Source organism: Sciurus vulgaris, assembly GCF_902686455.1.
Source record: "Sciurus vulgaris genome assembly, chromosome: 5".
NCBI lineage: Eukaryota > Metazoa > Chordata > Mammalia > Rodentia > Sciuridae > Sciurus > Sciurus vulgaris.
In genome coordinates this window covers 10285327-10569451 of record NC_136465.1, presented here as the reverse complement: position 1 = coordinate 10569451, position 284125 = coordinate 10285327, and the positions used below count along the sequence as shown (strand labels likewise).

The 284125-nt window shown below is 48.8% G+C and overlaps 5 protein-coding genes and 1 pseudogene across 22 annotated transcripts; 2 read left to right on the top strand and 4 right to left on the bottom strand.

Moving 5' to 3' along the window:
• Window positions 1-10830: 10830 nt before the first annotated feature.
• STMN4 (stathmin 4) lies at window positions 10831-29444 on the bottom strand. 6 transcript variants are annotated; one of them, XM_079139025.1, is made up of 8 exons: window positions 29335-29444; window positions 18198-18287; window positions 16479-16574; window positions 15837-15917; window positions 15220-15428; window positions 14228-14419; window positions 13502-13555; window positions 10831-11450 (listed from the first exon to the last, which is right to left on the bottom strand). In XM_079139025.1, exons 2-7 carry the CDS (start codon window positions 18208-18210, stop codon window positions 13535-13537), a joined length of 612 nt encoding a protein of 203 aa, XP_078995151.1. In that variant the 5' UTR covers window positions 18211-18287; window positions 29335-29444; the 3' UTR covers window positions 10831-11450; window positions 13502-13534. The 6 variants fall into 6 exon arrangements, with proteins under 6 accessions (XP_078995151.1, XP_078995149.1, XP_078995154.1 ...); XM_079139023.1 differs by lacking the exon at window positions 13502-13555; XM_079139028.1 differs by lacking the exon at window positions 15837-15917.
• Window positions 29445-53812: 24368 nt separating this feature from the next.
• On the bottom strand, window positions 53813-76037 carry TRIM35 (tripartite motif containing 35). 3 transcript variants are annotated; one of them, XM_079140096.1, is made up of 7 exons: window positions 75529-76034; window positions 69367-69462; window positions 66611-66841; window positions 64023-64045; window positions 63117-63235; window positions 62334-62806; window positions 53813-54146 (listed from the first exon to the last, which is right to left on the bottom strand). In XM_079140096.1, exons 1-7 carry the CDS (start codon window positions 75961-75963, stop codon window positions 54132-54134), a joined length of 1392 nt encoding a protein of 463 aa, XP_078996222.1. In that variant the 5' UTR covers window positions 75964-76034; the 3' UTR covers window positions 53813-54131. The 3 variants fall into 3 exon arrangements, with proteins under 3 accessions (XP_078996222.1, XP_078996220.1, XP_078996221.1); XM_079140094.1 differs by lacking the exon at window positions 53813-54146 and adding an exon at window positions 57255-59675 and having other exon boundaries at window positions 75529-76037; XM_079140095.1 differs by lacking the exon at window positions 53813-54146 and having other exon boundaries at window positions 60374-62806; window positions 75529-76033.
• A 9693-nt stretch (window positions 76038-85730) lies between these two features.
• LOC306661459 (centromere protein N-like) lies at window positions 85731-86876 on the bottom strand (annotated as a pseudogene). Its single transcript has one exon. The product of its transcript is annotated as a centromere protein N-like (transcript).
• Window positions 86877-93775: 6899 nt separating this feature from the next.
• On the top strand, window positions 93776-209226 carry PTK2B (protein tyrosine kinase 2 beta). Of its 5 annotated transcripts, none has more exons than XM_079141274.1 (31): window positions 93776-93965; window positions 155123-155363; window positions 178331-178509; window positions 179034-179121; window positions 180204-180283; window positions 184291-184353; window positions 184552-184606; window positions 185017-185157; window positions 185467-185541; window positions 186063-186164; window positions 186856-186973; window positions 187517-187556; window positions 187878-187924; window positions 188701-188751; window positions 189124-189221; window positions 189995-190079; window positions 190223-190323; window positions 190572-190687; window positions 191760-191860; window positions 192024-192113; window positions 192886-193090; window positions 195807-195915; window positions 197123-197188; window positions 198781-198906; window positions 203776-203922; window positions 204040-204075; window positions 204305-204329; window positions 205586-205632; window positions 206230-206367; window positions 206572-206652; window positions 208152-209226. In XM_079141274.1, exons 2-31 carry the CDS (start codon window positions 155160-155162, stop codon window positions 208365-208367), a joined length of 3030 nt encoding a protein of 1009 aa, XP_078997400.1. In that variant the 5' UTR covers window positions 93776-93965; window positions 155123-155159; the 3' UTR covers window positions 208368-209226. The 5 variants fall into 5 exon arrangements, with proteins under 5 accessions (XP_078997400.1, XP_078997404.1, XP_078997402.1 ...); XM_079141276.1 differs by lacking the exon at window positions 93776-93965 and adding an exon at window positions 94272-94293; XM_079141275.1 differs by lacking the exon at window positions 93776-93965 and adding an exon at window positions 119665-120049.
• A 115-nt stretch (window positions 209227-209341) lies between these two features.
• CHRNA2 (cholinergic receptor nicotinic alpha 2 subunit) lies at window positions 209342-224708 on the bottom strand. 4 transcript variants are annotated; one of them, XM_079141283.1, is made up of 8 exons: window positions 224371-224708; window positions 222457-222646; window positions 219435-219533; window positions 218268-218419; window positions 217891-217935; window positions 215532-215641; window positions 212070-213087; window positions 209342-210967 (listed from the first exon to the last, which is right to left on the bottom strand). In XM_079141283.1, exons 3-8 carry the CDS (start codon window positions 219505-219507, stop codon window positions 210842-210844), a joined length of 1524 nt encoding a protein of 507 aa, XP_078997409.1. In that variant the 5' UTR covers window positions 219508-219533; window positions 222457-222646; window positions 224371-224708; the 3' UTR covers window positions 209342-210841. The 4 variants fall into 4 exon arrangements, 3 of the variants coding, with proteins under 3 accessions (XP_078997409.1, XP_078997408.1, XP_078997410.1); XM_079141282.1 differs by lacking the exon at window positions 222457-222646; XR_013764013.1 differs by lacking the exon at window positions 222457-222646 and having other exon boundaries at window positions 210829-210967; window positions 212070-213082.
• An 8779-nt stretch (window positions 224709-233487) lies between these two features.
• EPHX2 (epoxide hydrolase 2) lies at window positions 233488-281328 on the top strand. 3 transcript variants are annotated; one of them, XM_079141279.1, is made up of 19 exons: window positions 233491-233701; window positions 246684-246768; window positions 249794-249953; window positions 251140-251330; window positions 252645-252767; window positions 253926-254000; window positions 256938-257033; window positions 257507-257585; window positions 259057-259091; window positions 263886-263912; window positions 265969-266054; window positions 269419-269530; window positions 273407-273478; window positions 275835-275868; window positions 277496-277598; window positions 278250-278319; window positions 280224-280304; window positions 280657-280715; window positions 280887-281328. In XM_079141279.1, exons 1-19 carry the CDS (start codon window positions 233601-233603, stop codon window positions 280963-280965), a joined length of 1668 nt encoding a protein of 555 aa, XP_078997405.1. In that variant the 5' UTR covers window positions 233491-233600; the 3' UTR covers window positions 280966-281328. The 3 variants fall into 3 exon arrangements, 2 of the variants coding, with proteins under 2 accessions (XP_078997405.1, XP_078997406.1); XM_079141280.1 differs by lacking the exon at window positions 246684-246768 and having other exon boundaries at window positions 233560-233701; XR_013764012.1 differs by lacking the exons at window positions 269419-269530; window positions 278250-278319; window positions 280224-280304; window positions 280657-280715; window positions 280887-281328 and having other exon boundaries at window positions 233488-233701; window positions 277496-277592.
• The last annotated feature ends 2797 nt before the right edge of the window (window positions 281329-284125 follow it).

The window sequence follows — 284125 nt, the reverse complement described above, 5'->3', positions numbered from 1 at the left end:
CAGGACATGGCAACAAGCAAAGAGCGCTCTGCTCACCAGGGACAAAATGTAAACCCCAAAGGCACATCCCCAGTGACCTACTTCCCCAGCCATGCCCCACCTGTTTACAGTTACCACCCGTTAATCCATTCAAGTGAATTCAGGCACTCATTAAGTTAAGGCTTTCTTAACCCAATCAGTTCACCTCTACCCTTTCTTGCATTGTCTCACACATGAGACAACTTATATCTGGGGGACAACTTATATCTAAACCATAATGGGGAATCAACATCTTAAATATTTTGTTTTAGCAACTACTGTTATGTTGTCTTTCTAAGTTTTGAATATGTAACATCCTTGGCATGTCATTTTGAATCTCCAGTTATGTTAATTTATATTGTTAAACTGTCTGTGGGTGTTTGCCTGCAATTACCAAACAAAAACCAAACAGTGGACTATACTCTATCCATATAGGAACTGGGAGGATGAATGCTCTCTACCTACTTTTGCAGACTGCATGGTGACCCTAAAACTGGGTGTGAATGTTTGAAGGGTAACTCATGATCCAGCTTGAAGTTCCTGACCCCTAGTTCTTTGCTCTGACTGTAAAAGATATTACTCCTCATATTTTTAACAGCTCCCTGACACTGAAAGTAAGACACCCCCCCAAAAAAATGTTTCCAGGAACACCTTGAGCAGTCATCTACATGACTTCAACTTCAACAATATGATTTTCCCTTTGAAGCTAGAGTAAGACTTTGACTTAAAGAGAGATGATTTCCTGCAGCTGAGCAGTGCACACATGTGCATACATCCAAGTGCATGTGTGTGCATGCATGTGCTCATGTGCTCCATAGATTCTGACTTCTATTATCACTCTCCAGGGCTGGCATTGGCCTAGTGGAACTGAGGTGATTTTCTTCCTCATCAGTACACAGTAACTTCAGTAACTTCAAAGTTACCCAGAATTTTTATTAAAAATGGAGTCCAAGGAAATCTTTTCAGATTTCAGACTCTCCAATGAGAAGTAAATAAGTTGACAATCTGATTTCATTTTGTTTTTGAGTCCTTCTTTCCAAAGAATTTTGTGGGCTGGGGATATAGCTCAGTTGGTAGAGTGCTTGCCTTACAAGTACAAGGCCCTGGGTTCAATCCCCAGCACCGCAAAAAAAAAAAAAAAAAAAAAAAAAAAAAAAGTTTCCACCAAAGAATTTTGTTTTCCAGAATCAACAACTATTAATTTGTTATGATTTGGATATGAGGGGTCTCCTGAAGTCTCCTGTTAATGCAGAAATTTCAGAGGTGAAATGAGTAGATAATGAGAACTGTAACCTAATTAGTCCATCCTAATTTGAACTGATTGACTAGATGGTAACTATAGACAGGTGGGGTATGGCTGGAGAAGGTAGGTCATGGGGGGATGTGCCCTGGAAGGGTGTATCTTCCCTACACCCTTTTCCCACCTCCTCTTTCTGCTTCTTGCCATGAGCTGAGCCCCTTTCTTCTCCTGTGCCCTTCCGCAATTATGTTCTGCCTCACCCCAGGTCCAGAGTAATGGTGTCAGCCATCTATGGACTGAAACCTCTGAAATTGTTAGCCCCAAATAAACTTTTCTTCCTCTAAGTTGTTCTTGTCAGGTATTTTGGTCACTGTGATGAAAAACTAACTAAAACATATTACATCTACCTAACTTCTTTTCTTCAAGTTGGCATTATTTTGGGCTAAAAGTCATAACCCGTATAATAAAGCAAGAAACAAAAATTAAATCTTAAGAAATTAACAATTGGAAAGGAAGCAATGATATTATTATTACCTTACTAAAATTCCAAAAGAATTTGATAAATATATTTCATATTTCTTTGTGGACTTTCTTTTTGAAACGTTTTTGTAGTTTGTGTCTTTATACAAATGGAATTTGTCCATTGAATCCATTATCTCAAATGTATTGGCATCAGGTTAGTCATGATATTTCCTTATTATCCTTTTAATGATTCTGTGGCCATATTCCTTCATTCATTCCTGATATTGGTAATACACATTTGAAAAGCCTTCACACTTTTTAACATGTTCAATGTATCAATTCTCTCAATTTTATTTTCTCAATTAAGCAGTTTTTGTTTCCAGGAATGTCTGTTTTTTAATTTTATTGATTTCTGCTCTTTAAGATTTCCTTTCTTATACGTTTAGATTCATTTGCTCTTCCTTTTCTGCATTCTTAAGGAGAAAAGTCCGATTATTGACTTAAGATTTTTTCTTACAAGAAGGCATTTAAAGGTATACATTCCCCTGATAGCATTTTTTTATTATATTCCATAAATTTAGATATATTGCATTTTTGTTCCCATTCATTTCAAAATATTTCTAATCAGTCTTATGATTTATGTTTCATCTATGTGTTAGAGTGTATTGTTTAATTTTTAAATATTTAGGATTTTCCAACTATCTTTCTGCTACTAATATCTTGCTTAATTTCATCATGATCAGAGGACTTAATTTACATGATTTTCTTCATCTTACACTTTTTGACATTTGTTTTATGGTCCAAATTTTGGTATTTCCTAATGAATATTCTATATTTATTTGAAAAATTATACATATCATGCTAGTTTGTCAATCATTTCTCCTTTCAGTTATCAGGTTTTGCCTCATGTATTTTTGTTATTTTTATTTTTAGATGTTGATGGACCTTTATTTTATCCATTTATTTATATGCGATGCCGAGAATCAAACCCAGTGCCTCACACATGCTAGGCAAGCACTATACCACTGAGCCACAACCCCGGCCCTGAATCTCTACTATTAGATATTCATATATTAGAATTGTCATGTTGTCTTGATGAATTCACTTTTCATGATTATAGATAATTCTTCTTTATCCTTGGTAATAATTCTTGTTCTGAAATCTTCTTTGTCTAATATGAATATAGCCGCTCTAACTTTCTTTTGATTAGTACTTACATGATATGTCTTTATTCATCCTTTTAACCAATCTTCATATTTATATGTAAAGTGTGTAACTTGAATCTAGCAAATAGCTCTGTCTTGCTTCTTTTTCCAATTGGACAGTCTATGCCTTTTAATTGGAGTGTTTGGATGGCTTAAATTTAATGTAATTATCAATGTGGTTAGCTTTAAATACATCATCTTGCTCCTTGTTTCCTATGTTTCACACTGTTCTCTGTTCCTTTTTTCTCTTCACTTGCCTTGTTTTGGATTGGGCATATTTTTAGTATTCTATTTTATCTCCATTCTTGGCTTCTTATCTGTACCTCTTTGTCTTTGTTGCCATCTTCCCTATCACTGTTTGAACTTTTGCTCTAAAGTTTGCAGTATACATATTCAACTTATTTCAGTCTGTCTTCAAATAATAATTTACCACTTCACCTCTAGTGTGCAAACTCTTCAACAGTACATTTAAGGAAGTTATCTGCATATGGAAGTTCTATGTCACATTTCGCCCACCTGCCCTTTGTGCCTTACTTCAGTACATTTTACTTTTACATTATAAACCCCCACAGTGTACTGTTATTGTTAATTTAAACATTTAAAAATGGAAAAAGAATTTTTATGTATTTACATATTTATGATTCATGATACTCTGGATTTTTATAAATCTGATAGCATTTTTCCTTCTGCTTAAATTTATTTTAGTTCAGATCTGCTGACAGTAAATTCTTTTAGTTATTGATAGTCTGAAAGACAATTTTTTTTTTTTTTTTTTTTTTTTAGTACTCTGAGTTGAACTCTGGCTACTCTACTACCAAGCTCCATCCCCACCATTTTTTAATTTTTTTATTTTGAGAAAGGGTCTCACTAAGTTGCCCAGGTTGGCCTTGAACTTGGGTTCCTCCTGCCTCAGCCTCCTGGGTTGCTAGGATTACAGGTATGCACCACAACTCTGGCCTTGAACTGTCTTTACCTGCATTCTTGAAAGATATTTTTGTTGGAGACAAAAATCAAAACTGTCAGAATTTTTTTTCCTTTCAGCACTTTAAAGATTTTGCTCTGTTATTGCATTAGATTTTTCAGGTCACCATACAAAGCTTCACAGAAATTTATTTTCTCACAGCATTGGAAACGACAAGTTCCAGCTTAAGGTGTCCCTGGGTTGGGTTTCTTCTGAGGCCTCTCCTTAGCTTGTGAAAAGCCATCTTCTCCCTGTCTTCACTTGGTCTTCCCTCTGTGTTCCCAGATTCTATTCTCTTCCTATGAGGACACCAACCATACGGACTAGGATCCACTCTAACGGCTTCATTTTAACTTAATTACCTCTAAAGGTAATTAAGGTACTGGGATTTAGAACTTCAACACATGAATTGGGAAGGTGTATATTCAAACATGACAATTGCTTTGCAACAAGAAACGTGCTATCATTCTTAGCTTTGTGCCTATGCTTCGCCCCACCCCCACCGTAGCTGATTTTTTTTTTTTTTTTTTTCCATCCTGGGAATTGAACCCAGGGTTTTGTGCATGCCAGGCAAGTGCTCTACCACTGAGCTACCAAGCTACATCTCCACCATGGCTTCTTTTAATATTTTGTTTGCCACTGTTTTTCAAGAATTTGCTCAAGATGTTCCTCTCAGTATTTTTTTCTATATTTATTCTTCTTAGAGCTTGTTGAAATTTTAAATCTGATACTTTTGTACTCTAGGAAATTGTAAATAGAAAAGTCCTTCCTTCTTCAAATATTTTGCTGTCTCCTTCCATTACCATCTCCTCTACTTTCTTCAACACAGTAAGCAAATTTCTAGTGACTATTTAAAAATGTGCGTCTGCTAACTCCATTTGGTTGTTTCTATGTTTGCTTTTATGGATTTTTTTTATCCTAAGAAGTGTGTGTAATACTGTCCTGCCTCTTTGTAAGTCTGATAGATTTTTATTGGATGTCAGATATTTTGAATTTCACATCCACGAGGCCTGGGTTTTGTCATGCTTTGATTTCTCCTGTTTCTTTTACTGGTGAGGAGCAGGCTGTGGCCCACTGAGTGACTCTGATGTATAGAACAGTAGTTTCCAGGCTGAGTCCAACCCTGAGTTACCTCATTTTAGCCGCACTTTGCCGTAAGTTACTCCACTTTGCGTGCAGGTGCCAAGGTAGAACTACTCCACACCTTGTTTGTACAAGTAAACAACCACCATCTGCCCGGCACCACCATGAGTCACCAATTGATAAACAGCTTATGGATGCCAGCTTATCGAACTAAATCAAGGAGTACCTAGACTTGTGGATATCCCAAATCGTATCAGGAATGCCAGACAGGAGCTTGCCAGTCTCCTTCGCCTGACACAACCCCTTCACCTGAGACCCAGGAAAGGAGGAGCCCCCGAGACTGGACGCAGCACCCTGACCCATCAGCTCACGTCACCACGAGCCCTTCCCAGGAAATTCACCACAGCAACGAACCTCCAATTTCCTGTTTCCATCAGTCTTCAGCAGAGCAGGACCTCTGCCCATGACGCCCTTGCACGGCCCCCTCTGCGATGGCACTCTGAGGCTGAAACTGCCGTCCTTCTGGCCCCTCTGCTGTGACAACTCTGTGGAACTGGCTCATTAAATCCTCCTCTGACCACTTTCAGTGCCTCTTCCCTCCGCATCCTCTCTCTCCACTGTGCTCTTGGCACAGCAACCTGTGACCCCGCAGCTGTCTTAACCCTTTCTTAGTCTTTCTGTGACATATAGATATATATATCATATATACGACATGTATATATATGTGTGTGTGTGTGTGTACATATATATATAGTACTTACGATATTAAAATTAAGGTTCATGTTGGAAGCTGTGTATGAATTATGGGCTTGAGCCATCATAAGGCAGGGAGGCTGCTTTTCTGGGATCTCCTGGGTAAAATTCCCCTATTCAAGAAAGCCCAGATCAGGCTGGCACCCTGCCTTAGCTCACAGCCCTGTGTTCAAACGCAGCTGCCCAGAGATCGGCGTAACCTGCCAAGCCCCAGACAACTTGTTTTCCCCATTTTCATTCTGTTTCCCTGAAGAAACTCCTCACTGAATTCCTTTGATGTGTTTCACTATAAATAAAGCATTTCCGGGATTTTCCCTTCGTTAGGATCAGACCCATCCTGCCTCTTCCACCGGTCAAGCCCCTGCTTCAAGTGTCTTCCTGCATCTTTTGCTTTACTTTTTGATATTACCTTTTCAGACTTTTTATTTCCAGCCAGCCCACACCTCTGAGGGTTACTTATTTCTTCCCCATGCAGGTCGCGGGTATCAGATTGGAATAAAAGAACTTGTGTGTTTGCCTGGCTTATGGCTATTGGGTGATCCATGACTATTTAGTGAGCTGCCACCACTGGAAGTGGTGTTGCCTGTGAATTTATTGTTATTCAGTAAATTCTGACACTGAGGAAGCCACCAATGTGCCTGCTCAAGACAGTACTAGGGATTAAACCCCGGGGCGTTTTACCACTGAGCTCCATCCCCGGCCCTTTTTATGTTGTATTTTGAGACAGGGTCTCGCTAAATTGTCCAGGCTGGTCTTGAACTTGCAATCCTGCTGCCTCAGGCTCCAGAGTTGCTGGAGTTACAGGTGTGTGCTGCTGCACCTGGTTGTTGGATCCTTTTAAACTGATTTGGATTTTGTTTAGCTCTGGTTCTTCAGAGAGACAACTCACAGGAGATAAGTAGAAAGAAGTATATCAGAAGGCATGTATTTGACGAGTTGACTCACTTGAGTTTGAGCCGTGAGAAATCCCACTTCTGGCTTTCTGCAGAACTTCCAGAGTGAGTGGAGGCTTAGTGATCCCATTAGCATAATTTAGTATACACAGACCTCAAAACTGAGTAGCCCAGTAGTACAACTCTCAGCCTGAGGCCCAAGAACCTGGGGGACCATCAGGGTGAGTTCCAGAGTCCAAAGACCAGAGAATGTGGAATCTGGACACCCACAGGAAGGAGGACTTTCTGGCTCTGGGGGTGGAGGGCAGGATGATGATGCTGCTGGTCACATTAAGGGCACATTAAGTCCACTGACTCGCACACCAGGCTCCTCTGGAAATACAGACACAACTAGGGCAGCCCACTCACATCAATCAAAAGCAAAACTGCCCGGGTTTCCCTTTGAGCAGAAAGGGATGGGCTGAAGGCCACTTGAAGCCCTGAGAATAAGGAGTGCTTTGCCAGCTACCCAGACATCCCTCCACCCAGCAAAGCCCCAAATCAACCATCACAGACTGGTATTACATTAATGTCCCTAAAGGCAGTTTGGTTCTTTCAAGGTTTGCTTTTAAGCTTTGTTAGGGTGGCTTCAAAGTAGCCCTTGGCCTGGAGTGAGGCACTGAGTGGAAGAGTTAAAGCCAATGAGGGAGAGAGAAGAGAGAGGAGAAGGCACCGAGTCATGGCCCTGTCAGGGGAAAGACCCAGGACAAGCAGAGCTAAGAGCTGCAACCCTGGAAAGCCCGGGTAGGTTTAAGTCAGGGGAAACTGTTCATGTGCAGAACTGAGCTAGGTCCTGTAGGTCCTGGGCTTGGATAATCCTGAACAGGTCTTTCATTGACATTTGGAAGTCAAGGGAGACAGGAGACCCTGAAACTCTGTGAACTCCCTTGTCTTAACCAAAACGGCTGCCACATTTCCAAAGTGCCCCCTGTCAGGGGTGCTATAGCTCCACCAAAAGTCACTGGCTTAGGAAATCAGGATTTAAAATATAGCTCCGCTCTAGTCCACCCTTCCTCGTCCCAAGTCCTCCTCCTGCTGCATCATGACGGGGATCCCAGGGGCCCTTCCTGCACAGCTCTTCCTGACCGACAGCGCTCCCTTCGACGGCTGCGGCTCCTGCTCCAGCGCCCGGCCTGGGCCCCCCGGCACCCCAGCCCACCTCTTCCTCTCCATCTGTTGGGAGTATCCTTGTCCTCCAAGGCTCCATCTTCTTCCGGAAGGCTTCCCACAGCTCCAGCTGACAGAGATCTGTCCCTCCTCTTGCCCTTGGATGCCCTTGTGGCTTAGTTCTGTGTTGTCCAGAATGGCTCAAACTGTGGCCATGATTGGCCCCCCAAAACCTGGGTTTAGGTTTAGTCATGCCCCATATATGTAACATAAACTTCGAAACATCACATTGTTCATGATACATCATATAATTTTATCTATCAATTTAAAATAAATAAATACTCAGCAATCAATCAGAATAGATGGCAGCTGTCAGGCATAAATGACAGTGGTCGGAGACCCCCTGGGGTGCCAAAACCCTTGAGCTCCTGAACTGGGGAGAATGCCAGGGAAGGGGCTGCATAATGGCCAGGTACCCCGCCAAACAGAGGGACACTGGCAGATCAGGACAGACAATAGCTGTCAACCACTAGTTTGCCCATCTTGACATACACCAACTTCGTATAAATCCTGCCAATAGCCAAAAATAATTGAAAATAAGATTCAATCATACTAAATCATGTTTTTAAAAGAAAACAGAAATTGATTTTAAATTGTAGGTTCCAGGGCAACACCCTCAAAAGACCTGTTCAATAAGCCTAGTCAATTATTTTCATTTATAAACACCCAGGGCAAAGAAATCTACACTTTATCAAGCTCTCAGAGAGATTTGGATGTGAATTAAAAATTTAAAAACCATGTCCTTACCACTTAGCTTCCTGCCCTGTTTGGAAATCTTTTCAAGGGAAATTTTTTTCCCTAATGCTTCAAAGCTGCCCCATGATGAGCACATAATTTGAGTTTTCAGGGTCAGGTGCTGGGACTTAGTGGACATCCTGACTTGGCCTCCATGCTCATTCAAAAGGGTCTGCTTGCTGCCCCAGTTTAAAAAAAAAATTTATATATATATATATGCATACACACACACACACACACGTTTTATGCAGTGTCCTAGAAATACAGACACAAAATCTAAAATTGAAACACCAATTTCTATGGAAAAAAGTACCTCTGTTATTACCTGGAATGCATTTTAAATGTTTTGTTTTCTTTTCTATTTCAAAGAAAAGAAGGACAGACGGAAGGAAGATTGGGTGGGGCCAATAAAGCTGAGCTCACAATCCAGTGAGTCACATCTCACAGTTTCAGAAACACTGATCTAGGACTCACAACCTAGTTTGGAAGTGTCAGGAAGCAGCACAGAAAATAGAAGGAGGTCAGCAGAGTAGAGGAAGGAGTTCAGGGGAGGAAACAGGGAAAAGGAAGGTACTGGAGAATGATGCTGGCCAAATTGTTGTGTTATAGTGTGTGTGTGTATGAATATATAACAATGAAATCCAAAGTTACGCATTTTTATAAATGAATCAATCAAAAGTTTTTTGGAGCCAGTTGCGGTGGTGCATGCCTATAATCCCAGTGGCTCAGAAGGCTGAGGCAGGAGGATTGTGAGTTCAAAGCCAGCTCCAGCAACGGTGAGGTGCTAAGCAACTTGATGAGACCCTTTCTCTAAGTAAAATACAAAATAGGGCTGGGGATGTGGCTCAGTGGCTGAGTGCCCCCTGAGATCAATCTGGTACCTGGCAAAATAAGTGTTTTTTTTTTTTTTAAAGAAGCAGCATAGTGCAGTGGCTAAAAATACAGACTCTGGGAGCAAGTGGCCAAATTCAAGTCTCTGTTCTCCCACATACAATCTTTGTGAATTTGGGCAAGAGTTATGCTTTCTATACCTCAATTTCTTTTCTTACACAATAGGATAATAAAAGTAAGTTTCTCCTTCAGTTGGTGTGAGAATTAAGTGAGATTATATATATATATAAAATTTATATATATATAATTATATATATATAATTTATATATATAATTTTATATATATATATAAATATAAAATCCAGAAAATTTCCAGGCATCTAGTAAGAGCTGCCTAAGCACTAGCTGCTGCCTCCTTCTTCCTCTTCATCACCATCATTGCTGATCCCTCCAGTTATCCTAGCCTAAAACATTTTAAAATTGCAGAACCACTGGTGGAAAAAACAAAAGGCAATATCAAAGAGTTTATTTGCAAAGCCGTACAAAATTACTGCAGTGTGCAGGGCAGGTGTGGAGACGCCCTGGGCCCCGGTCAGGCAGACTGCCCTCCTTCTCCGGTTGGCGGCCGAGGCGCGGGAGAGGGCTGTTTCCGGCATGGCGCCACGTCCTGGAGGACAGGACTGCTGGTTCTGACCGCTCCTTCTGCCTTCCACTAGCAAACACTTGATTTTCTTGCTCACATCTTGTGATTCACTGGGAAGCCCAAAGCCTACAGGGTGAGAAGGGTCTCTGCCAGGTTCTGACTGTTGATGTTCCCCCCAAATTCCTGTGTCGAAACCTCACCCCCTCGAAAAAGTATTAAGAGGTAGGAACTCCAGGAGGGGATGAGGTCTTGAGGTCTTCACCCTCACGAGTGGGCTAATGCCCTTACAAAAGAGGCCTGAGGGAGCCCTTTGACCCTTTTGCCATGTGGGGACTGAGCAGAGAGCAGCTTTTACCAGACACCAGATCTGTTGGCTCCTTGATCTTGGGCCTCCCAGACTCCAAAACTGTGAGTCACAAATTTCTTTCTTTTATAAATTACCCAGACAAAGGTATTTTGTTATAGCAGCCTAACAGACTAAGGCAACTTCTTTCTTACAGTGAATCCTGAGGACCATATTAGAATGTTAGTTCCTAGCAAAGAAGATTGGGTTTCTTTCCTTATCAATCCATTGCACTCAGTTCAGTAAGGAGTAACACACAGGAGGGGTTTGAAAGAAGGGGGGGGGGGGGAAGCAGACCTTTCAATCATGCCAAAGGTCAGGGTAATTTAACCCACTTCTCCCAGCACCTCAGACACTGGGATGGCAAAATCAAAATCAAATGGGGGAGGCGGCTAAATTTCTAGAACATTCTACCAGTCACCCAAAGGACAAATTCAGGAAATAAAGAACTGGAGACTTGGAGTAAATGTTTCATTGGTCATGATGATCAAAAGATGATGGTTAACATACACACGCACACCTCGTTCCTCCTGCTGCTAGGCAGAAGCGACATCTCTGCCTTGCACCCATCTGGCTGGGCTTCTTATCCTGTGGGCCCTGCAGCCACTGCCCCCCAGGACTCTGCCCTTCACCCTGAACTTCCACTGCCCCGGGTTCTCATCTTCTCTCAACACGCTGCCGGGAGGCTGCTCGTCCAAACAGGGCTGCGAAAATCGGAGGCCTTGGTCGGCTCAAGTCTGGTGGGTAGCGTTGCAATGTCCGTGAATTCTTCTCCTTTCCCAAACTCTCTCCTTCTCTCCCCTCTCCCACCCCATCATTGCTCCCCAGAAACAAATAGGATGGCTTCACTGGTCAATTCTTTACATGTACAAACACCAAAAGCAGAGGAAACGCCCCTGGGCCACCCCCCTCCCCCCAAACCCCAGAGCTGGGAGAGCAGCCGGCGGGCGAGGCTGCTGGAACCGCAGAGCTGCGGAGCTGTCCGGCTGTCCTGGAAACTTCTTTGGCCTCTGGGCTTTACCTAGAGGCCTCTTCCTTCAGCTCCTTGTTTTTCCGCACCTCCTCCGCGTGCTTGTCCTGGGAAGAAAGGGAGGGACAAGGGCAGGTCACACGTGATGCCCCAGCCTAAACGGGGGCAGAGGGGCGAGAGAAGGGAAGCACAGGAGCACCACTTCAGGAACGGCGGAGCAAGGTCTGCGAAGGCGTCCTGAGAGGGGCGGAAGGCGGCAGGTGAGTGAGCCCATGGACGGGTGAGTCCCAGCCTCCCCAGGGCGCCCAGCCTCTTTCTCCCTCCTCGGCTACTGTGATTTTTGGACTGATGGCTTGACTTGGCTTACTGTAGGGAGCTGCTGGGGGTAGCTTGTGACGAAGGAGAGCTGCCCCACCGCAAGCCCCGCCTACAACTCCACAAGCCCCACCTACAAATCTGCAAACCCCGCCTACAACTCCACAAGCCCCGCCTACAACTCCACAAGCCCCACCTACAACTATGAGTTGCCCTAAGGGCTTTAATGTCTCGTCCAGGTCCTTAGGGCTCATTGCCTTACCCCTCCCCGCTCCCCACACCCGGCTTTCCTTTTTTTTTTTTTTTTTTAATTTATTTATTTATTGTAAACAAATAGGGAACTTGTTTCTCTGAATCACACCCGGCTTTCTTACACCTCTGTAAGAGAACCTTCATTTGTAATCCAGCCGAAAGGCAGGCCCTGCCCTCTAAGGCCCACCAGCTGCGTGGGCCCCGCTGACTCCTCCTGGTGGGTCAAGGTGCTCTGATCAGGGCGGGCAGTGCTGCATCCTGCCTGCCTCAGGCTGCTGCTCACTGTGCAAACCTCTGGGTCCTGTGTCTTCTTGTTGTATGTCCCCGTTCCTACTGAGGCACCTTGCATTTGCTCGGTAAATGACCTCCCTACCGGTCCCTGGCATTACCACATTCAAAGGACAGAACTGAGCTGGTCACAGTAGACCCACTGAGGCAGCCCGGGCTCCCAAGGTGTACCTTAATCTACAACTCTGTCTCTAAAGAGGCCCTGGAACTTCCCATGGGTTGGAGGCAGAGAGTGGTGTACCTCAAACAGTGGTTCTCAAACTCCACTGTGTGTCCGCATAACCTGGGAGCCTCTGTGATCCCCAGGGACCAACCCTATAAAGTCAGGGTAATAGGTCTGGGGCAGGGTCCAAGTACCTGTACTTTTAAACTTTGCACCAAATGATTTCGGTGTAGATGGTGGGTGACCCAAACAAAGACTGTCCCAGAAGGTGTTGCTGAATTGCCCCTGGGCTGGTGCACGTGAAACCACATACCTAGTTCCCACCCCGCCTCCTTCCTCCTCCAGTGGATAAAGGTGAGTGGGATCCAGGTCCCAGAGAAAGATGCCCTCTCAAGTGTCTGCTCTGGCACCTTGCTGCCCGAGGTCTACTTCATCTCCGAAGCTAATGTTCCCCATTTCAAACCTTTCCAGTTGCTTCTCAGGTGAGCTCAGAGGCCCTGAGTTTCTGGCCTCCCTTTTCTTGGCCTCTGAAAACCCCTTCAGTGAAGAAAGCCTAGTGAGATGACAGTGGGCTGTTCTCCCCAACACAGGTAAGTAAAGAGCTACCTGGACCAGGAGCTGAAGCACTGGTTTCTAGTTCTAGCTCTACCAAGTGTTAGCTGTGTCACCCAGGGCAGGTCATTTGACTCTCTTACTTGATTTGCTCATCTGCTTTAAGGATAATGCCCGTTCTGCTTACCATCATGGACTCACGAGGACAATAGTATAATGAAACAGAAGAGTTTTGCAAATAGTTTTTCAAATGCTCTATCACCAGCCCAGCCTCAATTATTTGTTTTGGACTTGGCCTGTGAGTGAGCCCATGCTGCTCCTATTCCAACCACAGTTGTTGCTTTTTTTTTTCTTCAAGAGTTTGCCTCAAGTCATCCCATATTTATTGGGGAAGCCTGAAAACAGACCCAGATTGCTTCCCGCCCATGGGGTACTTGGTGGAGGACTCGCTGCCCCTCACAGGAGAGCATCATGTGCTGACCAGAACCAGGGCCTGCACAACATTCAGATCCCTGGAGAAGAAACCAGATCTTTCTAGTACAGATTCTAGGTGGATGGGCGGGAAGGAGTGGGGACCACGCTGCTCACCATGGGACGAGGCCACCGATCGGGTCCCGGGAGTCACCGCGCAGCAGGCGGCTCCTGGAAATAAAACACAGAGCTGGAGCTTCCCAGGAGCTGCAGGAGAAACTGGGGCGGCCTTGAGATTCAGGAAATGAGGCCAGCATGTTCTCCAGCGCAGCATGGGCTGTTATTCTGCTGACACGGGGGACCAACCCCAGTCTCTCACATTTCTCATATTCAGGTGACACCATTTGGTTTATTGACAAATAGCAGCCTAGTGGAAAGGACCTGAGACTCGCTTTGTCCATATCAAAAGGTCTGGAGAGAATCGTGTTTCCTGCTCAATGGGCGACTCAGCTATCCTGCCTTGGACTTAGAGTCAGCATCTTTCATTAATTCAGTTCATTCAAGGATGAAGCCAGGAATGTATAGCCATGTGTCTATCCCTACTCCCTTGCCTTAAATAAACTATCTCCAGAAAGGAAGGGATGATCCCTAAGACAAAGAGAATTTTCAGTTGTGTAACTGTGCAGAAAATCCCCCGAGGAAGCCTAGAACTTGGTTTGTGTTTCTTGCCTATAATTTTCCAAAGCATCCCATTGGCAATCTCTAAGGATCCTGCCTAAAAGAACTATTTCCATTCCTGCTGAGGCTGCTTCCTCCTGAAATGATATGTAGGTCCAAATACACTTGCCATGGAAGGAAGACGGAGCACCCCGGGAGCCTCCTGTGGAATCCAGGACAACTTACCTTCTCTTGCAGCCGTTCCAACATGGCGGCAAGGTGAGCCTCCCGGTTCTCCTTATTGGATTCCATCTTCTGGGCCAGTTTTTCCTTAGCCATCTTGATGAAGTTGTTGTTTTCCTCAATGGCTTTTTGGATCACCTCTCGCTCATGCTCTCGTTTCTCTGCTAGGTGTTTCAGGAGCTCCGCTTCCTGGTACTGAGAAAACACAAAGGGAGAGAAAGGCCCTTCAGGGTGAGCCTGGTTGGTACATTTTTACCACCTTGGATTAAGAGTTTCACACCCAGAGCACATGCCTGCCTCCTGAGCCTGTTTCCCCATCTGTGAGCAGGAAGCAGGGACCTTCTGGCACCCCACCACCACCCACAGAGCTTCCCACAGCCCTTGGTGGTTTTCAGCTTTGTTCTAAATACCCTCAGACCATCGTTACCATCATATGAATTCACAAACATGACATGATCTTATCTAACTGCCAGGTACTAGTCTATCAAACTGTATAAAGAAATACATAGATAACCAAAACACAGACTGAGAAGAACCTTCAAGAGTAGAGAGGAAGTGCCATAGGAATTCAAAGGAGGAGAGGATTGTTTTCTGCTGAAGAATGAAGAAGAGCTTATACCAAGATGGCATCAGAGCTGAGCCACAAGAATCAACAGGGAACCCAGAAGGCCTACTGAGGAGATGTACCATGCCACAGCCTTGGCCCCCCATCCCAGTGACCAGACCCTTTCCAGAGACCCTTAGCATTTTTCACTGGTTACTGTTGTCACTCATATAAGGCCACCTCTGGGAGATAATTGGCACAGTGCCTTGTCCTCTTAACCATGCTGTAAGCTCCCACGGTGGAGAATATCCTCTGCTCTGCCCACGGAGGAACTGTCTAGATATCTGTAGGTTGATGGTGACCTTACCCCAGCCCAGGGCCACCACCTGTCTTCTCCTGCTCCCTCCTGCCCACGCTAAGATGGAGCAAAGAAAGAAAGGGGCGTACTTACCTTCCTTCGTTCCTCTGCTGCTTCTAGCTTCTTCTGGATCTCTTCTAGTGATGGGTCTCTCCGCCGGGGAAGGGAAGCATTGAACTCGGGCACCCCATCAAAGGAGGGTGGCTTCAGGATGACTTCAAAGGACTGGCCTGAGGTGCATTTGTTCAGTTCAATGACTTCCATGTCGGAAATGACGCACCAGTTCAGGTCCACTGTATCTGCTGCAGGATGCAGAGTGAGGGCTGCTTACCTGCTGACCACCAGCTGGGCCCCCCTAAAGCATGCACATGAACCGGGAGAGCCGAGGTCCCATGGAAAACCAGTGACCAGGGGTCTGGCCCCATCCTGAGCACTGCTACCTAAGGGCAGAGGGCGGAGAGATCTGAAGGTCTGCAGCCACAGTGAGGCCCCAGGCTCCTGGAGTAGGACCTCTGGGAATTGGGCACCTATGCCAGTTGCAGCAACAGCAGCTGCCTCTACCACCAGCCTCCTCTGAGGTTCAAGCTCTTGCACCAGTTGTCCCTGTTGGTGACAGTGGTGCACTCTACCCACTGCCCACCCAGGCCCCTCCTTGTCCCGCTGCCCAGCTGACCACTCAGCCTGTGGGCCTCTCCCCTGACTCCTCCTACCCTGTTCTCTTCTTTCTCTCCAGTCAGCACTGTCTTTCCGCTGGCTTTGACCTTTCCTCCTACACTGTCTCCCACACCAGCCTAAACAGAAAAGACAATCTCAGGTCATCCACACTCGCCACTCTCCTACTGCCAGGCCAACCCCACCCCTTCCTCTCAACCAAGAAATCAGGAGGTGACCTGTCCCCCAATACCCCACATGGGAACCTGGACCTACGGTGCTCCCTGCCAGCGTCTGGGAACATTTATGACACTGACCCCATGCAGCATGGCCATCGCAGCCCAGGCAGGAAGCCCTCGTCCCACCTGGACTCTCCCAGAGCATCTCCGCCTGCGCTAGGAGACCTCTCAACCACCCCATCTTCCCTCTTCCTTTCTGGTTTGTTCCCGGACAGCAGAATCTCTGCCTGGTTCCCCTTTGAACAAAGGCGGTGCTCAGCGTGGGTGCTCTAGCAAGGCCTGATGCAGACCCGAGCTGCTGTCCAGTGCCCAGGCTGCACCCTGCAGCTCAGACCCTGGGCTCTGGGGAGGAAAACGTGTCATGGCATGGTGACTTTCCTGGGGGCCGGGGACCGTACCCACAAACACAGGACACAGGAGGGAGCCTCTGCTCCTTTCTGTCCCAACCGAGTCCTCACTGACCTTCATATTTGTAAGATGACTTATTCAAGGGGTCAGCCAGGAAGCAGGAGCAGAACAGGGACACCAGTGGGAGCTCCTTCATCTTCTCCTTGTAGGCTGTGGAAACATCAGGCAGGTGAAGCTGGGGACCCTGGCTGGCCTCAGAAACCCATGTACACATGAGTTAGCCTGGTTTTCAGCACCCAGACCACCTGCACCCTTGCCTCCTGGGTCCGGAGCCATCTCTTTTAGATTCTTGCATGTGATTCAGCCCCTCATCTGTCCCCTTCCAGAGCACCCAGAGGCCCTACCTGTCCTCCAGTATTTCTCCCCTCCTAGCACCAAATGCCAGGCACCCTCAGGTATAGACCCCCAAGCACCACCGCCAGCCCCCAACCTGGCTCCTGGACTGGGCTCTCCCTCCCCACACCCATCCCTGGATAGTCCAGTCCTTTGGCACTGGATGTAGGAAATCCATGCTCCATTCTACCAGAAGCACTGGGTAGTGCCACCCAAAGGGTGGAGAAGGAGACAGGAGGGGAGGTCCTCATGGTCCCTCTGCTCCAGACTTTTTCTGGGTGCTAAGTCAGGCTGCTTTTCCTGACCTTCCAAGAACAGTGGCCACAGCTAGCATGGCCAGTGGCCACACGGCAGAAGCGTGTCTCCACCACTACCAAGTCCCTCCGTGTTTAGAGGTCACAGTGCAGAGCTGCCCTGGCCACGCTGGTGACTCTGGCCCGATCCTCCCCACTTCCCTGGAGCTAATGAATCTGCTTCTGTGCCCAGCATTCTCAGCACCAGCCTGCACCCAGCACAGAGCCAAGTGTTCTTCCCTGGTTTCCTGTTACAACTGCGGAAATACCACATGGGCATTTTAAAAAACTTTAAAAGAAAATATATGCACATGAGCAAAAGTTGTGATCTCACCCACCACCCAGGGCCTGAGACAGTCAGGAGTCACCATGGTGGGACAAAGGGTGGGACAAGGAAAGAAGCTCCTGGGAGGAGCAGCCCTTCTGCCTTGTAGCAGGCATCCTGCTATCTCTACCCCTGTGATCTCTTCCCAGACCTGTTGTCAGACCCCACGACGACACAGAAGCAGGATGCTTGCACAAGAAGAAATTGTTTCTGGGGGGAAAACCGGGAAAGGGGCCACTCTCTAACTGCACTTATCTTTATTCAACTTCAAAGTCACTCCTTTGGTGCCCGGGGTAGTGGCGCACATGGGTAATCCCAGCAATTTCAGAGGCTGAGGCCAGAAAATCACAAGTTCAAGGCCAGCCTTGGCAAATTCTGTGAGACCTGGTCTCCAAATAGAATATTAAAAAGGGGCTGGATATGTAGCTCAGATACACAGCACCTTGGGTTCAATCTTCAATACCACACACACACACACACACACACACATACACACACACACACAATAATCACTAATTTGGGAAGTCACATAGCTGGGCGATACATTATTAGTTCATTGTGGGTTCTCTGACATGTGAGTTTAGATAATGATATTTGCCTGCATTATTTTTCAGAAACTTGAAAGCCACTTTTTGCTGAACACACCAACTCTTCACTTGGTCTGATAGGTGACTGAAACAGAATGTCCGTTTTCATATTATGTCTGTCTCCTTTTCCGCCTTAACTGTGGGGTCAGATTCTACTTGGCCCTGCAAGTAGACATGTCTCTGTGCCTTATGTGCAGAAGAAGAGCCCGTGCTTCATTGCTGTGTGGGGACCTACCTGCGAGGGTCATGGTTGCTGGGATCTGGTGGCTGATCTGACTGAAAGTCACAGAAGGTGTCTCTCACCAGCTGAGGATGCTGTCACTCCCTGAAAAAAAAAAAGAAAAGAAATGTCTTACCTCTGGCAGATATCCGCCTAAGAGGGTCTCTATACAACTGCAGAGGAACCGTGGGGGTACTGTTCTTGCTCTCACCCCCAGACCCTTTTTCCACCAGCTCTCACATCCCCAAACATTTACCCTCTTCCACCTCACCCCAGTCAAGTTCAGGCCATAATGTGAATGTCCCTGTTGGCTTTTGTGTCTCAAGGCCTGAGTGTGAACTTGAGTTTCCCAAAACCCTATGAACAAAGGGTGTTCATCTGTCTCCCTGGGCAGCCCAGTGGCTTGCCTGAGGCAAGGATGCAGGTGAGAGGCAAGTCCTCACTAGGAATTGCCTAGAGGTATTATGAAAAATAACTTCTGTCTACACACCTGACCTCTTTCCAGCCAGGCCGACATAGGGTGAGAGGGAGTTGGACAGAAGATGTTAAAACCTTTTCAAGATGGCCTCTTGCTTTCCACCCTCTCCAAGAACCACTGGCCCAGGCTCTCCCTGACCCCATGGTACGCGTGCCTGGATCACCAAAAGAGACGAACATTAAGATGATGTCATCATAACTGGTTGATGTGGGGGCTTTGTGGGAGCTCAGAGATGGGGCTCCCTACTCAGCCTGAGGCCAAGGGAGCCAGGAAGGGGTCCTGGGCTGAGCCCAAAGGACAGGTCAGAATCAGCCAGAGAGGGCACTCTGCCAGTAGACTGCTCAGGCCAGGGTCAGGGTGAAGGAGCTCAGGGTCCACAGGTCTCCCCCAAGCTGGCTGTGCTGGAGCAGAAGGTGAGAAGAGAGGAGGAGACAGGAAAGGAGGTGGGAGGAGCAGCCAGGGTGCAGACCTGGCGCGTCTGGAGAGTGGGAGGTGATGGGGCTTCGCTGAAGACAGCGGAATGGCGGGCTGTGCTGAGCACTTGTCATCGGGACTGCTCCATCTCTGACCGCCTTGACTGGTCACTCTGCCAGTGGAAGGTGGCATGAGCCAGCAGTCTCCCTGCCCACATCCTCACATGGCAAAGGAACTCTGAGGCCAAACTGGAGCCCCTTTCCTCCAAGAGCCAGGGTGCTTTCCCAAGAGGGGCTGGGATCCATGCTGATGGGGAGCTTGGGGGCGTAGTGGGCCAGCTCTGGGCGAAGAGCTAGACCCATGAAGAGTCGACTGCAGCAACACCTCTTCACTGTCACTAGTCATGTCACATGTCTAAACCTTGCTTTTCTCATCTTCATTCTGCACAGAGTTGTATAAATTCAATGAGAAAAGGCTACGCCTAGCATCCAGCACACAGGAAGTGCTTCACAAATGTGTGTCCTTCCCACAGCCTGCAAAGACTGTCGTCTCCTTGTGCAGGTGAGAAAAATGAGAGTCAAAGGGTCTGTGTGACCCAAGCGGGAGCAGACCTGACCTCGACCTAGCTGCCCCTGCAGGGCTCTGTCCCGTCTCCTCTCTTCACTGTGCTGTGACCGGAGGCCCCTGCCAGCCCCTCCCACAGCAGCACAATGGGCCTTCTTTCTTGGTATCAGGCTGGTCCTGACAGTACCAGTGGAGCCCAAGCGGGGAGGCAGGCCCGGTGCCTGGATGTGAAGTCCCGGTCATGAGACTGCATCCTGCACAGTCTCCTCTGTGCAGGGCTAGGCTATCTGAAGGCGACCGGCTGAGGAAGGAAGCCCTTGTCATGAGAGGTAGTGGCCTCAGACCTCAGCCTGGGTGATGAATCAGAAGTGGAAGAGGAGGCAGAGAAGCACACCTAAGAAAGAAGGGGAACGGAGCAGGCCGGCACTTGGAGCCTGAGGACATGGCCCTTGGCCTGAGCTGGAATGAGGATGAGACTCTGCTCAGGGAGCACTGTCACCCCCTCATCCCAGCTGCTCTGCTCATGAGCCGGAGCTAGGCTGACAAGCAGACGTCCTCAGCTTCACTTTCAGATGAGGAACCTGAGGCTCAGAACAGGTAAGATGCTAGACTAAAGTCACACAGCTCTGAGGCGGCAGAGCATCCAGCTCTTCTGACTCATAAGTTCTTCCCTAGTGGCCAGCGGAGGAACTATATTCTCTCTACTGGTTCCTCCATGATCCTGAGGACTCAGGGAAAGCCCGTCTGGCCTAGGGGTATGATTTAATTTGAAACTAGGTATTTAAGCACATTCTATATGGAAGATATCATTAAAGATCCCAAAATGAGATCCTCTCTGATAACCCAAGTGGGTCTTCAATTCAATACCAAGTCCTCATGAGTGACACACAGAAGCCATGCAAAGATGGAGGCAGAGATTAGAGTGAGGAAGCCCCAAGCCAAGGATGGCCCAGGATGACCAAGAGCTGGAAGAGGCAGGGACCCATCCTCCCTAGAAGCCTGGAGCAAGCATGGCCTGCTGGCTCCTTGAGTTTGGACTCCTCGCCACTGTTTTGTTCTGTGGTAAAGTGCTGCCACAGCACCCTAGGAAGTAACAAAACCAGGGACCAAAGTCATGATTCTTCCAGCATTTGTACCTGATCGGTTTCGTTCCTCAAGAGAATCTTCGTATGTGTACCTCAGGGTACAAGGGGCCCCAAATCCTCAAGCCAACGGTTATACCACTTCCATTACAATCAAGATCTCAAAGCTATGCTGCCCGGGATGCTCTGAGAGGACAAAGGATGTGGGGGCAGAAGCTAGGCAAGACTTCCTGAGGGCACAGTGCTGAGGAGGAGCACCCGCGGGAGCGGAGTCTGGGGGCATCTCGCTAGCCTGTGGATCAGCGTTCAGTGGGGGCAGCCTCCTGGCACCCAGCCTGCTGGGGTGACTCTGGGTCATCTACCACTGTTAGATAGTCACATCAGGTCATGCCACCACAGAACACAGCCCATGTGCCCAAGCACTTCGAATGGACACAGGCTAATCGGTCAAGAGGCAGGGCCCGGGCCTGCCATGCCCCTGTGCTGCTGGGGATGGGTCCACACAGCAGGTGGAGACAGGACTCTGGGCCAGCTGGTACAGATGCCTGTGTAGCCTTACCCTGGGTGATGAGGGGCTATCATGCCATTTAGCTCCTGCCTGCCTAGGTGGTGCCATGGCTTGGCATCCTGGCCGCATGCCGAGTGTGGAATGGGTTTGCTCAGAACAGAGGGGCCCACTGGGTTGCTTGCCGGGTACATTGGGACTGAACTCCAGAATGGGACAGGAAAACCACAGACCCCTCCACACCAGCGAAGGACCTCTTATTCCATGAGAAAGCCGTGGCATCCTTTGAATGAGAGGAGAGGGCGGCGGAGATGCTGATGGGGACAGCAATCACAAAAGCTACCACTTCTTCAACATCTACTTTGTACCAGGAAAAGCAAAGACATAGCTCAGTTTATTCTTTGATGATGAGGAAATCACAGCTCGGTGCAGTTAGGTAGATTATACCAAATCCCACAGTCAGAGGAAGAGTTGGGATTCGAGTCTGTGTGTATTTTATCGGGAAGCCTGCTTCTGTCTGCAGGTTTGAGTACTGGCACAAAGAGATTCATCAGAAGTGTCAGCTTGGGGCAATTAGAAGGGGAAGGCTGGCAGCATGTCCAGGCAGGGCCGGGACGCACCTGGCTGAGGTTTGTGTCCCACCCAGCTCGGTTCTCCCACCTACAGACCCATCCACACCCTTCCCCAGTGCCAGCATCTAAGCACCTGTGCAAGGAAAAGCAAGTGAGCACGTTTTATGGGTGGAATGAACCATTAGCTTCATTGGTAAATAATTGGTGAGTGATCATCCACCAAGCAGTCAGCCATGAGGCATCAGCACAGAAGGAGCACGTTCTGAATGGGGGAGCTTTGTGTGTATGTATGTATTATATATACATCAGAATGTACATGTTTGAAGTGGGCACAGTGGTGCATGCCTGTAATCCCAGTGACTCAGGAGACCGAGGCAGGAGAATTGCAAGTTTGAGTCCAATCTCAGCATCTTAGCAAGACCCTTAGCAACTTAGTGAGACCCATTCTCACTAAGTTGATAGGGAAGGTGGAGCCAGGGAAGATGTTGCCGAGAGGGATCTCGTGGCGGGATGGTGGGGAGGAGGAGATGCCTAAAGTGAAAATATCAGTACCCCCATTTCCCTAGAACACCAGAATGCCTGAGGCGAGGAGATGGCAGGACAGAAGGTGATCACAGAACAGGAGGACTCTCCATGAGGTGCTGCCTCAGTCCTGGGAATGGATACACCTCTGATGAGCGTGAGATGGGACCTGACAGGCCCAGGAAGGCTAGGTGCCCTGCACTGCACACAACAATGCCACGCAAAACATGCCCCATCTGAAACGCTGGTGACTTCCGTGGGGACAGAGATCCGGAGCTCACACAGCACGCTGCTGGCAGAGGCGGCCTGAAGCCCAAGCACCTGGACTCCAGCGCTGGTGCCGTCCTCCTTCACACGGCCCCTTCTCCGCCCCACACCAGCTGGACGAGAGGAGCAGCCCACACTAGGGTCAGCAGGTGGGCGTGCGGAGTGGGTGCCACGCGGACATGTTAGCAGGACCGTACTTGGTAACGGGAGCTGACAGAGGACAGCACGGAGCGCTCGACAACACGTGGCACTCCCTGCGAGCTCCAGGCCTCCCCAGGGCTCTGACCGCCCACCTGTCACTCTAAGAAATGCCCAGATAGTGCTCTCGGGATGCATCAAGGCCCACGCAGACTCCTTTTGAGGGATAAGCAGCTAATGCATGTCCAAGTGGTTTGAATAGAGCTCTCCTTGGCAAGGATTCTGGAGGCCAAATATAGGAACTCTGGCCCAGAATGGGTATGGCAGCTTCACGGGTGGGGTAACAACAGAGGCTGAGCCAGGTCCTCCAGCCACAGGCAGAGCGGGAAGGGTTCCTTCGGGCTATGCACTGACCAGCCTCTTAGGGGTCCAGGCCAAGTTCTATATTCACCTAGTATTCGCTGCATAAGTGACCTCAGCATCACACATCCATTTACACTGGACTGGAATCATGTCGTCTCAGAACTGTGACCTTGCTTCTTCCATGCTGACCAGGGACTCTGATTGGCAGCATGTGTCTTATTTGAGTTTAAAATCAAAAGGAGTTAAATTACTTTTTCATGAATGTGGTTTGCAGTCTTTCCACACTCTTTATTAAATCTTGAACTCCATGCCAAGTCCTCTGTTAAGTCCTAGAATAACCCCAGGAGGGGAATCCAGATACACGGGCCTTAGGGAGTTCTGCAGATGCTCTGCAGGCCTTCAGCAGGGCCCCCTGCAATACTGTGGGCCCTGTATTCAAGGAAGAAGGTGGGGGATTGGAGCAAAGACCAATTAGGGATGAGTAAGATATAGAGGGGGCTGGCAGACAGACCAGTGTGTGACTCACTGGCTTTGGGGACTGCTAGTATCCAAGCACCCTTTAGGTTTTCTTTTCAGGGTTTCAAGAGGAGGAGACAGTGGATGGTCAAGAGCTTCAGGATGCAGCTGAATCATACTTCTAGGAATGACCTGCTGGCAGCCACAGAACTCTGGAGGCCTGGGTCTGAGGAAGCCCTCGAGGTTCTAATGGCTATGCTGAGAGGCGAGCCATTAGACAGCCCCAAAGAATCCACAGTGATGGGACTTCCCGGGCTATTTTTATCTCTCATTCAATATAAAGAGAAGATTCAGCATGATGGAAGTCAAGTTCAGGGTGGGAATTTCTTTTCAGAGCAGGTGCAGGGCTGGGTATGTGAGTCGGGCACTGGGTCGAGTCCCAGAGTCAAGAGCACTCTCAGGCGCCAGCAACTGAAGCAAGCTCTGTAATTTCACTCCCGACAGCCACATGGATATTTTACAGTGCGCCACGGTGTACCAGGAACTTCCCAGTGCATATATGTACACGCTCACCTTACATATCATGCTTCAATTGCAAACATATTAGCATTGTATTCAGAAAAATCTGTGACGGAGAAAAGAAAAAATATTTGTCCTCATGATTCTATGTTATCAGCATTTCCTTCTTTTTTCCTGTCTGTCATGTTTACATTATTGTAATCAATGTGTATGCATTTTATCATTCGTTCTCCCTGAAGTCTACGAAATGGATATGAGTATACCCATTTTCCAGATGATCAATTTAGATAAGTAATTTGATTTCCCCATAGTGGTACAAGGAGAAAGGAATAGACATAATTTGAACCAGAGTCTTTTTACATTGAAGTTTGTGCTGTTTCTAACAAAGTTCCATGCCAGGTCCTCATACCCAATACTGTCCCTACAGGTAAGCAAGGGCAGTTGCCCATGGCACATGGGTGAAGTTACCTATCCCCAAACTTCCCTCCTATCCTGAGTGACCTCATGCTTAAAATTCTTATCATTAAGCTCTCCTTTGGGGGATATGGCCTCAGAAAGTCTCCATTTGAAAGCCTACACCTGACTTATCAAGTGTAATTCAACCACTTTCACATCCAGAGAGAACAACCAATAGAACTTGTAGACTTCTCCAGAAGGTCAAGTTCTTTGTTCATTCTGCAGTCCCATAGATGGAAGAAGTCATGGGGCTCTCTAGTATTTTTTATTTCCCACCTCTTCTCAGATGAGAAGAGAGAGGTTCTAAGAAGTCTAGGGCTTTGTGTGAGGTTTCCAAGGAGCAGAGTCCTACTTCCAGCCCCAATTAACTACACCAAAATAAGTCCCTTATCTTTTGCAATATCATTCTTATTTCTTTGTTCTTTCATTCTTCTCCAATGATTATTTTTACATTCTATTTTAATTTTAACTTTAAATGGACATCATTTACAATAATATTCACTGTGTCAAGTATAAAATGGTATCAACTGATTTTCTTTGTGTGAGATAAGGCATTTAACAAAATTTTACTTCCTCTCTCTACAAACCTGGTTTTGTCAGAATGATCTAGATTTTTCAGTTTTGGATTATCATGATTGATTTCTTTTTTTTTTTTATGTTATTCATTCAATAATATTTGTTGAAAATCTACTGTATACACTATGCAAAGTAGTAAAACTACATGCTGACCTCAACATATTCCTAGCTTCAAGATGTGTGACATTTGCATTTGGCTTTGTAAATATGATGACTATAATTAGACAACTCTAAACTCTATTGTCTGGTTGTTCGTGACCATTACTTGTCCTTTTTGTATTCAAGTTTTTTAATTCGATGATTTTTTTGACTATCTACAGTACTTCTTGGAGTAATTTCTCCAGAAAGGACCCATGTCTGCTTGTTGGGAGCTTCTGTGTCTGAGTTGGTGAAGGTGCGTGCAGACACCCTGACCCCGGTCAGCGGTCAGCTCGTGCATGTGCAGGAGCGGTTAGGCTGGGACGCTGTCTGTCCGCTTGTTCTCTCATACGCACTTGGATCTTTGCTCCCTTTCTAGTCTGGATTTCCGGGCGCAGACCCCTCAAGGGATCCACTGACTCCCAGCACCCTCCTCCTTCCTCCAGATCCACGTTCTCCAGCCGGTTCTGTGAACTCTAGATTTGCCTGTACCCTGTCATAAATCAGGCCAGCCACCCCAGGCTCCCGCCCCTTTCGCTCTGTCCTGTTCTGCCTCTCATCTCGGACAGCAGGACTCGAAAGGGGCGGAGGAACACAGCTCTGATGGAAAAGAGCAATAGCTTTGGGGTTTGGTGGGAGAGAAAGACCCGTATGTGCATGTGAGTAGCGGCAGGGTGGGAGTGGAATATGTGTGGGGCGAACGTATCTATATCCCCTGCCTTCCTATGGGGACTAGAAATGAAAAATGGCAAGGGTGATTTTTGTGATGGTGGGAGGTCCTTGCTCATTCCTGAACAAAAACAGAAAAAGCAACCTTTCCCACACTTACGTTTCTAAGTATAGCACATGCTAATTTAATAAACAAACCCAGTAATGCAGGATGCATGTTCATTTCTCAAGCTCATAGAGTATGGTCCTCTAACCAGCATGATAAAAATTTTATTTTTCGTGTCACATAATTCCACCCACATTTCTATGCCTCTTCCAGAAAAAAGAATCATTTCTTTCCACTCATGACTTCAAGCTCTCTGGGAATCCTGTCTCCAAATGAAAGTCCTCAGGTAAACAGGAAATAATATAAAAGGGTTAAAAGGAACATGGAAGGCAGGATCTTGAGTGTTCTGGAAAAATTAAGCTTTTCTTTGGTTTTGATCTTGATAACTAAATATCCTGTATGTAAAATCAAGATCTGAACATCCCTGTTCTTCTTACATGGTCGCTTGAAAGTAGACTCTGACCCCTCCTCTCCTCACCTGCCTTGCTTTGTTTGCCCTGTGTCCTTCTTTCCTGTTCAGCTTTATTATTGGATATTCATTTGTCAATCTGTGTTGCTCCATTTTAAGTACCGTCAGTCAGTCCTCTTCCCTCCTAGAGAGGGCGCGTGGTTTAAATGGCCTGGTCAAAGGAGGGAAGAAGGCGGCCAGTCTTACCTGGCCCTCAGATTCCCTTCATGGAGCCAAGATGGAATCTAGATATGAACCACTCAGCCAAGCTGAAGTTTGAGGAACCTCCCTACCCCTCCACCTACAGTGTAACCTGGAGTCCCTGCTTACTCCTGGAAATAGCAAGATGTCCTGCAGGTGCCTGAAATCCAGGATATACTGTTTTCTCCTCTACATACAAACCTATGATAAAGCTTACTTTATAAATAAGCACGGCAAGAGATGAACAGCAATATCTAGTCATAAAATAGAATAATTACACTAATATACCAATAAAAGTTACTTAAAACTTTCAAATGGCTTATTTCTGGAATTTTCCATTTAATATTTTCGGACTTAGTTGCCTACAGGTTACTGAAACAGAGGAAGACAAAACCATGGATAAGGGGTGACTGCTGTATGTCGGTTACACCCTCAACTCTGGAGAGATCAGGCTAGACCACACCTTCAGAACACAGAATCTCACTAAAGGAAGAGCCTCCCATTTAAAACAACACTTGGAATTAACTGGAACTTTCAGGCACTTCTTTCACATCTGCCAATGAGGACATATAGCATTCAAAATGGACAAGCCAGGAGGACCCTGTGCAGAGTGAACCCCAGTCACAAAAGGACAAACGCTGATAGGAGGAAGCAGGCAAACTCAGAGGCAGAAGGTAGACTGCGGGCCTGGGGCTGGGGGTGGGGAGGGGGCTCAGAGTTTAACAGGCACTGTGTTTCAGTTTTGCCAGATGAGAAAAGATTTCAGGATACCCAGTGCTGCATCTTAACATCACTAACCATACACCTAAAAATAATTAAGAGGGTAAATTTTGTTATCTATATCCTACCACAATTAAAAATTAAGAATTCAAAAGAAAAAGTTCACAGTTGATACAGAGTTTTCCAAAGGCTCACAGCCTTTGGATGAGAAGACATGATAAGAGGTCAAAGAGCCCAGTTTTTCTCAATGTATAAGAAATACGTTATGTGTCATAGTGTAATATGTTGTATGTCCTTAGATGGATACATACACATGTACACACAAGTACACACATAACTGAGAATACATTACTAAATAAAAAGGTACAGAAAACATAATTTACCCATTATATTGGCTGTGTTCTAATTTTTAAAAATTCTATCTTATCTCTTATTATTAAAAGAAATACTGGTTCTAATCCACAAAATTCATTTCACAATCAACTAAATGGGTCTTAGTCTGCAGTGAAGAACAGTAATCTTAAACCAATCTCCAGTGTGATTCGGAGAAGTCTCCTCTAATGCCTCTCTGCTGGGTGGTCCCATTTCTGCTTGAATGCCTTCAGTGATGGGGAACTCACTTCCCACCAGGAAGCAGTTAAAGATCCTTGCTCACTCCAAAGCTGCAGGCGTGGCTGGGCGGAGCTGGGATAACAAGAGGTCTGGGACCAGCTGGCAGGAGCGGAGCAGCCTCAGAGAGGGCTGGAAGCACTGCTCCTAAGAGCAAGGTAGGGGCCTGGGTGAGCTAGAGGAGAGGACCGGCTCTGGGAGGCCCTGGTTCACCTCTGCGGAGCTGCAGAGCAGAGCTGCCCCCTGCCCTCCCTCCACTCCAGCACTATGACTATTTCCACAGCTGATGTATGATCTCATTCCCCGGCACCCGCCTGTGGGAGAGCTCTCCTCCCCCTAGACGGGGCCTCAGCCTCCATGGAGACAGATTCCCCCACATGGCCTCCCGGCCTTCCCACCCACCCCTCGGGACTCCGGCAGGCCACTTCCAGCATCCCCCCTTAGTGTCCTCTTGGTCCTGGGACACAGGGGTATCCCTGCCTGGGGTGTGCAGACGAGGACACCCGAACATGTCTGACCTACCCGCTAAGACACCCTGGAGACCTGCCCAGGGTCAGGACAATGAAGCTCCTCCACACCTGATCACATCTTCCTAGGAGTAATAAAACAAAGACAGCACCACCACGTGGGGACAGAGCTGGCCACTGGACATCAAAGCTCCGGGTCCTGGTCCAGGCATGAGGAGAGGGAAATGCCTAAACTCCTGGCGAGGGTGGGGGGCTGAGCGAGGAGGAGGTGTCCTCAGCCCCTTCAAGGACCAGGGCGTGGCAGGCCTTTGCTCCTGCAGCCTCAGCCTTGGAGCCAGCTGGCCCCGCCAGGTGGGATCAGGTTGACCTCAGGGTGGGGCGGGGCGAGGCGGAGGTGATGATCTCATTGCATCCTTAGGACCAAGAGGAAAAGTAAGGTGGTAGAGAGACTGAAGAGGAGGGAGATATGGGTGACAAAAACGAGAAAGAAAGATGAGAAAAGCTGAAATACCAAACACAGGGCAGCTTCCAGCTTGAAAGGGGTCTTTAGATTAGAACCAGTTCTCGGGGAAGCCAGGTTCTAGCAAAAAAAAAAAAAAAAATTCTGCAAAAATAATTTGCCACGGACCTCCTCCGACGCTCCCTCTCTCCTGAGCTCTGGAACAAAAACCATGTCTGGAGCCCACCCTGGCCCCTCGACCGAGCACCATCCTTTCTGCCTCGCCCTGTTTCCCCCAAGGGTGGACAAAGTTTAATTGACTGAGTGAAACCAAAGACAGCACAAAGCCTCTAGCCCCTGTGCCTGTCCCCTCCGTAGCTGCTGTTTTGCTTCTTTCTTTTATTTGAAAAGCCTGCGACCCTTTGCATCTCATTTCTTCTTACCTGCAGTCCAGTTCGAAGCAAGCGAGCTGCTCTCTTCTCACTCCCTCAATTAGTGGTACCCTGGGCTTCTCTCAACATCAGCACCACTGCTCAGCTCTCGCCATGACATCATCTCTGAGCTCTCTGATTGGCCAGCAGTAGGTTGCTTGGCAATTGGACAGTCTCCTCTGGTGGAGCGGGGATTGCCTGAGCGAGTAACTCTTAGCAGGCCGGGGAGTGGAAGATGATGTCAGATGGAAGATGACAAAGAGCCTGCTTTCCCCACGGCCTGTGGAGCTGGGGAGGCAGAGAGCGAGGGCGGCGAGCAGGGAATGGAGGGAGTGGTACGGGGAGGTGGGGGTGACCGCACAGCTCGCGCGCTGGGGGAACGATGAATGAGTCCAAGAATCTTTAGCTCCTTCAAATCTGGGGGTGAGAGAACATGGAATCAAGAAGATAGAACAGATGAACCCCAAAAATAGCTTCCCAGAGGGTTTGATGTCTGTTTCCAGCTCTGTCAGGAGGCTGGTGGGTTAGGACGGTGAGTCACCAGGTGGGGAGGGGCTGAAAGCCCAGGCCCTGGAGTTGGCAAGGGCTCCGAGCAGGGGTCTCAGGAGAGCAGGGCGTCCCCCTGGCTGCCCTCAGCGAGTGTCAGCCACATCTCTCGTGTGGCATTTTCCCAGCACTTGTAGGTCTTCACAGCCCACTTGGCCAGCCTGGGCTTACCAGAGCCGCAGGTAGGAACCCAGACTCATCTTTACCCTAGAGGTTCTTAAACATGGTGGGATCTTAAGGGAGAGGTGGTGGGTCATCTATAGTGCCTTCTGTGCCCTCGAGGAACCAGGACAGTCCCTGATGCAGCCTTCCTCAGCTGCTCACCTTCAGTCTGTGAGCAGGAGAGGACAGGTCCAGCCATGGGGGGTGAGGTGCCTGAGGAGCATCCCTCAGAGTCCACCGCCCGGCCTTCCTCACCCAGTTTTCCAGGGAGGGACTCCCTTTTAATTGCAGCACAACATGCATGATGTACGTTTTACCCCTCTTCCAATGTGGGGAATCAAACCCAGGGCCTTGCACCCCTGAGCCACATCCCATTAACCATGGTCAAGCATGCCATTTAGTGACACTGTATACAATCAGTTTTGTGTGACCCTCACCAACCATCTCCCAAAGTTGTTCATCTCCCCAGCATTCATCTGGAGCTGTTAAACACTGCCCCTTTCTCCTAACCTCTAATCTACTTTCTAACTCTATAAATTTGCTTATTCTAGGTATATCATTTAACTGGAATCATGGAGTATTCGTCCTTTTGGGTCAGATTCCGGAATATGGCTTGATGTCTTTGAGGTTTATCCATGTGGCAGCGTGTTTCAGAATGACATCACCTCACCCCAACATCCCTCAAAGTCATCTTCCTCATCCTCTACCACCACAGCTCTGGAACCGAGAACACACGGAATCATTAAAAGTCACCTTGAACACAGCCCATGCTTTGACATTATTTTTCTAACTACAACGGCATTACTGAGGGTCTGGAAATGGACTGGTGCACATAGAGGTCATGTGGTGTGTTTGCTCTGCAGTGACCCTGGCCTGCTTCCCACAGCGGGGACCTGTGCCCTGTGTGCTTCTGCAGGGGGCCCACATGGGCACAGTCTCTCAAGCCCATTCCTCATCAGGAGTCAGCCTGGGGGGTGCCAGAACAACCAATGGCCCTGCCTGACTTTGGGGTTCACCATGCATCCAGCTGTTCTCTCCTGCGCTCCCCCACCATGCTGCAAGGACAGCAGGAGAGACATCGTTCTGCTCCACATTCAGTGAGTGTCTGAACAACACACTCTCCATGCATGTCACACGCCACCACCCAGGACCCTCAGGCCCAAGCTGGCCCATTTCGGAGGGATTGGAAGCTCCAAAGGATAGCAGAAGTATTTTCTTCAGCATGTGGAGACAATAGAGTCTGCCGTACCGCATGCCAGGCTGGAATTTGGAATCCAAGCACACCACAAATGCATGGCTGCCCTGGCTGTCAAGGGAGCCCTCTCTCCTTCCCCAGCCTGTCTTCCCTCCCAGCCCCGAGGAGTCTGCAACTCCACAGATCTGCTGGCTCTGGAAACGGGGAGGGGAGCGGAGCCAGTGGGTTGCCATGGTGATGGCAGCCAATAAGAGATCCTCTGGGAGGGAAGCACGGGCTGGAGTCCCCATCCTGACTGTGAAGGAGGGTGGGAAAGGGACAGTGGGGATGAAGGGAAGCAGGACACCAGTATCCGAGAGCAGAGACCAAGGGGAAAAGGGGGGAAATGTGGAGGGCCGCTCCATTTCTAGAACTATCTGGCTACTGTGTGAGGGCTAGGTTGTGGTGGGCAACACACACACACACACACAGAGTCTGTAAAGGGAGTACCTACCCCATCTATAACAAATGTAGAGGGCCACTCCATTTCTAGAACTATCTGGCTTCTGTGTGAGTGCTAGGTTGTGGTGGGCAACACACACACACAGAGTTTGTAAAGGGAGTACCTACCCCATCTATAACAAATGTGAAGGGCCGCTCCATTTCTAGAACTATCTGGCTACTGTGTGAGTGCTAGGTTGTGGTGGGCAACACACACACACACACACACACACACACACACACACACACACACACAGAGTCTGTAAAGGGAGTACCTACCCCATCTATAACAAATGTGGAGGGCCGCTCCATTTCTAGAACTATCTGGCTACTGTGTGAGGGCTGGGTTGTGGTGGGCAACACACACACACACACACACACACACACACACAGAGTCTGTACGGGGAGTACCTACCCCATCTATAACAAATAGACACTGTGCAAACAACCTCACCTGTGAAGTGCTCAGGCCTAAATCTGAACGATAGGGCGGAGAGTAGGGAAATGGTATTGGAAAGAGGGAGTGAGGGAGCTGTGCAGAGCCGCTGGCCGGAAGTCCTCCTGGTGGGAGAGTCCCAGGGCTTCCTGGGGGAGGCAAAGCCGCCCACAGTAGTGATGAAACAGGAAAGAAGCACAGTTAATGCAGGAAACGTGACAAGCATCAAGTTTAAAGAACAAAGGGTGAGGAAAGGCCAAAGCCACTGAAGAAATCAGCAAGATTTCTTGCTGGGAACCAGGAAGCTGGGAAGGATGTGACTGTGCCCAGGGAGGAGATGGAGGAGGAGGCCTGGTGGGGACCGTGCCATGGCACCTCAGGGCTCCAAGCTCCCAGGAGCCTGGCTGAAGAAGATGGGCCAGACGGTCCCTGCACCTGCTGAGTCAGTGTTGGTGGGCCAGGTGGCTGGTGACCGGTTCCTTCGTAGCCGCTGGACCTCAGTCGGGGGCCTGGGGCCCACAACCGCAGAGCGGCGCCGCAGCCTCTGCTGCACACTCACTGCTCCTCACAGCCCAGGTTGTGCTGTGGCGACAACGCTGAGACCCTGCATCGCCACACACCACCAGCCGCGCCGTAGGCGCCCGAGTCATTTCTCTCTAACTGAGAATCCAAGGGCAGCCACTGCCGGGTGACCTGACTCACCCAGTAATCACACACTTGCAGCCACCGGGGCACAAGGAATGCCCCAGTCCCCAAAGGGACCCCTGCTTGTGACCAAGGTATTTCTCCTGAAGACCAACTGGGAGGCCCCCCTGGGGACTTTCATGGAGCCTCTGACCTCTTTCCAACTCTCAGAAAACAGGGTCCTTGCCTCACATCAGAATCCAGACTATCTTGTCAACACTAGTGTCCGTGTCACTTGCACCAATGCAATTTGTAAAATCTGTGTGACATAAACGGGTGTTTCTTTTCTGCCTTAACTTTAGGAGGAGGCAAAGGTTTGGGGTACTTGTATAGAATTTGTTTAACTGGATATTGTCAGGATTTAGCCGATACTAATGAAAACATGTATGCATGATGTCACTTTTTAAAATGGGAATGCTGATTTCACTGACTTCTGAGCCCCTGTGGTACCAGTGCCTTCCAGTTTCTTTCAAGAAATGGAGACACAAATAAACTCAGCCAATTCAAGTTTAAGCAGTGTTGGATTGCCCGAGCTGTCTGTGCCAACAATTAGATTTGTAAACTCAATTGCAATGGCAGTTAATGTTTATAACAAAATCTCTGTTTAGAAAAACAAAACATTTACCAAGTAAGCTAAGATCTGGATATCACTTAGAAAACAGGGCCTGGCACCACTACGGGCTCAGTAAATGTCAGCCATTGTTGTGACTGTCATTAAATGCAACACAGGCTACCCATAAGTCTTAGCTGTGTAAGAAGCAGAAGCCCATTTCAAACTTGTATTTTTAAAAAAGGTTTATATGAAAATTTAACAGTAAAATATTTGGAAATTCACAATCCTATTAGAAAATGGACAGCAGACATGAAGAGGCATTTCATTAATGAGAATACACAGACAGCAAATATATATGTGAGAAGGTATTAACAATACTAGCCACAAGAGAAATACAACTAACTGTAAGTCTCTACGAGCTATCATGACACACTTATTCAAACAGCTAAAATAAAAAGTTGCTGCCATACCAAATGCTAGTGAGTGTGTAGAAGAACTGGACCAGTCAGACATTGCTGATGGGAATGTGAAATAGTACTCCAGAAAATAGTTTGGCAGTTTTTTAAAGGACTTAACACACACTTACCAGATGTGTTTGTCAGCTTTTCATTGCTGTGACAAAATACCTGAGATAAACTTAAAAGAATAAAAGATTTGCTTTGGCTCACGGTTTCAGAGGGTTCCATCCATGTGGCCGGCCCTGTTGTTTCTGGGCCTGTGGTGAGGAGGGACATCATGGCACAAGGCCAGGGTGGAGCAGAGCTGCTTACCTCATGGCAGCAGCTGGGAAGCAGACAGACTGGGGCCAGGAGGTAAGGTCCAGGGACAAAATATACCCTTCAAGGGCATGCCCACAGTGACCTGCCTCTTCTACTTAGGCCCCACCTCCTAAAGTCTCTACTACCTCCTAATAGTGCCACCAACTCGGGACCAAGCCTTCAACACAGGAGGCTCTGGAGGCATGCCAGATCCAAACTACAGCACCAGAGGACCAGACAGTTGCCCCCCTCAGCATTATTCCCAGGGAAATTAAATGAAAACTCATATTCACACAAAAATCTATACACAAATGTTATAGCAGTTTTATTCATAATGACCCCAAACTGGAAATAATCAAGATGTCCCTTGAAAGGTGAACGAATACACAAATGGGAATAGCCACACCATGGACACTTCCTGTTGGACAATAAAAAGGAACAGATTGTTGATGCACGAACTTGAATGGATCTATAGGGAATTGGGCTGGGTGGGGCGAGGACGGCCAGTCTCAAAAGCTTACAAGCCCTGTGATTCCAGATAGAACAGTCACAGAAAGACCGGATGACAGAGGTGGGAAACAAATTGGTAGTTACCAGGGCTTCGGAATGGTGTGGGGTGGGGGTACTAACGGGGTAGCAGAAAAAGCGATCCTGCTGGGGCGGAGCAGATTTGCACTGTAGCAGTGGCAGTGGGTACACAAAGCTGCACAGGTGATGGGATGGCCCAGCACGCACTCCACCAGGGTGGGCTCCTGGGTTTGATATGGAGCTCTAGTTATATAAATTGTAACCCTGGGGAAACTGAAGGTAGGAACGTGGGGCCTCTCTGTGCTATCTTTGCAAGTCCTTCTGAATCTATAATTATTTCAATATAAACAGTTACTAAAAAAGAAAAGAAAAAAGAAGGAGTCGAGACTATTTCATGGAAGCCAAAGTGGGTTGCACCCCAGACATGAGTCAGGAAAGCAATCACGAGGCAGCTCTCGTTCTCCCTCGCCCCCCCACCCCACCCGGCCCGCCTGGCAGAGGGGCTTGCTTCTTCTCTGCAGACCACCTTCTCTGCTGCTTGTGCACATGGCTAGCACTGCTAGCTAGAGACACTGGGATCTTTGGGGTCAGGTCACACAGAGAACCAATTCAAATTTCCCAGAAAACAAAATCAGCCAGCCCTGCCTGGGTCAGGCCTCCACGCCGTGGTCCATGGTCGGGGGACCCCATGTGCTCCTTCGCCTGCTCCTGCTGCACACGGAGGAGGTTCTGAGCCGCGGCAAGGCCACTTTCTCCTTCAGGATAGTCTCAAGCTCACCCAGTCCGTAGAGGAAACTGTAACAATCCGCCCTCTAGGTCCCGCCTGGTGGGAGCCCTGGAGAACAGCTGGACAGGGCCAGAAAACTTTCCCCTGGAAAACAAAGGCAGCAACTCCAGACCATCAGTCATGCATTGGTCACCAGCTTAAGGTGAAAATTAGCTGTGGCAGGACACTTGACAAAGCTCAAGTCCATCTGCGTGGTGAGCCCTCCTGGCACCTGGCGTGGGTCCCTTGGCTAGTAGCGGTGGCCCTCCAGGTTCTGTACACAAGGCTACTGCCCTTTCTCCGGGATCCTCCATGGCCACCCTGGGGCGACTTTGGGGAGGAATTGGCTGTGGTTGCCTGAAGCCTTCTGGGAGAGGTGGCAGCCTCCAGGCTTGGGCCTGTGGCTTTCCTGAAGGCCTGAGACACCTGGCAGTGTAGTCGTGTCCATCTAACAACCCTGTTCTCCAGCTATGGTTTTCTTGGCAGCACAAAACCTGTAAACCCTTAACTGGCAGCCCATTGATTTAATTTAGGGAGTCTGCATTTGCTGAAAGCCATCTCTAGACAGCATGCTAAGCAGAACAGCCAGAGCCGGGCTGTGCCTGTGGGCTTCAGTTTCTTAGAAGGAAGCCTGAAGGCTGGGCCCGTGTTCTCTGCATAATGAGTTTTGTCTTCGGGTGTGGAGGACAGCAGCAAAGAAATTCTGCCTCCGTCTGGTTGGCTCCATGGAACTTCCCAAACTGAGTACCAAAGAGCGGTTCATGGCAGGAGGCATCCCACCCTGGTCCAGCAAGAGGGCACCACAGAAGGACTTGGAAGCACATTGGAAGGATCCGGGTTCCCCAGTTCCCCCAGCCCTTCCTGGGTGTCCTTGTTCCAATTGACAGAACCTCCCTGTTTCATAATTGGTGTGCCAAATTTAGTTCTGGATGTAGGTTGCTGCAGAGTGTAACAGCTGCAGCTCAGTCGGTCCTGTGATTACCTTCTAGGATGGACTCTCTGTGGTCTCCGATCCTATACTATGAGCAGAGAGGCCTTCAGGAGCAGAGTTGCGTAACTGACCTGATTGTCGATATCCCTTGCAGCAGACAGCCTCAGACTTGACCCCTCCCCCGGCACCTTGCTGAAGCCCCAGGGGGTCTTCAGTACAACCTGACATCCTTCAACCTGACCTTCCAAGCCCCTAATGCCGCAGTCTCCTTAGAAAAATTCTCCAAAACCCATCCGACACTCATTCTACCAGTGGCTTCAGTCTGCAGGTCACTGGCGGCCAGCTTCCTGACCCAGCATCATGGAATCCTAGTGTCTCCACTCGTGAAATGGGTCGGCTAAATGGTTATGTGCAACTTCATTTCCTCGTTGCAGCTGATCAGAGTTCATTTGGCTATAAATTAACAGGAAACTACTCCAAATTACCATAGCAAAAGCAGAGAATGTATTCAAGTTTAAAGGAATATCACAGAAACCAGCACACAAAGGACAGCTGGTTTGGAACCAGGAACTGAAAGCTAACAGAACCTGAAAGTCTCCATGTCTCTGTCTGTCTCTCTCCCTCTCCCCTTCTTGCTGGTGCCCCCTCCACCCCTCCATTCTGTGTCTCTGTGTCATCTATGTAAAAGGCTATTTTTTCTTCCCATCTCCACGACAGACTCTGGGCTCCCCAGCACCGACTGTCCTGTGTTTCCTAGGTTGATGGAAAGACAGACCAGCCCTCTCTCCATCCCAACTCCAAAATGTCCAAGCAAGAGAATCTCTCTGGCTCAGCGCAGGACAGATGTGTGTGCGGAGCCTGGGATGTGGGCCATCAGGTTGGTATCAGAATGCAAATCCACATGGAACGGGAGTCCTGCTCTGGGTGAGGCCAGGTGAGTAGTAGAAGGCAGCGTGCGGGCTATATCAGAATTAGCAACCACCACAAGACAGGAATATTGTGCACATCACCCAAATGTCTTTGACCAAAAGCTCACTGCCAATGACAGAACACTAATGGAATTAGGCACAACCTAATGGAATTAGGTTGGACTGGGAAAACTGGGCATGGAAAGAACGTTTGCAGTACCCACAGCCTGATCTCTAGCTCTAGAGTTGCCTCTGTCCCCAGTTTCCAGGGGTTGACCACTCCAAGGATAGCAGAGCGAACAGCCCATAGTGACTTCAGCACTGGGAAGTGAAGTGGCCACCTCCCCAGCCAGTCACTTCTTCCCATGCTGGGGATTGAACCCAGGGCCTTTTGCTTGCAAGGCAAGCACTCCACCAACTAAGCTATATCCCCAGCCCTGCAGCCTGTCACTTTTGTCTGTCGCACATTTCTCTGTGCAAGGTACCGGAATCAGCACTGGGGTTTTACTGACACAGTCCCTTCCTGCCCTGCTCAGAAGTGCAGAGGACAGTGAGGGAAGGGCCGATGTGGAATCCTCCCTTATAAAGGGTTAAGGACCACAGAGACTTGCAAGATCATGAAAGCAGGCTTCGAATAAGGGCAAGCTAGAAAAAGACATGTACAAGCCCCAGCCCCCCCCACACAGAATTAACAAAAAGCGACTGTGACTTTCATTCACCTTCCCGTGTAGTTTAGAATCTGACCCTTTCTTGTTTAATGGATGCCAAACAAGTTTAGGTCAATGACAGATGAATCTAAGCATAGTAATCTTGATAATAGATTAGCCCATGAAAAAGCAATTTATAATCAAAAATCCAAGGAAATTAGAAATGACCATAAGCAGAACACCAGTGGCATTCTTGTATTCCAGCCAAAGAAGTAGGGCATTAGAGGAAAAATAGAAACAGGTAGATTAAAGGAGGCGTGACAAGGGAGGTGGTTGGTGGATTTGGAGGTCACTGGAATATGGTCGAAGAGGTTGTGCTTCATGCCGTGCTTGGTTATCGGATTGTTCATTAGAAGAAAAAAAATCTCACGTTGTATACTGATTTTCTAGAAAAATATCAGTGTTTTCTTATTTAGACAGATAGTTCTTGATTAACATGGAATTCTCATGCATGATCCACTTCTGTGAGCCTCTGGGAGCAACAAATCCCATCGGAAGTGGTGGAAAGGCCATCAGAGGCTGCCTGGGGCTGGGTCGGGGCTCAGCTCTGGTGAGGGTGGAACAGGAGGGGATGTGGGGGGATCATGGAAATAGGCCACAAGCTGACTGTGGTAGTGACTACACGGGTTTATGTGTTTGTCAAAACTCTGTAAACTTCAAATGAGTATTTTTGTTGCTGGTGGTGGTGGAATATATCTCAACAAAACCGATTTGGAAACAAGAGCACTGTTCAGTTGTGCGGAGTCTGTACCTGTATTTAGATCTCGATCTATGATGAACAAAAGAACTTTGCCCCCAGCCCGAAGCATTGCGAGCACCATCATCCTGGACTGAAGGAGCTGTGCCTCTGCCTGCCCATCAAGAAGGACAGCAGCAGAGCCAGGGGCACAAGAGTCTCCACATGGTGGCCTGGGGCTGCGGGAGGGGGGGGAGGGGGGGGGATGGGCGGTTTGGTCAGTTATAAGATGAATGAGCTCTGAGGGTCTGGAGAGCAGCACGGGGATGAGAGTTAATATTTGAAACACTTAACACAAGAGAGTAGCTGTTAAGTGTTCTCCCTGGGGAGTGTGTGAGGGGGTGGTGACAATGGCAGGTGACGGACATGCTAATTAATGATTTTGGAACTCATTCGACAATGTACAGGGATAGCAATTCATCACATCTTACACTTCAAATATAGATGATTTTATTTGCCAATTGTACCCCAATAAAGCAAAAAACTGACATGAAAGACTCTCCAAAGCAGAGCATGAGGACAAGGTCTACAGGTAGACAAGGGCACAGGGTCTTTCTCAGTGGGAGGGAAAGGAGGCCATTCAGGCCCATATACCAGCCTGGGCCCAGCCTAGAGGTCAACCGGGCAGACGGTGGTGGTGGGATTGCCTTTGTCCCTGGGGGTCACGCTCAAGTTACAGAACACCAGACAACTGGGCCTCAATAACCTGCACATGCAGCCGGGTTTGCAGCTATGATTGAAGTTACCACTCCCACCCACTCTGGCCCAGGATCATTTGGGGTTGGGGACACATCCCTCTCCGTCCTCTGCTGCTCCTACCCTCTGTACCAGGATGCGGGGTGCAGGGGGCGAGGAGGAAAGTGTTGGTCATCTGAGATGCCCTCATGGGGATGAATTTGTCACTCTTCGTCACTCTCTGGGCCTTGCAGGTGTCTAAAGCTGACTATTTTTCTTGGAGCAAAGAGTTCCCCCTCTTTCCTGATCTTTCTCCCTTGCAGTTCCCTTGCTGGTGGAGGAGGGTGTCATGGTTAAGATGTGAGGTATCCCCCAAAAGCCTCGCGTGTGAGACAATGCAAGAAAGTCCAGAGGTGAAATGATCGGGTTAGGGGAGTCTGGACCTAATCAGGGCATGAACCCCTGATAGGGTTAACTGGGTGCAACTGCAGGCAGGGAGGTGACTGGGGGACGGAGGTCCATGAGGGCATGCCTTCAGGTTTATAGTTTGTCCCTGGAGAGCAGATTCCCACCCCCTCTCCCTCCTCCTGCCCCCCAGATACCTCCCTCCACAACATCCTTTGGCCATGATATTCTGCCCCCCTTTGGTCCCAGAGCTATGGAGTCAGCTGACCATGAACTGAGTCTCTGAAACCTTGATCCTTCTCCTCCTCTATATTGTTCTTGCCAAGTGTTTCGGTCACAGTGACAAAAAAATAAAAATATCTAAATCAGAGGGGGTGGGCACACCTCCTCTAGCCGATCACCAGGTTCTCTAGCAGCCCCTGTGCATGGGGGGTACACCCCAGGTTCTTTATGTTGAGGTCCCTCTCCTCCCCAGGCAGCTCCCTTGGGCAGAATCTAAGACGAGCTCAGGCGTCCTGACTCACAGGCCACTTCTGATTCCTGGAGGATCCTGGTTCTAAGGGAGCTGCAGGCGTGACCCAGGCTGTCTGTCCTTTGTGTGGTGGCTTGCCTAGACTCTGGCAAGGGCACTGCCAGCTCTCCCAGAGTGATTCCTCAAGCATTAGTCACAAGTCCACTGTAACCTCCCAGCCCCAGAATCACGCAGCAGGTGTTGCAGGTAGTTCATTAGTCATGGGGCTAGAGAGAAAGACGTCCTTCATTCCCCATGGCTGTTCATGCTCAGGCGGGAAGAAGCTGGGATTGGGGGGCTTGGGAGGGAACATGGAATCCACAGCACACCATCAAGGCTCCTTCAAGAAACCCTCCCTCTGATCCCAGCTCTCCCCTTTGATATCTCAACTAGTTAAAGGTTGAAGGAGAGAGGTCATCAGCGCCCCCTTCCACACTACGCTGCAGGGTTCCATGCCTCACTTTAAAATAGGAAAGTGGTTGGTCTTATTTTCTTAGAATCTCAGCCTGAAATGATTCCGCAAAGAGTTTGGACATACTGACTCCTACACAAACCAGGTGCTCTGCTAAGTTCCTGACATAGATCACCATATTTAATTATCATGCTAAACCAACCTATTGGGAATGACTATTACCATCTTACAGATGAGGAAACTGAGTCTCAGGGACATTAACCAGCTTGGCCAAGGTCACACTGCTCTGTGGCAGAGGAGGACAGGGGACTCAGGAGTATCATTTTATGTAGATTGATATTATGAACAGAAACTCTGTGGTTGTGTGACAGCCTTCAAGGAGTGTCTAACCCAGACAGGACATATGTCACCGCCTTCTCCTTCTCTTCTGCTCTTCCTTCCCTCCTTCGTACGGCATCCACTCTCCCTCTCAGGGCACAAACATAATGTTGACATTACACTTTCACCATGTATTTTATTTATCTGTCTCTCTCAGTAGAGTATGACAAGGACCATGGCTTTGTAACCTGATATCCTCAGCATGAATCTCAGTGTTTGGTAAAGGCTCAAAAAGTGGAATTAAGGACAGCATGAAAAAAAAAAAAAAAAAAAAAAAAATCAGGGAGTAAACTGGCCATGGACACCCCGACCTGATCTCAAGAGTACAGTTACAGTAGAAGATACAAAGACAAACCCACATAAATACAGTGATCTCATACTGAAGCAAAAACTAAAGGTAGGCAGTGTAGACAGGTAATCAGGTCAAATCGAGAAAATGGAGGTTGATTTGAGTCCTGGAAGTTGGAGACCACCCCTGGGAGACTGGAATGTCAATGTCTGCAGAGCCCTTTGATCACGGAGATTACTTGCCTATATCACTCCTCCCAAAAGGTTGCAGACAGGGAGTTGCTAATTAAAGCCCCCTGGCCTGCTTCCTGCCTGGATCACTCTATCTGGCCTTTCCCGCTGCCTTCTGCTTCTCACCTTTTGGCCATCCCACCTGCATCTCCTGGGCCTAGTCACCTATGCAGGAAGGAAAGAGATAAGGGGGAAGAGGGCAGAAGAACAAAGAAAGTCTAAAATGTATAAAAGGGGCAGACCACTCTCACTATGGCCCCCTTCTTCCTCCTGGGAGAAGTCTGTGTTACTACTTTTTAAATAAAATCTCTCTATATGTTTGGCTTGGCACATCTCTAGTGTTCAAACTTCAACATTTGAGGAAGCAGAACTCATCACCTATAACTGGTGGTATCAATACTAGACAAAGGTGCCATAAACATACATGGAAGAATAGCCTCTTCAAAACATGGTGCTGAGAAAACTGGAAATTCATATGTAGCAAGATGAAATTAAACCCCTACCTCTCACCCTGCACAAAACTCAACTCCAAGTGGATCAAGGACCTAGGCATTAGACCAGAGACTCTGTGCCTACTAGAAGAAAAAGAAGGCCCAACTCTCCATTATGTCAGGTTAGGAACCAAATTCTTCAACAAGACTCCTAAAGCACAAGAAGTAAAATCAAGAATCAATAAATAGCATGGTATCAAACTAAATAGCTTCTTCACAGCAAAGGAAACAATCAACGTGAAGAGAGAGCCTACAAAATGGGAGAAAATCCTTGCCACCTGCACCTCAGATAGAACATTAATCTCCAGGATATACAAAGAACTTAAAAAACGTAACATCAAAAAAAAAAAAAAAAAAAAAAAAAAAAAAAAAAACCAAATAACCCAATCAATAAATGGGCAAAGGAACTGAACAGACACTTCACAAAACAAGAAATAGAGTCAGTCACCAAATACATGAAAAAATGTTCAACACCACTAGCAATTAGAGAAATGCAAATTAAAACTACACTGAGATTTCATCTCACTTTAGTCAGAATGGCAATTATCAAGAATACAAGTAACAAAAAATGTTGGCGAGGATGTGGAGGAAAGTACACTCATACATTGCTGGCCACTGGAAACTGGTGCAGCCTCTCTAGAAAGCAGGATGGAGATTCCTCAGGAAACTTGGAATGGAACCACCATTTGACCCAGCTCTCCCACTCCTCAGTTTGTACCCAAAGGACTTAAAATCAGCATATTACAGTGATGCAGCAACATAATTGTTTACAGTAGCTCAATTCACAATAATTAAGCTATGGAACCAACCTAGGTAGTCTTCAACAGATAAATGAATAAAGAAAATGTGGTATATATACACAATGGAATGTTACTCAGTCAAAGAAGAATGAAATTATGGCATTTGCTGGTGAGTGGATGGAACTGGAGGCTATCATGCTAAGTGAAATAAGCCAATCCCCAAAAACCAAAGGCCAAATGTTCTCTCTGATATGCAGATGCTAACACACAATAAGGGGAGGAGGGAAGAAGACAAATTCATTGTATTAGACAAAAGGGAATGAAGGGAAGGGAGGGGGAATGGGAATAGGAAAGACAGAATGAACTGGACATAACTTTCCTTTGTTCATGTGTGAATACACAACCAGTGTAATTCCATATCATGTACATCCACAAGAATGAGAAATTATACTCTATGCATGTAAAATGTCAAAATACATTCTGCTATCATGTATAGCTAAGAAGAATAAATTTTTTGAAAAAGAATACAGTTATAGAACTTAATATGCGGTGTGTCCTGGGTGCTCTCTGGAATGGAGAATGTGCAGTGTGAGGGGATTGGGCGGGGTCATCTCTAAGGCCCCTTTTCAGGGCTGTCCCAGCAGCTCTCAAGCAGCTCTGGAAGTAGAAAGCAGAAGGAAGAGGGCGCCCACCACTGACCCTTCTCTCCTTGGGCTCTGGTGCAGCAATAGAGACCCAAGGGTAGCCATTGGGAATCAACCCAGCAGACTCTGAGCCCAACATGTAGGAAACATCCCAAGAAGAGGGAAACAAAGAAGATGAGAATCCTAGAGGACAGAGGCAGAGCAAGAATGCTTTCCAAGGCAACAGAAGCAAACTTACTACTTCAGGGTGACAGGTTTCAAATTTTGAACAACTACTCCCCAAATGAGCTCTTGTTCCCAATCCAGTGTAGTTTAAGGTCCACCTTCAAAGACTCTGAGGGAGAGTACAAGGAAGAGTGTGGAGGATGGGTCCAAAGGGAGCAGGACCCATCCAGAGTCCTCTGCTTCTGGGATGTAATGTGAACACTGACTTCAGAGTACACCAGAATTAGGAAAAGAGATTGTCCAACATCTTCCCTGTAATGGCGCTATTTACAGCCATCCCTCAGCATCCATAGGGGATTCGTTCCAGGACTCCCGCAGATACCAAAATCCATAATGCTCAAGTTTCTTTCATAAGATGATGTATAACTTACTATAACCTATGCCCATCTTTCCATATAATATTTCCATATTATATGTAATCATTTTTAGATTACGTATAATATCTAATCCATGCCTATATACCATTTCATTTGTATGGATTCATTGTAGTATTCAGCTCATGGAAAATGCAAGCTTTGTTTTTTTGGAACTTTCTAGAATTTCTTACTCAAATATTTTTGATTCATAGTTGGTTAAATCCAGGGATGCAGAATCCATGGACACAGAAGGTCAACTGTATTGTATGCGTGTGTGTGTGAATTTATTACCTGACTATCATTTTTATGGTGTCTTTGCAGAGAAAACTGGGCCTAGTTCACCCTCTTGGACCAGAAGGGCCTGATACTGTAGTGATACCTCACCACTTCTGACCAGAGCTGGTCGGAAAATGGAATGGACCTAAGCCTGGCCTTCCCCAGCCTGTGGGCATGCTCTCTCTGCCTAGGGAGAGTTTGCCAGGGACAGGCACAGGGAGTGCTGTCCCTGGGGCAGGAGGATGCAGGGCACATTGGGCATGACATCACCCTGGCTGGCTGAGCCTCTAAGGACTCTAACAATGCTCTCAGACTCCAAGGGATGCTACTGGACACATCCTCCAGGGACTGAAGGCAGCTACCGGTCTCTAGGTAATGAGCATCAGGGCTGCCGAAGTCAGGTGATTATCACAGCCTGTCCTCATACAAAGAATGACCTCACTGGGCTGGGAGCCAGGCGAGCAGAAAAAGGCAATCTGTTCCTGGTCACACCTTGACCCTCCTCAGAAACATTCCATGACGTCTTAGCACCTGAGGAAAAAGTGCAAATCTCAGCGTGGCCCTGAGACCCTCAGTGGCACCACCCTCCTTGCCCCCCCAACTCCTGCCACACAGACAGACCGGCTGTTAGTCAGGGGCCTGTCTGTGTGGCCCAGAAGCAGAACCAACAGGATACAGATGTGGATATGGATATTGTTAAGGATACAGCTACTCACGCAAATATAAATACAGTCACAGATACATATGAAGACATGGATAAATATGAGGATATTTGTTATCAGATTTGGATCACAAGGCTATAGGGGCCAAGAAGTTCCATGACCTGCAGTCTGCAAACAAAGGGTCAGGGAAAGTTAGATCTGTAATTCAGTCTGAGTCCAAAGGCCTGAGAACCAGGAGAGTCATTGGTGAAAGTCCTGGGCTGAGCAGCAGGAGCTCCAATGGACAGAAGAAGACAGAGTCCATTCAAAAATTTAGACTGCCTCTACCTTTTCCTTCAATCTGGGCCCTTTGACACACATTGATGAGGGCAAATCTTCTTTATTCAGTTTAGCAATTCACTTTTCTATTGAAAATAAAATCTGAAAAGTCTTCTCTCTCCTTTTGAAGACAGGCACATCTTTTTTTTTAATGACACAGGAAGTTAAAATTTAAATAATAGATCCATCTATTGTAGACAAATGAACACAAAAATCAAATAAGAGTAGCAATATTTGGTCAGACAAAACAGAACTCAAGTGGAAACCTAGAGAGGGTGTAGAGTCATATGTCATTATGGAAATAATGCCCCAAACCTAAAATGGCAAACATTTGGTACCTCACACAGTTCCTGAGGTCAGTAACCTTAGAATAACGTAGCTGGGTGGCTCTGGCTCTGGATGCCTCCTGAGGTTCAGTCCAGACCCAGGTCAGTGCTAGAGAAGGCCTTGCTGGACCAGAGGGTCTGGTCTTAAGAATGTTCCCTAGATGTGGCAGAACAAGGGACCCAAGAGGGGCGACCAGCCAAGGTGGACACTATGGTACTGTAAAGAGGGTTTCCAATTCCAATAGAATTTGGCCCACACTTACGAGGGGAATTGGATCCCTGCCTTCAAAGGTATCAAAAAATTTATCAACCTCCCTTTCCCCCAAAAAAACTTGAAAAACCGCTCCCTGGAGTCTAGGACACTTTTTGAAAATTGATTATATTCAAAACCACAAACAAAGGCGTCAACAATTACAAATAGCAGACATTATAAATGGTGTTCTTTGACTTCAACAGCAAAAAAATCGTTTGACTGAAGTTAACTAAAGATAACCACTAGATCAAAAAGTAAAACCTGAGGAATCTCCATACCGCTTTCCATAATGGTCGAACCAATCTGCATTCCCACCAGCAGTGTAAGAGTGAGCCTTTCCCCCACATCTGTGCCAACATCTATTGTTGCTTGTATTCTTGATGATTGCCATTCTGACAGGAATGAGATGAAATCTTAGAGTAGTTTTGATATGCATTTCTCTAATTGCTAGTTATGTTTAACATTTTTTCATATATTTGTTGATCAATTGTATTTCTTATTCTGTGAAGTGTCTGCTCAGGTCTTTAGCCCATTTATTGATGGGGTTATTTGTTTTTCTCGTGTTAAGTTTTTGAGTTCTTTAAATGTCCTGGAGATTAATGCTGTATCTGAGGTGCATGCGGTAAAAATTTTCTCCCATTCTGTAGGTTCTCTCTTCACATTATTGATTGCTTCCTTTGTTGAGAAGCTTTTTAGTTTGAATCCATCATTTGATCCAGCTATCCCACTCCTTTGTTTATACTCAAAGGATTTAAAATAAGCCTATTACAGTGATGTAACCACATCAATGTTTATAGCAGCTCAATTCACAATAGCTAAACTAGGAACCAACCTAGGTGCCCTTCAACAGATGAACAGATAAAAAAAATGTGGTACATATATATTATACATATCTATATCTATATATCTATCTATATCTATATTTATCTATATATACATACACACACACACACACACACACACACACACACATGTATAAAGTGGAATTTTACTGAGCCTTAAAGAAGAATGAAATAATGGCATTTGTTGGTAAATAGATGCAGTTGGAGAATATCACGCTAAGTGAAATAAGCCAATCCTCAAAAACCAAAGGCCAAATGTTTCTCTGATATGTGGATCTAATTCATAATAAGCGGGGAGGCTAGGGAAGAATAGAGTTACTTTAGATTAGGTAGAGGGGGGTGAAAGAAAGACAGGAGCTGTGAGGGTAGGAAGAATAGTAGAATGAATCCGACATTATTACCCTATGTACATAATAACTATATGACCAGTGAGATTCTCATGTGCAACTGGAAGAATGAGAAATTATACTCCATCTATATATGATATATAAAAGTGCATTCTACTGTCATGTATAATTAGAACAAAATTTTTAAAAAGTAAAACCTTCCAAATCCTCAGAAGAGACAAGTACATGTTCAGGAACAAAACAAACAGACACATGGTAAAATCTAAGAAATTTAGAAGTAATAAAAACAGAACTCATAATACAAAGTTGATGTGAAATTAAGTCACCAAGCTTATCTGTCATGCTATTTCTTACAAATAGGCTAAACTTGCTTAATAAAAAGAAACAACTCATATATTTGATTGATACATGTAATTTTAGTTATTATAGCATTATTTTTAGTAGTAAACATTAGAAGTAATCCTAATTTCCTTTAAAAAATGAAGTGACCAAGTAATAGTTCCATATAAAGAGACATCACACAGCTCTTCAAAAGAATAAAGTAACTCTACATGTGCTAAATAAGACATGATCTTCAATATGTATCATGTTTTTAAAAAGCAAGGTGAAACTATTTATAATCTGTGATTATTTTGTGGATTAAAAAAAAAACCAATGTGCTCATTTTTAGGATATTTCTGGAAAGATCCACAATAAACCAGCATTGGGGGTTGCTTATGGGAAGAGGAAATAGGTGGTTGAAGACAGAGGAGAGAAATATTTTTTGGGATCCTCCTTTTGAATTTTGCATTTGTACCCAAGTGAATATTACTAATTTTTTAAAAATTTTAATGAAGAAATTTTTAAATAAACTTTTAATTAAAACTTTAATTATTTTAACTGAAAATAATTAAAATTAAACATTTTAATAACGAAGTGACTAATTGAATTGGATTGACTAGTAATTATGCAGAATGTTTTAATAGTGATCAAAGAATCAGCAGCAGTGAGGGGTCTGGTTCTCTACATGTCCCAGGAACATGATACATAAACCGTGTCACAGCAAAGAGGAAACAAGAGCAAAAGGAAGGGAACACTGCAGCAAAAGCCTGAGGTCAGGAGGCCGCGTTGAAGAAAGTGGTCCCTGCACCAGGTACTAGTCAAGAAGAGGGTCAAGAGAGTAAGAGGTCTTAGGAAAGGATTAGAAAAAGATAATTGCCCTGATTTTTAGAAAATGGGCAAAGAACACAGATAACTCCGAAAGAAATACAAGAGGTCATTGGATACATGAAAACATAATGGAAACCCTAGTCATGACGGAAGGAAACGAAAACAAAATAGATTCATGACTGTCATCTAGTCCTAGATCATCGGAGATGGAAAATACAGACGTTCTTCTGGACATGAAGAACTGAATGTTCTCCTGGACCGTCTACCACATTTCTGAAGGGCAATCTGACAGTGTTTGGGTTGGTTTGTTTGTTTGGTTTGCAGTGCTTGGGATCTAACCCAGGGCTTTACTCATACTAGTTAAGCATCCCAGCCCCCGGAGTCAGGTATTTGCATCTTCAACACAGGAGTTCCCCTGAAGAATTGATTGGAAAGGAATCCCCACAATACGATGTGTATACAATTGTGTTCATGACAGCTTTGTTCATAATAGTATCCTGGGCATTAAAGGAAAAGAATTATGGCATGCCCAGTCCAAGTCCTTGCCAGTAAAATCGATGACATGTATTCACATGCTGGAAAATGGTGCACTTATTAACCGTCCATTTAGTTGAAAATTCGCAGACACTCAATCTCTGTGCTACTGCGAGTTGAAGCCAGGGGTGACCTACCACTTACATCCCCAGCCCTTCCTATTTTTTTATTTTAAATTTTTGAGACAGCGTCTCGCTTAATTGCCAAGGATGCCTTTGAACTTGCAGTCCTCCTGCCTCGGCCTCCCCCGCCGCTGGATGACAGGCAAGAGCCGCCACTCCAGCTCCATTTGAAGACTATTAAATGCCAAAGGGAATTCAAACAGTGAATGAATAAAGGCGGCCACAGAAATAAAATGTGAGCTAATCTGTATAAAAATCTCACGCTTTTGAGTTTAAAAATATAGGAAGAAACTGCAACAAATGTTTAAAAATACAACCCTATATAGTGGAATTCCGGGCCATCCGTTATCCGTATTTCTAAATCCATCACATTCACACACTAATGTGAGCGTGTGTCTCCATGTCCACGCCTGGGCACACAATCCTGGCACTTTTGGTCTTATTTACTCTTTTCCACCTCTCCCTCCTCCCTGCTCTATCTAGACAGAGACGTCAAGAGGGCGGGGCGTCGGCTCGCCGCCCCCACGATCTGCGAAGAGTTAATTAACTCCTAGGCACCTCCTCGGCCTGGGAGGAGCACTGACTTTAGATTGGCTGATGGTGACATCATGCCAGTGGCAGCAGCCAATAATGGCATTCCTGCGTCGGAAGTCCCGGATGCCTTGCGGAGGGGTCTGGTCGGCTCCGCAGGCGGACTTCCCGCCCCGGACGCGGCGGCCGTGCGCGGTCCTCCCGTGTCCGCTCCCCGGCACCTGCTCGGCGGGCGTGTGTGTCGTGCGCACGGCGCCCGCCGGGCTCCCCGCTGGCCCCGCGTCCTCTCCCAGCCCCTCGGTTGCATCTTCACCACCAGTTGCTTCCAGGCCACCGCTACTGCTGTTTCTCAGCGGGGGACCTGCGTCCTGGTTCCTAATCAGTGAAGGACACTGCCCTCTTGTGTGGCCTGGTGCTCCGCAGCCTCTGTTGGACGCAGCCCAGTGGTTCCGTCCTCCGTGCTTTTGTGTCCAGGTTTCCCCTCCTGGCCTCACAGTTGTCAACACAAAATCCTGTGGCAGGGGACCAAAAGGCGTCTCGTTGCCACTCTGACTCAGGCTTTCGGGTTACCTTTTCCTGGCTGTCCGTGTCACGCCTCCTCGGTTTACAAGACAAAGGAAGAAGGGTAGTGGAGGAAAGGAGGAGAAATAAAACAGGCCATCCCCAAACCTCCTTGGTTAACAATATTGGCTGCTCCCTTCAAAAATACAGTGGATTTACAAAGTTGGGATTGCAGATGTTTGGCTTTCATGGAGTAAACATTTCCTCATGTCTTGTTTTCTTAAAGTGGCTGCATAGTATTCCATCATACGAAATAATTCTCCGAACTCTTCCCCTGCTGGTGGATATTTAGGTTGTTTTCAACTCCTCTTTTAAGTCTGTCATGAACAAGGGAGGATCTTTTGTACATAGTTTGTTGTGCCAGTATAGGAATTATTTTCTTAAAATACAAGTTTAGTGAAATTGTCCTTTTCCCCAAAATAGTTTGGTTGACTTTCTTTTCTTATCACTCCAAACTAAATTAAAATCACTTAATCTAATTTTAAAAACAAAATAATAGGTAGAGTTATGCCTTGTTCGGGTTTGGATCTTAAACGTCCCCCATATGCTAAAGGCCTGGTCACCAGCCAGTGCGGCTGTTGGAAGGTGGTAGAGCCTCTGGAGGTGGGGCCTATTTGGAGGAAGTGAAGTCATTGGGGGCGTGTCCTAGAGGAGGATAACGAGACCCCACCCATCTTAGGCTCTCTCCCTGCCTTCCTGGCTGCCAAGAGGTGAGCAAGCTGTGGTGAGCTGCTTAACCACTGGCCCAGAGGCAACAGGGCTATGTGAACAGGGACTGAAACCTCTGAAACTGGGAGCCATCATAAACATTCCCCTCTTAAAGTCATTTGATTCACATTTTGTCACAATGATAAAAAACAAAAGCTAACTCATTTCTCTGAGCTTATTCTAATTAATTTTTTAAAAAATTTCAGTAAAGTTTTGTAGTTCTGTCTTAAAATTTTATTTAAAGTAGTGTTGCAGAGTAACTGCAATTGTGAGTGAAATTTGATTGCCGTTATTTTCTAATTGGGTACTGCTGATAGGAAAAGTGTTGAAAAGTTGAGAAAAACTGCAATAGTGACGAATGTCTTTGAGGACATTCAAGTCATTGAAGGCCCTGAAAATGACTTCAGCAAATTTTAGTGTTGGGAAACACTTTCATAAGACAGTTAATCACTAAAGTTTCACTTTTGCTGGTGTTAAGAACTTCATGAAATTTCTAAATGTTCTTAAGAAATTGCAAGTAAATTTTATAAAGGACTATAGTGGAGACTCTCCACCAACTATGTCATCGGCTTTTCAAATGTTAGATGAGACACATAAAAAAAATTGGACTCAGAAAAAAATATTAGTTTATAAAAGAGCATAATTTAGACTTCACTTTACCAGTCTTTTAGTAGTTCTAGTATGTTTTCAGTTGGCTCACTTGAGTTTCTAGGCAAATATACCAGCAAATTTGCAGTGTTTATGTGACAATGTGCCTTATATATTGTCTTTTTTTTTCTTTTTAGTAAAAAGAAAATCCCTTTATATCCCACTTTGAATTCTTATCTGAAGTTGTTGTCAATCTTGTTTTCTTTCCATTTGGATCTGTATTGTTCAGAACCAGATTTCTTGCTACTATTGTTCATTTGGTCATTTAGTTTGAGGTATTTTTTTGTAAGCAGTTGATTATAGTTTGTTTTTGAAATCTAATCTGAGAGTCTTAGTTTTAAATAAGAACTTTTTAAAAATGTATATTTGTTGGCATAGTAGTGATAACTTTATTTTGTGGATCTATTTACTTGACATCATTCTTCATGCATGAACTCTTTTTTTTTTTTTTTTTGTATTTTTTCACGTTTTGGAAGTTAACTGTCCTATTTTAACTCTCTTGATGTTTTAGTATTCCCTTAAAATAAATTTTCAATGAATACTTGTTTCAGTATCAGAGTGAAAAATAAAACAAAATATTTTTTAGAAATTCTGGTTCTTTTCACCCCTGTCCCTCTATGTGAAGTATTTTAGAAACTCTAATTTTCTTGCCTCTAAATTTTCAGGGTCTGGTTAATATGACCTGAAGATATGTAATCAGATCAATGTTACTAAATTATATTTAACAGTATATATCATTTCTTCCAAGAGTAATTTTTTACATTAATACATATTTAGTTAACTTATTCCCAGTACAATTCATTGATGGTTTATTTTCTGAACACACACATTTTTGAAATCTTTTATCTTCACACAACTTGTCTAGGTATTTAATTCCAGGTGATTCACAATCTTTGCTCCAGATTCTATGCCTCTTTCTCCATTATTTATCTTTTTGTAAACCAAACTCATTTTTATTCTTTTGCAAATAACTAAATTTTTGTCATGTTCTTTTGTTCCGTCATCCCAGATGTTAGCAGAATTCACTGTATCCTGTAATTCAGAGTGTGTCCCATGCATGTGCTAGTGTGATGAACACTTTCAGTCTCTAATTGTACCCTTCATTTTAGTTCCACACTGTTCTAATTTCTTCCTGTAATTTTTGAAATTGATTTTTATTTTCTGCCTTCTTTTTTCTTTCTTAAAAAGAAAAGAAAACCCCCCTCTCCCAACCTCTGGCAATGCTGCTGAATTTGTCTTCCACGTTCCTTTCCGAGTTTCTGGCTTGTTACAGTCCTTTGTGGGTCTCTCCTGTGGCTTTCAGGGACCCAGTTCCTTTTCATTGTCCTGTGGTCTCTTTGACCCCATTGGCTCCCTTTTCATTTCAGGCTCCTTTCCTCTTGCTCCCTCTGCCCCAGTTTAAAATGGAGATGACATCTTATTGAGGATGTCAGTCTCTGGGTGCTGCAGGGAACCTAAAAGTCCTTTCAGATGTGGGTTCAGTAACCTGTAGTGAGCCATGGGCAAGAAGGGGAGGCACAGTACAAGACATTATGGGAAAAGTCCACATTCATGTGACTTTCATCACAATGTATTGTTATAGTTGTACCATTTAATTTGTTTTTGTTACCAATTTCTTACTTGCCTGCTATGGTTTGGGTCTGGAATGTTCTCCAAAGGCTCCTATGTTGAAGGTTTGGTCTCTAAGACAGCAATGTTCAGAGGCGGGGCTTTGGAGAAGCGATTGGATCACAAGGACTCTGACCTCATCAGTGGATTGATATTTGAAGACATTACTGAGAGCCGTAGGAGGCGGGGCCTAAGTATGCCATTGGGGACTGTATCTCCTCCCTGTCCCCTTCCTTTCCTCTCTCTGCTTCCCAGTTGCCATGACTGTGTCCTCTGCCAACTGTTCCACCATGATGTTCTGCCTCACCTTAGACCCAAAGCAGTGGAGCCAACCGACAGACTTCTGAGACCATGAGCTCAAACAAACGTCCCTCCGATGAGGTGTTTGTGCCAGCTATGTTGATCACAGTGGCAAAAAGTCAACTGACATGTTGCCTAATGTATACATCAGATTTTATCACGGGTGTGCACGTGTGGGGAAAAGTGCCATCAGGGCTTGGTACTAGCCAGGGTTTCAGGCAGCACGAGGGGCTTGCAGCACAGAGCTCCTGTGTTCTCCCACCGAGTCCTCCAAACAATCCCCCGCTTTGTTCTGTGGTTCCTGTCAAGCCCCCATGCTGATGTTAAACGCTAGGCTCATCCTTGTAGAGACACCCTTGCAGGTTTGGGGAGGAGGCCGCGCCCACCTGTTGGCGCGCGACGCCTCCTCCCCCGCCCTTCACGCCCGCCGCGCTTGCGCCGCAGCCCCAGCAACCTTCCCGGCGCTGCCGTGGGGCTGCCGGGGAGCAGGGCGCTGCGGCCAGAGAAACCTCCTGCGTGAGGCGTCGGAAGACACGGAAAACGCCGGGGGGCGCCGCCGCGAGACCCGCACTTCAGGCCGCAAGACCTGCAAAGAGAAGCAAGCAAGGAAGCATCCCCAAAAAGCAAAATAAAGAAGTAGGTCATTTCCAGTCCGCCTCCGATTCCTTCCCACGGTCTCGTTGCTGCAGGCGGCAACACATCCTCACAGGAGGTGAGATCTAAGGAGGTCCCTTGGCTCCACACAGGATCCACCAGATGAGGACAAGCCTATAACGGAGGGCAGGTGGGATCCCCAGTACTCTCCCAGCTCTGCTCAGCTTCAAAGTAGGGTGATCTGGCTGGAGCTGGGATCTTCTGTGTCTCCAGCTCTCCTCCAACTATGAACAAGCAGACTGATAAAAATAAAACAAAAATAGCGAGCTATAAGCTGCAGCCCTGCATGCACACTGGCAAGTGTTCTTCCTGTCTTGCCCCACTGTTTTGTAGGAATTATACCTCCCCGGATGCAAGATGTGGTCATCGGTTCCCCCTCCCCTCTGACCACTGTTTTCTTGGGCTTGCATAACTGAATGTGTACCACAAGACAAACAGAAGAAAACAGTATTCCTGAGCAGTTAGAAAAGCAATCCGAAAAATGTTGATCTCATAGGGGGTGAGAAAAGCGGTTACAGAGGCCGGGGAGAATGGGGGCAGGGATGGGGACAGGTTGGCCAAGGGGTCTAAGTCACAGTTAGACAGGAGCAAGAAATTCTGCTGTGCTATGCACAGTAGGGTGGACATAAATAACAATGATGTATACTGTACATTTCGAAAAGTCAGAAGAGAGGAGTTTGAATGTTTTTCCCACAAAGAAATGATAAATGTTTGAGATGCTTACCCTGGTTTGAACACAACACAATGTATACATGTATTGAAACATCACACCCCAGAAATATCTGCAACTTTTATGTATCAGATAAAGTGAAAAATGATTTAAAAAAAAAAAAAAGATAGCATGGGATCAGTAGTGAGGACATGTAAGGAAACTTCCCCCAATTAAAATGAGGCCATGACCCTAACTTCAAGCACAGGGAGATCACTTCCGGGTGAGAATGACTGACTCCCACAATCTAAATTTTTGTTTCCCAAATTCGCTTTCTCCCTGGGGGTTGCTTCATTTGTTTATGCATTCATTCAACAAATTTAATCTCCTGTTTCCCTGTCATCTGGTGCTGATGTCCATGAAGCCCTGGAGTGAGTTTCCCGCTAATTCCCGCTGCTGAGATCAGGTCTTTAGAGACACAAAGGGAAGTCTCCAACTAGTAACCTATGAACATAACTCTGCAGCACAAAACCCACCACCTTGCTGGACCCAAAAGTCCAATGTCAGAACGTCAGCAGCACCGGACCCTCAGGATAGACATGGCTCTCTGTGTTCCTAGGCTGGTGCTAAAAACAGCTTCCCTGGCTTTATAGTTAAGGGGCCTCCTCCCAATTTCTGCCGATAGGTTGGACATCTGCCCCTTTTGGTGGGGGTAGGGGTGTTCCGCTTCGTCTTCACTGGTACTGGGAGAAGCCGCACCAGGGCTACCTGCCACGCACACTGCCTTCGGGTGGCGTTCCACCCAGCTCTCGGGAAGCTCGCTCCTCTACTTTCAACATGGTTCTGGTCATTGTCCTTTTGTTTCCCTTGTCATTTCACCTTCCCTGGGTTCCAGTTCTGTCCTCAATTCATTTCTCTAACCAAACTCTAGGCCCACTTCTTAAAGGGCCATTGCTCCTCAGGACTTTCTCCATCTCCTTTCATTTACTTTCCATTTGAGAGCTCAGACTCAGCACCTCAAGACCATGTGCCAATGACTCCTGACCGGTTCTCCCACTCCCAGACCCTGAGCTATAGTGCTCTTGTGACCAATAGCCCTCTCCATGCTTCCACCTCAAAGTCCCACAAACAACACCACACTCACCTGCTCTCTAGTCCATGCCAGAAGCCCGGCAGCCACGACTTCCAACCTTTATCCGGTGCGCTGTCCGTGACACTGCCGGGCAACCCCACCCTCCTCCAGTATTTCCACTGGCCCTCTCTTCTTTATCCCGCACTCCCTACTGTGGGTCAGACCCTCGTAAATGGAACTGCCTCAGTTATGCCACATTTACTCTGGGATCTGGGGATATTAACTCCAGTAGACGGATTTGAGGTCTGGCTCTATGACTGACTACTCATGTGGCTTTGATGAGCTTCCTGCACCTCTCTCACAGGGTGGTTGGCTGGAAGTGAGGATTAAAATAGAGCATACTTGGAATGCATGGTGAGTAAAACTGGAGGGACCCACAGAAGGTAGTTATGGAGGGGCTGCCTTTGCAAATAGCGGAGTTCAGGGGAGGAGGCAAAAGAGCCCTGTACTGGTTAAGCCTCAAGTATATGCTGAGCCCTGTGGGGGGTGCTGTTCACACACCCCCCTCCTTCTTCAGGGCTCCATGCAGCTGCTGTCCAGGGAGCATGGGGGGATAAGTCCTGTCACTAGAAGAGGGTTGAAATGGAGCCTGGCTACCCTGGCCCTCCATCTTCATGTGCCTCTAAGTTCCTTCCTGGTCTAGTGTTCCCAGACTGTCTGTTCTCAACTACATTATGCAAATCCCAGCCAATATCCATAGAAACCAAATCTCCCATCTTCCTCAGCCTGTTCTGCTGGCAGAGGAAACCCACCGGAGTGATACCCACAAACAAGGAGAAACAACACCCCAGAGCAGAAAAGCCTCCCTTGCCATCAGATCCAGTCCTTACTGACCTGTCCTCTCGTCCTCCTGTTATGGTTAGAAGGAGCAGGTGGGGCAGGCCAGGGCAAGAAATTTTCTTTTTGAAATCTTGAAGGGAGATATTACAAGCCCAGCTTCTCCTGTCACTAACAGTCCTCTTTGTACAAATCCAAATCACCATCATCAAGATCACCTTCACCAGGGTGTGAGTCAGTATTTGACATCATCTTTAATCTCATGCATATAGCTACATGAGCCATTCTGGAACATGACAACACAATTTTATTGTGCATGATCTGATGACTAATTTTACAATTTTTAAAGATCTGCTCCTCTCTAGAATCTTCTGCTACACCTAAAACATTATGACTCTTGAGTCTTCCTTTTTTCTCCAGGCTCAAAACATGAGGCGAAGCCAGATTCTTGAAGACTGGTAGGCAGCTGTATTCTGAATTGGTAGTCTCTTCTGTAGGACACACAGGTTCTTGCTAATGACATGAGTTGGCCTGGGAAAAACACGCTAGTGGTCCAAACTGCCGTTTACAGAAATTTGATGCTCTACCAAAGCTTCACAACTAAGTAAGCGGCAGGGCCAGGTGTAACAACAGTGAACTCAGCTGCTAGAAGGTGCCCGGCTGTTTTACACACTTGGCTTCCTTAAAGCCTATAACCACCCAAGAGGCAGGAACTCAGCTCTTTTCCACATGATGAAACCAAGGTACAGAGGGTCGTGGCTTCCCAAGTTCACAGTGGTCCCATATCAACCCTCTTAGCCAATGGACACCTTTGGGAGGACTGAGATTTTTAAATCTACGTGGAGTTCTTACATTTAAGGTTTCCATTTAGCTTTTCTGCCCCTCTTTGTTTTAAACCCCTATAAGGCAATATTTAAACAAACACCTAAAGTAAAATCCACCAATTGAACTGACTGTGTGGAAAACATCCCAGACAAACCTCCTCCTTGAGAAAGAAAAACTATTTTAATAACATCCTTGGAGTTTTCTCCTCTTGGCTGGGTGGCTTACAGATACAGAATGGGACATTCTGCATTTAGATTAGTGTGCTGGGCAGGGAGGAGCAGAATATACATGTAGGCTATGTGACACACACAAAATCTCTGTAAAGATAAAAACCACTGATAAGAGGGACAGCCTACAAAGAGCTGAGTGTGAAGAGGAGTGAGACTGTTCTAGTACATTTTGTACCTTTAGGTTTATAGCCACATACACAGATTATCAAACACACACACACACACACACACACACACACACACACACACACTCTAAAGGCAAGCTACTGCTTGTCTTTTTATGTAAGTGCCTTATTCCAGGTCTGTATGTTTAACTCTGAAAATCTATTTTTCTTGGTTACTACAACCACTTTTCCACATTACTGAAACTTTTGAACAAATGTTCAGTTTTATACACACACACTCATCAAAAATCTGAAGGAAAGTGAGAGCTCTCAACATAACTTCTACTTCTCGGCTTCTCACTTTTCTTTGGGATTTGCTGTGATTGTGAATCGTAACTTCAACATGCAGAATATCTCGTTTGCTGAAAAATTATCTGTCAGTAATAAGCCTATACTAAGTTTAGGGTGGAATACTTGGCATTTTTACCAAAATCTGCCTCACTGGATCCCAGCAGCCTGAGGCAGCTACTGTCACACGTGTCCTTTCTGCTTGCAGAAGCAGATGTCCAAAAGCCTCGGATAGCTTCTCCATGCTAGGGTTGGAGTCTGGGTCCAGGATCCTGACCCCTGCACCTTACCAAATGCTGTCAGTTGTTTTGTGGAGCAGTTGAGGACAGCTTGCCCAACCTGCAGGTCATACCTCCAAACGCGTTGATAAGTGACGGGGACATGTTCTGCAAAGTGCACTGGAAAACGTCCATGGCACAGCCTACTGCACACTTGGGCTGTGTGGTACTGCCCCCTGCTCTGAGCCTGCAAACCTGCGTGGCCTGCTACGGCAATGGCACTGTAGGCCACTGAGACACAATACATATCTGAACACAGAGAAGGCAAAGAAAGATGCTAATCAGAATCTCTCAGCCCCATTATTATCTTGCCCCCACTTTGTATTTTTGACCCGCCACACTCAGCTCTCCTTTGTAGCGCATGACAGCATCCACACAGAATCCCCCTCTGTGGCCTAGGGCATCCCTGGATCTAGGACAGTAAAGGTGATCATGATACGGTCCCTGCACTCAAGCAGAGAAGACAGCCAAGTGCCTTTCCAGCAGGAGGGGCAACATGCAATGGCAGCCCCAGGAACCCTGGGCAGACTCTGTAGACAATGGGGGCAAAGGGGCAGAAGCCTACTGGGAAGAGCTCTGTTAATGTCCCTCTAAGGTGTTGGGAGCACTCCTGCCCTGCACCATTACTAACCACGGGGCTCACCAATGATATTTAACCAATGACAATCCCATTCTGCTAAAGCTCTACACTCCAGAAGCAAAAAGGAAGAAAATGGCTGTCGCATACTGAGTTATGACCAAGCGATCAGTGGTGCCTACGTGCAAGTTCCAAGGAGCCAGGGACACTGCTATTTCTCTTGGCACTCACAAGTCTGCTCCCCAGGCTCCCACCTAAAGGGCATCGTACAATGAGGGGTCAGGGAAGATCCCCCGATTAGACGAGCTTAGGGAGGTGAGGAGTGTGCCCCACGGCACCAGCACATAGGTGGTGGAGCAAACAACCAGACAGTCTGATTCACTGTGATAAAAACAGCCCTGGGAGTACCAGGCAGCGCGTCTGATGGGTAATGGCAGCGTGGTGTGCCTGCAGCCATGTGAGATGGAGCCAGGACACCCAGTAGAGCAGAGCCCAGCAAGAGTGAGCACCAAGAGCTGCACTGCAGAAATTCACACGGGCAGGTCAGGAGCTGAAGGGCCACTGTGGGTGGTCATGGGGAGACTGAAGGATGGTGTGTCTGTGGCAGCACAGAGATGGATTCAAAAGGAGAGACTGGAGACAGGTGGTGTTACAGTGGGCAGCTGCCTGCAGCCTGGATGCAGGAGGAGGGAGCACAAGAGAGACGAGTGAGACCCAAGCAGGAGAGTATCCAAGGAAGGCCCTTGGACGGGGCTCCCTGTCCACAAGACAGACACCTTACTCCTGAGCACACCCAGAACTGAGGCCACATGGGCTTTGGGCAGCATCAAAAGGAGGATTCCTCGGATCTGTAAGCAACAGAAAAAAAAAGAGACTGGCTACCATCCAAATTAAAATTTGGAGTTTTAAATGATGTCACCAAAAAAGTGAATGGTCAAACCTCGAATGAGAGGAAAGTTTTATAAGTTATATATCCGACAAAGGGATTTGTCTCTGGAATACATAAAGAACTCTGACAACTCAAGAATGAAGACAACACAACTCAAAGTGTGGACAGGCTCTGAACACAGCTCTCCTAAGCAGGTACACAAGTGGCCAATGAGCACATGAGAACGTGGTCAGTGTCATCAGCCCTCAGGAAAATGCAAGTCAAAGCCCTCACCAGGACAGCTAAGTCAGAGGACAGATCACAGTGCTGGCAAGGATGTGCTGCGGCCAGAATCTGCACACACTGCTGGTGGGGATGAAAGGGACACAGCTGTGTTGGAAAACAGCCTAGCGGTTCCTCAAGAGGCCAAGAAGAGTTACCATAGGACTGGCGACCTACTCCTAGGTAGACACCAAAGAGAAAGACAGACAAAAGCTGTACACAGATGTTCACAGCAGCACTATTCAAAACTGCCAAAGGGTGGAAGCAGGCCAAATGCCCATCGACTGGCAAATAATAAAACGCAGTATATCATTTTATACAGTGTAGTATTACAGTAAGAAAACATACTACAATGCGGAAAAACTTTGGCTTACAAGAGCACTGAAAGAAATAATGTCAAAAGGAAAAGGCACTTTTATTTTCTTGAAAAGGAGGCCTAGGCTATCCAAATTATCCTACATTAAAACCAAACCAAACCAAACATGTGGCATCTAAGGTGAAAATAAAAAGTTTTAAACGTTTATTATAACCAACAATTATTTCAAGTCAGGTTTATCATACAGAATCTGTATCTGATGGCTAAACCCACAGCACAGAGCATACACTCACACCTGCTTGGATCCCAAAGTGCCAAGAGCTTTTTGGGGGTCTGAGAATCAGACACAGGTGAGCTCATTTGCCAATGTCCCCCCACTGCCAACCTGGCCCCACAGTGGGATGTCACACCTGGTCCCACCCCACTGGTTTTATAACTAATGTGCACAACACATTTATAACCAGGACTCCTAACTGCTGTTTAGAACATCAGGTTTTGTGAAGGGGGTACACAGGCAGCAGGCTGGAACGTGCCCCTAATTGTAACACTGCACCCACAGGACAGTATTTCCTTCCATGTTGCCAGTTCCCAGGACACAGTGAGCTGGCAATGAGAAACCACTTCCAGGCGTGAGGAGGAAAAGGCAGAGGTATACAGCAGAGGCAGAAATAAGGAGGAAGCCCCACAGGGAGCAAGCCAGCTGAGGTCAGTGACAAGTGGCGCGAGGCAGGGTCACTGCCTCCCCTTCTCACCACCTGCCTCCCTCAGACCACACCCGTCCTTTCTTCTTAACTGGAAGGGCACCTCTTTCCTGCCCTTCTCACAACTTCACCAGAGGAACTAACTCCACAGTAATGATGGAAGGACAGTCTTCCAGTCCTACTGTCTCATTTACAGATGAGGAAACTGAGGCCCAGTGAGGGAACAGGCTGATGCTATGATTTTTAAGTTTGTTCTTAAGTGTTCTGGAACTCTTGGTTCAGAGGAAATCAGCTATTAATGTATAACCAGGTAAACTGGAGTTATCAAAGGGGATGAGAAGCTTTGCCTCCCACCCTACAGGACCCCCAGGAAGATCCGTGCAAGTTTTAAAATAGTACTATAGAGTGATAGCTAAGCTGAGCCCTGTGCTGCTTGCTTATTTGCTGAGTTCCTGAGATTCTAGCACATGGGAACTTGCTGGCACTGGAGTGACTGTGGCCCCCGGCTGGCCAATCCCACCCCAACAATGGGCCTGGAGTCTGCTTGTCCTGTGACACCAGCCAACCTGGACCTACGCCACCTCGCCACCTCTGGATCAGGCTCTCAGGCCAGGCCGTCTCGTCCTGATCGCCCTAGGGCAGGTGTCAGAACACTAGGGGCAGTCCCCACACCAGTGCCCACTGCAGCCACACAAGACTGGCGAATCTTCCACCTGTCCAGCCTATGCTGCCCCAACCACTCCTGCCCAGGAAAGCCACAACAGAGGCTCTGCCAGCACCTTCCCCTCTTTCCCTTGGTGCCCTGGCTGACCCTGGTGCTTTCCTGTGTGGCTCGTGTGGCATGGCATGCCCCTTTCTCTTGGAAAATGAGTGACATACTCTTTCCAATAGCAGTCATCTCCTGATTAGTTGGTTTAACCATACCTGGAAAAGAATTAAAACCTACATTTTAAAACAGGCATGTTCTAGAAGTAAACATTTTCTCCAGAAATCCTTAAATGAGGACTCAAAAAACCCACACTCTGAAGGTACCAAACCCTGGGTAGAGCCTGGAGCCCTGGATGGCTTTTAACTGGGCAGAGAAGGGACCAAACATGAAGAGGTGTGGGGCCTACAGTCACAGAAAAAGGCAAGAGAGAATGGCAGAGGATGCTGGCACCAAGGCAGCAGGCAGAGGTGCCCAGGCCAGGGTGGGCTTCAGAAGAGGCAGGAATAAAGCAGGCCCCGGGCTGGTTCAGCTGTCCAGCTCTTCCTTAATAGTGACACGCAAGGGGCAGATGCACAAGGGCTCAGGGGGCCCATCACCCCGCGCACCCCCTAGGTAAAAGTAGGGCCGCACCTCCCCGAAGCGCGCGTGGAAGGTGTACAGGTGGCAGTTGCGTTCTGCGTCATAGAAGGAGAGCTCGCCCTCTTCGCACTCCAGCTCTACACGCAGGCGGCGTGGGATGGCCAGGACCAGGGGGGAGGTGGCTGGGTCCGAGGTCACGCAGTGGTCCCCCTCCACACCCTGCGTGCGGCACACGTACCAGAAGCCCGAGCGTGTGTCGTGGTAGCAGCTGTGCGAGTGGCCTTCCGCACCTGCGTCTGGCTGCACCCGCACCACGCCCACCCGCCAGCTCTGCAGCCCACCCAGGGCCACCTCCCAAGCATGGGAGCCCTGCGAGAAGACGCGGGAGCCCAGCAGGCAGGGGGCTGAGGAGAAGCGCTCTGGGTTCTCCACCTGCACGCGGTAGCCGTGGTTGGTGACGCTGGTGAGGTCATCAGACACTGAGAGCCAGCCGGCTGCGGTGTTGGGATCGAAGCTGAAGGGCACTGAGGGAGGAGGGCAGAAGGGGGACAGTTAGCAAACCTGATACTCTCCCACCTGCCACACCAGGTGAGGTGCCAGGGCCCCAAACCAAGCCACCTCAGTTCTAGCTGCCCTGGGCTGATGGGGATCATGGGTTCAAATGTATCCATCCCACCAAGAAGTATGTGGAAATCCCAGCCCTCACCCAGTAGCTCAGAATGTGACTTACTTGGGAATGGGGTTACTACAAATATAGTTAAGATGAAGTCGAACTGGGGCAGCGTGGGCCTTTAACCCTTCTCCGTGCCCAAAACACCTCCCTGCACCCCTTACCAGATTTGATGGAACTGATCATCTTCTTCCAGACGCGGTACTGCAGGGAGTCCAGGTACCTGCAGGGGTCAATGAGCAAGCCGGGCTGCATGGGCTCCGGCTCCACGGTGCAGAAGAGCCTGTGGAAGGAGGAACGGGCATGGTGGGTGGGGTTGGGGCCAAGCATCCTGGGCGGATCTGGGTAAAACGGAAATGGGTGACAGGCCTTGCTCCCTTGCCTCAGGCCTAAGTTTCCTGGCCGCCTTCCCCAAGACAAACCTGAATCGGTCCAGGAACCGACTGGGCCGCCACACCCTTCAGGATTCAGTAGGAGGGCTCATCCCGCCCCAGCTGGGAGATAGAAATAGGAGGTTCTCCAACACGCTGCCGTCCTTGTGGACAGAGATCACACTGACACATCTGCCTGTGGGATGACTGAGTTGGAAGGGACCCTAATAGTGCTTGAGCCCAACAACACCATGAGGTCACGGCCCTGTGCTCAAGCGCCTCTAGTGACAGGGAACGCACTACTTCCACAGCCCTCTTTTATCTTTGGACCACTGGACAGGGACATAGCTCTTTCTTATTCATCCCAGAGAACCCAAAAGCCATCAGGCACATCTGTGTGCCCTGAAGCTCCAGAGGGAGGAGGCTGGCCAAGAAAGATGCCTAATTGTTAGACGGCCCCTCAGAAGCATGAGCCAGATGCATGGTGCTCTCCCTCCCCTCACAGTGGTGAGTGACCCTCCATGCCAACCAGAATTGGAGAGCCTTGAGAGAAAGCTCTCCCATCTGGCATCCCCACCACACCCTCTGGATTCCACCCAGCTGGCTGCATTACCTGCCTGGCCCTGGAGTCACTGGATTTTGCACCCTTGGTTTTTCTGCCTGCTCTTCCCCTCCCCTACACCAGATTTGGCAACTTACCGGCGCTTTCGGCTCTTGTGTTTCTGAAAGAAAAGATAGATACAGAGAAAGCTTGGTAAGCTTCTGACCTCAAGAGGAGCCATGCATCCCATGTTCATGGATCAGCAGACTAACGTTGTTAAGATATCAGGTCTCCCCAAGCTGATCTACAGATTCAGTAGAATCCCTTTTAAAATCCCAGGTACTTTCTTTGTAGAAACTGAAAAACTTATTCTAAATTTCATATGGAAATTCAAGGAACCCCGAATAGTCAAAATAACCTTGTAAAAGAAGAGTAAAGTTGGAAGACTCACACCCCCCGATTTCACAGCTTATTATAGAGCAACAGTAGTCAAGACAGAGCAGACTAATATGTGGGCAGACTTGGAGATCAATGGAACAGAACAGAAAGTCCAGAAGTAAACTCTCATATTCACCATCAGTCAACTATCTGTGAAGAACAAAATCGTTCACTAGGGGAATGGTCTTTCCAACAAATGGTGCTGGTAAAAGTATACACTGATGTGTCAAAGAATAAGGCTGGATCCTAACTTTATGCCTTATATAAAAAAAAGACTCAAAATAAATCAAAGGCCTAAATATAGAGCTCAAACTGAGAAAGGACTTGTACCTAGAACATATAAAGAATTCTTACAACTGAACAAAAAAGACAATCCAAGTAAAAAAATGCACAAAGAATTCAAATTGACACTTCTCCAAGGAAGATCTACAATTGGCCAATGAGCACATGAAAAGATGCTGAGTATCATTAGCCATCAGGAAATGCAAATAAAAAACATGAGATACTACTTCACACTCAACAGGATGGCTACTAAAAAAAAGCAAGCATTGGCTAGGATGTGGAGAAATTAGAATCCTTATTCACTGCTGATGGGAATATAAAACAGTACACTTGCTTTGCAAGAGAGTCTGGCAGCTCTTCAAAGGGTTAGAGTTACCAAATGAGTCAGCAATATCCAAGAGAAATAAAAACATGTCCACACATAACCAATACATGAACTGGGTGTGGTAGTGCATGCCTGTAATCCCAGTGACTTGAGAGGCTGAGCCAGGAGATCGCAAGTTCAAGACCAGCCTCAGTAACTTAGACCTCAAGCAAGTCAGCCAGACCCTGTCTCGAGATTTAAAAAGAAAAAAAAAGCAGCAGCGCACTGGGGATGTAGCTCAGTGGTTTCAGTGGTTAAAGCACCCTGGATTCCACCCAAGAACAAAATGGAACAAAACCTTGGTATATGAATGTTTATAGCCATATTACCAATAAGAGTCAAAAAATAGAAACATAAATGATCACAAATTGATGAATGGATAAAAATGTAATATACAAATTGATGAATGGATAAAACATAACATACAATGGAATATTATTCAACCATAATAAGGAAAGGACTGGTAGATACTACGACATGGATGAAGTTCCAAAACATGCTGGGTGAAAGACGCCACTTATAAAGGTACATATTATATGACTCCCACTTACATGAAGTGTGTAGAATAGGCAAATTAGGTAGAGAGACAGATTGGTGGTTGACAGGCACTGGGGGCAGGAGGGACTGGGGAGTGACAGCTGAAGGGGCTTCTTTCTGGACTGATGAAATGATCTGAAATACAGACTGTCATGATGGTTGCACAACAGTACAGTGTTGAAAATCATTGAACTTTATGTTTTAAATAAGTGACAAGCTGGGTGTGGTGTTGTGCAGCTGTAGTCCTAACTACTTGGGAGGCAGGAAGATCACCTGAGCCCAGTCTGAGCAAGAGAGTGAGACCCCATCTTTTAAAAACTAAACAACGACAAAAAAATGCGTGAATTATGGTACAGTATGTAAATTATATCTCAATAAAGCTGTTATTTAAAAAAGAAAAAAGAATCATGAACCAAAATCATTGGGTTCTGGGCAGGATGACACTATTTCCTTAGCAGAACTGTCAAGGAAGGAAGCATTTAAACCCATCTGAGTAATTCTGTGACCAGGGCACTATGGAACAGGATATGCCATGGTTCAAGGCTCGACGTGGGGTGCTCAGCCCACAATGGTCCTAGCCAGGATGGGGACACGCTGCTGGAACAGAGAGACATCCCCATTCTTTCCCACCCTACCTGGCAAACACTCCCCTTTCCAGAAGAGGGAGCTGTCCATGGAAAAGAAGATACCGTGTCATCCTAATTTACAAACCAGCCTTCAAGTTACAGAAACTTCTCTGTGGGGCCCAATGATGAAATCAATAAAAGTGAGAAAAAATGAACTCAATGCCACTTTTTTTAAAAACCAGAGAATGGACTCAAGAGAGAATAACAAGACATATTTAAATTTTAAAAAACTGAGTAATTTTGAAAGACTCTGTTTACCTAAGGGGTAGAGAGAGACAAAACAAAAGATGACGAGAAAACAGGGAGTGAGAGCGTGAGACAGGGAAGGAAGGGGGAGCAGAGAAGAGGCTCAGCCCTGGCCCCTGTCAGCCTTCCTGGCCTCTGACAAACAGCACAAAGACGCCAGTTCCTCAAGACCAACAGCCCGCTGACCACGGCCCCGCTGGTCCCTGAATACTTGGCTCCATCACTGGATCCTGATGCCAACCAAGCTCCTTACCGTAAGAAAAGAGATGTCGTCTTCCTTCAGTTCCATCTGCAGCCGCTCGATCTCGTGGGCCAGCACCTCAGTCTCTTCTGTGAGCTGCTTCATCTTCTCATCGGCCAGAAGCTGCTTCTGCCTGGTCTCCTGGGCCACGGCGTCCAGAACCGCCTGCTCCTCCACCCTCAGGAACTCTCGGAGCCTGTCGAACTCCTGCCGGATGCGGCCTTCCAGCCAGGCAGCCTCCACCTGCAGCAGAGAGCAGGAGGGAGTCAGGGAATCAGACCTGGGGAGCCTCAGCTGTCCCAGAGCTAGTGACCTTCAGACTTCCACAAAGAATCCTATGTAGAACCCTAGACTAGTCACATCCTGCAGCGATACTTCATCTCTAGGGTTCTACTCATACAGTAGGAAATACTTACTTGAATACTTGATTATTAATAATGTGCACACTCCAAATTATGACCACAAAAAATATTAAGGAAACGAGGACCAAAACCATAGAAATACTCCGAGGGAAAGTACAGAAACATTTCCCACCTGAGAATAAGACATTGCTTAGCATAATATGAAACAAAAAAGGCTCAAAGAGAGAATGAGACAAATGTATATGAAAATAAGCTTTATACGGCAAGACTATAAACAAGGTTAAATACATACATATAATTCCAAATGACTCCCCAAAGAGTGAAAATAATTCATTGAAAAAGAAATGCCAAACTAGGAAAAATGTTTGCAATACGTTCAACAAACTCGTGTTTTTCTTAATGTACAAAGCACTCTTAAAAATCCAGTGGGAGAAAGGACAAATATTACAAGAACACAACAAGGCTATGAATTGGCATTCATAGAAGAAAACGATACTGCAGAAAGACGGGCAAACAGCAATAATCGAGTGCAAACCAGAGTGGACCGCGTAGGGAGCGCAGTCTCTACTGGTTCTTACCACACAGGACAGGAAAGGACGGAGCAGAGAGGAAAACTCAGCGGGAGCTGCGGCTACTCCAGCCACTGGCACAGCGGCAGGAACAGCCTCCCAGTCAGGGTACATGTCAGGATGAACACTCCCCTCATCAACTTGGATTCTGGAATTTAATGGGAAAAGCAACCATCCAGCTGGAACTCTGAAGGCCTCAACCTGACCACCTTAACCCCTGGCCTCGGAAAGAAGCCTCCGAGTTCTCCGCTGCTTGGGATGGAGAGATGGATGCACCCCCAGTCCAGTCCCACACACGCAAAGCCAGCCAAACAGCTTTGGCCACAGGAGGACATCAGTTACAGGGCAGAAATGAAGGCCACTGAGGCCATGACGGGGACCAGAACACCACACACAGTGTCCTCCAGCAGTGGCAGGCTGCAACCCCTCTACGGGCTGGACTCTCGGTATGTGCTTATGGCTCTGACATAGTGCACTGAAAGCGGACACTCAACGCAGCTTGCTGGTCTCCAAACGTCAGAAATGTTGAACGGCCTCTCTCTGTGGGCACCCAGTTGCATTACCTTATCTCCATGTTCCACAAAAATCATGGAAAGAGCGATTTCTTTCTATGGGTGAGGGAGTGATGTTGGTGGGGGCTGAGGGACCTCGCTGGAGAACCAGGCTTGGCTTTGACAGGTCAGCTGAGCTTACTGCCCTCCCTCCTGCTCTGCTCCTCCAGCTTGGGGCAGGCTGCTTTCTGACTGTTTTCTTGATCCTGGTTCTGGCCTGTCACCTTCTGAGATGACTGCTTCTAGTAATTACCCCTCAGCTGGACTCATCCCAGCCACAGCCGGGATACATTCAGTTCGGGCTGCTGGGCACTGCCCTGAAGTGCCCCACAGTGCTGTGTGGCCAAGGACAAGGACTGGGCTCAGGAAAGCCTCCTGTCTGGCCATGGGACCAGCCATAAGCTCAGTACTGGTCACCTTCAGGTGCCCAGAACTTCAAGACACTGGGAAAGTGCTCACTTTCCTTACATTTTGATAGGAGGAGACAAAAGGGTAATGAAGTATCTCGGAGAAAATAAATGAGGGGGACCTGATGCTGAGTAAAAGGGGAGGGCGATCCTGGGTAGAAGCAGGGAAAGCTCCCAAGGGGCGTGAACGCTGGAACTTAAACGACAAAGATGCTGAACACGGGGCTGGGGAACAGCTTTAGCTCATCGAAGGCACCGAGAGAAGGCTGCAGTGGCAGAAGCACAGAGCAAAGAGCAGTGATGAAGTCAAGGGGCAGGCGGGGGGGGGGCAGCTGACAGCCGCAGAGGCTGGGGAAGGTCTGGATGCAGGCTGGGGCGGCGGAACTCCACCGGGCAGTTTTAAGCAGAGGAATGGCAGTGAGGCGTTTTCCCAAAGACCCTGGAGTACACAGACAGTGGAAAACAACCCAAAACAGGAAGGAGGTGTGGCAACGCAGGTGGAGAGTCTGCCGGGCACGGCGTGGTCTGGAGACAGGGACAGGGCTGTTGGTGGAGTGGACACAGGCACTGAAGGGAAATGAGGACCCACGGGAGCCCAGTGCACGGGAGTGAACGGCGGAGTGCGCACACGCTGAAGTCATTCCTAGATCACAGTGCAGAGGCACAGGTGGCTTTTTGGGCCACTCCTGTAGCTGCTGGCATGCCATGCCAGGTCCTCAGAGACGAACCCCAGCCAGCAGTTGAGAGCAAGGCTGTGTGAGACCATTGCTGGCAAAGGAAGGCCCACTCCGAGTCCAGAGTTACCCCTGGGTGACATCAGCAAAGCCGGGGCAACCCTCCCTGGCTCCTCCATGACTGCCCCACTCACCAGGCACTCACCTGGTTGTGCTTGGCGATGGCCTCATAGGAGCGTCGCATGGCCCAGAAGGCCTTGGCTTTCTCCCGCAGTGTGTGCTCCATGTTTCTACACTTGGCCTGAGGTGGGGAATGAGAAGGAGGCAAGGAGGCAGGTTAGGACTGGAGGCCAGACAGGGAGGACAAACACATTTACAACTGGAATTCCACTCTCATGGGAGTATGACAACTGCGAGTACTGAACCTGGTCTATGCCCCGCCCAGGGGCACAGCTGAATGTAAGTAGTCCCGATCTTAAATCGTTCATTTACAATGCCAAGGGCCCTCAGACGTCCTCTAGCCCAGCTCCCTTGTCCTGTACCCTGTACAGGCAGGGGAACAGGGTGGAGAAGGTAGAGGGGCCTGTTGTCCCTCAAGCTGGGGACATGGGGACAACACGAACATGGGGCTGCACAGAAGGGGCTAGTCCGGGCTGAGCTCTGAGTCCCTGCGCTGTGGGGATAAGACAGAGGGAGGGGCCACAGGCTCCCTGGGAAATTTTCCAGACTGTACTGGTCTGTGGTCACCAACATGGGGGTCTGACAATGGGGACAGATCTGGTCATCGCCCATTCGGTGAAGTACTTCCCATGAGGCATTATCTAAACACGCCCTGCAGACCCCGCCTTCTCCTGACAGTCTCATAGTGCTTGGGTCATGGGACACACTTGCATTGTCAAACTCAAATATTTGTCTGCTCAACAGTTTTTGTTTTTTTAAATTTTAATTGTTGCCTCTGACCTTTCTGGACTCCCTTAAGAGCACTGTGGGTTTCAGGTCAGATTCCCACCTTTTGTGAGGGAGATCGATCATTTTCTCTCCATCTTTACCCTTTTCTCTCTACACTGTGAGAAAGCTTTTCATGTTTTTTCTTTTGGAAAAATAACAAAAATTCTAAAGATAAAAATAATAATCCAGTATTATTAGTATTAGATTCATCCTAATAATAATTCTAACAAATATAAAAACGGTTCTAATAATAGCACTGATAATCACCCTCACCATTTACTACACACCTGCGTGTGCCAGGGACAGTGCTGATCACCTAACACCCCAGATTCCTCACTGGATAGGAGGGACGGCACTAAGGAGCTCAATGGATCGCTTCAGGACTTGACAAATCAGCATGTGTCAAGTGCTGAGTTGCGGGCAGGCACATACTGCGCTTCAAGGGCTGGCTCCTGGTACCACAGGGCCATGCGAGCTAGGAAATTCAATTCCCCCACCCGCTGTTCTGGGCTTCTTAAACGTACAGCATAAATGCTAAGACAACCCCATCAAGAGCTCATCCTTCTCCAACTCCAATTTGTTTTCCAGATCTTTCTTTCCCCTCCATGTGCAGACTCATCACACAAGTTGTTTACCAGGGTGCCTACTGCTGGGACCTCTTCCCTCAGGAGCCACAGTGGGTGATCTGAGACTCCCTCCCTGCCTCCCAGGGAGGCAATGAACATCCTCCACCCTAAGGGTCTGTCAGGCCTGACCTGAAAGCTGAAGACCCAGGAAGCAGATGAGTAGTTAGGAAAGGGTGGAGAGAACTAGAAGGGGAATATCTTAGTCCATTTTCTGTTGGTAATAATACAACAGCACAGACTGGGTAACTATTAGGAAATGGAATGAATCTGGCTCAGAGTTCTGGATTGAGGTTTAGGGTCATGTCTGGTGATAGCCTTCCAGGCTGAGTTCCAGCGTAGCTAAGGGCATCCTGCAGTAGGAAACAGGGAGTGTGTGTGAATTCTGTTTCTCTCCCTCTCATAAAGCCACCAGGATGATGGGGGCTCCACCAGATGACCCTATCGAATCCTACTCAAAGGCTGCACCTCCAAGCACCAGTCACATTAAGTTTCCACCCTCCTAATACCTTGCAAAGATTATCAAACTTCAGCCTGAGTTTCTGGGGTGGACAAACCACATGCAAACCATGGTGGGGGAGACCTCTGAATGTGGCTACGAGTAACTGGAATACCCTCCGCTGACACTTGGCCAAGCTGATTCTGAGAAGGTAGCCCTGGCAGGGGACCAATGAGTCAGGAAATGGCAGCATCGAAGTCCTGAAGCATGTATAAGAAAGGGGTCCGGACAAGACACCTCAAAGATCTGGGCCCCAGAGAGGGTTTGGAGTGGGTCGGTATCAAACACAGGAAACCTGAGCTCTGACCAGAGAATTCTACCACTTTAACTCCCTAAAGCTGCAAGGAGTGGCTGAATCTTTCCAAGTTTCCATTTTCTCATCACTAAATGTAACTATCTCCACAGTTCCCTGGGAGTCCATGTCTGGGTATTTTGGGGATTTGCAAGTAGTCTAGGAGTATTCTGATTTAGTGTTTTCACTGAATGATGAACTAAAAAAAACTCTAAGATAAGCCCATCCTGAGTCATCTCATAAACAGTGTGACACATGGTCTTGGTTCCCACAAGGTCAGCACCAGCATGTGTAAACGTGTTAATGATTACCAGACACTAGTCGGTATGAGCGTCATGGTCTTGGCCTAACAAGGGAAGAGCAGTACACTTAGCAGGCAGAGGGTGCGTGGGCACCGCAAGCTGGCCAGCCACATGCCTCACCTGAGTTTCTGAGCTCTTTAAACAGGGAAGCTTTGACTCCTGAATCAAGTCAGCACTTGGAACAGAGTAAAGAGAACCAATCAAAAGGATCTCTGCCAAGAGGAGAGATTTAGTTTCAGCAAAACAAAACCTTGCAATTAATATTGTAACTGGAATTGTATTAATTTTAATTTAGCTTGGGATTTAATCTGGCAACTCCCTTTGGTTTTACTGTGTATCTGTGCTATAGGCGAGAGCAATTCATATGTTTTGTGTTTGTGTGTACATAAGTGAAAGCATATTTAAGCCATACTGTTGAACACTTTTTCCTTTAGGAAGAACAGGCATGTTCTTCAAGTTTGAGAAACACCGCATGCCAGCACTTCCGAAGGTCTTCCAAGCACTTGTGTTCTTTCTAGAGTTCTGGTTTAAACATTACTGTTATGTTCCCAAATCTCCTAAGTCCTGGTCATACCCACTGTGCTCAGGTCACAAACCAAGCTCCTTGACATGCCCTGCGATGCCCTGTGGGATCTGTCCCAGACTTCTTCGTTCCTCATGTAGAATGTCCTTCAGTCACTGCATGCCCCACCCTGTGCCCCCACTACTGCTACTGGCCTTCCCTCATTCCTCTGGGTCTTCAGGTCTTAAGAAATCAGTTCCACAGAGACTCTTTCTCATGCCTCAACAGATAAGAGCAGGCCTTCCTCTCATAGCGTCTCATCCTCCACGGGTTCAGTTATTAGTGTGAGCATTCAACTGTGCCTGTCAACTTCACCCAGGTGGGGTCTAGAACTGGTCTGTATTCTGCTGGACACACCATGCCCAGCACATACCAGCTGCTCAACCTACCTGCTGTCTGCACACTGGCAGTGATCAACAGCCACCTGGATGCCTACTTGTCCATACACAGTTGGCTGCCCAAGCAGCTCTGTGATCATAGCTAAGAGAATCTTCTCTGAAAGCCAGAGCAGGACTAAACAAGGCCCCAGGGGAAGGCTAGCTACTAACTCTGTGACTTCGGATGCTACTTAACCTGAGACTGTCTTTATACTGTTAAATGGGGATAATACCACCTGCATACATACAGCAGCTGAAATCCCCCACCCCTGCAAAGTCCATGTTCTTACCACTAGAACTGTGAATGTTATGGCAAAAGGAATTCTGCAGATGACTGAACTAAGGGTCTTGATATGGGGAGATTCCTCTGGATCATCTGCATGGGTAATCACAGGGGCCTCGAGAGAGAGAAGGTAGTTAAAACAAGGAAGACAATGTGATAACTGAAGCAGGAGTCAGAGTTATGCTCCTTGAAGAGGGAGAAGGCAGGAAACCTTCAAAAGGAATGCAGCCCTGTGGACACCCTGAATTTGGGCCTTCTGATCTCCAGAACTATAATAAACTCGGGATGTTTTAAACCGTTGTCTGTGCCAGTTTTTTTGTGGCAATAATAGAAAACTAATACACACAGCCTTGTCGAATTTCTGTGAGCATTAAATTTGCTAGCATGCACATACTTAAGAGCATCTAACACACAGTAAGTACTCAAGAAGTGTCCGCCCACATGATTATTAGTTTTGCTGAATCCTTAGATGGTGGTAAAAGTGATCTTTTTTCTAAAACCCATTATTTCAACACAAACACCCCTCTGAGAATCCCACAGGGTTCCCCACAGTGAGAGCTTCTGACCTAGCCCCTTCTCACCCGGTAGTGGATCACCATGCTGCTCCCCCGACATCCAACCATGCAGAACCACATCTTGTCTACTAACTCCTGACTTCCCTCTCTAAAATGTGAACTTCACGAGGTAAGGGGCTGTCTCGGGGACCTAGGCACCCAGAACAGGTTGTGGCACACGGGCCCTCAGCTCAGATCTCTCTGGTGAATGAACAAGCCACACCTTGCACCAGGCAGCAATACTCAGCTTGCAGACTCCTCAGCTCAACTGGACGAGACCACTCCCTGCCTCTCAGGCATCACCTTGAGGGCCCACTAACCTGACACCACCAGGAGCCCCCAGCTCCATCAGCATCTCCATCCCCATCCTAACCACTCTGAAATTCCCTTGGTGCCTGGAAAGTCAGGTTTCCCCACTTCCAAACCATACATTACTGTCTACATATCCTCCCTCACTCCTTCCCCTAGTTAATACCTCCACATTCCTCAGGTCTCTCCTGGAAGCTCCCTGAGGGTGGGAATTGTCTATCTCACCTCCTGCAGCTCCACTGGGACTAAGAAAGCTGTCCCTGAACCTCATGCTTCCTGGCCCCAGGCTCACTGTTCCTGACTCTGGCTTGGCTCCAACCTGGGGAGGGTCTGAGTATTCTCAGTATTGACTCCTGCCCTTCTCCTGATCTGCACCTCTGCCAGCCCCATTCACACCTTGACTCATGACCCCACTCCCCACAGGCAGTCCCCAGGAAGTCCAACACTTTCTTCAGCTGTCCCAAATCAGAATCTGGCACTTCTGCCAAAGGAAGTGCACAGGAGTCACAGGGTTACTCAATCAAACATGGATACTGATGGCAACCCTATGTTCTCATTTATTTGACTACGTCAAAATGTGTATGGAACTATAATGAATTTAAGATATTTCTTAATAAAGGCACTGCAAAAAAAAAGGAGAGGGGGTGTGGAGTACCTCTTTTTGGATACACTCAGATTCCTGCCAGCTAACAAGTGTTCTTCAAACTGTTGGTCTGATACACGCATGAGCAGTTGATAAAACGAACTTACTGCTTCTTCTTTTTTGGGTGTTAGGGATGGGACCCAGGGCCCCACACATGCCAGGAAAGAGCTCTACCACTGAGCCAGATCCTCAGCCCCAAATTTAGTGTTACACATTGCATAGCTTCTGCCAGAGTATAATGGACATTTCCAGAACTTTACTTTTATTTTTTTACTACTGATATATACAAATGGGTGATGCAGGTGCGACTCATTCCTTCACCACACGTGTGCAGAGAAACAAACGTGTTTCTTTCTAAGGCCTAAGGTCAAACATTTCTGAAAAGCTCTGAGCCACGTTCACCCATAATTCCTAGTCACTTTTTCCTTTCCAAACCAAGGACTTCTTCACATTAGTTTTACCCTGTAGGTTGCTCCCTGGTTCATGGCCAATGGAACTCTACGCCTTAAGATGCTAACAGAATGATCCGGAATGAACCAGGGGGCCTGGGCCAAAGGCCTCTCCCCGCAGCTACACCAAACCATGGGATCGGCCGAGGACGGTGACTGAGCTGCGGAAATCTGAAGGCTCCACATGCCCGGGCTCCTCCCCGACTTCCAAACTGAGGTTCGTGGGCGTCACCCACACAGGCGCCACTGGCACAAGGGTGCTGGCCCGGCTGCTCCGAGCGGGCGGGCTGTCTCGAGAACGTCGAGACCCCTCTCTCACTTCCTGTTTGCACTCTCCTCCCTTCTGGGCCGGCCTTGCAGAAGGCAGACCCAGCAGAGAACCAAGTTCGAGGTCGGGGTCCCCAGGAAGGCTCGGGCTGGGCAAGCCCAGCGCGGCGGGCTGGAGGGCGGAGCCCGGGCGGGGGTGCTGTCCAGCCCCGGCCACCACATGCGCGCTCGGCCGCCGGGCGCTCACCGCCGCTCTTACCCGAAAGTCCTGGGCAGTGTCCTTCACGGGCTGCACGCGGTGTCCCCGGTGCCGGGGGTCGGCCTGGCACGAGCAGCACAGCAGCTCCTTGTCCTCGAGGCAGAAAAGACTCAACTGGCCGCGGTGCGAGCGGCAGAGGCGCGGGGAGCGGGGGCCCGTCCAGCGCGCGCCCTCGGCCTCCTCGCGCAGCAGCTTCTCCACCAGGTTGTTGAGGGTATGGTTGGTGCGCAGGTCGGCGGGCGACGCCCGGTCCTTGCACACCGGGCAGGTGGGCGCCACCTGCACTTCCCAGCAGCGGCTCACGCACCCGCGGCAGAAGTTGTGGCCACAGTGCAGCGTCACCGCATCGCGGAAGGGGTCGTAGCAGACGGCGCAGAGCAGCTCCTCCTTGAAGGAGCGGGAAGGCCCGGTGGGCGCGGCGGGGCCGGGCTCCATGGCACAGGGGCAGCGGCTCGGGCGCCGGCAACTTTCGCTGGCGCCCCTCCCACCCGGCCAGCCACGGAGTCCGGGCGGTAGGCGGTGCCCAGCCCCTTCCCCTCGCGGCGGTGAGCGGCAGCGGCGCTGACCAATCGTGAGCGGCGTGCTCGGGTGGCCCCGCCCCACTTCCTGTTTGCCTGAGAAGGCGGGAAGAGCGGGGCGGGCTGCGGAGCTCGCGGTAGCCGCCCACTGCTGGGCGCGTCCGCCAGCGGCGTGTGCCGCTCCGGTATCCCTGGACCTCTACGTCCGTCTCGTGGTGGGAAACGAAGTCTAGGAGCCCCCTGCTTAGCCAGGGTCCCGGAAACCTCGGGCCCGGAGGTGGGAATCCCGACTTGGCTCCGAAGTCGTGGCTGGGCCGACGGCAGCTTCGGCCGGCTCGCCGCTGAGAGCGGCAGTGCCTTCGCGAGGGCAGGTCCCTCGCGCTGGTCGTCTGGGCTGGGCTGGGGAAACCCGCGAGGAAAGCGGTAGTGGGAAGCGCGCCGAGAAGGCCAGCGCTTGTCCGTGGTTGGATAAGCCGCAGTGGCTCAGGACCTGTTTGCTCGTGAGTAAAATGACCACCACCTACCTGGGCCCGGTGAGGTGCGAGGCTGAAGGCGAAGCAAGTAAGCGTGCCCACGACGCCTGGCAGGTCCCACGACACCAGCAGGTCTCGGTAAAGCAAGGCGTGAGGCTCTTCTTCCACGTTAGCCAGGGGCCCAGACCAGGCGGAGTCCTCCAGCTGCCCGTCCTGCGCCGTGTGGTTATTTTGCAGCCTGCGCTTGGCGGATACTCGCACCTGCGGCGCTTCTGTTCCTGGCTTGTGCTGAGAAGCGACTCTTGCGTGTTCCTGTTCAGAGGCTCTGTCTGAATTTTTCAAGGCTGTTTCTGTGGTGAACAGCTTTGAAAGGCAGAAATAATTTCCCCTCCAAAGTTCTGCCAGAACTAGTCCCCATTATAAAAGATTCCAGTTTCCTAAATTTGGGAGTTTCTCTTCTATAGTGCAACCTTCCTTGGCCCTCATCACAAAGACTTGTGGGAATCGAGGCTCAGGAAATTGGCCCAGTGATAATGCTGGCTACTCCACTGCTGTTAAGAATTGTCCTTTGTCTCTGACCCAGGGGACTCACGTCTCCTACCAGTATTCATGAAACTAGCGGGCTAACTTCTTAACTTGCAAGCAGGGTAAAATCTCAAAACTTTACAGTTCTAGATAGTTTTCTTCCAAACTTTTCTTCAGAATAGCCCTTTCCTCAGGGAATTAGCATCACTCATTCTTATTGCTGTCAGTATTTCTTATATGTGACCATATTCATCTGGGAAGCTTTGTAAATTCCCGGACCCCATTTCATCCTTCTTACCCGTCTTGGGGGAGATGCTCAGGAATCTGCATTTTCATGTAATCATCATGTGATTCGCAGGCACACTAAAGTTTGAGAGTCATTGTTCTAGATCTTCACACCCAAGAAGTTGTCAGGTGTCCTGTGATGGTTAGTGCGTTCATAGATGAATCTTAGAAGCAGTATCTAAAGAAAACCACAAGATGGAGCTGACAATCCTGCACTCCATTTGCCTCCCTGGAAAACTCATTTACATTCATTGTAATTCATTACATTCATTACATTCACCTCTTACCAGGTGTCCCACTTGTTCTGTGAAGTGATCTATATTGCTATCATTGGGTTTCATTCTGTTCTTATATGATTTTCTTTATTTTGTTATGGTTTTTCTCGGATTCTGAGTGGGACCACAAATCAAAATGAAGATGTAGAGTAGAAATTAACATGATCTTTTTAATTACAATCAAAAGTTAACATTAGCTCAATGAGGTTCAGTAGTCTTTCTGGAAATAGGGAAGGGAAGGGTTATATTCCAAACTCCAGCACTAGCCAGGGAGGGGCATGACCTGGGGCATATATTTTACTTTTCTGATTTCCTTAACTGTGAAAGGAAAGATAGCATTAATTGCTCCAAGTTTGCACCAGATCAGACACTGAAACTGTCTGATTCTTTACATAATTTTAGGAGGGAGTGAAAAAGATTTATTTAGAGATCAGGGAAAAGAAATTTTGGTGATGATAACAGTCTGTCACCAACTTTCAGTAGAAACACTTTATTCAGAGGTACTTATTAAATTTCTGGTCCTCTGTATAGTAACTAAATTACTGCAGTAATCTACTATAAAGTTCTCATTTCTCTGACTCCCCCTACCACGTTTCAAGCCAGGTACTGCTCTATTTCTAAACTCCTTGCCATTATCTTGTAAATCTATGTAGGGAACAATAATTTTTAAAAGTGTTATTAGGGTATAGAGAGAAGAGAGACTAATGTTTTCTGTTGCTGTAACTGAGTACCACAGACTGGGAAATTTTTATAAAGTATAGAGGTTCTTTAGCTCATAGTTCTCAGGGCTGAGAAGTCCAAGTTCTGGAAGCATGGTGGTAGCCTGGCAAGGGCCTCTTACTCCTTTTTAACATGACAGAGGTAGAAGTGGCTTGCATACCTGTAGTCCCAGCAACTTGGGAAGCTGAGGTAGGAGGATTGCAGGTTCAAAGCCAGCCTCAGCAACTCAGTGAGGCCCTAAGCAGTTTAGTGAGATTTTGTCTCAAAAAAAAAAAAAAAAAAAAACAACTAGAGATGTGGCTCAGTGTTAGCACCTCTGGGTTCAATCCCTGATACCAAAAAAAGAAAAAAAAAAAAAAAAAAAAAAAAAACCAACATGGCAGAGGGCATCACATGGCCAGACAGAGCAAATGTGCCAGCTTGGGTCTCTTCATCATCTTATAAAATCCTCATCTAGTCTGACTCACCTCCCAAAGGCATCTTCTCAAATAACATTAGCATATGAATTTAGGGATTAAGTTTCCAACAGGAAATTTTGGAGAACACATTCAAACCTTCGCAGAGAGGAATGTCCTCCTTTCTGCCTTTCTTTTTAAAGCAGTGAACTAGAAAGTGGCTGCTGCAAATAACAGGGAGAGATTGATTACATAAAAAAGCAAGCCCTAACTATATGCTGCCTGCAAGGAACCCACTACATACCTACACATAAGCATACAAATAAAAGTACAAGGATTGAAAAAGATACTCCATGCTAATGCTAATCAAAAGAAAGCTGACATGGCCATGTGTATAAATAGGACACAGCAGCTTTCAGATCAAAAAATTATTACAGATGCTGAACAGGGAAAGTAATGGCAGGACTGGCAATAACATTGTCAGACAGCCAGCCAGAGCTGCAGACCTAATGGGGTTCATCTGTTCTCAAGGAAGTCCTGATGTATATCACTTTAGTCTGATACTTGGGGAATAACAGTAATGGCTTGGACCCTGGACCTAGATATTCTCTGAGGACTAAATCTTGGACCTTGGACCTTCCTTAAGGATTAAACCATGGAAACATGGAAGATGTGGGGCTCCTAGTGGGTCTGAATAAATGCAGGGAGACCTTCCATAAGAAGTAGTGCTTAATGTGAGTGACAAGGGAAATATCCAGGGTAGTAAACTGCCTGCCTCCTGGTCAAATATGACTGCAGATATCTTTTATTTGATCCATATGCTTTTCATTTCTTGATCATTTATCATCTTTTACGCTACACCTTTATAGAATGCAACATGAAACAATTTAAACAATACGGGGTTGGATTATCTCACATAACAGGAAATCTGGAGGCAAAAAGGCCCCAGAGTGGGTTATATCAGTGGCCTGGATTCTTCTCATCTTTCTAGTTTGCTTATGGCTTTTCAGATTGGAAAAATGATAGCAGCAGCTCCAGGCATCTTCTGATGTGAACCAATGTCAAGAAAAGGAATAGGCCTATTTTCTTCCCGGTTATGTCTCATTTCTAGAGCTAAGTAACCTTTCCTAAAACCATCCAGAAGACTTCCTCTCACACCTTATTGTCCAGAACTGGGTCACATGCCTGCCTCTAAATTCATCACAGGCAAGGGGAATGAGACCAGTATGATCACTTTGAAGCTGTCAGGACTGACCCAACTCACACTGCAACAGGAGAGACAGACTAAAGATAGGCAGAAAAGAGATAAAAGAGAAGGAAAAAAACTAATTGTATATCTAAAAGCTCTGTGGTCAGACTTACTTCCCAAACCTGTTTTTTTCCTCCAGAAAAAAAATTTAAGAAATCTACAAACATTAGAGTTTCTGTAAATTCTGTGAAAACTGCCTCATTAAAGCTTAAGTGCACTGTTAGCCTACACAATATATTTTCAGATTAGATAAAGCAAAGGGGGATCTATTTTAAGTAATTTGCAACATAGGCACATTCCAAATGTTATCTAAATAAGAGATAATATCAGCCTGAAGATCCTGGAAGAAGACAAGACTACCATGAACATCTTGCCATCCATGATCAAAGTACTGAATTCTCCAGATGGAAGTCACTCCCACATACCTTTCCATGCCTACCTCTACAAGGTTTCCTATAAAAGAAGAGCCTGGGATCCCAAAAGCATTTTTTGCTCTTGAGCTGACCCGTGCTCTGCTCTAAGAATGTGTGTCTTCACCTTTCACTTCCTAATAAAGCTCTTCATCTTTACTAAAACCTGATGTGCCCTTAAATTCTTTTCTGTATGTGCCAAGATCCTAGAAGGTTGTAATAGGGGTCTCTGCCTCTGGATAGACCTCTTTGAAAGCCTTTATGGTGACAACATGGTAAAGGGGTGGTCGCTGAGATCTATTTACTTACTATAAAAGAGGGTAAAATCACTTTTATGCAGGTGTTAGGGTTTAGTTATGAGGTGTTCCCCCCAAAAAGCTCATGTGAGAGAGAATGCAAGAATTTGAGAAGTATAACCTAACCAGTGGATTAATCCACTGATATGGATTAACTGAATGCCAACTGTAGGGTGTGACTTGAAGAGGTAGGTCACTGGGGGCATGCCTTTGGGGTTTTTATTTCATCCTTGGTAAGAGGAGTACTCTCTGCTTCCTAGTTATCATGACCTGAGCTGCTTTCCTCCACCATGATATTCTGCCTCTTGTTGGGCCCAAAGCTATGGATTCAGCTGACCATGAACTGAACCTCTGAAACCATGAGCCAAAATACATTTCCTCCTCTACATTCTTGTCAGGTCTTTTGGTCACAATGATGAAAAGCTAACTAAAACAAATTGGTACCAAGAAGTGGGGTCATTGCTGTGACTGATCTGACCATGTGTTTCAGAAGCCTTTGGAACTGGTTTGCAGGTGGGGAAGTTGAAGTTTTGAGATGCAAGCTAGAAATGCTTTGGAATGTTGTAGGCAATTCTGGTAGGAAGTTAGAATGCTGATAAGACTTCATAGACTGGATTCATGGTGTTTCAGAGGAGGAGAACTCTTGGAGTTGGACTGGAAATCATTCATGTTGCATTCTGGCAAAGAACTTGTCTACATTTTGCCCATGTCCTGAGACTGTGTAAAGCTGAATTTAAAAGTGATGGACTAATTAATCTGGCAGAGGAAATATTGAGGCAGTACAGCCTTCAGGCAGTGGCATGAACATTGCTGGTGGCTTTTAGCCAAGTTTACTGTGATAATCAGGAGCAGAAAGATTTGAAAACCTTGCAGTTTGGCCTGAAAAGTCTAAGTAAAACTGGGGCTAAGGAAGGTTGGTGGTTGTTAAGAGAACAACCACTAAAGATATGCTAAGTACTTTATCCAGAAACAATAGGAAAGGTGGCTTGGAGACATCTCAGGAATTAATAAGACCACAGCCATCTCAGGCTCAAGAGTATAAAAGTAAAAATTCCTTTGACAAGAGACCATGGGGTTCCCTCCTTGCACAGGGGGCCTAGGAAATTATTTTCACTATGTTCAGTCACCAAGGCACTAAGAGGATGCTGCAGCCATGGTCCAAGGAAGCTTGGCTACTGCTTGAGATGATGGCAGACCTTAGCATCATCCATGTGGAACTGGTTCTGAAGGAATGCAGGATGCTGGAGTTCAGAGGCATCCACTGGGATTTCAAAGGAAGGCCTGGGAGGCCAGGCAAAGTGTAGCAGGATCAAAGTCCCTGGGGGCTGCCCCTGAGGGGTAACGCATAAAGATGTGAGAAGGAAGCCAAAGCTGCAGTGGAGACCCTCAGGATTAAGAGACGCCAGTAACAGGACATGTGCTGAGGAATGCTGCAGGAAGCAAGCAAAAGAAAGGCCCTGTGGGCTACGAACAGCAAGGCCATAGGTGAAGCTACCTGAACCCTTCAGAGAGAACATTAAGATGCCATGTCTCCAGATGCTGGACATGGAGCTATAGGATTTGTTTGTTCAACTGTGTTCAGATTGTGGTCTTACTTTAATCCCATCCCTTCCTTCTGTGCCTCTATTTCTCCCTTGTGGAATGGAGATTACTATGGTTTGGATGTGAGATGACCCCCAAAAGCTCATGTAAGACAATGCAAGAAAGTTCAGAGGAGAAATGATTGGGTTATGGGAAGCTTAACCCAATCAGTGAATTAATGCCTGATGGGATTAACTGAGGGTAACTGAAGGCAGGAAGCGGGGTGTGCCTTTGGGGTATATATTTTGTATCTGGTGTGTGGACTCTGACTCTGTCTCTCTGTGTGTGTGTCTCTCTCTCTCTCTCCCCTTTCTGATTATTATGTGACCTGCTTACTGAAGGGTAATGGAAAATAATATTCCTACAAGACAGCTCCCCAAGAAAAATGGAGGGTCAGTGTGGCTGGAGAGGAGGGAGGGGAAATTGGCCAAACAGTAAACCTCTCCCAGTGCACCCTTTCCCACCAACAATGGGCCTTGAGGGGATAAAGCAAACTTTTCAGCCCTTCGCAGGTTCATCCCCAGCATCTCCACCAAAAGCGAACATTTACCCCTTCCCAGCTCCAATTCATCTTGAAGGAGGCAAATACTGAATGATGGGCCCTGAATTTTGACCTTCCCCCATCAAATTAGTCCTAAATGGAGGCACAGCAGATATTGAAACTCTGGGAAATAATTTATCCCAGAGAAAGTAAAACAATGGGCAAAATTTGAGTACTTTTCCCTCAGGATCTGGACTCCTATCTCCCCAGATAATGAGTTTCAACCTTTTTACAACTACCTTCCTTACAACTACCTTCCTGAGTCAAAGTTTTGACCTGTACAACTAATCCCTGACTGTCAAAACTGCATGTCTGCAGTCTCCAATGAAATTATAAAAACCGACTCCTTCTATAAGCTGGGGGTCAGCTCCATACCCAGAAAATGGGCCCTCCTGTGCCTGATCGATGGACCTCGCTGCAGAATACAGGAAAGCTTGCTGATCCAAGGTTTGCTTCCCGTCTCCTGCCTCCGTCACTTGTGGGCTATGAGCTTACACTTACCTCTGATACTCTTCCACCATGATGTTCTGCCTCACGTAGAGCTCTGAGGAATAGAGCTGGCTGTCTATTATCCAAACTGTGAGCCCCCAAATAACTTTTCCTTCTCTAAAGTTGTTCTTGTTGAGTCTTCAAGTCACAGAAGCAAAAAGGCAAACTAAAACAGAAATGTTTTCTCTGTACCACTATATTGGATATATGTAATTTGCTTTTTATCTTTGTAGGGAAAAACATCCCTAAGTTTGCCTTGAGTCTCAGATGAGATTTTGGACTTGGACTTTGGGGTATTACTGGAACTATTAAGATTATAGGGACTCTTGGAAATGGTCTAAATTTGTTTTGCATTTGAGATGGGCATGAGTTTCAGGTGGCTGGGGGCATAATGTTAAATTTCGATACAAGGTGTCCCCCAAAAGTTCATGTGAGAGACAATGCAAGAATTTTCAGAGGTGAGATGATTAAATTATGAAAGGTATAATCTACTCAGTATATTACTCCATAACATGAATTAACTAGGTGGTAACTGTAGGCAGGCAGGATGTGACTGGAGAAAGTAGGTCGCTGAGTATATGCCTTTAGGGTTTCTATTTTGTCCCTGGTGAGCAGAGCTGTCTGCTTCCTGGATGTCATTTCATGCCCTAAGCTGCTTCCCTTTGCCATGCCGTTCTGCCTTAATATTCTGTCTACCTCACTTTGGGTTCAGAGCAATGGAGTCAGCTGAACATTGACTGAACCTATGAAACCCTGACCTAAAATAAACTTCCTCCTTTAAGTTGTTGGGTCTTTTGGTCACAGTGATGAAAAGGCTGACTAAAACAGCAAGCAACTACAGGTTCGGGACAATTGCCAATGTTTACAAATTGGGAAATTTCACATAAAAATTTATACTTCTACCTTTGCTATTTTTTTATTAATTTTTTTAAAATCTCTTTTAGTTGTATGTGGATACAATACCTTTATTTATTCATTTTTACGAGGTGCTGAGAACCAAACCCAGTGCCTCACACATGGCTAGGCAGATGCCTTACCACCGAGTCAGAAGCCCAGCCCCTAAATTTTTCATTGAGATAAAATACATAGCATAACATTTATCATCTTAAGTATTTTTAAGTATATGGTTTGGGGGTTTTATTTTCTCATTCTATGCAATTGGTCTCCAGAGCTTTTCACCTTGCAAAACTTTTCATCCGTACTCATTAACCAACTCCCCAATTTCCCTTCCTCACAGCACCCGGAAACCACCATTCTACTTCTTAGTTCTAAGAATTTGACTACTCTAACTCACATAAGTGGAATCTTGTTATTTGTCTCTTTGTGGCTGGTTAATTTCACTTACCATAATGTCCTCAAAGTTCATGCATACTGTAGCCCTGTTGTTTGAGCTTGGACTGAAGAATATTCTGTACTATGAAGTATGGAAGTGAGACTTGTCTGTTGATGGACACTTGGGTTGCTTCCCCCTTTCAGCTTTCGTGGATTAATGCTGCTGTGTGTATGGGTGTACAGACATCTCTTCAGGACCCTGGTTTCAATTCTTTTGGGTATATGCCTAGAAGTGGAATTACTGGATCATACAGTAATTCTATTTTTACTTTTTTGAGTAACCACCATCCTGTTTTCCATAGTGACTGCCTTATTTTTCATTCCAATTGCTTCACATCCTTGCCAACATATATTACTCTGCAGTTTTTTTCCCATGGTAGCCATCTTTTACTGAGTATGAAGTGATAGTTCATTGTGGTTTTGAGTTACTTCTCCCTACTGATTAGTGATTCTGAACATCTTTTTATATGCTTCTTGGCAATTTAGATATCATAGTTAGATACATGTCTATTCAAGTCATTGTCCATTTTTAATTGGATTATTTGATTTTTTTGGTCGTTGAGGTTTTTTTTTTTACTAGATTTTCAGTATCTTTATTCACAAATCAGTATTATAATGGCTAGTTTGGATGTTACACCTTTGATAAAATACACTATGAAAAGTACCATTTATAGTGAAACAATTATTTTATATAGTGAGTCACTGGATATGTATCTTCCTTCAGTAACAACCTAATGGACCCAACTCTACTCTCTGAATGGACCAACTTTATGATCCTCCTTGAAGTTTTGAGTTGGATATAGTTCCTTGGTGTTTCTTTCAAGTGATCAAAGCTTGGCAGAAAATTCCTAGAAACCAACAATTGGCACTAGACCTCCCTGGAATCGAGTAGAGGTAGGAGTGGGAAAAAGGGCACTGGCTGTGATACCGACAGGATCAGCCACAGTGCCATATGCTTGGCTTCAGAGCATTCTGTACTCAGGGTCAATCCAGAGCCCTGATACTTCCTGTCACCTCTCAAATGCCCACAACTGCTGTATTTAGCAGGAAAAATGGGAGAGGGGGCACAAGGAGGAACGAATCAGTCCCAACAATTATACGAACACTTAAATTTTCAATACCAAGAATCAATACCTTAAGTACAAGCTTACAGCCAGAAGCTGTCCAGGGAGCCATTAACTGGAATGCATGTGCACCATCGCCAAGGAGCCACTGGGCTTACAAAACCACATACATCTTATTTGTCTCTGATTTTAAAATAATTCATTCCCTTGTTGGATATGCAGGTGAGTAGTAGAGAAAGCGGCACATCTACAATACTGGCCGGTGCCAAGTATTGCACCAGAATAATTCAATAATTCAATGCTTCCAGAAGAAGGCACTGGAGGGGTTCTTTCCTCTCAGCCAAGATGTCCCCATTTAAGTCACTTTGAACTTCGTTTCAAGCTTATATTGTGCGAATTCTAGTTGTGGTTGAGGATAGCCTCCAAAAGTTTCTCAAGTAACTCTTTAGACTCTCTCTTTTTTCTACTGTGTTTTCATGAAAGATCCTCAAATCCACATTAATCTAGTCCCAGGCATCTCTCCTGTAGAGGTGATGTAGAATTGTGATTTTCAAAGGTCTGATTATACTGTTTAAAAACAGTAGCCTTGAGAGAGTCCAGGTGTTGGCTTCTCAGGTCCACCCTCCGTCTGATGGTGTTTGCCAGCAGCTCTCAGTGCCTGACCCAAGAGGGACCTAATGCTCTTCGGTGGGGAGGAGGTGACATGGTGGCAGTGGTAGGTGAAGTGGCAGCACGTGCAGGTTTGTATTGCTTCGGCTTGTACACTGCGTTCCCCAGGCAATTTGGATCCAGACTGCATTTGCCTCAGCATCTCTGAAGCTGACTGTCACATTTTAAAATGCACTCTGAAGAATTTTCTTAAAGGAACGTTTGAATCAAAAAGGTCAACGTCTTCATCTTGTTCTTTACTCATATGAAAAACATCCCAAACTTTTTGGTGCTGGTGAACTTGAATATAAATGATGTCTCCATGGGCTGTGTCGTTGAGGCTTGAACACTTCTCACACAGCAGAACCAAGTCCTGAACCAGACATTCCTTCCCCTGTTGGAAGTTTATGCTCTGCAGTTGGTTTTCAGATTTAAAAAAAAAAAAAAAAAAAAAAAAAAAAACCCAGGCTTTTAAGATTGTCATCATTTCATACGTGGGGGTTTTCAAGATGGTCCTCCTGATAAACTCGGCAATGGTTTCTTCCATCTCTTTGGCATGACCGTCTCCAGCAGCACCCTCAGCAGCAGTGCTGGCACCCACCTAGGTGCCTTCAAAGCCACCAATGGCAGTTCCCGCTGCCTGCAGGCTCTGGGGTGTGGGGAACTGTGAGGGTCACAACAGAAGTCTGCTGTTGTTGTTGTTTTAAGAATTCTTTATGTATTCTAGATATTAACCCCATATCAGATATATGACCCCATATTAACCCCATACCAAATATTTTCTCCCATTCCATTGGTTGTCTTTTTACTCTGATAATTGTGTCCTTTGATGCACAGACATTCTTAAGTTTGATGTACTCTAACTTATCTTTTTTACTTTTCTTGCCTGTGTTTATGAATGTCATATCTAAGAAAGCATTGCCAAATCCATTGTCATGAAGTTTTCCCACTATGTCTTCTTCTAAGATTGTCATAGTTTGACATCTTAGGTTTAGGTTTTTGATCCATTTTGAGTTGTATTTTGTGTATGGAATAAGTAAAATACACAAATTAATTCCTTTACAAGTGGCTATTCAGTTTTTTTAATTCTTGTTAGATATACATGAGTGTAGAGTGTATTTTGACATATTATATATACAAGGAGTGTAACGTTCTAATTAGGAGCCCATTCTTGTGGTTTCACATGATGTGGAGTTACACTCGTTGTGTGTTCACGTATGACCATAGGGACATTACGTCTGATCCATTCTACTGTCTTTCCTGTTTCCATCCCCCCTCCCTTCTGTTCACTCTCCTCTGTCTAATCCAACGAACTCCTATTCTCCTCCCTAGCCACCCTTGTCATGGGTAAGTATCCACATTGTCAGAGAGAGCTTCCTTTCCCCATTGTGTGGTCTTAGCACCTTAGTTGAGAATCACATGGCCATATATATAAGTGTTTGTTTCTGGGCTCCTTATTCTATGCCATTGGTTTCCATATCTGACTTTATGCCAGGAGTATGTAGTTTTGATCACTAGAGCTTTTTGTAAGTTTTAAAATCTGGAAGTATGAGGGCTCCAACAGTGTTCATTTTTTAAAGATTGCTTCACCTCTTTGGGGTCCCTTGATATTCCATATAAATTTTAGGATAGATTTCTCAATCTTCACACAAAATGCCACTGAGATTTTGATAGGTCCTGCATTCAGTCTGTTAATTGCTGTGGGCAATGTTGACCTCTTAACACTATTAAGCCTCCAGCCCACAGACACAGGATGTCGTTCCATTTTTCTAGAATTTCTTTTAGCAGTATATTATTATATTCAGAGGACAAGTCTTTCACTTCTTGGTTAAGTCTATTTTTAAGTTTTTGTTCTTTTTGATGCTATTTTAAATGGAATTGTTTTCATAATTTCCTTTTCAGATAGTTCATTGTCCACTTTTGCTTTTATTAAAAAAGAAGAAGAAAATCTGGCTACATCAAGCTGACTTTCCTGCATGGCAGTAGATTTTGAGCTGCACAGTAGCTGCTCCTTCTAGGAGGACATTTGTTCTCCAGTTTGCTGTAGCCCCTACCTGGCCAACTTCCCCTCACCTTCCCTGCCTGCCCTCTGTAGGCATTTGTGCTTTCTGCCCCTTGTTTAGATCATCCTCAGTGGTGGTTACACTCTGCTGCTATCCATTATGAAGGAGCTGGAGTGGTAGAACACTCTGGAACAGGCAGGCACATTGACAACTGAACAAAACAAAATCAAAGCTGATTTTCCATGCTCCTGAAATTTATCTGTAAGCCCTCAATTAAATTATTGCAACTGTTCAGAATAGAAAACTTCAGAAACATATTGTGTGCTTTTTTTTCTATAAAATAGAGGTTGCAGAATGTGAGCATTCTTTGTGATTTAACAAAATAGACAATAATGACCATCCTGTGCTGGATGGTAAAGTAACTCCCTGAGGGGTTAATGGACTGTGTAAGGTTGTTGTTTACCATTGCCTTGTAAAATGGCCACAGGTGCGGGTGTTTTGGGGGCTCTTGCATTGGCTCGGCAATCTTTGTTTTTCCTTCCTTCCTGGAGGTTCTTGCTACCAACAGTGCATCTGTCTGTAGCAGTCCTCCTCCGCTTCTAAGTTGCTGCTTTCAGCACAGTGGGCTGAGACCAGACAGTGAAGTGTGCTAGAACTGTCAGAGGCAACAGGGCAAAACAAGGTTCCTGTAGTCCCACAGTTGCTTCACAGCTTACCCGTAGGGTTTGGGGGACCAGGTGAGCCCACCCACAGGTGGGATAAGTCAATAAGACCAAAGCCACGGAAGTCATAGAGCTGACCCAGAACAGGCAAGACAGCAGGGCAGGTGCCTCTCCCCTGCAGTTAAGGTCCTGTGGCCACTGAGGATCCACAGACCTGAAGGTGCTACCCATCACTGTGGGAAGCACTTGACCTCTTGGCACTGAGCCTACTCTGCCTGTTCTTTAATGGAGAAATAAAAAGCACTTTTGCCTTTCCTATATCGCTCTCCCTCTTGGGGGCCCAGATCAGCTGCTCAGTGGCTTAAATACATTTTTATTTTTCCCAAGGAACTTCATTTTAGATTACATTCACAAGGCGCGCCCCTCCCCTTCATTGCTCTGTGGGAAGATTTTTATTTTGTTCATTTATTTTAACTTTTTCATTATGAACACTTTTAAGTACATTCAATATTTGGAAAAAATCAGTGCAGTTAGCCCCACATTCCCCTCATTCATTTTCAACTTTACTGTTTTGTTTCATCTCCCCTCTCCACCTTTTTTTTTTTTTTTGAAGTTAGGGAGATAAAATATTTTAAAATAATATTGTTTTGTTTTCAGGAACCCATTTGACAACAGGCCATACTCTCCATGGACTGTCACCTCTGAGTTATAGTACGAGCAAGCAAATGTACATGCGTCTCTTCTAGTCCTTTTAACAACCCACAGAGGTGATTCCCATTTTAGTAGATGAGGACATTGAGGTTCCGCCTTAATGTGTAGCTAGAACAAAGGCCGCCGTTGTGCCCATGAATATTTGCTTTGTGCATTTTTGTTCAGAACACTTATAACCATACTTTCCTTTTAGAATAAGATCTATTCTAATAGTAAATTTACATTATGTAAATTAAATTTTCTCAACCACCCTGGAGAGGCTCCAGTTACATAGTAACAGCCCCACCAATGATGATTCTAGATCCAGCTCTGCTCTTTCCTACTCGGTGGCCATGGACACATTCCCCTTCTCCAAGCCTCCTTTTCCTTTCTGCAAAACACTGTCGGAATAATTCCATCTGCCTCAGTGATGGTGCAGAGGTCAACAGAGGACAGATGAAGGTTCTCGGCACATAGTGAACACTTGGTAAATTTCATCTGTATTCAGGAATGTGTATAATCTCTCCCACTAACTCTATGCTGTTTAATTCCTATCATTTCTAAAAATAATAACTATAGCATTTTATAGCATTTTCATAGTTATCACTTAATTTGTTTTACAACACCTGTGAAATAGATAGATGTATTAGTAAGCTTCTCATCGCCACGATAGAATGCCTGGGAAAAACAATGTAAAGGAGGAAAGACTATTTTGGCTCATGGTTTTAGAGGCTTCAGTCCATGGTCAGCTGGCTCCATTGCTCTGGACCTGAAGCGAGGCAGAACATCATGGCAGAAGGGCCTGGTGGAGGAAAGCTGCTCACCTCACGGCAGCTGGGAAGCAGACAGAGAGAAAAGGGGGGTCTCCTCTGAGAACCCACAGCCTCCATTTGAGTTCCACTTCATGCAGTTTCCACCGCCTCCCAGTAGTCCCTTCGGCTGGGAATCCCTTAATGGATTAATCCACTGATGAGATCAGAACCCTTCACTTCCCCAATTCCACCCCTCAATATTGTGTGTCAGGGATCAAGCCTTCAACACAGGAGCCTTTGGGGGACACTTTATATCCAAACCATAATGGTAGAGCAGATAATACTATTCTTCTCATCTTCTAAAGTAATAAACACAGCAGACCCCCTTATCCAAGGGGGGCATGTTCCAAGAGCCCCAGTGGATGCCTGAAAGCACAAATAGTGCCAAACCTCACATAAACTTTCTTCCTGTACATACATGTATGATACATGAGAAACTTTAATATGCTCATTAGTTAGGGGAGGGGTTAACAATAACTGAGAATAGGATGATTATAACAGTACACTCTAAGAAAAGCTATGAAAGACAGATTTGATCTCTCAAAGTACCTACTGTACTTTTCGCGCCTTTTACTGACGGTGGGTACTGACAGGAAAGTGAGGCTGCAGACAGGGACGCTGCACACGCTCAGAGAGATGGGTTAGATTGCCCTTGTTGCAGCCTCTTCCCTCTTGACTGGGTCCTTCCCCTGCGCATGACACCTGTTCCACTGGCTGTCATCTTAAGCCAGTCAAAGCGGCCCTTTTCAAACCTCGCCCCCGCCCCCCACTCGGCAGCCAGGCTTTTCACAAGAGTTGCCAACATGTGCTACTGCATGTCCTCTCTTCCAGTTTCTCATCAGCCCGCCCAGATGACTTTTGCCTCTTTTGCCTGACTTCAGTCAAGCTCTCTGCTACCTCTTACTCTTACCCTCAACAATCTTATCCATTCCTGTGGTTTCCAATGCCATCCCCAAAGTTTGTCACCTGTGTAGGCTACTCGGGTCTCAATGACTCCTGGGTCAGGGGTTGGAGCAGGTTGGGAGAGCCCTTTCATAGAAGTCCAGAGAGCAAAGAGGACCTGAGCCAGGGTGGGGATGATGGAACTAGGAAAAAAAGATGGATGAGAGAGATGCTTGGAAGTATTCCCAGGATGTGCAGATGACATGGCTTTGGGACCCCAAGAGAGTCACAGATTATAACAGTGCTTGGGAGACACTGGAGGATAGGACTGGCAGGGAAGCTGTTGGTGAGTGTCTGATGCAGGTTGTAAACCTGGGCCTCATGCAAGGGAGGAACATCTAAACGGAAAGGCCAAGCAGCTAAGGAACGTTTGTGTGGGACCCTTATTCCTGACGCTTTCTCCTCCTAGTGATGCAGGCATCCTCTTCCTCTTCCCACCAGGGGCTCCCACGATGACAGCAGAGTGGCTAGAAGGAGACACATTGCCTCTCCCTTGGCATGGGGCATTATCACACTTACAAGGAGCCATGGTGGTGTATTTTAGAGACCTGTTGTAGAATCATAGGGTTCCTGACAGGTTGTTTAAAGGACAGATGACAGATGGAAATGTGTAACCTGTCACCTTCTAACCCTGTGGCTACACTGGACAGAACCTAAGGAGACCTTGAAGGCAGAATGGGCCATCTTGGAAGTTTCTCAGGGTCTCTGCATTTAAAAAAGCTATACTTCTTTGCTTCTTGGAGCTCCATTTGGAGCCGCAAAAACGTACTGAAGAATTCAAAAACCTCTGAAAGCAACCGGAAAACTCCCTGAATAGGTCCAATAGAGATGAAGTTGTAGTTAACCCATGTGGCCACATAGGGGCAGCACACACAAATGCACCTCTTCAGAGAGTGGTCTGATTGGCCTTGGTCTTGGTCCCACAGCACCATCCACCCTGGTGCAGACTCTCAGAAGCTCACTGAGGGATCTAACCTTCTCACCACCGACCTTCATCCCTCATCCTCATATGCTGGGATGGGAGGGCCAGCCACCTCCTGATGCCCTCTGGAGTTTCCTTACCATGTCGCCAGTTACCAGCCCTTCCTTGCTAACTTCAGTTTACCCCATTCACTTGCCTTGTCTCTCCAAGTCCTAGTCAAAGTCGCCAACCTGCCCAGCTTCTGACCTCTGGCAGCCATAGCGTTATCTCTGAGACTACAAGTGATTGTACAGAGTGTGACAAACCTATAGGCAGAATGACCCAGGAGGGGATCCAGCAGCTGCATCAGATGGGTCATGCGTGCCACCACGGGGCACGTTGTGCAGGTACCCAGCTTCCGCTCCCGGTATCCAGTCAGTGCAGAGTAGCATCCAAGAAAAAACTACTGGTGGTCCACTGATATGCTTTGAAAAGTGTTGACTTTCTGGTTTTGTTAATGATCAAGTCTGCATTTTCTTCTCAGAAAATGGGGAGAATTCAAAGCAATCATGTGGATTGAATGCTTCCTTAGCACAGTGGTCACATCCAAGACATGTTCACCAAAAGCCAGCTTTCTTTTTGCTCTCCTGGGATGACTGATCTACCTAGTTCAGGGAGAAAATGTCACTGAAGTAGCCACTTATGCCTGGCTGTTACAGGTGACTGGACAGCGTGACAACTCTAGGAGTCATGGGGAAGGCACTCTGCAGAAGAACTCTGGGGATGTGGGTGATACTGAGTACATGCCAGCATTTGATATGCTGCAGAATCCAGTTCACCTCCTCCCACTCTGGAGAAAGTCTGGGGTCTTTTCAGAGGTAGGGAAGAAGTGTTGCAAATTGCCCTTGAGTCCCTGCCTCGAGTCCCACTGTGCTGACATGCAGAGGGACCCCAGGAGAAAGCTGTCTGGCTTCTCTGCTTCTTATGCTGGCCTCTGAGCCTGCTAGTCTCAGCTCAGGCACTTGGTCCTTAGCAGGTAGGAACTGAACCAGTTTTGCCAGTGCCCCTGGTGGTATTCACCTGATGTCATTTCTGCAAGGGGGCTGAGCCTACTCAGGAGACAAAGAGACTGGGACACAGGTGCTGAGAGCATGACAGATAACACTTGGAAACCAACCAAAGAAGTGGGACCTCCAAAAGACCACCGGAGGAGTGGAAGGAGCAGGGAGAGGCGGTAGAAACTGGGGGGTCAACCACCCACAAGGGGCACATAACACCTAAGGATCCCATTTGGGTAGGGGGTTGGCAGAGATCGCCCCAGGTCAGCCCGGCCGTTCTGGGAATTGGCGGCAGCGTCTATTTCAGAGTTTATGGTAAGAGGCTGGAGCAGGCACACAGACTGCACACCCCACCCTTTAAGGAAGTGGGGAGGAGAGCAGCAGGGGTGTGGTTAACGACTAGGAGGCGGAGGGGGAACACACCAACCTGTCAGCCTCTTACTCAGCCACAGCCTCCGGAGCCGCGCGCTCTACCTGCCGCAGCCCCCAACTCACCTGAACCTGCGTAGCCCCAGACTCACCTGGCCACGCCCGAGAAGCGGTCGCCCGAGTCCGCGCCTCGCCCTCGGTAAGCTTCCTCCCGCGATTCGCGGCTCAGCGCCGGGTCAAGACTCGGAGGCTTAACTAGGTGAAAGGGGCGAGAGGGGGCGACAGTTCCGGCTTGGGGGTACCTGGTACCAGGAACTAGGGGTTCCCGGAAGACGCGCGACTGACCCAGAAAGTGGGAGTCGCGGTGCGTGCACGCCCGGAGCTCTCTGGCCTTCGGCTGGGGACAGAGGCTCTATTTTTGGAGTTTTTGAGTCTAAAAGGTGTTACCCTTTTTGTGCTCTTGACATAGGCAGACGGGGAGGCTGAGGCCACCGGCAGGAAGGCACAGAAAGCCTGCGCCTCTAAAGGTCAGAGGAGAGAGCCGCGAGCCCACGGCTCCCGACTCCAACCGAAGCTCCTGCCGCGGACCTCTGACCTTGCCCCGCCCTGCTCCCTTCCCTGCCCTCCGGCAGCCCCTGGGGGTCACATTCTTCACCCCACCCCATCCCTCTCCACTCCCCCAGGTATTTCTTTTCTCCCTCCCAATTTTCTGAATCCAGAGCTCCGAGTGGTGGCAGGCTGGGCACTTCAAGGGGGACTGGAGCCTGACTGGTGTGTGTGCTTGTTGTGCGGATAAAAGTTACCGCCTCGCAGGTTCTTTCTGAAGCTGTCTTCTAAATACCCGTCAAGGGTTAAGTTCTGGGTGGCTTGCTCCTGCTGTCAGGCTGTGCGTGGGCAAAGCTTTGGGTGGGTGAATATGGAGCATATGGGTGATGTTCTGAAGCCCACCAAACCCTGCCACCTGCCCTAACCCTGGACCATATGACACCAGAATGTCCCCCACTCCCACAGGCCAAGAGATCATTTAAGGAACCAAGTTTGGACCTAGGAGTGGCATTAGCCAGCAGGACTTGGAAACCAGAGGCAGAAGAGGTTTAAGTAGACCTGCAACTAGCCTGGCCTAAGGAGGCAAGGCCCATGGCATGGATAGGGTAAGGGGTGCCAGGAGTTTCCTGCATGTCCTAGCTGTTCTCTGCTCACCTGAAGGACTGTTGCTGACCTAAGCACCTGCGGGGGTGAGGGACAGGGGAGAGCAGGATGTAGCAATGGAAAAGTGACTCATGACAGAAGGGAGAAAGGAAGTAGTCACATGCCGAAGACCAACTTTGGCAGGACAGTCTGCGTCATTCATTCATTCTCTTACTGGCTTCCCACCTGCAACCAGGTGCTGGTGCTAGGTGCAGGAAGACAAGGTGAGTCTGACATGTCCCCTGCTTGCCAGGACAGAATGGGGGAGAACAGGGGATGCCATGGGAAGGGCCAGGATGCAATCAATCCAGTGCTTGAGTGGGGAAACAGAGCCATTCAGGGATGGCCAGAAAGTGTTCCTGGCAGAAGTGGCTCTAAGCCAGTCCTGAAGGAACTGTAGGAATTAGCCAGGAAAGAGGAAGAGGGGGAAGAAGACTGCACACAGGCAGGGAAGTGCACATACCAGAGGCTAAAAGCAGCAGGAGGCTAGAAGCAGCTTGACAATGGGGGAACTGAAAGTAGCTTGGTTAGTGAGGGCCTAGAGCACGCAGGGGGGCAGGGGAAGCTGAGAGGTAAATTGAGACAGCTCCTCAGAGCCTCTGAAGGCATGCTCAGGCTGCCATGGCAACTCTTGTTGGAGCAAAGCTTGGGACCTGGAGCCCAGCATGAGACTTCCCAGCATGCCTTCAACTCTGGGATGGAGGTGCCAGATTTAGCAAATAAAAGCATGGGACACTCAGAATTTAATTTCAAATAAGCATATTTGAATATTTGTTTTCAGTATAAGTATGCCCATTAAATATTTGGGACATACTTATACTCAGGCATTATTCACTGTTATTTGACATTCAAATTCAACTGGATGTCCTGTATCAATCCGGCAACCCTATTCTAAGTTGGTCCTCTTTGGGGAGGTCAGAGCTGGGGACTGCCTGGCCGCCCTGAGATGGTCTCGGGACATGCTTATCTTGTAACCTATCCTCCTGGATTGCATTTGGGAGTTCCATCACTCAGTGACTTAGGATGATGATGAAGATGGTGATGATGATGAGGAAGATCAACTCCTTGGTCAGCTCATTTGCCTACAGAGCTGGAGGAGGACAGTACCTCAGAAAGAAATTGGGCTTCAGAGCCCACTAGGCCTGGATTCAAATTCACGTAAACCAGTTAACTTCTCTGGGCCTCAGACCCTGTTTGTGGGGAGGATCTGTGATAAAATATGTAAATTGCCCATGAGCACTGTGGAAAAAGTGGTGCATATTAATTTTTATAACACATTCACAGAGGGTGACAAAAACAGCATCCACAAAGTGCTCGGAGCTCATTTATTTCCATTGCCATCTATGCAGCGCTGAGAGGTCTCGGGGGAATATGTGGTGGGATTTGTTCCTGATCCGGGGCGTGAGTAGTCCCGGGGCAGGGAGAGAACTAGTGTTATTTTCTCAGGGCTACTGTACCCATCCGTGTGGCTTGTTTCAAGAAGTGAGATACCCAACCTTGTCCTTGGAGGGTGGCAGGTAGGCCAAGTGGGAATGGCTCAGAGCCCAGTTAGCTGAAGGGAACTGTGAATGAATTAAAGGAGAAGCCACATCAGACACTGAACAATGCCTGATGGTGAAAAGCGCTCCATACAATTAGGCTTTCGTCATTCGTAGTTTTATAATGAGCTCCGCATTAGAAAAGTAGAACTCGGGGATGGACGCAGGAAGGGTGCCTTGTGAACCATGTTTTGACTTTAATAAGATCATTTGTGAGGACAAATTAGGGGCCTGCAAAAGGGAACCTGGAGGGACTTAAGAGTTTGTTAAGAGAAGGAGGAAATGGAAAGTGTGTTTACCTCGTGGGAACAGCTAGATTATAAAGGTTCCCTCTTTGCAGGGGCAGATCTCTCCATCCCCTTGCCTAGCAATAAGTATGTTTGTCCCTAGTCCTTTCGGGCAGCTTTGCCAGGCAGTGTTCAGAGACTCTGTGCCATGAGACAGTTAGAGATGCTCCACTGGGAAACATTCAAATAAGGTGTCACTCATCCTTGCATGGTCAATGCATAAGTGCTGCTGAAGAAAATATGTGTCACTGGTTTTCCGCTAGCAGTCATTGAATGTGGCCCTAGAACCCTTGCAAGTTTTCAAGGGACGTGGCATTAGGCATGTGGTGAGCGTGGGGAGTCCTATCACACAGGACTTCCAAAGGTACTGTTCCTCCTCTACTCAGGACTGGCCTGCCTCATCCTGGACTTAGGATCTCTTCACCCCAGAGGTCCTTGGGGAATATGCTCTTGGGTGCGACTCTCCTGGCAGAGACTTCTGCCTGTGTCAGCCCAACCCTTCCCCTGAAGCTTATGTCTCTGTCCCATGGTTCAGAGACCCTGGGAAAATCTACATCTCTGGCACTTAGCTCTGCCTGGTGATGATGTACTTCCATGTGCCTAAATACTACTAGGACAAGTAAAGCTGCTGACAAGGCTAGGGAAGGGGACACAGCGGTCCCCCAGTGGACCCGTGTGGGGGGTCTCTCAGATTCTAGTTCTCCCCATGTGGGCCAGGCCTCCCAAGTGATTGGGCTCCAAGGTGGTTACACAGAGATGATGAGAGCAGACAGGCACAGGAGCAGAAGGCAGTTGTCTAAGGGTATGAAGCAGTTTGGCTTTGTGACTGTTTCTTATAGAGTTTAGGCCAGGTGCAGGGCACAGGAGCAAGAGCAGGGGCAGTCTCCATGACCCTCACACGTGCTTCCCTCCCAAGCAGGCCAGTGGTCCATAGCCCAGGCTAGGAATCAGCACGCCTGGGTTCTCAGCCCAGCCCCGGGACTCTGTATGACCTCGGGCAGGTCATTTAGCTGTAAGTGTCCTCCTCTGTAAGATGGGATGGTAATGGGGCTTTGGCAAGGGGGCAGGGTGAGGTAGTGTACACTGGAGCACAGACCATACACACGACACTACCATACCCTAAGCAGAATGGGACAGTGCCCGCTGTTTCAGGATCACCCCAATAATACCAGATCGGGGGACTTGGGAGTGGAAGAGGCAGCCCTTCAGAGGGCTGTGACATATACCAATGAGTACACACTATTTATTTCAACATTTTAACATCCAGAGGGCTTTATTTACAAGTTAATAACCTCAGCTGCATCTGAAGCATTCCGTCCAACAACCGGCACACAGTGGGCACTCATGGGCACTCAGTAGTGTTAGCTATTCTGTTTTGACTTATGGGTGTATCTGAGCTTTTTTTTTTTTTCTTTTTTCTTTTTAAAGGATATGGGCCACCTTCTCAGAGGCAAAAGCTTCCCCTGGGTGCTACCTCACGGGCACGCATCAGGCATTCGCAAGTGTGTACCTCTGCCCACCCCCTTCAGTCCACTGCACCTTGGGAATAGCCAGGCCTCATTAACTCTTTAGCCAGCAAAGACACTGCCCAGTGATGCCCCTCAGGACCTGGACCCCGAACGATCACTGACAGTATTCAGAGAGCTGACAGGCAGGAGAAAATGGTGCCTGTCCTTTCTGGGCCTCTTCATACTGCGTGCAAAGCTCTGAGCTGTGTGAGGGGGTGGGGTGGGGGAGGGGACAGCTTTTTGAGTCACTCTGCTGTTTCCCAAGGTATAATTATTACTCACGATGACAGTTTGATTAAGAGCGCAGACTCCAGGCTGCATATTCTGATGCGCTTTCTACCTAGATGCAACGGGCAGATTAAGAAAACTGCAGGGTTGTATTTTTGAGAGACTCTCCAGGGGGGCTGCAGGGCTGGGCACTGCTCTAGGTTTCGGGTCTTGTCCAGCTCTTCCCTTTTCCCCATGCTGAGGGCCCTGTGGCTCTCAGAAGACAGCCAGTCAATGGGATTAGAACCGAGATCCCCAGCCACCAATGCCCTTGGAAGGAGAAGGGCTCCCCTTTACATCGTGGCTACAGTCACTTACATTTTCCCCTCTCCAGTTGTCTCTTCCCTTTGATGCTGTGAACCCCCACCCCCAGAATTTGGCAAAAAGTCACTCACTAAAGATGGTAGCTCAAAGGAATCTGTCTGGTCCAGGGTCCAGCCCTTGGGATAGGCTTCATTCCGGCTCATGGGGTGGTCTCCCTCCACAGTGGGTCAGTTTCTCCACCCATGCTGGCAGCCCCCGTTTCCACGCTCTTTCTCTGCGGAAGCTCTTCCACCTGACGCTCTGAGACTTCCCCAAGCCAGGGCAGCCCCTCTGGTGCCCAGAGTTCAGGAGGCTCTCTCAGCCCCTCTGGGAATTCCACCCTCAGTTTGGATTTTGATCAGGGGTTTTCCAGCTGTGTGGGAAAGGTCCAGGCTGCAGTCCTGGCCCCCAGAGGTAGCAGCACGGCTTGTCCTGGTTTCTAAGTTAGTGTGCTTTGTTCTCCTGACCCCTTCCTCAGGCACCCCAAGGTTCTCTTTGTTCTGCAGGAGCATGTTGCTCTAGAATCTTTCCATTGGGCCTCACCACCCTCCACCCCAAGTGCCTGCTCCTTACAGGTTCCAAGAGAGCTGATTCTGCAGCACCTGCAGACACTCTCAACAGCAGCCAGTCCATTCCCTTGCTGTGGCACAGGCGGTTGACACTGATGGACAGAGCTGTCAGTTGAGGCCTTTGTAAGGGACTCACCACTAGTCCAATTCCTGAGCCCCAGGTTCCATGCAGCACAGCTACAGCCCAGGAGGGGCTACCCTGGGAAGCAGACGAGGGTCCCTCCCCACAGCCAGGGTGCTGGATTCTTCTGCCTGCTAGCTGTGTGACCCTGAGTGTCTCTACTCTTCTAAGCCTCCCTTATGTGTTTGAAAATGAAGACTTTGTCCCACCTCTCTTATGGGGTCCTTGAGAGAAATACACTTCTTGTGTGACGATGCTCCAAAACACATCATGGGAGTTGTTCCGGGGAAGTAGAAGAGTTTGGGGACAGAATGATGTGTGGGCCTGAGTCCTGACTGAGGTTTGCCAGGCCGTGGAACTGCCTGAACCTCCTTTCCTCCTGCAAACTCCCTCCAGGCCTTGGCTGAGTGTCTCCCCTGCACTCTCAGGGTTCCATCTTTTCATCCAAATTTGAAGGAATCTGTCTGCCCTGGAGGGTTTTCAGCCTGGCAGGGGGGGTGACACATGAAGGGGAATAGCTGGCAAAAATAGGCACTTACGTACTATTAAAGAGGCTATGAGATTTGAGGACAGGGAGACTCTTTCTAGTTAAGAAACGTGACAGAGCTCCATGGAGGGGGTGGTATTTGGAAAAGCTCTGAAAGAACAGGTAGGATTTGGCTGTGGGCACTTGGGAGGGTGAAGTGGTCAAAGAAGAGTGTAAATAACAGCAGAGAGGAGGAAAGGCTGGTCTCAGTGACTCATCCGGGGTGGAGCCCAGGTGGCAAATGGCAACAGAAGTAAGGGTGGAAGTGAGGAAGCCTGGGCCTGGAGGCGGAAGAGTGTGGAAGGCTGTGGGGCTTTATTGGGATGATGGAGAGCTGCTGGCGACGGACTTGGGTGGAGGGGCCACTATCCCATGCAGGGCGCGGCGTAAAGTGGACCGAGAGCCGAGAGCTTGCGCTTGCTAAGAGACTTTGTAATAGCTGGGCTGTAACAGCCCAGAGTCTGAACACATGGTGTGGTTCCGTCGATCGCGGGGTCTGGATGGCGTCTGTGCATCACCTGGAAGCTTCTACTTTCTCAGAGCTGGAGTAGGTTCTCTGGTGAATTAGAAAACCATAGGCCTGTGGAAACACCAGTGGTGTGGGTTATGCGGTTATCCAGTCCTCCTGAGCTCTCTCCTCCGTGTTCCCCAGTCACACTCCGTCCTTTCCCATGGGCTTGCCTTTGAGGCGCTGGGTGCTGTCGACTCCCAGATCCACCTCCCCCAGCCCTCCATGGCCTCTCTTGAGAGCTCATCTTAAATACTGCCGCTTGGAGATCAGACTCATCTTCCTGGAATTTCCCTCTCTCTGCAGTGGTTATTCCCCCACAGGCTCAGGTTGGAAACCATGGCTGTCTCTCCCCTACCTCTCTGCCTTCGCTTTTCTCTGCTCATATCTTGCCCATCACTAAATCCCACAGATTCTTCCTTCATGCCTCTCATTCCTTCCTTCCCTACTCAAGCCCAGGCCTTATTGCCTCATGTTACTAAATAGTTCTTAAGGGCTTCTCTTCCCATCCCTCGAAAGTTCCCCAGTGCCGCTTGTCCAATCCAGACTCCCTTAAATCTACGCTGACCTTAATATCCCTTTCTAATCCAATGTCCCCATGCTTTCCAAATGAAGCCCTTCACCTCAGCCAGCCTACTGTGCTCACAGGTGCCCCTCAAACCTCTGCTGAGTCCCGTGTCCTGCTGAGACACCAGCCCCGCCTACCTGCCCCTGTCCCCACATACTAGTCCTTCAGGACTCAGTTGCAGGCCCACCCATTGAAAACCCGAGTTCCCACTGCAGCCTCCAGTCTTCTTTGCGTCCTCTGAAACCCGCCCCCCCCCCTCCCACACACACACAAGTATCAACCCAGCCTGATGCTGAACTCCCCAGGGTAGGGAAACACTTTGCATTTTGTTCTCCTTCCCATTGTCCTCAAGTTCTCAGGCTAAGAGATTCCATTTCCCCAGGTCAGGGAGGTGTGACCCCGCCCTTGCTGCAACGCATGCCTGGCTCACCTGCACAGACACTCACAGGCTCCTCCTCATTCCCTGCTCCCCGTGTCACAACAGCCAGCTGCGACACCCACACAGCGAGGACCACATCCCAAGCCTCCTGAGTTCTCACCCCAGGGCCAGGATGCCCTCCTAACCCCTCCCGAAGGTGGAGACTTCCTGTAACCCAGAGAGGAGTCATGGATCTGCCCCTGAGTCTTCCCATCTGTGGGATCCTGCTCTCTCTTCCCTCTTGTCCTCCAGCTTTGAGCCCTTCTGGGCCCTGGTGAATGACAGGAGAGAGGAAGAGAGTGGGGGAAAGTGAGATTTCACCCCAGCTGAGGGTGAAATTGCACTGGGAAATCAGGAGGGAGACTTACAAGGAGGGAAACAAGGTTTTTTGTGACCTGGACTTTGACCTAGCAGTGTGCACAGACGTATCATTTGCCAGGGTCACTGGACTCTGAGCCTTGGGCTCCTCCATTCCCAAGAGGTGAAAACACTTAATGCACATTAACTCCCTTATCTGCAGAGGAGGCCTCCATTGTCTCCAGAGTGGCCTCTGGACCCTCTCCCTCCTTCTTTACCTGACTCCTACACCCATGTGCTGAACACTCAACCCCCACCTGTGTTCACACCCAAAACTCCTGAGGACTTGGGACAGGGATCTCTGGGTAAGTGGATGCTTCCTCACCAGCCAACCACAAGCTCCTGGTTGGGTCACCTGAGAAAGCCTGAGTGAGCCTTAGGGTTCTCATTTGTGCACATGATAAGGGGGTTGGGGGCTTTTTAACAAGACGAGAGCTTTCTTCAAAGTGGATGGTAGAGGAAAGCCTAGTATGTAAACCAAGTTAGACTAGACCATCCAGAGTTGAAGCGGGGAGAAGAGATGCCTTCCAGGCCCCCAGCTCCACTCCGTAGTGGCCCCTGGGATCCTCTATAAGGTCGTCCCTCTATGAGGGGTGGCATTAATTATGGGGAGACTATACCTTGTTGAAGTGGGCTTGTATACATTGTTGGAAGATTGTATGTAATGTTTGGGGTGCTGTAGGCATTGTTGGGAGATTGTATCCTTTATTGGGGTTGTACACATGTTGGGGGTTCGTACATACTGTTGGGAGATTGTATCCATGAATCCTTTGAAAGATGCATTTTTGTTACTTCTGAGCAAGTGTATATCTGCTGGAAGAAAGTTCACAGCTTTCATCTGACTCTCTGAGGAGCCTGTGACCCCCAGAGATGAAGAAGGGCTCTTACAAGATGTCATCAGCATCACAGACCCTTCATACTCATGGCCATACACTTGGGCTCCTCTGTAATTCCAGGCTGGAAGCCCAGTGGAGAACAGAACCACGCTGTTCTGAGAGTCATGATTGCAGCCCAGCATGCAGCCAGGTGCTGGACACACAGGCGTCCTTCAATGTATGCAGCATGTACCCGAGTGTTCTCCCAGTAAGGAGGGCTTTTAAAACAAGAAAAACACTGATTTGAATGTGTAAACCTTTTAGGATAATATTTCACATATTCTTTTAGTGATAGACATTTTAAATCACATACTATAAAAAAATACATTATCTTAAAAATACTGCGTTCCCCAGTGCTCCCTGATATGATGGATTTGAGCAGTTTTCCTGTCTGATGCCAGCGTCCCTCTCATCGCCAGGACCCTCCTACATCAGCTCTCGGTTCTGCACATACCTCCATCGCCATGGTCTAGGGAGAACTGGCTGTTCCTTATTAATCCAGAAGGTGTTTATTTTTTAAAAACAGCCTTTTTGAAAAATAATCCACATTCCATAAAATTCACCCTTTAAAAATGCACAATACATTGGGTTTTCAGATGTAAAATGCAACCATCACCATTACTAATTGCAAAATGTTTCGTCACTCCTAAAAGAAACTCTGTCCCATTAGCAGTTAGTCTCTCCAGTTGTTGGCATCATTAATCTCCTTTCTATTTTTATAGATATACCTTTTATGGTCATTCCATGTAAAGGGCTTTGTGAATGATTTCTTTTACGTAGCGTGTATGGTCTATCAGCACCTCACTCTTTTGTTGATGAATAATATTCCATTGTATGGATATGCCACATTTTATTTACCTTTTTATTTGTTGATGAACCCCTGTGTGGTTTCCTCTTTTTAACCTTTATAAATAATATCTCTGTGAACATTCATGTGCAAGGGTCACGCAGTAACTCTGTTTCACATGTAGAGTAATTACCTAACTGCTCTCCACGACATTTTCGTTATCAGCTATCTCCAACAGCAGTGCATCGTGGATCCAATTTCTCTACATTCCTGCTGATGCTTTTTTTGTCTGTGATTTTGACTTTAGTCATCTTACTGGGGAAGAAGTGATATCTTGTTATGGTTTTCACTTGTGTGTCCTGATCACTAAGGATATTAGGCTCTTTTCATGTACTTGATCTGACTTCTTTGGAGACATGTCTATTAAAATTCTTTAGAAAGTTTTTACTTTTATCCTCAGTGCCCCTGCAAAAGAAGTTATTTATTTTTGATGTCAACCATATAACAACTTAATTCATTGCTTTTAAAAAAAGTGCCCTTCTAAAGGTTTGTTTACAACATTTAGCACTGGTTTTGATAAAAGTTACTGAATCAATATCATAGTACCCTGCCTGTTTAAAACAAGAAAAAACATTCTATCAAATGACGATTGTAAGCACCCCCAAACTAGCAAAACTACTGAAGTGGTTTCAGGCTAATATTTTCCCTAGTCTATTTTTGTTTAAAATAAGGCAATTGAGAAAGCAACCCGTAATATGGAAAGATCAGTAATGATATCACTGTAGAATTTCTCTTTTCTGACAGAGAATCAGGAAAGGAGAGAGCTTACCTTATATTTTACCATATGTGATATTTATAAACAATGGGTGGTTGGATGGAAGAATGGGTGGATGGATGGGTGGATGAATGGACAAGCAGACCAATGAATGACTGAACAGCCACACCAGTCTTTCCCTCTTTACTCAAGGTTTTCTAATTCCCCCTTAGAAAACTGGCTTTAGTCTTTAACATACATTTCTTAGAACTGTATATAAAAATCTTAAAAACAGGTTTGTGGTTGCAGGTTAGAAGTAAGACACTGCATTTTCTGTTCTCTCATATATCTTGACCATATTCCTTTAAAGTGGGGGAACCTGAGGCTTCCCAGTTTCTGGATGTGGTCAAAACTTGTTGATCAAGTGATGTGACTCCAGATTCTCTGTCGCTGGAGAGGACCATTAGTATGTGATTCAACTCAAGCACGTTGGGTTTTGCCTCCTTCAGGTCTACCACACCCTTCCCATCAGTGTGAGGACTTCTGAGTTCCTGCTTTTTTTCCAGTCCTTTTTCCTTCTCCCGCCTCCGTGTGGGACAGTCTGGTCACCTCAGTGACTATACTCACCATGATTCACCACCAGCTTCCATGGAGAGAGATTCCCCTCTCTGTTCTTCCCCTTTGGTCCTCCCCTAAGGAAACATATGCAAGCTAGCAAAGGGAACTTGGAGTCTGGGGTGAGAGTGAGCAAAGGAAAGAGGAAGAATATCAGGCAAGAAGATAAGAAAGGAAGCTGTGGCCAGACATGAAGAAGTGTCAGACATGGGCCCACTCTCAAGGCCTGATTTTTAAAGGCTCAGACCCTGAGAGGCAAGAAGGGCGGAGAGTATTGCTCTTTGGAGAAACTTCACAGCAGCAGCTTGATGGGCAGATTCCTGTGAGTTGGCTCTGGAGGGCATGCAGGGAGTGCAGTGGGGGAGCAACTGTGCAGAGCAGTATACAGAGGGTGCAGAGACTCCTTCCTGTTCCAGTGGTGGTGCAGGGGTTTGGAACTAGGGCTTCAGAGCTGCCTGGATCAGATGAGCATCCAGATCTTTTCCGTAGAACTTGAGTCCTTTTCTAGACCAAACTCAGTGTGCTCCAGTGGCAGTGACAGCTAGTCCTTCCTTCCATACTGTGTCAGGAGTGTCTGCCTGTCCTCTAGGTGAATGTTTCCCTTGGTTTTGAACATCTGCAAGGAAGAAGTCCTTATTTTCTCCCAAAGTCATGCTTCTTTTATCAAGAGTGTGGAGTTGGTGGCTTTGAAGCAGTGAGTCTGAAGACCGCCACGTTCCAGTCAGCCCTGTTTTTGTGGGTTCCGCATCTACCAGTTCATCCAATGGTGGATGTAACCGGCCCTACGATGGTCACATCCTAACAGAAGGCGTGCGGTCTTGGTTTCCTTATTGTTAGTCTTTTAACAATGCAGTGTAACGACTATTTGCATAGCACAGACATTGTTATTGGGTATTATAAGTAATATGCAGATTATGTAAATGTACAGGAGGATGTGTGTAGGTGTGCAAATATGGAAGGACTGCGCCATTTTCTGTAAGGCAAGGGACTTGTGCATCCGTGGGGTTGTTATCTGTGGTGGGGTCTTGGAACCAGTGTCCTGTGGATACTGAGGGCGACTGTATTTACTCTGGGTCAGGAGCTGAGCTAAGCACAGGGGTGCGGAGGGGGGCAGGACACCGCCCTCGAGGTGAAAGAGCCATGCAGTCACATGAAAACTGCTGCCGGAGAGGGCTGCAGACGCCACGCAGCCACCGGGCCGGAGCTGCCAGGTCTCCAAGGCAAGGCTCAAAGGCACCACAGACAAGGTGGCGCTGGGAAAGGTTGTGAGGAACAGATAGAAGTGAACCAGGCAGAAGAAGGTGATGAGGAGCTTTCTAGAATGAAAGCCCGCAGGCCGACTGGGGAAGCTGCGGACAGCTCAGGTGGCCTGCTCCTGCAGGATCCTGGTGGGAATAATACTGGCGGGATGCAGACAGGCCTTCCATCGTGGGAGCTTGCCCTTGGACATTATTCTCAAGCATCAGGGAGCTATGGGGTGCATAGGAACCGGATGTGTAGCTATAGGATTTTCAGGCAGAGGAGAGAGCCAGCGTTTTGTTTTGGAGAGGAGGACTCTGGCCCCAGGCCAGAAGAGCTCTTGTGCCCAGCAGAGAAGCTCTGGGTGGGAGATCTGCAAGCAGGCATTCTGGGTGTGGCCAAAGGCAGCAGGCAGGCCAGGCCAGTGCAAGCCATGGAGGTGCAAGCCCTGCGGGGCATAGTCAGGTCCACAGTGCCTGCTGCATGCTGCCAGAGAGGCTGCTTTCTTCCCCTGACTTCTGTTTGCAGTGGGCATGGCCAGGTGGGCAAGAACCAACGTGGCTCCACGGGAGGCAGGAGGTGAGACGTGCTTCTCCACAGGAGGGGAACCCACAGAGAGGACACCGACCTGGAAAGCAAGGGGGCGGCCAGGCACATAGTTTTGCCCAAGAGTTGGAACGGCCAATCGCACAGGAATGCCGAAGCAAAGAGGATGTCCAGGACACGGCTCTGGGGGAGGCTGAGGGCTTGGGCAAGGACAGAAGCTTGCATCCCGCCCCCACCCCGCACCCCTCCCGGAGCACTTGGCTGCTGCATCCAGTTGTGCCTGGCACTTATTTTCTTGAGATAAAATTATTTTTCACAAGTACACGCCTGCTAAATGGAGTGGTGGAAGGCAGGGGCCTTGTTCTGCGCCCTTTGCCTCCCGGTCCTGATCCAGTAAGTGTGGCGATTCGCAGCTCACACATTGGTTCGGATCTGGGGAGGTGTTAGGGAAAACACCTGAGGAAAAATACAGATTTGGAGATGGTCTCTGGTCTGGTCTCTGTGGGACCAAAGGGCATCAGAGGGATTCAGATTAAGACAAGCTGCTGAGGGAGCTGTGGACACCGAGGAGTCCTTGGTCCTGGGATGTGGCCATTCAGGGGGAGAATGTCCTGAGAGGGAGCAGGTGGCAACAATGGCCGCTTTACTGACCATGTGGTGCCACAGATCCTCCAGCGTAGCCTGGGGGTCATGCTTTTTCAAGGTATCAGAATCACCTGGAGGAGCTTTCAAACCCAAATCCACAACTCCAGCTCCAGGGCTCCTGAGAGCACGTCAGGCTGGGCCTGAGAATCTCCCTCCTGACAGGGCGGCAGGTGGCCTGGGCATTACACTTTGAAAACCCCCTGATACAGGCCCCGCAAGACAGCACTTCAAGTGCCTTTCCACTTCTGTTCCTGAGGCCCTCGCCCTGGGCGCTCTTGGATGCTCCTGCACATGCCTGCGTAGGACCCACACGGCCATTTCCCCTGTTTGGTTTTACTCAGCTTTGCTCCTAGAGCTCCAAAAATGGTTCTGATGCTGAGCTCTGCCATCTGTCTGCCCACGGTGCCCTGGCCACCAGGTTGGCTTCCCTGGATTGCCTTTGTCCGCGGTGCAGTCTCAGTCGGGACACCGCTCCTGCATCCCCGCCGTCCCCCTGAATGGGCTCCTCTCTTCCCGCGGAGTGTCTCCACAGGTCTCTCCCTGCTCCCTTGGGACTTTCCTTCTGCCTTACTGTGCCCTTCGTTATATATATGACTTTCCCAGTTAGAGGAGGAATTCTGAGGACAGAGTCCAGGGGCCTGTGCCCCTCAGTGGGTAGTAGTGGACCCACTGGGTTTCATGAGGGTCTGCTGAACCACAGAGATGGGTGAAAGCAAACCCAAACCTGTTTGCACCTGCCCTTGCTGGCCGCCTTCTGGAGTGGTACCTACGGAGGCCTTGGCGGCCACGGGGAAGGGGAGGCCATTGCAGAACCAACCACGATCTGATGTGGACCAGAGCCAGGGGTGGGGGGCTCCTCGGCCCTGAAAATCATGCAATTACTAACCTCCTTACTCAGGGAACAGCCACCCCCAGAGTTGTATTAGGAATGTTTTCCTCAGGCAAGAAACTGTGCTGTCTTTGGCATCCCAGCCAGCCTCAGGAATTTCATCTTGTGATTGATCCTTCTTTTTCTAATTTTTGACTCCCCCCGCCCTCGTTCCTGTACTTATCCCAGACCTTTTCCTTCCAGATCTCTCCGGCAACATAGCCAAGCCTTCCCCTGCATCCCTTCGACACTCACATGACTTCTAAACACCGTTCCTCGGCGCCAACTCTACTTCAGGTCTTTTCCCTCATTCCTCTCAAACAAAGTCACCGTGCGCCCCCCCAATCATGGTATCGCCTGACCTGGGGACCCCACACGAGTCCCAGAAGCCTGAAAGGTTCCAGTGCAGCTCTGGGACATCAGTCTAACAAAATGACAGCGTCGCCTTGGAGAGAACTCAATTCCCATGATGTCCTTGAACTGGTTTCAGTTCAGCTTCTCCGCAGAGGTGCTCTTGGAAACTGCTCTTCAACTTGTACCTAATTCATTAGCCATTACCATTATCCCCTGAATTCTGGTCTTTTGCTTTAAAAAAAAAAAAAAATTCCTCAGAGTAAGTGTCTAGAGGAAAATGCCCTTGGATTGGAGAAAGGGCTCTGAGTCTTGGTTCCTGATCCTGTCTTTCACTTTTCAGGAAATTGGGATGCATGTCCCCTCGATTATTTGCGTGCCCTCTCTGCTATGTTCCCCCAGGCCTCCCTGCCCTAGCACAAAGTTGGAGCTGATATTTTTGCTTTTTAAAATATAGATCAATGAGTCTCCCAGTTTGGGGTGAGGGGACATTGGTTTGCATTTAAGCAATTCTCCAGTCTATCAGTGAGGCAGGTCATAGGGCTGGGACAAGGACTCAAGCTCAATGCGTGGCACCTCTGCTCCCAACCATGTGACCCTAAGCACTTCTCAACCCCTCCCAGTTCAGCCTTCCTATCTGCCAAATGCTCATGGTCATGGTGTTTTCCTCACTGCAGTATTACAAAGGTTAAAAGGAGATATTTGCATCCATAATGCATGACATGGAATAGGTTCAGTCCATTAGCTATTCTGTGTATTCGTGGCCACTGTACTAGAGGACAGAAATGTGGGTAAGTGAAAGGTCAGAGGGCGTACCCCTCGCCTAACTGAACACACTTGGTGCAGACCCCAGCTCCACGGCCTGGTCAGCCGCAGGGCTCACCGCGATGTCTGCTGGTTCTAGCTGCACTTCCTGTGCTCTCCATCCCTGTGCCATTACTTCTGGTTTAGCCAAATCACTCCAAGGCACAGAACTCGGCCCTTTCACCAGTGACCCAAGGAGTCCAGACAACACAGACACTGATGATCTTTGGACTGCACTGGAGAAGAGGGAGAGTGTTATGTCAGCGCATGTGCATCCCCACTTCTCTGCTCTCTCCTGCCTTCCCTCTCCTTTTAGAGAGCAGTGAGCTAATTGCACCCCACCTAGGCTCCCTGAGCCTCATCTTCTAGCTGCAGTGACTCAATGGGGCAAATTTCTACACAAAGTTTTCTTCCTAGAAGGACTTTTGTTTCCATCTCCTCCTCCTCTCTTCCAAGTGTTTAAATAAAGAGGCTGTGTCCTCGAGGCAGAGAAGCCATGTAGACATCTGGGTGAGTTCGAGAGGGAAGTGGTGAGGCAGAGGCGAGGAGCTGCCCGTCACTGGGCTGGAGGGCTCAGTGGCCTGGAGAACAGACTGTCTTGGAACTGACACCCTAGACCCCTGAAAAGGCAAAGTGAGCCAAAGCGGGGTGCCAATGGCTTCTGCCGTTTGTGAGGGGAAGGGTTGCTGTCCCCAAACGTAGACCTGACATTCTGACCGTGGGACTGGGTAACTTATTGGTAAAGAACTGCAGCACTGGCTTTCTGGTTGTAAGGAGATGGATGAGAGGCAAACCCATCCTATTACCTGCAGGCGAGTTCAGGCCTGGACAGCAATGAAACCCACAGTGGCCTGACACATTCATGGGAGGCGAGTCAAGGAAACACGTAAGCCGGAGCTGTAGACACAACAGCTGCCCAAAACCCAGGAGCCACAGTGAGGGCCGTGGGCCGCAGCCAGCAGCTCCGGGAAGCAGGAGGTGCGCACTCCACTGGCTACAAAGTGGCTGAGCCTGGCAAGAGCCCCTGGTCCCGGAAGGTTTTCACCTCTCATTCCTCAGCCGGAAGAGCTACCTCTTCCACTCAAGTCTTCCTTATCCCCTCTTGCTTCCTCTTTCTTCATTTTCATTCCTTGAAGTCCTGCCCAGCTTTCTGCCTCGCCACCTCTGTTAGGCTGCCTGGCCCTGCTCTTGCCCAGCTCAGATTTAGTGGCCACACTGACTTTTCATGGGCCATAGCGGGCACCCTCCTCCTTCAGCCTGTGAGAGAGCCCTGTCTAGTGGCCTGGGCAGTATTTGGCATTTAGTCAGTTCTCCAGGTTTCTTTTAAAACTCTACTCAGCCCGTAATGAAGGTGTGCAGGACCTGATTCAGCTACACGTCCAGGCGCTCGGGACCTTGGTGGGTGTTGGAGGTACTTCTCCACTGTGGCTCCCGTGTTCCATTTGCAGATGGGAAAGAGCCCATGAGGCTGCGGAGGTTCTTGGGTTTATTCTCCAAGAATTCTTTGTTTTCTGCTCCATGCTGCCCTAGGAGAAAGTAACATAGAGTCCCCCCTCATCCCAGAGAAAGGGAGCATCACCTCACGAAGCATCACGAAGGACTGGAAATGCCCCCAACAAACCCAAGTTCACTGCTCAAAGTCAGGGAGAGGATTTATCTTCCTCCAGCACCTGTTAGAAGGTTTTGTCCCAACCTTGCATTCCATCATTGGATGCTTCCTACTGCTACAAGGTTGCTCCTCTCACCTAGCTGAAATCTCACATGCTCTGGTGTTAGAACTGAGCTGGGCAACAGCCCAGGACAGTGGCTGTTCCTTAGGACAGCCCTCAAAGATGGGGGACCACCACCCACTTGTTCTCTGATCTGGGCTTGACATAGAAAGTCGCTTCCATTTCCTTGCTTCAGGTGGTGGTCCACATGCCCTGCCTCTGTGGCCCTCCAGTTCTGGACAAGTGATTTTGTTACCATCTTGAAAAGTCATGGCCAGCAGTAGACATGCCACCACAGAAAGCAGAACTTCTCTGCTGGTGGTTTGCAGCCTCCTGCCATCGCGGGCTCCTATCTTCCCCTCTCTAAGTGAACTTTGTGTTTTGCAATACTTTTTTTTTTTTTTTTAATTGAGTTTAGTAAGTGAAATGCATCTACAAATCCCTTCGTGTTTGAATTCCTCAGCCTGAATTTTACGACCCCACGGCTCCTCTGCAGTTCGCCTCTGGCCCCTTCTACCAGCCTCGCTCCTCCTCATTCTGGTGTGAGTCAACTTGGGCTGCCAAAACAAAACGCCAGACCGATGGTTTTAACAGCAGATCTTTATTTTCTCCCAGTCCTGGAGGTTGGAAATTCAAGGTCAAGTCATCAGCAGGTCTGCTTCCCTAGAAGGCCACTCTTCTTGTCTTGCAGATGGTTGTCTTCTCCTTGGATCTTTCCATGGTCTTCCTCTGTGTGTGTGGCTGTGTCCTAATGTCCTCTTCTTATAAAGACACCATCAGATTGGAGAAAGGACCACCCATATGAACTCATCTTATCCCAGTCACCTCTTCACCCACGTCACATGCGGAGGTACTGGGACTTGAACATATGAATTTTGTGGGTCATAATTCAGTCCAGAGCATTCTGCTGCCTTTCATCTAGTTATGCTGACCTGACCTCATCTTTTCAGAGCGCACCCTATATTTTTGTCTCCATGCTTTTGTCTCTGCTCCCCGCTTCTCTTGCAGGGACGCTCTTCCGGTCATCTCTGATGCTGAGCATCGTCTAGTCTGCTTAGATGCCCGGAGAGATGGAGAGACCATTTCTCCTGATGTGGCCCATTCTGCTTACTTCTAGAGCATCACATCATCGCAAGGGCGTGAAGCTTCACAAACTAAAGATGCTTTTCTTTCCAATTGAGATAAAATGATCTAGATAAAATGAGAACTGAATAGCACATTAAAAAAAAAAAAAAATTGAAAGATCCCAGAAGTTGAAAACCAGTGAAACCTGATTCCTGAAACTTACCTGTTGGAAGGTAGTGCCCTTGGGGAACAGTGTTTAGCTGAACCTGGCCCTCCTATGCTGCGAATACTCAGATGGTTCTTCATTTGACCCTGATCATTCAGAAGTCCTGTGATCTCCACCATGTTCCCTCTGCAAAACAGGACACCCTAAACAGCACTTGCTAAGACCCCTCAGTAAAAGCAAAATCAACAGAGCCTACATTTCTTTTTTGTTTTTTCAAAGTATAAATCTTTTTATTTAATTTTTAGAATTTTTAAGTTTGTTCTAATTAGTTACACATGACAGTAGGATGCATTTTGACACACCATGCATAAATGGAGTGTGCCTTCTCATTCTTCTGGCTGTATGTGTTGTGGGATCACCCAGTCATGTAATCATGTGTGTACGCAGAGTGCTAAAGCCTGCCCGCTCTTCTTACCACCCCACTTCCCAACCCTTCCCCAGCACGCACACTCCGACGTGCACACCTCCTAGAACTTCAGCCTTGTGCATCATCTCGGTCCTGTTGCCTAGTAACAATATGCTTAGCAACCAGTAAAGGAAGTGTGATCACACCTCCCAGCATTGTACTTGGAGCACCGCAGACAATACAAACAGTTCCCTGGTTTCTCTCTGCAGCTAGAGGAAGGTAACTGTCAGAGGTGGCCAGCATTATGCTCCAGAGATAGTGCTCATCATCCGGGGGCCCGAATTGTTTGCTATTTGGCTTTTACTTGGCATTGGGTAATATCTTTGAGGGGGCGGCTGGGTAGGTGGTTCTTGAAGGGCCGGATCTCTCTGCTTGCACTTGTTCTCAGGATGCTTGTGATGCGGGCAGGGCAGCTTGCAGAATCCTCTGCTCCCACGCAGCCCTGCCCTGCACCAAGCCTTCGTCCCTCCGCCCCCCACCCAGCCACCTCGTTCCCCAGTGTCTCTTCCACTTGGAGCTGGTCCTTCTGCGCTCTGGCACGGCCCTGGCCCCTGGCTGCTGACTCTCTTGCTCTCCCAGGGCCCAGCATCTGCCTTTTGGATGCTTCTCTGTGGTGCTGGACAGCACCAACGTCCTGGATCAGGCATGACCCTGCCCTCTCCTTTTCCCTCAATTCATGTGCATCTCAGTCCTCAACCTTTGGGCCAGACACCATACAAAGTGAAGCCCCCCCACCTTCTGTTCTCTGTTGGTATCGTGATTAAAACTGGAGACTTCGCTGGGGATTCCTGGGTGTCCATTGTATGGAACAATAGAGAAGACCAGAGAGTCTGAGTCTGAAGATGTGTGTTCCAAACCCCGGTCTTCCCCCACACCCTTGACTATGTAACTTAGGCCGCGTTTCCTTACCCTAAGTCTTAATATTTCTAGGGAATTAAAATATTTTCCTCACAGGACTATGATGACTATTAAATGAAGTAATAGAACGAACCCAGCAAAATACGTGGCAAACAGTTGGTGATTTCTTGTTCAGTTGGCAAACTTCTAGAATGTTCCCTTCTCCTCCTTCCATCTCTACCTACCTGTTCTTCCCTTCATGACTGCCCTCCCTCAAGCTAAGGCCAGGTTTCTGGTTGGAGGCTCAGGAGCAAGTTCAGTGCTGTGGCCACAATGCTGAGCTCTGGCTCTGCCATGTAGGCCTCTGATGTTGGTCCCCATGCTCAGCACCCCAGAGGTTCCTGTCAGGGGCCTGTGGAGTGGGGCTGCGAGCCCCCGATCAGATGCTCGGGGTGCTGTGAGGCTCAGAGGAGGTAACATGCATCAGTGTCCTCTCCATGTTTCAAGATGTTTTACGATTTTTAGAGGAATTTTCTTGGACAGATCTGATCCTATTTCTGGACCTGTATAACAGAAAGATTCCAAAATGCCTAAAGTCCCTTTAAATGTACCTAAACTTTTTGCAAACTGAAAGATGACAGACATTGGCCCTCCCAGGCTTAATGGGTGAACTTGATCCCTTCTAACAGGCAGTATTTGTCTTGCAGCTGTCAAAATAGATTGCAGCAACTTCCCCTCTTGTTCCCTGGGGTCCCTGGGGTTATCAATCATCTAGTCAAAACCTCAGTCCAGACACTTGCTAGAGGCTTCTTCTTCATTCTGGCTTGGGGATGTGTATGGTTCTGTCCTTGCCATAAGAAAAACAAATGAGTCTGAACATGCCCCAGGCAGGATAGCCAAGTGTTGGAGTTTAAGGCATGGATACTTCCATGGGAGTTAAGAGCTCAGTAGTGACCTGAACAAAAGCTGAATTCGCAAATGACCCATTACTTGGAGCCAGAGGTATTAAAGTAAGCGATTCATATGAAGTCAAATGAAGGTATAAGAAATAAATAGAATTTGGATGTTGCTGAATCTTGAAGGTTAGGAATCTGGCCAAGGATGAACAAACTTCCCAGAGACATTGAACTTTCTCTTCTTGGGACTTGGGGATGGTTTTCCTGTGACGGAGAATCCTAACAGGTAAGATGCTCTCAAGGCTCTGGTTTTGCTGAAAGATCTATTTCGAAGCCCTTGGGAAGAGGGGTACAGCTTCAGTCAGGGACTTGGCTACAACCTACCCTCTAACCCATGACTTCAGGGGCAGGGGAGATGCAGAGCCTCCTGTTATAAGGCCAGGAACTCCTACTTCATGTACTGTTGGAGGTGGGTGTAATGCTGGGGTCAGCTGTGAGCCATCTTAAAGTCAGCTTTTAAAAGATATGGGTACTGCCTGGTGTGGCGATGTGGCTTGTAATCCCAGGGGCTTCAGAGCCTGAGGCAGGAGGATCGAAGTTCAAAGCCAGTCTCAGCAACTTAGGGAGACCCAAGTAACTCAGTGAGATCCTGTCTCCATATATAGTATTTAAAATAGTGCTACAGGTGTGGTTTGATGGTTAAGCAGTCCTGGATTCAATCCCCCGTACCAAAAAAAAAAAAAAAAAGATATAGGTTCTTGGTGTGCAGCCGTGGGGAGACAGATTTGATCTATATTCTGCCTTGACAGAAAAATAAGACATAAAACCAAGGAAAGTTAAGCTAGAAGAGACCTTGGCAATCACCCACCAATCCTTTTATGTGCAGGTGCGAAAATAGCCCCTGAGACCTCTGTGAGGATTAATTTCGGATTGTGGAAGTGTTTCTTTTCCTTTTCAAATAAAAATACAAATGTGAGACCACAGGCAAGTGACAGTGCAGAGGCAGTACTTTGTCTGGACCCCAAATCCGTCACCTTCCATCCCTCTCCTCGTCCCAGCGGGATTCCATCCGAGCATAGAACTGAGTCTGGAAAAAGATCTTTTACGATAGCAGCGTAATCATGCTGCCAGCGACTCTTTGCCATCTAAAACTTTAAATAATCAACACTTCACAACTTCCAGGATAATTTCAGGAGCATCATCTTTTGAATAAAACATAGACTTGTTCAACGGGGGATGTTAGACGCAAGACGTCAGTAGTAAGCCGATCTCGAAGCACACCTGGTCCGAGGGGGTTAACGCCACCTGCGAGGGGCCATGTGAAGGTGGAACTGGTGTTTGGTTGTCGTCAGCCACATCCCACGTAGCCCAGCCGCTCCAGGCAGGGAACAGCACTGGTGGGGCGGTGGCAGCAGTGTGAATGCCGTCCCCCGCACAGGCTCCTTCTACAGCTTTGTTCCCAGGGTCTCTTCAATAAATATGACTCAGTCTGCTCTTCGGGCCCCACTTCCTCAGGGCTGGGAGCTGACAGTAGCGGCTCTGTGGGGCCGGTCTGGGTGACTCAGGGCCCGCTGGCGGGGCTGCCTCCCTTCTCCCCTCTGACTGAGCTTCCTCTGCCATTGGAGCACGGCCCGCCTTTAGCGAGGCTCCCCAGCCCCATTAGACACAGATCTTGGTGAGCTGCCAAAAAGCTGTTTTCCACCTACCTACTCATGCACAGGATTCCTCGTGTCTTGTGTATGCATGATGCAGAGGGCCAAGTACAGGTCAAAGCGCAGGACAAGCCGCCCAGCTGTCTGTCCTGTTCTAAGTACCTGTTGGAGCAAGAGTCTGATGCACTTCATGTTTTCAAATGGAGGGGCAGAAGGGGTCACCTGGGCCAGTTCACACTTGTGAACCTGCCTTCGCCCCAAGAATCAGCCAGGTAGGAGCTTTTGTTTATTTGGGTGTTTTCTAAATTCAAGGGGATTATTTCTAGAACAAGGACAGTAAAATTTTCTACAACAAGAACAATAGAAAGCAAGGCATAAGAAGTAGAGGGAGGGTCTCCTTCCCCTAAGCTGGCTGAGACCATAGTCACCTCAAGGACACAGAAGTAGAGAGTGGCATGGCATGTTCATAAGACTGCCTGCCTGGGTTAAAGAGGACTTAATTTCAAAACTATTTACTTAGCAAAATAAATATTTTTTTCCTAAATAAATCCAAACATATTCCACAAATATTTATTTAGCACCCACTATGAGGGAAACCCAGAAAGTCTATAATACAGATTTTCCCTGGGCTGAGCAACGGTGGGACTGTCAGTGTTGTCAGATACCCAAGACAAGGGCGGTAGGACAGCCGGGACCACCATGGCAGCCCGGGCATCGCCTTAGCTTCGGGGCTGGCATGCCCTATCCAGGAAAGTGCTACTGCTTGCCAGGACATCCTAAACGTGCCCATTGCCTGGCATCTGCTTTACATTTCTCTCCCTCTCCTTTCCTGTGGGATAGAAAGGGCCCAGCGTGGCCCAACTGTACCTCACTTGTTGACCTGTGCGTTTGTGTACCCCTGGCTCATTCGCTCGTGTGTGTTCTCTCTTACACACACACCCATGGTTTCCTCACCAGGACACATCCCTCTATCCACTGATCATGGCAGACCCAGACCACGTGAGGCGCCATCATGGTGGAGCTGTTCTAAGGGGATTCTGCTTCGGAGGCGAGATTTCCCACTGCTCTGCTACTTGAAGGGGCAAAGCCTGGGGAGCCAGCTCAGTAAACCTGCTCAGTCCCTTAGACCTGGATGTGCATAGCATTGAAGAGCAGGGGAGAGTCAGCATCAGCAATAAAGGGCCTGCTCTGGAAGAGGAAGCAAGAGCAGAAAGGCTTCACTGCCTGTTGACTGTCACACCACTCTTGGTTGCAGATGTCAGAAACCCCAAAGGGGCGGGGGATTTGCTGGCTTGTTTATGCAAATTAAGTGAAGTTCCAGAAGGAGCTGAACCCAAAGAGGACTGGAGCCTGGGACTTAGACCTGGTCAAATGCCTCTGAGTCTGTCCCTCTGCCTCTCATTCCTCCGACTCTTGCTGTGCACTGACTTTATTCTTTCAGAACAGCATCTGCCATGTGCAAGGAACATGGCTGCTAACAGTGTCCAAGCATCACCCATCTCTCACTGAGACACTTCTTTCCTGAAGTCAACACTTAAAAAGTGCCAGAGAAGAATGCCGGTGGGTCTGGCTAAGATGGTTATGTCCATTTTGGGAGCGATCCCCATGGCCAGGAGGGAGAGGTATTCTGCTTTAGTTCAATTATTTGTCCCATCCTGTGTCCAGACCAGAACGAGGAGGTAGAAGAGATGGTCCTTTATGATGGACAGCCTCCACCAGAGGTGAGTCAGGAAGAGGCATAGTTCCCACCAAGAGAGTGAGCGAAATTCTCTGATGCAGGGGGAGGAGGCGTGGCAGGCGAGGGAAGCAACTGAGGCCCCTGCAATAAATTTGCAAGCTTTGGTGGGCTGCGTAGCAGATAATGATCCACGGATGCAGGTATGTGCGTCTGTTGGGAGCACTGTCAAACTTGGGAAATGGAGACTAATGGTGACATCGAAAGTGCTTGGAAAGTGGCCACGTGGTGTTATTGCTGAGGGTGGAGTAAGACTTTGCAGGGAGATGGGGTAACCAGGTGGTGCAGTGGCCACCAATGAATCAGTTCTGTGCTGCTGTGCTGTCCGACCTACTGCTGCACGTTTGATACCAGTGACCCTCGGAAAGAGGTGACCGAGCTTGCCTTCCTGCTCATGTTGGCCTGTTTATAGGATGTCACAGACCAGTTCACAAGTTTGCTCGTTTTTCCACCTTTGCTAGACTGAACCCAGCGTCAATGTCAGTGAATTCCCACAGACTCACCCCTGATTCTCAAGGATGGTTTTTGTATTTTATGTCTGAAATTGAAACTCCCTTGACCTGTCCCTTAAGTCCTCCAGTAGGAATGTGACCCTGCTGACCTTACTTTTAGGACCTCTGACCTCAAGAACTGTAAGAGAAATTTGTGGTTTTGAAGTCACCAAATCTGTGGTTAATTTGCTACACCAACTGTAGGAAACTAATTCATCTGCCCTTCTGGATAGCAACTTGTCATTGTGTATCAAGACATATGAAAGCATTTATGACTTTTGACTCAGTAATTCTCCTTTTATAGTAAGAGATTCATTATATTATCACTTCTAATAGCAAAACTTTGGAGTCACCTGAGGATCCTGTGGTTGTTCTTATCTCTATTGAAGTTATATCAAGGTGCAAGTTATAGGACGTGACCCACTCACTCGTGACCACCACCCACTGATAAAGTTGTCTCCAACAGTGTGTCATGATCACTGGGGGGAGGGGTGGCCTATGTTAGAAAATGACTATGATGACAACTTTGCTATTAATCTATCAGTTTCACGATGACCATGCTGGGTACTGGGCCAGAGTTGGGGGTAAGAGTAAAGGACATATATGGGATTATGGGGAGCTGCATGAGTCTGACCATGGAAATGGTTATTATCATTACAACTTCTCAGAAAGGATGATGTTCTTGTTGAAGAACTATAGTCAATAGCAAATTTTTAAATGTGGAAGCAATCCACATGTCCTTCAGTGGGTGACCGGTATATCCATTCAGTGAAATACTACTCTGCAATAAAAAAGGATCCAACCACAGAAACACACAACCACCTAGATGAATCTCAAGGGCATTATGTGGATGGATAAAAATCAATCTGGAAAGGGTATATACTATATGATTCCATTTACTAGCATTCTTAAAAGGATGATACTGTAGAGACAGAGAACACATGATAATTGCAGAGATGAAGGACAAATGTGACTACAAGTGGGTCCTTTCACAATGATGGAGCAGTTTTGAATCTTGACTGAGGTGGTAGTTACATGAGTATGCATGTGAGATGAAATTGCATAGAACTACATGCACATGCACACAGATACATGCTCACAAACGAATCCATGTAAAAAGTAGTGAACATGGAATAAGGTCTGTGGTCTGGTCAGAGCGCTATGCCCATATCCATTTCCTGGTTTTGATGTTATAGTACAAGATGTCACTGTTAGGGGAAGATGGATCATGAGTACACAGGACTCTGTGTGCTATTTGTGCAACTTCCTGTGAGTCTATAATTATTTCAAAATGAAAAGTAGAAAGAAATAGCTACAGACTGAAAATCCTGACACCTCTGCCCCCGAGACTTCTCGCCGCCCAATAGTTCCAAGGCCATCTGAGGTGGTGTGTACCTCATCTCCCGCCCGTCACTTCCGACGTCTGCCTGTGGCATGTGGAGAGGGAGGTGAAGCTAGCAACCGGCCACAGAGGGGAAAGAAGGCTCATTTCCTCCCAGATCCTCCGTGCTTTGGGCCACCTCGTGCCTGCCTTCTCCCTCACCGGCATCCGGGCACCGTTCCCCAACCACCAGCTGAAAGCTGGCTGTGTTCGTGAGACGCCGTTGATGCTGCGTCACGTGTGGTGAGCTGGGCTTTCTTCTTCCTTGGCCATCTCTGGATGAGGGAGGGGATGTGGCCAACGGTCCAGCTGGAGGGGAGACGCCTTTGTTGGGTAAGGGAACCCATAGCCAAAACAAGTGAGATAGCCGATAGGTGCTCTGGCAGAATGGAAGGTGCAGGCATGGAGGGGTGTCTGAATCCCTCGCTTCCTCAGGTATTCGTCAAAGGCTCCTCTGTGCCAGGCTTGGCTTCGCATGCTGTACGAGAAGGCCGGGTAAAAATGGCAGCTGGTCTCATGGAGATCACATCAGATGGTCTGGATTCAGACTTCCTGGCTCACCTCTCGTGTGGCCTCTGGAAAGTTTCTCGACATCTTTGGAGCTTAGTTTCTTTGGGGTCACTCATAGCAGTTGGAGTGACTCAGCCAACCTGTGTTGGCTGGATTCCTGTGTGGTCACACGAGATGCTGCACCAGTACTTAGCACCTTGTCTCAAATAGCAGCTGCTGTGTGTTTTTGACAAATTTGCCTGTCCTCTCTGGGCTCCACTCCTGTATGAAGTACCCAGAATTGTCTGCATGCCAGCAGAGTCACACAGGGCTAAGGACATAGCTCAGGGTGGAAAGTTCCGCCGACTTGAACACTGCCCAGTTCTGTACCGCTCAGGCCACGTGAAGTTGTGAAGGAGAAAAGGAGCAATTCTTTTTGTCTTTCTGTTGACCTTTGCTTTATATTTTTAATTCTCTGTGTTTGGTGCATATAATTTTATGATTGTAACTTCTTAGTGAATTTTTTCTTTTTAACATCTTAATTTCTCATCACCATGCTCAATGGTTACTTCATATGTCAACTTCCTTTTATTTAGTAATTGGTTTATATTTTTCTACCTCTTTATTTCAGCTATTTTGTCTTAAGATTTTAGGTTTAGTTCATGTAAAATTCAGATTTAATTTAATTCAAAATCAATCCGGATTTTATAAAAACTAAATCCAAAGGTCTTTGTGTTTTAATGGGAAATTTAAGCTTTATCTGTTTGTTTTTAAAACCCTGATATGTTTGAATGTGTCTCCTCCATACTGCAGGTGTCACCAGTGTGGCAGTATTAAGAGATGGTGCCTTTAAGAGGCAACTGGGTTCTGAGGGCTACTTCCTGGTTGAGGCCTTTTCAAAAGAGGCTTTGAGTAACCTCTCCTGTGCAGCTTGCCCTCTGCCTTCACCCACAGGAGATGTGGGACCTTGGCTTTGGACTTCCCGGCCTCCAGAACTGAGAGAACAAGTCTCTGTTCTTTATAAATTTCCCAGTCTCAGGTGTTCTGTTATAGCAATGAAAAACAGACCAAGACAACTTCTCATATATTCAGTACATTCCTACTGTATTATTTCACATTTTCAAATAGCTGTGTTTTGCACTTGCCTTTCGCATGCTCTTGCTTTTATGGGATTGATTGTGTGATTATTTCCTTCTCTTATTGGTTCTTTTGTCTTGGTGGTTTTATAATTTTGAACATGGACTTGAGTTGAAAGTCCAAACATTCTTTAGTTGCATTCTCCTCCTGGAAGCGGAATGGCGGGGTGACGCCTGACTCCAGCCTTTCTGCCCCATCTTCTACGCTCCTGTCAACTAGCATTTGAGTGTGGCCTTCTCTTTAACACTCTCTCTCCCCGACCTAGCAAGTGCCCGCCACTGAGCTGCACGCCAAGCTCTCCGAGTGCCCAGTTCACTCCAGTTCTTGATCTTCTGCTGGGGCTGTGTCTCCTGCCCCTTCCTCAAGGTCGGCTCACGTTGGGTGTGAGTGACACTTGTAAGCAGGGAGGGGAGTGAGCTTTTCGTGTACTTTTGACTGTGGAAATGTCCTGCAGAGTGGTGCTTGTTCCTCAGCCTGAGTCATTTGTCACCATTTCTGGATTTCTTTCTATTTTAATTACTTGGGTCGGAATTCCTGTTGCACCTAAGTATAAGAGCACAGGCTTTGGTCCTTAGTTTTTTCTTTCTCTCTCTTTTTAAAAAAATTCTAAAAATTTTTACAGACTGCATTTTTTAAAAATTTATTTGTATTGTAAACCAATGGGATACATGTTGTTTCTCTGTTTGCACATGGAGTAACAGCTTACCATTTGCATAATCATACATTTACATAGGGTAATGGTGTTTGATTCATTCTCAGACTGCCTTTTGGTTCATTGTATACAAATGGGGTACATTATTTCTATGGTTGTGCACCATGTAGAGTCACACCGTTCATGAAATCATACATGTGCACAGGGTAATGATGTCTGTCTCAGTCCACCATTTTTCATAGCACCCCTGCCCCCATTTCCCTCTCTGCAGCTGGGCCCTGGCCAGAGCTCAGACTTCCTCACATGCAGGGAACTGGCAATCAGTGTGTCTAGAGCCCATCTTTGAGTTAGGGCAGCTGTTTGTTCTGTGTTCTGTCCCTGCCTCACAAGGATCTGGAGTCTGATGTCACTACTCGGCATGAAGTTGAGTCCCCAGTGCCAGGTCCTGGGTATGATCCTCTGTACCCTCGAGTATCGCCCTCTGCTCTGAATTTGAGTGCCCTTCCTGATACCTGGAGGCTTCCTCTGTGCGACTTGGTTGTGACTGAGACCTTTATGCTGTTTTTTCCTAGTGTCCATGTACCTCGAGGGGCTGGGTCCAGTCTGCCTTAGGTCCATCTGTCAGTCACTGTAGCCCACACATGCCCACATGCCACCGGTGGAGGTCCACTTTCATTGATTCAGGCAGCAAACGTCACTGAGGGAACTGCGTCCTAGGGCTGTGGTGATGAGACCGAGTCCTCCCAGCCCTCCCGGCCCTCCCGGAACCTCTCATCCAGAGGGGCACACGGAATTCACTCAACGAGCCTAAATAAATACGAGTCTGCACTCTAGAAATGTTTCCAAGACAGTACATGCTCTCGGGGAGGCCGGGCCTGGCCAGAGGTCAGGAGAGGTCACGAGGCCAAGACAGCGAAGGAGTGCTAAGGACAGGGAGGGATCGTCCTAGGGCCCTTCCTCCTCCAGCCCTCCCACCTTTACCTGGGAGCTAACTTGCTCCCCATCAGATAGAAGGAAGCCAGGGTGAGGGGCAGGGCATGAGGGGGCGGGCCTTCCCCATGCCCAGAGGATCGCAGTGAAGCCATGCCACATGGCACACGCTGGGTTAGGACACAGGAGGATGTGAAACCCTGCGGTCATTGCACCTGCTGTATCTTGACCAACCGGGAGGGGCGTGGGGCTTCAGATATTTCCCTTGCCCTCTGGTCTAGAGTTGGGGATTTCTTCTTCCAGGTGACAGCAGGAAGAAGGAGCCTTAGTTATTCTCCAAATCCAACTTGTTGGTCTCTCAATTGTCAGGGAGGTCACGAAGGAAAGGGCAGGTGGGGGGGTGACTTTTTAGAGGCAAGAGAGCGCTGGCCTGGAAGAGGCAGAGCTGACCCTCGACTGGGGTGGGGCCATGGTGGGGGCTCATGGCACCCATCTTCTCTGTAAAAATGGGAGGCTGAACTGTGGCTGGGCGGAACCTCTATCTCAGCGCCCTGCGTTTCCGGGCCTCCCAGCGAGGCCTCCTCCCTGGGCCTCTGTACCTGGATGGACTGGGCTGGGGCTTGGCAGCCCCTGCTGCCTCAACCCCCCCCCCCCCCTTGTGTCAGGAAGATACCATCTGCATGTTCCCAAGGCCCACGCGGAGTGTGTTCCTGGCTTAGCGACCTGGCCAGCTCTGGTGATGGGAGGGGCAGCCTGGGCCTCACTGGGAACTTCTTCTTATGCATACAAACCGCCGACCAATCCCCGCAGCCTGTCCTAATCCAGGTCTGGCCCCAAGCCTCTGATAATTTGGCTGACCCAGTTTGCCACCCTGGAGGCAGGGCTCTGGGTCGAAGTCAGAGCCTCGGGCCAGGCCAGGATCCTGAGCCTCCTGCGTTCCCTCTCTCCCCTCCCCTCTCCTGCCCTCCTGAGCCCAGCCTCCCCCACTCCACTTCCGGGGTCTGATTCACGGACAGCGCCCTAAAGCATGGCAGGTATGTGTCATTTCCTTATGCTGGAGAGACACAGACAGATGGCAGTGTCCACCATTGCCACGACTCCCCTGGCCTGACTGAGCGGCGCTGCACGGTCTGTCCTCCTGGGGACCCGTCAGCCTGTTTGTCCTGTCCTCTGCACCTGTTCCCTCCTTCCCTGACCTTGGGGCCTTTGGCAAACCAAGACCCCACCCCACCCATTCCCAGCACCGTCTCGCCCCCCTCCAATGCTTCCCTGCGACGCTCTGCCCTTGCCCAAAGCCCTTTGCCGCAGTCTGCCCTACTGAAGGACGAGGGGACCCAGCCCTCCACGTCCACTACTGGCCATCTCTCAAAGGGACTTAGCAGACCGAGTGAGAGTGTCAGAGTGTGGGCAGAGCCGTTCTCACATGAGGCCTTGGCAGTGAGGCTCAGTAAGTTCTGCAGTGTCGTGGATCAGGAGCGTGGTCCCAACTCTTGGTGACAAAGGATACCTGAGATGCCCACATGGTCAGAGTGACCTGGGGAGTCTTGTGTTCTCCTGGAGTAGCATCAGCTTCTGCCTGCTCACAGCGGAAAGCGGGAGAGGCTCCATGCATGTTGCAGCTGAAGACCGTGAGTCAGGTGGGGCTAGGACCAGGGCCAGCCCACTCTGCCAGGCAGTGGCCCTTCTATGGTCTTGGGCCCAGTTCTGAGGGATCCTCTTGAACCTGCTGGAAAGGCTTTGGGGCAGTGTCCATGAAGGTGAGGACCTGAAGAGGTTGTCTTGTGAGAATCGTTTGAAGGATTTGAGGCAGTTTAGAAAGAAAAAACTGGAAAAGCAGATGAGCTGTTTTCTAATAGCTTAGGTGGCCAGCCACAGACAGACCAGAAGTTAGAGTGTGTGGGGTCTCCTAAGGAAGGCTTCCTGGACATTAGGTCCTGGAACCGTGGAACGGGCTGCAGAAACCTTGAGGGAGTGCGTCCCCTTTCTCACTAAAAGAATTCAAGCAGAAGGTGGCGGAGAGGGATGCCTGTCTGTGCTGGGCTCAAGTGTGGCCAGGGTGACCTCGGACAGCTCTCTCCACTCAGGGCCTCTGTGACTCTGATTGGGATCTAGGCTGGCCCTTCTTTCAACTCTGCAGAACTTCTGGGCCAACCCCTGCCTTTCCCCATCACAGACGACCTGCTCTGAGTGAGGCAGAGGCCCAAGGTGTCACCCAGCCTGCATCTGGGGTATGCTGTGTGATGACTCTTGGCTGAAGCCCCAGAAATGTCTGCCCTGTGCTGAGCTGGTGCGGTCCCTTGGCGTCTGGGACACGCGTATGTGGATTCTTACTGGTCGTTTCACCACCCTAGTCCTGTGGGTCATGATTACGCTCCCTTATGCTGCAGGGGAGGAAGTGAGGAAATGGCCAGGCCACTGCAGGGCTAAGATTAGACAGCCTAGTGGTCGCCTGCTCCCAACATGCTCCTGCATGCAGAGCAACATCAGCGGGGTACCCGCCAGCCCCCAAGAGTCCTGGAGCCTGGTGCTCTCTGGACAGCCCACGTATGTCCTCACAACTCTGCATCGGCTGCATTATTATTTCCATGGTACAGGGAAGAAGCCTGGGCCCAGAATAGTTGGCAATGAGCTCATGACGTTGCTGGTCAGTAGTGGAGGTGTGGCCTGCCCCCAGGATGCTGCGTCTGTGCTGCCGGCAGTCAACGGGAGCTGGAAGATGCATCCCATGTGCGTCTGAGGAGGGGCCCATGCACCTGCAGAGCACATCTCAGGGTCCCGGACGAGGGCCATTGAGGTCCACACTCCCCAGTGAATGGCAGCCTCCTCTGGATGCTCCAGGTCCTATGCCAAATACGACTTGGAAATGTGTCCCACACTCTTCCAGCTTATGAGAAGCCTGTGGCCCCGGAGTGAACATATTTGCAAGTCGTACCGTAAACTGCGCAAGACCTCATCCTACCGTGGGTGTGAAGCAAAGCTTCAGGGCGGAGGTGGCCCAGTTAGGTGGACTTGCAAAAAGGAGCCTCGGGCAGGCAAAGATGTGGGGCAAGGGGCGCATTGATGCTGCATTCAGTGCTAGAGTGACCAACAGAATTTTTCCGTAAATTCTTGGCTATTGACTTCCCCACATTCTCTACCCTTCCATGGATGGCCCCAGCCCCAGACAGAACTTTCCAGACCAGCTTCTCACCTGACTTAATGAATGGCCCAACCTTGGTCCCTCTCATTGGCTGATGCTTCTTCCTTCTCCGGTGGCCCACGGATTCCTGGGGACTCCACCTCAGGAATCTCCTCCCATCACCTGTCCCTTCTTTCTCTTCAGTGTTGCCCCCCGTTCTTGGTGAGTCTCTATTCTTGCTAAAATCAATGCCAGGCCACCAAGTTGCTACCCCGAGGGTCTTTTCCTGCAAGTCCGTTCCAGGCCTCGCTGTGGGTAGAGTGGCCGTCACCTTTATAGACCCTGGTACTTTTGATGAAATCCTTAGCGAGCCCCAGCGTTTCCTGCCACTTTGTCCCCATTACTTCCGAGTTCTGCTGACAGCTTTACCACCCCGCTCCTCTTCTTTGCAAGCCTGTCCACCTGGAAGGCTGGGCTGGGGACTGCCCCACTCTAGGAGGTAAGGTTGACAGCTCTTACCTGCACTGCCCCTGGAGTAATCTGCACCTCTCTTGTACTTACCACACCGCTGGGCAGCATTGTCTGGTGGAAAGTTCTCCCCAGCCCAGTGTAAGTTTCTGGATCATTCTGTCCTGGCCTTTGTGTCCTTTCTTGTCTGCCCGCTGAGTGGGAACCCAGGGATGTCTGTTGACTTGATTGCCACGACAGTCTCTGCAGTTCAGCCCCAGGCCAGCTGAGGGAAAGTAGGAGGAGGCAAGAGACCATAACCCATAGCTCGACCTTGGCAGCTTTTTGGGAGTTGTTGCAGAAGAAACAATTTAGCAAGAACAGGGACTTGCCCAAGCCCTGCTCACTTTCCTCCACGGTACAAGGACATTCCATATGCCTCCTTCAGAGGTATAGCATGCTGGTTAAGGACAGAAGAGCCAGATCTGCCATTTCATAGCTCTGTGATGTTGAGTGAATTCCTTTAATCTGTCTAGGCCTCAGTTTTCCCATATGCAACATGGCTGGAAAATAACACTACCTATCTCTTTGCATTGCTAATTAACTGTGTTAATATTTGTCACTGGCACATTAAACGTGTACATTTTTATTATCTTAAGATTATTATTATCAATAGCCTGTGTCTCCTCCTAGAGGCAAAAGGCACACAGCCTAAAACTAGGAAGGCTTGAGATGACCCTGATGCTGGGGACCACTGGGGTAGTTGGTAATCTGCCTTCCTCCCTCCAAACTGAACCTCAGGATTTGAATACAGGGTAAGATGAGGAGGGACTTGATGCTTACAGTCCTGAGGAAGGACATCAGTGACAACAATATCATGCCTTCTTTCTTTTCTCTTCTCTTCTCTTCTCTCTCTCTCTCCCTCTCCCTCCCCCCCACCTCTCTCCTTTCTTTCGATTGAACCCAGGGGTACTTAACCACTGAGCCACATCCCCAGTCCTTTGTGTTTTTTATTTTGAAACAGGGTTTCACTAAGTTGCTTAGGACCTTGCTAAGTAGTTGAGGTTGGCCTCAAACTTGAAATCCTCTTGCCTCAGCCTCCCAATCACTGGGATTACAGGTGTGTGCCACCCCGCTGGCCATCACGCCTTGTCCCTCTGCATTTCCATTGACACTGAGATGTTGGAACCGGGCAGTCAGCCCTAGCTGGCCTGCCTTTTTGTGTCTTCTTTCCTTTGCCACATATGCTGTGGTCCAATTGAGCTTCTTTGTCAAATAGGACATGACCTGTCTGATACTCTACTTTTCTGTGTCAAATAGGACATAACCCACCTGATACTCTACTTCCTATGATTGGCAGGAAGTCTGAAGACCCAAGAGGTGACTCATAGCTCTCTGGTCTTGGAGTGACACAGAGCTTGCAGTGATTCCATCCCTTGCCCGGCCTCAGCCTCCTCAGCACCCCTCCCCTCGCGCCTCCATCTCTTTATCCCTGGGCTGGCCGGCTCCTTCTGGGGACAGGGCTGCGGACAGCTTCTCCACTTCCTTTTATGCTAACCTAGTTTGTCTCCTATGTGAACAGCACAGTGTCCCCAGCAACATCCAGCTTCCAGATTTGGGTGTTGGTGGTTCCTGTGGCAGTCGGCTGGCCTTCGCCCAATCAAACCCAGGAAGACTTTCCACCAGCCAGATCCTGGTCTGCCCCCAAGCTTGTAGGATCGGAGACGGGGATCCGAGCAGGCATCTGGGCATGGCCATGGCTGCTGGTCCACAGAGCGGTTCCCACTAGCTAACTTCCCATTCCCAGGCGGGTATCTCCTGAGCAGGGCCCCTGGGCAGGTCAGTCTTTGCAACAGGCACATTTCCTGTGACTGAGCCTGGGTCCCATGAGAGAGCAGGAAGTCTCATGTGAAACTTCTGAGAAGAGAGGCTGGGAGGGCACCGGCCCTGAGGCTGCTGCTCAAGTATGTCGTGGGGTGTTCGTGTTTGTGTGTGACAGGAGCAGGCACTGATGGACAGGGACAGGGGCAGGCGAGGTACCAAGGGAAGCAGCCAGGCAGCCTAAGAAGCAGAACAGAGAGGAGAGAACAGGAGGGGAGGGAGGCCATCCTCTGCTTCCCTGGCATTTGCAGGCTCAATTTGAGGAGGTAGACAGTGCTGAGAACAGAAAGTTCTAGAAAGGTCTGGACTGCTTCCATTTTTAGAGGCTCTCTGGGTTATAAAAGAAGAAAAAGAAATGCCAAAATAGGGCAGCAGACAGTATGATGTATTTTAAATGTTGTCTTTCACCAGTTAATAATTTCATGGCCACATACACACACACACACACACACACACACACACACACACACACACACACACAGGTATACAAACTGACATGAACGGAGTCATTTAGAAATAATGTTGGTGGTCATCTATTCCATGAGCTGGAGCCAAGTGGCTTCCTGGCTTTGGGAGTTGCCCAGCCCCAGCCTAAGAGAATCTTTAATGGACTTAGGGAGGCAGCTAGAGGGCCAGGTTTCCCAGACCATTAAGGACAAGTCCAGGTGCTATGTCAGGACAGCTCCTGGACCCTGTTGACCTCCTGGGAATGACAAGGGACAGAACAGCCTAGGTGCGTCAGAGTCTGGGCCTTCCCAGCTGGGTCCAACCAGCAAGTACCCATTTCAACAGGAAGCCAGGCTGTGGGCCCCCAAGAAGACACTCTCTCCCTCTAGTCACCCTAAGCTGCCCCCTGCAGGTGCAGAAGGCATTGCTGGGGATGCCCCTGTTGGGTCCCTGATTCCTCCTCTGGAGCCGGGACAAAGCAGCCCCTACAGGACAGAGTGCTGTGGACCAGGCCAGCTGGGCCTGCTCTGGGTGCAGGATCAGCTTTTCGGGAGGCCCAGGCCTACGCTGCCCTTGTCCCCAGCTGCCACGTAGCCTCACGCCATCTTTCCCCTCTGCTGCAGGGTAAGTGCACGGAAGCTGGGGACCCATCAGCTGATGCTCAGGTGGGGTGAGGGAGGAGCAGAGCTATGTCCCCACACACACTGCTCTCTCTGCTTCCCTTCCACTGACCAGGACGCCCTTCTTGACCCAACCTAGTCAGACCCCTCGAGTCCTCCTCTGGACCAGACCTCATCCTCCGCCTGCTCAACGCAGCTCGCCCTGCTACCATTGCTGCTTAACCGAGGTCCTCTTAGTGACTGTCCATCCTGATTCCCTCTCCCTGCCCTTGGCTGGAGGTCCCCAGATGCTCCCCTGTAGCTGGAGTTCAGTCTCCCCCAGTGCAAGTCTTGGCTTCTCTAACGCTCTGGAAGAAGCCTGGCCTGTCTAACTCCACCCGTTAGACGGTTGAGCGTTGTGCATGCAACACATGAACTACTGACCCACACGCTTCACAAGCCGTCTTCTCTGCTGCTCTCAGAAAAGTCACTTGGAAAGGAGATTGAAGTCTGTGGGGACATCACAGGTCCCACATGGCCAAGGCATCCCTGTGAGGGACAAGCTGGCCAGCTTCCCTGGGGCTTGACAGTGACTGCAAGGCCAGACTTTGCTCCCTGGAGCCCTGGAAGGATGAACCATGACTGCCTTGGTCTGGAAAGGTGGGGTCGGGCGGGCAGAGCAGAAAGATTTCAGAAGCCTCTCCCTTCTTCCAGCCCTGCTGGGCTCCCAGGCCCTGGGAAGGGCTGTTCCGAGCTTGGTTCCTCCAGAAGCGCTCTCTATCATTAGAGGCGTTTCTCGGCATATCTATTTTGGAGCCGCAGCTGGTTGCTTCTCAGAATAAACAGAGCTGTGATATGGGGATAAAAGAAGAAAGGAATCTCATCTCCTCTTTGTGTTCCCACTGGTCCCGATGCTTTCCAGACTCCACTTCTCTCTTCTTAGAGGCCTTGCCCGAGTACCCCCTCCTCCGCACCCCCTGCCCTATAGCTCTTCTTCTGCCATCTTATAATCTTGGGGGCCCTTCACAGTAGCGGACGCTGCTATGGCCAGGCCCCGCCCTGGACTCAGAGGCTGCAGGCGTTCCTACCTGCAAAGACTTCATGCCAAGTGACACAGGAATTCATATGCAGGTTGAGTATCTCTTATCCGAAATGCCTGGGTACCAGAAGTGTTTCGGATCTTGGAATGTTGGCATATAAATAATGAGAGATCTTGAGGAGGGGCCCCAAGTCCACAGGTGAATTTATTTCTGTTCCATGTACACACACGTATCCGGGTGCATCTGCGTTTTAACTGTGATGCCTCACGTGGGATCAGGCGTGGAAGTTCCCACGTGGTGTTGGTCAGTCCTCAGGAAGGTTTGGAGGGTAGAGTACTTCAGATCTTGGATTTTCAGACTGGGATGCTCGACTTGTACTGAGGACTGTAACAGACGACTGTCAAAGCCTATCCAGCCTCTTCCTGCTGCGATGAGGCAACTGAGGTCCCTCCCAGGACGGGCTGTGCTCTTGTCCTCAGGGCCACGACACCTGACCACGCAGGCACTCGGGGGGGGGCGGGGGACCTCACCCTGTCTTTATCAGCTCGGCTGCGTTCTGTTGAAGTTCTCAAAAAGGGACCTGAAGCTGCAAGGGACAGAGAGACAAACCAGACTCTTGCTTGTCTCCAACGAAGCTGGTTTGCCTTGCCTGGGTATTTATGGCTCCCAGGAAAGCCCAGGGCAATCAGGGGTGCTTTCCCAAATCTGGGTGAGAGGTTCTGGTCATGAACAAGCAAAGGAACAGACCCGCGTGTGGCCACACCAGGGGTCAAGTCATTTGTCATCTTGCACCATCTACGGCAGCTGGGTCAGAGTGTGTGGGGACCCCCTGAGCTTCTCACCTTGGTGGTGGTCCAGGGTCCTGCCTGGTGCTGCTGTGTCCTTCCTCTGATGACGTGCCCAGCTCCATCACTCCCTGTCCCTTCTCTGCTACCCTGCCCCGTGGCTCTGCCCACAGGGGGCTTACGAGCAACAAGAATGACAGGAGGTGGAGGTCGGGGAGGTTGGACACGTGGCCTCAGACGCTTCTTCCTCCCCAGTGAGGTCAGCCTCCTGTTGCTCTGTGGTCGCCCTTCTCAGCCTGGGCACCAGGTGGCCCAATGACGCTGCCACCGAATGCCGCTCTGAGAACCAAGGGTGACTCCGGACTCCTGCCATGGGTTTCCGCTCTTGGTTTTTGTCTTATTTTTAAAGATGAAAACTGTGGTTAGACGCCCAAACGCGTCTTCAGAAACCTCAATGGAGAGCTCGGTCCAGAGCTGCCAGGCTAGAGGTGGCCCACGGCTTCCTGAGCTGCAGAGGAACCACACTCCCGGCATGTCCGCCGGCTAAGAGTCACAGGTGGAATGTCAAGGTCAACCGTGGAAACCAGACTGACTCTTGTAGGCACAGTGGGAGAGTCAAGAGTGTGGGTTCCATAGTTTGCTGACTTTGTATCCTTTGGGTATAAACCAAGGAATGGGGTAACTGGGTCAAATGGTGGTTCCACTCCACGTTTACACCCAAAGGACTTAAAATCAGCACACTACAGTGACACAGCCACATCAATGTTTATAGCAGCTCAATTCACAATAGCCAGACTATGAAACCAACCTAGGTGTCCTTCAACAGATGAATGGATAAAGATATTGTGGTACATATACACAATAGAATGTTATTCAGCCATAAAGAATGAAATTGTGGCATTCGCTGGTAAATGGATGGAGTTGGAGAATATCATGCTAAGCAAAATAAGCATATCCCCCCAATCAAAAGCCAAATGTTTTCTCTGATATGCAGCTTCTGATTCACAATAAGGAGGAGTGGGGTGCTAGGGAAGAATAAAGTTACTTCAGATTAGGTCGAGGGGAGTGAAGGGAGGGGAGGAGGCTTGAGGTAGGAAGGACAGTAGAGTGAAACAGACATTATTACCTCATGTACATATATGACTGCATGACCAATGTGATTCTACATGTACAATCAGAAAAATGAGACGTTATTCTCCATTTATGTATGATTTGTCAAAATGCATAAATGCATTCATTCTATTGTCAGGTAATTTTTAAAATATTTTAAAAATAAAATGTGGGTTTTGCCACTCTGGAAAGCAGTATGAAGATTCCTCAGAAAACATGGAATGGACCTACCATTTGAGCCAGCTATTCCACTCCTTGGCCTATACCCAAAGGCTTAAAATCAGTATACTACAGTGACACGGCCACAACACTGTTTATAGCAGCTCAATTCACAATAGCTAGATTGTGTAACCAATCCAGATGCCCTTCAATAGATGAGTGGAAAAAGAAACTGTGGTATATATACACAATGGAATATTACTTAGCCATAAAGAAGAATAAAATTATGGCATTTGCAGGTAAATGGGTGGAATTGGAGAAAATGCTAAGTGAGATAAGCCAGTTCCCAAAACCAAAGGCCAAATGGTTTCTCTGATAAGTGGATACTGAACATAATGGGTGGGGGTGGGGGGCTAAGGGAAGAATGGAGGATTGTTGAATTGTGTAGAGGGAAATGAGTGGAGGGGAGGGGGCGGGGGAAGAAAAGATGGTGGAATGAGACAAACATCATCACCCTAAGTACATGTATGATTACATGAATGGTGTGATTCCATATCATGTACAGAGAAATGAAAAGTTGTACTCCATTTGTGCACAATGAATCAAAATGCAGTCTGCTGTCAGGTACAACTAAATAGAACAACAAATAAAAGAACTAGGAATGGAACCACCATTTGACCCAGTTATCCCACTCCTTGGCATATGTCCAAAAGGTTTACAGTCAGCATACTACAGTGACACAGCCAGTTCAATGTTTATAGGAGCACAATTCACAATAGCTAAGCTATAGAGTCAATCTCGGTGCCCTTCAACAGACGAATGGATAAAGAAAATGTGGTACATATACATAGTGGAGTATTACTCAGTCATAAAGAAGAATGACTTTATGATATTTACTAGATGGATCTGGAGACTATCATGCTAAGGAAATAAGTCAATTCCAAAAAACCAAAGGTTGACTTTTTCTCTGATATGTGGAAGCTAATCTATAATAAGTGGGGAGGAGAATAGAACTTCAGTAGATTAGACACAGGGGCATGAAGGGAAGGGAGGGCGGAGGGGAGGGGAAAAGGAAAGACAGTGGAATGAATCTGACGTAACTTTCCTATGTACATATATGAATACACCACAGTGACCTCACCGTTGTGTGTATCCATGAGACTAGAGTCCAAATTAGAATAAGATCTATTCCATACTTACATAATTTTATCAAAATGGACTCTACTGTCATGTATAACTAAAAAGAACCAATTAAAAAAAAGAATAAAGAATGTGGGTTCTGAATTCTTGTAAACTTGGGAACAAGTCTTGGTTGCACCATTTCTGAGCCCTGTGACCTGTGACCTTATGCTGGTTATCTAGTCTCTCTGAGAGTCCGCTTCTCCATCTGTAATACGGGGATCTTAACAGGATCGGTTTTAAATAACAGCTCATTATTCAACTCAACGCATCTCTTTTCTGAGCACTTTTTCTGCACCACCTTCTGGCCCAGGAGTGAGCATACAGCCTGGGAAGGACTGTCACAGCCCTGTCCTGTCCTTCATGTCCTGTCGCATGAAGGCTTGCATGCTCTGCTGTTCTGGGGACTACACAAGAAATCACAGGGGCATTGCTCAGTGCCATGCCTGACACATAAAGACTACTCGATAAATGGGTGTCTTCTCGGGTACGGTGCCTTTTGTCCTCCTTCAGACCAGAAGCAGGAGAGATGGGCCTTCGGTTGGAATCTTCTAGAGCTACAGAATAGTGAACTTCTGAGCCCCTGAGGGAACAGGGAGGGTGACATGGGAGAGGAGAAGCCTCCAGGGAGCTCAGGGCTGCAGCCTTTAAAGAACTGAAGGGATGTCACGCTGCAAAGGGATTGGAGAGGGCAGGCCTGTGCTGGAGAGGGCGCGGGAGGTGGAAAGGCTGGCCCCAAGCTGAAGGGCAGCAGGGGTGGCAGAGAGGGCTTCACGGTTAGCCTGCAGGCTGCTTGGCCAGGGATTCCAAACCCTTTTCATGTGTGCATAACCTCTACAAATGTTGCATAGCACACAAGAGGTAAACTGGAAGGTATCTGGAACCCCAAAGCAGACTGCATATAAGCACAGTTTCTAGAGTTCATTTTAATCAAATGCTGCAAGACATCCATGTGCAGAAGCAGCTGTCATGGAGGACAGGAGTAGCAATAGGAGCCACAGCAGGCCGTGCAGGGACATTGGCGGGTCAGGAGGCTGAAGGAGCTTTGACTGTGGTTTCCCTGGGAAGGAACAGGTGCAGCAAGGAGAGTAGGTTTAGGATTGGCTGGAGTGGAGATTTCAGCAGGGACAGGAGTTGTCCCCGGTTGTCTGGTACCTAGCTGGGGTGCTTAGGGGAGGTAGTAGTGACTTATAGTCTGAGAGGTAGTTGGGAATATGGACTCAGGATTTGGTTAAATCCAGAGGGGCATTCCCACCAAGATCAGCAAGGCCCCGGGGTCAAAGCACCAAACACTGAAACGAGAATCGCTGTTATTATAATGCCCTCCCCCTGTGGTCTGAGGGCTGAGGAGATCAACTCTCTAGGTGTTACAGGTTGGAAATGCTGGACTAGGTGATGTCTGTGTTTCCTTCCAGCTCTGAGATGCTGTACAGTGAGCCAGAAATGACCTGAGAGTCCAGCCTTACTTCCTCTTCAAACAGGAGAGACCTGGGCCCAGAGAGTTGAACCACTCTGTTCCAAGTCCCGTGGTTAATTAAAGAGCCTGGAGCTCAAGGCTTTCCCACCATCCAGGAGGTTGCAAGGGGCTGGAGGGAGGCATGGGGTCCTCAGAAGTGGGAGTACATGGACGCTGGGATACAGGGGCTCAGAAATGCCTCCTGCCAGCGGCACGGCGGTTTCCTGGGTGGTAGGAAGATGGGGCAATAGGACAGCAGGGGCAGTAGGGCAGTCCCTCCCAGACTAGTGAGGCTGTCCCAACTCCAAGCCTGGACTGGACACACAGGAAATTCTTAGGACCCAAGGTCTTAGAGCCCTGATGCAGCCTGGGATGAGACCTCGATCCAGTCGCAGGTGTGCCCTGATCCAACTGCTTCTGCGGACGTGAAACCACCCATCCATTCTGACCTGTAGTTCTAGGGTAGCGATGAGTTTCTAATGATTTTCTCTAAGAAGCATCTGAGTTCTAGAAACCACCAGACCAATGATCTCTGAGACCCTTTCCCATGTTCTCCTTTGGTCTGGGCTAGTCCATGTGGGTAACTTCTTACCACTCTACTACAGACAGAAGAGGGCTGGATGGAGGAAGCTATGCTTGACGGTCACAAGCTGCTAGTCCCCGCCGGGCTGAGAAACAGAAGCCAGGCCTCTCGCCCCTGGGACTCTGCTCTTTCCTCTGCCCTGCAGCGGCCCCTCCCTCCCCTAGCAATGGACTGGGACACCCATTGCACATAAGACGGGCACCGTTCACACTCACCTCTGGCCCAGGATTTGCCCATATGACCTGTTTTTCCCCAGAAGGGCCGTGGGCCGTGGCGGTGAGCAGGGAAGCCTGTGTTCTGGATCCTCCTTCCTCACCTGGCACACCGCCAGGTGTAGACACTTGACAAATGATGGCCACGTTGACAGCCGAGAATAGAACACAGGAGTGGGAGGTTAGTCTGCTCAGCTGGTGCCGTGGGGTTGAAGTGGATCGTGGTTGCCACCTCAGCTGGAGGATGAGCCGGGACCAGAGTTCAGAGTGGACTGAGCATCAGACAGGAGCCACACCTGTGGGCTGCAAGGCCATGGAGAAGGCACAGGGCATGTGACCTTCAAGGCTCATTGAGCTCCAAAATCCTAAGACCCCCAAGAGAGGAGGGATCTACAGGACTGGTTCAAGCTGGGCAAATGTCGGCAGGGCCACCAGGCATGGCCATCCTCCTTGTCCCTCCTAGGAGTGACCGTCCCAAGCTTCTAGCCGCCATCATTGGTGTCGGCAGATCCCATCCAAACTGACCCCTACAGGAAGCCTGAGGTTGGGACTAAACTGTGTATAAACAGCAGATGGTCCTGCTATAGAAAGATCCGTGAACCCCAGACCCTCGTGTTTTCTATAGTTTTGTGTTTAGAGCCAGAGCCTGGCTGGGCAAAGCCAGGGCGAGGAGGCCGAGGCTCCACCAGGCACTGCAGAGGCAGAGCTGACCACCTGCGCTGGAAGTTGTGGAAAGTCGCCTGCACGTATTGTCACAAAGACCGTCTGGTACTGAGGGCGGTCCAGTGGTGGGACGGACGGGCTCTTTTCAACAAGATGGACCCCTACAACCAAACGTGTATGCAGATGCTTGAAGGAGCCTGAGGAAGTTGGAGGCTCTGTCATCATGACCAATATCTGCTGGGAGATTTGTGGTTCACAAACAAGCGCCTTGTGTGCATTGGTATTGCTAACCTTCACAACAGGTCTAGGCAGACGGCTGCCCATGCCGAACCTCAGTGGACAAGCACACTGAGATTCAGGGAGGTAACAGGATCTGTCCCAGATGATCTGACTGGGCCAGGACAGATGCGTTTACTCCATGCCCAGAATGCTGGGACGTTCCTCATCTGGAGTCCCTCCCTTAGCAGAGCCTGGGAGGCCTCTTCTAGCTCAGTTTCTGGTCCCAGGTGGGCATAGGTCTTAGCTCTTTCTGAGGCAGTGTCTCCTCCTTTTAAAGGGGCCAACATCATCTCCAGAAAGTGGAGGGAGGAGAAGACTGGGGCTTGGGAAGCTGTCACTTGCCCCTGTGTGAGAGAGAGCTTTTGTACTGAGGCGCCATTTTTACGAAGACTCAGGCAGGTAAGCACATTGGCTCAGGCTGGAAGAAGCCTTTCCCAAGAGGGCAGTCCATGGAGGGCCAGGCAGAGTAAAGATCAGAGAGATGTTGAATGGTGGTGGAGAAACTTCTGGAAATCAGCCCTCTTCTGTTTAACACTGTACCTGGGGTTATCTGTACAGTCAGCCACTGAGGGCTCACCTGGTCCCAGGTGGGCCTCCCGACAGGCTCGGAGGTCCTTCATCCTATGGTGGCAGGAGACCCCTACTCTGTTCCCACAGTGCTCAGCTTTGTGCCTTTGGAAGACACTTAGGGTCTCAGCTTCAGCCTCATCTGTGAACTAAGGAAGTAAAACGAGTGATCTGGAATCTCTTGAAGCTCTCGTCCCCACTCTCGAGAAGATGAGGCCTTAGTTATTTCCCCCTCATCTATATCCCTGTATCTTGTATCTTCTCTTTCCTAACAACTCCCTCAAATCTTCTTTCTCTTGCCTAATCCCCTCGATTTTGAGATGAGAAAAACTGAGCTCCAGACAGATATACAAATGTGATGTCTTGCCCACGTTATCTGAGTGTCTTTCTGGCATGTCAGTTGGATGTGATTCCAAAGAATGTAAACTCTTATCACTTTCATGACTGTGTGTGTGTGTGTGTGCGCCCCAGAAAATTCTCAGTCAGCAGAAATAGAACGTATTCCCTTTGGGGGCTCCTGAGCACCTGGATGTAGACCTTCGCCCCCACCCCCCACTTTCCTCTGCTTGCTCCGCCCACCTTGTCTGTCTGGGCAGGTGACCCACATGATGTCCCCTGAGCCTCTGTGCTCTGTTCTCTCTCTCTGGCCTTGAGACTGTGGTGAGCTTGAAGTGGGTTGCTGTTTTCTGGTTTTTTTTTTTCCTAACTTCCTGTGTTCTTCAGAAACCTCAATGAAAGAGAGCTGTAGGAAGAAAGGCTGGGGACCGTTACACCAAACCTACATCCGATGTGGGGGGGCTGGATCCCTGACTTTGACAGATAAAACCCAGGATTCTGACTACTCTGTCCCCAGCCTGCGAGAGCGTGGGGGCTGGGCGTAGGGCCTGGGACCCTCATTATCTTCAGACGCGGGTCAGATGTCTCTAAAGAGATAGGTGAAGTGATCTGCGTCGCTGAAACCAAGCCAGTGTTGAAAGGGAAAACTTGATTTCCTCTCCACTACCCGTTTTAATTCCTCTGTTTCCTCTCAGTACACAACTCCGTTGTATCTATGTGTGTTGTCAGCTTTTTGTTGCTGTGACAAGAATCTGAGGAAAACAACTTAAAGGAAGAAAGATTTATTTCGGCTCACAGTTTCAGGAGTTTCGGTCTGTGGTTGCTGGCTCCATTGCTTTGGGCCTGAGGGGAGCTAGAAGATCCCCTCAGGGATGTTCAGTTTTTTTAAAAAAAACTTTTAAATCCACATCATGGTGGAAGGCTGCTCAGCGCAGGGCAACCAGGAAGCAGACAAGAGATAGAAGAGAAAGGGTAAGGGCCAGGGACAAGATACAGTCCCCAAGGACAAGGCCCAAGGACCCACTCCCTCCACCAGATCCTGCTTCCCACGGCCTCCACCACCTCCCAGTATCCATTCAGCTATCAATGAGTTAATCCACTGATGAGATCAGAGCCCGCATGTGCCGTCACTTCCCAAAAAAAGAAAAAAAATCCCCCCTCTGAACATTACTGCACTGGGGTCCAAGCCCTCAACTCACAAGTCTTTGGGGGACACTTCATATTTAAACCACTGGACATTTGTACAGTGACTGTGCATGTAACATTCGGAGTGTACATATCCCTTTAATTGACTATGAATTACTTTAATTGAACCGTCTGCTTATTAATGACTTAATTATGAATGAGGCTCTCTATCCAGGTGAGATGGCACTATGGCAAAAACACGGTGCTGCTTCTATTTTGTTGTTTTTGTTGTTCTGAGTGCTGAGCCATCTGTCCACACACTCCGCTCCTCAGAGTCTTGCTACTCACACTGTGGTCCACAGGCGACTCTGAGGGTCAGTTCTTCCCTGCCCAGCCCTCTCCCCGGCTCTGAGTTTTTATGCCCGGCTCTGGGTCCCTGTGATCACTCTCTTCCACTGCTCTTTGAAAGCCAGCGTCGTCTTTCTGCTGCCCGTGTACAGGAGGTTGTCCTCTGGGTTTTCCCTTTGTCTTTTATTTCATTTTCTAATCAGGGAAGAAAATTCCTGCTGTAGTTTGAGCGGTGGTGGGGAAGTTGCTGGAGAAGAGCTTGGTGCTGGGGGGTTTCTAGGTTCTGTACCCAGACTCTCTGCTTTGAACTTTCATGGCTGGAGTTTTAGAAGACCAAAGTTCCCCCAAATTTTCTGAGCTTCACAGTTCACACAATTGAAACCCAGTGGTTTTTTTTTTTTTTTTTTTTTTTTTTTTTTCCCTTTCTCTGCCCATTTCCCAATAAAGGGCTTGGGTAACCAGAAGACACTAAAATAGAAACGCCACTGTACTCTGAAATAAGAGGCTCAAGACACACAGGCACTGATGAATCGTAGCCCACGAAGCTCTCTCGCAACACCCAGCTTTGGTTGGACACCACCCTGGGAGTGGGAAGTCTGCCACCAGGGAACTGGGGGACCCCCGTTCCAACTGAGAGACTGCACGGCTCATCTCTCAAACTCGGTTCTCACCAGTGAGGCAAGGACCAGGCCAGCAGCTCCTCTCACTGGACAGGGGTTAGGATCACCCTCTGGAAAAGGGGAGAGGCTTGTCAAAGAAGGCAGAGTTTCTGTGATGTAGATTAACTAAGTCCTGGAGGTCTAATGTACAGCGAATAATCATACCGTGTTATGTACTGGATATTTGCTGAGAGTGGACCTGACATGTTCTCACTACACACACACACACACACACACACACACACACACAGAGTAACTTACAGAGAGATGAATGTGTGAACGATCTTTATCGCAATTATCAGTTCACTATATGCATGTATACCCAGATATCACGTTATACATACAATTTCAATTTAAAATTTAAAAAAAAAAAAAAAACAAAAAACTGGGCATGGTGGTGCACACCTAAAATCCTAGCTACTCGGGGGACAGAGTTAGGAGCATTGCAAGTTCAAGGCCAGCCTTGGCAACTTAGTGAGACCCTGTCTCAAAGTATAAAATAAAAAGGGCTGGTGAGGGCTGGGGAGATAGCTCAGTTGGTAGTAGTGCTTTGCCTTGTGCCCCGTGAATGAGACGGGGGATAACAGGACCCACCTTCTGGGCTGTTATTAGGAAGAATGGACTCATGGTGCAGTGAAGTGCAAGACCAGTCCAGGGTGAAGGAAGCGCTCTGTGTTATTTCTCAGAAATAAACCCTTTGTTCGCATGGAGGGGTGAAAGGAGGGCACAGGTGGGTGCTAGGGTATGAGGGCTGGAGAGGGACCTAGGGTCACAGTGTAGCAAAGAACCTCCGGGTCTTGCAAGGCACTCTGGGCTCCTAAAGGACTATGCAGAGTCGAGGATCGCTCCTGTGTCTCAGTCTCTCTTGTCAGATTTCACTGAGATGTCGCTCTGTACTGTTCACCCCCAAGCCTAATATTTTTGATAGGATCCAGACATTTCAACTGTATGTGCCATATTGCTCTCTAGTCTAGCTCTGTGGCCACCCTGGGTTGCATGGAGAGCACAGGAAATCAGACCACAAGTAAAGGCTCTAGCGGCAGATGTACAGGAAAGGGGGCCAACTTTATCCTTGGGGACAGACTGTACATATTTTTAAATATATTTAACCAGTATCACAGTAAGAGAACTTAAGATCTCTTAATTGCATGTAATTTTAAATATAGATGTGTTTTATGTAGTTATAATAAGTATGTAAATTCCATTCTCTGTCACTTTACATTTTTATATAAATCTTTTCACATACAACTATTCCCCGTGTGCTCGTCATAGTTTATCATTATCGATATTGCTTAGCTTTTCCCCCTGAGAATTTCCCTGAGCCTTTTGTTTGGATTCTCACTAGTTCACTGTGATCAGTGGTACAGTTGTGCACATCTTCATGCACCCTGAGGGGTGCTTTCCCCGCGGTGGAAGATCAGGTCAACATGTAAGTTATTTTATACTTATCTCAGCTGTTCTTCAGAAAGCCATGCTGAGTTCATTGGCAACTGTACCAGTTTCACCACAAGCCATAAATATTAGATTTTTAAAATATGACTTGTCTTTAGGTCTCTTGGCTTGTTTGATGAGTGGCTTGTTTGAGTGGCTCCTTAAAGCAATTGTTTCATTTGCAGTTTTAATCACTGAGGGTTTTTCCATCTGTTTTTCATTTTCCCCAAGACTTTCACACCCAGGTGGTGTCCTGCTTGCTTGACAGGGCATCTAGCTTGGTGTTTATCCAACTTTTGCTCAAATGCAGGCCGATGGCTGCGGTGTACAGATGGGGGCATCGTCAGGTTGGCTGTTCTTGGTGTTTGCTTACGTCAAGCAGGTTTTTGGTGTACACTGCGTTTGCAAAGCCTGGCAGATTGGAGGCTGGCGGGCGGAGATGCTTGCTCAAGGGATGTCTGTGTGGCTTCCACGGTGGTGATGGATGAGGAGGATGACACCCGTGCTGTCAGACCTGTGTTTGTGCTTCTGAGTTTAAAAAAAAAAGTACTTGAGTCTTCTTTTAACCACCAGTGATTTTTGGTTGTTTATTAGATGCATCCTATGAGATGCCTTAATAAAGTTCTATGCACCCGACATCGTCACACCTATATTTTTTATTATTATTTTTTCATGATATCTTTACTTATTTATTTATTTTTATGTGGTACTGAAGATCGAACTCAGTACCTCACACGTGCAAGGCAAGTGCTCTACCACTGAGCCACAGCCCCAGGCCCCTGTCACATCTATTGATAGCGTTGAAAGCCCACATTTCTTCCAGGGCTACCTGGCTAGAAGCTGATGAGTTTATAGTGAGCATCAGAATTCTGGAAAGTAGGTTCCTCTGAGCTCTTCTTTGGCCCAGAGGCAGATGGAAGTAAGTAAGATGGGGAATCTGAGTTCTGGTCCAGTCTCTGCCACTTAAGAAAGGAGGCCCTAGGTTGGCTGGCCTGGTCTGGTCACTTTTTCTCATCCTCAGACTGGGAGGGACATTTGCCTTGGGAGATGCCAGCAAATTAGCAAGGGTACAAACACATTATGGGAAGTGTCATTGAGTTGGCCTTCCATGTCTAAGGGTTCCGTGCCCATGGGTCCCACCAACAGAGGACTGAAAATATTTGGAAAAAAAAAAAAAAAAAAAAAAAACCTTCACCTTTACGGAACATGTACAGAGTATTCTTCCCTCGTCATAATTCTCAAAATGCTATTGACATAGCATTTACATTAGGGATAAGTCATCCAGAGGATGTGCTTGGGTTAGATGTAGTACTGTGCCATTTTACATAAGGGACCAGAGCATCCTTAGATTTTGACATCTGCAGGGGTCCTGGGACCAATTCTCTGCAGATACTGAGGGGCAACGGTGTACAAATATAAAGATCCTCCTCCCTCCTTTCCTCTGTCTATTGCATTTTATTTTAAACCTTGACCTGGATGAAGAAATCAGATTCACCTTTTTGTACATGGCAGTCCTGCCGCCATTTGAAATCAGCGATCCCCAGACTCACTTCTCCCTTTGGTCTCAGGGGTCTGCATCCTCTGCCAGGGTCCCCAGGTGCCCAGGATCCAATTTCCACACCAGAACACAGATTCCTAAGCTTCAGGGTCCTTAGTGGGCAGTGCTGAGCTGGGGCCGAGTGTGCAAAGCCCTGGGGAATTACTATTCTTCTTTGAGGGGGTTTCTAGAAACCCCAACACTGCATTAACGTTTCTGTTTTGGGCAACCACATCACAGTGACTGACAGTGAGTTTACAGTTAGCTTTAACCTGTTTATTAATTCATGTGCTGCTTAAGCCACATCTTCCTCATTAGAAACCGGGGAGAGCTTTTCATTGCTGTCTGTCTGCAAAAAGGCCACATTTATTACATTTCCTAATGCATTTCGTTAAGTTGGGAATGTCCTGGCAGCTTGTGGAGACTTCAGGAATCCTTTTTGATTCATGGCATAAGTCATAATCTCTTCCACTCCTGTCCTCATCTTGCTGCTTCTTATTTGATAACCATAAACTCTTTAATATCAAGTTAAAAGGTGTAGACAAGGGACATTTAGAACAACAGCTGGTCCTCCAGGCTAACATGGACATTGATCACAGTCTTGGGAAGAAACCATCCGACCAGGTATGGATTCTCCTGCTTGTCACCTGGCCTTCTCATTAACTTCTCAAGCACATGGGGAAGAACTCAGAGACCCAGCCGAAGCATTGACTCATCACAGCACCAGATTTTCCTGCCCATCAACCAACTCTGAATCCCACTTGGAGAGGGAAATGAGATTTTTCTGGGTTTGGAGGCAAAAGCTGAAAGCATGATTCAAAGTGGGGAGTTGAGTTTGGGATCAGGGATGATAAAGAGCGAGGCTTTGAAAATCACAACTTTTAGGAGATTGGAGAGTAGCAAGCTCCTTGGAGGAAGGGGCACCTCTTGAGAGGCGGAGCTTCCGTGTCTCTTGTTCTTCACTGTCTTGCAGGGCTGGTGACACCACCACTAGAGGACCAGAGGGACATCAAGGGTCAGAGGCTGGCTGGAGGCCAGTGACCCTGAAGTCTGCCCTTCTTCCCTGGGTTCTCTCTGTCCTGGTGGTAGTGGGCTCTAACCACCCCTCATGAGCAGACAGTACCCATTTCTTCCCAATGCTGCTTTCAGTGAGATTACACTGGTAGCTCGAAATTAGCCAGAGAAGCTTACACCAGAGAAATTGGCACGTGCTCTAGATGAAGGCCTCCCTTCTCTGCACCACCTTTGACCTCATGGCTTCTCCCATCTCCTACCTCACGCTGGTGCTTCATCTGTTGACAGATTTTACATTTTTAAATGAAAATCTGCTTTTCTGCCAAATGAGGCTCAAACTTCTTAACAGGTTGCCGACTTCCAGCCTCATTTCCCAGTGACCACTCACCTACTCTCTTTCCCAGCCTGACATGGGGTCATTCAGTTTCCTCATCTTGTTGGCTTATGTTTTCCCGAGGCCCCAAACCTGGTAGTGAGCCCTGTCCTGTGGTCCTCTCACGCCACGTGATACTGTGGCTGGTGTGTGCGTGTGTCATTTTCCCCTCTCTTCTGAGTGAGAGGGGTCTGTCTGTTAGATAGAGACCCTCTTCCCTCTTCTGCTTATCCTCATATTTCCAAGCTCTGGCATGACTCCTGAGACAGAAAGGTGGATAGGGAGAGACAGCGCGAGAAGGGAGGAGAGAGAACAGGAGAAGGGGAGAAGGAATTTGGGAGGGAAGGAAGGAGAAAAGCAGGCTGGCCAAAAGCCATCTGTGAACTGCCAGATAAGGAACAAGGGGATTGTGATTTTTTTTTTTTTTTTTTTTTTTTTTAAGGGTCTAGAACAGGAGGAAAGTTGAATTTGGGCCTCTGAGGGGACCAAAGGCCTTGAACCAGTGAGGGAAGCAGAGGTCCCCTTAACAAGGAAGAAGAGGATAATTTCTCATGGCTCCCTCCCGCCCTCCTGAGAGGCAGCCCTGAGTCTGCTGCTACTGGTGGGCAGGTGCCGGCCACAGAACTACTCCTGCTGGGTAATGGGCCCCCGGGGTGGGGAGCTGAAAACGTGGCAGAGTCTCAACAAATGCTTTTAGAATTGTCCTGAATTACAGCTGGCAGTAGCCACAAGCTTTCTGGCTCCTTCCTTCACCAGGTAATGGGGAGGGCTGCTTGGAGAGGAGGGGAAGGACGAACCCGATTCTGCCTCCAGGGCTGGGCAGCAGAATGCCACCCTGCGGGCACTGCAGGCTGAAAGGGCTCGGGCAGGGAGGGGGCGCTGCCTGGAGCCAGCAGGCCCCAACCTTGCCCAGAAACACAGGAACGGCTCCCTGACACTGCAAGGCCACTCACAAGTAGTTACGAGGCTTCGCCCAGCAGGCCTCTGCAATAGGAAAGGCTGTGTCCCCGCCGCGTTGATGTGGAAATGGCAAGGGAAGTGACTCAGACGAGTGGAAATCAAGCGTGCCTCTCGTGACACTCTGGCTTCTGCTGGACCCAAGGGCTGCTGCTCTGACTGTCTCCTGTGTGCTTCCTTCCATGGAACGTGCTTCTGGGTTCTCAGGCCAGAGGAGCGTCCCGCATGTGAGCAGAGCAGGGTGGAGGGGTGACCTTCCGAGGTGGCAGGTAGATGGAGGAAGGCCGGTCTCGGGGTAAAGGCAGCCCTCGAGCTCTGGAGGCAGAAGAGGCTGCTGTGACCACCTGGTGCCTTCCTGACAAGGCCAGGTGTTCTTCTAAGAAAGGGTCTCGGTAGTAGGATTCCTGTTCTTTCGTCTGTCACTTTGTAAACATTTAAAAAAGGCATGAGCCAGGGACTTAACAGAAAATCCTAAAGAATTCAGCCTTAGGCCCCAAGAAAGGAAACTGAAACCCAGAGGGGTCGCTTGTCCAGATCCACAGCTGATAAGTGGCAGACACGTCCAGCCCAAATTGCCCAAAACTGTTATCCTTTCATCAATGAATGAGCACCGTAGATTCAGGAAAAGGTGGACAGCGTGATGTTAGAATGAGACTGACTTTCGAGCTTTGTGATGGAGTTTCTGTAGCATCCTTATTTTTCCCATTTTGCCATGGGCACATGAAAACACCAAGGCCACCAACAACCTACCAGCCACTGTTGGGGAACCTTCCGTCTCCAGGCATCAGAGCCAGTTAGCAGCAGAGCCATGACTAACCCGTAACTGTGGTAGCAGGACATGGCACCAGCTGCCGGCATTTGGTAATTAGCATTAGTGAGAAAGGAGGTTTGACGTCAGGCAGAAGGCTCACGCAGCCGACTCATTTGGACCTGGAATCAACCTGTTCCTCGCGGCCTCCATGCTACACTGCTGGGACGTTACTCACCGTGGACTTTGGAGTCAGGCAGCATGGTGGCCCAAAGTCTGCCACTTACCACCTGGGCGATCTGGACAAGACTCTAGGTCTGTTCTTAGGCATGACAGGATTTTTCTGGAAAATCGGAGATTATTTATGTAAACTCCCTGGCACACAATAAATGTTCAATGAGATGTAATATTACTCTCCAAAGTCTTCAAGGGCAAGAATTCTCTTTTTCTGTGATGTTTACCCCTGTCACCCTCACATCTTCCCTAGGCCAGGGACGCTAGGTACCATGACAACCTGGAACATCTCAAAGGGACGCAAATCCTGCCTTGGCCGCCCCTCCTCCAGGCAGGTAAATGTTTTGCCATGCAGGAAGAACATAATTTATTTTCTTCCTGAAGCTTCTCAGGACTCAGAGATTGAACAGCCTCCCTGAGTACCCTTGGCAGGTTAGGGCCAAGAAGTGCTTACAGCCAATCAAAACCTTTCCTGTTTTAATTTGGGCCCATTTCCTTGTGTTTGTTATTCTTTGACTGTGACTTTGGCAGACCTGGGGGCTGGGAGGCAGGCTGGAGCCTGGCGTGGCTCAGGGCCAGGATTTTGTGCTAATGCCACAGCATATAGGCCCCTCTGACACCACTCAGTGGACCTGGGGCAGGCCAGGACACAGGCAGGAGCAGGAGCCAGGGCTGGCAGAGCCAGGAAGGAGGTCTGGAGAAAGGGGCAGAGGACTATAGTTACAGAAAACCAGAAAGAGGCTATTGATGAGGAATTCAAATAATCAGGCAAAATCTGAAGGAACAGGAAAGTTCTCTTGTCAGGAAGAGGAGCTGGATCCTCCTAGAGGATTGTGCTCACCTCTTCCTAACTCAGCATCCAGTGACATCGGCTAGCAGCTTGAAATCGGCCAGCGGGGAATGTTTACACCCTGGGAATCGGCAGATGCTGAAAATCAGAACGTTCCCCCCCTAGAGAGCTATGGGCAAGAGGAACAAACTGTGGGAGTTGTTTCAGTCAGCTTTTTCACTGTCGTGACTGAAAGGCCTGCCAGAACAATTGGAGAGGAGGGAAAGTTCATTTGGGGGCTCACGGTGTCAGAGATCAGAGCCCATCAGCAGCCAGCTCCATTCTTTGGGGCTCGAGGTGAGGCAGAACAAGATGGCAGGAGGCTGTGGTGGAGGGAAGCTGCTCACATGATGATCCGAAAGCAGAGAGAGACTCCACTCACCAGATACAGAATAGGTACCCCAAGGGCACGTCCCCAGTGCCCACCTCCTCCAGCCACGCCCCACCCACTCTCAGTTACCTCTTGGTGAAGCCCTCTCAGGGGATTAATTCGCTGATTGGGTTAAGGTTCTCATAACCCAATTATCTATCCTCTGAACCTTCTTGCGTTGTCTCACTCGTGAGCTTTTGGCGGACAGCTCGCATCCAAACCATAACGGGAATACATGCAAGATTTTGGAAAAATAGGCAAGTAATAACCGTGGTGAGAGAGACTGTCCTTTGGATGCCGCTTTATTACTTTTAATGAACTTCAATTTATGTTTTCCACTCTGCTGTCTCAACCTTTCCATAAGGGCAGGTAGCTTTGTCTCCATTTGATAGATGGGGAAATAAGGCTGGGAGAGGGTAAGCTGCTTGCGTCAGATCTTAGAGCCACTCGGAAAGTGAGGTGGGACCCAGACACAGGCAGAGTGAGCCTGGGAAGACTCTGCAAGGGCGGGAGGGCGAGTTCTCCGAGACCCCCGGACAGGTAGCCGAGATCGTTCTTCCTTGTGTGACTCCTTTCAAGTACTCTGCTTCAGAGAGTCGGGGGAGTTCACTACAGGTCTGCATCTACTGGTGGGAGTTTGGGGCATCCTTGAAGAAGCAGAGTGCATAGTTTACACCAGGGCTCGCTCCTGATGCTGTATCTCCTGTGCATTTGGACAGAAGCATAAATACCTGTATCCACCGTTACAATACCACGGTGCCCAAATTCTCCATTCTCCACCTATTCACCCCTCCCTTCCCCCAACCCTGGCAACCACTTTTACTTTTTTTGTGATGTCATATAGTTGGAATTGTAGTTTGTCGCTTTTTCAGATTGACTTCTTTTACTCGAAATATATATATTTAGAGAGATGCAAATTAAAACCACTCTAAGATTTCATCTCACTCCAGTCAGAATGACTATTATCCCAAGAACACAAGCAATAATAGGTGTTGGCATGGATGTGGGGAAAAAGGTACACTCATACATCTGCTGGAGTTGCAAATTGGTGCAGTCACTCTGGAAAGCAGTATGGAGATCCTCAAAAAACTTGGAGTGGACCCACATTTTGACCCAGCTATCCAACTCCTTGGTTTGTAACCAAAGGACTTAATATCAGCATGCTACAGTGACGCAGCCACATCAATGTCCATAGCTGCTCAATTCACAATAGCTAGATTGTGGAACCAACCTAGATGTCCTTCAATTAATGAATGGATAAAGAAACTGGCATATATACACGATGGAATATTACTCAGCCATAAAGAAGAATAAAATTATGGCATTTGCAGGTAAACGGATGGAGTTGGAGAATATCATGCTAAGTGCAATAGGCCAATCCCAAAAAACCAAAAGCCAAATGTTTTCTCTGTTAAGTGGATGACGATACATAACGAGGCAGGTGGGTGGCAGAGAAGAATGAAGGAACTTTGGATGGTGTAGAGGAAAATGGGGCAGGAGGGGTGGGGGAAGGAAAAATAGTAGATGCTGGCAGACAGTATTACCCTATGTACATGTATGATTACACACATGGTATGAATCTACATAGTGTACAACCATAGAAATGAAAAGTTGTAACCCATTTGTGTACAATTAAAATGCAGTCTGTAAAAATAAAAATTCAAATTAAAAAATTTCTAAATGGAAAAAAAATATATATATATATTTACATTTCTTCCATGTATTTTGTGACTCAATAACTCCTTGCTTTTTAGTGTTTATATTTCAAATGGCTTGGATATACCACAGTTTGTTTCTTCATTCACCTACTGAAGGGCATCTTGCTTTCTTCCACATTTTGGCAGTTATGAATAATGCTGTTATAATCATCCATGTATAGGTTTTTGTATGGACATGTTTTCCATCCCTTTGGGTAAATACCAAGTGATTGCGACTGCTAGATTGTATTGCAAGAGCATGCCTAGTCTTGTATGAAACTGCACGCTGTCTTCCAAAATGGCGGCTCCATTCTCATTCCCACCTGGGGCTCCACATTCTTGTGTCCTTTTCATCCTGTTTTCTCTTGAGTTCAAAAGCACTACCTGTCTTTGTACCATTGGCTGTAGCAGCTCAGGCACAGAAGCACCTGCAGATCTAATCCTGTCCCCTCAGGCTTTGCCCTGGCCCTGTCCTAGGCATGGACTTCTAACTGTCCCACACCACCTCTGCTTCCACATTCCACCCGCCAGCAGATACATATAATATTGAAGATGGAGTTTCCCCAGGCCCTACCAGTGAGATCTCTCCAATTCTACTGACATTCCTACATATTTTCTCTCACATTCTTTTTTTAAAAAACTTTTAAAATTTGTACTAATTAGTTATACATGACAGTAGAATGCGTTTTGACACATTGTTCCCAAATGGGGCACGACTTCTCATTCCTCTGGCTGTACTTGGTGCAGAGTCACACGAGTAGTGTGGTCATACATGTATGCAGGGTAATAATGTCCATCTCATTGCACCCGCCTTTCCACCCACGCCCCTCCCCACTTCTCAGTCCCCTCTGCCCAATCCAAAATTCCTTCATTCTTCCCTACCCCCCATTATGCATCAGCATCCACTTATCAGAGAAATACCAGGATATTTTAGGAAGTCACTGGGGTGTCTCGGGTGTGCTCACAGGAGCCATCACCCTTTGGGTGCAGATGCTGGCTGGACCCCTTGGGGCTCCCAGAGCTGCAGACACACCCATCCCCTTCACTGTGGAGGCCCAGGAGCCATGAGCCTCCTCATGAGATATGAGTACAGTGCCCTTCTTTCCAGCTCTGAGTCCATGTTCCCACCAGCAGGACATTGCAGCATTACTGGAGCCCGGGTTTCCTGGTGGCATGGGAAGGCAGGCTCTTGGCTTCCATTGTTATGGCCCTAGGATTTCTGTCTCAGTCGGTTTGGGCCACTGTACAAAGTACCATAGACTGGCTGACTTAGAACAGCAAACATTTATTTCCCACAGTACTGGAGGCTGGAAGTCCAAGATTAGGTGTGGGCACGCTCACGTTCTGATGGGGGCCCTCTTCCTGGTTGCACATTGCTGATACATGTGGCAGAAAGGGGGCGACAGAGTTCTCTTGGGTCCCTTATGAAAGGACACTCAGTAATCCCATCCATAGGGTCCACCCTCATGACGTAATCACCTCCCAGAGTTCCCATCTCCTCACACCATCGCCCTGGGCGTTAGGATTTCAGCCCATGAATGGAAAGGAACGCATACATTCAGCCCATTGCAGGTGCCATCGAGTCCCTGGAGACAGACACCATATGCCACTCGACTTCCTCCTCCAGACACCTGTCTCACAAATCTTCCTCATGAAGATTAACTCAGAGACGCCCAGGGCCATGGGCCCAATAGACACACAGGTCCTGAAGCTGGGGCCAGCCGTGTGTGTAGTGCTTACCAGTTGTAAATAGTGACCTGTTCTCATTCCCATTTAGAGCACATGCTCTTCAGGGACAAGGACCCTCTCTCGCCTTCACATCCTCCAGCAGCATTTCCCTTGGGCCTCCCTGTCTCCCTCGACGCCAAGCTGCCAGCTCTGCATCTTTGTGCCTAAGAAATTTCTCAGTTCTCTCTTGTGAAGCACTGGCTGGGAATGCTGGGAGAGTGTAAATGTCCCAGATCTCTCACTGTCTGGGAGGGATGTGTTCCACCAGGCTCCCAGATTCCCAGCAGAATTAAAGCGGATTGTTCAAGTGACCCCTCGCTGGACAGCTCTTTTGTGGCTATCATGCCTTCCTGGTCACACATTTCTCACTCTCTGCGTGGTATTTCCTGAGCTTCTCTCAAACGGCCTCCCTAGCGTCCCTGTCACAGGTCAAGGGCACCTGAGATACATCCACACTGCACAGCAGAGCAGTGGCACTAGGCCTGTCCAGTGATGTGTGGGGAGATGCAGTGGACGCTCCCAAGATGGCGGGGCAGACGGGTGTATAGATAGGTGTATGAAGATGTACATGCACACACCGCCGTTCCGCAAGCTCTGAGTCGTGTGTCCCTTTGTCCATCTGCCCTTCAGCTGAGGGACATGCCCTGCTTCCCCCCGTTCATTCAATATCTCTTTCCCACCTTCCTAGTACACATTCATTTTTTTAAAAATACAAATGGCTTCTCAAAGCTGCTGACTGTCTTAATCTTTTTTTTCCACTAGCGCCCAGCAAGTTATGACCAAATTAAAAAAAAAAAAAAGATATACTGTGATTCTACTTTTTAAATGTTTGACTCCACATTTGTACTTTAATATGGCCAACTCCATCATTTTCCATCCAACTTCAGTCCAGGAATTCCCTCCCCCCCAAAAAATCTTAGTATCTTTTGAGATCTTTTTTCTGTAAGGGTAGGTTTCAGAATGAGAACTGAGCTAACCCCAGGTAAATATTAGGAAACTCCTGGAAATTCAAAACACACCAGTGTCCAGGCCTGGGTGGCAGCTCTGCAGACAGGACCCAGATTTAGTGTTCTTTAAAGCTTACCAGGTGATCCTGAAATGGAAAAATAATCAAAGTAATGCCACTTTTTTCTGACCTGACCCCACTGTATGCTTGCTTGTACTGTTTTCCTTTCAGCCTCCTGAAGCTGTGTCTGTGTTAACAGTACAATGAGATGAAATCTTAGGGTAGTTTTCACTTCCATTTCTCTAATACTAGAGATGTTGAACATTTTTCATATATTTGTTGATCCATTATGTATCTTCTTCTGTGAAGTGTCTGCTCAGTTTCTTAGCCTGTTTCTTGATTGGGTTATTTGTATTTTTGGTGGTAAGTTTTTTGAGTTCCTTATAAATTCTGGAGATTGGTGCTTTATCTGAAGTGCATGTGGTAAACATTTTCTCCCACTCCATAGGCTCTCTCTTCACATTATTGACTATTTCCTTGGCTGATAAAAAGCTTTTTAGTTTGAATCCATCCCATTTATTGATTCTTATTATTTCTTGCACTTTAGGAGTCTCGTTAAGGAAGTCTGGTCCTAAGCCAATATGACAAAGATTTGGGTCTACTTTGTCTTCTATTTGGTGCAGGGTCTTTTCTCTAATTCCTTGGTCCTTGATCCATTTTGAGTTGATTTTGTTCAGGGTGAGAGATAGGGGTTTAATTTTATTTAGCTGTATATGGATTTCCAGTTTTGCTAGCACCATTTGTTGAAGAGGCTATCTTTTCTCCATTGTTTGTGTTTGGCACCTTTGTCTGGTATGAGATAACTGTATTTATGTGGGTTTACCTCTGCGTCTTCTATTCTGTACCATTGGTCTACCAGTATATATTGGTGCCAATGCCATGCTGTTTTTGTTCCTATTGCTCTGTAGTATAATTTAAGGTCTGGTATTTTGATACCTCCTGCTTCACTCTTCCTGCTAAGGATTGCTTGGCTCTTCTGGGTCTCTTATTTTTCCAAATGGTTGTTTTCTCTATTTCTGTGAGATACATCATTGAGATTTTAATTGGAATTGCATTGAATCTGTATAGTGCTTTTGGTAGTATGGCCATTTGACAATTAATTCTGCCTATCTAAGAACATGGGAAATATTCTAAGGTTTTCTTTAATTTCTTTCTTTAGTGTTCTGTAGTGTTCATTGTAGAGTTCTTTCATCTCTTTTGTTAGATTGATTGCCAAGTATTTTATTTTTTTTGAGGCAATTGTGAATGAGGTAGTTTTCCTAATTTCTCTTTCAGAGGATTCATCACTTATGAATAGAAATGCATTAGATTTATGAATGTTGATTTTATATCCTGATACTTTGCTGAATTCATTTATTAGTTCTAGACGTTTTCTGGTGGAATTTTATAAAAGAATAAAAAGTCAACAATAAATGACCTAACATTGCATCTCAAAACCCTAGAAAAAGAAGAACAGACCAACACCAAAAGTAGTAGAAGACAGAAAATAATTAAAATCAGAGCTGATATCAATGAAACAAAAGAAACATTTGACAAAACAAAAAGTTGGTTCTTTGAAAAAATAAACAAAATTGATAAACCCTTAGCCACACTAACGAAGAGAAGAGAGAAAATTCAAATTACTGAAATTCATGATGCAAAAGGAATATCACGACAGACACTGTTGAAATACAAAACTTGATTAGAAGCTATTTTGAAAATCTATACTCCAACAAAATAGAAAATCTCAAAGACATTGACAAATTTTTAGAGACATATGATCCTCCCAAACTGAATCAGGAGGACATACACAATTTAAACAGATCAATTTTAAGTAATGAAATAGAAGAGACCATCAAAAACCTACCAACCAAGAAAAGCCCAGGACCAGATAGATTCTCAACCGAGTTCTATAAGACCTTCAAAGAAGAACTAATACCAATATTCCTCAAAGTATTCCATGAAATAGAAAATGAGGGAACCCTTCCAAACTCATTTTTGAAGCTAGTGTCACTCTGATACCAAAACCAGACAAAGACACATTAAGGAAAGAAAACTTTAGACCAATATCCCTGATGAACATACATGCAAAAATTCTTAACAAACTTCTGGAAATATGTTTTGCATACAAAAACATATTAAAAAGATAGTGCACCATGATCAAATGGGGTTCATCCCAGGGATGCAAGGTTGGTTCAACATCCAAAAATCAATAAATATAATTAATCACATCAATAGACTTAAAGTTAAGAATCATATGATCATTTCAATAGATGCGGAGAAAGCATTTGATAAAATACAGCACCCTTTCCTGATCAAAATACTAGAAAAAATAGGGATAGTAGGAACATTCCTTAACATTGTAAAGGCCATCTATGCTAAGGCCATGGCCAATATCATTCTTAATGGAGAAAAACTGAAAGCATTCCCTCTAAAAACTGGAACAAGACAGGGATGCCCTCTTTCACCACTTCTATTCAACATCATCCTTGAAACTCTAACCAGAGCAATTAGGCAGACTAAAGAAATTAAATGTATACAAATAGGAAAAGAAGAACTGAATGTCACTATTTGCCAATCGTATGACTCTATATTAGAGGGAATTCTTCTCTTGAATTGTCCTTCATGTGCTGAGGGATGCTCTATTTGATGAGTCCCTTTGGGATCCAGGTCTCCTACCGTGAAAGCTCTGGCTGGCAGCTGAGGCGGTGGACAGGCAGGCCGTCCGTCAACAGCAAGGTCCACCATCTAGCCCTTCTTTCGGCCTTCTCTGTTCCAGTTCCCTTGGAGCTGCCCATCCTCCAATTCTCCCCCTTGTCCCTGTTTCTTCCCTGCTATTTTCTCCTGTCCCACTTCTTCTTTTTCTGCTCCACTGTGCCTTGGAACCATGCTGTGGCCGCCTCCTCTCACAGCTGCATTCGCTAAGTGTGGGCCCCTTGCCTAGGAGCCAGTGTGGGGGAGAGATGGGAGACGGGGGGCTTCCAGAAGAGAGGGCTGGTGTGGCTGGCAGTTCCAAGTCTGGATTTTATCTCTGGTCGTTTATGCAACCTTCCTCCCCCTGCTGCAGCCCCCCCAGTCCAGAGCCTGGATGCCTTTAGGGGAGTTTTCAGGAAAAGGAGAATGTGTCACTTGCTTGGTGGTTGCTCCCTGGGGCTAAGATGTGAGGTCCTGTAGGTACTCGTTTCTGGACTGTCCCTCTGTTGTCTCCACAGGACTGAGATGTGCTGGTCCTAGCTGCTGTCCAAGAGGATGTCCGGGGTGTCCGAGCCCCTGAGCCGAGTAAAGGTGGGCACATTACGTCGGCCTGAGGGCCCTCCGGAGCCCATGGTGGTGGTACCGGTAGACGTGGAGAAGGAAGACGTGCGCATCCTCAAGGTCTGCTTCTACAGCAACAGCTTCAACCCTGGGAAGAACTTCAAACTGGTCAAATGCACGGTGCAGACGGAGATCCAGGTATGTGTGGAGGCCTCTGCTCTCTGCTTGTCTCTTCTCCCTCTACTTTGTGGACAGCTGAGCAGCCCTCCTTCAGCCCAGCAGGCTCTCCTGTCCTGCCCCTGGCAGAGGGGAGTGGGCATCAGGAGAGGTGTTCTCAGCTGGCATGGCCAAACCCTTCTCCAGGAGTGCACTCTCCACTTTCCTAGGAACCCAGGAGACAGATGTTACAGCCTTGGTTTGGACACTGGATTGTTTGTGTGGTCTTTATTCAATTCATTTCAACTCATTAAGTATTTATGACATTTGAGGCTCAGCAGAGTACTTAAAAGTCCCCTCAAATACTCTCCAATGGAATTGGAATAAAAGGCATATGCAAGTGATTACATTTTTTAAAAAGACGCTATAAGATGTCTGCTGGACATTTAGAGGACTGAGCTGGTGGGGCTTATAGAGGATGATACTGAGCTAGAGATGCCCTGGGCTAGATGGGCGTTTCCAGACCCTTCTTCCAGAGGCAACACCTCAATGGGCTCATTCCCACCTGGGATCCTGAAATCTGTTAACAGATCCAGGTATCCAGCTTTATCAAGGTGTCTAGACACCAGGAAGTCAGTTTGACTTAACTAAATCTATATGAACTTGTCATCAAAAGCAGAGTTCCAGTATACTGGCTGATAAAATCACCTATACGTATTGAACATTGGCTACATGGGAGCAACTGGGTCTATCTTCCTACATTCATGATCTCATTAAATCCTCCAGTGGCTCCGCGAGATGGGTTCAGTGAGGACGCATTTTCCTCTGCCCAGAACATTCCTTCTTGATGATGGAAGGGAAAGTGAAATTGGTTCTCAGAAGGCTGCTGGGAGGATTTGCACAGGAAGCAGGGAATTCAGGAACAGCACCCAGCTCTGAAGCAGCTGGATGAGTTCTTCTCCCTGGTATTGCCAACCCTTCCTGTGTCCTAAAAGCCGGTGCCTCTCAACTCCGTGAATGACTCCTCCGCTTGGTGCTGTGGCAGCTTGGCCATGTCGCCATCCTGCCTGCCGTCTGTTATGGCACACACCGTGCCTCCACACACCAGAGCAGAGGGTAATTGATTAGCTCACTGTCTTGGCCAGTTACCGCTGTCAATTCTGGCTCAGTTGACTCCTTCTGTTTCCTGTAACTGATTTGATTAGGGCTTTGATGACTTGTCTTATGCTTTCTGATATGGGAGCATAAATGTGCCTGAAAGTAAGCCCTGGCTGCCTTCTTCCAGAAAGATGCTTTCATATCTTCTTAACTGTCTGCTTCTGGAGTCTTCCTTTGGGTGTATCATTGTTGTAGATAGCTGATGCCATCCACGGTGAGCTTAATTTTCAGAAGTTCACCCAATCTCCAAGTTTGAGGGGCAACTCTTTGACCTTTCATGCTGAGAAGCACAGAAGATCTGGTTGGTTCAGATTGGGACAGGTTTTATGGTGGTCCAGTGAGAAGGGCCCTGAAAGATAGGTGGGATTTAAAGCAGAAACTCTGGGGTGAGGAGGAGCAGCATGGGCAGAGGCTGGGAGGCTGCTGAATGGGGGTAGTCTGGCTTGAGGGGAGCATGGATTTATTTAGGAAAGTATTTCAAGTCAAGACCAAGATGGAAAGTTGAGGGCAGATAATGGAGGTCTAGAACTTAGGCTGAGAAATTTGGAGTTGGGCAGGCACTAAGGAGCAGCACACAATTTTTAGGAAGTGGGAGAGAGATCTTCTTAGAGTTGTGTGGTGGCCTGGTGGGTGTCTGAGGGGAGGAGGAACAGTAGGCTCACAGAAAGGGCAGGGAGGCCCAAACTTAAGAATGGCTACCAGTTCTAAGGGCATCATCTGGAGGGCTGTGGGGACAGAGGAGAGGGAGCAACGACAACAACAGAAGAAAGGAATGGCTTTCTAGGAGTTCGCATCCAAGCATCTGATTTTTCCTGATTCCAGTGTCCCCTGCAGGCTAAAGGTCACCTTCTAATGTCACTGCTTATTACAAACAACTATGGCCATAAAGCTACCTGGACTTCCAACCATGTGTCACTCCACCCTTGGTGGTATGTGGGCTTGGGTCTAAATGCTTAATATATCTGCACTTCTACCTGCAGCACTGTCATAGGATTGGAGATGGTACCCGAGGAGTACCTAGCACATAGCAGGGCCTCAAATAATTGGAAATATTGGTTGCATGAGTATTAGGTGATTACCCTGCTTAGAAATCTCCAAGGGTAACTAATAGCCCAGAGAGTAAAGTTTAAGTTGTCTTCTTTTGGGTGTTTGGGTTATTTATCTTTCTTATTTTCAAACTGAGAAGTAAGACAATCACGTTAGTGTTTTAAAATAGCACATGGTGTTCTGAAAGATGTTAATGAGTGTACCCTGGAAAAAGGGTCTTATGTTCAAGGAAGCTTAGGAGATGCTTGGCTCAACAATTCTGAACAGACTCTTTTATAGCAAGCTTTCTCAGAACCTTCATAAACTCATATGCCCGTTAGGGCTCTAAGACAGGGGCGCCGCGGGGATGTTTTCTTACCTAGCTGTTTCTTATTGGCCTAAAGAAACACTCATTTAAAAGTTGGATGCCTAGTCCTCTGGAAAATCATTTAGGGCACTTTCCTCCTTAAACCCTGGCAGCAGAGCACAAAGGATTAGAGAAAGAAGCTTGTGAATGGGAAGTGGGTTAGGAAATGGTGGCTGTCGTGTGGGAGGAAATGATGAGGACCTGAACCAAGGGAGCGTCACTGGGATCAGATAAGTCAACAGATAGTCTGAGTGCATCTAAGGAGGCAGAGGCAACAGAACTGGATGATTAACTAGATGTAGGGTGGGGAAGAAAGGACGGAGACAAGGGTGACTCAAGCTCTTGCCTGGGCAGCTGAACACCATTCATTGAGATAGGAGCAGAGAAAGGAAGGGCGTTGAGATTTCAGCTCCACATGTGGTGTGTTTGAAGTGTCTTGGAAGCACCTCCACGGAGAGATGTGGGCCCAGAGCTCAGGAGGGAGAAAGGACTTAGAGATAAGGATTTGGGTATCATCGTGTGATGGATGCCAGGCGAGAGGGCAGGGTCAGCCATGGAGAATGAGCAAGAGCAAGAGTTCCAGTTGGGACACCCAGGGAAATCAATTTCCAGAGGGCTGATGAAGGAAGAGAAGCAAATGAAGGAAAAGAAGAGTCGGGGAAAGATGAAGAGAACCAAGAGAATAGTCAGGGGAGCCAAAGGCAAGGGGCTTTAAGGAAAGAGTGTTTACCAGTGTCAGATGCTCAGAGAGGTCAAGTCGGGTGAGGGCAGAAATAAGGTCATTGCTTTTAGGTGCCATGGGTGACTCTTTGCTGGGCAGTTTCAGTGGAGAGACGGGAACAGGAACCATTGTGCAATGGAAAGGAGATTGGCGGCAGTGAGAATGACAAGCATTTTAGAGTTTTGACCATGAAGTGAAGGAAAGAGGAGAAGGCAAGAGGCAGAGGCAGTATCACATGTGGCAGTCCTAGGTGGGAAAGAACCTGACAGATTGGAGGCTGAGAGATCATGTTAATAATGTTAATAACAAAACATGTTAATAATTTTGACCTTTACTTCATCCCTGTCAGAAGATGTTGATATAATTTAAACATACGAATGATGTGAGATTGTGATTTTTAAAGATTATGTAGGTTTACATAGTGGAAAATAGATTGGAGGAAGGCAAGAATGGATGTGGGGTGATTTTAGGTGGATACTGCTCAAGGCTAAAGATAATAAATTAGGATCGTAGCCACAGTGAGGGTGATGGTGGTGATGATGATGTTGGTGGCAGTGGTGATGATGGTGGTGATGATGGTGATGATGATGATGTTGGTGGTGGTGATGATGGTGATGATGATGATGATGTTGGTGGTGGTGATGATGGTGATGATGATGATGATGTTGGTGGTGATGATGATGGTGGTGATGATGGTGATGATGATGGTGGTGGTGATGATGATGGTGGTGGTGATGGTGATGATGTTAATGGTGGTGGTGATGATGGTGGTGATGGTGATGATGGTAATGGTGGTGGTGATGGTGATGGTGATGTTAATGGTGGTGGTGACGATGGCAGTGATAACAGCAGCAGTGGTGTTTATTGGTGGAGGTGGTGATGGCAGCTGGCACTTTTGAAAGCCCCTTATATACACTATCTTATTGACTTCTGAGATGGACCCTATAAAGTACATACTATTCTCCACTTTATATATAAGGAAATTAAGTGCAGAGAAGTTAAAAATTTGCTAATAGTGGTAGAATTTGTTTTTATATCCAGGCAACCCACCTCTAGAGCCTGCACTCTTAACCAGTTTGGTCCATGCAAAGAAGCAATTGTAATCCAGAGAATGTAGGATATGGAAGCAACAGACTGTGGTGACAGATGGAGGATGCAGGAGTGAGGACCATGGAGGTGTGAAGAACGGCAGCCTGGTTCAGGTGGACAGGCCCTAAGACGAAGGACACTGGAGGAGAAATGGGCAGGGAGTGACGTGACACCAGTTCAGTTTCAGATCTTTCGGTGCAACTGAGATGCTTAAACACTTTCACATGGAAATGCTGAGTAGCTCTTGGGTGCATATTCTGGAGGAGAGAACCAGTGTGGGCACTGACGGTTGAGTGTGGTCAGCCTCTAGATGGCGGTTGAAACCACGGCTGTGGATGAGGTCACTGAGGAAAGAGTCTTGAATAGTTCTGTCTTCCATTCCTCGAATAGGGTTGGGTCTTCCCTGCCTGATACCATGCTGGCTATGGTCTGGGGCAGCAGAACACCCCAAAACACAGGCACACCCCTGCTTTCACCGGGCTTCCTGGCCAAGAGTGAGACTGAAATTGACTCCTATCAATGCATGAACCTTTATCAACTGAGGCAAAAGCACTGACCGGAAGAAACAGGGCTGAGGAGAAGAAATAACCAGAAGGGTTGGGTCCACACATGGAGGACTAGCTTTGCTACTCAGAGCCGACTAGAGCTGTCAGGAAATGTCCAGTGGGGAACCCAGGCCTGGCATCCTCGACTGAGATTCTCCTGGAGCAGCGCCTCCCTCCCTCTGCTTCCTGACAGCCTTCCTTCCCTACCTTGGCTTTGACTCCAACCAATTTTTCTGCTTCCAGCTCCCTATCTTCTTTCACCGTCCTCCCAGTACTCAAAATGCTGCCAGCGCTTTCAGACCTGCCAAGCACGTGTCCTTCCATGAGAACACTCCTGAAATTCTGACAACCCCCACTTAGCTGCATCTGATGAAATGGAAGCAATGGAGACTCGCCCTGGCACAGGCCCTGCTGTAGCACGGCTCCAAAACGTGGTTACTCTGTGTGTGCCTGCTGACTTCACAGAGTGATGTTCACTCCCATCTCACTTCTGGGCACATGTGATAGCCTCACGGTACCTGCTCCGTTAAAAGCCATGGAAGTTCTCCCTGGCCCTGGTGCCTCGGACCCCTCAGGAATCAGGAAGCTGCTGGAGAGACTCAGCAATGCGCCAAATGAAAAACGCCCTTTGCTCTTCTTGATTTTCCATTTCCCTTTGGTTGGATACTCATAGGCAACTGTGTTTGTTCGGGAGCTTTGAATCTCTGTAGTGAGCGGAGACTTATAGCATTCTATTTTCCTCAAACGTGCGAATTTGCCTGTCTGGGTAAGGGGCTAAAATGACATTCTGAAAACGACTGGCAGAGCGTCACCCAGACGTTGTGCCCACACAGGGCATCTCCTTCATGATTACGCTCTCTCTCTCTCTCTCTCCCACCCCTTCTTCCTCTCCTTTTCCTCTCACTCTTTTGGGTTGGGTGACCATATGTCCTGGTTCGTCTGAGTCCCAGCTTACACATAATGTCCAGGGATAACCATCCGGAGTACCCCTGCCAATCCCCAAAGTACTATGAATCGGAGATTAAATGGTTTGGTCACCTGCTTCTAAGTGCCATGCTCTGTCCTCCCCCTGCCTGGCACACTGACTGGCCTGTTCGTGGGGTCTTCTCCCCCTGGCTGTCATCTGCAGACCCACTTTCTGCGTGTGTGCTTCCCTCTCATCAGACCATCTGTTTCCCCCTCAGGAGGGCAGTAAGCAAAATGTGGGCATTCGTCTCTGATGTGGTGGGTTCAGAGTTGCTGGCAGGACCCCCACTCCTCATCCTCTCCCTCAGCCAGCCTCCACCATGCTGAAAAGCCACACTTGAGATCCATCTTGTTTTCTCCTGAAGCAGCACTGCACTGGGAATTCACCTTTGCATCCCCAGGAAGGACAGGAACTAAAGCCATTCTGTGCCCTTCCCACTCCGTCCAGGTGCATCTCTCCCACCCACAGTGGGGTCTCGGGTTTGCAGGAGTGATCCCCGTGTGGGACTTGCCTGGCACAGGAGGAGGGCAGAGTCCATTTCCCAAATGTGCCCTCTACTTCCCTGACACCATGAGATACTCATCCCACTTAACTTCAAGCTTAACCTGTCACCTAGCATGGCAGTGTGCTATGGACTGAATGTTTGTGTGCCCCCAGTTCATATGGTAAAGTCCTGGCCCCTGGTGTGTTGGCATTTGGAGGTGGCCTTCACACATTTGGGAGGTACTTTGGTCAAAAGACTATGTTGGACCTAATACTGAATATGACAGAATTGGAAGGTGGGGTTTCAAGAACGAGGTTAGTGCCCTTAAAAAGAGGATGCAGGAAGCACCCCTGTCCCTTCTCCTCTGCCACGTAAGGATGCAATAAGAAGGCACCATCCTGGAACACTTACTAGGCACTGAATCTGCTAGAACCTTAATCTTAGACTTTCCAGCCTCTGGGTCTGTGAGCAATATATCTCTGTTGCTTATAATTATCCATCTTCAGGTATTTTGTTATAGCAGCAGGAACAGACTAAGACAGGAGGTAATTAGATTTACATAAGACCATTAGGGTGGGGCCCCCATTACAGGATTAGTGTGCCCTTATAAGCGGAAGAGAGGCCAGCGCACACTCTCTCTTAGTCACGTGGGAACTCAGCAAGAAGGCAGCTGTCTGTGAGCCAGGAAGTAGACCCTCACCAGAAACTGGCACCTTGATCTTGGACTTCCCAGCCTCCAGAACTATAAGAAGTTAAGTGTTGCGTAGGCCGCCCTGCCTGTGGCAAGCTGTTTTAGCAGCCCCAGGACCAGCAGCAGTTCAGAGGGGCAGTCTGGCCTGCAGACCATTGGCCCAAGTTCTTGGTTCCCAGAGCATCCCTGTTGCCCTCCTTTAGATGCAGCTAGGGCAAGGCCTCAAGGTTGGGGTACAAGAGGGAAGGAGGGGAGGGCTACCTGGCCTGGCAGTTATCACTTCTAAAAGAAAGTGTACCCTAATAAGAATAGATGGCACAAGTCCAGGCCCCCATGCATGAGAATGTGACTGGAACAGGAGAGGAAGAGCTCAGCCAGGAAGCCACAAACCAGTACCACACTGACACTCAGGATAATATAAAGAGGCACACTCACAAGAACCTCCTCCTGTCTGCACCCCTCCGCATTTCCTGTGAGTGCTCCTGGCCACCCACCCACACAGACACCTACCGAGGCAAGCACAGGCAAACATGCAGAGTTCTGGGCCTCTCTGTTTATCTGAATGCTTAGATTCACGACATCGACAAATTAGCAGTCAGGTGTCTATGCTTTTGCTTCTATTTTTAATCTGGTGGTTGCATTGCTAAATGTCCTTGTTAGAGGCTTTTATCACCTCAAGCTGAATGCTTTCAGAGTGATGTTATGCTAACTTTTATTATTTTATTCTTCACATTTTAAAAAATATCCCTTATGTGTGTTGAGGACGTAGAACTCAGATGGCCTTTTAATCAGTTTACTATTGCAACCATAACAAATTACTACAAACCTGGTGCTTTAAAAACACACGAATGGTTCCTTCGCAGTTCTGGAGGCCAGAAGTCCCACATCAAAGTGTCAGCGGGGCCTCGGTCTCTCTGAGGGCTCTAGGACGGATCCTCCCCTACCTCTTCCACCTTCTGATGGCTCCAGGTATTCCTTGGCTTGTGACAGCAGTGCGCCAGTCTCTGCCCCGTCTTCACAAGGCCCTCTCTTCACCCTGTGTGTCTTTTATAAGAACAGTTGTCATTGGGGTTAGGAGACACACGGATAGTTCAGAATGACCTCATCTTGAGATTCTTAACTCAGTTACATCTATATAGACCCCTTTTCCAAATGAGTCACCTTGGGGTTCTCGGGGTTAGGACATAGGCATATCTTTTGGGGTCCCCCATTCTTCAACTCCCTAGCTGTCTCTCAGGATCACAGTGTTTGTTACTGGCTTCTGTACTTAGGCAAGCACAGACCAGGACGTACAGATGTACCGAGCTAAGTGTGAGCACTTTACACACCTGCGTACGCCATCCTGTCGCACAGCTGACCATTGAGCTTGGCTGACACAAGCCTACCACTCCTTCCCCCTTCCCAGGATTCTCAGCTGTGGGGCACCTGCAGGCTGCGTGCTCTGATGTGAGGCTTCCTGTGATGTTGTCAGGCATGTGACACCCTAGGCTGGTGCCTTGTCACTCTTCAGTCCCCTGCCTATGATTCTAACTTGAGTGGCGCCATGTTCATTCCTGACTCCAGTCTCCCGTGACTCCCATTCTGTTCCCCGCATGCCAGCTTGCCATCTCCACTGGATGTCTACTCACATGTGCAGAACCAACATCAGCACCTGTCTTCTCCTCCAGTCTTTCCATTGCCTGCAGCTCCACCCTTTTGGTCAATCATGTCTCAGGTCTTAGAGTTGGCCATGACTTCTTTCACTCTCTCAGACTCCATTCAGTCCATTGGGAAGTCTGTCAGCTCTACCGTCACTAACACCTAGATTCTGACTCCCTCCCAAGACTCCATTGCCTCTTTGGTCATCAGTGTTTCTTGCCTGGAATAACACATTTGCCTGCTAACTGCTTTTTTCTTATCCCCACTGCTCCACCCTATAGATAGCAGCCATAGTGAATTTTTAAAATATAGGTCAGTTAGAAAGACTTGTTTAAGGCATAGCTTAGATCATATCATTGCTCTTCTTTAAACTCTCCAGCAGTTCCCTGTCTCACTCAAAATAAAATCCAAAGTCTCACCTTGGTTTACAACGGGGGTGAGGAAACAGTGTCCTGCAGGCCATATATGGCTCATCACTCTCATTTTTGTAAATAAAGTTTTATTGGAACACAGCCACCCTCACATATTATCTATGGCTGCTTTTGAGCTACAGTAACAGAGGCAAGTATTTGCAACAGATACCCTAGGGTCCACAAAGCCTAAGACATTTTATAGCTGGTTCTTTACAGAAAATATTTGCTGATGGCTGGTTGAGCCCCCTGACCTTCCTCCCCATCAGTTCTTCCATGCTGTCTCCACTCCAGCCTCTCATGTCCCTTCTAAAGGCACCAAGCACTCTGGAGCCTCATGTGCTGCACCCAGGGGCCTCTATGCTGTTGGGACCCTTTGCCTGGAAGGCTCTTCTCCAAAAAAGCCTAGCTACCTGTTTCCTCCCTCTTACTTCTTTCATGTCCCCTATTTGCTGAATTAATTAATGAGTCCTTATTTGATGGATGGACAGATGGGTTCCGGTTATAAAGCCCGCAGAGAATAGCCACAAGTCCACATTGTCATCACCGTCACCATAATTGGGGCATGGCTTTCAGTGGGCTGTAGCTATGGGTATAGAATGGTACCACGTGACAAAGAATCTTCTTGCCTCAAATGTCAGTGGTGCCCTGTTGAGACTCATTGATGCCACCCGTAAAGCATTATAGTGAAATGGGTGCCCTGGACCCGTCACCACACGTGAGCAATGATCTGCTTTACCTGGACCCTGAAGCAACCTGCATCACCCACCCCTCCTGCCAAGGCACTTGCCGCATGTTGGCCTCACAGTACATTAGAAAGTCATTATTTTAAAAGATTTTAATAGGGAGAATTTTTTGAAGAAATGCATGAAATCCACCTGGTACTTTTCTCCCTAATCTTTATTATTCGTCATTCCACCAAAGCTCAACTTTGCATCAAAAGCCCAACCCTGTGGTTTATTAGTAAGTCTGAATATTTGATAGAACACGTTTATCTTTAACAGAGCATTTTTTGGGGGGGACACGTCTCATGCACTGTCAAGTCGGCCACAGAGAAGCCTCTTGCTACCTCTTCACCAGCTTTCTTGAGGCTACTTCTGGTCTCTGCAAACAGAAGGGAAAAGGGAAGCCGCAGCTGGGGTGAGTGGGGTGCCTGGGTTTAAACCCCTCCATGGCTCTCGCTCCGAGCAGAGGGAAGTTGGGGTTTTGGGCATTGTTTTTCTGACCAGCTAGTATGGCCGCTTCTGTGACCACAGCCTGATCACCCCACAGGCTCATTTATTATTTCCCACCCTTCACCCACCTCTGCTGGTACTGGCTTCAGCTCACCAACAGCCTCAGGTCCTTTTCTAAAGAGCGCTTTCTTCAACTCTGCACCCCCTCCTGGGAGCTCAGCGGGGTGGAGCGACTGTGGCCACAGCTCCAGCTGCTTCCCTGGACCCCTACTTAGCCAGTTTCTGCCTGGGCACCAGCTCCCACTCAGTCAGGTGGAGCCCGGGAGATTCCGGCCCAGGGACACTTGACTCCAGTGCTGGCTCCATCCCTAGGTCTCAGAAACAGACTTCTTGAGCTAATCAGTCCAGCTCTTCAGGTTGACTTGAACTTTGGACCAGGTTTATCCCTTCTCTTGCCTATTATCATGATAACAGCTATCATTTACTAAGCACCTACTGTGTGCCAGCTATTGGCCTAAGTTCCTTATCTGTGACCCACATAGAGCCAACCAATCTCAATACAGTGTCACACTCCAGAAAATATTAGTCTGACATCTAAAAATAATTGGAAATACATTTAAATCCTTATTGTCATCTCTTGGAGAGGTATCACTGGAAGATCACTGCTAAGACGGGTAGCAAAATGTCTTAGCATCCTCATAACCACTTACAATTAGAACTAAAGTGACTGTTGTGTCTGTCTAATCGTACATCAGACATGGATTGTTGTTTTATTTCATATTGTCTTTATTTCATATTGTTTTATTTCAAAAGTGTCTTCGTTAGTTGCCCAGGGCTGCTAGAACAAAGTCTCACACGTAGGGTGGTTTAAAACAATGAGAGTGTATCTTCTCACAGTTCTGGAGGTGGGAAAGTCAAGAAGAAGACCTCAGTGGGGCTGTGCTCCCTCTGAGGACTTAGGGGAATCCTCCCTTGCCTCTCAACAGTCTTTGGTGTTCCTTGGTTTGCAGATTTGTCACTCAAATCCTGCATCTTGACACAGCACTCCCCTGAGTGTGTCTCTCTGGGTTTCCAAATTTCCTCCTTTCTAAGGATATCAATCATATGGGATTAGAGCCCATCACAAAGTCCTCATTTGAGCTTGATTAGTCTGCAAAGATCCTGTTCCCAAATGAGGTCACATTATAAGAACTGGAGTTTTGGACTCTAACGTCTTATTGTAGGGACAAAACTCAATCCATAGTGATATTTTGTTGGATGTGTATGGACAGTCCTTTGGAATCTTGCAGAGGAAATGAGAAATCTGTCAAAGGTAGTCAGGAAGGGATTCCCAGAGGCCTCAGAGTGTGGACTGGGCCTTAAGGGACACCTGGGATGACAAGAAGCTCACCAGGAGAAGTCGGGAGAGTGAAGGAGCCAGGCAAGAAGGCGATGTGGTTGGGCACAGAGAAATGCATGGGGGCGTGGGGGAGGCAGGGGTGCTGTGTTGAGGGTAGAAAGTGCCTAGGGCTAGGCACTTTGTGGGTCAAGAAGGGGAGACAGAGCTGGGAAGAACACGTGGAGGGAAATTCCAAAGGGCCTTTTAATCCTTATGCTAAAGAAAGAGTTTGGGTCTTATCCTGTTATCATATAGAAAACAAAGAATCAAAGGGAATTTTCAACTCTAGTCACTTGCTTTAAATTTGTCCTCAATCTCAGAGTGATGCCTTTTTAAACAAAGTTGAAGCAAGACTCTTTTGAACCAAGGATTAAGTGTATCTTATTTATTAAAACTTGAATTCTGTCATCTTTAAAAAGAGCAGTGTTTGGTCTTCGTAGATCAATAGATAAGGAGGGTGACCTGAATCAAGCCCAGCAGGTGGTCTGTAGGCCAGGGTCTCCGTGGGGCTCCTGGGAGGCAGACCTGGCATGGAGGCCTGGACGGAAGTGTGAGGACAAGGACTCTCACAAGAGGTACCTGGAAGTGGGGGTGCGGGACCTGGCAGAGGGAGAAGCTAGGCGGTGACACAGCTCATTCCACATGGCGCTCTGGAGCTGGGGCACCTCAGTGGAATCATCCCAACTGGAATGAAAGGACAGGCCTTTGTTACCTTCTATTGACGGTTACTGGATATAAGCCATCACCCATCAGGAATGTGACCTTAGGAAAGGACCACTCTTTGCAAAAGGGTAAGCCCAATGGAGGACAGTGGGGACCTCAGTTATTACCTTGGTTTTGAAGAATCCAGCCACTAATATCCATCATGTTTAATAAACTCAAGAAAAATATAAAGATTGGGTATTGATTAAAAACAGATAAGCCTGAGAAAATAGACCACAGAGATTACCAGGGAAGTTCCACAGTGTGATCAGTATAGTCCAAGATGGGAAAACGAATTGAGAGGTTAAATGCTTGGATGAACATTCCCTTTGGAAGCATAGTCAAGTGTCACTTGATGACAGGAGAAACACATCTCGGGGCAATTTCATCCTCATGTGAACACTGCACTCTTACACACATCTGACATCACTAGATAGTAGAATCCTATGTGATCCATTGTGGAACTGAAACATATGTAGTGCGTGACTGTAAATTTTCCTGTGCATGGGGACAAGCCATCCAGTCACATTCTTTTCTTGTTTCTGACCTACAAGAAGAAAAGTCAGAGAATGGGGAGAGAGGTAAAGGCACTGGGGGGAGGTCTTCGCACTACTTGATAAAGCAAATAAATCATCATTAGCCAAGCAGAAAGAGAAGCCCAGGAAATGCCAACGTTTGCAAGAAAGCACCAGAAGGCTTCTCACATCCAGGCTGCGCGCCACGGGCAGCGGGAGTGCCTGGAAGCCTCACTCGGGGCAGACAAGGCCTTCCTGCAGAAAAAGAATCCCAGGCTTATCCAAAGAGCAACTGAGAAAGCTCAGACTGTTTTCAAAAAATCATGTTCCATCTGGCACTTGAGTGAGTAGGTAAGCATCTTGTACTGTCACTCTTAAGGAGTGATTTATTAATAGAGAAATATTGACTCATTAGTGACAACTGATGGGCAGTGGGTGGAGCCCCCATGCTGCTGCCCCTGCCATTTGAGAAGCTGTGTGGGTACCAGAGAAGCAGCAGCGAGGAGCAGAGAGGCAGGACCACTACCGAAGCCAACACAGGGAAGGTGACTCCAAGCCCCCAAGCCTGCCCTTCTCTGACTCCTCCCCGGGGGGCACGGAAATTCAGCCACTTTCTTCCTCCCACCTACAAAATACAAGCTCCTCCACAGCTGAGGGCTCTTCCCAGCTGGAACCCCTGACTCGCTCTGCATGTGCGAATGGGGCCATTGGTGCTGATGGTTTGAATGAAGAGCCATTCTGCAGCTCAATAGGAAGGGGGAGAGAGCAACAGGGAGGAGACTGTCCTGTCTTGCTAAAACTGTGTCAGAATTGGATTCACACCCTGGTTTGAGAAACTCCAAAGTCAGTGTTCTTTCTGTGTCACTTGTCATCAATCTTGTTTTTCCCCTGCTGTGCCTGAAGGATCAGGCCATTCTGCAATGCAAACTCTGCAGTCCATATGGTCTTCACGGGGTTGAGGGCACAGTCCACGAGCCAGCCCTCCCCTCAGACCAAGATGCAGGCTCTAGCTTTCCCAGCCACCAACACTTCTGACCAGCTGACTATGGATGTGGGGGTTCCCACTCTGCTCAAGTTTCATAAGTTGCCAAACCAACTCATAGAACTCAGGGAAGTGCCGTACACGGGAGTGATTTTAGTTTTGACCAATCAAATGAAGAAATACATAACACAAAGTCCACGAGGATCCCAAATATGAAGTTTCCATGTCCTTAGGATGCATCACCAACCAGGAAGCTCCCCTGAGACTCAGTGTCCACAGTTTTCTTGGGGTTTGTTATGGAGGCATGACTGATTGGTTGATGGAATCATTGACCACATTGAACTTGATCTCCGGCTTCCTCCTCTCCTTCAAAGTCAGGCTGTCATGTGGCTCAAAGCTCCAACCCTCCAATCACAGGGCTGGTCTTTCCAACCTGAAAGCGTGAAACATGATTGGCCAGAACCCATCCCGAAACCATCTAGGGTGTCAGTTCATTAGCATAGATTCAAGTGTGGTCCAGGTACCCACTCTAAATTTCAAAGGCAGTCCTTTAACTTGGGAATTCCAAAGGTCTAGAGGCTTCTTCCCCAAAACCAAGGACAGAGAATAGCCACATTCTTTTTTTTTTTTTTTTTTTTATTGTAAACAAATGGGATACATGTTGTTTCTCTGTTTGTACATGGCGTAAAGGCATACCATTTGTGTAATCATAAATTTACATAGAGCAATGTTGTTTGATTCATTCTGTTATTTTTTCCCTTCCCCCCACCCCTCCCACCCCTCTTTACCCTCTATACAGTAGTTCCTTCCTCCATACTTGCCCCCCTCCCTAACCCTAACTCTAACCCTTCCCTCCCCCCCATTATGTGTCATCCTCCACTTATCAGCGATATCATTTGTCCTTTGACTTTTTGAGATCGGCCTATCTCACTTAGCATGATATTCTCCAATTTCATCCATTTGCCTGCAAATGTCATAATTTTATCATTCTTTATGGCTGAGTAATATTCCATTGTATATATATACCACAGTTTCTTTATCCACTCATCAATTGAAGGGCATCTAGGTTGGTTCCACAGTCTGGCTATTGTGAATTGAGCAGCTATGAACATTGATGTGGCTGTATTTCTGTAGTATGCAGATTTTAAGTCCTTTGGGTATAGGCCAAGGAGTGGGATAGCTGGGTCAAATGGTGGTTCCATTCCAAGTTTTCTAAGGAATCTCCACACTGCTTTCCATAGTGGCTGCACTAATTTGCAGCCCCACCAGCAGTGTATGAGTGTACCTTTCTCCCCACATCCTCGCCAACACCTGTTGTTGCTCGTATTCTTGATAATCGCCATTCTAATTGGGGTGAGATGGAATCTTAGGGTGGTTTTGATTTGCATTTCTCTTATTACTAGAGATGTTGAACATTTTTCCATATGTTTGTTGATTGCTTGAGGATCTTCTTCTGTGAAGTGTCTATTCATTTCCTTAGCCCATTTGTTGACTGGACTATTTGAATTCTTGGAGTAGAGTTTTTTGAGTTCTTTATAGATTCTGGAGATTAGTGCTCTATCTGAAGTATGATTGGCAAAGATATTCTCCCACTCTGTAGGCTCTTTCTTCGCATTGCTGATAGTTTCCTTTGCTGAGAGAAAGCTTTTTAGTTTGAATCTATCCCAGTGGTTGATTCTAGCTTTTATTTCTTGTGCTATGGGAGTCCTGTTAAGGAAGTCTGGTCCTAGACCAACAAGGTGAAGATTTGGACCTACTTTTTCTTCTATAATCTGCAGGGTCTCTGGTCTGATTCCGAGGTCCTTAATCCATTTTGAGTTTAGTTTCGTGCATGGTGAGAGATATGGGTTTAGTTTCATTCTGTTGCATATGGATTTCCAATTCTCCCAGCACCATTTGTTGAAGAGGCTATCTTTTCTCCATTGCATATTTTTGGCCCCTTTGTCTAGTATGAGAAAGTTGTATTGGGTTTGTGTCCGTGTCCTCTATTCTGTACCATTGATCTACCTTTCTATTTCGGTACCAATACCATGCCGTTTTTGTTACTATTGCTTTGTAGTAGAGTTGAAGATCTGGTATTGCAATACCCCCTGTTTCACTCTTCCTGCTAAGGATTGCTTTAGCTATTCTGGGTTTCTTATTCTTCCAGATGAATTTCATAATTGCTTGCTCTATTTCTGTAAGGTACACAATTGGGATTTTAATTGGAATTGCATTGAATTTGTATAGCACTTTAGGTAGTATGGCCATTTTGACAATATTAATTCTTCCTATCCAAGAACATGGAAGATCTTTCCATCTTCTAAGGTGTTCTTTAATTTCTTTCTTTAGTGTTGTATAGTTCTCATTGTAGAGGTCTTTCACCTCTTTTGTGAGATTGATTCCCAAGTATTTTATTTTTTTCGAGGCTATTGTGAATGGGGTAGTTTTCCTAATTTCTCTTTCTGAAGATTCATCACTTATGTATAAAAATGCGTTGGATTTATGGGCATTGATCTTGTAACCTGCTACTTTACTGAAATCACTTATGAGTTCTAAGAGTTTTCTGGTGGAATTTCCTGGTTCCTCTAAATATATAATCATGTCATCAGCGAACAGGGATAGTTTGAGTTCTTCTTTTCCAATTCGTATCCCTTTAATTTCTTTGGTTTGTCTAATTGCTCTGGCCAGAGTCTCAAGAACGATGTTGAATAGAAGTGGTGAAAGAGGGCATCCCTGCCTTGTTCCAGTTTTTAGGGGGAATGCTTTCAGTTTTTCACCATTTAGAATGATATTAGCCATGGGCTTAGCATAAATGGCCTTTACAATGTTAAGGAATGTTCCCACTATCCCTATTTTTTCTAGTGTTTTGAATAGCCACATTCTTTATCATACAACCTCAGTAATGAGCAGTGGTGATGTTGGTAGTGCCCTGGTAGGAATCTGCCCAGCACCAGGCAGGCTCCCAGAGAGTGCGTTTCAGCTTAGAGAACTCCCAAGTTCTTCCTTTCCTGAGGCTGAAATTTCTCTTCTCTTAGGAAGATAGATTTGCGTCTGTTAAGCAAAGAGTCATGAATTTACACTCCAAGGACCTAGAGTTGACACTACTCCACCGTCTTTCCAACAGAATCTCTGGCTTCCAGGAAAGACACCTGGAAATTCCTTGCCCAGGGCAGGCCCTAGAGAGTTTCACCAACCATGAAACAGAGAGCTGGACTCCATTCAGCCCCTCTCAGATACCTCGTGGAAGGTGGCAAGGCTCTGTCTGGCCTGACACAAGTCTTATCCATACCCTTGGTATGGTGTCTTTTTTCTCATATGGCTGGGAATCTCCTTATAGGAGTCTTTTCTTTCTTTTCATTTTGGAATTATTTCCAACTTAACAAAAAGTTGGAAAAAAAAGCATTACAAAGAATCCATGTCAGCTTCGTCCAGGTTCCACAGTTGTTCAGCATCATCATTTGTCTTGTTTACTAACTCTTTCTCGTTAAACACATACAAGCATGCCCTTCATTACTTTTTAAAAACTATTTGAGGGCAAGTTGTACTCATGTTGCACCATTACCAGAATGCTCCAGTGTTTATTTTCCCCAAACAAGGGCACTCTCCTGCCAAGTTCCACTAGAGCCATGTAAATTGGGAAGTCAGCATTATTCTGATACCACCATGCAACCCTCACCCCGACACCTTCATACAGCCCATATCCCCGATGCCACTGTGCCACCCAGAGATTCCATCCAGCTGACCCAACCACGTCTAGTTCCCTCAATCCAGGAGCATACATTGCATTCAGTCGTCATATTTCTTCAGTTTTCTCCCATTTGTTCCCGGGGACTCTTGAGGAGATCCCCCAACCTGAGTCCCATGACTAGGCTTGGGCCATGAACTCTTGGCAGGATGGTCTCAGAAATGATGCTCCGCTTTCCTTGGTGCATCAAGTCAGGAAGCGTGCTATGGCTCCCTGTCCCAACCCTGGGTGTGGCTAACCTTGAGAAGTGAGCCATTCCTGTCAGCTGGGTTTTGGTCAGAGTCTGAGGAGCAGTGCCCCGTCAGTCCCTGCTCACCATCAGATCTCCACTCTCCATCCTCGCCATCCACTGACGAATCCTGCACTAATTAGCCAATGCTGAGTTTGTTGCCGAATGGCGATTTCTATTTCCATCCTTTCCTTTACATTTACTAGTTGACCTTCTACTGAAAGGAAAAGCATTCCCTTCTCCCCCACTTATTTATCTATTCAGAGTCTATATCTTCAGTGGCAGTTAATTTCTATCCTTATATGTTAATACTTAGGTTGTCCCAGATTTGGCCATTGAGGGTCCCTTTCAAGCTCCTTCTGTCTCACTGTGACATATTCTCAACATCCTCTAAACATTTTCTCTTTTCCTGGCACAGAATGATGTTTCAGACTCATCTTGTACTTTTTTCTTTTCTTTTGCCCCAGCCCTGGAATCACCCATTTCTCCAAGGAGCCTTGGATCCTTTCAGAAATGAAGGGTATTTATCTGGAAACTAAGACTTGGTGGTTGGTTTACAAATCACCAGGGGATGTCATTGCCCCTAAGACTTTCCTGTAAATGAAGCTCAGTCCCATTCTTTCTCTTATTCTTAAGCTGTGGGTCACAACAATGTTTCCAATTCCATTTCCTTATTCCTGGTCCTCCGTGGGCTTCCCCTCTCCGCAGTCTGCATACTCTTCCCAGCCATAGATTTTTCCCATCATCCTCAGTATCTTTCTTCTTTGCTCAGTCCCCTGTGTGCAGCCAGACTCCTCATCACTAGCCGGCCCTGCCCTGGGCCCTGCTCCTCCTCCTCAGCTCACCACATTGACCCTTGGCCATGCCACCGCCTCCTAGGGAAGGAGAAAGAAAAGAAAAAGGGTAGAAGAACAGGAGGCCAAATTTTTGTTTTCCTAACCTAGTGTACGAAGCACCAGAATTTGCACAAGTTTGTTGTGTTAAAATAATGTTTCATTTGTTTGTTTTGCTGTTTTTAGTATTTACCTTGAGTCAAGTGATAGTCTAAAGAGTTCTAATTTAATTCTCACAAAACCATTCTCAATAATACTGTGATTTTCCCCATATTGTAGATGAAAAAACAAAAACAAACAAACAAAAACGGAACCCAGAGAACATCGATGCCCAAGGACGTCTAGCTCAGTACTGGTGGGTGGCTGGCCCTGCCAGAGTGGCATGGCGCTTGCATTACTGACAGTTGCTGTCCTGCTGTCTGACTGGTAGTGACTTGAAAAGAGCTCTCAGCTCCCTAGGCCTCTTTCAATTGCAGAGGACACAGATTCGTTCAAGACATAGCATAGAGGTTTTCAAAACCAGTGGAATAGCTTGGTTGGACTAATCTTCCTGCAGGTAACAATGATAAAATCTGGACAAAAATTTAAAGAAATCCCTAAAGATTGGAGAGTGCCTACAGTAAGCAGAGACTAAGAGGGACATCTGCTCTTAGGAGACGGACTGTGACAAATGAGATTTGTGAGTGCTTTTCTTTCTTCTGAGGGCACTATCCAGTCTGGGAGGGGCAGAGGCAGAAAGCTGCAGCCTTGCTAACCTGAGGTGTAAGAGGTTAGAACCTGGGGCTGGCAGACCAGCCAGAAGGGAGTCAGAGAAAGGGTGAGCAAAACAAATTACCAACTTAAAAAATCCTAATTTAGAAAAGCACCAAAATACATCAACCACTTAGGACTAAAACCTATATACTGGAAATTATAAAGAATTACTTAGAGAAACTAAAGATCTAAATAAACTGAGATATACCATGTTCAGAATTGGAAGATGCAATGTTAATAAGAGGTCAACCCTGAACACCCCCCACCATTAAACTATAGATTTAACACAGTCCAAATTATAATGCTGCAAAGTTTTGGAAAAGAAGGGGAAAAGCTCTTTCTAAAATTAATATGGACATGTGAAGATCTAAAAAGCTCAGTAATCTTGGGGGGAAATAGAAGATTTATCCCATTGGACCTCAAGATCCCTAAACCTACAGTAACGTGGACAATATGGTATTCTGCATTGTGTGATGAAAGATCAATAGAAAGAAATGAGAATTCAGAAATAGACCTAAACTTAGAAATCCAATTGATCTTTTACAAAGACAGAAAAACCATTCATTTTGGAAAGAAAAGTCAACAACTAATGCTGAACAACTGTGAAAACTGTAAGTTTTATCCCTGCCTCACACCATACAGAAACATTAATTTGAAATGCATCATAGATCTTAAAGTTAAAACTATGAATCTTAAAAGGGAAAACACAGAATATCTCCATGACCTGGAGGCAGGCAAAGATTTCTTAGGATGCAGAAAGCACTGGCCATAAAAGAATTTTTTGATAAGTTATAGATTATTGAGACACTAATATTGAAATGAGAAATAAACATACTACAGAGCAGAAGAAAATATGAGTAGAACAGATAATACATAGTACTTTTACCTAAAATGTATAAAGATCTCCTAAAAGGTCAATCACAAAAACACAGCATAGAAAAAGGGGCAAAAGATTTGAATAAACACTTCACAGAAGGTGTGTGAATGACCCAGACACACATGAAAATGTGAGCAGTGTCATTAGCCCTTGGGGGACGTGGATTAAAGCACATGAGATATTTCTATCCTGGACCTCAGCCGATTCCCACACTGATCATGCTGTGCCTTGGTTTCCCTGCTGAGATGATGCATATTGAAAAGACTGACAGCACTGAATGTTGGAGAAGGTGCTGGGTAACAGAAGCTTCGTGTCACAACGGAAATACAGAAGTGGATCAAGCGTGGCAGTTTCTCTTAAGGTCAAACGAACATCAACCCAGTAATTCTACTCCTCAGCAACTATTCAAAGTAAACAACAGCATATATGCACAAAAATGCTTGTAAATTAGTTTTCAAAGGAATTTAATTCTCAGTGGTCAAAATAAGAAAAAGCCCCTGTTTCTAGGAGTAAGGGGTTGAATAAACATTTTGTTTTGTTTATAAAGCAGAAGATCACCCATGAATAAAAAGAAGCAAATTACACATACAACAAGGTGGGGGGATTTCAGGTATTCTCCTCTGTGAAAAAAAAAACAGACACAAAAACACGGCCCCCAGAAATGATTGCATGTATGAGAGGTTCTGGGGAGGGGTGGTTCCTGGGAGGGAGGGGTGGGGGTGGACCACGAGGGATGACTGAGGAGGGATAAGAGGGAACTTTCCAGGGATCTGGAAAACTACCTTTCTTTAATTGGTGTGTGGGTTTCACAGGTGCATTCACGTGTCAAAATCATACAGTTAAAATTTGTGCATTATAATGTACATAAATTTTACCTTAAATGAAGACCCACCAAATAAATTAGCAGTTGAGTCATGGTTGGAGCGTAGGAGGAGGCAGAGGTGAAGTGGGAGGGGCAGGAGGCCGGCGTTACTGAGGCTGGGCTGTGTGTGAGAGGGGAGCTATTATGCTCCTCTATTGACCTTACGTGTGTTAGAGGTTTTCAATAATAAACAGCACAGGGGGCCCAACCCTGAGGAAATTCAACATTGGCCTCCTCAGTTTTAACTGGGGAGAGGGAAGGCTGTCGATTTAAACCCCAGAAGTGGGGAGTCCAGCTGGGCCTCAGGAGGGAAAGAGGGGTTCTGGGTGACGTATCAGGAGGACCACGGACAGAGAAGTACAGATGAGTGGCGAAAGTGGTGGAGAGGGGCGAAACTGCCTACTTAGAACCTTGACCTCATCCTCATCCCACGTCTCCCTCCCTGCGGGTACCCTAGGTCCCAGCCCTCTTCCCGAGCCTCAGCTGATTCCCATCCTGATTTGTTACCACTGCTAACATGTGCGTGCACTGCCTCAGTTTCCCTATCTGTCTCACAGAGCAGTAGTCAAATTCTCTGCTGGGCAATTTTTTTTCCTAGCAGGAAAGGAATTTTTTAGGAGGAGGGTCTTCTAGCATCAAGATTTTGGTAGGAAGTAGCTGGACCCAAACACAAGGGTGCTTGGGCAGAGGAACAACTGGGCATTCCTTCAGACCTGTATATTTTAATATTATTCAACATTTTCCTAATGGAGACAAGAAGAAACATTTTCTTCTGAGAAAAAAAAAAATGGCATATCTCCTTTTTGTTCTAATTAAGAGATTAATTGCATTTCATTTAGAGAACTTCTTAGGAGGCATGTTAAAAAGCAACCAAAAAATAAAAAAACATGAAATCTAAATAATAAAGTGCCACTGCTCTTCCTGGTCAGAACAGCAACTGCCTCTGTATCCATCATTCAGTCTCTCACACTGCCAAGCCATCCAGCAGGACAGGTCAGTGCCTGTGGGCTTCTAAATGTGCATCCAGGGGACCTCTCTGTTGTCAAGAGGGGCTCCAATCGCCCATTACATGTGGATCCGCTTGAGAAACTCGAGTTAAGATGGTGCCAAAGTGACGTCAGAACCAGGCAAGGCCTTGGTGGTTCATATCCAGGCAGCTTCCCAAGTGGCCCTCCTGTCAATCCAGCTCTGGTGCTGGCCAGAAAGCTATGGCATGGGGCTGTGGGCAAGTGGCCCACTTAACCTCTGGGTGACAAGAAAGCACGAACAAGGGGCCACCTTTCTCGTCATATCTCCATTTCCTGTGACCATCCTTCTTGTGTGGGGACTGTGCCGCTTGCTCCCTTGATGTGAGTCTTGTCCTTCTGTCTTGCCCACCCCGCCATCCCAATGATCAGCTCAGCTAGTGGAATCTTGAGTCCAAGAGGTCAGGTTCAAATACCAGCCTAATGCCATGGCTTGAGTGACCTACATCAGTTTCCTCATTGTCACGTGAGGACACCTGCCTGCTTCCCAGTGTTGTGCAGATTCAGTGAAATCATGTGTGCCAATCATGTGTGCCTGGTCCAGTACTCAGTAAGGCTGGTGAACTTGGGAGCCATTAAGAAGGTGCTTTTTACTACTCAGTGAATCATAATTGGTTCAACTGGAATGCAGTGCAGAGGCACAGCACCTGTGCTGTCTCTGCATTTCTCCTCACCTCTGCTCTCTCCTCAGTTCCTCTGTCTCTGTCTCATTTGGCCAAAGTGTTCGTTCATCACACAGAGCTCCCTGTGTACCACATCTTGCACTAAGTGCTAGGGAATCTGAAACAGATCCTTCGGACAGAATCTCACCCTAGAAAATCTCACCTCTGAGTTGTGCCCCTCTCTCCTCTGTAGGAGATCATCACCTCCATCCTGCTGAGTGGGCGGATTGGGCCCAACATCCAGTTGGCTGAGTGCTATGGACTGAGGCTGAAGCACATGAAGTCAGATGAGATCCACTGGCTGCACCCCCAGATGACGGTGGGTGAGGTGCAGGACAAGTATGAATGTCTACACGTGGAGGCCGAGTGGAGGTAGGAATGAGGGGTGAGGAGGCCCTGGAGGTCCTCCCTGGAGCACTCCCCATCCTCAGAATCTTCTAGAAAATCCAAGTGGCATCCTAGACTTAGACCTCCTACAATGTCTAATGCATGCACTCTCAAGGCCTAACATGCACTCACAGTAAATCTGTATCTCAGGGCAGAAATCCAGAAATGTCCCCAGATGGGATACTATAGTGCTATGCTGAAGGGGAGCAGAGGGAAGGGAGGATGGAGAGCCCAGGCCAAGGGCTGGTCTGTGAACCTAAGGACAACTGTTGCCATAAGGGTGAATCACAGCTAGCTCTGACCACTGCCTACTGGCCACCTCTCTTTCATGGTCTTCAGCCTGACCTCAGAGGAGAAAAAGAAGAAGCTTGTCTTGGAGAGGTGTCCAGAAGCCTCATGGGCAGCACTTGCATGCTAAGGAGTGGAGTTCCTTCAGCCATTGGGGGACCCCCTTCCTCCTTGAGATTTGAGCTTCCCTGTATCACCCAAGTCTGACCTTCCTGCCACAGGTATGACCTTCAAATTCGCTACTTGCCAGAAGACTTCATGGAGAGCCTGAAAGAAGACAGGACCACACTGCTTTATTTTTATCAACAGGTAAAAAGTTCTCCCAAAGTCCCATTGCACCCTAAGTGCCAAGTATTATCCATCCTGTCCTAGGGAAATGAAAAGACAAAGTCCAGGTTTTGGAGGGCCCCACCCAAGAAGCCACTACTCGGACCGTGTCTGCTGATCCAACCTTGGAGCAGACTAACCTGTTCCATAAGCTCCAGCTCTTCTAGGACTTCCATGGCTTCCCAAGAGACTGGGCTAATGAAGCAGGAAGAGCAGGTTAACATACAAGCTCTGTGGTCTTTCACACCTGATTTTTAGCCAGCTCTGCCATTTATTAACCTGTATTCTCAGGGACTTCATTTACCTGCATGAAGCAGTTTCCTCTTCTATAAAATGAAGAGAATAATAATACCTACTCTGTTGGGTTATTGTGAGGATCAAATGACATCATTGGCAGTGTGCTGGGAAGAGACCCATGATTTGTAGTGCCTGCCAATTCCCATGGTGTAAATGCTCCCATCAAAGCCTGATTCAAGCTACCAATGTGATATCTATCAGCTCACAAAACTTCTAAAGATGTGATAACTGGCTCTCTTGAATAAATGCCAAGCATCTTTGAATTGCCGTGGCATTAAATGAGTACCCAGCACCTGGGCAGAAGAATCACAAGGCAGAGTGAGCTACTGCCACTATTTTCCATCTGGTCTCTGCTTCTTCCTGTATCTCCCCTCTGGTTTCCTAAACACTAATCCAGATGTTTCTTGGACCATGGATGGCATCTATTCCTACTTCTCAACAGAGCTTTGGAAAAATTACTGACTCCTCTCCAAATCTTGGGGTTTTTTCTCTCCAAAATGGGGGCGGGGAGAGAAATCTGGAACACAGAGAGAATGTGTATGAAAGTTTCCCATAAACCCACAGCTTCAGCCTGTGAAAGGTCTCCACTGGCCAGGGATCCAGGGGACAGAGGGAGCTCCCATCCTGCTCCCCATCCCTGCTCAATGCTTGTCTGTGATTGGGTGAGCATGAGACAGCTCAGGGGGCAGGAGTGTGTCACCTCCTGGGGCCTCTGCTCAGGGAAGGGATGAGGGTGTGAGTCTGACCTGTGATCTTTCTCTCGTCAGCTCCGGAATGACTACATGCAGCGCTATGCCAGCAAGGTCAGCGAGGGCATGGCCCTGCAGCTGGGCTGTCTGGAGCTCAGGTAAGTGGCCTCCAGGTCTCTCCTGGGAGAGCACCATGCTGGGACTGAGGCTGGCCACGGCTTCCATGTGTCTCGGGTGGAAGCAGGAGAGGGCATGTGACAGCTGGGAAGGAGAGGAGGGGAAGCCAACAGAGTGGGGCTCTAAGGTGCTCCCAGCTCCCTCTGCTCAGTCCCCACCCCCTGTCCTGCTCTTGCCTCTGCTGCCTGTTTCTCCCTCTGTTCCTTGCTTCTGCTGCCATTCAAGTGCAAATGCTTCGGAGCACCAGGCTGGGTCCTAGGGCTGTTGGAATGTAGGGGTCCCCATCTGTGCTGCCCACTACAGCACCCCAGCTCTGTGTGAAATTAGCACTGCTTTCAGCAATGTCCTCAAACTCACAGTGTTTGGGAGGTAACAGATGTGTACACAATCATAATAAAAGGAAGAATGAACATGGGCCCATCTTCTAAGTAGAAGCCATTAACCTTGCCTGCAGGCAACAGGAAGAGGGGATTTGAACTGCTCCTGGGGGAAGAAAAACCTCTTGATTGGCAGATAATGACACTCAGTAGGTGTTGCATCCAAGCCCAGGGATCAGAGGAGGAAAAGCCTAGACCCAAGAATGGGGGTAGGGTGAACATGAAGGGCACAGAGGGCTGACATGTAAGAGGCCATGAGAATGGCAGTCTAATGACATCATGAGGACACCAGACACTGTGTGCCTTCCAGAACCACTGCAGCCCTGTAACCCACATCCCATCCTGTAGTCTTCCCCTCTGAAATTAGACAGTTGCTTGTGGACCTCACACTTAGGACTGTGGTATCACTTGGAGAGTCTAGTAAATCATGTCAGTCATCACTGGGTGAAACAGCAGCACCGAGAGGACCCATTTGCATTCCGCTTCACGTTCTTATACCCTCCAGTCATCCCTGAGCTGTTGCTGGTGGGGGCTGCTGTGCCGGGGGCTGTGTGACTCTCCAAGGGTCCGGTCGGGAATGTGCAGTGCAGTGATGCTGCTCTTGATCAGCTCGGGACTGCTCCCAACCCACGTTTGTTTCCTGAAAAGAATGTGCTGACCCATGTGTCCTGAGTCTCAGGAGCATCAGACAGAGGTTCCTATTCTTACCGGTGACCACTGAGGTCAGCGGGGGTGCTGATGGGGAAAGGGTGTGGGAAACGTCTACCTTGTGAACCTGATACATTTTCACACCTGATCATTTTTAAACGACAAGGGTAGAATGAAGTTGGACTATTTTAGAGTCAAGTTTTGACTATTTTTCACTAAGAGAGTCAGATATGGTTCTGAAAATCATACCACAGGTAGACCCTTGCAGGGCCGTGGCTCTTGCTTCAGAATTGTGGGTAATAGTCCCTTGTCCTGTTAGCATCATGGATTACATACCTTGCCTATAGACTACGACATCACCAGGAAAAGAGTAATGCATTCTTTCTCGGTTTAAAAAAGAAGAATGGTACGTGCAGGAGACGTGAGGTTAGTGACATGAATCCTCGGTGGACTCAGATCCTACCCAGGAGAATTGGACATAATGACGTAGCGCCCAGGTCTGAAATTGGGCTCCTTGGGGGTGCATCCTGGGGCTTGCATTTACTGTGTTATTCTAGGCAAGTCACTTCATCTCCCTGTGCCTCAGTCCCTTCATCTGTAAAATGGGAATGATGGTAACAACCTCATAGGGTTGTTATGAAGTCTGAGTTACTGTACTTCAAGTACTTACAACCATGACCAGGGCTAACGTGTTCTAAAACTATGCATTTACTTAGCTCACATTTTCTCCTTACCCTTATTTTATTTACTTGTTCTTTGTAGACTTGTTGCTCAGATAAGTTTTAGATTTTCAGCAGACCTGAGCCGACGGCACAGAGTTCTCAAGTGCCTTCTGTCCCACGCACAGCCCTCCATCACCAGCGCTGCGGGAGCCGAGCGGTTGTTCTGGTGGCCGCACCATATCACCCAAGTGCCACGGCTCACGTGGAGGTTCCCCCGTGGGGTTGCACACTCTGTGGGTCTGGACAAATGCTTGCGTCCACCACGACAATATCATACAGTCATTTCACCGCCCCAAAGTGCCGCCTTCCACCTCTTCATCCCTCCCTCCCACGAACCCCAGCAACTCCTGGGCTCCATATCGTCACCATGGTTTTGCCTTTAGCCGAACATCATAGAGTTGGAATGAAACCTAACTGATGTTTTATTGATTTATTGAAGGTGCTTTACAAATGCTGAATATATTATTTAATCTAAATATCCTGCTATAAATGAAAATGTGACGCTCGTGGCCTCTGTGCTAGAAATAAGTTTGAGGAACCAAATGATCTGTCCCACTGTGGCACTTAAACAGACTCAGTTAGACTCTAGGTAGAAAGACCTCCCATTACTACGCCTGGAATTCAGTCACCTCCCTTGACTGGGTAGCTCCATTTCAATATTTCCAAGTATACTTGTTTTTCTAAAATTGAGACCACTGTTTGTTGAGTGATAGCTGCTTACATTGCTTGACAATCTGTTCCAAAGACTGATTAAAAATTGTTCAGGACATAACAGTTCATATTTTATGCTCTTACTGGGGATTTCTTCTATAATTTCATGCTTCAGATGTTCTTGACCCTGTGATTTGGAAATATTTTCCTAGATTCTCTTTCTACTTTAAAATGGATTTATTGTTTATATTTATCCTTTAATTCATTGGAAATAAATATTCTAGATAATTAGTTTGAAGTGAGGATCCGACCTTCCGATTTTCTAAACACAGTGAATTGTCTGAGCTCATTGCTTTGGGGTCATAAGTTACTTGCTTCTCTCTGTTTATAGTTTTAGTAGCATAAAACTGTTCCCAGACATCTATAGGACATCTGGGTTAAAGGATTACTGAGTTATTATTATTATTATTATTATTATTATTATTATTATTTTTAACTGGGGATTTAATCTAGGGGTGCTTTACCACTGAGCTCCATCCTAAGCCCTTTTTATTTTTTATTTTGGATCTTGCTGTGTTACTGAGGCTGGCCTCTCACTTGAGATCCTCCTGTCTCAGTCTCCCAAGTTGCTGGGATCAGAGGCATAAGTTACTTTAATGTAAGATCAAGAGTAGGACAATGTCTACAATAGTCAGTGAAATGACTAGACACAGCAATCCTGACAGGGAAGGAAAGCTGGCACATGCAGGGACATTGGCTATGGTGCCAGCTTAAACCACCATTGCTACCAATAAATACTTCAGTCATGCATCAGTTAATAATGGAGATATGTACTGAGAAATGTGTCATTACGTGATCTCATTGTCACATGAACACAGTAGAGCGCATTTACACAAACTAAATCACCTGCAACTCTAAGTGATATAATCTTACGAGACCACCATGATATATGTGGCCTATTGTTGACCAAAAGGTCATTATGTGGCATCTGACCGTACATAGAAGTCTTCATCAGTGCATATGCTTTTAGGAGAAATGGAACTTGAAGAATATGTGTCATTTAGTAATAGATGTCACCTCTGGTGGTGGGATTATGGATCATTTTTATTTTCTTCTGTAAATTCGAAAACTTTTATATGTACATTTAATAATTATTTAGGGGAACACACAAACGTAGGCACATATTTCACAGACAGCCAACAGGCAAAAAGAAATTGCACAGGAAACCAGGACCTGAAGGTGCAAGTGGCATCTCTAGGCTGACAGCCCGAGGATCGGCCTCCTGGGCTTGGTTGTTCTCGGACACTGGACAGAGCTGCCATCTTCTTCCTCAGCCTAAGCGCCATGTGGCCCAAGAGCTGGCTCTCCCTGACATGAGGCCGGTGCCTTTTCTGGGAATACAGTCCGTGGGGTTTCCTTGTCCTCACTGTTTTCTAAAGGTCCAGTTTCACCACGCTCCCACCTTCCTCCCCCGGGATTCCCACATCTGGCAGGGGAAGGGCTTCTAGGTCTGCGCGTGGGCACCGAGCACCCTGCTCCAACGGCTCCTTCTCCACCATCGACTCCTCCCTGTGACTCCTTTCTCTCCAGGCGGTTCTTCAAGGATATGCCCCACAACGCTCTTGACAAAAAGTCCAACTTCGAGCTCCTGGAGTAAGTGCTGGGACCGCCTCCCGACGCTCTCCCTTCCTTTCCTCCAGCGCCCTTCTTTCCCTACTCGCCCCCAAACACAGCGGGTAGGGCAGGGCCCGTCTCCTGGTCCCCAAGCCCTGGTACCTCCTCCCGACTGGCCATGAGTCCTGGGCTGGGGGGAAGGAGAGTCGAATGCTGCTTCTCTTTCCCTGTTTTCAGAAAGGAAGTGGGACTCGACCTGTTTTTCCCAAAGCAGATGCAGGAGAATTTAAAGGTGAGAAAATCAAAGGGCTAGGGGCCCAAAGGCCCTTCTTGTGCAGGTCCCCTGGGCCAGAACTACAGAGATTGCACCAGGGATCCTCAAAGAAGCTGGGGCATCCGTGCTGCCTTGAGCCAGGGCATAGGACAGCCAAACGCACCCCGTGGGCCACGCCTGTGGCTGGGAATCGGGACGGGCTGTGCCTGGCTCCCCTGTCCCAGGGGCAGCCTGAGCACTGGGGTGGCGCCTTTCCTGCCTCTGCCCAGGTTAGGTGGGCCTCCCCCAAGACCACCGAGCATGCTTTGGGCACACGTTAGTGCTGCCCCCATGGCGGGAACTCTTGGGGCATCTTCCAGTGTGGGCATCCTCTCAGGGAGACCTAGTGGAAGGAGGGCCTGGCTCAGCACCGCCTGACCTCTCCACAGCCCAAGCAGTTCCGGAAGATGATCCAGCAGACCTTCCAGCAGTACGCCTCTCTCCGGGAGGAGGAGTGTGTCATGAAGTTCTTCAACACCCTCGCGGGCTTTGCCAACATCGACCAGGAGACCTATCGCTGTGAACTTGTTGTAATGACCACCCTCCTGATTCTCTCTGAATTCTAGACCTGTGGGGACAGGGATAGTACTCAGGCAGCAGGGCCTTGCTGACCTACCGGTGGTGGAACTCATGTTAATCCATGTGCTGCAGGAGGAAGCAGAATGTTGTCCCCCAACCCTGGGAGGTGGGCAGTTGGGCAGTGTCCACAGGGGTGATCTGTATGGTGGGGTGGGGTGGAGAAACAGTGGTCCCTGTCTAGCTTTGTGAGCTTCTCTTGGAATGTCAACACACGGGGTGGCAGAACAGAGGTGATGGTCCCCTCTCTCCTTTTATTCCAGCAAGGGTGGAACATTACCGTGGACCTGGTCATCGGCCCTAAAGGCATCCGCCAGCTGACAAGTCAAGATGCAAAGGTACAGAGCGCTGCGGGCAGGCCCCACCCACCCTGGCTCGAGGTCTTCCAACTTCTCACTCCTACTCTGTCGGCCCAGTCAGGTCTCCATCCCCCCATTGCTGAGAGCGGGGAGCCGCGCCCTTAGCGTGCGTTCTGTGGAGTGTTTTGAGATAGCAGCATGGGGAAGATGGTTCTCTATTGCACAGACATAGGCGCGGAGGGAGAGAAAAGGATGCTCTGGCATTCTCCTGGGCCAAAGAGAAGGCTAGCTCTTAACGACAGAATGAGACAGTGACCACCCTGGAATCCAGTTCTGACTCTACCGGCAACTTGACACATGACCTTGGGCAAGTCCCGCCTTTCTCCACACCCCGTCTTCTCTTCTGAAAAGTGAGGGACTTGGACTAGATGATCCTTCCAGATGTACTCCCTTCATCTGCCAGAGACTCCCAGTCGCTCCTCGCCGCCCCCTATTCTGACCCATCTACGTGGCCTGAGCACAGCAGTGGGATTGTCTTAAGGACCCCCTTCTTTCCGTAGCCCACCTGCCTGGCTGAGTTCAAGCAGATCAAGTCCATCAGGTGCCTCCCGCTGGAGGAGGGCCAGGCGGTCCTGCAGCTGGGCATCGAAGGCGCTCCCCAGGTGAGCACCCCTCGGCACCTGGAAGCTCTGCAGCGGTATCCCTGCAGGTTAGGACGAGCTCAGGTCAGCCTGGCCGTGGCCAGCAGGAAGCCAGGGCTTCTGTGACTTGGGGAATCTTGTTAAGGAAACCGCACCCCTGCCCAAACAAGGTGCTGGGATAATGATTGGTATTTTTATTTTAATGTCAGGAAAGAAGTGGGGGAAATTAGGGGGCTGGTCAAGGTGACTGGAAGAGTACAAACCAAAGGTCTAATATTCACCAAGTGAAAAGTGACTTACAAGTCACAATCCAAGAGACAGGGGGATTTCATGGTGGAAGAATCAGAGACCTCACTAGAACTGCAGAGTATTTGTCTCTCCTCTCCCCAATCTGTCCCTGCTCCACTTTGCCTCCCATTACTCTATTTCTGCTTTACGTGGTGAGCACCTACAAGGTGCAAGTCACTGGGCTGTCTATTCAGACCACAGTTCGCCAGCCCGGGAACTGGCCTTCCTGGAGCTCCAGGTGGTCAATGGGAGGGAGCGCAAGCACGCCCCCTGGTGGCGGCAGGGAAGGCCGACAGAGCCCAGAGGAAGCATGGGTAGAATCCCGCAGGGGCTTGGGCAGGGGTCCGCGGCCTCTCCAGCAGCCTAGCGGGTACAGTCTAGCCACCGCTGGAGGTCTCACTTTTGGCTGGCTTTTTCTCTGCAGTCCTTGTCCATCAAAACCTCCTCCCTGGCAGAGGCTGAGAACATGGCTGACCTCATAGATGGTTACTGCCGGCTTCAGGGGGAACATAAAGGCTCTCTGATCATCCATCCCAAGAAAGGTAGGTTTCCTGGAAAGGCAAAGCCACCCAACAGTGGGTGACCGCGCAGCTGAGCCACACCCGCAGGGCAAGGTGAAGGCATGGGGGAGTTGAGCCACTGGCCCATGAGTGATGCGTTCTTTAGGAGCGTGGGGAGGTGCTCAGGCAGCCCGGCCAGTACTTCCTGTGGGGCCATCCTGGGTTGCCAGCCCTGGCCCTGGCCAGCCACCCTGGTGCTGCTTGTCAGAGCTCCATAGAGGCTGACTTCTGCAGGACCCACATTTGTAGTCCCAGGAAAATCAGAGCCATTGCTAGGACATGGCTGGATCTTCCTCTGGGGTCAGGGTCAGCAAGTCAGGTCTGAGATGCATCATGGGATTCTGGCAGGAGGAAGTTCACAAGGTGGATTCTGAATCTGGCCCAAGGCCTACAGAGCCTCCACCCTGGAGCTGAGAGGGGCCGGAAGGTGGGCAGGATTCTCCTGTAGCAGCAGTGACAGGCCCTCTGTCCATTCAGGACTCTGTGTCCCTGGCTCCAATCTCCCCTCCCCTCCTCTCTCTCCAGATGGTGAGAAGCGGAACAGCCTGCCCCAGATCCCCATGCTGTGAGTACCAGGGCGAGCTGGGAGGCCCTGAGTTCGCTGTGGGTGCAGGAGGAGGACCAGGCAGCATGCCCCACCCCCTAATTTCTGAGAGAACGCTAGAACCCTGGCCTTTCACACAGCATGTGTCCCTCCCTGCTGCCCCCTGGTGACATCCTAGGAGGGTGCTGCTGTCTCTGCCCCCAGCTGGGCCAGGCCCCAGCTTGTGGCAGGCAGGTGGGCTGCTCCTGCAGATGGGGTGGTAGGTGAGGGTGGACCAGGGCTGCCTGGAGGAGCTTTGCCCCACTCTGTGCTCATGTGCCTCCTGCCCTCTCTCCTCCTTAGGAACCTGGAGGCGAGGCGGTCCCACCTCTCAGAAAGCTGCAGCATAGGTAAGCCTGCCCACCCTGCCTGTGCCCATCTCCCTCCCGCTTGCTCCCTCTGCCCACCCTCTTGGCAGTTCCCTCCAAGCTACAGAAAGCAACCTTCCCTGTCACTTCTCAGTGCTGGCTTTGAAATATCACCAATTGCAATAGTCAGTGTATAAGGAGCAGTTAGTCCATGCATCGAGTTTGTCTTAGCGAGAGGTGGCCCCAAGCAAACTACCACAGACTCTGACTTACAGACAGACAATGATTTCTCACGGTTCCCGAGGCCGGCAAGTCCAGGAGCAAGGAGCCAGAAGATTCTGTGTCTGGTGTGGGCTAGTCTTTGCCAGATGGCTGCCTATCACTGTGTGCTCACGTACTGGAGAGAGAAGGAGCTCTGGTGGCTGTTCTTCCTCTTACAAGGACACTAATCCTGTAATGGGGGCTGTACCCTTGACATCATGTAACCCCAGTCACCCCCCAAGGCCTCACATCCTAAAGGCATTGTATTGTGAGTTAGGGCTTCAACCTACGAATTTTGGAGAGACCCAAGCATCCAGTTCGTAATGGCGTTAAAAACAGGTGTGTTTGAAAGGAGACAGTCCTGTCCTTGATAACAAAACAGAGACTGGAGCTGAGGCACCCTAGGCTCAGCGGCTGCCCTGGACCCACCTAGCTTCCCCGCCAGCACCCCAACCTCTTTGGCTGCACTGGTCTCCAAGTAGGAGCCACACCCTGGTTTTCGTCCCTGCCTGATGAGGCATCTCACCCACGCGCGGGGGGGCTTCTTGTCATTCCAGAGTCAGACATCTATGCAGAGATTCCCGATGAGACCCTGAGAAGGCCAGGAGGTAGGTCCTTGACCCCGCCGAGGTGACCAGTCAGGGCCCTGGGAAGCGACATGGTGAGGGTGGACTCCGCCCTTCCTTCATCCTGCCCCAAGAGTGCAGCAAACCCGAGGCTCCTGTGGTTTGAAAGCTGAGTTCCTCCGCTGATTAAGCACACGCTTTTGTGTGTCTGTGGGGACGTGGGGGTTCTAAGAACAGGGACCAGGGACCCAGAGAACGGGGTGATGGCTCCTCCATGGGTCAGAGGCAGTGGAATATTCTAGATCCCCTTTCCCAGCCTAGCCTGTGCATTCTGGCTGAGGTGTTCTGGGGGATCTTGGGCACCAGGGGATGCCTAGTCTCTGTGCCCAGGAACTCTGTTGTCCGTCTTTGCAGCTCTACAGTATGGTGTGGCCCGCGAGGATGTGGTTCTCAACCGTATTCTGGGAGAAGGCTTCTTTGGGGAGGTCTATGAAGGGGTCTACACAAATCACGTGAGTCCCAGACTCGTCCCGACCTTCTTGTCCCCCTGTCTGGGGGAGGCAGGCGCTCAAATCTGAGCCAGTTGGAGGTGGAAGCCGTGACGTGGAGGATCATTATCCACATGGCTTGGAAGTGTTTATGAAATGCTAGGGAAGAGGGGAAGGATAGTCATTCCCAAGAAGGACAGAAAAGCAGTGGAATGAAATGGAGGCAGGCCCTGGAGAAGGGTCACCGAGGATTTGGTGGGAGAATACACGGGAGGAGGATAAAATGCAGTTCTGAGGGGCGGGAGCGTGGACCCCGCCAAGCGGAGTTGGTCTCGGGGCACCGCTAGGCACCTTTGCCGCCATGCTTCAGCAAGCCCGGGGACAGGCAGAGCGGGAGGAAAGGGCAGCACAACTTAAAGCCAGCAGTCGAGAGAGAACAAGGCCAGGCCCGCACCTGATGGAGGCCTGGGGGTCACCTGCTGGCCTTGGGCAGATCACGAGGCCCCTCCATCTCAGCATCCTTGTTTGGACACCTGGGCTTGAGGTATTTTATCTCCAATCCCCGTTCCGGTTCTGATATAGCCTGATGGAGAAGAAAGGGAAAGAAGAGGAAAGGAAGAGCAGAGGGGAGAGGAGGAGAGAAATGTTGGAAAGGCCGGGAGGGGTGTCCTGCAGAGGCCAGGTCGCCTCTCTCCGCTCGGCAGCGGCACGTCTGCAGCAAGGCCGTGCTGAGCGGGGAGGCGAGATTCCTCTGAGCACGAGGCTGGACCAGGCTTCCCTGAACACTCTTGTTGCAGAAAGGGGAGAAAATCAACGTGGCTGTCAAGACCTGCAAGCAGGATTGCACTCTGGACAACAAGGAGAAGTTCATGAGTGAGGCAGGTGGGTAAGCCGGGCGGCACCGACTCCCCAGTCCCGCGAGGAGGGGGGACGGAGGGGTCTCCTGGCCCTCTCCCCAGCCGAGCCTGCAGATTGAGGTCTGCTATGTGACCTTTGAGCTGCCCCGCCCTCCCGCTTCCCCTCAGTGATCATGAAGAATCTCGACCACCCGCACATCGTGAAGCTGATTGGCATCATCGAAGAGGAGCCCACCTGGATCATCATGGAACTGTACCCCTATGGGGAGGTGAGCTGGAGGAGGCAGCCAGGCACCCTGAGGACAGCTGAGGCACCAAGGGACATTTAGAGCAAGGGGCACTTCTCCCAGCATCTGCCTTCCGTACTCAGCAGTAGAGGCCCTGTTGGTAGAGGAAATTGCTGGACAGCTTGCCAACTTTGGGTTTGCCCCCCAGAGGAAGGGATGGGTCCATGGCAGCCAGCAGCCCAGCCCCCTGGCTCCATGCTGGGTCCTGATGGCACCTCCCCTTCCCACAGCTGGGCCACTACCTGGAGCGAAATAAGAACTCCCTGAAGGTGCCCACCCTCGTCCTGTATGCTCTACAGATATGCAAAGCCATGGCCTACCTGGAGAGCATCAGCTGTGTGCACAGGTAGGTGCCTGGGGACCGCAGGGAAGCCAAGCCCTTTCCTTGATCCCAGAGGAGGCCGTGATGAGCAGGGCCAGGGTCACGCAGGGTGGAGCTGAGTCCCAGGCTGCGCCTGCGCCCAGCAATCTAGAGCACTCAAGCACTTCTACAAAGTTCTTGCAGAAAAGCCAAAAAAGTCCTGTGGGCCTCTTAGGACTGTTGCCGAGAGTAGCTCCAAAGTGACTCCAAAGCTCAGTGTCTGACGGTAGCCTGGCACTGTCTGCACCTCCCCTGCCTGTGCCAGGAAACCACTTCCTACCTCCTCAGAGCTGGACCTCCTCCAGCCCACCCACGTGATAGCAGGTGGTCCAGGAAGGAGGTCCTGGAAGGTGCTGGCGTCCAGGCCTGACACCACCAGTGTCCCTGGGCCACCAGTCCAGTCTCCCCTGTGGCCATGGAGCTGGTCCCTTCTCCACCTGGCCTTGCTCCCAATCCCGGAAAGGAGACTCTGCCAAGGAAACATGAGCCCTGGGGAGATGACTGGGGCACTTACCCACCACTGCCATGGCCTGTGTGGCCTCGTGCCTGATGCTATACAAAGCCACGTAGGAAGTATCCATTCATTCGACACGTATTATGGAGCGCCTACTGGGTGCCAGGCCCTGTCCTAGGCTCTGGGACAAAGTTGTGACCAAAGCAGACAATCCCTGTCCTTGTGAAGCTTGTATCCTAGCTCGAGGGTCAGGTGCCCCCTGTCAGTGGTGTAGGCTAAGGTGGTGGGGTGGTGTGTTAGTCCCCTCTGTGTACTTAAGGCCACATGCTTTCAAGTCATCTCTTCAGGAATGAAAGCAAACATTTGGGAGCAGAGCCCCCAGGGAGAACCAACAGGCCCACTGGCTTGGGTTGGGAGCTTGCCAGCACAGGGGGCTGTCTGCACAGTGTTCCCTCCAGGGGGCTGGTGCTCAGCTCTGCAGGAAGCTGCCAGGGTGCAACCTCTTCCTGTGTCCCCCTGCTGGGACCCTCCCTTGAGCTCTCTCACCTGCCCCCGGGGTCCTAGGCAGTGCCTCACCCTGGTCTTCACATCCTTCACATCCAGGGACATTGCTGTCCGGAACATCCTGGTGGCCTCCCCTGAGTGTGTGAAGCTGGGGGACTTTGGCCTTTCCCGGTACATCGAGGATGAGGAGTATTACAAAGGTGAGGAACTTCTGGCCACGGCTTATCCCTGAAACCAAAATCCCAGAAGGAGCCTACGACCCGGCAGCCTGGGAGCGGGCCTCTGGAGAGTAGGCTGTTTTCTGGGTGATTCTGGATCTTTTTTCCCTGAATAACTCCTGGAAACCTCTTTGCGCACCCCAAGCCTCTGTGACCCGTCTCCCCATCAAATGGATGTCCCCCGAGTCCATTAACTTCCGTCGCTTCACGACAGCCAGTGACGTCTGGATGTTTGGTATGAGGCAGCTGAGGAGGGTGTGGAGAGGGGCTTAGACTCGCCCTCTGCGGTGGGCGAAGAGGAGGGTGCAGGGAGCGGGGTTCTGATCCTCAACCCACCAGGTCCTGCTTCACCGTGGCCAATGAGAGGTCCCAGAGGTGGGGAGGTTGGTGGTAGAGTCAGGGGTGACCTGAGCCAAGGACTGCCCTGGAAAATTTGGGTTCATCCTCCTGGAAAAGCCTCTATGGGAAGCATGTGCTCCACCAACCATGCCCAAGGGCTGAAGTGGAGGCACCCTGTACTTTATCTAAGGAGAAGCAGGGAGGGAAGAGCACCCAGCTGGGTGTCAGCAAACACAGCCCTGCAGATTACCCGTCAGTTCTCCTACAGATGATCATAAACATCCTCATTGTTACCCCCATTTTCCAGATTAGGAAACTGAGGCTCAGGCAAGTAAGGGGCTTGCCCATGATCATACAGGCAGCAAGGGTTGGTGCTGGGATTACCACTAAGCTTCTAACCTTCCCACGAGAAGGTCCTGGTGGCTCCAACGTGAGCCACCTCCTGATCCTATAAACCCCAAACAGCTCTATGTTGAGGGAGTGAAGGGAGGGGAGTCCCTGTTCATGTGCTACAGATGTAGGCCGTTGGTCCCTTGGCGTACCACCATGGTGGGCAAGACCCCAGCAGCAGCAGCAGGAGTTGCAAGATAACAAAGGCACTCCCTGCTGGGACCAAGGGCCAATGGCCACTCCCACCACGGTGCCTGACCTTCCGCCTCTGCCCTCAGCCGTGTGCATGTGGGAGATCCTGAGCTTCGGGAAGCAGCCTTTCTTCTGGCTGGAAAACAAGGATGTCATCGGGGTGCTGGAGAAAGGGGATCGGCTGCCCAAGCCTGACCTCTGTCCACCTGTCCTTTACACCCTCATGACCCGCTGCTGGGACTACGACCCCAGTGACCGGCCCCGCTTCACGGAGCTGGTGTGCAGCCTCAGGTGAGCACAGGCTGGGAGACATGGGCAGAGGGTAGCTGGGTGGCCCAGAGGCAAGAGGCTGCCCGGTGGCACCGAGAGGTTCACGGCTAACTCAGTGCGCTCAGGGGCCATGCAGCACGTGTCCCGGTTCCCATCTGCTGGATGGAAGAGTTCAGGTTCGAAGTCAGCGACTTGGCCAAGGCAGTGACAGGAGGGCCCTGACATGTACCCAGACCTCCCTTCTGATCACCGCTGAGCCACATGTCCACAGGGAGTGAACTGGTCCTTCCAGAGAGGCATGATGAACATCAGGCACTCCATACAGAGGCGGCTCTGTCAGGGGCTGGAAGGTGACAGGCTGGCTGTCAGACACAAGCTCAGAGATAGGTGAGCCTGGGGGAGCCTCGCTCTTCAGGACATCTCCACCCCAGCCCTGCACCTTGCTCATGCTGTGCTCAGAAGGTATTTTCTCTGTTGGAATTAAAAGACTGGCCCAACTGGGCGCCATGGTGCACACCTATAATCTCAGCAGCTTGGGAGGCTGAGGCAGGAGGATTGCAAGTTCAAAGCCAGCCTCAGCAACTTAGTGAGGCTCCAAGCAACTTAGTGAACCCTGTCTCAAAATAAAATATAAAAAGGGCTAGGGAGGTTGCTCAGTGGTAAGCACCTCTGGGTTCAGTCCCTGGTACCAAAAAAAAAAAAAAGACGGACCCAGAGGCCCACGTTCTGCAGAGTTTGGCTGAAAAACACCTGTCTCGTCTGATTGGGGCTAGAGGCCTGAGGCCTTATCCTTCCCAGTGCCAAGACACTGTCCCCTGGTACTGGAAGGTCACAGGTGAGGGGTGTTGTCCATTTCAGAAGTCCAGGAGTCCCTAGTTTGCTTGGTGGCATGCCTGCCATTGGTGCTCCCAAGGGTGGTCTCCCTCTCCCAGCAACCTTTAGCAAGGAAGTCCACAAACCTTTTCTGTAAAGGACCAGATAGTAAATATTTGGGGTTTTGCAGTCTGTGTAAGTCGAATCTGCTCATCTCTGCCTTAGCAGCTTAAAACACCCGCAGACGGTAGTAAATGAATGGGGGTGGCTGTGTTCAATAAGACTTCATCTGTGTATACTAAAATCTGAATTTATCATGATTTTCATGTGTCATAAAATACCTTTTTCTTTTTTTATTCAATCATTAAACATGTGATAACTATTCTAAATTTGAAGTCATAGAAAAATAAGTGGGAGACCACATTTGGCCTCTGACCATGGTTTGCTGACCTCTGTTTTAGGGGATCTCCTGCTGAATTAACCTTTAACACTGTAGTAAACATGTTAGCAAATTTTAGTGAGGACAAGAAAAATTACCCCTGAAAACTGCCTGACTGGAGGGCCACCAAGAGGGATGCTGAGAATGTCCAGGCAGCGGGCAGCAGGGATGACCCTGCCTTTGTTTGTGGGAAGGGTCCCCAACATAGTCTGCAAAATCTCCAGCTTAAAAGGCCTCCCTGGCTGGTGTGGTGGTGCACGCCTATAGCCCAGTGACTCAGGACACTAAGGCAGGAGGATTGCAGGTTGAGGCCAGCCTCAGCTACTTAGTGAGGCTGTAAGCAACTGAGCAAGACCCTGTCTCAAAAATGGAGTTATTTCCTTCCTTCATGGGCTCTCCTAGTTAATTCAGCTGCATTTGTCCCTTAAAAGGGAGATTGAAGAAGCCAAGGAGTTCCTGGAGAAACGTATTGAAAGCTGTATGTTGAGAGCAAAAGTTCTGGGTAGGGACTGTGTGGTCTTGATCCGTCCTGGGCCTTGACAACCACAGGGAGTGTGATGGGACACGTGAGATGAGGGTGTCCCCTCCAGAGGCACCAGGCCAGCTCCCAGCCATGATGGGGTCAGGAGCAGGCTTCTGTGACGCAACAGGAAGGACACTCGGAGACCCAGAGGACCCCGGCTGCCCCCCCGCAGGTCACAGTCCCTTCTTTAGGGTAAAGAAAGGTTTTGATAAGTGTTTCCCAATCTTGTAGCGGTAGGAAGGGCTGTTTTAAACATCATATTTGGAGACTTCTTCCACGTAATCATAATTTAGAATCCTTTGACTGACAAAATACATTGTCTTTAAAAACACAGTACCAAGCCGTATTCAGAAGTACCCAATACTCAGTACTCATTTGAGCATGTGGATTCATGGAGCCCCTGCAGTGATGCCAGAGGCCTCTGGGGTCTGTGATTCCCAGGTTGGGAAGCACTAGATTGGGGTGGAAAAGTGAGGGGCGCCAGAACAGCCAACCCAGGGGTGAATCTGCAGCCCGTTCACCCACACCGGAGACCAGATGGTGGATTGTTTATAAGAAGTCCCACCTAGGCCTACATCCCGGAGTTGGCTGGGACATTGGAAATCCAAACAGGGGACTGGCACCAAGAGCAGGTGCTGGAGGGCAAACCGTGTGAGGGGGTGGGGCTACCGCAGGCTTCTGCCACCCTGGTTGGGCTGAGTCTGGCTCTCCAAGGACCTCTTCCCACCTTGGACCCATCCCTGTGATCCTCCCAACCTTGGTGCAGGGTGCCCTCACGACCCATATCCCAGGTTGCCTCAGAGGGGTCTTCCCAGCCACTCTTCAGGGGAAATGGAAATGAAAATGGGATCCAAGGCCCTCACCCAGGCCTCTCCTGGTTTCAGTATAGTACAGAGAGGACTCACAGGGAGTATCTCACTTTGACCCTGTTTCTCACCCTGTCGGACCTGGTGCCTTGGCAGTGACATTTATCAGATGGAGAAGGACATTGCCATAGAGCAAGAAAGGAATGCTCGCTACCGTCCACCCAAAATATTGGAGCCCACTGCCTTCCAGGAACCCCCACCCAAGGTAAGCTGGCCCCTGCTCTTATTAGTTCCATGAGTCATGACAGCCAGGTCCTGTGTGACCCATGCCTGCTCAGTGTAAGCAGGATGCTTTCCTACAATCCTCTCCGAGTTCTGCAGCTCAGCTGTCTATCACCCCTTGACATCTCTGGGCCCTAGAAGATATAATCTGAGACAGCAGATACCTTGTGGAGAAGTTGGGTCTAGAATCATCTCTCAGAAGTTCCCCTTGGGAAGCTGGACACTTTTCTTCTGAGAGCTTTCTAGGGCTAGGTTAACTCTCCCTGAGGATGCATGGCTGGAGAGCATCCTGGGACCCCGTTCTGTGTCCATGCTCTCCATGGCAGCCTTGGGCTCAGGAGCCAGAGCCCCACTTCTCCACTATTGGGGGGCAGATACCGAGACCTTGCCTACATTTGTCAGCTAGAGCTGCCAAACAAAAATCCCACAGAATGAGTGGCCTAAACCACAGACACTTATCTCTCACAGTTCTGGAGGCTGGAAGTCCAAGACCAGCCTCAGCAACTTTGGTATCTGCTGAGGACCCATTCCTGGCTTGCAGGCAGCCACCTTCTTCTGTGTCCTCACCTGGTAGAGAGAGATAGAAACCTTTGGTCTCTCATCCTCTTTGTATAAGGGCACAAATCCATTTATGGGGCCCCATCCTTATGAATCACTGAACCCTAATCACCTCCCAAAGGCTTTACCTCCTAATACCATCACACTGAGGGGCAGGACCTCAACAATATGAACGTATAAACATGTGAAGCACTCAGTCCACAATAATGCATGAACTGGTCCAAGGCCTTATCTTATTGTTCCTCCTGCCAGGCATGTGCTGCCCTTTCCCTCGGGCCCAGTGCAACATTTATCTCATGAAGTTTCCGTGAGTTCCTGAGCCCTCAGTGACCACCCCCCAAATGTGGCCGCCAATGACTGGTTTGTTAGGTGCTTCCACATACAGGGAGGCTGCACATGCAGAGACCATTAACCCCTCCAATTAGCCATAGCCCCAGGTGTACCTTCCCATTTCTCAGCATCTAGTTGGTGCTCAGCAAGAGGATGCAAAATGATTTTAATGATAACCTTGTCCACTATTGCTTCTTCATTGTGAATAAGCCTGAGCTACATTCACCTGATGCTCCCCTCAGCAGGTCAAGTTCAGTTAGGGGAGAGATGGTGATTGACACTACTCTGTATCCTCTTTCCAGCCCAGCCGGCCCAAGTATAGACCCCCTCCACAAACCAACCTGCTGGCTCCCAAGCTACAATTCCAGGTAAATGTGTACCCGTGGGGCTGGGAATGGTCAGGTGCCTCCCTTGCCAAGGTGCTTCTTGAACTTCCATTCCTGTGCCATTAAGGAGCAGTAGCCCTCTGCAGGCAGTGAAGAAAGCTGAGTTGACTCTTCTTTGTTTCTTTGTTTGGTTCTCCTTTGATGTGAATTTGAACTCACATCAAAAGAATAGCAATTTAGTCCTGCCAGACTGTTCTCAGCTAAGAAGACCTGCCTGCAGCCTAGTCTGTCTGTCCGCAGTGTCTGCTGCTTCCTGTACCTACTCGTAGCTCCCTCCCATGTCCAAGGCCTCCCTGGTCTCCTACCCTGAGCAGAGAGCCTCGGAGAAGGAATCCCAGCGAACTGGGCATGGAGGATGTCCCCAGAGAGTGAAGTGTTTCCCTGCAGATATCCTGGTCAGGAACTGGGTGGCCAGTGAACAGAGCAGGGTTCCATCTGAGCCTTCTCCTCCCCATCACCACTGGCTATGGATCTCACCAAGGCTGTAGGTCCCTGACTCAGAACACCCCTGTCCTGAGTCCCTCTCTTGTGTCTGGGTAGGAGGGGGCCCAGCCTCCTCTCTGTCCTTTTCTTTCATCTCCCCATCAGAGTTGCTCTTCAGAACTGGAGTATCTCAACCAATAGTGACAATGTCAGTTTACTGATGCTCCTTACAGAGAGGCTGTGCCCCAGGGTCATATAGTTTTTCTCAAGGAAATGCCCCCAACCAAGAACCAACAGATAAATCCTTTATGTATAAATAAAATGCTTTGATTCAGAAGGTGGAAGCAATGTCCATAAAAACTAAACATATTTAAAATAGAGATGGTACTTAAATTATATATAACTATATGCAATTATAATTGCACACACACACACACACACACACACAGTTGGCATTCCATATTCATGGGTTCTGCATCTGTGGATTCAACCAACCAGACATCAAAAATATTAACAAAGAAAAAAAATCTTGTCTATCTTGAATATGTACAGACCTCTTTTCCTTGCCAGTCCCTTAAAATTACAGTATACCAGCTATTTGTATATTGTTTACATTGCATTAGGTGGCATAAGCAATCTAGAGATTATTTAAAGCGTACTGGAAGACGTATGTAAGTTACATGCAAATACTATACCATTTTGCTCAAGGAACTTGAGCATCTGCAGACTTGGGGTATCTACAAGGGTTCTGAAATGAATCCTCCTTGAATATGGAAGGGCGACTATGTGTGTATGCATTTACTTATCGGTGGGTTAATCATATCTGTCAATTTGTAATACGACTATGAAACATTATGGTTTTGAAAGGCTCCTGAGGGAGGAGAGTGATCTCAGTAGCAACCTGGGTGGACCCCGTGTGTGCAGAACACCACTGGGGCATTGTTAGGCAAATGAGAGGCCATGATGCTCTGCCATGTGTCTCCAACAGGGACAAGGAAATGCCAAGCACATTCTTTGTCAACTCTGGGAGAGCAAATCTGTGTCCCCCATGGTGCTCCTGCATCACTTCTTTGTGCTCCTGTTTGTAGCAGCTGATTGTCCACCCCCTTGTCTTGTCGTGTGCCTTGTGCTTCTTTGCTTCTCCTGAATAGGTCCCTGAGGGTCTGTGTGCCAGCTCCCCTACGCTCACCAGCCCTATGGAGTATCCATCTCCTGTTAACTCGCTGCACACCCCACCTCTCCACCGGCACAATGTCTTCAAGCGCCACAGCATGCGGGTAAGAGGGCTCTGCATGCTGGGTCCTAGCCCGGACTGAGGAGGCTGCTGGAGGGAGGTGGCCTGGGACACTAGGAACCCCACATCCTCAGCCTCAGAGGGTGCCCTCCATGCTTCTGTGTGCCTGTCAAGTCATCAAGGGGTTCTTGGCCTCTCTTCTCTTTGCAAATACATCAGCGTCTAAGATGAAGTCAGTGTGCTCCTGGGGACACACTAGCTGGACCTGGAACTGCCCCTGTCCATACTGGTGCTGTGGCAAAAGATGTAAAAGTCTCTTGCTTTCCTGAACCCCAGGGGCAGGGTGTCCCACAGAAGTGTGGAGGCTGGTGGGTGGAGTGCAGCCAGGCCTGGTGGTGCTGGAGAATAATAGATCGTGGAGGTTCTGCCCCACTCTGCCTTCCTGCCTGATTGCTAAATCTCTCCTCAGTCAAAGGAAAGAAAGGCCTCTTCTCTTGCTGCTGCTTTTGTACAGGGTGTTGCTGGATGGGGAGGAGCTTAGGGGGTATTGTGGCTACAGGCTCATGAACTGCTAGAGAGGGGGCTAAGCCACTCCCCAGTGATCTCTTTGCCATCAGAGACTGAGACCCTCAGTGCTTCATGGAATATCTGATGGCCATCAGGTCTTATGTGGCAAACCCAGCTTTGCTTGAAAGCAGATGCCCGCTTGCCACCAATCATCTCCTTTAATGCAATGACCTCTTGCCGTTGGTTGTCATGAAATCTTGGTATATTTTGCTAAACTGAGTTACAGGCTCAACTCATTATTTTAGCATCTAGTTCGTCTGATATTTCAGGCTCAAGATCTATGTTTCTAAAAATTTGGGGGTAGGGGAATCTGTGTTTATCATAATAGGTTTGGAAATTTTTGGCGAGCATGTTACTATACGTCTGTGCTGTTATTCTTTATTTAGTAAAAATTTGAATGCCCCTGATAGCTTCAAATTCCAGGCAGCAAGATCTGCTGTGAAATAAATTTTTCCCAACCTACCTCGTTTTTCTCTCTTACATTAATTTAAACAATTTGTCTTTTCACATGCTTAACAATAATAAAGCTATGGTTCTAAGCATGTACTATAATTTAGGCAGTGTGCGGTTTCTCTACCCTCCTGCCTTGCCTCTTTATCCATAATTAATTAAGTTTTAGGGAGCTTTACTTTAAAAACTGTGCTTTTAGAAAGAAGCTATTTTGTACACTTGAGGGGCTGCGTGGCCTTTGTCTAAGCCTTGCTGCACTGCGAGGACTTTGTTCTGTTCCATAAAGACAGACTGTGCAGCAGGAAAAAAGACCTTTTGTGTCAGAGGTTTAGAAGTAATTGCCAAGAAGAAAAATCTGCCTGGAAGAACATAATGAGATTTCTTTAATCAAGCAAAAAAAGACTAAAAATATAGATCAGAAACACTGAGCAAATTCTTCCCTGGTTGGAATGCTGACAAGGTGCAATAGGCCCCCTGCAAAGCATTTGGAAACATTTAAGGAACACTCAGAGAAGGGTACAGTTTTCCTCCTGACTGGCTCCATAGCCTGGCTCATCTGGGAGTCTGTGGGATGCTACAGTCAGGATGGCAGCAGTCTCCTCCCCTGAGTCCTCAGGAGTCAGTGCTAACAAGAGACCACACTGTGCCTGGAGGCTTCCGGGCTCTGTCCGGGGTGCTGAAGGAGGAACACGTGGTTTTGCTTTCAAAGAGCTTACAGTCAGAAGGAGCAGGTCAAGTGCGGGCTGACAGGTAACAGGAGCCAGGAAGTCGTGGGGACCACAAAGTAGGTGTTCAGAGAGGAGAGTGGCTACTGCCAGCTGCTAGTTGTCAGCTGGGCCTTGAAGGATGGAGAAAGTCTGGACTGGAAGAAACTGGAATGTAGGGATGGACAAGGCAGGGGCAAGTGGGGGAGCTGTTTGAGTGGTGGAGGCTAGCAGGAGGGGCTGGATCCCAATGACAGGTGTCACAGCTCATGAACATGGCTTTACAAGACAAAGGCAGTGTTAAGTGTCTGTGAGCTGGGAAGAGTGCCTGGAGCACATTTCAGCAAAACCAACCTAGAAATTCAAGGTTGTAAAAGTTCTCCTTCTTTCCTTTGGTCTTACTATGAAATTGAAAGACAACAGAATAAGTCTTCTAACATGCATTTGTTAAAATATTTGGTAAGATTAGGCCTGGAACATACAAAGCATGAAAATGGTGGCATTTATAAAACTATACAGTATTTTCTGGGCTCCAGCAACCAATCCTTTTTGCATTGAATCTTGCTCAGTCTGTGCATTTTTTTCCTTACACCTAGGAATTCCTATCTCTGTACTTAGGACCTCAGGCATTTAATTCCTGTTTGTCTCCATTTGTCAATAGCCTGGGGCAGCCATACCATTGTGTTTGCAGGACTGACACTTAATAAAGGATATTTATAGCCTTAAGATTTTGCTTTGCTCATTTGGGAGCATCAGTGTCTTATTCCATTTTATGTTGCTATTACAAAATGCCTGAGGCTGGGTACTTTGTGGAGAAGAGGTTTGTTTAGCTCATAGTTTCAGAGGTCCAAGAGTAAGGCACTGATATCTGCTCTGGTGAAAGCCTTCTGGCTACATCACAGTGTGGTAGATGGCGTTATGGTGGGAGCACCTACAGGAAGGAGATATCACATGGCAATACAGAAAACAAGATCCCAAGGAGGAACACATTTTTCATAGCAACCCCCTCAGAATTAATGGACTCCTGCCACACCTGGCCCACTCCCATGAGACAGCCTTAAACCATTCATGAGAGGGGCACCCCTGTGACCAGTTACCTCCCACCTGGCCCTACTTCTTTTGGGGATTCCAGCACCTCAACTCTGCCACGTGGAACCCAGCCTCCATCCAGCATGTGAACCTCAGCAGGGCGGTTGTCAAACCACATCCAAACTGTGGCACTCTGTGTCTGTGAAATAAATCATACAACAATCCCAGAATTATAAAATACCTTATGTTCTGAAGTTTGTCTTCTTTTAAGACGATCTAGCTCAGTGATTCTCCTCTGAGGTGCCTTGCTTCTGAGGGGACGCTGGGCAATGATTGGAGACATGTTTGGCACAGCAGGGAGGGGCCGCAGCTACCTAGTGATGGAGGCCAGCGTGCTGCTCTGCATCCTACAAGGAGATTTCCTTGAAATAAAGGACTCTCTGGCCCCCAAACCTGAGCCTAACTATTGTTTACTCAGCCCCATGAGGAAAGGAACATTTTATATTTTCAAATCACTCTTCTCCAGCACCCAGTTCCATGTCTGCTTCGTTGTAATTGAACAAGGACTATTTCAGCAAAAAACCTAACTTGTGGGGAAAAGTATTATTAGAAATCAAGATTGGTAACTGCAGCCAAATGAACTCCAGGTAAACGATCCCAATACAGCTGTTATTAGACTGAATTGTAATGTTCAAGTTGATTTTTAGGGTGTAGTGGGGAAAATCTTTTGAGAGGCTCGGCAGGAATTATAGAATTCTAAAAGTAGATAGGGTTTTTCTAGAATTTTATTTATGTGAATTGCACATTCACTGGCCACTTCAAAGGAAAGGAACTGTTTTAGTTCATTTTGTGCTGCTATAACAGGATACTTGAGGCAGAAACTGATTTTTCCAGTTCTGGAGGCTAGGAGGTCCAACATCAAAGGCCACATCTGGTGAGTGCCTTCTTGCTGTGTCATAGCGTGGCAGAGGCATCACCCCAGTGACAAGGAGTGTGGGAAAGTGAGGGCAGGGGGCCTAACTCGTGATTTTATCAGGAACCCCCTCCTGTGATAACTGACCTGTTCCTGTGTTAGTGGCACTAACCCGCTCATGGGCCCGAGCCCTTGTGGCCTAGCGGCCTCTTAGAGTCCCACCTCCCAACGCTGTTGCACAGGGGATTAATCATCCATCACATGAACTATGGGGCCACGTTCAAACGGTGGCAGGAACTGAGGTGCCTGCGGGCATCCGTATCAGAGCAGGATCCTGTCACTGGCAAACGCCCCCTGGGGCGCCGTGTGATCCGGAGGATGCCCAGAGCACTCGTCCTCCCTCAGTCCCGGAGGCCAAGGGGATCACTGCAGCAGGGGAAAAAGCAGAATAGTCGGAGGGACTAAGCAGATCAGTGTACAAATGAACCCTAGAAAGAATGGGAGAACCAGGAAAGCACCAGAGCCTTCCATTCAGCAGCTCAGACTACGGGCTCAGTCCCACAGGTGAGTGGAAACAGGTTAGAGTCATAAAGCTGGCGAGAGGAAGCACCTGCTGGAGATCTGCAGAGCTTTGCTTCTTTAAATTCACTCTTCATCTTCCCTCTTAGCTCCTGCCCCCCAGCTTTGGTTAAGCAACCCCAGCTGCTACCTTAACAAAGTCCAGGCTTTAAGAGAAAGGCACGGTCGACAGGTGCGGCTGTGGCACCTGGCTCAGCTCAGCCACAGCAGGCAGTCGGTGGAACTGTGCGCCAAGAAGCTAGAGGCTACACCTCTGCCCCTGGAAGCTTCCGGAACTGCCACCATGGGCTTTCAGAGGGCTGGCTTTGCATTTTTAAATCTATTAAATGACAGCAACATCACAAATGCCAATTGAGAAAATACGACTTAGGGCCGTCACTTGAAGATAAAATGTCACTGACGGTTCGTGTGGCGGTTTGAATACGGTGCGTGTTGAGCAGTGTGTGCTGGGGTTCGCTGCCCTGCTGCAACCCAGGCTGTGTGTGAGGCCGACCCCTGATAATAACTGTCTGCATACACGGCCGCAGAGCCAAGAACAAACTTACCAGGAAAAAGTGGCTGTCCAGGCCAAGGCTTGCCGCTCCCCTGAGGGTCTTCTGGGGACCATCCCTCCTCCGACCCTAGGGATGGGGCTCATTGCGTCTCTCCTTTCTCTCTGCTGTCCTCCCAGGAGGAGGACTTCATCCGACCCAGCAGCAGAGAAGAGGCCCAGCAGCTGTGGGAGGCTGAGAAGATCAAGATGAGGCAGATCCTGGACAAGCAGCAGAAGCAGATGCTGGAAGATTCCCAGTGGCTGAGGCAGGAGGAGAAGTCCTTGGTGAGCCAGTGCGGAGCCGAGGAGGGGTTTCCCTGCACTCCGCTGGAAAGGCATGCTGTGCATTCTGGGGTCTTCCGTTCCAGAACCCTAAGTTGCTTCCTTTGGTCTCCTCTGCAGGACCCCATGGTTTACATGAACGATAAGTCCCCATTGGTAAGTCACCTGGGGAGGACTCTTCTTAGAGCCACGGCCTGACTAGGCCTCATCCCCTCAGGAATCCCCAGCCCCTGGGCCTGTCCTCCTTGCTACTGGAATCTTGGGACCCTCCCACCCAATGGTCATAGTCTCTAATCACACTGTGGAGCGGGGTGAGGTGGGGACGAGGGAGGGGTGGACTCCAGAGCTGTAAGAGTGACAGTTCTCTTCCCTTTCTTCCTTGCAGACCCCAGAGAAGGAGGCCGGCTACAGTGAGTGTTCTGCCCTTCCTTGGAGGAGCCCCCACCTGGGTCTCTGTGGTACCCCTTCCTTGTTCACTGCCTGGGCAGAGAGCAGCAGAGTGTGCCTGAAATTTTAAGAGCCATCTGCCTTGTTTTTAATATGGCACATGGGAAGATGGTTGGCTTAGAGTGGAGAGCTGCTCCCTGCTCCGTCCACCTCCTCGGTCCTCTTCTCTGTCCATCTCCTGCCTGCATTTAGTTGGCGGAGTGGGCGAATCTCTCCTTTCTACTCCCCACCCTGGTGGAGGACACTCAAGTAGCTCCACCTGCCTCCCCTCTTCTTACGTCTTCTCCAAGCCTGCGGGATGAGACCAGCCCATGAGAGCTTTCCAGAAGCCTTTGCTGAAGGCAGGCAAGGGAGGGGAGGAGCTGGTGATAATGACAAGAACAAGCACAGGGGACACAGAGAGCTTAACACAAGCCGCGCAGAGCCCAAGTCTCAAGCATTAACCCATTTCCTGTTGAAGCAACTCAGAGACAGGCAGTGTATCTCCATTTTACACAGGATAGACTGAGGCACGGGTTGTTGACAGCTTGTCCCGTGTCACCCAGCTGCTCATTAGCATGTCTCGGGTTTGAGCCTAGGCATTCTGTTTCCCAGGTGACTTCAGAGCTACCCCTCTTATCCCAGGGAGTATAAATGAGCTCCCCTGGTGGCGGGGCTCCTTGGGGGCGGTAGCGTGACCTGCACCCATGCTCACTCTTCCAGCCGCCCCTGCAGGGCCTGAGTGTGTGTTTGTCTATCACAGTGGGAGTGCGTAGCTCGGTTCTGCTATGATTTCATTTCCTCGAGCCCCACATGCTCGAGGCAAATCACGAGCGCATTCTCACGGCTCCACCCCAGGAGCTGCTGCTCCACCAGGCGGGACTTCACAGGCCCCCGCTGCCTGCAGAGAGTGAAGCTTCTTGTTCATGGCTGGCCAAGGCCAGAGCGTCACTGTCCCTGTGTCCATCAAGGAGGAAGCACACCAGAGCTGGAATTGCCATGCGGTCGCTCCATCTCTGCTGTGACTTTGATTCTTTTTCTTTCTATACAATGCACCACGGGAAAACCAGGGGGCCAGGTTGCCCTTTCCCTGCTATCTTCCTGGAATTGGGGCCTAATGTCCCCAGAGTCTCCTGGTAGTGGAGAAGAGGGCTTTGCTTGATCATAAGCGTGTATGAAGGAAAAGGCCAGCTGCTGAGACCCCTGCCCACCCTCTTGCTCACTGTCCTTCTCGTTGCAGCCGAGTTCACCGGGCCCCCACAGAAGCCACCGCGACTCGGTGCCCAGGTATGTGTTGGCTCAAAGCTGGAAGTGAACTGGAGGTGGGTTCCCGGGACCAAAAGCCGTGGACTTAGAAAACCTTAAAGACAAGTGCCTTGCCCAGGGCTCCACAGCTAATTCCCGTGAGAGCAGGGGAAGAGGCGGTCTCCCGTCTCCACTGCCTGGTCTCCACTGCCTGGCCTGGAGGAAAGCTCCTCGGTGCAGCCCTGGGGACGGGGAGTGGCCCCTCTCTCTCTCGAGCCTCCCTCCAAGCTTCCAGCACACCCCTGTCCTTGCGGTAGCCGGGTGGCCACAGGTATTCTTTGCTCTAGAACCGTGGTTCTCGCCGTTAGCTGCCCGTGAGAATCATCTGAGGAGCACAGAGCGACCTGGACCCCAAGGCCAGGTCCAGTTGGTCTGGTGTGAGGCCACCAGCACGTGGCTAGGCCCCTGCTGGAGAGCCACGGCCCTGGAAGCAGAAGGGAGGGACACGCCCCAGGACAGGTCACTATTACTCCTCAAAAGAGGCCTTTCCTGGTGGGCTGGTGGCGGAGAGGCCTACCCATGAAAGAACGGCAGCGACAGCAAGGTCTTCCCGGGTCCCCGTCCGCTTCTTTCCCTTAGTCCATCCAGCCCACGGCCAACCTGGACCGGACCGACGACCTGGTGTACCTCAACGTCATGGAGCTGGTGCGGGCGGTGCTGGATCTCAAGAATGAGCTCGGCCAACTGCCCCCCGAGCGCTACGTGGTGGTGGTGAAGGTGAGAGCCGGGGCGTGGGGGCCTGAGGCAGTGGGGCTGTGCACCCTGGGGGCCGGCGGTGTCCCCACCGTGGTGAAAAGGATGTTAGCTCCTGGAACTCGCAGGGCGAGCACCACCCCAGAAGTACTCTCGCCAGAGCAAACACGGCTTTCTGGAAAAGAGAAAAGCAAGCGGTAACAGCTGCCCTGCTCTTCCTCTCCTCAGAACGTGGGGCTGACCCTGAGGAAGCTCATTGGGAGTGTGGATGACCTCTTGCCCTCCTTGCCATCGTCTTCAAGGACAGAGGTAAGTGTCTCCTCCCCGAGGGTGTGAGTCTGTCACTTCTCCCCTGTGCCTCCGCCTGTCCCTAGTTGTATTTTCCAGAAGAGGCCACCAGGGCTACATGGGCAGCCTCATTTCTGCCCACTGAGTCCCCAGCAGGAGGCTGCATAGCATGTCTGAGCAGCCATCACCAGAGGGCCAAGAGGCCCCCAGGGACCTGGTCAGCTGCTGGGGTGAATTTCCTAGTCCGGGTCTCATGATGCTGTGAATTCTCACTGTGAATGTGCAAGAGGACACGCCTTCCTCCCCTCCCCACCTGTTATCCTTTATCCACTCACCCTCTGGACTAAGGTCAAGGTGAACATGTCACTGAGATCCTGAGCCATCACTGAAGCCCACTGGGTGTCCTGCTGACATGGTCCTTGGCAGGCACAGTCATGGCCTCCAAAGATGCCCACATCCTAATCCCTGGGACCTGTGGACGAGTTATCTTACAGGGCTAAAGGGGGTTTGCAGATGTGATCAGTGTAAGAAGCTTGAGATATGGAGACTATGTGGATCATCTAGGTGGGCTTGCGTCCTCATTAAAGGGCAGCAGAAGGGCAGGGTCAGAGAAGGGCTGTGCGGACAGAAGTCGAGTCAGAGTGCTGCACTTCTGGAGGGCGCAGCCTGAACCCCAGGGAAGGCAGGGGACACCCACCAGCTCTGGCTGACACCTTGGCTTCCGACCCACAGAACCATAGGAGAGCCAGCCTGTGCTTTTCTAAGCTGCTAGGTTTGTGATCTGTTACTGCAGCCGTAGGGAAGCTGATCCAGGGCCACTGGACATTTGTCAGTTGTCTGTCTGGAAACCAAATGTGGACCTCCCAGGGAGCCCTGTGATCCCTGCCTCCCTCCTGTCAGCCGGTCAGCTACAGGTCACGGGTCACGTGGCGCCACCTCCCCACCATCTGCTGCTCAAGACAGGACAGGGCGGGAGCATTTGGGATGTTCCTCAGCCTCCCTCTGGGTGGCAGCAATAGCCCACAGAGGGTCCCAGCTGCGCAGGTACCACCGGAGGGCTGAGATGGCCACCAGGGACCTAGCCAGCCTCCTGGGCAAATTTCCTGATGAGAGTGCAGGTCTGAGGTGACAGCTGCTTACCCCAGGGATGGCTCGCTCTGCAAACATCTCCTGTGTGCTGTGCGCTCAGTGTGCTAGGCTCTGGGCCTGTGGCGGTTTAAAAAAAAGAAAGTCCCAGACCTCTTGGTTTGACACTGACGGTCAGACAACGGGTCCCTCTCTTGGGCCCTGACCGTCCACTTGAATCCTGATGGTGTGAGGATGTCGTTGTGACCGGAGGGCCTCTGGGTGGGGCAGGCCAGGCGGGCACATGACTGGCTGGGGCTGGGTGGCCGGCCTCAACCTGTCGGAGGGCTGGATTCAGCCAGGCCTGGACCCCCTGGTCCCCAGGGGCTCTGACGACCTCAGCCAACACCCTTCCCCCAGCCGAGCCCCCGCCTCTCCTTGTGCTCTTCCTACAGATTGAGGGGACCCAGAAGCTGCTCAACAAGGACCTGGCAGACCTCATCAACAAGATGCGGCTGGCGCAGCAGAACGCCGTGACCTCCCTGAGCGAGGAGTGCAAACGGCAGATGCTCACGGCCTCCCACGCCCTGGCCGTGGACGCCAAGAACCTGCTGGACGCTGTGGACCAGGCCAAGGTCCTGGCCAACCTGGCCCACCCGCCTGCAGAGTGACCGACGGCGGGGGCCACCCGCCCGTGTCTTCCGCCCCCACCTGTCGCGCACCTCCCCTGCCTTGCCTTTGGTCACGTGGTCTTCTCAGGGAAGGCCCGGGGGTGGGAGGTTCTCCCTCACCACTTTGCACGACCCCCTCCCCACCCACCCCAGACTGTGCTGCTCAGGCCACAGCCGAATGGAGGGGACTCTGGGTATGGTTGCAGGGGCGGGTGACGCGCATGGTTCAGAGGGGACACTGTTGCCGTCAGCCACTCCCTCCCACCCCAGCCTGGGTGCTGGAGCCTCACGGGGTCACAGTGGGTCCCTAGCAGCCGACATGGCTTTATGCATGGACATGGCAGGCCCATATGGGAGCCAAGCTATTTCTTCTCCTTCCTCTTCAGCCCTCGGGGATCCCCTGATGCACAGAGGGGCCAGGGAAGGGCCTTATTTTGGGGGGTCAGGAGGCTTGTAAGATGAGGGGTGGCCTGGCTTTCTTGTACAGTGTATATTTGAATTTATTTAATGTGAGTTTGATCTGGACTGACAGCTGGGTCCCCTCCTAATGGGGGATCTGGGACATCGTCCAAGAACAAACTGATGGGGAATTCTGGCACAGGACACTGAGTTGTCATCATGCCGAGTATCAGGGGAAGGGGCAGAGAGACGGAGGCCAGGACTGGACTCGGACCACAGCCTGCTCTCTCCCTGGCGGTCTCCGCTCTTTCTTCCTTTGCTTTTCCCCGCCTTTTTCTTACTCCTCCTCTCCTCCCCTCCTTTTCTCATCTGAGCCCTTCCTTTCTCAAGTGTTTGTGTTGAGCCTTCTTTTACCTTCTTTCTATCAGATTTGTGGTTGAATTAAACTCGTACCATTTGCTTTGTGGTCTGTTTGATGGTGGTGTTCGTTTGATCCGCCCTTTGTGGGAGGAGAAGGCTGGCCACGAACCACAGCCCTGGAAGAGATGGATGGTCCTTGCTGGGTGCAGATCAAGGGCTGCCCCACTCTGGGCCTCGGCCAAGGAAAGTGCCTGGTGATATCTGGCACCAGTATGCCCCAGCCCTTCTGCCCCCAAGTGGACTGCAGGGCATTTGACTCAAGGGCCACTTTCCAGAAGGGACCCAGGGCAGTTCCATTCATGTGGCATCCTCTTCCAACTGTACCCAGACCCCCACACAGTTGAAGGAGCAGCTGACTTGGCTTTGTCTAACCACTTTACTCGCATGCGAGATGGACAGGAGACAAGAATAACACAAGGAACATCCCTGTAGATCCCCGGAGATCACCTCAGGAGCCTGCACTAGACGGAGAGACAGGGAGGGAGAGCGGGGCAGGGGCTACATTCACAAGAGCAGGGAGGAGTGAGGCCAGAGGGGCCACTGAGTGGGGGTCTCAGGAGAGAACTGGGGAGCAGGGCTTGGGCCAGGGTCACAGGTAGGATTCTTCCTGATGTGCCAGGAGGAGGGAGGTTCAGAAGGAGAGGACTCGAGATGGAGGGGGAAGCAGAAATCCGCCCTACTCTGCTTCCTGCCTGGGGTCTCCACACTGGATGGCTTGCTGTACACCTCTGATGGCTGCTGAGGTCCTGCCCTCAGGGACTGGACAGAGCTCAGGAGCGGCTCCACCCACTGGGCTCCCTGTTCTACAAGCAGCACAGAATGGTCCAGAGCAGGTCAGACATGGCGGGGCTCTGGGAAGTACAGGAAGGGCAGGCTGGAGGGACACCCCCAGGACATTGGCATCACCCAGCAGCTGTAGAGCCCAAAACAAGGTTCAGTTTTTCCCCTCAGAACAAATGAGTGCTGACTCCCCTCACCCTGGGTTAGGTCCAGGGAAGGAGAGAAAAATAAAAGGCAAGGCCCGGGCTGTGAGCTCAGAACTGAAGGAGCTGGAAGCGGAGATGACTTCCCAGTGAGGTGTGCAGACTGCAGACCCAGCAGGGAGCAGGGTGCTGTGGAAGAAGACTACCCGGGAGCCTTTCCAGTTTGTCCCCTGCACATTCATGGGCACGTGGCGCCCCACAGCAGCAGCCCTGAGTTCTGACGGCCACTTTGCAAGGAAGAGGGAGGCCTGATGCCTGGGGGAAGCCCTTGGGGTGCTGAAGGTGCTTCCAGGTGGATGGGAAGGCCCCCCTCCCTGGCATCATCCCTCACCGGGCCTGCTCCCCACTCCTTCTGTAAAGGTCCCCATGTGCCCCTCCTTCAAGGCCATATTGTTTCTCTTTGTCCTGGTCCCACCCCTGTGTCCCCCTGCGTGACCCTTCTGCAGGGCAAAGTCCTTCATCTTTTCTAGCTCCTCTAGCAGATTCCAAGCACTAGGCTCAGTAGCGTCCAAATGAAGTGTCCAGGAAGACCTTCGTTGCCAGTGCTCTCTCCACAGAGGCCCTGCAGGCAGATGGCGCTGGCCCCCAAGGGCACTTCGGAGGCAGCTGCAGTTAAAGGCGGTCATAGGTGGCTGGCAGGGCTGCCTTGGAGCCAACACAAGGGACATGACATCAGATCATTCCAGCCAGGAATGGAGGAAGAAAGAGCCCCAGGGTTCCCAGGAAGCAGACGATGATAAATAGCCAGAGGAAGATCCTGTCGATGACCATGGCGACACACTTCCAGTCTTCTTTCACCTGGAGGGAGAAATGGGCTCACGGTGACAGAGGCCAGGCCTCAGGAAGAGCTCCTCCCATGCTTGGCCCCCACAGGGATGACCATAGGGCTGCAGCAACCGCCGCCTGAGACCCAGGGGGAAACCAAGATCAGCACAGGTGCAGAGATGGGCAGGAGGAGAAGCAGGGCTGACCCAAGTCCCACACCACCCTCCCTGAGTCCTTCCCATCTCGCCCTCCACACTGCCAGGGCTCACAAGTTCTGGTACAGAGACTAAGGAGATGGACCCTCCCAGGGGCTGCAGTGATTTCAATGCAGAGAAGGCGGTAGGTGGGGTAGTGTGACTCAGGGCAGGCTGGGGGGTGGGTGGGCTTTGTGGAGCTTGGACTCACAGCCCAGGCCAGGGATCTGGATGCCTAGCGGCTCCCACATTAATGATTAATTTTCTTATCCACTCAACAAGGCCACCCAGCAATCCTCTCCAGCCGTTCATCCTTCTCTAGGTTGATAAGAGAATTCTAATGCTGAGCGCTGGGTAAGACAGGGGCTGTGGATGGGCCCAGCCTGGTCCAACCGAGTCCACAGGGTTCCCGGGCAAATCGTGAATTTCACAAAAGCCCCCATGAGCAAGGAGGAGACCACCCAGCACAAAAGAAGAAGGCCACAGCTGCAGGGGCCAGCTCCCTGGGGCTCTCCTGATGCCCCCATCCGTCCTAAACCCCTGCCAGCTCCTGAAGGTGGTGGCATGAGCGTGGCACTGCAGAGTCTCCCAGTGAGCCTGGGCAGGGAGTTTTTTTTTTTTTTTTTTTTTTTTTTTTTTTTTTTTTGCTGTGCTGAGGATTGAATCCAGGGCCTTGTGCTTGCAAGGCAAGCACTCTACCAACTGAGCTATGTCCCCAGCCCTGGCAAGGCATTCTTGACCTCCTGCCAACAAGTGTCCCAAGAGCTGCCAGCTGGATGTTCTCTCTCACAACTGATTCCAGACTCTTTGGGGCCATGCCTGAGGAAGACCAGCCCTCAAGGAGGGGACCAGGTTGGTCCAGCTAACACCTTGAGGTGGGATGGTTCCCAGCTAAGCTGGTAGAGTCACCCAGGGGAGCCCCTCACCCGGGCCCAACGCACCGAAGAGTCGGCATCCTCGGACCGCAGGTGGTCAGCAATATAGTGCACACCTTCCAGGGCCTTCTGCATGCGAGGCGACAGCAAGATCTCACGCTCCCCAGAGGAAGGTTCTGTCCTGGGCCCTGGGGTCCCTGGGTACAGATGTCCACGGCCACAGAGGACACCCATGGAGGGGGCCGGGCAGCCTGCACACACCCATCTGCCTTCCTCCTCCTCCTCTGCCTCCTCTCTCTCCTCTGCATCCACACTGGTCTCCAGCCAGTGACAAGACGGGCCGAGCTTCAGGCCTGGGGACTCGTGGGGCTCCACGGGTGGCAGAGGGCGGCTCATCAGCAGCCACCGGGGCACACGGCCCAGCAGGGCCGCCCGCACCCAGCGGGGCATGCTGTGGGTGCGGGGCGAGCGGTGGTGCACGTTGAGCACGAAGACCGTGACGACGATAGAGAGCGTGACGAAGATCATGGTGAAGAGCAGGTACTCGCCGATGAGCGGGATGACCAGCGAGGTGGACGGGATGATCTCGGTGATGAGCAGCAGGAAGACGGTCAGCGAGAGCAGCACGGAGATGCAGAGCGTGATCTTCTCGCCGCAGTCGGAGGGCAGGTAGAAGACCAGCACGGTGAGGCAGGAGAGGAGCAGGCAGGGGATGATGAGGTTGATGGTGTAGAAGAGCGGCAGCCGGCGGATGACGAAGGCGTAGGTGACGTCGGGGTAGATCTCGGCGCAGCAGTCGTACTTCTTGCTGTTGTAGGTGCCCGTGGCGTTGATGATGGCCCACTCGCCGCTCTCCCAGTAGTCCTGCAGGTCCACCGTCTGCTCCATCTGCTCCAGGTCGATCTTGGCCTTGTCGTAGGTCCAGGAGCCAAACTTCATCTTGCAGTTCTGCTGGTCGAAGGGGAAGAAGGTGACGTCGATGCTGCAGGAGCTCTTGTAGATGGCGGGCGGCACCCAGTGCACGGTGCCCGTGGAGAAGAGGTGGGCCTTGGTCATGTGGGTCACTGCGAACTCCCCATCTGCACTGCGGAGAGGAGAGAGCTGCGGGCCCCGCACACCCACCCGCCCCCACCAGACTGCGGCAGAGAGCAACCCCCACACGAGGCAGCTCTCCGCAGGCCAAGCGGCTTGTGTTTTGCGAGGATCCAAAATCTCCCCAGGAGACAGACGTGCTTCCGTTTTCTTTCCATCTATTGTTATTTTAATTGCAAAAGTTGGAGTGAAGAAAACTGGAAAGTCCCAAGAATTTTTAAAATACCCACTATTAACATTTTGATGTTAAACGGTCTCAGGTCCATTCTACTGTCGTGGAGACCGTGATTCTAATGGTATTGCACATTTGAGATCATGGGATGTATGTAGTTCGATTGCTTGTTTTTATTCATTTACTATTTTAGGGTGGAGATTTGGGAGTGTACTTTCCCTCCCCAGCAGACGTGAGCAAGCAGCCTCTCAGGGGGAAAATCATGACTTTTCCACCTGGTTCTTTTGTTCTTTGCTCAAAAGAGACCTAAGATTTTTGCTAGTGAGGAAACTTCCCAGAGTCCATGCATCTAACTCATCCACTAGGACCCCACCCCAGGAAAGGGAGCTGGGATCCCTGCCCTGGGTGAGCCACAGGGGATGAGACAGGCTCCGGACCTCAAGATAAAGGAGGCAGCTCGGCACCAGCAGGAGACTGGTTGGAGTCCTCTGGGAGGACTCAGCCAAGAGAAGGAGGGAAGCCCCACAGCAGAGTCCTGCAGCGACAGGAAACAGCGGGGACCAGGGGCAAGCTTCACAGTGCTCCCTGGGGCCACCTGGGGACACTGGAACAATGGTGACCAGTCAGGCAGGACTTCTTGGAATCCTGAGTCCCTGAGTTCCCCTGGGCACTGGTGCAGTGGGTTCAACTTCCCCTTCCCTTCCCATGGTCAGTTCTAAAGTCCAGGGAATCAGAATATAAGGGAGTTTCCCATGGAATAGTTCCAGGGTAGAGAGATAGGCTGGTTGGAAACAGGGACTTTTGAAAGAGACTAACAAATACATCAGGTGAAAAGTTAAAAAAAAAAAAAAAAAAAAAAAAAAAAATTAAAAACTTTGGTCATTTCACGTAGTTACCACTAGATGGCAACACACACCCATCTCGGGGAAGGAACAATTCTGTTGATTGGCGGCCTATGAACTGGGAGTGGAGAGTCTGGGTGGAGCCAACGCTTCTGTAAGCGTCCCCAGAAGTTTGGACTGGATTTTTGTCTTATCAGAAGAGTTTCTTGTGATAATCAAGCCGTAGTGGCCAAGGCTTTATTGACAATCCTAAAACTTAAAGTTATATCTGACCTTAGGACTTTGCTCATATCTCTCCAGATGTACAGGAAGCAGAAACTGGACCGGCCTGGGTGCCAGCTCCCGGGCAGAGTAATGGGGTGGGGGCATGAGGCAGCAAAACCCTGGGCACCTGTGGTGTCAGACCGGCAGGCCACCTGGTGGTAAGTTGTTTGTTTACCAAGGCGGCTTATGTGAGAGGGTGCTGGGCCTGCCCTTACTGGACGGTGTAGGGCCCTGTCATTGCTCCCCACTGACCTGCCTGGAGACACAGAATCCAGAAACGGACCCCCCCCCCCCCCCCGCCCCGTTTCATTGTTCAAAAAAACAGCATTTTTAAAGTAGGGTCCCATGGATCGGGAAGTGCCGGGGAAGCTGCGCAACGCGGCCGCAGGACTTCCAACAGCTTTTAAAGTGCTATTGGGCTCTGGTGGCTTCCAAAGGCCCTGGAGTGGGGGGGTGACAGACATACAATGTGGCCCAAAACGTGGCCATAGGTATTCACATCTCACAGAAGCCGCAGTGCTCCTTAGAGCCCTGCTTTAGAAAGCATTTTTTAGACATTGTAACACCATCTTTTGAATTTTAACTTCGTGATCTCTCAATGAAGAATTACCTGATGCCAAACAAATGAAATCAAAGTCTAGATTTCTATTTCTTCTATCAAAAAGTATCTTAATTAATTGATTTTTGCCCACTGGGACTCTCTGGAGACTTCCCCCGCCCTCCAGCTTCTCATCGTTATGGTGAGATGGATCCTTTTTGGTCTTGAATCCAAGGCAAGTATAAAATAACAGGATTAAAGAAAAAACATACCCAGTGAGTTTGTTCTTCAAAGGTGCTACCGTAGGATGCTCCTTACCTGGTCGGACGAAATTGCCATCCTTCAAAATTTCAACTCTTAAGGCATTGTTAGAGAGCCTGAACCACATTTTTCAAATACTCAGAATAGGCAAATTTTTGTCCCACTAGCACGGTGCTGGAAATGAGTATACACTCAGCGCTCAGTAAATGTTGGTGCATAAGAGGGAGAGAGCAGAACCAAAGGATTAAAGCACACAGAGACGGGGGTTCTCTGCTAAGCACTGAGAGGGAAGTGACGCAGCCCGCCAGGTCCCCTTGCCGCCCCTAGGGGGGTCTACCCAGATTCCCATGGCTTCCTACTTGTTGTAGAGGACAATGTCAGGGATCCAGATCATCTCTGAAGGGACCCGGAGGGAGGTGACGTTGCCGAAATCAGCTGGGTTCCAGCGCAGTTTGTAGTCGCTCCACTCCTGTGCAGGGGAGGCCACCTCGCTGCAGTGCCAGGGAGGGGCCTCCGCAACCGAGGCTGCTCTGTGGGATCCAGGAGCCCCCAGAGTCCCTCAGAACAGAGGAAAAGGGCCAGGAAAGGGCTCTGACCAGGGAACCAGCAAACTCTCCCAGATGAACACCCTCCTCGCTTTGCCCCAACCTTAGTAGCCCAATCCCAGGCAGGCAGCAAGTCCTCTGGTCCCCAGCCTGCCTCCCAGCTGACCACTCCAGTGCGCCGTTGCAGGCATCTGTGCTGAAGTCACATTTCAGCGCATCACGGTTTACAAGGGTGTTTTAGACTCTCCATCTAGGAAGAGCCTGCAGGGACAGCCGGCCAGGGAAGTGATTCCCCATTGAACAGATGAGGACGCTGAGGATCACAGGGGTGAAAAGCCTCATGCCAGAGGCTTACAGCGGAGGCAGGGAGCTATCTGTGACCTTCAAACCAGGTTCCAGAGACCTCCCCGCCCAGGGGCCAGAAGGAAGCAGGGCACGCTCTGGCCTCACTCTTGCTTCCCACAAATCACATCCAAGCCAATCTGTGTTTCTCCCCCCAAATCAGATTCTTATTCTCTCTCTCTTCCATCTGTCACGTTTTCAGGTTCAACCATCATTTTGGGGTACCCACGTCAAGTTGGGGCATATTAATGCCCTCAGGCATGTGGTAGGAGAAGGAATCACTTTCATTTTACAGATGAGGAAAGTGAGGCTCAGAGAAGCTATGCAGCTTGCCCAACGTCACAGGCTAGTCAGAGGTGGCGATGGATTGACGACCAGCTCCCACCACCGGGCGTGCTATTTCTTGCCTCCCACCCAGCCCCTGGCCCAGGTGACCAGACCCCGAGGACAACTGTGGTGACCTAGGTTCTGGGCCTGAGACCACACACACAGTACCTTCCTTGCTCTGGGGTCCCCAGCTGGCACATCTGTGAAGATGAGCCTTCTGACCCTCCGACAGGTCAGGGAGAACAGCCTCAGAAGGGACCCGCTCAGAGCCCTGGGCCAAGCATCTAATTTAAAACCGAGTAGCTGACACATCACAGCCCACCACCATCAGGGGCCCTGGAGGGACAGGACTTTCAGAAAGGGTGAGAGCCAGGCCCCTCTTCAAAGGACTCAAACAGAGAGGCCAGTCAACATTCTGGTGGTGCCTCTCTGCGTGTGAACCTCTGCAACAGGGACAGCCAGGTGCTGGTGGGGAGTGAGCGTGGTGGGCAGGGCGCCAGCTCCTCTTTCTCACACTCTCTACCACCTCCACGTCGGGGCCTTCAGAGAGGCATGACAGAACAGGAGGGGTAAGGTAATGAGACCTGTGTCCCCAAGTCTGCCTCTAGGAGCGGCCCATCAAAGAGGGCCACGTGCTGTTTGGTTCTCCTTCCACTGAGGGAGGGGATCGCTGGTCCCTCCCTGAATCTAGCTGTACCCTGTACTGCCCTAGCCTATAGCATATGACGAGATGGATGTTGAGCACAGTCAGGCCACGAGAGACCAGCAGCATCCACTTTTGTCTCTGGGGACTCTCGTTCTGGGACCCCTGAGCCACAGGTAGAAATCTGACTCCCCTGTTGGGGACACTGCAGGGAAAAACCCTGAGAGGTCCTGGACAGGGCGAAGAGCCCAGTCAGGTCCAGCCTTTCAGAACCTTCCAGAGCCTTCCAGAACCTTCCAAACACCCCTGCTGTGTTAGCAAAGCTGTCTTCAATCCTCCAGAACAGGACAGCCACCAGCCAGATGTTACCAAGTAGTCACCACGCAAAGCAGAGGAAATCACTCAAACTCCTGGCCATGAAACTACAAATAGGATGACCTTTCATGACTTGAACTTTGGGGCTGTTTTACAGGCAGCACAGACATGGACACTGGGTGTTCTCTGGGGCTCAGAGTTGGGCACACCTGGGCGCCCCTTTACAGGTCCAGCTGCACCCTGCTTCTCGTTTCTCAGTAACGTGGGCAGAAGGAGACCTCCATGGGGTTTTGATGGCAGTGTGGACTGTCCTCAATCAGCAAGGACTATGAAATGTCCCTTTCCAAGAAAGGCATCGCTGGCTCTCTCACAGGTGACATGGGACTCAGAGCCTGGCCACGCGAGCACAGCCCTCTGGAAAGGACACTTGCAAGCAGATGGCTTGCAGAAGACCCAAGTGGTAAGATGCCCCACTGTGAATTCAGCGGCTTGCTACTGCAGGACCCCTCGCCAGGGAAAGGGGCAGCGTCAGGGAGAGCCCCTCACCTGCCTCAGCCAGACGTTGGTGGTCATCATCTGGTTCTTCTCATCCTGGCCAGTAAGAGAGAGTGAGGGCAGCAGAGTCCAGGGACAGGGTGAGCAAGAGGGGCTGTGGGGACCCCCACTCCCAGGAAGAACCTCTGCATGACACCCAAGCCCAGCCGTCCCTCCAGCACGCCACTGGCACTTGGATTCTTCAGAAAACCCACAAAAGAAAACCCAGCACTGCTGCCCCATGGTGCCCTGGAAGGGGACCCCGGGCCAGGGTGGGGCTGCAGCAGCTCAGCAGGAACGGGCTGAGGTCCCGCTGTGATGGAGGTGGCTGGGGGCTGGGCTGGAGGGGGACCCAGAGGAAGAGCCCGGGGCGGGAGGGACAGGCCCACCACGTCGATAAGCTGGGCGATGGACAGTCCGAAGCGCACGATCACCACGTCCGAGGTGTTGGGCACCGGCCGCGCCCAGCGGTTATAGTCCCCGAAGAGGTGTTTGAAGAGGCGGTCCTCGGCCTGGGTGCGGGAGCCAGGCTGCGCCAGAACTGCGGGGAGGGACAGAAGAGGAGGGGCTCCAGGAGGCAGCGGGCACGTGGCTTCCCACCCAGCAGAGGCCACCGACCTCGCTGAGCACCAGCTTGCTCATGGGTCAGGAGCGATGTGACTCCAGATCCCACCCCACAGCCTGCAGGGGACTCGCGGTGACAATGTCCACCAGAGCTTTGCACGGCACCAGGACGCGGTGAAACCAGGTCTCACCCTCATCAGTCCTGGACATCAGTACCTTTCTGGTGTTAGATAAGAAAGCCAGGGGACAGGCACTGCAGCCGGGGAGAGTGGGGAGACAGACCAAGAGGGGAGACCCAGCCCCCATCCCAGGAGCCCTGAGGGCCGGGGATATGGGGCAGACCCCTGGTCCGTGAGGCGTGAGCTACAGGGAGGGTCCCCCCATGACAGCGAGCCTGGCAGTGCGCAGCGTTCATCCCCACCCACTGGTCAGAGGAACCACCAGTGCCAGCCAGGGCCCTCTGCCACTGAGGACACCTCCCTGAGTCATTCCTAAACCACCGGCGCTTGCCGCTTCTCCCTGCTGGGCAAAGCACTCCAGATCTCTCGGCTAGTTGTCACTACTCTGCAAACAGCTTCGGCACTCGAGCGTCTGCGGCCTGAGCAAATGGAGAACTACTGCTGCAGATCCAGAACGCAGCAGCACCATCGGGGACAGAAAGCCCGCAAGGACAACAGCCACCACGCGTGTGTCCTGAGTGGCCATCGGGGCCCAGGTGCTAGGTGCAGGCTTTCCTTCCATCCCCACAATAGCTCTGGGAGGTCCACAGTGCTACTCGTGTTTGGCAGATGAGCAACACGGAAGCTGGGGACATTCAAGGTGACACAGCTGTTAATACTATGACAGCCCCTCCGCCTTCTCCCTGTGGAACCGGGCACCAGCTCCTGACCTCTAACATCCTTGCAGCCTTGAGGACTGAAACGAGTCCACCTGCGAGAGATCCCCCACCCGCATGCGAGTGCACAGGTGCGAAGGGTAAGGCAGCCACTCACCTGCCGGGAGCAGGAGGGGCCACCACAGGCCAAGCTTCCTCCAGGACAGCAGTGCAGGACAGGAGGGGCCCATGGTTTCAGAGGAGGGTCTGGCTTCCCCTGCACATCAGAAGGAGAGCAGGTCCAGGTTTGCCGTGGGTCTGACCTGGCAGGGCGTCACCAGGCTGGCGTGGCAGGGGGCCACTGAATTCTGCCAGGCTTCTTCTGCCAAACGTGTCCAAAGCCAGGGAGGGGCCCTAAACCATGCCTCCGTGACACTCCCAGGAGTGGGTAGAAGGCCTGCCAGGAGCACAGGGCTCCTGGACTGTCCCCTGCTCTGCTGAGGAATCAGTGTCTTCCTCTTCCCAGCATCAGCCAGTGGCTCTCAGACAAGGCTGACCCACCAGGGGCAGCACCACTCTGGCCTCAGTGCCTGGTCTATAAAATGGGGATAATCCCACAGCCAAGGGCAGCCAACAGAAGAAGACAGGTACTAGTCACAGTAACCAAACGGTGCAAGTGGCCCAAATGTCCACCAGATTATGAACAGGTGAAAAAGCGCGGTACCCATGCAGCAGACTGCGATTCAGCCAGAGAGGAATGAGGAGCTGGCGCTGTGTCACGGGGGAAGCCTGGGAACAGCCCAGACTCAGAGGGGCCAGCCACAGGAGCCCCCCACGGATGAGGCCTTCGGTGTGGGAAGTCCAGGGCGGGAAACTCCCCGGAGACTAAAGACTATAGGAAGTGGATCTGGGACGGAGGCTGTACAGGGGTTGCTTAGTCATCGCTGGGTTTCCTTCTGGGGCAACGAGAAAGCCCTGGAAATACACAGCGGGGATAGTTGTACAGTTCGGGGAAGATACTAAAATTGACCAGTCGGTGCGTTTCTAAAGGATGATTCTATGATACGTGGAGTACAGCTTGAAAATGCTGTTACTAAAAAATAAGCACCTTCTGGATTGATACGAAGTAGCGGACTCTCAGACCGTGGGGATGGCGGTTCGGGCAGAACCCGGAGCCAAAGGCTCTAGCGGTGAGATGGGCACAGTGCCAGGGATGTCTGAGCTACTGGACTTGTAAGGGCAGTGAGAGTTGAGGGACGCAGTATTTTAAGTTCATGTCCTATTTTATGTCATGTGTGGTTTAAAACGTGTCTCTAAGGTAACATGTTAAGTATTACCTTTAAAAGTCGACACATCCAAATTAGCATTTAAAAAAAAAAGAGCCATTTCTATTGGCAGAGAAGACACCTTCTGTTTGGGTGCACTTTGCATATTTAGTGCAGAGACATAGCGCTGGCCTTCAGCACCAGCTGTGGGAGCAGGGCTTCCTTTGGGGATGAGGAGAATGTTCTGGAATGAGGTAGTGGTGATGGGTGTAGAGTGTTTTGATTGTGGTAAATGACACCAATGGTCAATTTTATGTTATGTGTATTTTAACCACAATTTCTAAAAAAAAAATTTTTTTGAAAGAGAACATGGATTAAAGAATGCTTTAAAAATGTAAACCACCACATACCCGAGGAACTAGAATGATCATTAATGGAGTCATGAAGCCACCTTCTCATTCTCAGTCCTCCTCGCCCCAATATGGCAGCAATGGGTCCAGACATCACCCATGATCCTCTGCTTCTCCCCAGACCCATCACACTGCGCCCTTCTTTCCTCTTGGCAGGAAAAGAGAACCAGCCTGGAGGTTGCGAATGTGGTCTTAGGTCCTGACCAAGTCACTAGGCCCTGCTGGGCTTCTGGTTTATCCATGAGATAGGGCTTGCCTTCTCTCACCCTGCCGACCTCCAGGACAGGGGCAGGGAGCAAGCGGGGTGGTTTGTGCTCCTGGAAGCTCCAGAGCCCTGCAGTGGCCGGCTGGGCATGTGGCTGCTGTGCTTGTCCAAGCCCCAGGGCTCCGTGCCAACACACAGCCACAGATTGTGCCGACTGGGGAAGAGAGGGTGTGGGAAGGGCTTGAGGTGAGTGTCAGCTGCCTGGAATTTCTGGGACTTATTTATTGCAACAGGCTCTTCCAGGGCGTGTTTTGGGGAAAAGGCCTCCCACATCAATTTTCCCAGGAGATTTCAATGCAAAGACTCGCTGGAACTTGAGATTTATGATTGTCCCCTGTTCCCTTGAGAGAATACTGCCCCTGACCACCAGCCCCCCTTACCTGGCGCCACACCACCTGAATGCTGCCCTGGGTCTTCCTGCGTCATTCTATCTCTCTTACAGGGGAACGTTTCCTTCCTGTCCCCCAAATGGTTCCCAGAGGTGGCTGCTCTGGAGAGCTCTCCCAGAAGGGGTCCCCATGTGGGAGGGACAGGGGTTCTGGCCCTGGGAAGTTGCCTCCCACAATAACTGCATGCTCGCACCACTCAGGAGCTGCTCTGTCACACTCCAGGGCTCCAAGGGGAATGCAGCTTCATACACACGTCTATGACGCTAACGGCCCTGAATGCCGCACAAGGTTTGTGTGGCGCCCACCTGCCTGGTGAGCAGAGTGACTTGGTCCAGGGTCTCTGGCCCTCGGGTCCCCTAGCGCTTCTTCCAAGCAGACCCTCTGCAAAGAAAAAGCACAGCTAACCTTTTTCTAGGGAAAGCTCTCAATGCCATCTCGCTCTTTTCTCTTGTAACCGTTTTCTCCTATGTACATATAGACCACCTGCTCTCTCAGGGATTAGAAGCCATTTTTACTTGTATTTGACACTTTTCCACATTTCCCAAATTTCCAATTATAAGCTGCATCAATTAACACAATGGTGCATTTTTTATAGGCAGCAATATCTGCTGTTTGGATATGTCCTCCCTAACCTCGTGGGTTCACACAAAATTAGGAAGACTCCGTCTGAACAGAGTACAGTTATCCAGGCCAGCTGTGGGCAAGGGGCAGCAACTCAGGCTCATCAACAGATGCGTGGATACACAAAACGTGTGGTGTGCATACAGCAGAATATCACTCAGCCTTTTAGGAAGGAAAATTCTGGCACATGCTACAACATGGATGATATAAGCCAGACACTAAAGGATAAGCACAGCATGATCCCACTTACATGAGGCACCTGGAGTAATCAAATGCACAGAAACAGGAAGTAGAATGGGGTCGCCTGGGGCTGGGCGGAAGAGGGCCGAGGAGTTAGTGTTTAACCTGCAGAGCAGCAGCTGGGGAAGATGATGAGGTTCTGGAGATGGATGGGGGCCACGGCGGCAGAGCAGCCTGGACGTTGAACTGTCACTGAACTGCTGAGTGGGTGAAGTGGTAAATGAAAATCAAAATCAGCTTGTTCCCCTGGAATCACCTTAGCATTGGGGCCTCTCATAGGCCCCACAACTGGGCGACGGTCTGCAGAGGCTTCTGGGGAAGAGCAGAATTCCCTGTTGTGAGCTGGCTCCTTCAGGGTGAAGACTGGGTCTTCCTCACTTCATCTCTCCCCAAGCCCCAAGCCCAGCCCCAGCTGGCGGTGAACTGCAGGTAGGAAGGGGCACCTTCTGCTCTGTGAGTTCGAGGTACTCAGATCCTGTGTGCCTGGATCCAGGGTTCTCCATGTGCAGACCACTTACTCCTCCTTCCAACCAATATCATGACTGAAAATTCTAAGGTTATAATCTGTTTCACTTTTTAACTAAATACATTAAACAAAAGATTTTTCCCCCTTATTAATGAGATTGGGAATCCAGGCATACTGAAACTGCATCATTTAGAGACAAAGAGAGATTCAGACTCTGGGAGAATGTGCAAATGAGATGCCATCAACTCCAGAGGATATAGTCCTGCAAGATGCCTCACATTTGCATCCTTTGTAATTAGCCCACTATGATAATTTCATTAATTTGTCACCAGAAACCAAAGGAGAAATTGTTCCAGGTAATTGACAGTAATTAGCGTCAACTCCCACAAAGGTATTTAAAGAGAAAGAGCTCTGGACTCGGACACTCCTTATGGCTGGATTGGTGGTTTTAAGGGAGGGGATGACAGCAGGGGTGACATTCCTATTTGTAAAGTCTGGGTAAATGGGATGCGCAGAGAAGCCTTTGCACAAGATGGCGTGGCAGAGTGCTGAGTGCTCAGACAGCAGCGTGGCCATTGGGCTGGCGCTCCCAGTGTCTACCCTTCTCCCTCACACCCCACATCCCATGCAGCCTCTCGCCCACCTGGATCCTGGTTCCATGAAGCCAGCATGCCCTGAGTCCTATTCCCTATCTGTCTTCACACTACAGCTGCTTTTCAGCTTCTCACCCACTGGGCCGTGGTCTGCACTTTTCACAAGCACCCCTTCTCCCGAAAGTCCACTTAGGTCCCCCAGCCTCTCTCTGCCGTCCAGAAGCCCCACGCCTCACAGCAAGCAGTGAGTCCCAGCTCTTCCGCTACTGCAATACCATACCCCAGAAGGAGCCCTTGATCGGAGGCAGTGATACTGCTTCTCCTTCTAAATGGAGTGCTTCAGGGATAGACAGAGTACCTCCAGCTTTTGGATCTGCTCTGCATCACAGAAGTTTAACCTCTCAAGGTCAGGTACACTCTTAAAGGTCACCTGCGCTTCCAGCCTCCCAGGCAGGAATCCTCCCCACCTCCAGCCTCCAGCTATCCCAGCATGAAGGAGTTGCTGCCTCCCAACTCAGTAAATACCACTGGTGGCTGTTAATCTTCATGTAAGATTTATAGAATATTTATTGCATAAATAAATGAATGAGCAAAAGAGTGAGTGGTAGAAATAAAGACATAGAAGCAGATTCAGTACCATAAAACAGTGCTCATGAAACTCAATTATCCGCAGCAGCCCAGAGACATTATTGCTCACACAGGTTTTGAACAGCCCCCGACAGGGACAACCAGGAGGCTAAAAATTTTCCCAGGAGCAGGCAACTACTGTCACTCTGACAAGATCCCCTCCTAAATATCCACAACCTGCTAGCATTCCTGGGAACCCACATCACAGTCTCCCCACAAACACAGCAACCCTGCTTACCTGTGGTCACAGAGGAAGACAGGCCATTTGAGGGACGCAGGGAACCAGCCTGGCTTGGAGATTCAGAGTAGCTGACAAAGTCCCCCAGAACAGAGCGGCAGGAGCAGTGGAGTTGGTCACTTCATTCTTTGGTCAGATGTGGAAGCCTGGGGGTTTAGGAGACATCCTGTTGGAATGAGGGACACTTGCCGGGAGGATCAGCTTGGCTTCCTGGGAACTTCTGCAGAGTGGTCAGTTTTCCTGGGATGCCTGCTCTGGGAGTCAGACAGCTTCGTGCAGGTGCAACTGCGGAGAGGCCAGCCCAGGCGCTGCAGGGGAAACTCAAGCCTGACCCAGGAGGACCCACGGGGTGCAATCCTCCCTGTGCATCTCCCCTCTCTCTCTCTCTCTCTCTCTCTCTCTCTCTCACACACACACACACACACACACACTCACACCCTCTCTGGAGGGGAGGAGGAGGAGCCTGTGACTGTTCAGCCTGTGTCCAGTGGGGGCAGAGGCAGCTCTGCTGTGTCTGTGATGTCTTGCTCCCTGCTGAGGGACCCTCTGCTCTAGGGCCACCACCTGCGCTTCCTGAGCTCACTCCAGGTGAGTCTGTGAGTCTGCCCAGGTCTTGTCTGTCTCACAGCACTAGAGCTTTTGGTAAAATAGGAGCGAGAACAGAGCCCCGAGCCACCCAGTCTACACTTACCTACTTCCCTCCGCTCTGGATGACCCCTCCCCAGAACCAGTGACCTGGGGACCACCAGCACTCTCATGCTGCAGCCTGGCCTGGCTGCTTGCTTATCCCCACCTCGGCCCCTCTCCAGGTGACCTTGCCTTCTATTGTCTAGAGAAGTGAGGTCGTTGTCCCTCAGTCCATAAACTGACCTCTCTTTGTCTAGTATCACACCTGGTGCCTGTGACCTTGATTCTTATTAAGCAGTCTCAGGCATTCTCGTAACTGTGCCTCTCCCTCCTGGCAGGCCATTCCCTCCTCGTGGCACTGAAACAAGCTTATTTCCTGCTCTAAAAGCTCAGAGTTCTGTTCCCCATGCTACTTGGGATCTCAGTGTCCTGACTTTGTTAAAAGCGAAGGCCCTGCACACGCGCGGACGGCTGGGGTTGGGCTTCTAGTTCTGCCCCTAAATAACTGTGGGGTCTTGGGCGGGTCCAAGCTTTCTGTGCCTCAGTTTCCTTATAGGTAAAAGGAGGATGGGGACAATGGTTGCTACTTCATAGGCTTGTTCTGAGTTGGCATAAACCCTGTAAAGTGCTTACATCAGTGGAACTGAACGCAGCCCATACATATACACACATAGGGGAGCATACAGTTCTTTTGTTTTGTATATGATTGCTAGTATCATCTTTGAGAAAATTAAAAGACATAAACACAGAATAATCATAAAACACTTGTAGTCTCACTATCCATAGTTAACAATTGTTACTACTTCACCAAATTTACACACACACACAAGAAGTTGGATGTGTACCTTCTTTTTCTGGAGAAAGGAAAACAGAAGGAGGGAGGGAAGACAAGAAGAAGGGAGGGAAGAGTATCACAGATCGCATCAATCAGGATTCTTGGTTGCAAGCAATAAAAGCCTATCGATTAAGCTAAGCAGAACATGAGTTTGTTAAAGGGCAGTGGCGAGCTCACAGCAGCCCTTGGGAAGCTAGAGGAGCTGTCTGCAGAACAGGTGAGAACAAGGGACGCATGGGCTCCACCCGCAGCCCAGGGCAGGCCCCTCTCCAGCATGGCGGCCTCACGGCTGCCGCAGAGCTGAACACAAAACCGAGCGACATCCCTGGGACTGCCGTCCCTGCTGAACCTGGGAACCGGCCGTTCCTACTGCTGCCAATGCTGCCACAATTAATTCTGATTAATTCCTGATTCCTCGTGTCACTAGCTCCCTATGCAAAGGTCAGGACAGACACATTTGATTAACCATGTGACCCAGAGGAGGCTGGGGAAGCAAGAATCTGGGGTCTGGGGCTTCTAGGTGGAAGGCATGCCGGGTCACCTTCACGCGGGCCTTGGATGGTCCCAAAATACCTTTTAAAACCATTAATGCCAAGAAGCCCCCAAATCTAGTGCTTTGGCTGCACACTCAGCCTTCCATAATCATACTTTGAAAAACAATATGTTTACACCTAATTGTTGTAAAAGTTGTACCGAGAATTTTTTTTAATGAAATGTGGTGAGACATGAGGACGTGGAAATCATTGCTATCAAGGAAAGAGTTTATACTCACAGATCCCTAGGCATACCATGCAGGGCCACAAGCCCCAGAGTCAGCCAGCAGACGGGAGGAACAAAGGAAAAAACAAGGCTGAGAGTCTCTCTTGGGGCTCTTGGTTGCTGAACCCCTGAAAGTGGGGTTGCAGGAGAGATGTAACTTTGTTCATTGGTGTAGCCCTGTGGGAAGTGGACGCTGAGCAGATAAAGACAGAATCTAAGAAAACACAGAGCACAGACATCACTCCAACATAAGTGCTCCTCCAAACGCCGACAGGATGCAGCCCAAGGTCTCTCCAGTTCCTCTGTCCAGCTCTAAGACCAGCCTCTCTGCAGACACCGGTTCTTGCTGTAGTCCCAACACAACATCATCTTGAAATTCTGTTTTCTATTGAATAAGTTACAAAGTTCATCAAAGACATGCTGCTTATAAAGTAATGGAGTGGGCAGGAAGTAAAATAAATGAACCAAGTAAGGAAAAACTCTGGGTATGCACAGTCCTCGTGTAGCAATAGGTCATTAGGCCAGAGCTGGCTTTTGGCGTGTTCCTGCCCACCCTTCTCCAGAAGAAGCATCTATTCTAGAAAAGCCAACCCCCTTCCATCACAGCAAGGGTTAATGAAAGCCCAGGGATTAATATCATCAACTTGCCAGTCAGTGAATAATTGGAAACTCTGGGTTCAGGATTTGTGACTGCTGCCCAGAAGATGGACATCAGGCAATGGCCACAGGAATAGACTCTGTAGTTGGAGTCACTTAGTGAAATTTGCAGTGACCCACTGACACTGCACACGACCACCCATCTTAGGCGGTGTTTGGGGGTAATCAAAATGAACACTCCCCACTGCTGCAGTCCTCAGTGTGGTTCCCCCTATGTTCCCCCCAAACGTGGCACTGGTTTTATTTTCTGTGTTGTGCAGCAGGGGGATCTGCAGAGCTTCCTTGCAGTCCTTCCTTCAGCAGACAGATGAAGAACATGGGCCATGCACAGGAAGTTTCCTGTGTGAGTCGGCCTTCTGTTACTGTGAAAAAAAAAAAAAAAAAAAAAAAAACAGCTCATAGGAGGAAAGGTTTGTTTGGGCTCACATTTCAGAGGTTTCAGTCTGTGACAAGTTGGCTTAGTTGCTCGGGGCCTGAGGTGAGGCGGTGGCACAACATGGTGGACGCACGTGGTAAAGGAAGCTGCTCACTTCATGGTAGCCTGGGGAAGAGAGAGAGCGGAGAACTGGGCTTACAGAATCCCTTTCAAGGGCGTACCCTCAATGATCTAACCTCCTTCCACTAGGTCCCACCTCCCAAGCACCACAGGCTGGTGGCCAAGTCTTACACATGGGTGTTTAGAGGACACTTATCCAAACCAGTGTATTTCCTTAGCTGGAATCTTGCCACCAAGTGCCAGGTCACTTTTCCTGTCCTCACCATCAAGATGATGGTCTTCCCTCACCAAGGCACATCTCGGGAAGGAAGTATCTCACGAGTCCTTTCATATTAGGAGCAAGGCAAGCAGGTGGTACAGCAGAGAATCCATTCCAATATTCCCATTCCGAGTCTTCCACTGCACTGTACTGGTTTCTGGTATGGCGCCCTCACTTGGCATGGACTACCAATTGGGTGAACGGTGAGCACCGCCCCCACTGTTCAAGGCTGTGGTCTAACCCCAAACCTCTAGAAAACGTACCCCCATCAGTCACTCAAACCTTACTATGACTTCCTGTCCTTGGTCCAGTACCTCCAGGATTCACGTGGACACACCCTCCCCAGACTCCACACTCCATGAGCAAAGACTTGAAGATCTTGAAGACTGGGGTGCGTTCTGTGTCTCCTCCCAGGTTTTCCCCTGCCACTGCCTGCTAAGGCCTATGGGGATCTGGCTGTAGTTCAGATAAAGAGGCAGGGAGGTGTGGTGGGTTGGGACATGAAGAAGTGTGGCCTGCCTGGTCACAGTAGAACTTTCAGGCAAGTTGTTGCAGGAGTTTTGGAAAGTCGGAAACAAGCTCATCAATCAGAGAAGCAAACAGCTGCCATTGTCAAGGGAGGTTCCATGGCATTGATCACGGTCAATACCAGTTCTTAGAGCCTCATTTCTCCCTAGCCAGTGCTAAGAGTTAGACCTAAGCAATAATGGGGCAAATCACAGGATCAAAATTAGAGCATGGTTTTTAGCCGTCTGGGCAGTTGTCGGTTTTTTGCCCTTTCTCTCCAAGTGTACCTTCAATGTATTTCTTTAAGCATTTCTCCTTCAAAATTAAACTTTCTTAGTCAAGAGCATCAGAGGGACATTGCAGGAGAATGAGACAGAGTTTTCTTGCAATTTCTGGCACAGGCATGGGGTGGGGGGGCTGTTACAGCCTCCACCTGGCAGACTGTTGAGTTTGCAAATAAAATAACCCTGTAGCAGAGGTAAAGGATGGGGTGGGAGGTGGGGAATTATCCTCAGCGCGTGAGAGTGCCAAATCTAATGCCTCAGAGGAAGACAGGTCCCTAGATAGAAGCCGCTGTCAGAGGTGGCTGGTCATTGTGGGAGGAGGAAAGGTGACAAGGAAACAGGCACAGGTGCATGTATGTGGGTCAACGAGGCCCTGAGAGTTGGTGGAAGTTTCCAGAATGTTCCAATTTTCTCCATGGAACAGTGAGCAGTAGACACTGGCTCAGAATAAGGACAGGGGAGAAAGTATTGGAGACTTGAGGAGAGAGAGGAACCTAGTCTTCTGGGAGGTTAGGAGAGAGGAGAAGCAGAACTGGTGGGCTGGGAGTGGTACAGCTGGTGATGCGACACTGATGTCGTGGGTCTTCAGGGGGATCTGGGAGCAGCAATGAGGTCATCTGCACAGCCCCTGCCCAGTGGCATGGGGAAGGAGGGGAGAAAACAGCAGAGCCCTTGAGATGACACCAGGGAGGGCCAGACGCCAGGTAAAGTGAGAAAGGAAGAGGTGAGGTTGAGGAAACAGTGGATTTTGCTGCTGATGAGCCTGGGATTCCAGAGAGTTCCAGAAAGCACAGTAGAAAGGATCTGGGAGTTGGGTAGAAGCGTAAGTGCCTACTCTGGCTGATGACAGGCTATCAGCGAGGACTCTTAGGAGCTTGGAGAACCAAGACTGGAAAACAGACAAGAGCAAGGCCACCACCAAAATCATAACGCAGGACCAGGCCCCAGAGGATGCCTCTGCTGCAGCTGACTGCTGAAGGCCGCGGGGCCTGTGCCACACCTGCCAGTGACTGCAGTCCCTGAGCTCCTGCTGGACTCACAAGCCTGCATCAAGTCTGGGCTGGTACATGTGGCCTGGGGCACCTAGCTCACAGGCCGTGGTCCTAGATTTGAGGCAGGCTGGGGAAACAGGCAGGTGGCATTTTTGAATTCTAACATCAGAGGGCTCTTTCTTCTGCCACGATTCATGGGTTTGAATCTAGGGTGGATTGGTCTTATAGTGTTTTTGTTTACAGCACAGAACTTCCTTTTAGTCACATAAGCAGAACGAATTATTAAGGACACCAATAACTCACAGAACTTTAGGGAGGATGTGACACTCTAGAGCAAGAACACACAATGAAATCAGAGCTGCCATCTTGCCATTTTAACAAAGCCATCCCTGTGCCACCCACTGGGCACCAAGTCCACTCCGGACCAGACTGAAGTTCCATCTCAGCCTCCCTAGAAAAGCTGGGCACTAGTTCCAGTGCCCACAGCTGCACCTTGGCTTGCCCCTTCCCACCAGGCCAGCGCACCCAACTGGCAGAACCCATGCCACGTGGCCAGCATGGAGGGAGCCTGGGAAATGCAGTGCTCGAGGCAAACTCAAAATGTTTGAGTTAGAAGAAGCTTTTTGACGGGTGTTGTGCACCCCTCAATGACGGATGTTCACTACCGGCTCGAATTTTCTATACATAGAAGGAAGTAGAAGGAAGCTATGGATGTTGGGTAGCTAGAAAAAAAGACAAACAAAAAAATGACAAGTGGCCCCCACAGATATCCCCAGTCTCATTCCTCTCATTCCCCCTAAAGCAACTTGTCACTATTTGAATAGATCATAGCCCTAAAATGAAAGCTCTTCAGTGGCCCCATTTCTGTCCCTTATACTTGCTGATGAATCCCAAGTCCTAGAACAGTTCACAGCACATAGCAGGTGCCTTATACATATTTGTTGAATGAATTAAAGAAATTCACTGATTGCACTAAACAAAGACAAAACTTCAGGGGAAGGTAGTGCTAGAAAACTGTGCGAGGCAACTTGAATTTGAGCTTGATTCAGATATGTGCGGGCAGGGGCAAGCGGCAGTGTAAACTCCTCCTGCTACCCTTAAGATTTAAACAGAGCTTTAAAGTAGGGCTGGGAAACCAAGGCTTTGAAGGAGGTAGGGGTGGTAGGAAATCCCCAACAAAACCTAGGGAGCTCAAGGAGACTGGTGAGTTCCATGTAAGTTCCTGAGGAATTAATGATTGACACCAGGTGTCATTTATAAATGTTCATGACTAGCCATTTTTATGATTTCATGCTGTCACCTAAAACACATTTCATAAAATTCAATTAAAAGACATGGTAGTTAGGATTTGCATTTCAAAAAGATATGCAGTTCCCATAACCCGGTTGAGTGAGCCCTTATCTCCAGCACCTTGGGCAGCAGAACACACTGGGAGGAGACTCACCAGAAGGGCAGAGCACAGTGAAGTTCAGTGGAGACCTTTAAACTATGCCTAAGCAATTCATTCCTGCAACTCACAAGGCATTGTAAAACATTCCAGACCAGAGCAGCCAGTTAACGCCCCCGAATAAACAGAAGGTCCATGTGATAGCACTGCAGCTTTCTCTCAACCAAAGACGATCCTCATTTGAAATAGAGTTTCTTATTTTTCTTTTCAAAAGGAAGATTTATGAAGTCCAGTTCTGTAGACGTGTTTTGCATCTTCACTTTGCCACTTTTACAGACAAATTCAGGTATTCACAAATAATACTCTACTAGTCAAAATTAGAATACGGGCAAGAGAAATTCCTGCAGCTGTTTCCCACACAGAAAGAGAAGAAGAGAGTTAAGTATGGTACAGAGTACCACAAAGTCTTTGAAAGAAATGTAGTAGTTGGCTCCAAGCTGGGCCTTTAAGAAAGAAAACACCTCTGAACTAGAAGCTACTCCCTTTGCCCCACTGAATACAAGGCTCCGTGGAGGGCCAGGGATCAGGAAGAATTCCAGGTTCTTTGGACAGAGAAATTGAGTCAACGGGGAGCTGCTTAGTAAGGTGGGAGATTTCCTGGGGGAGCAGATGAGCAAGAAGGGAATGCGGCAAGAGTTCTGTGTAGTCGTGGTGCACGGGAGGTGGCTACTAGACATTCAAGAAATGTGAAATATGAAGTTGGATATGCAAATCTGGAGCCCAGGGGAAAGTCTTAATTTTGAGAGTTGAATTCAAGAGGTTGTATACTATATGGGTCAGGCTGCAATTTGCTTTCTTTTTCTAGAAAACTCAAATTCACCTTTGAGATTACCAGCTTCTTGAAAGAATACTATATTCCCTTCTTTGTCTCTCTTTCAGTCTTCAAGCCCTGGTTAATCTACCTCTTACCTCCAAAACTCCTCTGACAGTACTCTGAAGTAGATCACCCAGTGTCACCAAATCCAAAATTAAAGTTTTTTTTTTCAGTTCTTCTTGCAACAATTGACACTGTTGATAACTTTTTGCTTCTTAGATGTGACTCTCAGAAAAACTCCAATAAGTGTCCCAGGAAGGAATCTAGAAAAGGTTATGCAGCAGGACAAGGAAGCATTCACACAGCTAAGCACCAACCAACCAAAGGTAAGCCCATTTCTTTTGTTAATCTGATTGGTGATTGTCAGACCCCAAGACTGCTGTAGAACTCTTGATTTTAGTAAGGCCTCTGACAGTCTGGTAGTTTTCGTGGAAGATATCTTTGATTAATTTGGATGACACATTTGAAAGTGAGGTCTCCATCTTCTGTGTCCTCAGCCTTGGGAAGTGAGGAAAGAACACCAAGCCTGGCTTTAATCTGCAGAGCTGTATTTCAAAAGAGAACTCCAACAACCCCTGCACAGTGCAGATGCCCCACCCATGAAGGTTCAGTGCTTCTTGAAACATAAATGAGCCGACGGTGTGGAAATTAGTGATTAAAAACAAACCTTGCCCATTTCTTAGGCAGCATTATTTCAAGCAGAATGTGCAAAGGGGAAATAGGCCAGTTTTTTGCCTTCTAAGCCTCAAGAGACTGGAGTTGAAGTAGTCTCTGTTGGCATAACTGGAGCAACACATCTTATTCTAGAAACACATGAGCAGAGCTTGCCTCCAGAGGTAGTCAGGATAGTGAGGTATCTGGAAGCATACCTACCAGATCAAGAAAAGACTTCAGTAAAAGTCATGCATTTACTGAATATACTAACCAGGATCCAAATATCGAATGAGAGTGTTTGGACACGTGTACACACACACACACACACACACACACACACACACACACACACACACACACACACACATTCACTCTGTCAATCTCCCGCAAGGGCCTGTATACACCCTCTCCTGATGTCCCCAACCCCTTCTCAGGTGAGTCTCCCCCAAGGACTGCCTGAAGTGGTGAAAGTCTGGAAAGTTCGCTTTCAACATGAGGAGGGAAGAAGAGGAGAGCTTTCATTAGGCGGAATCTCCAGAGGCGAGATTTTAGGGCAAGGGCCTGGCGCTGGGAAGGGACGGAGATAGAACCAGAGAGGCTGCTAAGGCCTGGAATAGCTCTTGGGCAGAGTCCCAGGCCAGAGGCGACCTGGGCGGAGCCGGAGCGGAGGGCGGGGAGTGGGCGGGGCAAGACCGGGCAGGGGCGGGGCGGGGCGGGGCGGGGCAAAGGCGGGCCCGGACCGGAGAGGGGCGGGGCAGAGCCGGGGCAGAGGCGGGGCGTGGGCGGGGCCGGACCCCGGGCCAGGCGGGGCTGGAGCTGGGAGGTCCGGTGGCGGGTGACCCCAGTCCTGTGTCCAGGCCTTAGCGCTTTGTCTCTGCGAGGTTACAGCCCAGGCCGCCATGGCGCTGCGTGCGGTCGTGTTCGGCTTTGATGGAGTGCTGGCTCTGCCCTCGGCCACGGGCGCCCTTAGCCGCGCCGAGGAGGCCCTGGCGCTGCCCAGGTAAGGGGACCCTGCGCCGCTGCCCTCCCCTGGCCGGTAAGGCGGGAGCAGGACCCCCTGCCGAGGAGTGCCTTTCTGGATTTGCAGCCTCGGTTTCAGATTGCTTTAGGGCGTGGACCCAGCGAAAGGCTAAAATAATTACCTGGCTCTAAAATACTAGGGTGCGAAAGTGGGTCCTTTGTCTTTCTAAATCCTAAGTAATTAAACCTTGCCAAAGACTCAAGAATTGCCCCTTATTTTGAAAGCTTCCAAAAGAGAGAGGAATTACTCACTGAACTAACTGCTGCCGGCTTAACTGTTGGAACGGTCTTTAAAACGTGAGAGAAGAAAGTTGTCCTAAGGCGTGTGCGACAAGTGTGCTTATAACAGCAAACTATGGCAAAATAACCCACGACCTGCTCGCTGGGAACTGGAAAACCAGGAAGCATCCACCAATGAATGCCATGCTCGGGATGAGTTTCACTGACAGCAGAAAATGTCTTGCTATAATATGTGAAAATCCAAACCCACCAGATTGTGAAACTATTTATGTAACATGATTTCAACTGTGGGGGAAAAGCTGCATGTAGAAAAATGTCTGGAAGAAATATACCAAAATATCCCCGGCATTATTAACCTCCGGGTGGGATCATGAATGATTTTTTTTTTTTTTTTTTACATTTTTGTATTTTCCAGCACTTAAATTTACAAATGTGTTACTCCTACTGGAGAGAAGCATATTTATTTTTAAAAACTTTAAAAAAGAAAGATAGGTAGGTAGGTAGGTAGGCAAGAACTAAGGAAGAAAAACAACAGCAAATTCTAAATGACTGACCAGAGGAAGGAGCAGAGCAGAAGAGTGGAAGCTTTGCATTCTGGAGTTCTGTCCCATCTAAGGATTCTAGAGTTGTTATGCTAATAAGGCCAACAGGGCTATTTAACCTTTATACTATATAAATCATAAAAGGCTAGTATCTGCAAGCATGCCAGGCCAAAAGATACCCAGAGTCTAGAGTAACCCCACTTTTACAGATGTGGAAACAGGCTTAGTAAGGGATTAATTTGCTTCAGATTGCACAGTGGTTAATCATAGGCAGAACTGGAGCCAATTTTTCTGCCCCTGCTCCTATCTGGGATTCTTTCCTCTGGTTCATTATGACTTTGCACTTCCCTTGGTTGACATCATTGTGGGACAGATCAGGGTGCGTAAGTGTCAATAGCTGAAAAACAAAAATAAGCTGGCTACAAAGTCCTCATCAGACTAATCGTACTTGAAAGAATTAGGATCTGACAGAGAACCATATTTGAAAATGGAAAGCCACCTCTGAGCCATGCTTGCCCAATGCAAATTATTTGCTGGAAGGAGAAACTGAGGAAGGAATAATGAATTCATTTCTAAGAAGTCCTTTCTAACAAATGAGAAATCCTTATTTCACTTCTTTTTGACATATACATTTGATTTTTTAAAAGTACACCAAGCAAATAAGCTGTGAGGTTTGCTTGTGCTTGTGACCTCAGTGATGTGCAAGTGAACATAGCTTTTGAGTATAGAAGACATAGGGGTCCAGGTGGGACTATTTAGAAGAGCACTGGTCACTGGAGTCATACCCAGGTTTATATGTCAATTTTGACATTTCCTTTTGGGTAGCCTGTTCAACCTATTATAATTTTAGTCATCTGGCTGATAAAATAAGACAATACCTTCTCCTATAAATTTTTATGAAATTCGGTTAGATGACCTATAAAGTTGATGGGCAGCTAAATTCTCGATACATTTATTTAATTACAAAAATGCATGCATATGCAAAGCAATGAATTAACATATGCTGGTATTTTTTTGGTGTTGGGCTGATACACTCCCTTTGTGAACATGGTAAGGATTGTTCCCAGCTGCCATAGAACAGGTGGCAACAAAACTAGCTGAACTCAGGAGGTCAGAGTGCATGACCTTGACCTAATTAGCCTATGAGATTTGTGAACCAACCATGAAGGTATTAATTCAGAAGGTGAACAAGAAGTGGCCACCTTGCACTAGACACTTTCAGCTTGCTTACCCTCTGGCATGATAACCCAGACTGTGCTCAACTACTCAAGAGTTCAAGAGGAAACAGTGTCGTAAGAGGTACAAAGTTCTAAGTGGTTTGAAGCAGGGAGGAGTAGGTCCGATCAGTGGAATCAGGAGAGGCTTCAGTGCAGGAGGCAGATTGACGGGAGGTTGACAGGGAGTGTGATGGAGGCCCTCCAAGATGAGGGGAACAGCAGGTGCCCAGTCCAGGAGGTGGAAGCCCTGAAATCTGCGGGGGGACACCGTGTGCTCCAGCCTAACTGGAGAGGAGTGCCTGGGGAAGTGGTGGGACCCTCATCACCGTGCAGCCTGGAAGTCAGCGGACGAACATGCCTCTACTTGAGTGGCCGGTGGGGAGTCCTGGAGGGTTTCCAAGATGGGCTGGAGAGGAAATAAAATAATTGGAGCTCTAATTCATGGCAAACAATTGTCAGGGCGCTGCATCAGGTAAATTGGTAAGAGGCAAGAGGCTGAGGCTCACAGTACCATCTGAAGGTTTGGGAGCTGGGAGGTGGAACAGTATGGAATGATGGACAGCTGGGTAAGATTGGAATTGGAGAGAACAAGAGTCTGTGGGGACATGGGGTCATGGGCAGGGAGGATGAAGGGCCCAGTGGACAAGAGGGAGCCTGTGAGCCTGGTGCCGAGGCTCAAGGTAAGGAGCCCATGAAGGTCCTGGACACCCATAAGTAGCTGCTGAAGACAGGGTCCCAGTCCCAGGCTGCCATGAACTCCGGAAGTAAGAGGTTGTGGGATGACTAGGAGCAGGGTCCTCTAGCATCATGCAGCAGATGGAGGGAGCAAAGCTCCACCCTTGTTTGTGGCCATCTGGACCAGTGTCCTCCAGGGTTAGGTGCTGGAAATGATGTTTTCCTTGGCAGCCAAAGCTGACTGACATGTTGTAAAGGGACCAGTGTGGTTTCCTAAGATTCATATGGCCTGTAGGCAGTTTTGTGGTAGTGGTGGTGGTACTGGGATTGAACCCTGTAGCAGAGGGCATAACCACTAAGCTATATCTCAGAACTTTATTTTGATTTTGAGACAGGGTCTGGCTGAGTTGCCCAGGCTGGCCTCCAACTTGCCATCCTCCTGCCTCAGCCTCCCAAGTCACTGGGATGGCAGGCATGTGCCACCACACCCAGGCTGTAGGAAGTTGTTTGTGCTTAACTGAATAACTGCTCAGATGGCATCATTGTGGAGGGTCTGCTGGGCACCATTAGACTAAAGAGTAGGGATGGTTAAGTTGTCAAATTTCTTTTAAAAATTCCTACTAAATAGTTCATTAAATGATCTTTGAGTGAGCGAGATAAGAGATCTCACTCTTAATACAGTTATGCAAAAATCGAAAGAGCATTTGGCAAGTAGGACTTATGGTGCATCTTGGGTGCTGTTTCCCTAAGTATTTATCGAATACCTCCAGGATCTGCAGGACAGTGCCCAGATTTTCAGTTGCCTTTCACGTGCTCCTGAAACATCTTCCCTTTTTTAATTTGAAAAATGAGTTTTGATTTCATAACTAATTTGTAAATAAATTCGTCTTATGAAAAGGATTCAGAGGGACACAGAAGACGGAGGCACCTGTGCTGAGAGGAATCCCAAACTAGCCTCCCGGAAGTGATTACATGCTGCCTACAGCGGTGCCTGTCACATAGAAGGTGCTCAATAAATATTTGTTGTGAACAAATGAGGCGGTGGAGGGAGAGGCTGCCTCAGCCTTGGCAAACAGAGCCCCTCATTAGTCTACCCTGAAACCCCAGCCCACTTCCTACATGTGGCGTTGGCCAACTCTGAGTCTGAGCTTCCCCTGGGGTTTGGTGGAGAAGAACAACAAGGAAGTCATCCCAAGTTGGGACTCTCCTTTTTCTTTTTTCAAATTAGCGTGTTCCCATCTACCTCCAAGATTTTCCCATCTCCAAGATTTTCTCAGATTTTTTTAGTCTGATGATTTATATTTCTTGGGTTCGTACTATGAAAGTTTTGAAAAATCTTTGAAGGATATCTATCTACTGTACAATCTTGTAACAGGGACTTAGAGGCCACTTTTGCTCAAAGCACTGACTCTCCACTTGGCCCTACAGATGCCCAATGGATAACTAACAGGATAAAAGTTTGGCCTCTCTGCTTTCATATTGTCTCCTTTTCCCCTTAAACTTTGGGTCAGATTCCTGCTAAGCTCTGCACATAGGTATTTAAATTGCTTAAGGACTACTTGCCTAAAAACTGACAATACGGTTTGATTATTGCTAGATTTACTAACCTCTCTTGTCCCCTTTAAGGCTGAAGACATCAAGAGTAACTAAGGTATTTTCAAGATTTTCAGGGGCATCTTAATTAACATATTGTTAGCTTACATCTTACAGCATCCTGTGTCAGATCCCCTAGAAGTCTTCGTCTATTATGGGGCACAACTTAAGACCAGATCGATCACCACCGAGAAGTCCAAATTTGAGAGTCTTGCTGGCTGACTGTCTCACACAATGCCCCAAAAAATGGCTATTGGGAGAACAGTCCCAACCACAGTGTGGTAGGGGTTCTTATATCAAAAATTACATTAATCACAAGTGTCTGTTGCTATGATTCAAAATTACACATTAACATCATGAGATCATCGACAGAGCGGGGAGTGGGGAATGGGTCACCTAGGTACAAACTAAAGAATGGTTACTAACAACCACACGATTACTGCTACATGGTACACTTGTTAGGAGCAACAGAGATCCAAAGAGAGCAATTTTTCATTACATAGGAATTGTCATTTTATATTGTTAAACACGTCACACTAAGAATCTGATGATGGGCACAGAGGTGGGGTGTTCCGATGGGAGAAGCTTATTTCCTACATAACATGGAGTCTCAGAGCAAAATGGAGTCTGTTTAGTCATTTCCCTTAGAGTCTGGCCTATAACATTCTCATGGAGCCAGCTCTGTCAGCCCATCACACTCCCCACTGGTTTTTTTTACATAATCAAATCATTGATTCATTAATATAGAGGTGATTGTAGTGAGTATGCAACACCATTAGTTTAACAAATTGGATTTTATCTCTAACTATTTAGTTAAACAGTTTATCATGCATGGCCCGATTAAAAGTCCCAACATAACTAGGATGAGAGGTCCTGCCATCTCGGTTATTAGAGTAGTTAACCAGGAGGACCAAGAGAACAGATTTTGGTACCAATTTTTCTCAGGCTTTTAGCTTTTCCTCACTTTTTTGAGCCTTATTTAAATCAGAGATAAACTATCATGAATGACAACTGAGTTCAACAACAATAGTTCTCCCCTAAGGTTATGTATAATTTTCCTTATTTTTAAAAGCAGCAAATTTAACCCTCTTTTGCTTTGTAAAATTACCTCAGCAGGTGAATCAAGGGAATTTTAAAGTGGCTTACAGAGTTGTTTTTTTTTTTTTTTTTTTTTTTTTTTTTTTTTTTTTTTTTTAAATTCACTTAAGTTCAGATCTGTTTGTCTACTTAAGGTTTTGAAATTTTGGTTTCCTATAATGAGGAGCTGGCTATGTTTATTCCCACTAGGAGGGGAACTAAGATAGGGGCCACTCATTTAGATCAATGCATGAGTCCCATATATTCCCTTTTTCCCTCCCCATCATAATAGTACACCTGAGGAAAGATGTGAACAGTAACACAGAATTCATCCTATTTGATAATCTTGAAAAGTTGAAGAGCCAAGCATGGAGTTATTCCTGACATAGTCCAAGCAAGAGACAAAACATGATTAACATTTTTTCAGTCTTATCTTTAAACGGTGGTTGGGGTCTCTGAGGACTGTCCATTTTTCTGTTGTCTTAACTTAGATGTGATTCGTCCATGTTGTGAATAAGGTCTGCTCCATTTCAGCTGGGTGCTAGTCCTTTTTGGAACCATTTGATATAGATGTAGTCTTCTGACTGAAATGGGTGTTGGAAATCCGTGGCCTCTTGGGCGGTTCTCTCATAAGTTGAACCTGTTGGAGAGACTTAACAACAGGTTAGAACAGGAGCAGGTTCTTGGAAAGTGTGGAGGAAGGGCTTTGGAAGCATTAACGTTTTAATCTCTCAGAGGTCATTTCTGGACCCAAACTAGCCCTTATTTTTGTGATTTAACCCAACTTACCTATCTATATTGACTGTCTTTTAAAATTGTTATTATTACCCCTCTAATTTTAGGAACTTTTTACTGCTGTAAGGAAAAGGGCAATGACCGCTCTTGCTGCTTCCAGCTGAGGGGGGCAGTGTGGGGTGGGGCAAGCAGTAAAAAGTTCCTTTTTAGAAATTGGATCTTTCTAGGGGTAAAAGTCTTGTTCTATGAAAGAAACAAAAAACCATGAGTACAAAATAAATAGCATCTGGAACATGTCAATGAATATCATGAAGCAGATAGAAATGAATAATCTCTTACCAGGAGGTAGAAGAGCTGAGACGTTGTTTACATGAAAAGGCCTAACAAAGTCTAATAAGACTGAAGAGGATAAGGCCTTAATTATAAATCTGTCAGAGTTATCAGGAATGTAAACACAACATGTAGTTAAGTTACCTAATGTCATCTGATTTTTGTAAAATATCTTTTTATTGGTATGACCTCTTTGTTTAGTAGAGATCCCTTTATTTTTGTTACTTAGGGCTAGAGAATCATACTAGCAAACATTGATTAAGCCTACCTGTATTGGAGGTAAGGGAGAACTGTGGGCCTTAAACTGACTAAAAACTTACAACTCTGGCAGTTTCTTTTGATAGTTATCAGTCATTTTTGTCTAAGAATATTTTTTGCTATCTCCAGTTTTACTTATTTTGGGGGCTAACACAAGTGTACATCTTAAGTTATAGTAAAATAGCTATTGTTTTGTTTTTTAAAATGTCCAGGAATGACTGTGTTTTAGTTTTAACTGTTTTGCTAGGTGTTTAAGACCAAGCTGGTCAAGTTGGCCTTGTTCCTATCTGTTGTCAAGAGTCAACTGAGTTCGCATAGGGGTCACTTATGGGGAACTTGAATGCAGCTTCTTAGCTCCTTTAGTGCCATTCACCTGGGAGGGTCTCCTTGATGAGGTGGCTTCCTTTGGAAGCATTAGGGATATCTCCCTTTCCCAAAGACCCTCCTCTGCAGCAAGTCCACTTTTGACTTCTTATCTTCTAGTGGTCTCATCAATCTCCCTGATCGGAAGGTCATGTGGCCCAGAGTTGCAAAGCTCCTTAGAGAAGTTCTCTTGTTCCCTGGGTTTAGGCTGACTCTGAGGGCAAGAGCCAAATATTGACCTCTTTATTTTAATCTCAACCTATAAGTCTTGATCTTAAACAGGCAGAAAGTCAGTTTCACCAGTCATACAGTAAGAGTACTGGGCTTTAACTTTAATGTCTATGACTTTATAGTTATTTACTGACTTTTATTAAATTGGGTTTATATTATCTGTCCTATAGGTGATGGCTTATTATCTCAAATTAATTCAGATTGTTCCTTAAGCAGTACCTCTGTAAAACATTAACCAGTCAACAGTCACAGAGTTTATAAGAAAAATACAAAATGGAATTAACTACAGTAAAAACATATTTAGTTGTGTAATAGCTATCTTAAATTTGGCTGAGCTATATATTATATCCTCTCTTTGAGATCACAGTAATTTTACAACAAAAAAAACCAATCTTTTGAATATAACTTTAAGTGAACTGAAGTCTGGCTTATTTTGGAATCACTGTAACATGTAGTAATGTGGGAGGCAGAGCCTTATCTCAGGTAAGGCAGGGCTCTTCATAAATCTTAGATAAAGCGGTCTAGTTCTGAAACTGATATTTATCTTTTTTTAAATATCATTTTATAAAGTTTACATATATTATTTTTAAGTCTATATGAATGTTAGTTAACACAATATGATATGACACCTAAAACATGAAAGAAAGTTGAGAGAGCTTTTAACTTTCCTTTTGTGCAGTAAAGTGGCAAAATGTTTTCCTGTTTCATGATATTAACCTTTAAACAGATCAGCCTCTCATTATCTTTAGAAATACATTTACATTTTTATCCCAGTGCAGAAGGTTCAGGTTCAGTTACTGAACACTAAGTGATATAAATAAATCCCCAATAAAAGTTCTTATTCTGATAAGTTTAAAATTACCATTGCAACTTCAGATTGGAGAACACCAGCTTGATAAAATGTTTTTTAAACATTTTAAAGACTTGTATACCTGGACAAATGAACACATTTAATATATAAATAAGAGTAATAGAATCATAATTACATTGATGTTTTTATATTAACCATGTTTAGCTTTTAAAAAAAATTTAGACTTTGTAATGTAGTACAATACTCTAACAGTTGCTATCTAACCAGAGTTGTACAAACCCCCAATTTTTAAGACTAGTTGCTCTAGAGAATAAAACTTAACAGACACAATGTTAAGAGTAAATTAATGTTTTAAGAATTATTGGTCATTTTAGCATATAGACTGAACTTTGGTTTATATTAGTACATTAATATTTGACTTTAGGAAAAAACCTTGAATAGTTTTAACTGCTGTATTACTTATATATACACGTAAACCTCTGAAAATTTATCTTTAATTTACACCTTTTTAAGCTTCTTAATTAGACCCTCTTGTTGTTTACTTAGCTGTATTACAGCTTTATTTTATCACATCACATAAAGACAATTTAATCTAGAAGCATTTTTTACTAATATATTTCTATACCTAGAACTTTTAATTTTTTTAATCTGTTGATTCCCTTTTTTTATACTCTGAAACAACCCTTGTAAATTTCTGAATTTAGATAAATTACTTCATTTTAATCAGATGAAATACTTTGTCACTTATAGAACTCTATTTAAATATAGTTGAAACTTTTGGACCCTTTATATAGAATAATACCTGTTGAGACTTTACTAACCATGGTTTCAGTGATAACATAAAGTAATTTTGAACCCTCTTTTTATTTACCAATTTATGAAAACACCAAAATGTTTTAAGAATGTTACCCTGTGGAATTTAGGGAGTTAAGAGTACTTGATGTTATATTTAACAGATAGCATTGTAACTCTCTAAACCAATCAGATGTCACTAACAAACACATCCATGATCAATCCCATATACGTTAAATCTAATTTAGTTATTTTTTTAAAAAGCAAGATATCATAGATGTGTATTGGACCATATCAGTCATTTCTTCCCTTTTGAAGAAAAATCTACACACAATGGATATTAGACATTTTATAAAATTAACATTTTCTTATTTTTGACCACCTAGAAACAAAACTGTGTTAGTAACTTGAAAGTCATACTTTTGTTTACCCAATTTAAAAACCTTTTAAATCATGTGAATCAAAAGCATTTGGATCCATTTTTTTGTCAAATTTTAGCTTCTGAGCTCACATGTTAATTTTGGTACCAAATATATGTAGACATGACAATACACCAGTGTACATATACATAAAATAAGCAGATGGACAAAGGCCTTATAGCTTATTTTTTTAAAACCCATTAGGTTGAGAATTAACCCATGTAAACTGGCCTCTGAATGAAACAGAGCATTAAGAAAACTTTATAGTTGGATAAAATAGGTCTGATCAAAAATTAACCTACACAAACCAGATCAAAATTATGAACTCAAAAAAATAGAATTTTTAAAGTCTTTTTGGTCTCCATCCTGAGGTGGTCCCTCTCATCGGAGATGAAAAGGAATTAAGAGAATATAGACAAAGGTTATTCCCTATCCCTCCCTGAAGGAGTTTCCTGAAGAGACAGCAAGGGAGCTGTTTCCATTGGTCTCCTGGGAGAGCCCCCTCAGGTTGGGGTCTTGTTCTGAACCAGTTTTTCTGGTCTCCTGGATAGCAGCTGTCAAAATTTTAGCCTGGCATTTTGGTGGACCAGCTCCAATAGTTGGAAGTTCTTATTGGCAGCAGTTTATATTTTAATGTAAGCTTTAGTGAACATTGTTATAAACCTTTTTAACCATTTTCCCCCAAAATTTGACTATTAAACATTAGATCAGGATGTTCAGGCTGCCCAAAGACAATTTGGTGGTCCCCTGAGGAGGCCATCTGACCTCGAACGTTGGTCATTCTCTCTCACAGAATTTAGAGAGAGACAAGACATCACAGGGGGTTCCATAGTCACTGGCTCTCTTCTGGAATTCCTGGAAATCAGTTAACATGCACTGGAGGGGAGCACATGACTGACGTGAGGGAGACTGACCCATGCTTACACTTAAGGGCAACAAAGAAACAGAAAAGGACAAACAAACACAGAACAGACAAGACACCGAAGACACTGATGAGGGACCACTCCTGATTCCTGACCTGAGGGCTGGGGCAACGTCTTGCCAGTCCCAGACTCGGGAAGTAATGCTGCGTCCAGCCTTCCTCAGAGTCCCCAGATGCAGATCCCCCAGAAACAGACTTACCGGTCCCCCAGGGGTGCAGAAACAGGTGACTCTCTCAGAGAATTTAGTTCAGTCCTGGGGCTCCACAGACCGTGCAGCCTGGGGCTGAGGAACGTCTCCCAGAGGCCTTCCCTAGGAGCAACGCTGTGGCCTCTCCCCTCCGCAGGAGTTCCCAGGTCAGTGGTGAGCGGTGGTTGCCCACCAGGCAGCGAGGATCTTGCTGGGGCCTCCAAATGTTATGGGGTGCAACTTAAGAACAGACCGATCACCACTGAGAAGTCCAAATTTGAGAGTCTTTAATAAGCCAGCCGGCTGACTGTCTCACATGATGCCCCAAAAAGTGGATTTTGGGAGAACAGCCCCGACCACAGGGTTGTAGGGGTTCTTATACCCAAAATTACATTAATCATAAACATCTGTTGCTATGATTCAAAATTACACATTAACATCATGAGATCATCGACGGGGCAGTCGGGAGTGGGTCACCTAGGTACAAACTAAAGAATGGTTACTAACAACCACACAATTACTGCTATATGGTACACTGGTTAGAAGCAATAGAGATCCAAAGAGAGCAATTTTTCATTACATAGGAATTGTCATTTTATATTGTTGAACACGTCACACCAAGTAACTGATGATGAGCACAGAGGCGGGGTGTTCCTACGGGAGAAGTTCCTACATAACATGGAGTCTCGGAGCAAAATGGAGTCTGTTTAGTCATTTCCCTTAGATCTGGCCTGTAACATTCTCATGGTGCCAGATCTGTCAGTCCATCACAGTTTGCCATTTCTCCCTGAGTTGGTTTGCTCTCCTTGGTGTTTGGGAGTTCTTTACATATTCCTGGTCCTTTGTCAGGTACGCATGCTGCAAACATCCCATTCACTTTCTTGATGTGGTTGATGAATGGAAATCCTTTATTTTAATGACATCTGATTTATAATTTTTTTCTATTATGATGAATACGTTTTGTGTCCTTTTAAGGAATCTTTTCTTACCTAAAAACCATATCCTACCCTCTTCTAAAGCTGCATTGTGTTTGTTTCTATATAGGTCTATGATCCATTTCAGATTAATTTTTGTTTATATGGTATCAGGTAGGAGATTAGATGTTTTCCTCCATATGGATATCCAGTTGCTCCAACATCATTGTTGAAGAAAAATTGTTTACTTTTAATTTTGGTGGCTCCTTTGTTGAAAACTGAAGGGACCCCATATACAGAGGTCTGGCCTCCCTGGCGTGTTGAGTTAATGTGAAAAATCTATCCTTACATGTCGCCTCCCTTGTCTCTTGTGAGCACCCCAAGCAGACAGCCATATTTTTCCATTTTTATATCCTAGCAGTTAGCACAATGCCTTGTATACCTTAGGTGCTCCATAATAGATCATTGAATTGAATTGTGCATTGTTTCTTAAACTTGGAGGGCAGCTGCTGAAGAGCATGAGGAATGTTCTAGAACAAGAATATGGTGGTGTTTGTACAAGTCCATACATTTATTAAAAATCATTGAATTGTACTCTGAAAACAAGAATTTTGATAATCTGTAATTCTGGCTTATTAAAACTTTTTTAAAAATGATGGCAAAGGTGTGGCAGAGCCATTGCTGATACTGGAAAGTTGAGCAGCATTAAGTAGGTCTACATCTTTTTATTGTTTGTCCAGAGTTTATCATGATTACTTACAAGAGGGTTCATCTGTCGAAAGGTATTTGGCTATTATCAGAAATGAAACTCCCAGGTTGCCATCTTTGTTCTCTTACTCTGGGTTGGTAAATAGTTGTGGCTGGCTTACCAATGGCAGCTGATGAGAGCCAGGGGTGTTCCTTGATCAGGCCTGCTGTAACCAACAGGACGGATGGGTTGATTTTAACAAGAGAGCAGCTCTGGAGGGGAGAAGCCCGTGGTCTTCAGGACTGTTTCTTCGGAGGCCTCTCCCCTTGGTTGTGGATGGTCATCGTCTCCTTGTGGCCCCACATGGTCTGCATCTGTGTGTATCTGTGTCCAAATTTCCTCTTCCTATAAGACCCCCAGTCATATTGGATTAGGACCCACCCTAATGACCTCTTTTAAAGACCCTGTGTCCAAACCCAGTCACATTGTGAGGTACCAGGGTTAGGACTTCAACACGGGAATTTAGGGAGTTAGAATTCAGCCCTCACCAAAAACTTTTTTGAAATGTAGATGATGAGATTAAAAAAAAAATAGAAACTATATGTACATAATCAAAACCAGAGAAATATTTCATTCGTTTCAATGAATGTGAACTAGTCCTTTGGGATACTTCCTTAGGCAAATGAGCTGAGGACAGTCATGACCCCCGTTCAGTTCTGTTTCTCTCCCTTAAACGGTAAAGCCGCAGACCACCAGTTCAGGTCTCTGGGCAGGGCTCCCCACAAGCCGCTGCCCTTCTGAGCATGTTTACCATTTGGTTTATATTGGATGGCGCTGTGTGGACAGAGGGCCACTGAACTCTGATCTTCCCACTGCTGAGAGCTCTGAACATCGACCTGTCTGTCTCCCACGCACTGCACGGTGGTCAGCAGAGCATTCCTGACCGTGGTGTTTCTGTGTCTCCCAGAGGCTTCCTGAATGAACCTTTCCTGAAGGAAGGCCTGGATGGCCCCACTGCCCGCCTCATGAGAGGACAGATCACGTTTTCCCAGGTGAGGAAACACCACGGGACTCTCGGGTAGGCGCACTCTGCCTCCTTCTGCCTGGAGCTGGCCATCAAATCCTGAGGAAAAGGCCACATCTTCATAGGGTACCATAATGCCCTGTCACTCACAAGACCAACCAGAAAGCCAGGAGATGTTGAAGAGTCGTTCAGGTCTATAGTCTCTTTGGACCAACCAGAGGGACATCCCTAAGTCCTTGAAGAACTATGTCAGGGAACTCTACAGCCAGAGTAACTATTTTAGGACAGGGCCACTGGGACTGTTTATTCAATACCTATCTAATGGGTGAACTTTGGAGTCAGAGACCAGAGTTTGAATCATAGGACTTCCCTACAGACTGCGTGACCATGACAAGTCACTTGATCTCTCGAACTCTCAGTTTTGCCAAAATGGGACGATGATACTACTGGTTTCATGGGTTGTCATGAAACGTGGAAATGCTTACCACAGTAACTGGCCCGTAGCAAGTGCTCAATGAACAGTATTTACTCTTGTTACTACAACCTCAATTTTTTTTTAACAAAGTAATCAGGATCTAAGGCCACATGTATTCTCAATTACTGCTTTGAGAAGACACGCTATTGAGAATCTGCTTATGAGCACCCAGATTAAAAAATTCTGTGTTGTGCATAATGACTATGAATCACAGCCCCCATCACTCGCTCAGAGACTTTGGAACCCTCGTGATACAAAGCAAAAGCCTGCCTTTTCTGTGAAGATGAATGTCGTATTAATGTGGGGGTCCTGTGGTCACCTTAAAACACACACACACACACACTCATCCACACGTGGTGGCAACTGGTTAAAACAAACTTCAGTATTATTGATGGAAGGTAGGGCAAGAAGGAAAGGTCGTGCATTTTCCAGAACACAGGGCTTTTAGAGTGAATTTCTAGTTAACAGCTGTGAAAACCCCACATCCTGTTCCAACTTCTTTCATGACTTCCCTTAGTCAGTACATAGCTTCCAGGAAACTCACCTGGCTAGAGGAAGAAGTCTGAAAAGCTAAATTATACCATGATGAAGAGTCCTGAAGGTCCAAAAGTCTTGGAAGTACATGCCATTTTGAGACTTCTCACTTACGAACACTGTGCAGACAGAGAAGCAATCCAGTACAGCTGGATGAATTCACCCATGACCTCAGCACCCCACCCAGCAACCCCAACAGAGGAATTCCTCTGTGACTGGCATCTTTTGCTCAGCACTGCACATGTGAGATTCTGAGATGTCACTGCATGTAGTTACAGATCGTTTTATTCTCCCTGCTGTGGGGTGTTACATTGTGTGAATATATCTCAATCTGTTTACCCATTCTGCTATTGGTGGATATTTGGGTAGTTTTCATTTTGGGACTCTTACAAATAGTGTTGCTATGATAATGTACATATACCACAAATCATGCTTTAGTGAGTATGTTAGTCTGCTAAGGCTGTGTCAGGTGCTGTAACAGACATACCATGGAGTTGGGCACAGTGGTGCACACCTGTGATCCCAGCAACTCAGGAGGTTGAGGCAGGAGGAAGCCAGCCTCAACAACTTAGTGAGACCTTGTCTCAAAATAAAAAATTAAAAAGGACTGGGGAAGTAGCTCGGTGGTGAAGTGCCCCTGGGTTCAATCCCCAGTACTAAAATTGTGTGTGTTTGTGTGTGTGTGTGTGTGTGTGTATACATCTACACATACATGTATGTATATGTGTGTTCTGGAGGCTGGAAAATTAAATATTGAGGCAGTTTTGGTGTCTGGGGAGGGAGCCCCCCTCATGACCTAATTACTTCCCAAATACCATCACATTGGAGATTTTGGTGGTGACATAAGAAGTTTTGGAGGGGCACAAACATGTAGTCCATGTTAGCTTTACATTACTCTAGAAAATACCTGAGGCAACTGACTTACAAAGAGAAGAGGTTTTTGGTAGCTCACAGCTCTGGAGGTTTCAGGCTGGTCAGATGGACAGCTTTGGGAACCTGTCAAGGACAGCCCATCATGGCGAGAGTGCCTGGTGAGCAAACCACTTACACTATGAACCAGGCAGCAGGAGAGAGAGGTCGGGATACCGGGGTCACACAATGGCACACCCCTATGACCTAAGGACCTCCCACCGGCTCCCTCTTAAGGATTTCACCACTTCCCCATAGCACCACCCTAGGGACCAAGGAATGCTACCTGTTCTAACCACAGCAGCGTCGGCGTATGCTCTCTTCTTATGAGGACCAGAACCCAACCCCATGACCTCCATACATGGCCCCTGTTACCTGAGTCACCTCCTCACATCCTGTGTCCAAATACAGTCATATCCCAAGGCGCAGGAGCTGGGACTTCAACATGGGAATTCTAAGGGGACATAATTCAGCCCCTAACAGTGACACTCATGCCGCTTCCTGGTGGGGGCTCACTAGCATCCGAATGCTTGTACCCCCAACATTCACTTGTTAAATCCTCATCCACACCCTGAGGATGTGACGCCTTCAGGAAGTGATCGGGTCGTGACGTAGAGCCCTCATGAGCAGGAGCACTGTTAGAAAGGGGATCCCAGGCTGGCCAACCCCTCCCCGCGAGAGGAAGGTGAGGGTGCCACCTATGGAACGGCAGATGGGCCCTAACCAGATGCCACGTCTGCTGGCGCCTCGAGCCCGGACGTCCCTAAGTTCAGGATGGTGGAAACAAATTTTTGTTGTTTACGAGCCACTCAGCTTCTGTTATTTTGTTAAAGCAGCCCAAATAGAGGAGACAGGGCTCCCAGGAATAATGCTGCCGGCGGCATGTGAATGTGCCCACATCCGTTCCACTCCCAGAGGGCTTGGGGGTAGTTTCCAGTGTGGGACTCAGGAATAGTACGGCGAGGACATTTTTGCCCATGTCTCTTGGGGACTATATGTTGACATTCCCGGTGGGCGTGTTCCCAGGAGTGGAACTGCTTGGTCACGGGGATGCCTTGTTCGTGTTTATTAGGTTCTACGCAGCTTTTGTGTGTGGGTGCGCCCACTGACGGTCCCCATGGATTTGCTTTTACAGTGGGTGCCACTCATGGAAGAAAACTACAGGAAACGCTCGGAAGCCTCTGGAATCTGCCTCCCCGAGAATTTTTCTATAAACCAAATCTTTTGCAAGGCGATATCAGCAAGAAACATCAACCGCCCCGTGCTTCAGGCAGCTTTGGATCTCAGAAAGAAGGGTAAGGGTCTTGCACTGGCCATTCTCTGGCCTGACCATACCAGAATCTTTGGCAAGGTAAGGTCCACGAATGACCAAGTGTGTTTTGAGATCACAGATCTTCTGAACCTTGACAGAAAACGGTTCTTAAAACATGTCCCATTGCAAGTGTTAGCAAATTTCAATAAACCACACTCATAGAATACCCAGAAAAGTGACAATTTCATCTGATAAAGCAGTTTATACCAGCGACTGCCTTATGAGCCAAATTGTCTCCTTCTGGTGGTACTAGAGATGACCCCGCCTTTGTCCCAGATTTTAAAACAAGGCCTTTTAAGCAACATGATTTTCTCAGCCTCTTGGGGTCAGAATAGTCACGCTAAGTGAGCCAAGTTTAGATTATGTCACATGATCTAAGACACAAGTTCACGCTCTTTCAGTATTTATTTAGTGCCAATGTTTGGCTCCTGTTCCTGGGCATATTTGAAATTGTCCCGCTCTCTTACCAGGAGACTTAAGCATTGTGGCTGTGATCTCTCTCAGTCCATCTTGTGCTGCTGTAATAGAATCCTTGAAAATGGGTAATTTATAAAGAAGAAAGATTTATTTCTTACAGTTCTGGAGGCTGAGACTCCAAGATCAAGGGACTTTATTAGGGCTTTCATACCACATCATACCATGGTGGAAGGCAGGGGCAAAAGAGGGCATACAGGCTGGAGAGACCAACACATCTAATTTGCAGCCTTAAGACATTTTATAATTGGCACTCATCTATTCATGAGGCAGCCCCCCGGGGGGATCCCTGCTTGTCAGACCCTCCACCCAAGCCTTTTGCGTTGGGGTTTGAATTTCCAGCACAAGCTCTTTGTGGGGCACTTTCAAACCATAGCAGCATCCCAGGTCATGATTCCTGCTCACATTCCATGGAAAGGGCCTCACCTGTGTCCTCTCTCCAGCGTTTCCCGGTTCTCACCCTAGCCTGCTGGGTGGACAGAGCCAGGGGGCGATGCTACCTCTGTCTGCTTCTCTGGTTTGGCGTGGGTATGGCGTTCCGAGGGCCACGGCAGGTGTTTTCCGTCAAGCAGCGCTGCAGTAGCAGAGACTGGACGGGACTCTGGACCTCCCCCAGCCCTGCGGCTCTGCGCAGCTCACACTTGTCGGGCTTCGGTTCCTGCAGCCGCTCTGCTCACCGGGAACTCTCTGCTCAGGGCTTGCAACCTGCATCCTCACCAACAGCTGGCTGGATGACAGCTCCTCGAGGGACAGCCTGGCCAAGCTCATGTGCGAGCTGAACCCACACTTTGACTTCCAGCTGGAGTCGTGTCAGATTGGGATGGTCAAGCCTGAGCCTCAGATCTACAAGTTTGTGCTGGACACCCTGAAGGCCAAGCCCAGCGAGGTATGCAGACACTTCCTCCCAGGGAAAAAGCATGCGCCAGAGATACCGTAACCGAGGGAAATCGAGAAGTGTACAGGTCAGGCACATTTAGGCCTGGCACGACAATTCCAGGTCTATTTCTCCCAGGCTAGGACTTCTCCTAAAGGACTTATACCTGTCCTTCAGTCTAGAAAGTTCTGCCAGAGGTGGGCACCTGGCCCTTTTTGTATCTATTACAGGACTTGAGTCTAAGCAGGTGTCACCTAAAGCCGTTAGATCAGCTTCCCGAGTTTACTGGGAAGGCCAGAGACCCTGGGAGACTTTCCAAGGCCACAGGGCCTATCAGCCTCAGTCTCTTTCCAGGCACCCGGGGCCCTGGAACCTGTCTTTCCTACTATCTTCCAACATTTTCTGTGCTAAAACACTGTTTTCCTACTCTCACCTCCATGGGGTGATTGCCAAAATTTAATTTAGACCCTCTCTTGCTGATCCCACCTCACCACAGACCCTGGGCCCCACCGCTGGGGACCCTTGCAGTGCTCAGTCCCAGGACCCCTTCTTCCACAGCTGCAATTGGCAGGGAGCAACTCCCAGTGGACATGTGCCCCTGAATGTCCTCCTCTTTATGACCTTTGGAGCTGCTGAGCGCTCTTGTCTGTCCCGGTCCAAGATCAGAAACAAACACACCCACGCTTTCCCCCCTACAACTTCAAAAGCCTTTTTTTCTTTTAAAATTTAAATCTGTGACCCATTCAGAATCGATTCTTGGATAGGATGTGAAGGGAGGATCCACTTCCAGGTTAACCTCCCAGTTACCGAGGCCCTGCCTCGGTCCTCCTCATGAGTGGACACGACTCCTTCATCAGAAATCAAATTCTCATTTGCATTTGTCTCTATCTTAGATTCTCTGCTATTTCACAGACACTTCTATTTCTATTTCTTTTCTAGAACCAAACTCTTCTACTCTGGTACGTTTATAACTTGTTTTACTGTCCGCCCTCATTAGAGTTCTTTTGTACCTACATCATGTCCGTTAGGACTTGTCGATTTTCCCAGGTGGGTTTTAGTGTGTTCTTGACAAGTTTATAGCCTCCCAAATCTTCTTTCAGCTTCAGAATTGGCTGGATCCCACCCAGGTATTATGAGGGAACAAGTTCTCTGACCTGTGTGTTCGTGTGTGTGCTTGTGTAACACAGGAGTCAGTGGGCACGCTGGGAGGGGTCTTCCGGTCCTGTGATAAAGGAGCCCCTGCCTGTGTGCTAGTGGCTTGCTTTCTGGTGGAGTCCCTCCCGCAGGACATTTTCTTGGGTTGATGTCATGCTGTTTTGGGTTTAGGTGGTTTGCCTGGATGACATGGAGACTAATCTGAAGCCGGCCCGGGACTTGGGAATGGTCACCATCCTCGTCCATGACACCAACACAGCCCTGAGAGAACTGGAGAGAGTAACCGGGATGCAGGTAACTTGTGTCTCAGGGAGCCAGGCTTCCCGCTCCTGTCCCCTCCACAGGGGCATCTGCTACCCACAGTACAGGAGCCACATGTCCCTGGAGAACACCTCCTCCTCTCTGTGGTCATTGAAGAGCCAGCGTTTGAGCCATGTTCGGTGCCCCAGTCAGGAACCCAGACAATACAGGGACATGGAGCGCCTTCTGACCTCGCTGGTCCGATAGACGTGCCACTGGCTCTCAGGTGCAGCCGACCAGTTCCATCTGGCTCATGCTCTTGGTGGTCAGAAGGAAGCTCCTAGGTGACATCCGTCCCTCATGTAGGAGGATGGCACAGCCTTAACATCCCCGGGCTGTCTGGGAATCAGCCAGCACCGCAGGCCTGAGTCACCTTTGTTCTTCTGGGTCCACGGGAGATCCCTGACCGCACTGAGCCCCACGGGGCAGACGTGGCCCAGCCTTTGCAGGGCAGGCCCTGGCTCCTACCTGCAAGAGGCAGAGGAGGCCAGGAGACGTCAGGGCTTCACAGTCGTTTCCTCAGAGGAGGTATCAATCTGTGAGGGCTGCTGCGACCGTCCCACAGACCCTGGTTTTATCTCTAGAAGTTCGTCTGTTTCTCTTGGAGGTTAGAAGTCCAAGGTCACAGTGTTTCAGGATAGGTTCCCTGTGGGGCCGCTCTCCTTGGCTTGAGCCTGGCTCTCTTCTCTCTGTTCCCGCACAGGTTTTCTTCTGTACACGTCTGTGTCCTAATCTCCTCTTTTTATAAGGACATCAGTCATATTGGATTAGGGCCCATCCTAATGATCTCGTTTTACCTTAATTTCTTTCTTAAAGACACTATTTCAAATGCAGTCACATTCTGAGGCTCTCGGGGGAGGGCTTCAGCATATGAATTTGAGGAGGGACAGAATTCAGCCAAAGATAGAAAATGGTTTACTGTCCATCTTTAATAAACATAAGTGTGCAATAACAACTCCGCGACCTTAAAGCACCTTGCACAAACTTTGTTTGGGAAATGGAGTCTAGCTAGGCCCAAAAGGGTGGGAGACTTGGCAGTCAGGCACCAGCAGGACACAGGGGGAGGTAGAGGTGACCCCTAGGGCCTCACCGGAGAGGGCCTCGGGGCAGGAGGCTCACGCTTGTCCCTCATTGTTCCTGTCCCACTTTCAGCTGCTCCACCCTGTGGCCCCCCAGCCGATCCCCTGCAGCCCAAGTGATGTGAGCCATGGGTACGTGACTGTAAAGGTAAGTCAGCCAGGACTCTCTGACCAGGTCTGGGCGAGCAGCCAGCCAGGTCACCTGTGAAATATCAAGGGTAGTCGAACATCCGCCGTTTACGAGGGACTAGGATTCCCCAAGATCTCATTCCCAAAAAGTTATAGGAGACAGGGACGCCTAATCAGCTTGGCTGCTGTGGCCAAACCCCCAGGGACAGCTGGCCATGGGCCTTGGCAGCCTGGGTGTGGAAGCCCGTGCACATCTGGCCTGTGCCCTGGGCAGAACGCTTTTCAGTGGACAGCTAGTTATCAGCACTTCCTTTGTGTCAGGCCCAGGCAGGGTACAGAAGTGCCGCGATGAGCAAGGAACCAACATCCAGGGTGCAGAGAGGGGAGAGGTCACTATAGTGCCCAGTGGTCGGCCCATGGCAAGGCCAAGACCACGTGCAGAGGGGCCCCATGCGTGGCCCTGCCTGCAGGCCTCCCCCAGCTGCTGATCTGAAGCTTCAGAATGTTCTCACAGATTCACTTTTGAGATCGTTCTTCATGTGTCTTTGGCTGCATTGCATGGGACGAGACCTACAGCCATGGGTCAGCTCGAGAGCAGAGTCAGGCCAGGTGGGTCCTCTGGAGCCAGACAGACCAGGCTGAATCCTGCCTTTGCCATTCGCCAAGGGCACAGCCGTGGGCCAGCGGCTGCTCACCTCAGGCCTCAGGGATCATGGCCCTATTCCTGTAGGTTTCTGCTTAGGAGCAGATGAAGTACCACACCAGATCACCAGGCACAGCACTTGACGCCTGCATTCTCCATAATCAGGAGATGGCCAGCAACAGAGCTGGTGGCCTGAGCTGTGGTGTCCTCAGAGGCCATGTGGAGACTTGCTGTCCTGGAGGATAACTCCACAGATATGGACTGAGCATTTGCTGTTTGCTGGGTGCAGACAGAAATACTGGGATGAGTGGGGGGTCTTCTGTAACCCCAGGGGTGTCACAGTCTAATGAAATGCATGTTCACAGCCCCAGCGGTTCCATCACAGGATGAAGTTCTTGCTCAACATTTGTGCCCAAATGTGCTCAGAATGGGCTCTGTGTGTGGAGACCACAACTCTAGAGTCCACCCTAAATGACAGCAGTGTAGGTGAAGGTCACCATTAAGGAAGAGGGATTTGAATTGTAAGAAGGGGATTTTCTTTTCTGCTGTAAGCTACTGGTCCACATCACTGCAGTCACCCCTGTACCTCTGGGTCCTCCTGAAGGCATGTGTGCTTAAGAAGGTCCCTTCAGATCTCAACTCTCTAGCAGTGCTGGGAGGGAATAGCGTCTTGCCCAGGACTGGGGTCCAACATGAACCTTAGTCCCCTCCACCCTGGGTAGGGTCAGTGTAGTGCTCCTCTTGCTGCTTGCTATTTTTAAGAGGTTCCTCACTTGACCTAGATGAATGTGACCAGAACTGTTTTTCCACCCATCTTCCCCCACTCCACCCCTAAGAGCTGGGACAGAGAACCTCTGGCGGGTCCCAGCTGAGCCAGACTATCAGGACACAGGTGCCTTGACCTAGACCAAATCCTAATGCCACCTAAACTGAGTTGGTAGCCAGAATTCTCTTGTTCTGGTTTTACAGCCATTTTTAACACAAAAAAAATGGATAGGAAAGTGCATGCATTTATGAGCTTCTCAGCTGAGTTTAATGTGAGGCAGCAAGAGAACTTTATAGTTGGGATCCATATTAGAGGCAGTTTTTTTTTAAGCATAAGTATTATAACAATTTTCAACATAAGGAGTTGAGAATTTAAAGTTAACTTCTGCCAAATGCGACAGGGAAGACTACAAAATACATTCAACAAATGGAATGTAGTCTGTGAAAGGGTTTGCAAGAAGCATGCCTAATGTTTTCTTGAGCAAGATAATTCATTTTGGATCACAAATAGAACTTGCAGTGTGGGACACCAGCTTGGAGCCATCTGAAATCCACTAAGTGGATGGTTCCCAGTGAATCCCTGGGATGTGACTCCATTACTCTCATGCCTTGCCATCAGAATGTTGAAGACATGCACTTTGTGTCGTGGGGAACAGGCACTGGGATTAGGTATCACTTTGGTTCGTTTGCTCAGAGCCCTTTGTGATAGGATGGGCTAGCTGCTATAACCAGCAATACTGCTGTTTCAGTGGCTTTACACCAGTGTGTTTCTTATCTGCAGCACAGGAGTGTGGGCTCTTTCCAGCAGTTATCCAAGAACCCAGGTGCCTCCTCTCTGTGCCTCCACCTTCCTCAGGACTGGTGGACTGTACCAGCAGTCCCTTCCGGTGCAGGTAGAGAGAGGGAAGGCAGGCCAAGCATAGGAGGGTTATATAGGCCCTTGTGTGGAATTGCGTCTTCCAGTCATACTCCGTTGGCCAGAACTCAGTCACATGACCACGTCACCTGTAAGGTGGGGGTGGGCATGCCTGGAAAATGCCATCTTGTGCCAGGAGGAAGGGAGAATGCCGACACTGGGAGCCCTGGGGGTCTGTGCTCGCCTATCCAGCCCCCTGAAAGGAATGCAAGTGTAGCAGGCCCCCCAAACCCCTCACGTTTAAGGAGTGCACAGCTCCTAACAAAATGACCATGGTGTTCAGCACATTCCCGTGAATGCTCTACAAAGTTGCTCTACACAAAATTAGCCCCGAGTTCCCAGAGCTGGAAACTCATCAGGACAGTGCCAGAAACCCCAACGGCACGCGGCGAAGGCGAGGAGGCCCTTCTGCTTCTGTTGGTCCCCGTCTCGTCACCTTTCCTGTTTTATTGCGGTTAGACCAGCGTTCTCCTAGCCATGGTCACCTTGCCCTGGGGTCCTCAGCTGGGAAAGTGGGGCCTGAGAGATCCAGCCACCCACTGAAGCAGCCCGTGCCAGGTGGACTACAGAAGGGTGCCAGTTCCATCTGGCCTGACACTGTGGTCACTGTCCCCTCCCTGCTCTCCCTACAGCCTGGGGTTCGTCTGCATTTTGTGGAGCTGGGCTGTGGCCCTGTCGTGTGCTTCTGCCATGGGTTTCCTGAGAGCTGGTTCTCTTGGAGGTATCAGGTAAGGGACACTAAGGAAGGGACACCCAGGACAGGATGGGAGGAGGGGACAGCTGGGAGAGGTGTCCCAGCCTGGAATGTGGTGAGGAAGTGGAGCATCATCTCCCAAAGGGCCTGGGTGAGGAAGGCTCCAGACCTCAGCTGCGGTAGGCCCCACCGCACCCGCACCAGTTAGGGAAAGGCAGGTTCTTCAACACCCTTACGCTTGCCGGGAACCTGTAGTGAACGTAGACATCTGCAAGGGCTCTGCCAGAAAAGGGGCTCTCTGTGTCACGATACAGTGCACCAACCCCACCCCTGTTCGTGGCGGCCCTGCCTGGGGGCTCCTTCAGCTCCATGGTGAGGAGGCCAGGTCCTGCCATGTGGCACTTTGGAATCACCCATTTTAGGAACAGGGGCTAGAGGGAGCAGCCATGTGGTTTTTCAGGACGGATGAGGCTGTGCTACAGTGTGCCCCAATCCTTTGTTTTCCAGATCCCTGCTGTGGCCCAGGCTGGTTACCGGGTTCTAGCTCTGGACATGAAGGGCTACGGGGACTCGTCCTCCCCTCCCGGTGGGTTGGCCATCCTGCAGCTGTCCTACAGCTGTCCTGTGTGTTTGTGCTTCTACCTGTCTGAGCTCGCCAGTGCCCCAGGCTTTCCCTTCCCCAGGTTAGGGTAGGCCATCCTCAGGGGTCTGACTGGCCCTCTCTCCTTCCCCATGGTACCCTCCATCTGTGCCCTCGGGCCTCACAAGTTCCTGCTCCCCACACTGAATGAACCCAGGAGACCCGAGGCCTGTGTCCAGGGAACCTCCTGCTGGTCATCAGGGTGTAGGACGCAGGCTGCACTGCCACTGCGTCACCTGTCCCGCCCCAGCTCCTGGCGGCTGCCCCTCTGCTTCCCCGGCAGATCGACTCCTCCAGGTCCTCACACGTGGAGTCAGACGGTATTTGCCCTCTTTTCACTTAGCATGCTGTCCTCTGGGGTTGCTGGCGGCGGGTGTGGTGCAGACCTCCCTCAGCTCCTGAGGCGGAGCCCTAGTTCTTGCGTGCACACCACATTCTGCTGATCCATTCATGAGCCCGAGCCTACCCCGGTTGCCTCCGCCTTCTGGCTACCTCGCACAGACTCTTGTGAACGCGGGCGTACAATGAATATTTGTGTGCCTGCTTTTCATTCTTTGGGAGATATTCCTAGATGTAGAACGGCTGGGTCTGGCGGTAATTTGTAGGCCAGATTCTTAACCCAGTGTCTGTGGATCCCAGTGGGAATCTATCAGGAAGGGCAGTAGATGACCTGGGAACCCTGGAGCCCATGAGTGGGGCTATGAGCATGTTCCCAATGGTTAGAGTCCTTCGTTTTTGTCAGTTTCAGTGGGGTCCTCAGCCCAGAACTCTTAAGAACCGCAGGCAGGGGGGCAGAGACGTGAAGTGGTCAGGCTTGGGTGCACTCCTGGTCCCTCCTGGTGTCAGTGATGATGGCGGTGGCTGGGATGAGTGAGCTGAGCTGCCATTCACCCCTTTGCCCCCATGATCACACCCAACTAGTCTTACAGTAGTATTTTTTACAGAAATAGAGCAATTCTGCAATTCATATGGAACCACCAAAGTCTATAAACAGCAGAATCAATCTTGAAGAACAAAGCTGGAGGCACTTGAAATCACACTTCCTGATTTCACACGCTATCACAGATCTATAGTCATTAAACAGTTCAACCCAAACCTACAAACAGACATACAGAGCAGTGGAACAGAACAGAGGGCGGGGCAGCCGCATCCACTTCCTGTCAGGCGACTTGACAAGGGTGCCAGGACTGATGAGGGGGAAGAAGGACGGTCCCGCAGCAGGTGGCAGTGGGGACCGTGCACAGATCAAAACTGGGCCCCGTCTCACAGCACACACACACACCACTCACAAAGACTGGAGACCTAAACATAAGAAGCTTTGGGTTGGTGGGGTGGTTTTGCAAAGAGGTCCTTTTAGTTCATCCTTGTATTTTGAATCACGTGAAAGAAATGTATTTTTCTATTTTTTTAATTGCAGAAATAGAAGAATATTCCATGGAAGTGTTATGTAAGGTAAGAAGGATCTTTGATAACATCTGAAACATTTTCTCCATCCTGGGCCTTTGTTGATACAAGCCAGAGGCTCGGGTGTCCACTTAAACCCTAAGAAAGTGCATGGCGCAGCACTGGAGTGTGGACCCTCCCTGCAAGTTGGGGCCACATTTCTAAGTCATCACCAACGTGCATGAAGCACGCGTTGAGTGTGTTTCCCAGAGGAAACAGAGTCCCAGGCAGGTTAAGGTAGTGGAGCGCGGTAGGTCGGGTAGCCCTGCCGTACTCCTGGTATCGCCTCCCCGTCCTGAGAGTTTAAAGGCTCACCTTTTCCCTGCGTGTCAGGCCCTCAGCCCCACGCGGGGGCTTTGGTATCACAGCAGCAAGTCAGGGAAAAGCCCAGTCTCCCTACAAGCCTGTTCTCCCCCAGTCTCCCAGGTCTGCCTCTTCCCTTGTCCTGCTCCTGATCTTCCTCGTGCCTCCCCTGAAGCCAGGCTCTCCCCAGTGACCCTGTGTGGGACCCTCTTCCTGTCCCACTGCTGTCCACTCACCTGGACCCCCACTTACACCTGTCAGCATCTATTTTGAGATGGGCACATGGGGTTGCTTCATAGAACTGCACTCCCGAGGGAGTCCTGTGGCCCCAAACAAACAAGCCTCAGAGAGATGCTCCTGTCCTCCTCCTCCACCTTTTAATCACCACTAAACTACTGGGAATTTACCCAAGAGAAACGATCACCTGTGCCCACAGAACCCCAGACACCAGTGTTCCCAGAAGCACAACCTGTGGTAGCCACAAAGTAGAACCACCCACTGTTTGTCTGCTGGTGAATGGATACACAAAATGTGGTCCACCCATGTGCTAGAACATTCCTCACAGGAAGAGGTGTTGAAGTCATGGTGCGTGCTTCCACATGCACCAGCCTCGCAGGCATTGTGTTAAGTAGAAGTCAGTTACAAGAACCGCGTGCTTCATATAATCCCATTGGCATATTTGGAACAGGCCAAATCCATAGACCAAAAATTACCTGAGTGGTTAGTGGCCAAGAGACAGGGAGGGAAAGGGAGAAGTAACGGCCAAGGAGTACACGTTTCTTTTTGAGGCAAAGAAAATTTTCTGAAACTGCGTGGTGGTGATGGTTCCAGAACTCTGTAAATCAGTAAAAACCACTGAACTGCACACTTCAAAAGGTAAATTTTATGGTATCTGAATTACATCAATAAAGTCAGGTTTTAAAAATTTTTAGTGCAAAATTTTATTAAAAATAACTCACATTAACTTCAAAGACAGGATTACAGAAAATGGAATAAATCCATACTATTTCTCATTCTCTAGTCCCATCAAAACATTATTTCAACTCTATCCCCCATGATATATTGAAAATTCATTCTTTCAACCCCCAACTTCCTAAATCTGAATGACAATTCTTTCACAATTTTTTTTTAAAAGCTAAGGATAACTTCACATTTAAATTAACTGGTAGCAGGGTGTGTTTTGCCATGATGTTTGCAACACGGTGATTTGAACTATGCATGGTTTCGGAATGTAACATGGTAACATCAGCTCACATGGTCTAGCATTTTCGTGGGGAGAGCATAGAACATCTGCCCTGCAGTGGAGCTTGCTATAATCCCAGCAGACTGGGAGGCTGAGGCAGGAGGATCTCGAGTTCAAAGCCAGCCTCAGTAACAGCAAGGTGCTAAGCAACTCAGTGAGACCCCGTCTCTAAATAAAATACAAAACAGAGCTGGGGATGTGGCTCAGTGGTTGAGTTCAATCCCTGATACCAAAAAAAAAAAAAAAAAAAAAAAAAAAAAAAAAAAAAAAAAGAGAGAGAGAGAGAGTAAAAATCGTCGTCTGCTCCGGACATTTCTTGAGAATACAGTACATCATTAATGATAGTCACCTTGCTGTACAGTAGGTCTATTGCATGTGTTCCTGCTGTCTACCTGTAACTGTGTGTCCTTTGACTGATCCCACTCCCCACCCCTACCCTTCTCAGCCTCCGGTGACCACTGTTCCACCTTGTAATTCCATGAGATCAGATTTATGAGATGCTACATGTGGTACTTGTCTCTGTGCCCGGCTCATTTCACTTATTGTCATGTTCTCCAGGCTTGTCTGTGTTGCTACAAATGGCAGGATGACATTCTTCTTACGGCTGGGTAGTATTTCTTTGTGTATGTGCCGCATTCTCTATCCATTCACCCAGTGATGGATACTGAGTATGACATCTCTTGGTGCTTGTGAAAAGGGGTGTGCAGAGGTCTCACTGGCTTTATAAGGGACACCTTTGTGGAACCCCTAGGCCCATTCCCTGTGCGTCTGTAGCCCTAATTTCCTAACTGGGAATTCTGGGCTGCAGCATAGCAATAGTATCTCTGAAGCTTTTACCATGCAGACTTGTATGTACCCAGTTTTCCTTGTGTGACCTTGGGTGAGTCACTTATCCATGGCAGGTCACGTGCTCAGGTGTAAAGTGCATTGAATGGTTGAGCTGTGTTTTCCCGAGACCCCGCCAGGTGTGGGTAAGATTCCGTCTGTGGGCTCTGGGAGGAACACTGACCTCGCCCAGCTCTGTGGTGAACTGGGAAGTGAAAAGACATGACTGGGGCTGGGGAGATAGCTCAGTTGGTAGAGTGCTTGCCTCGCAAGCACAAGGCCTGGGTTCAATCCCCAGCACTGCAAAAGAAAAAAGAAAAGACATGACCGTGTGCAGTTAAGTGGGGATGTGTCATCGGTGGTGTTCAGGACCCCAAGGAGCCGTGAACTCCTGGGAGTGTTGGCAGAATTTGAGACACAGGTGCCCATGTGCATTTCCAGGGAGAGAACCAGGGTTTTCATCAGAGACTTCAAGAGGTCAGAGGGGACAGAGGGACCACTGTAGTTGGGGGAAGGGACGGGGCTAGCCTGGCATGTTCCATCCACTGTTCACCTCCCTTTTAAAATTAAGGTCCCCCAAGGTCAGGGGTGTGTTCTGCCTGCTGTTGTGTCCCAGTGCTCAGACCCTGCAGCACAGCAGGCCCTGGGTGCCTTTTATTGGTGGCTACGTGTTCTAGGTTGCCGTAGCCCTCTCATCTCTCAGCCATGGCTGTTAATTCAGGGAAAAACTGATGGGGGATGAAGAAAAGACAAACAGATGCTCACAGAGAGAAAAAGCTGGGGCCAGGTGGGTAGCCAAACTCTGATGGAGTTTGACTGACCCAGAGCTAGCTCAGCACATTTATTATATAGTTTTGTCATCAAAAGGTTATTTGTGAGAAAGTTTCAGAAAAGCAGACGGACTTGAAGTTCACAGTGAAACTTGCATGACATTGAGGTCATCTTGTTATGCCCAGAATTCTCTACCCCCCGGGGAGTTGGTGCCTGAGCTCAGGGTTCTGACTGATAAGCTCTGCGCCTTTTGTAGCCTCCTCAGCCGCTATCACCTTAGCAAGCGGGCCATCTTACCCTGCACTTTTGCGTAGGACGTTCCCAGTGCAACACAGCCGTGAGACAGTCAGAAGCCAGGTTCAAATCACGGCTCTGCACACTAGGTCTGGGAGCCTCCCCGCCTTCAAGATGGAGACCCCAGGGAGGCAGAACGAGGGGATATGTCACAACCAGGTTGACTCCACTTTTTTCCCCTGGCTGTGGAGCTTCCTTGGCGAGTTTATCAATGGTTATGTGGACAAGCCCTGGAGAATGTCTGTCAACCCAGGCCCTTCTTTCTGGAAATCCTTTTTCCTGGGACCGGGAATCTTCCAGTGAGCTCTGAGAATGAAGCCGTTAGAAATGAAATTTTGGATCGCCACAGGGCCAGGAAAAGATTCTACCTGCCCTGGAATCATTAACCTGGATGCCACCTCACCTCTAAGCAGCCACTGAAAGTTGCTGAGAAGCAAAACCCCATGCTCTGAGTTGCTCCCACGGCTGAAAGGGAGAAGATACCGCAGAGATGAGGGCCCGTGGACAACATCATGTGCTTGGGCAAGTGAGAGCAAGTTTGAGAACCCCAAAGATGAAAGAATAAAGGAGAAAGTTGGGAGATGCTCTGAAGGAGACCATAGTGCTAGGCAAATGGCTTTGGACAGGAATATGGATGGGTGTCCCTGGAAGGAGAATGTGAAGGGGAGACTCTCGTACTTATATGAAATATGACTCCCATCCCTAATTGCTAATGTCCTAATTGCTTCTGCTGCTGATGGAGACTCAGGTAACTCCTTTCACTATAGCTGGACCATAATTCTGCTCCCTGCCTCCTATAAGACTGAGAGTCGAGAGGACTCTGCCTTACATTGGGACACTCAGCAGGCCAGTTCCTCATTGAGAACCTGTGATGTGGGCTGGCTGCTGGGCACCTTAGGGGTTTCTGGAAAGCCCTCAGCTAAAGTCTTCTTCAGTGGCTGTCTTAGTCAACCAGGGCTCCCATAACACAGTACCACCAACTAGACATCAGACATTTATTTTCTCATGGTTCTGGAGGTTAGAAGTCCAAGATCAAGTGTCAGCAAGACTGGTGTCTCCTGAGTCCTCTCTCCTTGGCTGGTATATGTGTTTCCTTGGTTTCTCCCTGTGTTCTCACCTGGCCTTTCCTCTGTGGGTGTCCGTGTCCTCATCTCTTCTTACGAAGACACCTGTCGTATTGGATCAGTACCCACCCTAGTGACTTCATTCCTAAAGACCCCGTCTTCAATCTGACTGGGTTAGGCTTTCCACATAGGAATTTGTGGGCATGCCATCAGCTTCTAGTACAGACAAACAGTGACTTGGATCTTGAAGAGGCTGGAGTAGGTGGATACAAGTTCTGATCTTCTTTCTGTTTTCTTTCTTAGGAAATGGTCACCTTCCTGGATAAGCTGGTAAGTCAATGGGTGAAGCTGATGTCTTCGGAGAACTCTGTGCGGGCCTGGGGAGTTACAGAAAGGTGGCCTTTGCCAAGTCAGCTGTTGGCACCATTGAGAAGAGATAGACAGGGCAGGGGAAGGGGCCCAGCTGGGACAGCTGAGCAGCTGGGGGAGGAGAGGCAGTAACAAAGACTGACAGGGCGTATTTGGAGGGCAGGTGGAGTAGGCATGCTTCTCTGATGTTCCAGGAAGTAAGAGGAATGCCTTTGCTGGCTTGGCCAGGGAAGAGAGGCGTGGGTATCAGCGGAAGGTACTGGAAAATATCCTGTAGGCCCATGTTTCACAGCTTTTTAAAATCACATCACTCCGTCAAATCTAAGAGCTAACACCTCCATTTGACATCGTTGGCAATGTCAGTCTCAGTGATGGTGAATGGAAATGAACACGCACTGTTCCCGAGAACTCTGCCCTGTCATGTCCTCTGCCTCCCCAGATTAGACGGGGGTGCAGAAAGAACCTGCAGGGTAAACTGCCAGTTCAGTGACAGCAGAGGGACAGAGCAGAGAGAACCCAAGGCAGAGGGACTTGGCTTATTAATGAGATGTGGGAGTGGAGAGAAGACTGTGACCACCAACTTCTAGATCCACGGGACACATGGGAGGAGAGGAGCTGAGCCCTGAGGGTGGAATTGTGTGTGACGGGGACCTCTCAGTGAGCATAGCCTGTTGTGGCTGCTCCGACCTCACTTTCTGTGACTTCTCACTACAAAACTTCCAGCAGTCTGAGCCAGGCACGTTAGTGCACACCTGTAATCCCAGTGGCTCAGGAGGCTGAGACAGAAGACTCTTGAGTTCTAAACCAGCCTCAGCTTCAGCAAGGTGTAAGCAACTCAATGAGACCCTGTCTCTAAAATACAAAATAGGGCTGGGGATGCAGCTCAGTGGTCAAGTGCCCCTGAGTTCAATCCCTGTCCATCCCCGCAAAAAAAAAAAAAAAAAAGAAAAAGAAAAAAGAAAAAGAAAAAAGAAACTTGCAATAGTCTGAGAACATGTCAGACTGTAGAAAGAGGGGCTTGTGGTTGCAGGTCAGTGGAGAAAGGTGTCCTGGGCCAGCTGCAGACCAGGTGGGCATCTGCCTCCTGCAGGATGATAGCTGGGGGGTTGGAGCAGATGAATTCTCTGTGGATGGTGTCCATTCAGAAGGAGGGTCCTGACAGCTGAGCTGCAAAATACTTGCCCATGAGCAGCAGAGGCAAGAGTAAGGCAGGGGCATGAGGGGCTGGAAAGCCCAGCGCCACCGAGCCATGGAAAGGGCGTGGCAGAGGAAACGCCTGGAAGCTTGGGAAGGGGAAACCCACAGAGCATTGCTGGCGAGCAGTGGCCTTTAGTGGGAGGTGGCACTGGACTTGGGGATGAGAGGGAAGAAGCCGGTGATACAAAGGAGCAGAGGAACTACCAAGGGGGTCCCAGGCGGGGAGGGTCTGAAAGGCCCTGAGGTGGCCGACGGGCAGCAGCGAGGGAGAGGAGAGAGCCTGGTTTATTTGAGGGTGGGAGCCTGGTTGTGAAGTGGGTATTGGAGAAGGGTTGCAGCTAAGGGAGGTATAGACGCCCAGCACGGTCCCTGTCACAGTGGGTGCTCAGTAGAGGGGAGCTGCAGCCACTGTCGGGCAGAGCAGAAGGGAAGGGGGAGGCCAAGGTGCTTTTGAACTGGAAGGAACAGCGCGCCCAAGAGCGAGGGTAGAACCGTAACCTATGGAATGTGAACGTGGCACACGGGGAGGGAGGGTGCACTTCACCTGAGAGGAGGAGGGAGGGGAACCCACCGGATTTGCGAGAGGGCGGGGAGGAGAAGGAACTGGGCCCAGGGGCCTTGGTCGTCTAAGAAAATTGCAAAGGCCAGTTGGAGAGAGGGTGTGGGGGCTGGGGACATATGAGGACGGAGGAGGGTGGACGTCCTGGAGAAGCTCTGGCCGGGTCTGTGGAGAGCCTGGGCTTGCCGGGAGAGGCCTTGGCTCTCAGCAGCACATTCCAGAAACGCGTCCGCATGGGGCCCCTCCTTTCTCTTCCGCTAGGGCATCCCGCAAGCAGTGTTCGTGGGCCACGACTGGGCGGGCGTGCTGGTGTGGAACATGGCTCTCTTCTACCCCGACAGAGTGAGGTAAGCAGCACAGCCAGCGTTTGGAGAGACTAGACTCAAGTGCCACGAGAGCTCCCTCAGCCTCCCACCCGGAAGACTTCTGGAGCGCTAGTAGGTGCTGTGGGAAATGACAGCCCTCCAGCAGGTCCTCAGTGCCCCTCGACATGTTCCCAGGGAGCTCTCCTCTTAGGGAGCAGCACCTGCGCCTGTGCCTGGCCATGGGACAGAGGATCCAGGGCCCGAGCGGCTAGTGGGAGATCCATGGCGGACCTTGAAGGCAGTAGGTGAGCAGGAGGGGTGCCACAGAGCTCAGCTCCAGGAGAGGGTTCTGCTCCAGGTGGCTCAGAAAACCTGTCCTTCCATCCTGCCCTGAAGTGGTAGTGACAGTCACGTCACCTCTCAGGCCCGTTTCCCCAGCCACAAGGCAGCAGTAAGAACTGCCTGGACACAAATGCTGTGCGAACGCTGTTAGCTTGGCGTCTGGCCATCACCATCAGGCTGTGAGAGGGGCATCTCCAGGCTCCAGCGGGAACTTCCAGATGAACCCAGACAGCGGCTGGCTTTGTGGCTGCACCCCATTTGGCCGGCAAGCTGAAGCTAAAACCTGCCTGACCCCACTTAGTGAGTTAGATAAACTCGGTCCTCAGCAGCCCTCTGCGTCTCCCAGCGAATCCCGTTCGTTTCTACACAGCTAAGGTTCTAAGAACAGAACCGCCAGAGAACTTCCTTCAGCCTCAGCCTCTGCTCACATGGCCGTTATGTCCAGGACTAAAAGAATCAGACATTTCCTAGAATATTCTAAAAAGTTTTTGTGCTGCTGTTCTGCTGATCTTTCTAACCTTTCTCTTTCTAACCTTTCTCTCTCTCTCTCTCTCTCAATGTAAATGAGAGGTGGTTCTTAAGTTAACCAAAGTGTTGCACTAGGGGCATGCTTTCAGGGATGAACAAAAGGAACTACAAGAAACATGATCTCTACCTTGAAGGAGATTAAACACATACACACACACACACACACACACACACACACACACACACACACCTTGTTGTTTTACTAAACTTAATCTCTCCAGCGAGAATTAAAAATTTTGCATAAATGACATCAGATCCAGGCACCCCTGGTTTCCATTTCCTCTTCTCTTGATTCTTTCTGTCGCTGGCGTGTCTCCATGGCCCCGCAGTGGTCTCTCCCCTGCCTGCTGTCCTTGGGCAGCTGGACAGCAGTCCTGGGAGGCAGAGGAAGCCAAGACCCTCTTCCAGTGCTGTCTGTGGTGGGAACAGCCTCTGGGCCGGGGCAGATCTCTCCTCTAAGAATATCATTGACAACATTGATCTGCAGGTCCCTAACCAGATAATAAATGGGAAAAATAGCCCACTGTGTGGGGGATTTCTTTTCATCCTGTTTGATTTTCTTCTGAGATAAGCTATGAGCTTATTTAATTCAGGACTGCTCATTTAATTGTTAGCTTATTTAATTCAGGGTCCAAGAAGACCCTTTGACGTCCTTCCTTTCTCTGCCAGTCACCTCCAGACTCTGCTCCCTGGGACTCTGCTATTGGCCAAAGCATTTATGGACCTTCGTCTCATTTTGTGATAACAATTTTTTTTAATGCAGGGAATAAACTATGTGTGAAGTTGATTAAAAAGAAAATCCTCTTACCCTCAGAATATTTATTAAAAACTAAAATTTCTTAACTTGTGGCTTAAGAAATGCTTAAAGTAGGTTTGCTATTGTGAGCTTCGAAGCCTGTAGCCATCCATATAATTTATTTTAGAACATAATCTGTACCACCCTCTATTGCAGCCACCAGTCATGTGGCTGTTGATCTTGAAATGTGGCCAATCGAATTGAGTTTACCATACATGGAAAACACCAGCCAGGTTTCAAGGACCTCATGAGAAAAATAAAGAAAAAAAAGAAGTGTGAAAAAGCTCATGAATGAATATTGATTACATGTTGAATTATTAATAGTGTAGATGTCTTTGGTTAAATGTTAAATCTTGGTTGTTTCTTTTTATTGATTTTAGTGTGGCTAGGGGTAAGTTTTAAATTTCATTCGTAGCTTAATTATATATACACTGGCCGGCACTGGCCCAAACCACATGGCCCCTGTTTATTCCCTTGGCCCACTGACCCGGTTCTTCCGAGTCCCTGTCTCCCCCTGACGTTGTCTCCTCTGCTTCTCTGCTGGGGAGAAGCTTTCCCAGGCTGGCGGGTTATGGAATCCTCTCCAGACCAGCCTGACTCACTAGCCCTTCGACTCTGCTTCTGGGCTGGCTCTCAAGCCCACCCCTCCTTGTTCCTCTCCCTGCGAGGTGGCCAGGCAGCACTCTGGCTGACTGTGCCCTGGACTCTGGCTGCGTCACTGCTGGGTCAGTCTCCGCTCCTGCGACGGAGCCACTCTCCCCTCTGATCCGAAGCCCTCGGGGACTCCTTGGTTCCCACAACATCAAGTCCACATTTAGGACACTTCCTGTCAGGCTCTGACCTGGCTTTTTGTTTTTATTTCCCCGCCAAACACCGGTCTTCTGACCAGTCTTCTCGCTCCCCCCAGTACGAATGCAAGCTTTGCCCCACTTCCAGACCCTGCTCCTGCTTCCTCCGGTGTCCCCCGAGGGCACTTTCTCCCCCAGCTCTCTCAAGTTCAAGTGCTCTCTTATTCCGGAGGCCCTCTGTGATGTCCCATTCAGACCTTCTTTTCTCCTTTGACGCTCCTGGTATTTCCCACGATTCTTATGGCTACCTCACAGCCTGCCTATAACGCAGTCATCTGTACGTTGGTCTCTCTCTCTCCTTATTCAATTATTATAATCTCTTTTGTGGAGAGAGGATGTATTTTATGTGTTCTCATCCCTGGTGTATAACATGGAATTAGACTCTACACAGAGGAGACACAGTGAGTGGATGAAGGAAGGGGAAAAAAGTGAATAGTGAGTACATTTTTAAAATGAGAGATCCAGCCGGGTGCTTGTAATCCTAGCTACTCAGGAGGCTGAGGCAGGAGGATCACAAGTTGGAGGCCAGTCTCAAAATAAAATGGGACCCTGCCTCAAAGTAAAAAATAAAAGGAAGTGGGGGTGTAACTTAGGGGTAGAGCACTCCTGGGTTCAATTCCCAGCCACCACCACCCCCCCAAAATAAAAACTAGGGAGAGATCCAAGAGTCTACATCATCTAACCAGTGTTGATACGGAGTGTGTAGTATGGGCGTGTTTGTCTTGGCAGGTAGGTGAGGAAATATTGCAGTTGAGTGGGGGGAACCCACTGGGATAGGAACCACTCTCTGGTGTGAGACCTGCAGATGTAGCTGCTGACACGCCAGGGCCATCCTGGTTCTTATAGACCCTCCTCTGACGGGCTTCTGACTCGCTGCCTCTTATCCCTGCAGAGCAGTGGCCAGTTTGAACACTCCCTTCATACCAGCAAATCCCAAGGTGTCGCCCATGGAGAGCATCAAAGCCAACCCCGTTTTTGATTACCAACTCTACTTCCAGGAACCAGTAAGTGTGGTGGGGCACGGAGGTGACTACTGTCCTTCCTTCCCATCATCCCTCCTTCTCTCTCTCGGTTTATCTCTGGCCCCTTTAATTTTCTGTGGCATTAGTCAAAAGTGATTTTACAGCTGGGTTTGCGTGCAACTGGCTGAAGAGCTGGGCCTCTTCTTTTCCAGTTGGTGGCGCATCTGTGGGTGTGTTTAGGATGGGGGAGGGTGGGGACAGGCACGGCGGGATCACGCACGAGGTGCTGGTTGTCCTGCTTCTCTGAAGCTGAGGAGTGGGGTCTGCATGCTCACCGGGAGCAGCCTTGCTTTTCTGGCTGAGAAGCTGGACAAATCTATCTGTGTTGGTGGAGACAGCTCTTGGCCTGTCACCAGGGACCTCGTGTCTCTACTCACAGAGAACTGAGCTTTGGGATTTTGGCACTGAAAGCCAAAAGGTCCTGCAGTGGGTCCCAAGTGAGCTGAAAGCGTGTCAACCCACGCACCACAACGCCGCCTTTCCAAGGCAGCCCCTGGACCACGGATGACACAGTATGGGTGTCACTGCCACCTTTGACTGGGGCTCACTGAGAGCTGCACTGTGGGTCTCCTGCTCAGCCCAGACCCTCACAAGTGAGCCACACAGCCCCGCACTGCTGAACTGGACCGCAGGGTGTCTTCCAGTGGGCATTCTGCTCGCCCGCCTCCCTGGCTTCGCACACGGTGACTTCCACCCGAGAGTGGCTGCTGCGCTCACCCTGGCCTTGCGGCCTGTTTCCCAGGCTGGAGACTGCTTGCTCCAGGAAGTCCCACCTTCTCCAGGAAGTCCCACCTCTGCCACCACCACCTGATCCCGCAGAGCTGTGCATGTGCGCTCCTGGAGCCTCCTGGAGGTTTGGCAGCCTCTCTGGCTGGTCCTGGGGTAGAGTAGGGCCGGAGCATACGTTCCCAGAGAGAAGAACCCGAAAGCCACACCTATGAAACAGTTCAGTGACCGGCAGTCCCTAGCCCTCGCGCACTCTGGGGGTGACCTCCTTTGGTTCGGTTCCTCCCTCCCTCCAGAGCTCTGGATCTGTGCCGGGGAGCAGGGCCGCAAAGGGGCCATTTATCACGCGGCAGCACTGGCTCCGCCTTTGGAGATTTCTGATGAAACCCTGCGGCCCGTTAATCACGGCACCGCCCGTTGGTGAGATTCAATTACAAGGAGGATCAATGGCGGCCTCTGCGGAGAGATGGATGCAGGGAAGGGAGCAGCTGAGCGCGGCGCGGTCCTAGTGATCCATGCAGCCCTGGCCAGCCTGCGCCACCCTCCGCCACCATTCTTATTTATTGAGCACCGTCCCCAGCAGAGCAGTTGCTCATCCTGAGCTGGGGGCGCCTTTCAGTGCTTGGAGGGACCAGCAGGGCACGGACAGGGCTTTGTCCTCTCAGGGCTCTGAGTACAGCAAGTGGAGGCCAAAAGAGCCAGGAGGAATCAAAGAGCACAGAGGTAAATAAACCTGTCCTCATCAAAGGGCCAGAGGGCCAGAGGTGAAGGCCAGAGGGAGGAGCAGGTAAGAGCATTTGTTCTCTGGCTGTGCGCCCAGCTGAAGCCATCTGGCCCTAATTAACAGGAGGTCAGGCTGGTCCCACAGACCAGTGATAAATGTCCTCTGCCCAACTTGCCAGGGGCTCCTCCTTTTGGCTCCTGAGACCGGAGTTAAAGGATGGACTTTAGGCTCCAGCACATGTGATTTCAAGCCCCAGTACTGACACTGACTGGCTGGGAAGCTGCTCCCCAAGAGCCTCCATTTTCTCACCCGTAAGATGGGGGTTTTGTAAGAAGTAATGAGGTCATGCTTGTTTCTTACCATGCCTGATGCCCAGGAAGAACATCAGTACATGATAATTATTATTGACGTTATTAGTTTCTACATTCTTAAAGTCACTGAATTCTGCCACGACTGTCTACTTTTCCCACCACCTGGGACTTTTTCATGGACACACGCTGTTCCTCATTCATGGTTTTACTCCCACTGCCGAAGCAAGGCCATAGCAGGCTCAGTGGCTGGGAAGGCAGGCGGGCAGGAAGGAGGAAGGCAGCCACCCTGGTGGGCCAGCTTCTCTGACCCCTGGGGTCGCTGTGTCAGAGTCTGTGCATCTGGTGGGACGGTCTTCTCTTCTGGTTTTATGCAGTGACTCTCGCAGGGAAGGATCTTACCTGCAGATCTGTCCCAGGTGTCTGTTGGTTTTATTTCTGGGCGGGCGCAGTCTGTGCAGTTTCTTGGACTATAGTCGGGATCAGCGACACGGGCAGTGCCCCACGGGACACTGCAGGAGGAGGCCGTGCACCCGTCCCACTGCGTCTGGGGCAGGGTGAGGTGGAGTCGCTGCGGGCCACAGGCACTCCGGCCATGTCTGCTAGGGGCGGGGTCCTTCAGGGCTCCCGGGGTGCAGGTCATCCAGGGGATAATGGTAAAATGCAGAGTCCTGTTTGGTAGAGTCAGCAGGGCAGCTGAGGGTTCGCTTCCTCACCGGCTCCCATGAGTGGACACTCCTCCCAGCACCAGCCCAGAGCAGCTAGGCTGCCCAGGCCAGCAGCTCTGTGCCTTACTGTATTACTAAGGATTTGACAAGTCAGAGACTCTTTACCCAGAAATATGTTCACGCACGCGAAATCCTGCAGGCAGTTCAAAAGGTCCCAGATTTCCTGAAGCCCACACTGAGGATCCCTGAGTATTTCGTTAGGAACACTCCCTCTCCATCTTTATCCCAGGCTAAGTGAGTCTCAAAGCATCCGCAGCCTCGTCCTCTCTGCTGAAACACTCTTCCCTCTCAACCCGCCCCCAAGTCCTGCTGGCTCCCAGGGTCTGGCTCCAGACTAAAAGCTAACTGCTGTCTCTGGGGCGACCAGCATAAACTGTGACTTCACCACCTGCCTGTCCCCAAAACGCCCATAGAGCTTGTTCTCATCTGTACATCCCCCGCAGAAACTGGCACATCATAGAAGCCGTAAGTATAGATGAATTGATAGATGAACTGATGAATACGGACTCTACACACACACTGTTCAAAATGTCTCTGACATTTAAATATATTTGTGACAGTCAACTCCTCACCTACTTTACCACAGCATCTTTTTTTACAGTAGATAAACATCTTATGAATGTGAATTTCAAGAGGACAAGAAAAAGGAAGAAAAATTAGCAGACATGCAGCCCCACGGCCTCCCCTCCCTCTCTGGCCGCCATTCCCTGCAGTTAAGCAGTCAGGGCCCACAGTGCTGGGGCCTGCTGGAACCTGGGAGGAATAAGCAATTACGTGTAATAACTCCCCCGCAGGGCAGAAGAACCTGGTAATTTGTCACCACAAAGGACAGGCATCCGGCTCCTTAACAATGGAGCTTTGCTGCTCTGTTCTTAAGGAGACAACCATTGCCAGTCTCTGGTCTGTAATAACTTAGGTCCAAATCAAAGAAGTTGGATCTGAAGTTACTGCAGCCATTCTGAGACTGGTGAGCGCACAGCTTTGGGCTTATCGCTTTGACCTTCAGCCCTGGTCTCCTCAGAGTCCACCACCCCCTCAGCCACCACCCACTGCTACACCAGCCACTCCGATCCCTTTAGAGGGATCATTGCAAGTAACACGTTCTCACAGCAGGAGTTTGGGGGAACTCAAAGAAAGCAGCATCCATGAACCTACCCGGGGAGGGGCACTGCGAGCACCCTGTTCTGTTTCAGTCTTTTTTGACCGTGTGTTTTAAAATGAGTATTCAAGTCCATTCTAATGAAACGGGGCGGGGGGGGGGGGCTGTGTGGGATGGAGGAGGTCGGGGCTCCCAGCTTTCAATCAGATGGGGGAGGGGATCGGTTTCCAGAACGTCAGGGGGTCCTTCACTTTGCCTTCTCCGCTGTTGTAGGGAGTGGCTGAGGCTGAACTGGAACAAAACCTGAGCCGGACTTTCAAAAGCTTCTTCAGAGCAAGTGATGAGGTGAGCAGCTGGGGAGGGGGCTGCTGTGCAGAAGGGCTGCCTGGGAGCCAGAATGTCTGGGACTCAGCCATCTGGCCCTGTTGTCTTTGGCTTCCACAGTCAGGGTGATTGGGGTCCCTCCCACTCCACTGTTCCCCTGTTAATTGAGAAAAGTCACACCTGACCAAACACTGAGACAACAGCGATGGTTTGGAAATCACACGTTGTCACCATCACCATTTTAACATGGGTACTGAGTTAGCCAAGTCCAAAACCAACCCTGACCCTAGACCTTTCTGGAACACCCCACAACGCTCAGCTCCTGCCCAGGATCCGGGGTGGTCCCACTAGGGCTGTATGTACAGTCAGTGCCTACTTAGGCCTCCCCATGTTTCCAGTAGAAACTGGTCACTTCTTGCTTCTCTCTCCTTCATACTGTGTTAAGTTCCTTTTTCTTGGAGTGCCTCCTTTAGTAGTTCTCTCAAGAAAAGTCTGTTAGTGGAAAACTCTATTTGGGCCTGAAAAATCTTTACTTCTGCTTTTGATCTTAAAGAATGGTTTATCTAAATGTAGAATTCTCTTCTGCTATTGCTTTTGAGAAATCTGCCTCAGCTGTGTATACTCCTGTATATTAATGAATTGTCTAAGACACCATGATATCTAATCATGGTATCTAATCTACCATTTACCCTTCTTTGAAGTTTAATTTTTGATTTCAATGAATAGCTTTCTTATTTATGAAAGTTGTATTTGCTTCTTTTCCAAATCATTGAGTTTTATAGTTTTGTTCTATTTTTATTTTTCAGTTTCTTCCTTTGTGGTTTTTGTTTATTTTGTTTTGTTTTGGTTTTTGGTTTTTGTATGGGGGATTGGGTGCCTAGCCACGGAGCCACATCCCCTGCCCTTTTTGTATTTTATTTAGAGACAGGTCTCACTAATTTGCTTACGGCCTCCCTAAGTTGCTGAGGTTGGCTTTGAATTTAGGATCCTCCTGTCTCAATTTCCCAGGCGGCTGGGATTACTGGCGTATGCCACTGTGCCCAGCTCCTTCTTTGGTGTCTTTAACCATTTAAAACATCCTCATTTTTCACCTCCTCTCTCTCTCTCTCTCCCTATCATTTGATGTTTTGGGAGAGTCTTCTTACTATTTGCTGCTTTTGCTGCTGTCTCTTGCTATGGGGCCGTGTGTGTGTGTGTGTGTGTGTGTGTGTGTGAGTTTTGTCATTTTGGTTTGGAAGCTCATCTTTAGCGGCACTCGATCTGTACCAGTCCCTTCTGTTGGAACTGAGAAAATGACCCTTTTGAGTGGTTTAGCACTTCTCCTGCCAAGCATCCTGGTGGCATTACCAGCCCAGCTTGCTTTACATCTTGGGGTTTCCAGGCCAGGCTGACGGTGCAAATTCAAATGCCAGTAGTTGTGCAAGCAAGCCTGTAGCTATGAATTTTAGGGGAATGCTCTGGTTTCCTCTTTGTACCAAGCTGACATGAATAAACTCCTTTGAAATCTGTCAGGATGGGTGGATTTTTTCCTAGTCCATCCCCCCATATTTTTATTGGCACGTTAAAATTGTTCATAATTGTGGAATTTGTTACACGTTTATCCTTACACACAATATAGCAGTATAATCTGACCAATATCATTCCCCAGGATTTCCCTCCCTCCCCCTCCTCCAAGTTCACCCTTCAACTAAAGATCCAGGACACCAAGTACTCCAGATTTACCGAATTCACTGGGGAGGGACAGGGGGCACCTCATTTTTAGTTTCCTACCTGCTGTAGGCCTAAGGTCTCATCCGTTGCTCTCTGTGGTTGACATTATCAAGATCTGTGTGCAGCCTTGGTCCCGAGTTCTGGAAAGGTCCTCTCCCTCCTGGGGACTTGGCATGTTTGTCATGGAGTGGACCTTCCATCTGCCATTTCATTTTCTGTGGTTTCAGTTATTCTTGGTCATTCGTGGTTCAAAAATATTAAATGGAAGATTCCAGAAATAAATTGTCAGTATAAAATTGTGCCCTATTCTGAATAGTGCATCGAAATCTAACGTTGCCCCTGGAGATGTGAATCGTCTCTGTCTCTCATAAGGTGTTTTGGGAGTGAAAGAGAGAGGCCAGATCCTGTAGCTTTTATTGCCGTATTGTTATAATCAGTCTGTTGTTGCTGATCTCTTACTGTGCCTCTTGAATGAATTCAGTTTTACCTTGGGTGTGCATGTGCAGGAAAATGCACAGCCTGTGGTGTCCATGCATCCCGCACTGAGGTCTCAGGACGCGTTGCCCACTCCTTGGGGGCTCTGCGGTGGCGCTGGTGGGAGTTTTGTTTAATAGGGCCTCTTCCGACGACCTGCTCATGGCATGCTTTCCAAATCCTCCTCCCGCAGAGTTTTCTGGCTGTGCACAATGTTCGTGAAATGGGTAAGAGTCCTGCCCAGGAGATGAAGGCTGAGTGGACCCGGCCGTGGCAGAAGCCCCGAGCCTCCCTTCCAGTCCTGAACTCTGACTTGCCCAGCTCATGTCCCTGCAGGGTGGTATTTGGTGCCCACTCTGACCCTGACCCTGGCCTGGCCACACAACCTCAAGCCCCTTGCCTCTAGGGACCTGTGGACCAAGGTCTTAAGTAGTTGGTGCTCAGAGGACTGTAGAGGTTGGCTGGGCCAGTCCACCCTCTACTGAGGACCTGAGCCCAGGCGGTGGGGCCACCTGGCATGTGCAGCAGGATGGGACTAGACCCCGCCCCTCCGTCATCAGCAGCCGTTCCAGGCTCCTTGCTGTAGCGGCACCTGCTCCCTCCCGAGACCATCTTTGTTCTCCCTGGTGGGTTGGATCAAGTGGAGCTCAGATTGCAGCTTGTCCCACGCCCTACACCCAGCACGGTTCCCACATGGTGCCTTGCCATTATCCACTTAGTTTTATTAGTAGTGAAGATCATTGCCACTTGTCTGAGCCCCTACGAGTACTTATCATCCCCATAACATCCTGATGGTGCCCGGATGATCTCTGTATTACAAATGAAGAAGTGGGTCTCGGAGGGTTGGCTTGTCCAGGAGGACCCAGTGGGTTCACCCCTAGGACCCTGGACACCAGGTGCTCCAAGAGCAGCCCCCTTCCTGCCTCCATCCCTGGAGTTCTTCACACAGTCCCTCATTCGTCTGCTTGTTCCTTCACTCCACAAAGGTCCGTGCACACAGGTGAGCAGCAGCTGGCTGCCACAGTGGGCAGGCACCCCAGGCATAGCCGCTGCCCTCGGGGAGGCCGGCCACAGCAACAGAGTAGAGGAAACAGGCAGGGTGTGCCCAGGGGGCCCCAGCCTGTCACAGTCCCGCGGCCGCCCGCTTACCCTTCACGTACAGTGTACAGATCTGGAGTGACTGGCTGCTGTACCTCGGGGCTTTGTGAGTCTGGTAATGGTGAACGGGCCCCACGCAGGCCCCCATGTTTATAGCCCTGGGGACTGCTGGCAGGCTGCAGTGTGCCCAGGCTGCCCGCTGTCACCACGGGCCACCCTTAGGGCCCGGGAACTGCCAGGACAAAGTGCACCTTGAAGACCAGTTGGGATTCCATGCTGAGAACCCATAGGAGGGTCTGTGAGATCAGAAGATAGCAGCACACGAGCCCCTGGCCGGGGTTCTTCCTGGCCTGGAGGTAAACCAGAGTAATCACCCGTGGAGATCCAGGACTCTCTAAGGGACAGTTAGTCCAGCTGGTCCAAAGAGGTTCAGTCCAGAGGCAAGCGGGAGGGGACCTGGACCAGCCAGTGTCTGCCTACACAGCGTCATCCTGGAGCTGGGCTGAGGGCACGTGCTGTGGTCTGTCCCCGAGCAATGGTGTCAGGTGGTGACGTTGAGGACAGTGTGGGGGGCACTGCCGGGCTCCAGAGTGACAGTGAGACACAAGCTCAGAGCTGGAGGAGACATGGCGCAGTGAGGGCAGGGATGTGATTCTCTGATGGGACGTGAGGGGCGCCCAGGCACCCAACCCAGCACCAGCCGCAGACTCAGAGGCCTGGCTGCTGACTGGACAGGGAACAGGTGGCTCCTTGCAGGAGGACTCCTGGTGAACACCCCTGAAGATCCCAGCCTCAGCAAGATGGTCACAGAGGAGGAAATTCAGTTCTATGTGCAGCAGTTCAAGAAGTCTGGCTTCAGGTAAAGAGACAGGGCCCCAACCCGAGGCGAGCGGTGGGTGGAGAGGGAGGCTGCTCTCAGGGTGGGGACCCAGCGCCCCTCTCGCACAGCCCACACGCCAGTGGTCTCTGCGGTCTCTGCGTGATTGCTGCAGTGTCAGCAGGCTCACTACCTGAGTGGCTCAGCCTCTTTCCGGGTGGCCGGCTGCTCTTTCCTTGTGTCTGGGGCCCGGCAGATCAGAGGGTTTGAGATATTCTTCAGCATAACTCCTCTGGGTTAACTCTGGTTCTGTCTCCAGAAAAACCACCCAGCCAACCAGTAAAAGTGAGAAATAGAGTACGGATCCTGGCACCTGCACCTTTCCTGGAGCCGGCCAGTGGTCTCTAGTCCCCAGCAGCCTCCCCAAGCCCAAACACGCCCCACCAAGAACCAGGGTAGACCCACAGGACCAGCTTCCATGGGTCCCAAAGCCCCCTGAGCTGGGGCCCTGTCACGCACTGGGCCTTGCTGAGTAGAGCTCAGCGAGTGTGTCCCGCCAGGCGTGAGTGCGGGGTTCGCCCTGCAGAGCTGTGCTCTCCCCAGAATGGCTGGCTGTGTGCAGCGCGGCCTCCTGTCAGGGGGATGGCGGTCAGGCCCCCAGCTTACCTGAGCGACTCTCCGTCCATTCCCCAGGGGTCCCCTCAACTGGTACCGAAACATGGAAAGGAACTGGCAGTGGGGCTGCAGAGCCTCGGGACGGAAGGTGAGCAGTGTCCTCCCCCACCCGCCCCTGCTGCCCTTCCCGGCGCTCTTGGCTTCCTGTTGGCCCCACCTGGTGGGAGCCCAGCGGGTGGACAGACCTGCACTTGCTGCTGTTCCTCTGGGTTTAGGACAGAACTTCACTCGGGAGTCCTCCCTTGCTCATGCGCCCCTCACATGGTGGAGGGTGGCTCTGGGGACCAGCAGCGTTTGTCCAGCATCATCCACGATGCCCAGGTCTCCTAGTGGTGGCCCAGGCCAGGGTAGCAGGTGGGCCAGGTGGTTCCAGGGGTGGCATGGGTCATGCAGCCCGACCACAAAGTAGAGTTTGGTCCCCTCAGAGAGATGGGCATAGACCTCTTGTGTCCCTTTGGTTTTGTCTGAATCTCAATCTCCTCATTTGTTGCGTAGGCCTCTGGTGGGCAAAGGAAGTGAGTTTCCATCCCAGATGTTAAAATCCAGAGGGAAACTGCACCCTCCCCAACAAGATGGCACAGGGAACCAGGCCTTCATCAGCTCCCTCTGGAGCCCGGGGCCCACTCCATGGAGTGAATGTGCCTGCCGCGCACCAGGCAGCATGCCAGGCCTTCCGGACACTACTCGACACAGTAGGGCAGGTCCTGACCTCTGGAGTAGGTCCTGAGACAGCTGAGCGTATAGCATAGTGACCAAAAGCAGGCTGGGAAGTAAGTCGGCCCAAGTCTAATCCCTGTGCAATGTTGGGAAAGACACTTTACCACTCTGATCTTCTTTGCCTGTTCTGCAATAAGGAAATGGCAAAAATAAAGAGCGCCCCCGCCGAGTTGTGCAAGGGCAAAATGGGTTAATGCACGCAAGGTTAAGAACAAAACGTGGCACATAGTAGTCATTCATGTTCGTTGTCCTTATCATCACTGTGATAGCTGATGGAAATTACCAAAGTGCACGCTGATGGGCAAGATCTCTGCTGGCCTGGACCCAAATAATAACAAAGGTGTTGGGAAAGAAAACCCAGACCGTGCTAAGGTTGGGAACCCCCTTCCTCTAGGGTCACCATGGGAATCTCCCGCCTCTCCTGCCTCTTCTGCTTCTGCCACAATTGACATTTGGGTTTGGAACATTCTAGAGTTTACAGAACCCTATAGCAGTGACTTGGCATTAGTTCTAGTCACTAATCACTTCTTAGCTTCCCCTGGTTCCTGGGCCATCATGGAGGAGGGGTGAGGTGAGGAGCACATTATTGCGTGTAGGTGAAGAAATGACAAATCCCCAGCACGGTCACGCCCAGCTGCAGGCCTGGGAGAGTGGTAGGTGGGACAGAGCACGTCCATGCCCAGCAGCAGGCATGAGAGGATGGTAGGCGGGGCAGAGCATGGCCACGCCCATCTGTCCGCCGTGGGAGAGTGGTAGGCAGTTCACAGCACAGGGAGGCTTCCGGGCCCCATTGTGCTTTTTGCTCATAGCAGATCAAAGCCAGGTCATTTCTGAGGCTTTGATGCGTCATGCACGACTGCTATGGCCCACCTGCACTCTGGAATCCTGACCGCCCTTTGTAAGCTTTTATTTAATCAGAAAAAATGAATCTTGACCTTCATTTGAGGACATCTTTTCCTCATCGAATCAGTTCCACAAATATCAGTCACAGAGCAGGCCAGCACACGTGTTCTGACACATGCATGTACCCATACACATGTTGGTCACTACATTCCAAATGCAGCATCCTAAAGACTCCAGGAATAACCTGACCTGTCCTTTGGAGCTTGGCAGAAACAAAGCCAGGCCCACAGGGGCATGACCAGGGTCTTTCCCAGGGGGGCTCAGAGTGGAGATCTGCACTGTGGCATAAGAGCATGGCATGGCTTCTTGCCTGGCATGGGGGTGGCAGGGTGGCAGCCTGCTGGTCGCTCCTATGGCCCATTCTCTTCCCAGATCCTGATCCCAGCCCTGATGGTTACAGCAGAGAAGGATGTCGTGCTAACCCCTCAGATGACCAAGCACATGGAAGAATGGGTGAGGGAATGGCCCTGCATGGGGTCAAGGTGTCCTGGAAGGGAGAGTAGCAGAGGACGCACCTGTCCCAACAGGCGGGAGGGTCAGCTGAAGCCCTGCCCTGATGGGGGTCTGCTGACATCACTGTCCCCGCTTGACTGGCACTCCCTGCCCTTCACTGATGTAGGCTCTTGTTCATTCCACAGTCCTTTCCTGGGTAATGCAGGATTCTTGGGGTGCAGGGGTGGCCTACAAGGAGAAGAGGGGAAGACGCCTCCTCCCGGGTGACCTCTGCGGCTCTTTGCAGCAGCCTGAAGCCCCCACCCACCATTTGCATACTGCCGCAGACCTTTCTGGATGGGTTTTCTTTCAGATTCCCCAGCTGAAACGAGGACACATTAAGGATTGTGGGCACTGGACACAGATGGAGAAGTAAGGAGACTGGGCGCCCCTGCAGGGAGAGGGAAGCAAGGTTCTCCATTCACTTCCCAAAAAGCTTTCGTATTTAATTCCACCCTGCCCTGCCCGACTGGCGTTCACCCCCACAGCTCCACCTTGGCATGGGGAGAATGAGTTCCGAGTGTGAATTGCCTTCTCCTCCAGGCCCACTGAGTTGAACCAGATCCTCATTAAGTGGCTGCAGACTGACGTCAGGGACCCACCAGTGGTTTCGAAGATTTAACCTGTGGCCATACCCAGCAGCACTCCATCCTTCATCTGCAGGGAAACCCTGTCCTCACATGCATCTATCAAGACCAGTGGCTTTGTTCCAAGGAATTTGCCCCAAAGTGATCTTTACATGAAGTTAATCAAATATGCTGTAATTTTAAATCCAAGAAAAATAACACATGATTGATTCTCTGGGTACAGTTGCCTCATCCATCCATCTCCAAAGATGGTTAGTGCCCTGACGGTACAAAATGCAGCACCCAGGTGATGATTTCAGTTTGACCAATTTATAGTTTTGCAGCCAAATCTGTAGTTCATTTTGAAGCATTTCAGCAGAGATTGGGATCCTTTACTCAATAAAACCACGATGACTTTGCTCCTGCTGTCTGTGCTCTTGGGAGAGCAGGCCAGTGTTGGAAGATGCTGCTTTCTTCATTGTTAGAAATGACTGCATTCGAAGGGAATCTTTTCCTCTGCTCTTGGGCTTTGCTGTGATCTCCAGGGTGCCACGTGATCCAGATCAGTGCCATCCAGGGGAGCCTTCTGGAAGGATGCAGTGATCTGCAGCAGCTGGCACCAGGAGCCCTGGGCCCTTCCAGAGTTGACTGAACATTTCCATAGCAAGAGTTTGCTCAGGTACTGACGCACACCTTGAGCACTTGAAATGTGCTAATGAGACTGAGGAAACAAGTTTTAGATTTCATTTTCAATGCAAAGAGACCCCTTTGGTTAGCTGCCACTGCATGGCTCAGTGCAGATGTAGCTGTCTTCCTCTCCAGCCTCTCCTTTCTCTTGTCACATCATTAGGCCCCAGGTCACCCTGGTTTGGTCTCCTGCAATCATCTGTCCATTTCCCCTTTTTTTGACACCAAAGCCCTGCAACAGCCTCCTTAAACACTGCAGGTTGGATCCTCCCAGCTGCCTCCAGGGTAAAGCCTGGCCCCTGCTCAATCCTGCAGGCCCCCTCTCTCTGATCCTAACTGCCCTCTGGTATCTTTGTCCTTCAATCCTGCACACACCACGCTGGTTCTCCTTGACCCTCCAACTCAGGTTGTGCATTCTTTTCTGGAATCTCCCAGCTACAGCCCCTCCACTAAGCTTCAGTCTGGGTCCTGGGTCCTTCCTCGCCCAGCCAGCATTCACAGATATATGCTCACCTTCCTCACTGCACTTTGTGCAGGAAAAGCCCTCCAAGGAGGGGATTTCCCCAAACAAGTTCCAAATTACAATGAGCATAAGTTGGTCAGGCAATGGGGGCAGTCAGAAACGTGAGCGGCATCGGCTCATTACCCCTGTGTGCCTGGTCTTACGTAGTACATCACCTCTGACCCTTCTCGAGGCTCCTTCCCATTTAACAGAGAGGGAAACAGGTGCAGGCAACTTGCTCAGGGTCACTCGGCAGTTGGGGGCGGGGCCTGAACTTGAGCTCTCCTAAGTGCTACCAAAAGTCTGTTTCCTAAATATGAAGCTAAACCAGTTGGGTCAGGCATCTGGCCTGCTGTATACCATGAGAAAGGGGTCCTGTGCCCCAGTTCCCTCCTCCTACAAAAAGGGGACATTGATAGTACCTAAGCCATAGGGAATTGTTGGTAGGAAATATGGTAATATACAGAGTTTCAGGCCAGTGCCTGGCACGGGGCAAGTTCTGGGAGGAAGGTTAGCGTGAGATTTCCAGTTTATCCAAGAGCAAGACCCATGGGGGCTTTAAATGTCCAGCCACACCACTGCCACTACCACCTCCATCCCTTTGCATCTCAGAATGAAAGGGCTCATTTGAAAAGCAAATATATGACCCAGGGGGACTGGCTATCTGAGCCAGATGGCATTGTTTTGCTAATTGGATCTGTCCAAGCTAATTTTTAAGAAAGAATGGGGGAAAGAAGAAGAATCTTAGAACACCCTTCCCAAGAAGAAGCCAAACAGTAAAATCTATTTTGCCTGTAAGCTCAGTTTCAGTGATTCTGTCCATTAAACCCCACAAACTATCAAAAGTACCTCAAATACTTCAGAAATTCTACTATTCTGGCAAATAAGAGTCGAATGAATCAAGTCCATAACACTGCAACAAAAATGAAGACAGTCGTGCAGCATTGAAAGTCCACTGTGATGCTAGACTGGAAAAGATCTCCAGGTTGTATGAGAAAAATACCAGAGTACCCACAGCTGTCTCCAGGTCTCCTCTGGGGAGATTTGGGCAACATGTCAACTGCTATGGTTTTAGCGGCAAAAGAGATTAACCAGGTATTATGGTTTGGATGTGAGGTATCCCCAAAAAACTCATGTATGAGACAATGCAGGAAGGTTCAGAGGAGAAACGATTGGGCTGCAAGAGTCTTAAACCCATCAGTGATTTTATCCCTTGATAGGAATTAACTGCGTGGTAACTGAAGTGGTGGGTGGGGTGGAGGAGGTGGGAATTGGGGCGCGGCTTTGGGTACACATCCGTGTCTGGGAGTGGAGTGTGTCTCTGCTTCCTGATCACAGTATGAGCTGCTTCCCTCTGCCACACAGTGATGTTCAGCCTCTCTCAAAGCCTGAGGAATGGAGCTGGCCTTCTGTGGACTAAGACCTCTGACACCGAGAGCCCTCAAGTAAACTCGTCCTCCCTAAGATTGTTCTAGTCAGGTCTTTTAGTCACAGCGACAAAAAAGCTGACTAAAACACCAGGATAGGAAGGGAAGCTTTTCAAACCCATTTTATTTATGCTTGCTTGGAGTGTGTTCATGATTAATTACAGGATGTTAGTTTTTAAGTCATGGCTATAAAGGAATAAGTAACAAGTATACTCACCTCTGCTGAAAGAAATAGTCTTCTAAAAAGAGCTGCTGCAGACCCTGTATTTTTTGCACCCATGTTCCAGTGGGGTTGTGGTGCTGCGCCCGGGAGAGTCGCCGTCACTCACAGCTCTAGCCAAGGTTTCCAAGGCAAACAGCCTCAAAAAGTGATTCTTAGGTTAGCTGGGAGGAAAGGCTATTTCTGTCATTCTTAGGGTATGACGAACTCATGATGGTAAAGTATATCAAAATAAAATATACAGAATTCAATACATAAAAACTTGGTGGAATTAAAGCTGTGAATACCTGGACATTTATATTTTTAAATATGCATGTCAGAAAGAAAAGTTTTAAATTAATTATATAAACTTCCATTTTTAGAAACCAGAAAAAGTACAC

Excerpts from the sequence above, each read along its gene's own strand:
- STMN4 (XM_079139023.1), bottom strand. Across the intron at positions 14,420-15,219 it reads CAGCAGAGGAACGAAGGAAG|TACCAGGAAGCGGAGCTCCT; the intron begins GTAAGTACGCCC and ends GTGTTTTCTCAG. Across the intron at positions 11,451-14,227 it reads TGGAACGGCTGCAAGAGAAG|GACAAGCACGCGGAGGAGGT; the intron begins GTAAGTTGTCCT and ends CTTTCTTCCCAG.
- TRIM35 (XM_079140094.1), bottom strand. The coding sequence starts at position 75,963 with ATGGAGCCCGGCCCCGCCGCGCCCACCGGGCCTTCCCGCTCCTTCAAG. Across the intron at positions 69,463-75,528 it reads ACACTGCCCAGGACTTTCGG|GCCAAGTGTAGAAACATGGA; the intron begins GTAAGAGCGGCG and ends TCCCCACCTCAG. Across the intron at positions 59,676-62,333 it reads TCCACGCGCGCTTCGGGGAG|ATCCGAGGAATCCTCCTTTT; the intron begins GTGCGGCCCTAC and ends TGTTGCTTACAG.
- PTK2B (XM_079141274.1), top strand. The coding sequence starts at position 155,160 with ATGTCCGGGGTGTCCGAGCCCCTGAGCCGAGTAAAGGTGGGCACATTA. Across the intron at positions 178,510-179,033 it reads CACGTGGAGGCCGAGTGGAG|GTATGACCTTCAAATTCGCT; the intron begins GTAGGAATGAGG and ends TTCCTGCCACAG. Across the intron at positions 186,974-187,516 it reads GATCATCCATCCCAAGAAAG|ATGGTGAGAAGCGGAACAGC; the intron begins GTAGGTTTCCTG and ends CTCTCTCTCCAG.
- CHRNA2 (XM_079141283.1), bottom strand. The coding sequence starts at position 219,507 with ATGGGCCCCTCCTGTCCTGCACTGCTGTCCTGGAGGAAGCTTGGCCTG. Across the intron at positions 217,936-218,267 it reads TCGCCCAGCTTATCGACGTG|GATGAGAAGAACCAGATGAT; the intron begins GTGGGCCTGTCC and ends CTTACTGGCCAG. Across the intron at positions 215,642-217,890 it reads CCAACGTCTGGCTGAGGCAG|GAGTGGAGCGACTACAAACT; the intron begins GTGAGGGGCTCT and ends TCCCCTGCACAG.
- EPHX2 (XM_079141279.1), top strand. The coding sequence starts at position 233,601 with ATGGCGCTGCGTGCGGTCGTGTTCGGCTTTGATGGAGTGCTGGCTCTG. Across the intron at positions 252,768-253,925 it reads AGAGAGTAACCGGGATGCAG|CTGCTCCACCCTGTGGCCCC; the intron begins GTAACTTGTGTC and ends TCCCACTTTCAG. Across the intron at positions 266,055-269,418 it reads TTCTACCCCGACAGAGTGAG|AGCAGTGGCCAGTTTGAACA; the intron begins GTAAGCAGCACA and ends TTATCCCTGCAG.